The sequence below is a fragment of the Mya arenaria genome, chromosome 14 (assembly GCF_026914265.1).
Source record: "Mya arenaria isolate MELC-2E11 chromosome 14, ASM2691426v1".
Lineage (NCBI taxonomy): Eukaryota > Metazoa > Mollusca > Bivalvia > Myida > Myidae > Mya > Mya arenaria.
In genome coordinates, this window is record NC_069135.1 from 56922902 (window position 1) to 57160162 (window position 237261).

General features: G+C 36.5%; 13 protein-coding genes and 1 long non-coding RNA gene across 18 annotated transcripts in view; 5 read left to right on the top strand and 9 right to left on the bottom strand.

Moving 5' to 3' along the window:
* Positions 1-3433: 3433 nt before the first annotated feature.
* Positions 3434-17961, bottom strand: LOC128217319 (uncharacterized). Its single transcript, XR_008258220.1, has 2 exons — positions 17792-17961; positions 3434-5519 (listed from the first exon to the last, which is right to left on the bottom strand). It is a non-coding gene; the product is annotated as an uncharacterized LOC128217319 (long non-coding RNA).
* LOC128217318 (uncharacterized) lies at positions 8485-135431 on the bottom strand. Its single transcript, XM_052924402.1, has 4 exons — positions 135371-135431; positions 14188-14721; positions 13772-13888; positions 8485-9848 (listed from the first exon to the last, which is right to left on the bottom strand). The coding sequence occupies exons 2-4, from the start codon at positions 14534-14536 to the stop codon at positions 8992-8994; spliced, it is 1323 nt and encodes a 440-aa protein (XP_052780362.1). The 5' UTR covers positions 14537-14721; positions 135371-135431; the 3' UTR covers positions 8485-8991.
* Positions 32756-69610, bottom strand: LOC128217314 (E3 ubiquitin-protein ligase TRIM33-like). 2 transcript variants are annotated; one of them, XM_052924396.1, is made up of 5 exons: positions 69538-69610; positions 38563-39560; positions 38140-38256; positions 37905-38021; positions 32756-34119 (listed from the first exon to the last, which is right to left on the bottom strand). In XM_052924396.1, the coding sequence occupies exons 2-5, from the start codon at positions 39557-39559 to the stop codon at positions 33263-33265; spliced, it is 2088 nt and encodes a 695-aa protein (XP_052780356.1). In that variant the 5' UTR covers position 39560; positions 69538-69610; the 3' UTR covers positions 32756-33262. The 2 variants fall into 2 exon arrangements, with proteins under 2 accessions (XP_052780356.1, XP_052780354.1); XM_052924394.1 differs by lacking the exon at positions 69538-69610 and adding an exon at positions 40324-40489.
* On the top strand, positions 47478-77333 carry LOC128217316 (uncharacterized). Its single transcript, XM_052924400.1, has 7 exons — positions 47478-47564; positions 48519-49254; positions 51774-51839; positions 52335-52424; positions 53023-53067; positions 53423-53442; positions 77239-77333. The coding sequence occupies exons 2-7, from the start codon at positions 48522-48524 to the stop codon at positions 77317-77319; spliced, it is 1035 nt and encodes a 344-aa protein (XP_052780360.1). The 5' UTR covers positions 47478-47564; positions 48519-48521; the 3' UTR covers positions 77320-77333.
* Positions 86799-94293, bottom strand: LOC128217317 (uncharacterized). Its single transcript, XM_052924401.1, has 4 exons — positions 94235-94293; positions 91965-92973; positions 91543-91659; positions 86799-87978 (listed from the first exon to the last, which is right to left on the bottom strand). The coding sequence occupies exons 2-4, from the start codon at positions 92005-92007 to the stop codon at positions 87116-87118; spliced, it is 1023 nt and encodes a 340-aa protein (XP_052780361.1). The 5' UTR covers positions 92008-92973; positions 94235-94293; the 3' UTR covers positions 86799-87115.
* On the bottom strand, positions 123283-144336 carry LOC128217315 (uncharacterized). Of its 3 annotated transcripts, none has more exons than XM_052924399.1 (7): positions 144324-144336; positions 141569-141752; positions 133433-133560; positions 132547-132622; positions 130207-131215; positions 129790-129906; positions 123283-124782 (listed from the first exon to the last, which is right to left on the bottom strand). In XM_052924399.1, exons 4-7 carry the CDS (start codon positions 132601-132603, stop codon positions 123929-123931), a joined length of 2037 nt encoding a protein of 678 aa, XP_052780359.1. In that variant the 5' UTR covers positions 132604-132622; positions 133433-133560; positions 141569-141752; positions 144324-144336; the 3' UTR covers positions 123283-123928. The 3 variants fall into 3 exon arrangements, with proteins under 3 accessions (XP_052780359.1, XP_052780357.1, XP_052780358.1); XM_052924397.1 differs by lacking the exon at positions 144324-144336 and adding an exon at positions 144016-144186; XM_052924398.1 differs by lacking the exons at positions 133433-133560; positions 144324-144336 and adding an exon at positions 144016-144186.
* Positions 144337-150376: 6040 nt separating this feature from the next.
* LOC128217321 (uncharacterized) lies at positions 150377-155782 on the bottom strand. The gene is made up of 2 exons (XM_052924403.1): positions 155327-155782; positions 150377-152270 (listed from the first exon to the last, which is right to left on the bottom strand). Exon 2 carries the CDS (start codon positions 152207-152209, stop codon positions 151418-151420), a length of 792 nt encoding a protein of 263 aa, XP_052780363.1. The 5' UTR covers positions 152210-152270; positions 155327-155782; the 3' UTR covers positions 150377-151417.
* On the bottom strand, positions 155304-160992 carry LOC128216280 (transcription intermediary factor 1-alpha-like). The gene is made up of 3 exons (XM_052922846.1): positions 160957-160992; positions 155793-156333; positions 155304-155650 (listed from the first exon to the last, which is right to left on the bottom strand). The coding sequence occupies exons 2-3, from the start codon at positions 156319-156321 to the stop codon at positions 155304-155306; spliced, it is 876 nt and encodes a 291-aa protein (XP_052778806.1). The 5' UTR covers positions 156322-156333; positions 160957-160992.
* Positions 160993-161868: 876 nt separating this feature from the next.
* Positions 161869-162858, top strand: LOC128216282 (uncharacterized). Its single transcript, XM_052922847.1, has one exon. The coding sequence runs from the start codon at positions 161869-161871 to the stop codon at positions 162856-162858; it is 990 nt and encodes a 329-aa protein (XP_052778807.1).
* A 6311-nt stretch (positions 162859-169169) lies between these two features.
* Positions 169170-170159, top strand: LOC128216283 (uncharacterized). The gene has a single exon (XM_052922848.1). The coding sequence runs from the start codon at positions 169170-169172 to the stop codon at positions 170157-170159; it is 990 nt and encodes a 329-aa protein (XP_052778808.1).
* A 377-nt stretch (positions 170160-170536) lies between these two features.
* Positions 170537-177176, top strand: LOC128217322 (uncharacterized). Its single transcript, XM_052924404.1, has 4 exons — positions 170537-170647; positions 173293-174027; positions 176364-176429; positions 176926-177176. Exons 1-2 carry the CDS (start codon positions 170612-170614, stop codon positions 173983-173985), a joined length of 729 nt encoding a protein of 242 aa, XP_052780364.1. The 5' UTR covers positions 170537-170611; the 3' UTR covers positions 173986-174027; positions 176364-176429; positions 176926-177176.
* A 14547-nt stretch (positions 177177-191723) lies between these two features.
* On the bottom strand, positions 191724-207660 carry LOC128217323 (E3 ubiquitin-protein ligase TRIM33-like). Its single transcript, XM_052924405.1, has 4 exons — positions 207496-207660; positions 205772-206700; positions 195735-195851; positions 191724-193230 (listed from the first exon to the last, which is right to left on the bottom strand). The coding sequence occupies exons 2-4, from the start codon at positions 206697-206699 to the stop codon at positions 192371-192373; spliced, it is 1905 nt and encodes a 634-aa protein (XP_052780365.1). The 5' UTR covers position 206700; positions 207496-207660; the 3' UTR covers positions 191724-192370.
* Positions 207661-214136: 6476 nt separating this feature from the next.
* Positions 214137-221051, top strand: LOC128217324 (uncharacterized). Of its 2 annotated transcripts, none has more exons than XM_052924407.1 (7): positions 214137-214205; positions 215259-215991; positions 218322-218387; positions 218883-218972; positions 219571-219615; positions 219971-219990; positions 220530-221051. In XM_052924407.1, the coding sequence occupies exons 2-7, from the start codon at positions 215262-215264 to the stop codon at positions 220710-220712; spliced, it is 1134 nt and encodes a 377-aa protein (XP_052780367.1). In that variant the 5' UTR covers positions 214137-214205; positions 215259-215261; the 3' UTR covers positions 220713-221051. The 2 variants fall into 2 exon arrangements, with proteins under 2 accessions (XP_052780367.1, XP_052780368.1); XM_052924408.1 differs by having other exon boundaries at positions 214162-214229.
* A 13375-nt stretch (positions 221052-234426) lies between these two features.
* LOC128217327 (uncharacterized) overlaps positions 234427-237261 on the bottom strand; it is a 7039-nt gene continuing 4204 nt past the window's right edge. The window contains exon 3 of the mRNA XM_052924411.1: positions 234427-235950. Within this exon, the coding sequence (XP_052780371.1) occupies positions 235091-235950 (860 nt within the window). The 3' untranslated portion in view covers positions 234427-235090. The remainder of the gene's footprint in view (positions 235951-237261) is intronic.

The following is a 237261-nucleotide window of genomic DNA, read 5'->3' on the forward strand; positions in this document are numbered from 1 at the left end:
TATGATAATTTGCGGTAAGCGTTTTGCTGTGCCATATTCCTGCCAAGCTTATGCGATAATACCTACGCTCTTTGCTAATAAATACACATTTTGTCTAGCTATTATCATTTTTCATGTGATACATTTTGTACTTTAATTCCTTTCTCATTAATTGACAGAATTTGTCAAGGACAATTTATTTTCATGCGCTTCATTTACCAGATGATACAATTGCAAGAAAAATAGAAAATTGTCAAACGTACAACCAACGACAGGTGTGGAAAGAAATCTTGGTTTCTCGACTCCAAACAGAGGTCGAACTATATCGGTACCGGGTTAAAGATCTCGTGCACATACATTCCGCCATAGCACGTGCAGGCGTCATGCCGAACCCTGGTGTCTCCATTGATGATGTAAGTCCTTGTCCATAATTTAGATGTGTAATTCTTTAAGTGATACTTTCCCATTGTGAACATTAATACACATGCCATCAAATATTTAAACGTTTTCCATTGTAATTCATAACCCGTTCATTAAAATTCTTCATAGACATTTCTGTTATACTATGATGTTATAAATAATAACATTTGACCTAAATCGTTCAACAGATCAAGTCAAGAATCAACAGTTGTAGCAGTTTTATGACGCGCATCCAGGAGTTTGCTTCCGACAACCCAATACCAACATTTACGGGTTGATGTTCTGATGAAAGCAAGTGGTAAATACAGAGTCCCAGGACCCCGTTTCAATAAAGATCGCAAGGCTTAAGATCGCAACTTTCTAAGCGCTATTCCATTTTTTTTAGCTCTACTGACCAAAAGCCAGAAGAGCTTATGCGATGGTATGGTGTACGTCGTATGTGCATCAGTGTGTCAGTGCGTCTATAAACAATTGCTTGAGAACACAATATAGTCTTCATTGATCTTTGACTGTATCTTGTTGAAACTTGTACAGTAGTCAGATATCCATCAGAGCTCGGTTTCTTTCGAAAACCAGCAAGATCCGCCAATGCATGACTAGATTATGGCCCTTAAAAGTTCCATTGATATTGGTTGTGGAGCATCATATGATGGCCCTCAACCAAGACAGTTGAAATTATGCCCCTGAGACCAAAGCTGCCCCGACCCCTTTTGACCTACTTTCTTATTTCTAAAGCTACGGGAATGAAATTTGGATCAAGTGTACAGATGTGAAAACAAATATTCATGTTGTTCTCGGTTAACTTTGACTGTGACCTTTTGACCTACTTTCTTATTTATGACACTACAGCAATGAAATTTGGACCATGTGTCCAGTTTTGAAAACAATTATCAGTGATGTCTTTGGATGACAATGAATGTGACATTATGAACTACTTTCTTACTTTTCACGCTTCATCAATGAAATTTGGACCATGTGTACAGTTTTGAAAACCAATATTTATTTTGTACTTTGATGACCTTGTCTGTTACCCTTTGACCTTCTTTCTTTATTTTGAAGCTATGGCAATGAATTTCGGACCATGTGTACAGTTTTGCAAACAAATATTAATGTTTTCATCGGTTGACCTTGACTGTGACCTTTTGACCTTCTTTTTTTTAATTTTGAAGCTACAGCAATACAATTCGGACCATGTGTACAGTTTTGCAAAGAAGTATCAATGTTGTCCTTGGATGACATTGACTGTAACCTTTTGACCTATTTTCTTTTTTTTGATGCTACATCAATAAAATTTGGACCATGCTTACAGTTTTGATAACAAATATCAGTGTTCTACATTGTTGGCATTGATTGTGACCTTTTGACCTACTTTCTTATTATTTGATGTTCAGCGAATCGTTGTAGCATGATTGCTTGATGTTATTATGGTATTCTTTAAATGTTAAATTACCCATCGACTGTTGTATTTGTCCTTCTGGACTAGTCCTTGACATAACCGGCGAGGATTCATGTCAAACTAAACCAAAATATTGTTTTATGCTCTGTTTTTCTTTTTCATTTTAAAAAAAATATGATAAAATATGTGTTTTTAGATGTATTACCTCATTACATCCTCATAGGTTCTTGAATCTCCTAATAACATATGCAGGCTACGTCTGATATCAAATATTACACATGATAATTCCATCTTGAATATTTCATCCATTGAAAAATTAAGAAAACAATATTATTTTACAGCCAGAAGAAGATTGACAGATTCCTGGAACAAGCTAAGGACAAGAAGGTTGTGATTGACATCAAAAAGCGGCAAAGGGGAGCCCTGAATTTCCATAAAGAACAAATTCACAAGTTTGACAAGTAAGGCCGTCTCTGTGGCCTAGTGGTTAAGCGTCCGCCTACGGAGCGGGAGGTCGTGGGTTCGATCCCTGGCCGCGTCATACCAAAAGACGTTAAAAGTTGGTACAAGTAGCTCCCTTGCCTGGCGCTGGCATTTAAAGGGTAGTGCTTGGAAAAGTGGTGTACTCAGTACTGGTTCAACCCAGGAAAGTTGTACCCTGTGTATCGGCGCTTCACAACGAGCACATAAAAGAACCAAGGGTTCCCTTTTCGAAAAAGAGCTAGGGTATCGCACACAGACTTCCTTGTATCCCACCACTGTCTCTTCAGCGTGCTGTCCCTTCAGCAAAAACAAAGGACCCCGTTTGAAATAAGTGCTTGCACTTTCACGGGTTATCCTTGACCGTAAGGTCTAAAGAAATGCAGACATACAAGGCAGGCTTTGTTTTGACCTTATCTACAAATTAGCTGACAAAATGGGATATAATTAAGTTGTTGGCCTTTCAAATATGATCAAGAAGAGAAATGTCTTGTGACAAGAGTATTGCCAATTCTTGGCATGTATTGACATATTGACTTATATCAATTAAGTAATATAATACACCACTGAGGGGCATATGACAATATCAGGACCGGCCAGTCAGCCAACGAAGGTGTATATGGACCGAAGCGATAGACGAGGTCCATTAACTTTCGGGGCTGACTGGCTGGTCCTTTAATATGTCATATGACCAGAAGTCGTGACGTATTATATTCCTTATATTATACTGAACATTTTATTTAAGAATTCAATATTTAGAAAGCACTTTTTAAATGTTTTGTTGAACAAAGCATTTCATGTTTACTTGTGAAAATTGTTCGCCGTTGTGAAAACCGCAAGTTGTACTCACCATTTTTATGACGTCACATATTTCCACAAAGTTTTTTGTATAAGGGGATATTTATCACCAACAGTGACATTTGATATTGATTGTCCCATGAAGCAGTTGTCAGTCCTGTACAACAAGGCATTCAAACTCTGGACAGGACACTGCAGTCTCAAAGTGGCCAAAATCCACAAACATTTTCTACAGTGGCACAGGTAACCATCATCTTTAACACATACTTCTTACTAATGTTTGCAAATGAGCTTAGCAAAACCAATACGTCACTCATATAAAAATTTGCGTACATGTAATATAACAGACGATACATTAAGTAAGGTGTGAGTTTTAAAAAATGAAAAGACAGCTACACATGTTAAGTATCAATGCATGTACATTTTGCAATGGTTTTACATCAACTGGCCATAAATTGTAGCGTTAAATTACACTCGTAAAAACGCGTAATTACAAACAAAATAGTTTCAAGAACTAAAACTGACAGCCCGAATTCGCTGTTGAGGCAGTTCAAATTGATTGCCTCTTCAGTGCAAAATAGCATCGTGCTTTGTTTAAACGATTGTCAAGCACGTTTTCCAAAGTTTGATTGCAAACAGTAGTATGAGGTCATTACTTTAATGTTTATTAATAAAAACAGCAAATTAACACATAAATCTACACATACCAGTAGGTATCTAGGCTATATCAATTTAGTTGATTTTGTGAGTCAGTGATTTTCATCTTGGTACAGCAGTATTTCATCTGGATAGTGGTACTTTGTGAGATAGGTAAGTACTGGGTACTGTGATTTTGTGAGCCAGGCAAGTGGTTTTCATCTGGGTACTGTGATTTTGTGAGCCAGGCAAGTGGTTTTCATCTGGGTACTGTGATTTTGTGAGCCAGGCAAGTGGTTTTCATCTGGGTACTGTGATTTTGTGAGCCAGGCAAGTGGTTTTCCTCTCGGGAACTGTGATTTTGTGAGCCAGGCAAATGGTTTTCATCTGGGTACTGTGATTTTGTTAGACATGCAAGTGGTTTTCATCTGTTCAGACAAGTGATTTTCTTCTGGGTGCTGTGATTTTGCGAGCCAGACAAGTGATTTTCCTCTGGGTACTGTGATTTCTCATCTTGGTACTGTGATTTTGCAAGGCAGACAAGTGATTTTCCTCTTAGTACTGTGATTTTGCGAACCAGGCAAATGGGTTTTTTTTTATCTTGGAACTGTGATTTTGTGAGCCAGACAAGTGATTTTCATCTGGGTACTGTGATTTTGTGAGCCAGGCAAGCGATTTTCCTCTGGGAACTCTGATTTTGTGAGCCAGGCAAGTGGTTTTCATCTGGATACTGTGATTTTGGATCCATGCAAATTATTTTCATCTTGGTACTGTGATTTTGTGAGCCAGGGAAGTGATTTTGCCCTGTGTACTGTGATTTTGTGAGCCAGGCAAGTGATTTTCCCCTGTGTACTGTGATTTTGTGACCCAGGCAAGTGATTTTCCCAATGGAACTGTGTTTTTGTGAGCCAGGCAAGTGGTTTTCATCTGGGTACTGTGGTATTGTAAGCCAGGCAAGTAGTTTTCATCTTGGTACTGTGGTATTGTAAGCCAGGCAAGTGGATTTCATCTTGGTACTGTGGTATTGTGAGCCAGGCAAGTGGTTTTCATCTGGTACTGTGGAATTGTAAGCCAGGCAAGTGGTTTTCATCTTGGTACTGTGGTATTGTAAGCCAGGCAAGTGGTTTTCATCTATGTACTGTGGTATTGTGAGCCAAGCAAGTGGTTTTCATCTTGGTACTGTGGTATTGTGAGCCAGGCAAGTGGTTTTCATCTGGGTACTGTGGTATTGTGAGCCAGGCAAGTGGTTTTCATCTTGGTACTGTGGTATTGTAAGCCAGGCAAGTGGTTTTCATCTTGGTACTGTGGTATTGTAAGCCAGGCAAGTGGTTTTCATCTTGGTACTGTGGTATTGTAAGCCAGGCAAGTGGTTTTCATCTTGGTACTGTGGTATTGTGAGTCAGGCAAGTGGTTTTCATCTTGGTACTGTGGTATTGTGAGCCAAGCAAGTGGTTTTCATCTTGGTACTGTGGTATTGTGAGCCAGGCAAGTGATTTTCATCTTGGTACTGTGGTATTGTGAGCCAGGCAAGTGGTTTTCATCTTGGTACTGTGGTATTGTAAGCCAGGCAAGTGGTTTTCATCTTGGTACTGTGGTATTGTAAGCCAGGCAAGTGGTTTTCATCTTGGTACTGTGGTATTGTAAGCCAGGCAAGTGGTTTTCATCTGGGTACTGTGGTATTGTGAGCCAGGCAAGTGGTTTTCATCTTGGTACTGTGGTATTGTGAGCCAGGCAAGTGGTTTTCATCTTGGTGCTGTGGTATTGTAAGCCAGGCAAGTGGTTTTCATCTGGGTACTGTTATATTGTGATCCTGCAATTGTAAAATAATTGGTATTATGTATAAAAAGGTGGAGGTTTATATATGCACAATGTAAATTGCTTATAATGTCAATTATTCTACAATTAATATATACATGCAGTATTCTAAATGATATTATGTCATATACAGATTGTTTAAGTCTTAAATGTAAATTTCTTTCTATTTTAGGATGTTTGCCAGACTTCAAACGCAAATCGAAATGCTACAGAAAGAAATCAAGCGAACTAATTCAGCAATCAAGAAATACACCCGTCAATTTCAGGTAATTATGATTAAAGATTCTGCCAAAATACATTTGTTTCAAGTTCGGAAATGATCAGTCAAACGCTCCTTAATTCCACGGCAGGCAAGATAAGTTTGCAGTATCAGCCAGGGAAGTGTTCGGTGTAACCCTAGGGGGCAGTATCAGCCAGGGAAGTGTTCGGTGTAACCCTAGGGGGCAGTATCAGCCAGAGAAGCCAGAGAAGTATTCGGTATAACCCTAGGAGACAATATCAGCCAGGGAAGTATTTGGTGTAACCTTAGGGGGCAGTATCAGCCAGGGAACTAAACAACGAGACTTTGTACAGTATATTTAATTATGAAAAAAAACAGCTATGGACAATAAAAAAGCATTGATATGTTTATAAATATAGATATAAAATGTTTAACAACCTCTGAGTGAAACTGCCGCAAGCAATGATATAAAACAAGGACCTTCATACTTCAAATCATACAAATATATCTCAAACAATCTCCTTTGTGAAGAGCTATCAGCATATTTAACAATATCCTGCCTAAAACGATTTGTGAGCCGTGATCTCTTTGGATTATTCGAACCGAGATTACATCCGTAACTTTTCGGCCATTTCCGCAACGCATGAGGTGTGTATCAAGCTGCTGGATTTCGCCTTATAAATTATCCATGAGTACGAGCTTTTTACAACTGATTTGTCCAGGGTCATATATGTTACGATACGCTTGGTTGCCGAGGATGCCAAGACAGATTAAACTAAAGCGCAGACATTTATTTATTTATACTCTTGTGTCGAAAGCTGCATCGTGTGCTATTAGGACGGGGTGGTTAAATTCGTTCAACCACTCGGTAAATTAAGACAGGCCAGTACACACGACCATAGACTCAACCAGTGTCTTCTAATAAAACATTTGCTCTCTATGTATCGCGATTCCGGTAAGCGATTTGATGGATGTCAGAATACGGCCACCTGCGGGTATGACGCTGTTACCGGTTTTATTGAGACAGTTCACGGTGTCGACAAAAAATGCACGTTGATTTTTTTAAACCATGAACGAGTCCCTTTAAATTACACATTTTTTAAGCTAATGGTGTTACATTTTGAGTCAGTTAGATAACATCAAGCTAAAAACAAATGATTGAGAATGGCGGTTAGCAGATGTGCGTGTATGCGCATGCGGGTGTTGGTCCGGCAGTGTTTTCGAGCTCCACCGAAATCTTGCATTGGTAGCAGAGCGATGTTTTCACAAAACTACCATATTAATCAATGTAAAGCGGCAAAAGCAAATTAAAAGAGATTTAGATATGTGATCAATAATCAATAAAAACCTCAAAATGAAAATGATTTATTTTCAGTTGACACCGAAACATTAAAATATTAAATCGGTGGCAAAGGCCGAGTAATAGGCGTATCGAATTCAACGTTAAAATTACATTTTGAACGCATTGTTTACAATTAATTGCTAAATAAAATTAAACAAAACCTACCCCGAAAATTCAAATATTTTATTGCATAACTCGAAAGGCTGAATTTCAGACTAGAAAATAGTACACAAAAAATAGGAATTGCCAGGCATTTCACGAAGAAAATGTCAGTCGATGGGCGTAAAGAAACGCACAATTATCAAAAGACACACTGCTTATCTTCCGCAATCTAGATAATTTACCCACGTTTTTAAAATTGGTAATGTTATCGTTATATAATTTAATTTAGGCATCTCTAAACCAATTTCCATTACTTTATGATGAAATATCGGTAGTCGAGATGCGCCAAATGTATCACTCGATGTGAGAAATCGTATGGTGTCAGATAGCATCCTTTAGCACTAACCGACGACGCGTATATAAGTTTAAGCAAAAATGCGAAAAAAAAATCACACTTCCTTCTGGCCAATTTACAAAAATAATGAAATATATTTTATATTGAATGTCAATTAAAACTATGACAGCTGCACCTCCTAAACAAATGTTGATATATACTAGTAAACGAATTGTCTTTTAATTCCACGATTCCACACCCGTTACAAATCAGCTAAAGGCTGTTGTGAGATTGGTTGATTGATATTATCACGCAAAGCCTTCATTTAATTAAGGAAAGGTTCGAAAATCCAGAAACTTGTGAATGAGTTCGAGTGGCCAAATAATCGACTTTCTAAAAATATTTGGACTGTGCCAGCGGGAGGGGGGTTCACATTAATTATGCTGCCAAAGAAGACTAGATTTTCTTTTTATACAGTCGAACCCCGTTGGCTCGAACCCCAGGGACCGTCGAAAATACCTCGAGCCTCGAAAAATTCGAGCCAAGTGGTTTCCTTCAGTATAATAAAATCGGTCGTTTACATCAGTTCGAGCTAACAAGGAATTCGAGCCAAGCGAGTTCGAGCCAACGGAATTTGACTGTACTTCAATTATATCTTTAGCTGTAATTAAGGTTTCAAACAGTAAACTACTAATACAATAGCTAGTTCAGATACATTACTTGGGAAATATGTTTTGGTCCAAAAACATGAGCGAATCCATTTAAACACTTTTTTGACATTAGTTACATCTAGAACACCAATGTTTGTACAATTTATTCAATAAATATATGAGGAATCAAGTTGCACATTGGTCAATGTCGGTTTAATCATTCAATTCATATATGAGGAAACTATTTTAACTATGGTCAATGTCTGTTCAAACAATTCAATCCATCTTTTTGGAAAAAAATTCACACTTAGCTGAATGTCTATTGAATTATTTATTCAATATACATGTATAAGGATACGTACATATATGTTTAATTTCAATATAAACACATTATAAACATCATATTTACTAAATACAAACTGATTGAAAAAAGACACATCGTGTCTATATCTCTATAATCTATATTCTGAATCATTCTATTACACAATTACATTTTTTTATTAAACATTCACAAGTAAGAAACCAACTTGTTGGTATATTTCATACACAATCAGGTACTAACATTTCAATTACTAATACACATTTTCATACTCGTATATCTTATAATACATTACTACACGACTTGTCACTAATTATTTGAAAACTGTAAGAATTCAACATAATTTAAAAGTCAAGTTTCCGTCAAATACTCTCACAGTAATTGAATTAGGCGATATGTGAAAATAAGCATTGTATATGCGTATTGCCAGTATAATATTATACATTAGAATTATTTCACACCTGATACAAATTTCACTCATATAAATTGACTGACATGATCTATACTAAGTTGAATACCTTCACGAAATTCTCCAATTCAGGTCTTTTATACCGACTGCAGGTGACAAACATCATCTTCTTCTGTGAACAGTAAGCCAAAATGCGTGGACTCTCTATCCCCTCCTCCCTACCCAGCAGTTGGGTTATCTTGCCGGTGAGCGTGTCTAGTAATAGGATGTTGTAACTGTCCATCCCACACACGAGCAGCTGGTTGTCCCCTACGGCAGTCATAACACGTGGTGATTTCAGTATCGGGTCTTGGTATGTATGGAGCACCTCTAGTGAGATGCTCAGCTTGGTTATGGTGTTGGTGCTCCAGTCTGAGACGTATATGACTGGAGAAGTCAGGCTCTCCCTGGTCACTGTCAGATAGCAGGGATTCTGAAACAAAGGTTCTCCACTGTTGTATTTGTACAAACTCTTCTTCACCTTTCCTTTCATGTTCATCAACACAACCTTACCTGGGCAGAAGGACACTACCAAGTAGTCATCACAGAAATCTATTCCATAACAGTATCCATCTACTTTAACACGATCCAGTAATGTTACATTTCCCTGAGTAGATACGAATTGTATCTTATTCTTCAAAGGCAGAGTGACGGCTGCCCTGTCCCCGGGCAGGAGACACATGTCCCACGGTTGACCTGGAAGTTTCACCTGGGACACCATCTTGTTGGTAGTGGTGTCCACAAGCTTTACTGAGCAATTGTGGCAGTCAGCCAGTAGGAGCCTGCCTCTGGACAGGAGGGTCATACTGGTCAGGAAGCATTCACGGGTGTCGGCTGCCTTCTTTACTGGAATGTCAGGCAGCTTGCGAAACTGGGATTGGCTTAGATCTGCTCGGCACTGGTTTAAGGCTGAAATATCGAAAAAAAATGTTCATGAACAACAACTTGAACTAGTGTTTATATATGTCCGCTTCGCTGGTATTTAACATTTAGCAAACGAAGATATGTTCATAGTAAACGCATGTATCTAAATATGTGTTTATGACCTTGATGGAACGTGCATGAATGAAACAATATAAAAAATGGGAATGTACACAAAGAGATATTTGAAGCTTTAAAATAAATCTTCTTGGATTGTTTGCAAATCTATAATTAAATTGTATAAATATGTTTGAAACTTAGTTTTGGTGATAAAAATGTTGTACACTCAAATGTTATCAAATTATACTGAAAAGAATATATAGATTAAGCCTAGGAGGAGTATCCTTAAGAGGTATGCGGCGCAACCCTTGGGGCAGTATCAGTCAAAGAAGCATACGTTGTGGCAAAAGGGGACAGTTTCAATCAGAGAAGTACGTTGTAACCATAAGTGGCAGAATCAGTCAGAAAGAATACGTTGTAACTATAGGGGGCAGTATCAGTCAGAGAAGTCAACATTGTGACCATTAGGGGAGTTATCAGTAAAAGAAGTATATGTTGTATGCATAGAGGGCAGTATCCGAAAGAGGAGTATACGGTGTAACCATAGGTAGCAGTATCAGCCAGAGGAGTATACAGTGTAACCATAGGTAGCAGTATCAGCCAGAGAATTATACGGTGTAACCATAGGTATACGCTGATATGTTCATAATAATATATATACAATACTTAACAACCTCTGACTGAAACTGCCGCCTATGCTAGATATGATATATTCTAGCACACTGGATAGGCATTTCCGGTGAATTCAGCCGTGCTGGAAAACTCCATCTGGCATCACCCCATGCCAGATGAGTCACGCGCTGTGACGTAATAATTTCAATTTCTTTTATAATACACTTTATGTAATCATAATTATGAAATTTAAATAGATGAGTTTCATTAACATTAACTTCACAAAAATATACTTTAAAAAACAAAACAAAATAACCCTTAAAATATGTGTTGTCGAAGGAACTAATTGACGTATGCAGTGAATACAAATTACTGCGCCTCATGACGTCAGTTAACATGATCGCACGCGCTTTTTGGTGATAGGTACACAAATGCGCTTTTTATGTATTTTCTTAACCAAAAAATATAATGCATGTATGCTAGAAAAAAATATCTATCATGTGTGTCCATTCCTGATAGAAAAATACGACCCTCGGGCACGCTGCGTAGCCGGTAACTCGGCAAGCCTCGTTACCTGGCAACGCAGGTGCCCTCGGGTCGTATTTTTCTATCCGCAACGGGAACACATCGTCACCTTAGTGCAAGAACTCAATATCTGCTTCTATTTCTATATGCAGTTATTGAGTTATTGCACCAAGGTGACGACATGACATATATTATTAATACAGCGGCTTCTTATCATAATTTATATAAATATATAAAACAACCTCTGACTGAAATTGCCGCCTATGCTAGATATGATATAATACAGGACCTTCTTACCATAATTTATATAATTATATTAAACAATCTCTGACTGATACTGTCGCCTATGACAACAACAATATAACAGAGAGACCTTCTAATAGTAGATTTATATCTTAAACAATCTTTAACTAGTACTGCCGCCTATGATAGCAATGGTGTAACACAGAGACTGTCTAATAATTATATCAAGCAATCTCTGACTGATTTTGTCTTCAATGATAGCAGCTATGTAACAAAGAAACCAAATATATCAAACAAATTCTGACTTAAAATATCGCCATTGATGTAACACAGAGATCTTCTGATAATAGAAATAAACAGGGCTTTTCTGCCCATTTTCGGAAAAAGACTCTAGACATTTTGCGGAATAAAAAGGGTTGTTACGAATAATGCCTGAACTTGGAACTTTTAAAGTTAAAAGAACAAGCTTTTCAGATTTGACCTTTTAAAGTTAAAAGAACAAGCTTTTCAGACTCTTGCGAATGAGGTAATTATTAAATATTAGTTTCTTCTTGCTGTCAAAAGACCTGACACGGTTGAAATATCAATCCATCGGGTGTAAATGTATATTGCAATAAATCATGACAGATAATATTCCATACTGATCCCTGAATGTGATGAAAATCAACGATTCAGAATTAAATTATCCACAAAAATTATCATCACATAATTATCAGGATGTTGAATGAAAAAGTTCAGGTAAAAGACTTTCATAATTCATTCATTTTTATTGCTTTTTAGTTTGATTTGGATTTTGTTCTAAAGATTGAGAAAAATATTGGTAATTTTTCTTTGGGAATAGGTCCGATAGTCTGACCCGTTGGTACTATAGAAAAAAAGCCTGATATATACCAAACAATCACAGACAAATACTGCCGCCTATGATGGCAACGATGTTTGTACAATCTTAAAATGTGTGGTAATGTAAAATATTTCATTTGATGTTTCAAACGAACAAATTTTGTATTTACACCAAGACCTGCGCTAGTAACGAATCACCGTAGATAAATAATTAAATATTGTACAAAATCTAACAACCGATGGACCCTGAAGAGATGTTTGGAATGATCAATTAAACTTCTTAATTTTTTTTATTTGTTCTTGTAGATGACCAGTCTATGCTTTGTAAAAATAGTAAGGCTGTTTTGAAATGATCTCATTTTGTTCTTATTTCCTATATTCACATAACGTTTAAATCAATACATACACACAGATTCAGTGCTAAGTAAAATATAGTAATAATTTCGAGATGTTACTTTTAGAGTACATACACTGTAACACAAGAAATGCACACACATACAGTAGTCAAAGCTACAGAAACAAGCTCAATAGCAAAAAGTTTAAACATAAACCCGGTTTACTGGCACTGGGTTAACGCCAAAGACATAGAACATAAAATCACAAACAAGAAGTGATATTCATGTTTCGTCAGACGGCCGTATTGTAAAAGTGAGTGGAACTAATCACCCTATCAAACTTCGGTATTAAAATGAAGGCGGGGGTCTTTAAGCGGCATATACTGCCCTTTGTTTTATTTATAATGGTGTAGTGAAATAAGAGTTATCTTTGATTGTAGTCTTTATTCTAAGCCAAATGTTGCCTTCCGACGTAGCATATATGACGTAATTTATCATGTGGTATGCGCACACTGAATACGATATTAAGGATAAAAAAGCAATATAAGTAAGCCTTTTATTAATTATATTCCTGGCTAAATGTCACATGTTTTCATTATAAATGCAATTTCAATTACGCAATATTTTGTTTAATGACGTCATTTCAACATTCTCACATTTCTTTCATTCGGAGCTCCTCGGGTTTTTTCCCGAAAACAACCTCGGATGTATGCTGGTATATCAGTAGAAGTAGTTCGTATTTTCTTAATTAAATCATCAATTAAATTTAGTGATTCAGAGTTTTATCAATTATCTAAGTTTATATTGATTGCCAGTGAAGTGTATTATTGCAAACAAAGTAAAGATTCCCAAGAGTCTTAAGTCATTAACTGCTAAATTAAATTACTACGCGATCTACTTGCAGCAAACTTTCCAATTTATTCATCCGAGGTTGTTTTCGATGAAAATGGCCGAGGAGTTCCGAACGCATTTTTTGTGAGGTGACGTCAGCAGAGTAGAATACAGCCATGTTGCACTGACAGAAGTAGATAATCGTAGAAATACCGTAATGTAATACCCACATAATATGGTTTATAGCATTAAAAATATATGCCTAAAGTTTATTTGGATCGTAATTTATTTGGGCAATATTATTTGTCGTACTTCTTAATTAGTTTGCTTTTGTTTAGTACTTTACAACATATCGTTTAACTCAGCGTCAACGTGCCTGGTAAGCTTGAGCGACATCAAAAGGCTTTTGAAATGAGACTGTACTACATAGGGCAATGTCAAATTTGTGTGTGGCTGTACACAAACCTTTTGGTGATACGTCTTGCATGTGTTTTTGTTGTTGCTGCATAGTCTCGAGTTGCCGTGGTTGCTGCTCATTCTGTTGTTGTTGTTTTTGCTGCCCTGCAGCAGCAGTTGATTCGCCTGGTATTATGATTGGTACAGATAAAGAATATACACTTATTATTTTACCTTAACAATAAAGTATATATCATTCAAAATAGATGCCTTAAGTTTATTTGTATCTCAATTTTAGTTGCGAAATATCATTTGTCCAAAGTATTTCATTATGTCATTTTTGTAAAGCACTTGATGAACTTTACACCATGGTTTTTAACGTAACGTTAACGTGCTTGGTTAACTAAAGCGAGGTCAACAGGCTTTTGAAAACAGACTAATCAACTGCATTTCTTAGGAAATGTCAAATTAGTCATTGGTTGTACCCAGACCGTTTTGTGATACAGCTTTCATCTGTTTTTGGTGTTGTTGCATCGTCTCCTGTTGCCGTTGTTCCTGCTTCGTTTGCTGTTGTCGGTGTTGTTGTCCTAACGCCGACGTTGATTCGTCCTCTTCCAACCGTCCTATTGTTTTTTCGGAAGCTATTAACTTCTCAGTTTCGGGGTCCCTGTGAAACTTGTATCGGGGAACTTCATTCCTCCTGCTCACATCTTCCAGGGCTGCCTGGAGACCTGCCAGCTCTTTCATAGCTCGTTTTCCTACTATTAATAGCTGGTTGCCATTGTCGTCCTGTGCTTGTAGCTCCGACTTTAGTTTCTCAATGGATGATTTCATGTTTGTGCATTTTGATTTCAGTTCATCTAGCAGTGTCTTGGATGTTCGTTTCTTCTGATCAATTTCTGCTAAGAGTTCGTTTTCAAAGTTCGAGAGGGAGTGCGTGTGCGTGTACGTGTGTTCGGGGAGAGGGTGTGTGGAGGCACGAACGTGTGTTTGGGGAGAGGGAGTGCGTGTGTGCGTAAGTGTGTGTGGGGAGAGGGAGAGCGTGTGCACGAACGTGTGTTCGTGGAGAGGGAGTGCGTGTGCACGTACGTGTGTTTGGGGAGCGGGAGTGCGTGTGTGCGTACGCGTGTTCGGGGAGAGAGAGTATATGTACGCGAACGTTTGTGGGATATAGGGAGGGCGTGTGCGCGTACGTGTGTTCGGTGAGAGGGAGTGTGTGTGTGTGCGTACGTGTGTGTGGGGGGAGAGGGAGTGTATGTACACGTACGCGTGTTAGGTAGAGGGAGAGTTTTTGCGCGTACGCGTGTTTGGGAGAGGCAGTGTGTATACACGTCCATGTGTTCGGTGAGAGGGTATACGTGTGCACGTGTGCTAATAACCGTATTTTTTTAGTTGATGCGAATACTAGTTTATATATATATATATATATATATATATATATATATATATATATATATATATCATATTCTCAAATACTTACACGCATGCTAACCTGTATTAGATTATTGTGTATTTCATTTAAAGTTCCCATTTTGGCCTGGTAAATAATAGTGTCCCCTCCGGTATTCATGAATGTTTTTAAATATACATAATTATATCATAGACCATTTTTATTTTTTGTGAACGCTTATGTAAATACATTCAATTTAAGTAAACAGTCGATATAAATCACTCGCGAATCCGTTTAGTATGCCAGTGTTTCCATATCGATAGAACATGAGATTATTTCCCTGGTGGGGCTTGAACCCACAACATCTTGGGTGAAAGGTGAATACCTATACCACTAGTGCACTCTCTTTGACCGGTCTTAATATCATGATATATATGCGTGTACTTAAATGGATATGAGTGAAACTGCAGCTCCTTAGGCAATAACTTATTTCCGTATATGATTTTTATGCTGGTATATTTGTTTATTTATCACACCACGGTGGTACATGTGACATGACTATTGGTGACACATTTTTCCGATATCTTGAATATGAATTATTATCACAAGATACAAGTTACCATACATATTGCATTGTGTTTTAGTGGGTTGTATGTCGTGGTCGTGGATGGTTGGAGAGGGTTGGGGAAGTCGGAGGAGGGGAGTGGCTAAAACTCGGACACGTCTTTAATTTACGAACGTCTAACTTGTTTAATACTGCATTTTCTTAGGTTGTAGGTCGTTGTTGTAGGTGGTTGGAGATGGGAGGGGAGGTCGGAGGGGGGGGGGAGTTCTATGAAGAAATCTCATATACATACTTTAGATACATTTCAAAGTGTTGATGTGTTGTACACTAGGGCTCATATTATACCCTTTGTGGGGTGAGAATGCTGTGTGTGTCTGTGAGGGGTGGGGGGGGGGAGGGGGGTCTCGGAAGGAGCGGGGATGATGGATTTTGGCGAGACGTTTTATAATGCTAACTTTGTTTTCTTTGCTTATCGTTTAGGGAAGGGATGGTGGTGGCTGGGGCTACTATACTACACTTTGTATGCGAGGAGTCGGGGTTGATATGGGCAAGACGTTTGTAAAGAAGGAGCAACTCAAAGGGTTCAAAAGCTACAGATAATTACCGGGAATCAGTTCCATTACTGCGCGATGGGGGGCGGGGGGATGCGCTCTGGCTCATACTTCATTATATATGAGGGCGTATGTCGTGCGTGGGTTGGGGTGGGTGATGAGTGGAAAGAAAGCTTGAGGGGGTAGGTTATAAAATGCATCAAATGCTACAGTTAACTACTGTAAAACACTTTTGTTTTCCCCAATAGTTCGTTAGGGTGTTGATAAAGCTGATGTTTACAAAAGCCAGAGGAGGAGGGTTGTGGCTATTATAATTATTAAATGGTTAAAATGATACAGCGAGTTATCGTATTTTTTTCATGTTTATCATTTTACTGGCCAGTTACGTAAATTACATTGTGTTTATTATGTGTCTTAAGAATTTAACACTAATTGTATTAAATATACATGAATCATTACATTTTGAGCCGGTAGTCGATAAGTTTGACTGGGGTTCGTGATTCAATTTCGGTCAAAATGCATCCTCACGCCGGCCAAATCCTAATAGCCTCTTATAAAACAATACCGTACTCAAGTTGTTAAATTAAACGACTTGATTACGGTATTGTTCTATAAGAGGCTCTTAGGATTTGGCTGGCATGAGGAAACTATTTAGCTGATGGAGAACTGAGAAATATAGTTAGTACATTTGTACTTGATGTTTTCAATCTTTAAACATAATTCAAGAGTGTGGTTTAGATAGTTAAATATTGTTATCAAGGAGATTGTTCATAAACAATATCAAAGATGTAATGCTTGGCTTAGTTAATTAATAATTATATTTTTATAGTTAAGAAGATCATGTCAATACTTAATAATAAACTATTATTGATTTTTTTGTTTTATTTTTGAAAAGTGTCATAATAAACAAAATGAGATGAAGCGTTAAACCTAAGAAACATGCACTATAAAAAGATTTTTCCGAAAAATGACCAAAGCCATTGCTCCTCTGATTTTCATGTTTGTCGTAATGACCATTAAATGAAATGAATTAGCTGTTACAGCAGATAACTGATAAAAATTACATGGAGAACCAAGTCAGCCCTTTAACCCTTAGCACAAAACCACTGATAGCAGCATAATGCATATGCTGCTAAAATCCAGGTATATGCTGGCATACAGGGGTTTCCTTCTTAATCGAAATTGGATAGGCATGGCCCCCAACCTCCTCCGACTTCCCCACCCCTCTCCAACCACCCACAACCACGACATACAACCACGAAAACACAATGCAGTATTAAACTCCGGCGTACAAACCACATCGAATACTCTCTTGTATAAACTTTAGAAAAAACCGGGTTTTCCGGGATTTTCTTGATTTCGGTAATTCTACCGACTTAGTGTGTTCGTTTTCGAGGGAGCAGGGCCGCGCGTTCTAATTTGTGCCCCATGTTATTAGTCCATACAAAGGCCAGGATTCATTATAAGCTTTTTTGTTACGGCAAACTGGTGGCAACTTGGAAACAAAAACATGTCAGAATGAAATGAAAGTCTTTCTAAACGACAATTATTGTGAGTAAGAAAAAATACTATTTAATACTTACTTTTGGCGACTCTTGAAAGAAAGTCCTTTTCGATAGTTACTCGAATATCTTTAGTACACAACTCATTACTTTCACATGTGGTTGTATGATTTAAATAGTTGCAGTTTGGATAGTAAACGAATTTCAGGCGTCTTCAAAAAACGAAAGTACATGTAGCAACTTCCTTGATAAAAAATAAGGGAGGTTATTATGGTTGATGCTATAACCCGGTATCCGGTAACCGGGCTATGTTGATACCGGGCTGCGTGATCAATACGATCAGATGATAAATCCCGGTATATCATGGTCCGCTATTTATTGCCGATTGAAGTAATTATTAATTATAAACAGAACCTGGTTTTACAGGCATATAAGTTTTAGCATTTCCGTTTATCCTTATGAGTCCTATGATATATTTAAGTGTATATTTCCCTTATACTTGTTCTATACAAAAGTAAATTATTTAGAAGACATATTTAGCATACCAAATAAGACCGATCCCTGCGCAACTCTTTGCAAACGAGACTGAAGGCATTAGGAAGGATGTTCTTCCAATCGTCTGCCAAGGCATGCAGAACGTGATGCCAGAAGCTGATCCTGAAGCCTGGGGTGCCTTCTTTTTGGGGATCTGTATCCATCCCGAATATCCCGCGGCAATTACAATTGTAAAATCTACATTTGCGTACGCTTTATCATCTTAAGTAGGACAATATATGAATCGCACTCGTGACTTTTATCCGCCCGACCCGCTTTCGTCCCCCGTCCAAAACTTTGTCATTCGCTTAATACTAGTATGCGATTTAAATTAAACTTTCAATTAGTGACCACAGTAAGACGACACTTGAGTTCTTTTACTTCAAGGTGAAGGTCAATGTCAATCGCATTGCTGGGTCAAGGTCTCTGCGCGAGTTTTGTACTTTGATCTTTATCACTTTCTGAATTAAGAGCTTATCAGTAGATCTAAGTATAGCATATCGGCGGAACTAAAATCCCTCTTAGGTTGAAAATGTGAGGTTGATCATGTGTCAAATAAAAATTAATAGCTTTCTTATTATCTTTAAACTGATAATTACATTATGAATTTAATATCCAATATTTGTCTTAGTCAAGTATATGTACTATCATACTGTGTAAAGGCGGCGTGAGTATTTATCACTTTTGTGACAGCTCTTGTTTATTCATTTTATTATATAGACTTAATTTTATTTGAATGTCAATAAGATCATTCAATCAGAACCACTAGCGGATCCGGATTGCCCGTTGAATCAGTTTACACGAACCCGCCCTCTAACCAGTCGAATACGGGTCGACGCAAACTTAAAAAGTATGGTTAAACTTAAGTACAAGTCTCATGTTTGGAGACTATTTCTGGCTCCTTTGGGGCTGTTTGTCCTCATTTTGGACTCGTAATGGGCCTTCGCGAATGTCAATCCTGGTCCGCCCCTTAGGAAACTTACATTGTACCTTAGCTTACGCTTCTATCGAATGGTCACACGAATGTCTAAAGTGAACAAAATCAATATTTAACTGTCAATATATTGTGATTAAAAATTTGCTATCATTAATAGGACACAACACATTTCAGAAAAAACGGAAATAAAGACTTCCAGGTAAAGAAATAAGTTCAGCGTGTTTTTTTTTTCAAAGTATGTTTGTAGAATAATATTTTAAGACAAGATCGACGTATGAAACTAGTTTACACACCCAGTGAACTCGTGTTCCAGTAAACTCGTGTTTACTGATTGTTTCAATGCGATATCCTCCCAATAGTATTGATGCAAGTGTCGTTTGTTCGTCATGTGTTTACGACTGTGTCGTTTCGGAACTTACCTTGTTCCCCTTTTATTGTTTATATTCGAAATTTCGACCACAGGACTTGTCCCTGTACATATCATTAACGTGTTATTGTGTTTAAACTCGCGTGTAAAAAAGTTCCGAACTGGAGTTTATCAAATTAAGGGTTTATGTAAAAGTCCAAATTCTGTGATAAAATTACAATATCTTGTACACAAACCTTAAAGTGTTTTATTTATTAAATGTTTTTGGTAAAAGCCCTTGAATATTTTAAACAACAATGCGGATAATTTTGCTATCGCTTACATGATGATTTCGAAAGAAGTCCTATTTATCATTGTTGATATTGATAACATTCTGTTGTGTGCTCGTTTCGGTCCGAGTTGCACGATGATATCAATATGATTATTTGCGGTAAGCGTTTTGCTGTGCAATATTCCTGCCACGGTTATGCGATTATACCCACGTTCTTTGCTAATAAATACACATTTTGTCTAGGTATTATTATTTTTCATGTGATACCCATTATGCCTAGATTCCTTTCTTATTAATTGACAGAATTTGTCAGGGTAAATGTATTTTGATGCGCATCATTTACCAGATAATTCAATTGCAAGAAAAAAGAAAATGTCAAATACGTATGAGTAACGACATAATTATGTATCCTTACGCGAGCGGTATCCCTAAATCGTTTTTAACTGTGAAAATATTCTGATTACAATATTAGATATAATAAATGGGAGAAAACATAATTCCGAATTTAAAAAGAAGAAGAAAATAATGACTTCCAGGTCAAGAAATAAGAAAGTTAATCAGTTTAACCACAATTCATTTAGCGTTCATTTCAAAAGAATGTTTGTAGAATTTTTTTACGTGGTTTCGGCCCTTACCTTGTTCCCCTTATATTGTTTATCGAAAATTTGACCACGGGGCTTGTCTCTGTATTTGTTATTCTATCATTAACATTTAATTGTATTGTTTGTAGAGTTAACTCATATTAAGGGTTTATAAAAAAAAATGTCTAATTCTGTGATTAAATTATAACATCTTGTACACAAACCATTATAACTTAAAGTAAACTCTCGAATGGCTTCCTTTTGTTTTTAATTTGTTTAATGTTTCGAATATTTAAAACAGCAATGCGGATAATTTTACTATTGTTTACATGGGGAATACTACCGAAGTCTTATTTATTATTGGGGAATATTACAGAAGTCTTATTTATTATTGTTTTATTGATCTCATTCGGTTGTGTGCTCGTTTTCTTCCGAGTTGCACGGGTACTCCCTAGTCGCGCTCTCGGTTGACTGGTTTAGCAATAAAGTATTGTTTTGCAATAAAATATGATTAAACATATTATAGTTCTCAATATGTTACGTGATTTGTGTGTTTTTAGCCGATCCAGTTTTAAAACGCATATGCGTGCAAACATATTAACATTTTACCAAGGGTTGGTAAAAGAATGGATATACATGTAATTTATTTGCTGAAAAGATTGAACAGTTGTTTCTACATGTATCCTAGATTTTACATATTTGATTCAGTGCAAAATAGTATGATCCTCTGTTACACTGTTATTACTTGTTTAATGGTTCGGTTCAGGTCATATTTTTGTGATGCAGTTCAAATTAATGATTCTCTGTTACACTGTTACATATGCAACTTGTTTATTGTTTCGGGTATGGCCATATTTGAATGATGCAGTGCAAATTATTATGAACGTATATACAACTTGTTTATTGGTTCGGATCAGGCCGTATTTGAATGGCCATATTTAAATGATGCAGTGCAAATTATTATGACTGTATGTGGAACTTTTTTGTTGGTTTGGGTCAGGCCATATTTGAATGATGCAGTGCAAACTATTTTGACCGTATGTGCAACTTGTTTATTGGTTCGGGTCAGGCCATATTTGAATGATGCAGTGCAAACTATTATGACTGTATGTGCAACTTGTTTATTGGTTTGGGTCAGGCCAAATCGATTCAATGTTTTGCATCATAAGACAGGAAGGTTTTCAACATTTAGAGTGAGACAAGCAACATTTACCGCAATCTGCTTTTTTAAGCAAAGAAATTTGATATTCTCGAGGTTGATATCTTAAATAACAAACATGTGTGCCATCATAATAAATTAAACTAGGAGAGAGATTTACTTGTATAAATGTGTGAGTCTGCATATGTATATGATGTATTTCATTATCATGGCTCTTTATAACATTAATTTGATGTACATAATTTGTCATGGTAGAATTCTACAATAATTGATAGTGTGCATATGATACATACAAGATCACAACTTCATGTGGAAATTGTAAGCTTATCTGAACCTAAAAACGAATAAGATGATTTTCATGAAATTTGCTATCAAGTCAAAAAAATATACATTTGGAGAGGATACCTTGTTTAAATGAATTAACCTGCAAATGTATATGATGAAATTCATTAATGAAATCTGCAATCGGGGTCATTTTTTTTAAGATATGAGATCTGATTTTTCTTTGCATCTTTGTTTTTTCCTGCATATTCGTAGATTTTTAAAATGGAGCTTGACGCTAATATTTAAATCAGTTTGGCATGGTCATATGTGCTGTCATGTATCTTTTTTCTATGAAAAAGATCCGCAGGCCCAAGTTTCTTGAAAAATCTTTGAGTCCCTTTTAAAGCTGCACTATCACAGATTAACAGGTTTGGCATTTTTTTCATTATTTGTCTTTGAACAAGCCAATTTATGCGAAAATTCATGTAAACCAGTCATATAAGACTGCTGACAAAACATTAGATTGCATATTTTTATATTTAAGTTCAAAAATTGATTTTTAAGTATCTTTTTCTAAAACCGTTAGTAACGGTTTAAGCCATAAAATTAATTTTGGAACAAAAATATGAAAATCTGCGATCTGATATTTTGTCAGCAGTCTTTTATCACTGGTTTGCAGATATTCACGCAAAAATTTGCTTATTCCAAGACAAAAAATAAATAAGTTGTCAAAACGGTAAATCTGTGAGAGTGCAGCTTTAGCAGAATGTAAGCTTATATAACACACTATTTTTGTATACTCGAATTATATTCTCTTTTTGTTTTCAAAAAAGCAAATATCTTTATGATTGTCACAATAGTTTTGATTTTGTTTTTATTCAAGTTTAATTTAAGTTATTTGGTTCAATGAAAAATATACTTAAGCTGACCTGACTATTGATTTTTCGGGTAATTAGAGCCAGTTCTATTTATTAAATAGGATCATAGCTGTTATATTATAAAAATTATCATTGTGATATTTGTGAATTTGAATAAATGTAAATAAGAAAAATATTCAATTAAAATTAACTCTTTAAATTGACTCATTTACATTTTTAAAGGGTCATACATCGAAACAAAACATTCGCGTGAAATTTAAGCAAAACGCTTGCAACATGATTATAGGTATCTTCCATGACCGAGAGTGTAAGATAGGTTCATCCCAACCCCAACGTAGGGTGTTTTGCTAAAACGAGGTTTACCGTGTTTCCACAGAACAACCCTACGCGAGGGTTGGGATGAACCTATCTTACATCAGCGTCTGTGGTAGGTACTTTTTCTCCCACGTGTACCTCAGTAAAACAAAATAAAGTAAAACTGTACTCTTTCGTTGGAACGTTTTTGTGCGTAGTGAAAATAAATGCGTATAGATTTGTGATAGTTAATGGTTGTCATGGATATGCGCGCAGTGATTCAGATTATGTTAAAGTCTAATCGTTCTTGAAATAGTACTGAGTCGGGTGCAGCATTATTTCTTGAATGGCGAGTGAAAACATATGGTGCCATTTGTAGCGAGATATAATTAGTTAGGTTTTTAAATATTGCCACAAGACAAAATTTCCATGATGCTCCAGAAAACGGTCTTCAACAAGGGAGGTAATTGTGTGATGACAATAAAAAAAGGAGTGGTCAAGATAAGAATTTCTAGCATGGTAAAATTTTGGATCTACTTATCTGAGGTGGGAGAAAGAACATTATCACGAGCTCAAAAATAGCTCTTTTCTAAACAGATATAAAATCCAATAAAAAAATTGGCAAGAAGTGTTTATAACGCTTTTGAAAATATGGTTAAAGTATTATTTTTGCTTTAATATGTTAATGATTCCTTTTGAAAAACATAATACATGTAATATGTGTAATAATGTTTTGCATTTATTTGTTACTGAGGCGAAATTGATATTATTTCTTAAGTCATTTCCTAACTCAAGTCATTTTCCAAACTTAAGTCATTTTCCAAAATTAAGTCATTTCCCTAACTTAAGTCATTATCCTACCTTAAGTCATTTTCCAAACTTAAGTCATTTCCTAACTTAAGTCATTTTCCAAACTTAAGTCATTTTCACAACTTAAGTCATTTTCATAACTTATGTACATCTCTGATATGATATAATACAACAATATAGATACTATCTTAAATGCTTGAAATTCAACCAATTTATCAAAATAAGGGTATTTTAATGTTTAAAACACTTCTACTTTTCTTTTGATTTGACTATGAAACAAGAAAAGAGACTTAAGTTTAGAAATATCTTAAGAAGTTTTATGATTATTTAGCGAAAACTTTTTAAACGACATCGATTTTCACTTTGTTAAAAGTAAGCCACAACATTTTTTAAACAACATTTTTGTTCACTTTTAAATCTTAATATTGTATAAAGTTTTATGGACACGCCATGTATATATTTGAACACTTTTGAAGACAAATGTTCAATCTACACTCATGCCATATTTCAGAGAGGCTTCCCAGGGGATTTTGGTCTGAGCTGCAGTTGATTTTGATATGAGATTATATAAGAATATATTTTAATTTATAAGAAGAGTAAACACAGAAATCTGAATGATATTTACTTATATGTATTTATTGTTCTAATATACAAAAAGGTGAAAGATAAATGACATATTATAAAATAAGCATAACCTCATTTGATTGCATAAAACATCCTCTTTATAAAAAAAATATTACGAAAAAAACAAGACATTGTGAATTTACAGCGCTATAGACTGTAAAAAGTTGTTTTCAAATGTTTTATCTTTATAAGTTTGTTTTCATCATCTGTTGTCATTATTGTATCAGTATCCTCATCAATAAGTCTTCAATTAAGGTAGTAAGACCCTATTAAAAATCATTTTAAACTATGATGAGCTTGATAATTCCTTAATGTGTATCATTCGCTGGATACAGAAACAAAATTTAAAGAAATTTCCTGTGAATTTCTGACTTCATTTAAATTACTCTAGAATCTCCGCCCATTTCAGTTTTTTAGTGATAAAATGACCTCACATGAGCAACAAGAACACTCCTTGCATTTGAATGTTTAACACCTAATAAGACATGAAACAAGTCGCCAGAAAAGAGTCATACCGTAATATATTACAACGAACAAAACGTGATACAAGTCGTCAGAAAAGAGTCATATCGTAATATAATACACCGAACAAAATGTGATACAAGTGAGAAGATTTGTTTGCGTTAAAGGTTTCTGTGACCTTGACCTTGGCCCGATGACCCCCAAAGTCAGGAGAATTCATCTACTAGTCAGGCCCAACCTTCATGTTAAGTTTGATGACCATAGGTCCAGGAATTGTCAAGTTTGCTTTCAAGATCACTGTGTCCTTGACCTTTGACCCCTCAAATCAATAGGGGTCATCTACTGGTCAGGCCCAACCTCAAAAGCAAGATTGAGGGCAATAGGTGCAGGCATTGTCGAGTTATCACTCGGACAACCTTATACCATTCTAGGTCACTGTGACCTTGACCTTTGACCCGATGATTCCCACAATAGGGGTCATCTACTGGTCATACCCAACTTCCATATCAAGTTTGATGACCATAGGTCTAGGCATTGTTGAGTTATCACTCGGAAAAGCTTTAAAATTATTTTACCATTAAAGGTCAGTGTGACCTTGACCTTTGACCCGATGAAGCCTTAAATCAAGAGGGGTCATCTACTAGTCAGGCCCAACCTTCATGTCAAGTTTGTTGACCATACATCCAGGAATTATTTAGTTATCACTCGGACAAGCTTTGGTCTACCGACGGACCGAACAACGAAATGTGCAAAGCAATATACCCCTCTTCTTCGAAAAGGGGCATAATTATGTATTATCAGCCTCCGTCTAGCTCGCATTGACATTTTCAGCATGTTTTGATAAAATACAGTAGTTGCCAATTTTCGGACCATCTGGTGTCTAGTCCCTTTAACTTTTTGACATTGATTCCGAAAATGGCAAAGTACATTATAATACAATTTATAAAACAATCAACTTTTAAAGCTGCACTCTCACAGATTGGTCATTTTGACAGTTTTTTGTTCTGATATGAGCTTCTTTTTGTGTCAATTTCTGAAAATTAATGACTGCTGACAAAAGATTAAAAAAAGATTTTATTTTTCATTTATGCTCGAAAATGTTTGTTGGCGAATATCCTTACTAATGCTTTGATAATATGAACAAGTTTGAATTTTACCAAACTCGAGATCTGTTTTATTGTGAGCTTATGTGTCTAAATTGAAGGTATTGATGACAAAATCAGCTGATTTTGAAACAAAATCTAAAGAAAACATGTTAAAACCATCAATCTGTGGGAGTGTAGCTTTAAGTGACATTGTCATGAAGTTGATACTATACGATATATTAGTAAAAGCAACTTTGAAGACTTTCAATAAATTCTCCAATTTAGGTCTGCCAAGAAGACTGCATGTGACAAAAGTCATGTTTTTTTCCTGTGAACAGCAAGCCACAATTGTCTGCTTAGCAGAGATAGCAGTATAACCATTATTTTAGCTGTCAACATTAAGTCAAGTTTTGGGCAAAGTCATTCAATTATAATACAATTTATACATATGTATACCATATTTTTACAATGACATCAAATTATGTTAATATAATTGCAATTGTTAAGCAACTTTGAAGACTTTTACAATATTATCGAATTCAGGTCTATAAGCAGGACTGCAGTTGACAAACATCATCTTCCTCAGTGGACAGTAAGCCACACTGTATGGACTCTCTATCCCCTCTTTCCTCCCCAGCAGTTGGGTTATCTTGCCGGTGACCGCGTCCAGTAACAGGATGTTGTAACTGCCCCACCAACACACGAGCAGCTGGTTGTCTCCCACGGCTGCCAGACCACGTGGGTATTTCAGTAACGGATCTTGGTACGACTGGAGCACCTCGAGTGACATGCTCAGCTTGGTTATGGTGTCGGTGTTCCTGTCTGATACATATACGACGTGAGTTTGGCTCTCCCTTGTCACTGTCAGATACGACGGATACTGAAACATAGGATTTCCACTGCTGTCTTTGTACACACTCTTCTTCACCTTTCCCTTCATGTCCATCAACACAACCTTACATGGGTAATAGAAGGACACTATCAAGTTGCCATTACAGAAATCTATTCCATAACATTGTCTATATACTTTAACAACTTCATGTTGCGTGACATTTTCCTAGGTAGATACGAACTGTATCTTATTCAAGTCAGGCAGAGTGAAGGCTGCCCAGTCCCCAGGCAGGAGACACAGGTCCCACGGACCACCTGGCAGTTTCTCCTGGGACACCATCGTGTTGGTAGGGGTGTCAACAAGCTTTACTGAGTTATTGTTGAAGTCAGCCAGTAGGAGCCTGTCCCCTGGCAAGAGGGCCAAACTGTTCAGGAATCAGTCCCGGTTGTCTGTTGATGCCTTCATTGGGATGTCAGGCAGCTTGCTAAACAGGGATTGGCTCAGGTCTGTACGGCTCTGGTTTAAGGAATATCGCAAAAGAACTGTTGATGAACAACTACTTGCACTAGTGTTTCTTAATTTGTATCCACATCACTATAATTCAACATTTTGCAAACTAAGATCTGTTCATAGTAAACGCATGTATCATGTTCTTGATGGAACTTGGATGCATAAACAAAATATAGCATCGGCATGTACGCAAAGAGATTATTGAAGCTTTATAATACATATCCATGGGTCGTTTTCAAATCTGAACTAAGGAAATTGTATGAACATAATTAATATAATAAAAAACACATGCCGAGTGTTGTGTTTGAAACTAATTACTTAGTTTTAGTGATAAAAAAATGTTGTTTACTCAAATGATATAAAATAAAATCATAATTAAAAGCATATTCCTATTAAGCCTCTATTTTGAAAATGAATTTGAATTTAAACACACGTTTTGAATGAAATCAGAATACCGTAATTATATTACAAAATCTTGGTTTTATAGTAATTGAAACACACCCAATAAGACGTAAAAAAGCAGTTTGATTCCGATCCCCCCCTTCCCTACTTTTTCCGCCCGTCATTATATTTCGATGATCACACAGACTCTAAAATACTTTCGCCCTCTCTCATGAGTTTAATAATCACAAACAGAGTATTTTTATGAATTAACAGCCATCATAGGGGGAGTATCAGCAAGGGAAGTTTACGGCGTCATCATAGGGGGCAGTACCAGTCAGAGAAGAAAAAAGTAAATATTCTGCAAATTCTTGGTTTTATAGTTCGTTCAATACCCAATAAGATGTAACAAAACAGTTTCTTTCTGGTTTTCCGCCCTTACTTAGTTCCGCCCGTCATTACTATTATTTTTTATGAATATCAGCTGCTTTGTCTAGATGGGCATCTAAAAAGTGATAACATAGACACGAAAATACTTTCTCTCTCTCTTATTTGTTTCTCAATCACAAATAAGTCTTCTTAAAGTTAGTTTTATAAAGAAAAAGCCACCATATGGTACAGAGAAGTAAACGGTGTCATCGCAGGGGGCAGAATTAGTCAGAGAGGTATACGGTGTAGCCATAGGGGTAGTATTATTCATAGAAGTACATGGTGTAACCATAGGGGGTTGTATCATTCAGAGAAGTACATGGTGTAACCATAGGGGGCAGTATCAGTCAGAGAAGAATATGGTGTAACTATCAGGGGAAAAATCGTTCAGATAAAAGGTGTAATCATAGGCGACATAATCAGCCAGAGAAGTATATTGTTTAATCAAAGGTGGCAGTATCAGTCAGAGAGGTATATGGTGTAATTATTAGGAAAAAATTGGTTAGAGAAATATATGGTGTAACCAAAGTGGGTAGTATCATTCAGAGAAATACATCGTGTAACCATAGGGGGCAGCATCAGCCAGAGAAGTAACCGATGTAGCTTAAGGGGGCTTTATCAGCGAGAGTAGAATATGGTGTAACCATAGGGGGCAGCACAAGGCAGAGAAATATACAATATAACCATAGGGGGCAATTTAAGCCAGAGAGGTATACGGTGGAACCATAGGCAAGTATAAGCGTAGAGAAGTATACGGTGTAACCATGGGGAAAGTATAATCCAGAGAAGTATACGGTGTAACCATAGGGAAAGTATTAGCGTATAAGTATACGGTGTTACCATAGGGAAAGTATAATCCAGAGAAGTATACGGTGTAACCAAAGAGGGCAGTTACAGCCAGTGAAGAATACGTTTTAATCATAGGGGACAGTCTCAGTCAAAGAAGTACATGGTGTAACCATAGTGGAGCAGTATCAGTCAGAGAAGATGACAGTGTAACCAAAGGGGCAGTTTCAGCCAGAGAAGTATATGGTGTAACAATAGGGGGCAGTTACAGCCAGTGAAGAATACATTTTAATCATAGGGGACAGTCTCAGTCAAAGAAGTACATGGTGTTACCATAGTGGAGCAGTATCAGTCAGAGAAGAATACAGTGTAAGCAAAGGGGCAGTTTCAGCCAGAGAAGTATATGGTGTAACAATAGGGGGCAGTTACAGCCAGTGAAGAATACATTTTAATCATAGGGGACAGTCTCAGTCAAAGAAGTATATGGTGTAACCATAGTGGAGCAGTATCAGTCAGAGAAGAATACAGTGTAACCAAACGGGCAGTTTCAGCCAGGGAAGTATATGGTGTAACCATAGGGGGCAGTATCAGTCATTGAAGTACACGGTGTAACTAAAGTGGTCAGTATTAGCCAGTGAAGTATATGGTGTAACCATAGGGACAGTATCAGTCAAAAAAGTATACGGTGTAACCATGGGGGGCAGTATCAGTCAGAGAAGTATCAGTTGACCAAAGGGAACAGTATCAATCAGGGAAGTATTCGATGTAACCTTAGGGGGCAGTATCAGCCAGGGAAGTGTTCGGTGTAACCCTAGGGGGCAGTATCAGCCAGGGAAGTGTTCAGTGTAACCCTAGGGGGCAGTATCAGCCAGGGAAGTGTTCGGTGTAAATAACCCTAGGGGGCAGTATCAGCCAGGGAAGTGTTCGGTGTAACCTTAGGGGGCAGTATCAGCCATGGAAGTGTTCGGTGTAACCTTAGGGGGCAGTATCAGCCAGGGAAGTGTTCGGTGTAACCTTAGGTGGCAGTATCAGCCAGGGAAGTGTTCGTGTTCGGTGTAACCCTAGGGGGCAGTATCAGCCAGGGAAGTGTTCAGTGTAACCCTAGGGGGCAGTATCAGCCAGGGAAGTGTTCGGTGTAAATAACCCTAGGGGGCAGTATCAGCCAGGGAAGTGTTCGGTGTAAATAACCTTAGGTGGCAGTATCAGCCAGGGAAGTGTTCGTGTTCGGTGTAACCCTAGGGGGCAGTATCAGCCAGGGAAGTGTTCAGTGTAACCCTAGGGGGCAATATCAGCCAGGGAAGTGTTCGGTGTAAATAACGCTAGGGGGCAGTATCAGCCAGGGAAGTATTCGGTGTAACCTTAGAGGGCAGCATCAGTCAGAGAACTAAACAATGAGGCTTTGTACATAATAGTTAATTATGAAAAAAAAGCTATGGAAAAAGCGCTGATATGTTTATAAATATAGATATAAAATGTTTAACAACCTCTGAGTGAAACTGCCGCAAGCAATGATATCAAACAGGGACCTTCATACTGCAAATCATACAAATATATCTCAAACAATCTCCTTTGTGAAGAGCTATCAGCATATTTAACAATATCCTGCCTAAAACGATTTGTGAGCCCTGATCTCTTTGGATTATTTCGAACCGAGATTACATGCGTAACTTTTCCGCCATTTCCGCAACGCATGAGGTGTGTCTCGGGCGACTCATCAAGCTGCTGGATTTCGCCTTATAAATTATCCATGAATACGATATTTTTACAGCTGATTTGTCCAGGGTATCATATATGTTACGATACGCTGGGTTGCCGAGGATGCCAAGACAGATTAAACTAAAGCGCAGACATTTATTTATTTTTACTCTTGTGTCGAAAACTGCATCGTTTGCTATTAGGACGGGGTGGTTAAATTCGTTCAACCACTCGGAAAATTAAGACAGGCCGGTAAACACGACCGTAGACTCAACCAGTGTCTTGTAATAAAAAAAAAAATGCTCTCTATATATCGCGATTCCGGTAAGCTATTCGATGGGTGTCAGAATACTGCCACCTGCGGGTATGACGCTGTTGCCGGTTTTATTGAGACAGTTCACAGTGTCGACAAAAAATGCACGTTGATTTTTTTAAACCATGAACGAGTCCCTTTAAATTACACATTTTTAAGCTAATGGAGTTACATTTTGAGTCAGTTAGATAACATCAAGCTAAAAACAAATGATTGAGAATGGCGGTTAGCAGATGTGCGTGTATGCGCATGCGTGCACGTGTTTGTGCGTGAGTCACAGGGGTTGGTCCGGCAGTGTTTTCGAGCTCCACCGAAATCTTGCATTGGTCGCAGAGCAATGTTTTCACAAAACTACCATGTCAATCAATGTAAAGCGGCAGAAGCAAATTGAAAGAGATTTAGATATGTGATCAATAATCAATAAAAACCTCAAAATGAAAATGATTTATTTTCAGTAGACACCGAAACATTAAAATATTAAATCGGTGGCAAAGGCCGAGTAATAGGCGTATCGAATTCAACGTTAAAAATACATTTTGAACGCATTGTTTTCAATTAATTGCTAAATAAAATTAAACAAAACTAACCCCGAAAATTCATATATTTTATTGCATAACTCGAAAGGCTGAATTTCAGACTAGAAAATAGTACACAAAATATAGGAATTGCCAGGCATTTCACGAAGAAATGTTCACCCAAATGGCAGTCGATGGGCGTAAAGAAACGCACAATTATCAAAAGACACACTGCTTATCTTCCGCAATCTAGATAATTTACCCACGTTTTTAAAATTGGTAATGTTATCGTTATATAATTTAATTTAGGCATCTCTAAACCAATTTCCATTACTTTATGATGAAATATCGGTAGTCGAGATGCGCCAAATGTATCACTCGATGTGAGAAATCGTATGGTGTCAGATAGCATCCTTTAGCACTAACCGACGACGCGTATATAAGTTTAAGCAAAAATGCGAAAAAAAAAATCACACTTCCTTCTGGCCAATTTACAAAAATAATGAAATATATTTTATATTGAATGTCAATTAAAACTATGACAGCTGCACCTCCTAAACAAATGTTGATATATACTAGTAAACGAATTGTCTTTGAATTCCACGATTCCACACCCGTTACAAATCAGCTAAAGGCTGTTGTGAGATTGGTTGATTGATATTATCACGCGAAGCCTTCATTTAATTAAGGACAGGTTCGAAAATCCAGAAACTTGTGAATGAGTTCGAGTGGCCAAATAATCGACTTTCTAAAAATATTTGGACTGTGCCAGCGGGAGGGGGGTTCACATTAATTATGCTGCCAAAGAAGACTAGATTTTCTTTTTATACAGTCGAACCCCGTTGGCTCGAACCCCAGGGACCGTCGAAAATACCTCGAGCCTCGAACAATTCGAGCCAAGTTGTTTCCTTCAGTATAATAAAATCGGTCGTTTACATCAGTTCGAGCTAACAAGGAATTCGAGCCAAGCGAGTTCGAGCCAACGGGATTTGACTGTACTTTAATTATATCTTTAGCTGTAATTAAGGTTTCAAACAGTAAACTACTAATACAATAACTAGTTCAGATACATTACTTGGGAAATATGTTTTGGTCCAAAAACATGAGCGAATCCATTTAAACACTTTTTTGACATTAGTTACATCTAGAACACCAATGTTTGTACAATTTATTCAATAAATATATGAGGAATCAAGTTGCACATTGGTCAATGTCGGTTTAATCATTCAATTCATATATGAGGAAACTATTTTAACTATGGTCAATGTCTGTTCAAACAATTCAATCCATCTTTTTGGAAAAAATATTCACACTAAGCTGAATGTCTATTGAATTATTTATTCAATATACATGTATAAGGATACGTACATATATGTTTAATTTCAATATAAACACATTATAAACATCATATTTACTAAATACAAACTGATTGAAAAAAGACACATCGTGTCTATATCTCTATAATCTATATTCTGAATCATTCTATTACACAATTACATTTTTTTATTAAACATTCACAAGTAAGAAACCAACTTGTTGGTATATATCATACACAATCAGGTACTAACATTTCAATTACTAATACACATTTTCATACTCGTATATCTTATAATACATTACTACACGACTTGTCACTAATTATTTGAAAACTGTAAGAATTCAACATAATTTAAAAGTCAAGTTTCCGTCAAATACTCTCACAGTAATTGAATTAGGCGATATGTGAAAATAAGCATTGTATATGCGTATTGCCAGTATAATATTATACATTAGAATTATTTCACACCTGATACAAATTTCACTCATATAAATTGACTGACATGATCTATACTAAGTTGAAAACCTTCACGAAATTCTCCAATTCAGGTCTTTTATACCGACTGCAGGTGACAAACATCATCTTCTTCTGTGAACAGTAAGCCAAAATGCGTGGACTCTCTATCCCCTCCTCCCTACCCAGCAGTTGGGTTATCTTGCCGGTGAGCGTGTCTAGTAATAGGATGTTGTAACTGTCCATCCCACACACGAGCAGCTGGTTGTCCCCTACGGCAGTCATACCACGTGGTGATTTCAGTATCGGGTCTTGGTATGTATGGAGCACCTCTAGTGAGATGCTCAGCTTGGTTATGGTGTTGGTGCTCCAGTCTGGGACGTATATGACTGGAGGAGTCAGGCTCTCCCTGGTCACTGTCAGATAGCAGGGATTCTGAAACAAAGGTTCTCCACTGTTGTATTTGTACAAACTCTTCTTCACCTTTCCTTTCATGTTCATCAACACAACCTTACCTGGGCAGAAGGACACTACCAAGTAGTCATCACAGAAATCTATTCCATAACAGTATCCATCTACTTTAACACGATCCAGTAATGTTACATTTCCCTGAGTAGATACGAATTGTATCTTATTCTTCAAAGGCAGAGTGACGGCTGCCCTGTCCCCGGGCAGGAGACACATGTCCCACGGTTGACCTGGAAGTTTCACCTGGGACACCATCTTGTTGGTAGTGGTGTCCACAAGCTTTACTGAGCAATTGTGGCAGTCAGCCAGTAGGAGCCTGCCTCTGGACAGGATGGTCATACTGGTCAGGAAGCATTCACGGGTGTCGGCTGCCTTCTTTACTGGAATGTCAGGCAGCTTGCGAAACTGGGATTGGCTTAGATCTGCTCGGCATTGGTTTAAGGCTGAAATATCGAAAAAAAATGTTCATGAACAACAACTTGAACTAGTGTTTATTTATGTCCGCTTCGCTGGTATTTAACATTTAGCAAACGAAGATATGTTCATAGTAAAAGCATGTATCTAAAGATGTGTTTATGACCTTGATGGAACGTGCATGAATGAAACAATGGGAAAAATGGGAATGTACACAAAGAGATAGTTGAAGCTTTAAAATAAATCTTCTTGGATTGTTTGCAAATCTATAATTAAATTGTATAGATATATTTGAAACTTAGTTTTGGTGATAAAAATGTTGTACACTCAAATGTTATCAAATTATACTGAAATGAATATATAGATTAAGCCTAGGAGGAGTATCCTTAAGAGGTATGCGGCGCAACCCTTGGGGCAGTATCAGTCAAAGAAGCATACGTTGTGGCAAAAGGGGACAGTTTCAATCAGAGAAGTACGTTGTAACCATAAGTGGCAGAATAAGTCAGAAAGAATACGTTGTAACTATAGGGGGCAGTATCAGTCAGAGAAGTTAACATTGTGACCATTAGGGGAGTTATCGGTAAAAGAAGTATATGTTGTATGCATAGAGGGCAGTATCCGAAAGAGGAGTATACGGTGTAACCATAGGTGGCAGTATCAGCCAGAGGAGTATACAGTGTAACCATAGGTAGCAGTATCACCCAGAGAATTATACGGTGTAACCATAGGTATACGCTGATATGTTCATAATAATATATATACAATACTTAACAACCTCTGACTGAAACTGCCGCCTATGCTAGATATGATATATTCTGGCACACTGGATAGGCATTTCCGGTGAATTCAGCCGTGCTGGAAAACTCCATCTGGCATCCCCCATGCCAGAAGAGTCACGCGCTGTGACGTAATAATTTAAATTTCTTTTACACTTTATGAAATCATAATTATGAGATTTAAATAGATGAGTTTTATTAACATTAACTTCACAAAAATATACTTTAAAAAACAAAACAAAATAACCCTTAAAATACGTGTTGTCGAAGGAACTAATTGACGTATGCAGTGAATACAAATTACTGCGCCTCATGACGTCAGTTAACATGATCGCACGCGCTTTTTGGTGATAGGTACAAAAATGCGCTTTTTATGTATTTTCTTAACCAAAAAATATAATGCATGTATGCTAGAAAAAATATCTATCATGTGTGTCCGTTCCTGATAGAAAAATACGACCCTCGGGCACGCTGCGTAGCCGGTAACTCGGCAAGCCTCGTTACCTGGCAACGCAGGTGCCCTCGGGTCGTATTTTTCTATCCGCAACGGGAACACATCGTCACCTTAGTGCAAGAACTCAATATCTGCTTCTATTTCTATATGCTGTTATTGAGTTATTGCACCAAGGTGACGACATGACATATATTATTAATACAGCGGCTTCTTATCATAATTTATATAAATATATAAAACAACCTCTGACTGAAATTGCCGCCTATGCTAGATATGATATAATACAGGACCTTCTTACCATAATTTATATAAATATATTAAACAATCTCTGACTGATACTGTCGCCTATGACAGCAACAATATAACAGAGAGACCTTCTAATAGTAGATTTATATCTTAAAAAATCTTTAACTAGTACTGCCGCCTATGAATGCAATGGTGTAACACAGAGACTGTCTAATAATTATATCAAGCAATCTCTGACTGATTTTGTCTTCAATGATAGCAGCTATGCAACAAAGAAACCAAATATATCAAACAAATTCTGACTTAAAATATCGCCATTGATGAGATCTTCTGATAATAGAAATAAACAGGGCTTTTCTGCCCATTTTCGGAAAAAGACTAGACATTTTGCGGAATAAAAAGTGTTGTTACGAAAAATGCCTGAACTTGGAACTTTTGAAGTTAAAAGAACAAGCTTTTCAGACTCTTGCGAATGAGGTAATTATTAAATATTAGTTTCTTCTCGCTGTCAAAAGACCTGAAACGGTTGAAATATCAATCCATGGGGTGTAAATGTATATTGCAATAAATCATGACAGATAATATTTCATACTGATCCCTGAATGTGATGAAAATCAACGATTCAGAATTAAATAATCCACACAACTTATCATCACATAATTATCAAGATGTTAAATGAACAAGTTCAGGTAAAAGACTTTCATAATTCATTGATTTTTATTGCTTTTTTAGTTTGATTTGGATTTTTTTTCTAAAGATTGAGAAAAATATTTTTAATTTTGCTTTGGGAATGTGTCCGATAGTCGGACCCGTTGGTACTAAAGAAAAATGCCTGATATACACCAAACAATCACAGACAAATTCTGCCGCCTATGATGGCAACGATGTTTGTACCATCTTAAAAAAGTGTGATAATGTAAAATATTTCATTTGATGTTTCAAACAAAAAAAACCAAGACCTGCACTAGAAACGAAACACCGTAGATAATTAATTAAATATTGAACAAAAACTTACAACCGATGACCCTGAAGAGATGTTTCTCATTTCCTATATTCACATAACGTTTAAATCAATACATACACACAGATTCAGTTCTAAGTAAAATATAGTAACAATTTCGAGAAGTTACTTTTAGAGTACATACACTGTAACACAAGAAAAGCATAAACATTCACTAGTAAAAAGCTACAGGAACAAGCTCAGTAGCAAAAAGTTTAAACATAAACCCGGTTTACTGGCACTGGGTTAACGCTAAAGACATAGAACATAAAATCACAAACAATAAGTGATATTCATGTTTCGCCAGCGCTCCGTCAGACGGCTGTAGTGTGAAACTGAGTGAAACTAATCACCCTATCAAACTTCGGTATTAAAATGGAGGCGGTGCTCTTTAAGCGGCACATACTGCCCTTTGTTTTACTTATAATGGTGTAGTAAAATAAACGTTATCTTTGATTGTAGTCTTTATTTTAAGCCAAATGGTGCCTTCCGACGTAGCATATATGACGTAATTTATCATATGGTATGCACACACTGAATACTATATTCCGGATAAAAAAGCAATATAAGTCAGCCTTTTATTAATTATACTCCTGGCTAAATGTCACATGTTCTCATTATAAATGCAATTTTAATTAAGCAATATTTTGTTTAATGACGTCATTTCAACATTCTCACATTTATTTCATTCGGAGCTCCTCGGCCTTTTTTCAGAAAACAACCCCGGATGTATGCTGGTGTATCAGTAGAAGTAGTTCGTATTTTTTTAATTAAATCATCATAAATTTAGTGATTCAGAGTTTTATCAATTATCAAGTTTAAATTGATTACCAGTGAAGTGTATTATTGCAAACATAGTAAAGATTCCCAAGAGTCTTAAGTCATTAACTGCTAAATTAAATTACTACGCGATCTACTTGCAGCAAACATTCCAATTTTGAGTATGTGAACAGTCGATATAAATCCGAGGTTGTTTTCGATGAAAATGGCCGAGGAGTTCCGAATGCATTTTTTTGTGATGTGACGTCAGCAGAGTAGAATACAGCCATGTTCCACTGACAGAAGTGAAATTCGTATAAATACCATATTGTAATTCCCACATAATAATGGCTTATAGCATTCCAAGATATATGCCTTAAGTTTATTTGGATCTTAATTTCATTTGCATAATATTATTTGTCGTAGTACTTAATTATTTTGCTTTTGTTTAGTACTTTACAACATATCTTTTAACTCAGCGTCAACGTGCCTGGTTATCTTGAGCGACATCAAAAGGCTTTTGAAAACAGACTGTACTACATAGGGCAATGTCAAATTTATCTGTGGTTGTACACAAACCTTTTGGTGATACACCTTGCATGTATTTTTGTTGTTGCTGCATCGTCTCGAGTTGCCGTGGTTGCTGCTCCTTCTGTTGTTGTTTTTCTTGCTGCCCTGCAGCAGTAGTTGATTCGCCTGGAATTATGATTGGTACAGATAAAGAATATACACTTATTATTTTACCTTAACAATAAAGTATATATCATTCAAAATAGATGCCTTAAGTTTTTTTTGTGTGTGGCTGTACACAAACCTTTTGGTGATACACCTTGCATGTGTTTGTGTTGTTGCTGCATCGCCTCGAGTTGCCGTGGTTGCTGCTCCTTCTGTTGTTGTCGTTCTTGCTGCCCTGCAGCAGCAGTTGATTCGCCTGGAATTATGATTGGTACAGATAAAAAATATACACCGTGTTGTTTTACCCAAACAATAAAGTATACATCATTAAAAATAGATGCCTTAAGTTCATTTGGATCTCAATTTTATTTGCGAAATATTATTTGTCGAAGTATTTCAATCTGCTATTTTTGTAAAGCACTTGGTGAATTTACACCATATTTTTTTTAACGGAACGTTAACGTGCCTGGTAAGCTTGAGCGACGTGAACAGGCTTTTGAAATAAGACTTATAAACGGCATTACTTAGGAAATGTAAAATTAATCAGTGGTTGTTCGCAAACCTTTTTGTGATTCAGCTTTCATGTGTTTTTGGTGTTGTTGCATCGTATCCTGTTGTCGTTGTTCATGCTTCGTCTGCTGTTGTCTTTGCTGCAGCCAAAACGCCGATGTCGATTCGCCCACTTCCAGCCATCCTATTGCTATTTCTGAAGCTATTAACTGCTCAGTTGCAGAGTCCCTGTGAAACTTGTATCGGGGAACTTCACTCCTCCTGCTCACCTCTTCCATGGCTGCCTGGAGACCAGCCAGCTCTTTTAAAGCTCGCTTTCCTACTATTAACAGCCGATTGCAGTTGTCGTCCTGTTCTTGTAGCTCCGACTTAAGTTTCTCGATGGATGATTTCATGTTCGTGCATTGTGTTTTCAGTTCATTTAAAAGTGTCTTGGATGTTCGTTTTATCTCATCAATTTCTGCCAAGAGTTCGTTTTCCCTTTTATCCAGGTGCTGGTTAATTTCATTCCTAAATATGCGAAACTCATTGATATTGGTAAGGCTTTCTTCGTCAACTGATTTCATGACCGCCTGTACGTCGTGTGATAGTTTGCCAATGTAATTGGCCGCCTGGACAAGTCCTGTTTTCAGGCTGTTGTATTCTGTACCCTTGTCGTATCGTTTTGCAAGTTGAGAAATCCTTTCAATAATACATGAGCGGTGGGTTTTGTCAGCCAAACATTCTCCACATAGAAGTGCCTCGTGATGGAGACAGTAATATTTAATGAAATCTTTAGTATGGAACTGACATGTCTCTGTAAACGTATCAGCCTCACTATGAGCATGGAATGAAGAAGGCATACTGCTCTTGTCCTGAAGGACGTGGCTCTTGGTCAGCTTCATGTTCCTGTGTACCCGGGCGCAACTGGGACACAAAAACTCATTGCAGACGGTACAGAAGGCATCAGGAAGGATTCTCTTCCCATCCTCAGCACATGGCTGACAATAAGTGTGGTCATGGGACGACCCTGTAGCCTCGGGCGCGATTCTCCCTGGAACTGCATCCATCCTGTGTTCAAAACATATTTTCATTGTCAAATATACTTTTTGCTAATTTAGTTCTTATTGAGGAATGGTCTTTAATATAAAAAAAAACATATTCTCATTGTCATATTAACACTTGGCTAATCCAGTTCTTTACGAGGTATAGTCTTTATTATAAGTAAAACTAACTTCTATTTAATGGTAGAAAATGATTATTAAATTGGACAAATAGCGGTTCCTGAGGCGTTGCTCCATCCATCCATCCATCCATCCATCCATCATCCATCCATCCATCCATCCATTAATGTCAAACCCCTACTCTGAGGACCTAGACATTAAGCTGCAAGAATGTCAGTAAAAGTTGTGAAAGAAACAGTACTTTTTTTAAAACAGAGTTAAAATAAGGAGGTAGAGATTAGGTATAAAAAGTACCTTAACCATCAAAGCGACCAGCTTTGGAAACACAAACTACAATATTTTTATTTCAGAATGAAGGTGGCCAAAATGTTTAAGGACGGTCTAATACCCCAAATAGTTGTGAGCCTTTTTATTCGTTTTTGGTGAAGCCGGGCTGCACGTTCTAATTTTTGACCCCAAAATCAGGTCCATATAAATAGATGCCATAGTCTTTATAAGATATTTATGATGGCCACATATAAACATAACAATGACCACTGATATAAAAGTTTTTTTCTGCACGCCAATTATTGTGGCTATCCCAAGTGTGCACTCAATAAATTTAAATCCTGGCACCGCCCCTGATAAAAAAAATACTATTTTATACTTACTTTTGTTGACTGTTGTAAGCCAGTCCGTTCCGATAGTTACTCGAATATCTTAAGTACACCACTCATTACGTTCTTATGTGGTTGTATTATTTAAATAGTTGCAGTTTGGATAGTCAACGAATTTCTGGCATCTTCAAAAACGAAAGTTGTTACTTCCTTGATAACAAATAAGGGAGGTTATCATGGTTGGTGCTAAAACCCGGTATCCGGTACCCGAGTTATGTTGATACCGGGCTGCGTTATCAATAAGATCAGATGATAAATCCCGGTATATCATGGTCCGCTATTTATTACCGATTGAAGTAATGATTATTCGATTTGTCGGTTTTTAGAAAGCCTGCTTGAAGATTTACTTGTTTTAATGTATACACCTGCATATGTAACCGAACCTCAAAGAGTGGTAGTAAGCCGCACGGGCGGTTACAAAAACTCTCAGGTTCGACACAGGGCAAAGGCAGGGAGGTAGGGCGTGAAAAACAACTGAGATGTTTTCATTTTTTTTTATACAATCTATTCAAGAATTTAAGTTCATTAATTATATTCAAATGGAAATAACACAGTAAAACAAAAACAACTATGAAACTAACAAATGTCCAAGCTACACCTAGCTGCTCAGACAAGCCATAATGCAACTTTATGTTGTAAGGTTAAAACAATTCTGTAAAGTGTCAAATATTGATAAACAAAGTTTAAAAAGCTAAACTCCAAGTAATTTATTTATAATTATCAAAAATTAGAAAACTTTCACATCTCAGTTACAATAATCAAGTTTTAAATTAATAAACCTATATGAAAATGTGAGTGGCCCACAGGGAAACCACACACTACCTTGACAGAGTCCAAGAATGTAAACACAGGGTGATGGTACTGTCAGAGGACAGATAACTTCCTGAAACAGATTCAGTCGGTCTTTAAATAGAAAGAAAAACCAATCCAAGTATGGTTTATAAAATATGAATATTAATACAAGTAGCATAGTTTAATTTGATTATAAAATCAACCAAAAGACAAAGCTAAACATCTTTATAACAAGCCTATAGGTTGCTAATTATAAAACATTTTAATGATATACTTTATTCCAAACAAGCTACTTAAAGAAAACTATTTCATTTATATATTAATAATAAACATTTTTCCCAATGAATCATTTACCTCCGTCATAGTGAATTGGTAGAACCCGTTACACATATGTGCATGATGACTTTCATTGATAAAATCTGCTATCAGGTCAAATGTGGTCGTCGTCAATGATTTTAATATTCGCTGTTTGGAGAGAGAGGGAGAGTCAACGTAATTAATGTGACTTCAAAACCGAAAGTAGCAACTTTCTTGATAAGAAATAAGGGAGGTTATCATGGGTATTGCTAAAACCCGGTATCCGGTATCCGATTATGTTGATACCAGGTAGAGTGATCAATAGTTTTAGTCCGGAATAATACATATTCTGGTTTTCCAAGGCTAATCCTCCGATACAAACAAAATTATACCGTTTTAATATACACACGTTACTTCGGAAACAATAGAGTAAGAGGTCTGTTATATGAATTTCAATATGAGCTCGAAATTCACCTTTTATTTCTACCGGCATAGCAAAATTCAGTTATGTGAATTCCTGGCTATATATATTAGATCAGATAATCGATATCGGTATCACAAGGTCCGATACTTATTCTTAATAAAAGTCCTGGTTATCGGATAACGATCGTTGGTATTATAGGCATATTTTAAGGTTTTGAAAATAATATTTTAAACTTCATTTTGTTGACTGTTGAAAGCAAGTCCTTTTTGATAGTTTCTCGAATATCTAAGTATACAGCTCATTTCATTCTAATGTGGTTGCCGCCAATGATTTTAACATTTGCTGTTTGGAGAGAGAGAGAGAGTCAACGAATTTTAGGCGTCTTCAAAAACGAAAGTAGCAACTTTATTGATAAGGGAGGTTATCCAATTTAAATTATTTGAAATGAGGTTCTTGTCATTATTTAAACAAAACAAAAACAATCAATTTTGTTTTAATTCTTAAAGCAAAATTAAAAGTAAGAGTGAATAAACTATTCTTCATTTGACTTAAACCATAAACATAATAATTTATTGATTTAAACAATAAAATTGCAATGTCAATATTATTCATACTCTACATTGTATGCGCTTCTTAACAACCTTCTTTGTGTATGTTGTATGCAAAGTTGAAAACCCTTCTTTGCCTATGTTGTATGCGTTAGTCTATTTCTTTGTTGTATGCATTTCATACTGCATCCAATGTCGTGAAATGCATGTATGTTAAACATTATTATTAAGATTGAAATTTAGAATGCAAGATTGGTTGTGTACGGGGTTCTACCAACACAATATAACGGAAGTCTGTAATGAAAACTGATTCTTCGGTATATGTTACGATATTTTTCCGTTTATCTAATGACATAAAAGTTAATTACATTTATCTCGATTTTATTCATGTTTAGTATGATTTACAATTTATAACTTCTTTAATTTCATAAAAAAATTAAGCTATTTTTTGCCATTGAATGTTACATTCAGAGTTAAGCATCAGCTGGCTATTAATAACTGTTCATGCAAAACTTGTTCAAGCATCTAATTCTGTTCGTAAATTATCCATTGGGAAATGTGCTTATTTTGGAAATCAAATATGAGATAGAATACTTTATATAGGTTGTTTTGAAATTTTTATGTCACTAGAATACTATTTAATTACTTACCTTGTTATACAATTGTTTAGCTTTGTCTTTTAATTGATTTAATAACCAAATTAAACTGTGCTATGTATATTTATATTCATATTTTACAAACCATACTTGGGTTGACGTACAGCGGAAGTCTATTCTGAAAATTGATTGGCTGAAGGCCGCGTCATACCGCAAGACGTTAAAAGTAGCTCCCTTGCCTGACGCTCGGCATTTAAATGGTAGTTCTTGGTAAAATGGTGTATACAACCCAGGAATGTTGTATCCTGTGTATCGGTGCTTTACACCGAGCACGTTAAAAAAGGGTCTCTTCGCAAAGAGCTAGGTTATCGCACCCGGATCTCTTGTATCTCATTCTGTTTCTCAAAGTCTTCCAGTGTCTGGATTTGACTGCAAATTGCTATCTCTTTTATTTCATGTCACTTATGGCATTGAATCACAATTTAAGTCGTGATGGCGTCACGGCGGGGACAAGCCATAATGCAGCCAATAGGCACGGTCATACCTTGATAAACTCAAATAAACAAACAAAAACCATACTTGGACTGGTTTTTCTATCTACTTAAAAAACCGAATGAATCATTTTCTTGAAGTTATCTGTCCTCAGACGATTTCTTCACTTTTTCATTTCCGACTTCGAGCTTTGTTTAGTAAGTGCGTGGATTCCCTATGGACCATTCACGTTGTTTTACAGCAGGTATTCAATCTAAAACTATTTATTGTTCCTGAGATTTGAAATTTCTCTGCTGATCAATTTTATGCAGTTAGAAATCATTTACTTAAGAGGTTTTTTTTATTTTATGATACTGAACTGTTGATTGTGACACTCGGCGAAATTATTTGAAACTGACTAAGGTACTTATAGTTTCCTATTTATAACTTTGATACATTATTATTGCCATTTGAATTACTTGAATTTTGAATGGATTGTATTGAAAATGAACACTTCTCAGTCGTTTTTCATTCCCAACCTTTGCCCTGTGTCGAACCTGAGGGTTCATGACACCGCCCGTGCGGCTACCACAACTCGTTAAATAAGACGGTTCAGTTACAGTTGCAAAGAGGGTATAGCAATGCCTGTTCTGATTTGTTTCACTGTTTTAATATCAGTTTTGACCAATATACATGTAGTGACATAGGATGGGCGTGGTCATATAAGAAAAGGGTCATGACGACATCTGTACAGCTCAGGATGTGAGGATCATAATCTTAATGATTTTAATGGGTGGAGTGAGCGCAGCGAAGAGACCTTCCTAATCATTAAGCTATTAGATCTGACTTCGAATACAAAATCTTTGGCTGACATATTAGTGTCAAAACAAATCTGACGCAGAGGTTGTTTTTCGGATAAGTGGCAGTGAGTGGACCTTCATTCACCCTCGAAAAGTGAAATGCTTATAGTGACCATTTTTATTTTTTTAAATATGCACTTGTATTAGAAACATACATTTTGAGTGATAAAACTTTAACTTCTCTGAATAATGCATTTATGGAAAGTATTAATTACTAATAACAGGATTGAAATAGTGTATAAAATAGCTGACAACGCAAACATATTAAATATGGGAATGCTAAAAGATTTACTGTGCTCTACTTTGGTCTCATAAGGTAGAAATAACGCGTTATCTGCAAATTCAAGTCGGTATCCTTCATAAGAACAGTTGTTTTCGACATTTATTCATTCTTTTTTATAATATTAAAACATCGTATTATTTTTAATAAATCATATGTTAGGGGCGTATTGTCATTGTAATGTAGCATTACGGGCTCGTAATGTCTTTGCTGATACAGGAATTATGGGGCGTAATGTCACTGGTGGTGCAGCATTAAGGGCTAGAAGCGTCATTGCTGATGCAGGAATTATGAGGCTCGTAATGTCACTGGTGGTGCAGCATTAAGGCTTAATGTCACTGATGATGCAGCATTAAGGGCTCGTAATGTCACTGGTGATTCAGCATTTAGGGCTCTTAATGTCACTGGTGATGCAGCATTAAGGGCTCGTAATGTCACTGGTGGTGCAGCATTTAGGGCTCGTAATGTCATTGGTGGTGCAGAATTAAGGGCTCGTAATGTCAGTGGTGATGCAGCATTAAGGGCTTGAAATGTCACTTATGGTGTAGCATTAAGGGCTCGTAATGTCACTGATGATGCAGCATTAAGTGCTCGTAATGTCACAGGTGCTGCAGCATTAAGGGCTCGTAATGTCACTGATGGTACAGCAGAAAGGGCTCGTAATGTCACTGATGATGCAGCATTAAGGGCTCGTAATGTCAATGGTGGTGCAGCAATAAGAGCTCGTAATGTCACTGATGGTTCAGCATTACGGGCTTGTAATGTCATGGTGGTGCAGCATTAGGGGTTCGTAATGTCACTGTTAGTACAGCATCAGGGCTCGTAATTTCACTGTTGGCGCATCATTAAGGATGCGTAATGTCATTGTTGAAGCAGGAATTATGGGGCGTTATGTCACTGATGGTGCAGCATTAAGTGCTCGTAATGTCACTAAAAGTGCAGCATTTAGGGGGCATTATGTTCCTGCGGATGTAACGTACAACAAAATATGTTGCATTCATTCAGGTGGTCGCTTTGCAGATTCAGCCGATGGCTGAAATCACTCACACTCAGGTGGCCGTTTTGCAGATTCACCAGATGGCTGAGTTCATACACATAAAGGTGGCCGTTTCGCATATTTATTCGTTACCCGAGGTCGTACAAACAGGCGGCCGTTTTGTACATTCACCGAATGGCCGAGGTCATACAAACAATTGGCAGTTCCGCACGTTCGTCCGATGGTCGGGGCAAACACCTAGATGGCCGTTTCGCATATACACCCGATGGCCGAGGTCAAACAAAAAGATGGCAGCTCAGCACATTCACCAGGGCAATAAACAGGTGATTCCCGACTTAATAGTGATACAGATGGGAAAAAGACACCATGGCAACACACATGGGATATTCCGACACCAGGACAATACACCAGAGATTATCCTACACATCGGATTCACATGAGGGATGCTCCAACATCAGGGCTATAAGCAGGGGTTTATCAAACGTCAAGCAATACAAATTAGTTTCTCCGACACAAGAACAGATCCAAGGGGATACCTTGTAAAGAGGACAATACATAGGGCATTCTTCAACCTCGAGCAATACAAAGGGGTTTTCCAACTCCACCTGGGCAATCAACACAAAGATTATGCTCCAACACAAAGGCAATACACAGGTAGTACTCAAACACAAGGGCAATACACAGGTGATGCTCCAACACAAGGGAAATACACAAGTAATACTCCAACACAAGGACAATACACTGGTGATGATCCAATACCAGGGCAATACACACTTGATACTCAAACACCAGAGCAATACACAGTAGATGCTCCAAAACAAGGGCAATATACAGGTTATGCTCAAACACAAGGGCAATACACGAGTGATGCTCAAACACCAGGGCAATACACAAGTGATGCTCCAACACCTAGGCAATACACAGGTGAAGCTCCAACACCAGGGCAAAACACAAGTGATGCTTTAACACCATGGCAACACACAGGTAATGTTCCAACACCAGAGCAATACACAGGTAATGCTCCAAGACCAGTGCACTACACAGGTGATGCTCCAACACCAGGGCAATACACAAGTGATGCTCCAACACCAGGGCAATACACAAGTGATGCTCCAACACAAGGGCAATACAAAAGGGATGCCCCAACACCAGGGTAATACACAAGTGATGTTCAAACATCTAGGCAATACACAGGTGATGCTCCAACACCATCGGTTTACAGTGTAGATGCTCCAACACCTGAGCAATATACATGTGATGGTACGACATCTGGGAAATACACTGGTGATGCTCCAACACCATGACAATATAAAAGGCATATTCCAAATCAAACACACATGGTGCTCCGACATAAGGGCAATACACAGGTGTTACATGGCTTAGGATTAACAAGCTATACATTTCTTTAACAAGGTTCTAAGTATTCATACAAGTCCCGTATAACAGAATTTGGGTGAAAGTGACTTGCGATCGAAATTATTTTATGATAGTTACGATTAACTTTTCTTATTTCGTACATTAAATATCAAATAACAATTTTTGCCTATATGAGTTGTAAAGGGCTTAAGCTTAATATGATTTAGTTTTCAAAAAAACCCAAAACGCCTAGACATTAAATGCAACGCAACTATAATGGAACATGATCAATTCAATTTGAATAACATACAACCACAATGTTGGATTTGTTATTTAAATTTGTATAAAAAGCTTATCAAAACACCGCAAACAAAGTAAATGCATTTAAATATTTAGTTTAAAACCTAAACAGGTTATTGATTTACCACTTTTATAATGTGTTTGATTAAACCGCCGTCACAAAGTAGATGCGATTTATATATTGCTACCCATAGTAGATTATCGATAAAGTTGAGTTGAGGTGTAAAGCCGTCCTTCTGAACTTTACCAATTTCAATTGAATTCGGAATGATAATTGACAAAGTTTGCAGGTAATAAGGATATCCGATATAAACGTATGTTGAATTTTGTTTTGTATTTTGTTTCAGTAATGTTTAAATGTTATAAGTTTACTTTTTCCACAATAAATTAACCTGTAGTGTCGCAAGCGTTTTGCACGTTTAATTGGTGAATGCATACTTTTAACTTTTTAACGGCAGCATAGGGTTTGAGCTTTTATTTTGTCGAGTGACAGTATAATTATACTGATTCAACTTTTTTAAATCAACAATGACAGATTGTTTATTCACAAAAATAATTGTACGCCAGATGTGAACAATTTTATCATCTCATTATACAAAATAACATCATTTTTGTACAATTATTAAAGTGTCTAAGCTTAAAAACTCCATGGCAATTTTTCAATCTACATCCCCCCCCCTAACTTTGACCTTACGACTGATCCGATCAACAAGTGATCGATGGCATAGGGGTTGATTTTTCCCGTGGCCATGACTTAGTAACTAGTTCTCTGACGTAAGAATGGCTTAATTTTGTCGTAACCACGACTTGGTAATCTTTAAGTTGCGGCCATGACGTACCAAGTTGTGAGAACGAGTTAGTAAATCGTTGAATTATGACACGAGATTACTAAATCGTGGGAACGAGATAGAAAGCCGTGGCCATGTCACACTAAGTCGTGGAAAAGAGATAAATATATATTTAAAAAATGTCACATCTATGCCATCGAAGTTTGATGTGAAAATGGAGGAATGTCCTTTATATCGTTGCCTTTTAGTTGCAAGAATGACCTATATAGCACTCAAATTGTTTTGCCCTGTGGATAATGTAAATGATGTCTGTCATTTTTACCTTTCATTTGAAAAACTTCTATAACATTTATATTAACAAAATATGCTAATTGTAACATCTGAAGTATACGCCAAATTATCGAGGGGTTGTTTAGTGTTTATGTTATTTGCTCTTTTGACCATTCTTATGACAAACTTCTTTTACGTTTGTTTTTACAGAATATGCTTTTTGTAAATTCTGACGTATACGTCCAATTGAGGCCGCGAAATGTTGATCGGAAGGAACGTCATCCTGGTGCACGCGAACGGAATTCTAACAAGCGCCAACGTTTGCAAGACAAACGTAAAATACCACCAGAGAATGCTCCGAGGTCACGGGCAACAGAACCTCAGTTTCACACAACTTACAGTCATGACTCAGCAGTGAAGGATTTCGGTCGACATGAGACCTGCTCTGAGCAAAACGAACAACAGAGAGTGACGTCATATTATCAGAAACTCTCAACAATTGAGGCTATCCGAAAAAGTATTGATAAAACCTCACGCACCAAGTCTGCAACATCAGCTAATATTCCAAACTGGATGCTTAATTTAGACATAAATCTTGATGTTTCTTCAGTTGATATAATTCCACCATATGATGACGATGTAACGTTAAAATCTCGAGCGTCCGAGACGTTTTCCGAGCGCGCCTCTTTAACATTTGTTGAAAATAATTCAGAAGACAATATCGACAACTTAAGTGATTCTGAAAAAGATTATCTAGAGGCAGTCCCAAACGAAAACAAACACCAAGAAAAGGCTAAAAGTGTTCCAATCCCCGATAACAAAAAAAGAGAAGTTTACGCTGACACCTCAGTTTGGCCAAGACAGAATAAGAGTGTTCGCCCCTTATCAAATACGTTCAGAATAGCGACACCATTTTCCGCTGGGTGGACAAACACGGAAGATACAGGTATATTGTTTTCTTATTTAAATACAGATCCGATGTTGAAACACGTATATCAAGTGCAATATATTCCGTAATTTAAGATTCGGCTGCCGGAATTCAACAATACCTTATACACAGTATACCTTCATGCTACTTAAGAGAATTAAACAATATTTACAGAAGTTAATAGAAAGTTCGTTTTGTACAGAAGCTTAATTCTATCTCCAAGAATAAAATACGAGACGGAATAGTTATCATTGTGTAAATCATTACTTATAGCAGGCTTGCAGAAGATATGCTAAAACGAGGGAGGTCTCTATCCAGTAATCAGGGTTTAATAAAAGAAATGGCTTAACTGTATATTAGATATGACCCATATCATACACAGATATGTATTTTTAACTCAAATACTCTGTAAATCTTGTCCCATAGCAGACACGCTGAGGCTTGTATAAAGTATTTGTCAGACCTGACCCATATTATACACATATGTATTTAATTTCTATCTGATAAAGATAGAATTATACTGAATATTTTTTATTTATAAAGAAACAACAATGGGGCCTCTGTGTAGGGTGTCAATAAGTACTTGATCTTATATGTGACCTCGTTCCGGACAGATCCACCCGACTCGACTATCTATCAAACTTGTTTCAAAGTAGTTTGCTTATCTTTGATCATCAACTTGGTTTGTAAATTCCAAATATTAACACTAAATTTCTAACAACGAATATTCAATATTTATACCAGACATGACTTATATTGAAACCAGACTAATGCTTCATAAACTCATCATTCCAGAAGTATTTGTTGTAGATTATTACCTTCAAGTATATATGAATACACGATACAGTACAAGTATTAAAAGAAATATGTTGCAGTTTTAATACAAAAATGGGAATTTAATTCACTAGTGCTCACTATTTTAATGAATTTATTAAATATTTGATTCTGTAGTCTGGAGTTTTTGACACCAAACCATATTTATATTGTCGACAGACTTTGAGCAACAATATATAAAACTATTTATTATTGTAGGTATATACTTACAATGTTTAACCACAACTAAGAAAGCGCTTGCGCTTTTATCATTAAAGTTGTCAATCTCGTATACAATAGATTTCCTTATATTTACAAACTGGGTATTGAAATGTTTGTATTTTTATCAATGTTATCAATTATTCAAACTGAATAAACTGACTTCCATCAAAAAGCTTTTCAATATTTATCTTTCATTTTTATTAAAACAAACACTTTTGTGAGCTATCAGCAGCAAACTATTGACATTTCAAAAGTTTGCCATGTTTGTATTTAGCAAAAGTGTTATCACCAGTTTTTAATTAACTTCGCTCCATTAGAAATATCGTGGCAGCGAACGCCAAAAGTATTACAATATGGCTGACGATAAATACAAAATTATCGACTTGTATTTGAAAAGACTTGGGCCAACAGTTTCTGTTAAAGGGATTTCGATTGAACATATTGTGGATTAAATTTTAAAATATTTGCTACAGATGTACATGCATGAGTAAAACTTAATTTTATTAATGAAACGTGCTGACATTCTTCAAAGAAAATGCTTATTACGTTTTGCTTTTTAAAAAAGGATTACACAAATGACTCAATTAACATTGAATGTTATGAATAGATGAGACTTCTGACAACGATGTGCATATGTTAATTTTTTTGTTATAAACGTTTAAAATTTGTGTGTTTTTATTTTATGTTATTGTGGTTTTTGAACATCATGGATGAATACGATTTGCTGTTCTGTAAGAAATGTTGATAACAATTTTCCTTGATTTTTAAAATAAAAATAAAAATGGTAATATAATCATCAAAACAATTGTTTTAAAATTTATTTGCTCGTTTTCACTTTCTGTTATAATTAAATTAATTCGTTTACCTTTTTATTCTTGAATGATTCTTATCTTATTTATCATTCAAGTAAGGTAATTCATTTACGTCTTTATTTCTGAAATGATTTTCTACTTATATAATTAATATATCAATTTATGTATTCATTAACCTCTTTATTTCTTCATTAACGTTCTTTTTATCTTATGCGAGGACAAACGATAAAAGTCAAATCACATCAAATCAAATCAAATTTTATTTTCAGTCGGTATGACATAACAGAGAAAACATTAGCTATGAATAGCTATTGATCAACTACAATCTATGCTGTAGATTTATCAAATCACTCAAAACAAGACAGAAATACATCAACATTTAAAAAAAATGTTTTAGCGCATATACCCATCCATACTAATTATGTAGCAGAAAACATATGTAATACAACAACAATTAATTCAATGTCGCAAATATGTGTTTAAATATTGAGCTTCATTCAGACGCTTGAAATTATATTTGTCTACAAAAAATCATTGAGTTCGTTTACCTTTCTTGGCATGCGTTGTTACCAAGGCGATTAAAGATGGTGTCGATGCAACAGAGTGGAATAATAGTATATGACAAGTCCATTTAATTACATGTTCCTACCTATTTAATACACCTGCTATGATATAGATTAACTTTTTAAGGTCCGCGTCGTTACCAAGGCGATAAGAAGGTGATGTCTATGCAACAAGGTGGAATCAGGAGTACCCGTATGTAGCTATTTTCAGATGATTAACATAATTAAACAAGACAGAGCCTCATTCGTGTACCATAATCATACCATATTATATCATTATTCTGATTTGATACGGTTTACAATTGAAATATCACGAATTTGCAAATAGAGCCCGGTGAACATAAATGGGAAATTTTGATTCCTGGTTATCCCATATTAATTAGGTATCATTTGAAAAGGCTTAATGTGTAGATGAAGAAAATTTAAATAATGAGCCGATGGACATATTATACAAACGCTGTTAGGTCCCGAAACATTGAAAAATCGCTCAATGCACTTCCGATTTCTGTTAAAAAATACATCTGCATTAGCTATATATGCAATATATGTTATTGAACGAGAATATCATGTTTCATTACTCCTGTAACAGCTCTAGTTCAGTGTTTCAATTTTATATTTGAGTTTTGATTATTTTATTGTTTGGGCTTTTTTAATGTCATGTAATGTATTGTTTCTTTATTTATTTCAGCTATGCAGCCGAAATCTAAGAAATATATTAACCAGATGTTAACTTTCCACCATATGAAACACCATGAAAAGAAAATAAGGCTGGCAAAACGTAAGCAAACCAATTGTAAAAAAGTGAAAATACTCAGTGGCGAACATACCGTATTGTAGCAACATAAATAAAATGATAATTACTATTGCTTCTGCAGACGAGCAGAATCAAGAACCATTATATTAAGTTCGTTAACTCAAATCATTATTAATATATTTGACAACGGCAATTACAATAACAGTTTAGTGTTCGAAATTAGCTTTTGTTCAATTGAATGGCAGTATTTATACAAGAGGAAATTGGGTAAATCAGCAATTAGCCGTTATTGATTTTACTCAGCTAAATCGGAAGATTTAAACAGAGTCATGATAAGTTAAACTAGAATCGTAAACACTAAGCTGGTTAAAGGGTTGTAAAATGTATTTACCGAAATAAATAGGTCAAACTACATACTAATTAACTTTAACTATTACTTTACTACAATTTGATCGCTTTTATATAAGTGAGTTTCTTAATCTATGTTTCAAGTTAAGACAGTATGCAGGTGTTCACACTTCGTTTTCATATTGTTTTATAGCAGCATGAAAATGTTGAATTTGTAAGATTTGTAAAAGTTTTCATTTGTTATTTGACCATGGCATTTCCATTTTATACACAGCCGCCATTGACAGCAAGATGCCGAACACCTTTAAATATGCATTAGGTAGGTATGTTTTCACTAAGTTCCATGCAATAACAAGTGCAGTTGATTTGCTATGTCAACTTTTGAAATATAACTTAAGGACCCAATAAAACCGGTTTTCAATGAACTGTGTATTAGAAATTGTTTCTAATTTCAAACAGATATAACTCGTACCTATAACCATTATTAGTCTTTTTAAACAGTTACACAAACTTAAAACAAGGCATGAACTTACTTACATTACAAAACTTTCGTATGGCATATATATACATAATAATAGATGAACTCTCTTCTAAACAAAATATTAAATACTTCCCTGTTGATCCTCCCCCTAATGCCCTTCGGTGCTTTGATTTTCGTGATGTCTCTTTTTCAGACCGGAAGCGTTTGGTTGATGTAAGTTTAAGATGAGATTATAAACAGCAAATAAGTTTTTGTTTGATATACAATTCAGGGATTTTTTTATTACATTCAGTTACCGGTCAATTTCACAAGTAATTGTGAACATTTCATTCAGTTCATATTCAAGGCCAAATAAACTACTTGTTTTCATGTCATTGATATAAGCTATTATACATTGGCTCTTCAAGAACCTAAAAGACTTGTTTATGATTTATTTTTCGTTCAGAGAATTTAACCAAAATTCTTATCTCATGGAAATTGTGAGGAATTCTGCTTTAAAACTCCATATAATAAGTGTATTATGCCCCAAAAGAAATTAAAATCAAATTATTTTGAGCGTAATTCTACTTTGTTGTTTTATCTTTAGCAACGGCTTAGCGACTCTTGGAAGATTTTTATGAATTCCACTAATATTTTTTCAGCCTTCATATTTTAGCTGGCTTTCAAGAACCTTTGTTAAAATGAGATTATCATAAAACCAAAATGAAATCAAAACATTTGTAAGGCAATTCTCGCCAATGACTCAGAGAAGAATCCATAATGACAAGAACATGACGTCACCCGATTCGCAAAATGTGACGACACGAAGAAATGTATCGAATGAAGACACAAGCGAAACAAAACAAACTAAATACGTTGTAAAGAACAGATAGCATTTGTGACATTTATAACATTAACTTTAATTAAAAAACTATAAACCATCGCGACATTAGATAAAGTAACGATTTTCTAGAGAATGCTTTTGAACACAACAATATTAAAAACACTATTTTATATTGGGGTGCATACCAACGGGAAATATGAAACAAATATTGCAATGGCATGCGTTATTTTTGCTTCTAGAATAGTATTCAGTATGAAACTAAAGCCTTCCTTATGGTCATATAGGATTGACTTGTTTCACGGTAAAGGTCCGTTATTTATATCCCGCAATCCGATTGTCTATATCATTCTGAGATCCAATTAAGATCAATATTGAATACCACCCCTGAACAGCGTGTTTGATAATTGTTGTTTTTATCTATAGTCCTGCTCCTGTATATGTCAATTAAGTATTTATGTTCAAGGCGTTGACATTGCTTTTAAAATCTGGAAAGGTTATCAAAATGTGGTTTAATAACTTAGCGATTGATGATACATATTTTATCTGTACATTATATTCAGAAATATTTATTAAAATCCCATAATAAAATTGTTGGTCTTTGTCACGATAACAAACTTATGATTGCGAAAACCTTGCAAGAAGAATTAACCGATCTTTATCAAACTTGGAACAAACCAGCGATATGGTCCTGTTTGATTGTGAAGAAAACTTGGAACAAACCAGCAATATTGCCCTGTTTGATTGTGAAAAAACTTGGTTGAAAAGTAACTTTACTAGATCTCTATCTTTCTCCATTTTCTATGTAGATACCAATGATAATGTCAAGTTTGTAATGTCAAGAGAAGATAACCCTGGTGGGGCTGGAATCTATAACCTCTAAGACGAGAGGTGGACAGCTTAACAACAAGACCATTTTCAGTATATGTAAACTTTTATTTTTGTCACTATACCAAGCTTATTGTTAGCTTTTCATAGTTAGTTTTTTTTTCATTTTATTATTAAGACTAGTTGTAGTTGAAGGTCACCGTCATAGAAGGTCAACTAGGTCATTGAGTTAAATACAAGAAAAATCCCTGTTTCCCTCGACATCTCCGTTTTACCAAACTAGTTATTAATCTTTAGAACGATGTTTGCCTTTGTTACATAAAGGTAAAGTATAACAGTATAACATTTAATGAAAAAAAAGTTATGAGGCGAACCCAGAGAAGAGCATGCTTAACATTATTATCCGCATGTTAACCAGTTATTTGTAACAAATTATTGCCATCATTCATAGGCAGAAGTGCTTTTATATTGAACTCGAAAATTAGTCATTTCATTTATAACGCAGGAATTAGGTTGGATTTCTGCTGACATAGTTTCAAATCACTAAACAACATTTTTGAATAGAGTTTTTGGTCACAAATCATAATAAAATTCAAATAATTGATATAAACTATACAACGAGGTCACTAGGCAAAAGACTTGAAGCATTACATTTTTGCATTTTCCTCGTGTTTTAAGCCTTATTGCACTCCTCGTGATAACCTTAAGAGCAGTTTGTTATAATATATAAAAGGTCAATAAGTCTAAAACAGAGATTTTAAAAAGGTCATTGAATTGTCAAGTCATGTCAAGTCAAAAGCGAAGTAACTTGCCATGTCAGGGCTAGAATAGCATGTCGTTTGTTCATTAATATGATGAAAAGTACAGGGAAAACGCATGCCCCATGTGTACCAGCCAGGTATTGTCATCATTCATAGAAGAGAAAATGGGTCATTTAATTCATAACACAGGAATAAGGTTATATAATGCAAACGAGGTTCAGTTTTTCGAATTTTTATCAAACCACTACTAAACAGTTTTGAATTTCCTTTATTTTTCACAAGTAAAATTTAAGTTCAAATATTTGTATTATATTATAATACTACGTCACTAGGCAAAAGGCTGGAAAAAATACATATTCACATCAACCTCGGGTTATGACCCTTTAAATGAGTTCCTCACCTTTATTTCGAGAATGTATGTCCTTATTGTATGAAAATAGGTCACTCAACCTAATACAGGGATACTGGGACTTAAATCATTATTTAATGAAACCAGGTCACTCAATCTAATACAGATATATTGGGACTTTAATCCTTACAGAGATACTGGGATTCTAATTCTTATTGCATAAAATTAGGTCACTCAGTCTGATACATAGGTTCTGGGACTTTAATCCTTATTGTATGAAATTAGGTCACTCAGTCTGATACAAAGGTTCTGGGACTTTAATCCTTATTGTATGAAATTAGGTCATTCAGTCTGATACAAAGGTTCTGGGACTTTAATCCTTATTGTATGAAATTAGGTCACTCAGTCTGATACAGAGATACTGGGATTCTAATTCTTATTGCATAAAATTAGGTCACTCAGTCTGATACCAAGGTTCTGGGACTTTAATCCTTATTGTATGAAATTAGGTCACTCAGTCTGATACAAAGGTTCTGGGACTTTAATCCTTATTGTATGAAATTAGGTCACTCAGTCTGATACAAAGGTTCTGGGACTTTAATCCTTATTGTATGAAATTAATTCACTCAGTCTGATACAAAGGTTCTGGGACTTTAATCCTTATTGTATGAAATTAGGTCATTCAGTCTGATACAAAGGTTCTGGGACTTTAATCCTTATTGTATGAAATTAGGTCACTCAGTCTGATACAAAGGTTCTGGGACTTTAATCCTTATTGTATGAAATTAGGTCATTCAGTCTGATACAAAGGTTCTGGGACTTTAATCCTTATTGTATGAAATTAGGTCAATCAGTCTGATACAAAGGTTCTGGGACTTTAATCCTTTTTGTATGAAATTAGGTCATTCAGTCTGATACAAAGGTGCTGGGACTTTAATCCTTATTGTATGAAATTAGGTCATTCAGTCTGATACAAAGGTGCTGGGACTTTAATCCTTATTGTATGAAATTAGGTCATTCAGTCTGATACAAAGGTTCTGGGACTTTAATCCTTATTATATGAAATTAGGTCATTCAGTCTGATACAAAGGTTCTTGGACTTTAATCCTTATTGTATGTTACGATTCGTTACAGATAAGAAAATAAACATTTTAAAAATCTAGCGCCCTTGATTGACTGAAAATGTAGGGCAAACACTATCCCATTTTAGATGCACAATGAGAGTGCATTAGACTCTGAACGAGTGCAAACAAACAAACATCACAAACAGACCATAAACACGTATTAAAGCAAGAAAACACTATCATGGGGGCGACACATTTAAGAAATCAGCAATACATTAACCTAAAATTTTAACAAGCATTATTTGAACATTGCAAGTATTAGCTATGTATGAAACCCATCGCTAACACTATAAGTGATTCATTTTGTTCAGCATCCCGATATCTACAAAACTCATTGCTTTTCATAAGGAGCCATTGCTCTTCAATTTAAAGGATTCAATAATGCTCCGTGAGTGGCACATAAGGGCGGGGCTATATGTTTTTCTACATAAATTCAGACCCATTTAGTTTGATAGTGGGGCTGTTATGTGGGTCAAATATCGCCCTTTACAAAGGATTTTCATTAAAAAGATTTTGATTAAGCACTCGATGTAAAGTGTTCATTTCAAATGGTAACAAAACGGAAGCATAAAAATGAAGCGCTAAATGAGATAAAATCATTAGCTAAATATGCACATATAATAAATGATAGTATATTGTAATTTTAACAATGAAGTGATAACTTGAAACAAAATATACGAGTAAATGCATCTTTTAATTGTACAGTTCGTACATTGTTTTGGTATTTGAATGCTAAAACAAATACCTTAAGCATAAATCATAAACAAGAATTAAATAGACGATGAATTAAACTGCTATATTGTGTGTTTTACTTATTTTTTTTAATGCGAACAAAAATGGCACTGCTAGGTTTTTAACACGTATAGATTTTAAACTGATGAGTGAAGAATCGTAGCTGATCGCTGAAGACTCTTTATGATTAAGCTTTAGCTGCACAGTTGCATACAGCCAAGCCTTCTGTTTACACGCAAAGGCACAATTTTAGTGTCAATGCTGACTTAAATCACGTCAAAATATCCTTGGGAGGAGGGGGAGGGCATGCAGTGATTGACAGTTGCACGGCATCATTTTAGGGATACAATCTGGGAGTGTAAAACACTAAGTCAGTTAGAAGTTATTAAGTAACGTATCCGTTAATAAGAAACGAAGACAGAACTTAAATTTATAAGGGCAACGGCAAATCTGCTCTTAATTTATTGGTGCGAATTACATTTAAAGGCTTAAAACACGAGGATAATGCCCAAATCTCATTTTTCCAGTCTTTTGCCCAGTGACATAGCTTAACAGTTTATACCAAATATTAGAACTTATCTTTGGCTTGTAAGAAAAAGAATATTCAAAAATATTTCGTAGTGATTTGATAGGAATTCGGTAAGCAGATTTCCAACTCGTCTGTTTATCTAAACCTTTTTTCTGCGTTATGAATTAAATTACACATTTTCGAGTTCGATATGAAATCTTTGCTGTCTATCAATGCTGACAATAACTTGTTATGTATACATTTGGATGACAGAGTGTAAGACATAGTATTGGCCTGGGTTGGCCTGATTGTCGATTATTATCAGATGATTCACAAATTACTTAACCTACATCTTACACAAACGAAAAGCGATCGAAAGATTAATATCTGTTTTGTTTTAATATATCCGTCGAGGGAAACGGAATTTTCTTATTTTTTACTAAGTGACCCAGTTTGACCTTCAATTAACACTATTCTTGATAGTAAAATGATACATATCGGGTAAAATAAGCTTGCTATAGTAATACAAATAATCATGAACACAAGATGACAGTGGTTTTCTTTTTAAGAAGTCCACCTCGCGCATATACGTTCGTGGGTTCAAGCCAAACCAGAGGCATCTTCTCTTCATACAAGACAATATAACTGGTTTCTACCAAAAAAAGCGGACTGAAGTTAGATAAAGATTGGGTAGAATTTTTCTCTTAAGTTTATTAAGACAAACAAAGCAAGTATGTTTCAGGGTGTTTTGTCTCTGAATATAAACATGATGAGATTTTCCATTGCATGATGAAATAAACATGTTAAGGTGTATTTTTCACTTTTTCCTTTCACTTTGAGAAAAAACTTGTGTCTTTTTGTCTCTAAATGTGAACATGTTGTAATGAGAATAAACATGTTAAGAGGTCTTCTTTATACCTCAAAGTAAACATTTTGAGATTATCCATTTTACTATGAGAATAAAATCATAAGGTGTCCTTTTTTGTCTCTGAATGTGATTATGCTGAGATGTTACCTTTAATCACGAAATTAACATGTTCTGATGACTTTTTGTACCTGTTTGTGAACACGTTCAGATGTTCCCTTGCATGATGAAATATAAATGTTTCGGTGTCTTGTTTGTGTCTGACTCTAAATATGTTGAGATGAACTCTTTCATGATGAAATATACATGTTTATGTGTCCTTCTTGTCTCTGAATGTCAATATGTTGAGATGCCCTCTTTCGCTATGAGCTTTAATATGTTAAGGTTTCCCTTTTGTCCATTAAGGTGAACATGTTGTGATATCCCCTTAGTTCCTAAAATAGTTTTTGTGTAATGTTCTCTCCCTATAAACGAGAAATGAGAATTCCATTTAAATTGTATTCTTATTTTCGTGCGTTTATGCAGTATGACCACTAGGCCGCGATTTTGCAAACCCATAGTGATGCATTGAGTGTGGTATATGGTCCATTTTGTCTCTGATTGTAATGGGGTTAGATTGTCCTTTCCGTTTCTGAGAATTATAGTGTTGGATTCCCCCTGAGTGTGATTATGTTGTATTCAACCCATAGTCTCTGAATGTGATAATGTTTTGTCCCTTTCGTCTCTGAGTGTGAAAAAACCGGATTTTCCCCTTTGTCTCTAAGAGTGATAATTTTGAAGTGTCCATTTTTATCCCTGATCGTGACAATGTTGATTTCCCCTTTTGTCTCTGCTCGTTTCCATTTGTCACTGAGTTTTCCATGTGAGACGATGTTGAAATATTTTAATTTATTTCTGAGTGTGATAATGTTAAATATTTTGCTTTGTCTCAAAGTGTGATGATGTTAAAATTAAACTCACATTTCTAAGTCAGATTATGTTGAATAACCCCTGTGTCTGATTGTCAGCATGATGAATTGTTCTTTTGTTTCTGGCGTTACAGAGTTTTCCTATTGTCTGAGTGTGATCATGTTGAAGTTGAATAGCTCAATTTGTTTCTGAATGTGACTTTTGTTGAATTGTTCCCATTGTTTTGGAGTGTTTTAATATAGAGTTCTCACCATTTTGTCTGAGCGTGATTATGCTGATTTTTTTCCAATGTTCTCCTGGTATGATTGACATACTATTAAAATATATATGATTTATAAGGAGCTGTACAAAATTGTTTTAATAGTAATATTTGTGTCTGTGACACAGAAAGTTTTCAATTATGCCAAAACATGAGGAGCTTGTCTTAAGATATTGGTTTGTCATCAAGCATTGAATAGTATTGTTATAAAAATAAAATAAAAAAATAAAAATTAAGATCTATGAGGTTTTACCTCCCCAAACTACATTTTAAATACATTGTGATTTTGATTCATCTAATGAGATTAGCTGTGTTGATATAGTATGATTATTGTAAATATTTCAAAAAATTGATTGTTGTGCTATTTTTGGAATAAACTAAAATTTAACCATCATTTGATGTGTGTGTTCAAGTTAAGCTGAACGTAGTTGCTCAACAAAATTTCGACGTCAATATGAAATATTTTCTAGATGTACTGACAATTGATCAGCATTTTCTAGATGTACTGACAATTGATCAGCATAAAGTGGTAAGCTTGTTTTAATCATTTATGTGAAAAAATACTTTTCGGAGAAGTAAGTGAAAAACCCCGCCATCATCAGGCACCATCATATCTTTAATTTTATCCCCAATGGCGTCATTAGATATTGAAATCTCATAAAAAAAACATTGATAAACGATATGCACGGAAACAAGCATAGTACAATTTTATTTTAATATTTGCACACAAAGGTAAGATCAATGGGAAACATATATAATAACTCGCGTTTTTCATATTTTGTTTTGTTCAACGTCAAAAGTTGAACAAGATAATAGTAAATATTCGACTCAGAAAAATAAATGGCTAAAGACCACAGTTATCTGCCCCCCCCCCCTTTAATTCGGATGTTAGTGCAGAAAAAAACAGTGCTTTTGTTTAAATATCAGTATTCTGTTCAAGGAAAAAGAAAGGTATGCTCTTTTTTGCATAACGCTGAACATATTTTAAGACTGTTTTGCAAACAATGATAGTTTCCAGTGTGAATATTGGAAGCCACATTGCCTGTGGAACTGTTAAAATTGCTTCTTTGTAGCCTTTGTTCCGTCTTGACCTCAGGGTCAAGTATTTCTACTCAATTTTGTGAGATACGGCAAAAACAACTTTATGTTTTCTTGTGATTAATTGTTTTGTTTTGGATTGTTCGACAGCAGTCTGTTATTTATTAATTTGGGGCTGCTTTAAAGTGAAAAGCCAGGTTAATATTTAAATGAAACATATAATAAAAATAACTGTTAGGCCTTCTAACAGTCCATCGCACCCGTAATCTGCGTACGCTACTTGGAGCTACTTCCCGTACAGTCTAATACCAGCTAGTGATAATACTGTTGCAGTTATATACATATGTCCGCAAGTAGTTCTTTTCATTCTTGTTTCACATTACGTTAAAATGAGCATCTTCTAAGACGGTAATCTGAAGCTTTTGTGGTAGAGCGTCGACTGTTTGTAACAGGGCTCCGAAGGCGGCAACATCAGCGTCCGCGCTGTGAGCATTGAAGAATATGTTAAATATATTGTGGAATATTGCAGATAATTTGTAGCTTGTAATTTCAGGAAATATTACTTTGCATAGCCATAAACTATCCGCAAAACAATAAATGTGGAAATGGCTTATACTACAGCTCAGACATTTAGTTATCATTAATCTTGTGTCAAAAGCTGCATCGTGTGCTGTTAGGACGGGGTGTTTAACTACTTCAACCACTCGGAAATCGATGACAGGCCAGTAAACACGTCCGTAGACTCAACCAGTGTTTTATTATAAAACATTTGCTCTCCATGTATCGCCATTCCAGTAAGCGATGTGATAGATGTCAGAATACAGCCACCTGCGGGTATGACGTCGTTTTCTGTTTCATTGAGCAAGTGCACGATATCAACAAACACTCAGATTGAAATCTAAGTTATTGAGAATGGCTCTTTCGCTACATACTCTTATATAACGTTTTAGAGCAAATGTTTTACTCGCCCCAATGACCATGATTTTGCGATCATGTCGTCGCGCAATAAAGCGGGTTTGCAGATGTGCGTGTATGTGCATGCTTGCACGTGTTTGTGCGTGAATCTCGAGGAGGGCCCGGCAGTGTTTTTAAGCTTCACCGAAATCTAATATATACCGCAGAATAATTTTTTTTCAAGACTGCCATTTTAATCAATTGATAAGACAGATGCATATTGAAAAAGGTTCAGATATGTGATGAAACAAAAATCAATAAAAACTTCAAACTAAATAAATATTATGATTAATTTGCAGTTGACACCGGAAAAGTTAAATATTAAATCGGTGGCGAATGCAAGCGGTAAGCGTATCATCCTCTTGATCAGAAGGTCCCGTGTTTGATCCCCACTCGGAGCATCATTATAATTCGGGAGTGTTAACAATGTCTATGAGGTTATAAACCACATGTATATAATATAACACATCTTAAAACTGCTATGTAACATTTTCATCGTAAGAAGATAATCGCGGGGTAAAACAAATCATAGTTTTACAATTACGTGTGTACGAGTACATTCATAATCTCCATTGTTCATATATTTTATTGCATAACTCGAAAGGCTGAATTTCAGACTAGAAAGTAGTACACAAAAACATAGGAAGTGCCAGGCATTTAACGAAGAAATGTTCATCCTAATGTTAGTCGATGGGCGTAATGAAACGCACAATTATCCAAAGACACACATCTTATCTTCCGCAATCAAGATAATTTACCCACGTTTTTTAAAATTGGTAATGTTATCATTATATAATTTAGTTTAGGCATCTCTAAACCAATTTCCATTACTTTATGATGAAATATCGGTAGTCGAGATGCGCCAAATGTATCACTCGATGTGAGAAATCGTATGGTGTCAGATAGCATCCTTTAGCACTAACCGACGACGCGTGTATAAGTTATTTTAGCAAAAATGCGAAAACAAATCTGATACTTCCTTCTGGCCAATTTACAAAAATAATGAAATATATTTTATATTGAACGTCAATTAAAACTATGACAGCTGCACCCCTTAAACAAATGTTGATATATGCTAGTAAACGAATTGTCTTTGAATTCCACGATTTCCACACACTTACAAATCAGTTAAAGGCTGATGTGAGATTGGTTGATTGATATTATCACGCGAAGCTTTCAATTAATTAAGGAAAGGATCGAAAATCCAGAAACTTGTGAATGAGTTCGAGTGGCCAAATCATCGATTTTCTAAAAATATTTGGACTGTGCCAGCGGGAGGTGGGTTCACATTAATTATGCTGCCAGATAAGACCAGAATTTCTTTTTATACAGTCGAACCCCGTTGGCTCGAACCCCCAGGGACCGTCGAAAATACCTCGAGCCTCGAAAAATTCGAGCCAAGCGGTATGCTTTCCTCAGTATAATGAAATCGGTCGTTTACATCAGTTCGATCTAACAAGGAATTCGAGCCAAGCGAGTTCGAGCCAACGGGATTTGACTTTACTTTAATTATATCTTTTGCTGTAATTAAGGTTTCAAACAGTAAACTAATAATACGATAATTCAGTTCAGATGCATTACTTGGGAAATATGTTTTGGTCCAAAAACATGAGCGAGTCCATTTAAACACTTTTTTGACATTAGTTACATCTAGTACACCAATGTTTGTATAATTTATTCAATAAATATATGAGGAATCAAGTTGCACATTGGACAACGTCTTTTTAATCATTCAATTCATGTATGAAGATACTATTTTAACTATGGTCAATGTCTGTTCAAACAATTCAATCCATCTTTTTGGAAACAATTTACAATTCGGTCAATGTCTAAAAAAATATTCATTCAATATACATGTATAAGGATACGAACATATATGTTGAATTTCAATAAAACACCATATTTACTAAATACAAACTGCATGAAAAAAATGACACATCGTGTCTATAACTCTATAATTTATATTCTGAATCATTCTTTTACACAATTACATTGTTTCATTAAACATTCACAAGTAGGAACCAACTTGTTGGTATATTTCATACACAATCAGCTACTAACATTTCAATTAATAATACACATTCTCATACTCGTATATTATTTTCTTATAACACATTACTACACGACTTGTCACTAATGAGAACTGTTAGAATTCAAAATAATTTAAAAGTCAAGTTTCCGTCAAATACTCTCACAGTAGTTGATTCGCGCGATATGTGAAATAAAGCATTGTATAAGCATATTGTAAGTAAAATATTATACATTAGAATTATTCTTGAACATTACAATTACTTCACACCTGATACAAATTTCACTCATATTAATTGACTGACATGATTTATACTAAGTTGAATACTTTCACGAAATTCTCCAATTCAGATCTGTCATACTGACTGCAGGTGACAAAAATCATCTTCTTCAGTGAACAGTAAGCCACACTGTATGGACACTCAATCCCCTCTTCCTTCCCCTGCAGTTGGGTTATCTCGCCGGTGAGCGTGTCCAGTAACAGGATGTTGTCACTGCCCCATCCACAAACGAGCAGCTGGTTGTCCCCCATAGCTGCCAGACCAGATGGGTTTTTCAGTACCGGATCTTTGTAGGTCTGGAGCACCTCTAGTGAGATGCTCAGCTTGGTTATGGTGTTGGTGCCCCAGTCTGTGACATATATGACGGGAGGATTCTGACTCTCTCTGGTCACTGTCAGATACCTGGGTTGCTGAAACAAAGGTTTTCCACTGCTGTCTTTGTCCACACTCTTCTTCACCTTTCCCTTCATGTCCATCAACTCAACCTTACCGTAAAAAGACACTATCAAGTTGTCATCACAAAAATCTATTCCATAACATAGTCCATCTAGTTTAACGACATCCTGTAGTGTGACATTTTCCTGAGTTGATACGAACTGTATCTTCTTCAAACCAGGCAGAGTGACGGCTGCCCTGTCTCCGGGCAGGAGACACAGGTCCCACGGCTCACTTGGCAGTTTAACCTGGGACACCAGCTTGTTATTCATGGTGTCCACCAGCTTCAATGAGCAATTAGTGTGATCTACCAGTACGAGCCTGTCCCCGGTCAGGAGGGTCACATTGGTTAGCCCGCAGTGAAGGGTATCACCTGATGTCTTCACTGAAATGTCAGGCTGCCTGCTGAACTTGGCCTGGCTTAGGTCTGCTCTGCTGCTGAAGTGGGCTGAAAGTAAACATTACAATAAATAACACAAATAAAAAAATTGTTTTGTTTCATCACATTTTAAAATGAATAATAATAATAATAATAATAATAATAATAATAATAATAATAATAATAACAATAATAATAATAATGCTGGGAGGGCAGCATCAAAGTCACCTTATGTATCGAATAATCTTAGTTAGGCTTGACATAAAGAGACCAAACTTGGTATTATTACATCGTTATTGTATTCTAAGTCAAAGCGGCGTAGTCGAGCGCGCTGTCTTACGACGGCTCTTATTGATAAATACATTTGCTTTTTATTGCTTCATATTGACCCTCATCAGTTTATACCATCACTGCTACAGCAATGATGATTCATATTTTTGTTAAACCTTTTTTAAAAAGTAAAAAAACACATAATGAAAGTTCATATGTATAAAAGTTGACTGATTCAAACATATTTTATTGCCTTTTTTCTTTCAACATAATCGGTATTTACAACAATAATATAGAGTATACAAAAAGCAAATGGTTTGGATACAAGTTCTAACAACATAAGAAACGTCTTCCCCTGTATAAAAGTTAATAGTCCACAGAACTCATTCCAAAAACAATTTTACACTGCACAAAGTGAATGTTTATAGACCATTGCGCTATTGTAAGAAGGTTTCGTTGAAATGAATTGTTGGATGAATCGTTAAAAAGAGTGCTAACTATTTCCCAAAATAATGTAATGTTATAGATATTTTTCAGTAAAATGATCAAATAGATACCTTATATATCATATGTCCTCGACTGACCAGTGTGCTTTAAGATGTTTTTTAATTACATTGTATTCAATGAAAACTCGTTATGCGAAAATTGACGCATACTTTTATTATTATTTTTAAAATAGATAGGCAACTATTTATAATTTCGCCTGAAAATATGACGGTTGTATATTAAGTAAAATATTTATACCGTATTGTTATACCTAAACAAGTATATATCATTCGAAATTATATTGCTTAAGTTTATTTGAATCTTAATTTATATAAGAAATATCATTTGTCGAAGTATTTCATTCTGCCATTTTTGTAAAGCACTTGGTGAACTTTACAACATAGTTTTTAACGTAACGTTAACGTGCTTGGTTAACTTGAGCGACGTAAAAAAACAACAGACTTATAAACTGCATTACTAAGGAAATGTCAAATTAGTTAGTGGTTGTACCCAAACCTTTTTGTAACACAGCTTTAATCTGTTTTTGGTGTTGTTGCATCGTATCCTGTTGCCGTTGTTCCTGCTTCGTTTGCTGTTGTCGGTGTTGTTGCCCTAACGCCGACGAAGATTCGCCCTCTTCCAACCGTCCTATTGCATTTTCAGCAGCTTTTATCTGCTCAATTACGGGGTCCCTGTAAAACTTGTATCGGGGAACTTTACTCCTCCTGCTCACCTCTCCCAGGGCTGCCTGGAGACTTGCCAGTTCTTTTATAGCTCGCTTTCCTACTATTAATATCTGGTTGCTGTTGTCGTTCTGTGCTTGTAGCTCTGACTTTAGTTTCTCAATGGATGATTTCATGTTTGTGCATTTTGATATCAGTTCATTTAGCAGTGTCTTGGATGTTCGTTTCTTCTGATCAATTTCTGCAAAGAGTTCATTTTCCCTTTTATCCAGGTACTGGTTAATTTCAGTCCTGAATTTGCGAAGTTCATTTATATTGGTAAGGCTTTCTTCATCAACTGATTTCATGATCGCCTGCATGTCGTGTGACAGTTTGCCAATGTCAGTGGCCGTCTGGACAAGTCCTGTTTTCAGGCTGTTGTATTCTGCACCCTCCTTGTACCGCTTTGAGACTTGAGAAACCCTTTCAATATTACATAATCGATGAGCTTTCTCAGCCAAGCAGTCTCCACACAGAATTGCCTCATGATTAAGACAGTAATATTTTATGAAATCTTGAGCATGACGATGACACGTTTCATTAAATTTTTCATCTTCACTCTCTTCGAGGAATGAGGAAGGCATACTGTCCTTGTCCTGGAGGGCGTGAGTTTTGGTTATTTTCTGGTTCCGGTGTACTCGTGCACAGGTGGAACAAAGAAACTCCTTACAGACGGGACAGAAGGCCTCGGGGACGATTTTCTTGCCGTCCTCCGCGCATGGCTGGCAGTAGGTGAGGTCAGGCGCCGATCCAGATGTCACTTGTGCCTTTCGTCCGGGAACTGCATCCATCCTTCCGAGTGCCTTAAATCTTTATAATACAAGAACCATGAAGTTGTTAATACGGAAAAGAAATTGATTCCATAACTTTCACTTCTCTGTCTGGCTCTCTAGCTCTCTCTCTCTCTCTCTTTTTCTCTCCCCATCCCCTCTCCGTCCCTCTCCCCTCTTTTTTCTTTCTTTCTCCCTTGCTCTCTCCCCCTGTCTTTCTCTCTTCCCCCCTCTCTGTCTCTCTCCCATCTCTTATTATTTCGCTTCCCATCATATTTCATCCTAACTATCACTCCAACTGTTTCCCTCTCTGAACCCCCCCCCTCTCTCTTTATTCCGTCTCTCTCTTTCTATTTATCTCTCTGTGTCCCTTTGTCTCTCTCCCTATTCCCTCTCTCTTTCTCCCTTTCTCCTCTCTCACTCTCTCTCTCTCTTCCTCTATCTATCCCCATCACCTCTCCGTCCCTCTTCCCTCTTTTTTCTCTCTCTCCCTGTCTTTTTCTCCCCCCCCCCCTTTCTCTCCCTCTGCAATTTCATATCTTTCTCTCTCGCTCTCCATCCATTTTCATCCTATATCTATCTCCATCCGTTTCTCTCTCTGAACCACCCCCCTCCCCTATTTTACCCCTCTCTCTCTTTCTATTTATCTTTATGTGTCCCTCTCTCTATTCTCTCTCTCTCTCTCTCTCTCTCTCTCTCTCTCTCTCTCTCTCACACTATTTTCAATTGTTATGCTTTATTATGTTCAACTTTTTTTGACTTACTTGACTTTCAGTGGAAGCCTTTATAAAGGAATTTTTAGTATATAGGTACGTGGCCACAATTTCCCAAATAGGGCTAAAATATCGCGAATAGTTTTCATACGTTTACGGTTTGATAGCTGCGTGGTCGATCTGTATTGATTTAAGTTTGGAATGTAAAAGGTCGAAGTCAAATATCCTTTTGTAAGAATAAACAAATATTGGTTGGACTGTTGGGTGGTCGTAAGATACGGTAGGCCATAAATAGTTCTCCTCATTCACGGTATTACAACGTATTTACAGTATATGTTTTTTTGTAAAACAACGTTTTAAAAAATAAACTTGAAAGTTAATTTAACCGGGAAATCCAGTCACCGTTTTGTATTATTCTGACAAATACGATTAAGTTGAATTCAATATTTCAAGAAATAACTGAACAAATTGTAGAGTATATATCTTCTTTACAATTTGGTGAAAACTGTTTACTGTTTTGTCCAATTCCCGTTTTTCGACAGATTTTGTTCGGTGTGGACAGGCTGCCAAATCAATTTTGTCTGAAAGACAGAACACAGGTCATTAATAGACCAAAAATTGTACGTTTACGGATTTTTTTTTTCGATTTTTGATATGGCAAATGTAAGGGATTGGAAGAATCCCGTATAACACGTCTAATACTTTAGACTAGAAAGTACCTAAACAATCAAAGCGACCAGCTTTGAAAACACAAACTACAATATTTCTATTTAAAAATGAAGATGGCCAAAATGTTTTAGGGCGGTCCAATACCCCAAATAGTTGTGACCCTTTTAATTCGTTTCTGGTGAAGCCGGGCTGCACATTCTTATTTTTGACCCCAAAATCAGGTCTATATAAATATATGTCAATAGTCTTTATAAGATATTTATGATGGCCACATATAAACATAACAATGCCCACTGCCATGATATAAAAGTATTTCGGAACGCCAATTATTGTGGCTATCCCAAATGTGCACTCACTAACTTTAAATCCTGGCACCGCCCCGCAGAAAAAATACTGTTTTAAACTTACTTTTGTTGACTGTTGAAAGCCAGTCCGTTCCCATAGTTAATCGAATATCTTAAGTACACAACTTATTCCTTTCAAATGTGGTTGTCGCCTATGATTTTAATAGTCGCTGTTTGGAGAGATAAGGGCCAACGTATTTCGTGTGAGTTCAAAAACTAAAGTAGCAACTTTCTTGATAAGAAATAAGGGAGGTTATCATTGGTAGTGCTAAAACCCGGTATCCGGTATCCGGTTATGTTGATACCGGGCTGAGTGATCAATAGTTTTAGCATGGAATTATAACTATTCTGGTTTCCCAAAGCTAATCCTCCGATTCAAACAAAATTATACCGTTTTAATATACACACGTTACTTCGGAAATAATAGAGTCTTTGGTCTGTTATATGAATTTCAATATGAGCTCAAAATTCACCTTTATTTTCAATGTCAATATTATTTTTATACTCTACATTGTATGCATTTCTTAACAATCCTTCTTTGTGTATTGGTTGTGTACGGGGTTCTACCAACACATTATTATAACGGAAGTCTATAATGAAGAATTATTGTTTGGTATATGTTACGAAATTTTCCCGTTTATCTGATGCCATTAAAGTTAATTACATTTATGTGGATTTACTAATGACCAGTATGATTTACAATTTATAATTTCTTTAATTTCATAAAAAAATAGAGTTATACTTTGCCATTGAATTTTAAATTCAGAGTTAAGCTTCAGCCGGCTATTAATAACTGTTCATACAAAACTTGTTCAAGCACCTAATTTAGTTCGTAAATTATTCACTGGAAAATGTGCTTATTTTGGAAATAGAATATGAGATAGAATACTTTAAATAGGTTGTTTTGAATAATTTATGTCATTTAAATATTATATAGTAACTTACCTACGGGCTTGTTATAAAATTGTTTAGCTTTGTCTTCTAATTGATTTAATAACCAAATTGAACTGTGCTATGTATATTAATATTCATATTTTACAAATTATTCTTGGGTCGACGTACAGCGGAAGTCTATCCTGAAGACTGATTGGCTGAAGGCCGCGTCATACCTAAAGACGTTAAAAGTAGCTCCCTTGCCTGACGCTCGGCATTTAAATGGTAGTGCTAAATGGTAAAATGGTGTATTCAACCCAGGAATGTTGTATCCCGTGTATCGGTGCTTTACATCGAGCACGTTAAATAAACCAAAGGGTCTCTTTGCAAAGAGCTAGGGTATCGCAGCCCGGATCTCTTGTATCTCACTCTGTTTCGTTAAGTCTTCCAGTGTCTGGATTTGACTGTGAATTGCTATCACTTTTATCTCATGTCACTTATGGCAATAAAACACAATTTAAGTCGTGATTGCGCCACGGCGGGATCAAGCCATAATGCAGCCTATAGGCACGGGCAGACCTTGATAAACTCAAATAAACTAACAAAAAACATACTTGGACCTGTTTTTTATATCTTTTTAAAAACCGAATGAATCATTTTCTTGAAAGTATCTGTCCTCAGACGATTTCTTCACTTTTTTATTTCCGACGTCAGCTTTGTTGAGTCAGTGCGTGGATTCCCCAAGGACCATTCACGTTTTTTTTTACAGTTGGTTTTCTATTTAAAACTATTGATTGTTCCTGAGATTTGAATTTTCTCTGTTGATCAAGTTTATAGAGTTAGAAATCATTTACTTGTCTTAAGAGGTTTTCTTTTTATTTTATGATACTCAACTGTTGATTGTGAGACTCGGCGAAATTATTTGAAGCTGACAAAGGCACTTATAGTTTCCTATTAATACAGTATTTTTGCCATTCAAATGACTTGAATATTGAATTAATTGTATTGAAAATGAACACATCTCAGTCGATATTTACTCACAACCTTTGCCCTTTGTCGAACCTGGGAATTCATGTAACCGCCCGTGCGGCTACCACCACTCGTTAAATAAGACGGTTCGGTTACAGTTACAGTTGCACAGAGGGTATACCAATGCCTGTTCTAATTGGTTTTACTGTTTTAATATCAGGTCATATAAGGAAAAGGGTCATGACAACATCTGTACAGTTTAAGGATGTGAGGATCATATCAATCCCTGAACAATTGATGTCGATGGTGCGGGGCGTATAGTCTAAAATAAAAGACGTGTTATACGCAATTCTGTCAATCCCTAACGTACGTAAAGGATTTTCCATATAAAAAATTGTAATAAATCTGTAAACGTACAATTATTTAGACTTCGGAGGTGAATCAGCGCTAAAAGGCCAAGTTGAAGCCTTCTATAAGTCCCCCTCCCTCCATAAAAAGAAAAAGAAAAAAAATCTGTGTACAATACACAACTTCTGATTATTGATCTGAATCCTATTGCCTTGTGCCCTCTTACCCCTAATGCGATCTGAGTATCCTGCTGTGCAGTTTTGGATGTTTTATTATAAAAATCACACAAATGGACCCTTAATGGCCCTGAGCCAATACACAAATGCACAGGAAATTGGCCCCTACTGTGACACCAGTGCAATTAGCAGGAGATGCACAGCAGAGGATTATCTTGCCAAACATATTACAGTGAGGGTATGCCAACATGTGTTTAGAGCAATATCTGGGATACTTGTTAATTGTCAAAGTTGATTAATTATTCGACGTGTTTAAAAAATACCGTAAATACGAAATGTACGTATGATTACTATCTCGAAAACGCCCCCTATAATGACAAGTGAACACATCTTTTTATGATAAATGTACAGTAACTTACTCGTAGTATTGAACGATCTGTTTACGGATGAATGTTCGTTTTCTTTGAGCGTTTTCGTTTCGTGTAGACTTAATTCTGCCGAATATGTTTTTCGTTCTGCAAAGCGAAACAGGGGGAGTAGACCCGTCACGTGAATAAACAGACATTTAAAACGAAACTATAAACTTCCTGTCAAAGGGAACTTACTGTGTAAGGCAACATATGTTCTTGTTTTTTCGTTGTTTGCCTTTGACGGTGTTTGTGCAATTATTTCTATGATTACAGATGTGGAACCCACTTAGAATGATAATATATTCTTTAAAACAATAGTCAGATGACATTAATTAATATCCTAATGATTTTAATGGGTGGAGTGAGCGCAGCAAAGGGGACCTTCCTAATCATTAAGCTATTAGATCTGACTTCGAATACAACATCTTTTGCTGATATATTAGTGTCAAAACAAAATCTGACGCAGAGATTGTTTTTTGGATAAATGGCAATGGTTGGACCTTCATTCATCCTCGAAAGTTAAAATGCTTATAGTGACCATTTTATTCAAAATCAACGCATGCACTTGTATTAAAAACAAACATTTTGAGTGATAAAACTTTACCTACTTTCTGAATAATGCATTTATGGAAAATATTATTTACTGAAAACCAGATTGTAATTGTGTATTTAACAGATGACAACGCAAAAATATTAAATGATTGGTGAATGCTAAAAGATTAACTGTGATCGACTTTGGTCTCAAAAGGTAGAAATAACGTGTTATCTGCACCTTAATTTCAAATTCAAGTCGGTATCCTTCATAAGAACAGTTGTTTTCGACATTTATTCATTCGTTTTAGTATATTAAAACAATTGTATTAATTTTGATTAATAGTGACACTGTAATGTAACATTAGGGCTCGTAACGTCATTGCTGATGCAGGAAATATGGGGCGTAGTGTCACTGATGGTGTAGCATTAGGGCTCGTAATGTCTTTGCTGATGCAGGAATAATGGGGCGTAATGTCACTGATGAAGCAGCATTTAGGGCTCGTAGTCATTGCTGATGCAGGAATTATTGGGCGTAATGTCACTGATGCTGCAGCATTAAGGGTCGTAACGTCATTGCTGATGCAGGAATTATGGGGCGTAATGTCAATGATGTTGCAGCATTACGGGCTCGTAATGTATTTGCTGATGTAGGAATTATGGGGCGTAATGTCACTGATGATGCAGCATTAAGGGCTCGCAATGTATTTGCTGATGCAGAAATTATGGGACGTAATGTCACTGATGATGTAGAATTAAGGGCTCGTAACGTCATTGCTGATACAGGAATTATGGGGCGTAATGTCACTGATGATGCAGCATTAAGGGCTCGTAACGTTTTTGCTGATGCAGGAAATTATTGGACGTAATGTCACTGATGATGCAGCATTAAGGGCTCTTAACGTCTTTGCTGGCACAAGTGTTGCTTCAACACCATGACAATACACAAGTGATGCTCCAACACCTAGCCAATACACAGTTAATTTTCCAAGACCAAGGCAATACACAAGTTATGCTCAAACACCAGGGTATTACAAAAAGGATGCTCCAAGACCAGGGCAATACACAAGTGATGTTCAAATACCCAGGAACTGCAAAGGTGATGCTCGAACACCATGGTTATTCGGTATAGATGCTCAAACACACTGGTGATGATCCAACATCAAGACAATATACAAGGCATATTCCAGATCAAACACACATGATGCTCCGACATAAGGGCAATACACAGCTGTTACAGTCCTTAGGATTAACAAACTATACATGCCTTTAACCAGGTGCTAAATATACATACAAGTCGCGTATAACAGATCTTATCTGAAGTTTAAAGACTTGCGATCGAAATAATTTTATGATAGTTAAGATAATGTTTTCTTATTTCGTACAATAAATATCAAATAACATTTGTTTTGCTATATCTTTTGTAAGTGGCTAAAGCTTGATATGATTTAGTTTTTCAAAATATGCCTATACATTAAATGAATGACATGCAACCACAATGTGGGATTCGTTATTATAATTTGTATGAAAAGCTTATTAAAACACCGCAAACAAAGTAAATGCATTTAAATATTCAGTTTAAAACCTAAACAGGTTATTGATTTACCACTTTTATAATGTGTTTGATTAAACCGCCGTCACAGAGTAGATGTGATTTATATATTGCTACCCATAGTAGATTATCGATAAAGTTGAGTTGAGGTTTAAAGCCGTCCTTCTGAACTTTACCAATTTCAATTGAATTCGGAATGAAAATTGACAAAGTGTGCAGGTAATAAAGATATCCGATATAAACGTATGTTGAATTTTGTTTTGTGTTTTGTTTTAGTAATGTTTAAATGTTATATTAGTATTATATATAGTATTACTTTTCCAAAATAAATTAACCTGTAGTGTCGCAAGCGTTTTGCACGTTTTATTGGTGAATGCACACTTTTAACTTTTTAACGGCAGCATAGGGTTTGAGATTATATTTTGTCGAGTGACAAAGCCTCAGTATAATTATACTGATTCTACTTATTTAAACCAATAATGGCAGACTGTCTATTCACGAAAATAATTGTACGGCAGAGATGAACAATTGTGTCATCTCATTATACAAATAACGATCATTTTGTAACTATTAACGTGTCTACCAATAGAAGATGCACCTGAATAAAGTGGGAGTAATTGGAAAGCTTAATAAATTCGTGAAAATATTTCAATCTATAGTTCTTTCTCTCCTCCCCCCCAAACTTTGACCTTACGACTGATCCGATCAACAAGTGATCGATGGCAAAGGGTTGGATTTTTTCCCTTGGCCGTTACTTAATAACTAGTTCTCAGAAGTAAGAACGGCTTTATTTCGTCGTAGGCACGACTTGCTAATCTCGCGGCCACGACATACCAAATTGTGGAAACGAGCTAGTAAATCGTGAAATTATGCCACGAGATTTCTAAATCATTGGATCGGAATAGAAAGCCGTAGCCATGACTCACTAATATGTTGAAACGAGATATGTATTCACAAACGTCACATAGGACTATGCCATCGAAGTTTGTATATCATTTCTTTGATAGACACTTAAAGGTACATATTAACAAAATCAATTGATACATTTTATATGTGTATATTAATTTTTGCATCATATATATCTTTTGATAAGATAAAGAAAAGTATATTAATCAAACAAGTGTCTATCAGAAAGAAATTGAATTGACTTCAATTGCCAATCAATAATTTTTGCTCAAAGTCTGGAGTCTATCACAGATTGTTCATTGGCACATTGAAGTTTTAAATGAATATGTTCAATGAACAATTGTAATAATCAACTGTTAACACTAGCGGATCCAGGGGCCAGGGGTGGGGGGGGGCACATCCGGCACATGCCCCACCCTTAAATTATCAAAGTTTGCTTTCTATTTCAAAGGAGTGGAACTTAATAAACTACACCTTTCAAATTCAATCATGTGCAGGCCACGTGAACTCATAAAAACAACAAATTCAAACAGCACAACTTCGTTTAATTACGTCCTCTTGATGTTTCTTCATCCGTAAATAAACAACAGTTTCCTCGTCTTCAAATAATTTCTAATACTGATGAAAATGTATCGATGATCATCCGTGTGATATTTGTTGAAAACAAGAAAAGCATACATGCCATAAAACTGAGAAAAAAAGTTCTTTTCTCCAGTCTTGTAGCAGAACGCAATACTTGAACATGTGTAAGATATGCCATGAAGTCAATATCACCACTACTTGTAGGCCACCGATGTGTTACGTCCACTTTTATGTGAAGTATTTTCTTTCCGATTTATCCACAAATTGCTTTGAACTAGTGGACCCTGGGGGGTGGGGTACCCTTAGGTATGCCCTTTTTAACGTCTATTCCAGAATCCTCCCCTGCTTTTTAGATAAACTTTCATAACCAGTATCACTTATTTATGGTGGCATACTTCTGCCACCAGATAACCATACAGCTAAATAGTTAATTAAGTGGTAAACTAGTTACGTAATTAGTTAACCACATGTGACTAACTAGTTAATAATGGGGTTAACTAACCACTTAACATTAAGCTACTTAAATAATACAAGAATGGCAGTAGGAGGCACTAACTAACGTCGGACGTTTATGACGCAATTTATCACTAGGTATACATACACTGTATATGATACATCTAAGTGTTCATTTTCCTTAAGTTATGCTTGTTTATTATTCATCGATTGATGAACGCAATTGCCGAAAGGCAGTTCGTTTAAGGAGTGGAAGTTGAGGTGTAAATATTGATTGATTGATTGATTGATTGATCGATCGATGATTGATTGATTGATTGATTGATTGATTGATTGATTGATTGATTTATTGATTGATTGATTGATTGATTGATTGATTAATAGAAAAGTTGCTTACCTTTAGGTAGTCCACATAAATGGCCGGCAACGAGTCTTTTGACGATGTTTTTACTATGTCTGATAGCGATACATAAGAAATGTCAAAATAATAAAAAAGTAATCCTGATCGCTCGTTTTTGTAGCTATGAGAGGATGATGCATTTCAAACGGTTAAGCTATTAAGTCACACCCCTGATCAAGCATCATCCTCGATCCGCCCCTCCTTTCGCATTTTTTGCGTATTTTTCCAATTCGAAATTCACTGGGTTTGTTTACCACGGTACACGTGACTTTCACATACTAAATATACATACTAACTGGAAACTATTATGTGTTATTTTTAAACGGATTAAATCACCTGAGACAGCGACGGAATGTGCTTTCAATCATGTAAATTGTGTTATAAATTATCGGCCTCATACTAGCTCATATTGGCAACTCTAGGCATGTCTTGTGAAAGTAATGTACTTGCCGATTTTGAAACTATCTGGTTGTTGCTCTTTTATTGGCATTATAAAGACATTGTATGCTAGTCCTGGAGGCCGTTGGTTTTGACTGTTTTCATATTCCTGTGTACCCGCCCACAGTTGGTACACAGGCACTTTTTGCAGGCGGGACAGAAGGCATCGGGAAGGATGTTCGTCCAATCTGCTGTCAAGACATGCTGAACGCGAGGCCAAAAAACTGATCCTGAAGCCTGTGGTGCCTTCTTTCCGGGGACTGCATCCATCCCGAATATGCAATTACAATTGTTAGATCTACATCTGCATACGCTTTACAAAGTTTTTATCCGTCCGGCCCGATTTCGTGTCCATTCCATAACTGTGTCTTTCACTTAACGTGTGATTTCGAAGTATTCGTTATTATTAAAACCAATAGAGAACGTGTTGCTAATGAAAGCTGTACATGTCTAGTCCATAACATCTTAATGGCTGGATTTCAATCCACTGTAAGATGACGACGGACCGCACACCACACCTTGGTCCTTAGCTACAAATTCAAGGTATCTTCGTGCCTCTGAAACTGTTAGTTTTTCTATATAAGCCTAACTTATAATAGAGGTTTGTGTCCAGTCCATAGCTGTCATGCAGAGTTAAATTCCAAATAATGTGGCATAAGTGACCACTATTAGACGACACTAGAGTTATTTTGATTCAAAGCGAATGCCAATCTTATGACTGGGTCAATGTCTTTGCGCGAGACTTAGTGAGGTGCCCTTGAAGCGATGTTGTTCTAAAAAAAGGAAACATGTTTACCTATTGTCAATCGGCAAATTACTTGCTAGCACGTCCGACCTTTATGAACATTATTTAAAACTTTCATTCAATAAATGACGGTGTAGTAATTTGGACATGTATTTATACCCCGTTTAATTAAAAAGTGCTTTCGTTCATTTACTATATTTTTTGGAAACAAAGATGCATTAATAAAAGTTCATTTCTGAATGTTCATAAACGTTTGCACTAAACGATATCAGAGAATGTTTTGTCCATGAGCGGGAAATAGAAAAATTAACAGCTACGTCATCAGCGCCCAACAGGTAGCGGCGAAGAAAACATTATTTTCAAACAAGGGGTATTTAGAAAAAATAAAATAAAATACTGATAAAACTCCGAAATAAGCATAAAAAAAGGTAAATTTTGTTGATTTCAGTGAAAGATCGTATTTCATTTCACTCGTGTTCATGAAAAATCCATATTTTCATGAGTGGCGAGGTATCCTCTATTTATATTAATAGTAGAATAATTAGGATTAATAGTAGTTGGTGAGATTTTAACCTATATGTGCTCACATGCAAAACCTTGACCAGAATTTCTAAGTCGCATAATAAAGTGACAAAAACTATATGATATGCAAAATAGAGTTATTGTACTTCATTAATTAAGAAGGTTGAATAGTTTGGAGCCTGTCTATAAAGTTTCAATGCAATACATAATGTAATTGCTGAGGTATTGACTTAAAAGTGGTTAGATGCAAAACCCTAGCTAGAATTTCTGTCGAATAAAAAGGGCCATTTTTTGAATGCAATGCAAAATAAATTTATCTTACTTGATTTATTTAGTAGGTTTGATGGTTGTGTACCATTGTATAAAGTATCAAAGCAATGCATCAAGTAGTTCTGAGATATTAACCTGTATGTGCTTACATGCAAAACCTTAACCAGAATAACCAATAATAATAACTCTTGGTGAAAGCGTTCTTTGATATTGAATTGAAACCATTTTCCAGGTTAAGGTCACCGACAACATATTGAAGGTTACTGCGACCTTGACCTTTAACTTTCTGATCTCTAAAAGTTTTTTTTAAAGGTTATGTCTAACTTGCATACTAAGTAAAAAGCTCCTGGGCCGAAAAGATTTTCAGTTATTGGGCCGAAATCGTTTTCTTACATCAAGGTGACCTTTGACCTTCTTATCTCATAATCAGTAGGGTTTATCTACCAGTCATGACCAAACTGCATACATAGTATTAAGTTCCTGGTTCTAAGTGTTCTCAAGTTATTAAGCGGAAACGAAGTGTGGCGTACTGACTGACTGACAGGGCTTAAGCAATAATAATAATAATAATAATAATAATAATAATAAGAAGAAGAAGAAGAAGAAGAAGAAGAAGAAGAAGAAGAAGAAGAAGAAGAAGAAGAAGAAGAAGAACGACGACGACGACGACAACGACAACAACGACAACAACAACAGCAGACAAAACTGAATTAAGTAATGTCCTTGTCTTTCTTTATATTCCCTTAAAATAAGTTTGGAGTGATTATGGTCTTGTATAGGCCCATACTTACAATATTTTAAAGTGTTCTACATTATCTTGTGTAAACTACACTCTTACTGGGCTAGCCAGTTTTTGAATCTACAGCTTCACCTGATTAAAATAAATAACGGCTGATTGCAGATTTAGTAAAATAAATATATTTCAAATCTTTAAGAAATACCGCTATTGATCATCATGGAACATGGTGACCACTAACAATAATTAGAAACAATTAAAATAATGTCCTCCGCCAAATTGTTCGTGGATCAAAATGGATAGCTATGATGCATTCATTACTAAACAGGTTGCATATTTTATTTCACAAATCATGACTGCAAAGGGAATTAGATAAAACATAAATTAAGCAGTCTAGTAAGCAATATGGCACTGAAAATTATTGTAAACGCTTTGTTAATGTTGTATTCTGGACAGAAGGGCTTTTATTCACAATTAAAAATGAGTTGAGCGTTTTATAAAGAATGTAACTGAACGGTTTAGAGATAGCATTAATGTTACTTATATACTAATATTTCATTCAATAACTTATATATAGAATATCAATGTAATAATTCAATCACTTATTTATAAAATGTCAATGTAATAATTCAATCACTCATTTATAAAATGTCAATGTAATAATTCAATCACTTATTTATAGAATATTAATGTAATCATTCAATCACTTATTTATAAAATGTCAATGTAATAATTCAATCACTTTTTTATAGAATATCAATGTAATAATTCAATCACTTATTTATAAAATGTCAATGTAATAATTCAATCACTTATTTATAGAATATTACTGTAATAATTCAATCACTTATTTCTAAAATGTCAATGTAATAATTCAATCACTTATTTATAGAATGTCAATGTGATAATTCAATCACTTATTTATAAAATGACAATGTAATAATTCAATCACTAATTTAAAAAATGTCAATGTAATAATTCAACCACTAATTTATAAAATGTCAATGTAATAATTTAATCACTTATAGAATATCAATGTAATAATTCAATCACTTATTTATAAAATGTCAATGTAATAATTCAATCACTCATTTATAGAATAATAATGTAATAATTAAATCACTTATATAAATATAATTACAATGTTATTTTTCAATCACTCATTTATAATGTACAGTTGAATGATCAATTTTTTGGAAATATAAAAACGTATGATAGAGTGTCTACTGTTTAAGATATAAACACTATAAGACCACAAGTTTTTGACTCAATGTTCGGATATAAACTATATTTTTTAAATTTTAAACATCGGTAAAACACTGATTTTTAACATATACCATGTACTTGATTATAGACAACAAACCACTTATGAGTGGTATTTTGAAAAAAAAAATCATCACAAAAAAAAGCTTATGTAAGATTAAAACTGTAGATTTGTAAAATGCAGTAAACCAATACTTCTTTTTTTATTCTCATGTCCCTATATTGGTAATTTTAATCCATATAATTTATTCAGATAACTGCAGCCATACTTTAAAACAGCATGAACTGGTGGTAGATATATTATTATATGTGCATTGATATTGGATGATATTAAAACCATTTAGCTGATCAAACTACCAGCCTACATACCACAGATAGTCATATTACAATTATTACAGAATCAGCTCTTTAAGAATCACTTGAAAACATTCATTTTCATAAAAGCATATACCACATTTTAACAATGACATCAATTTATGTCAAAGTGGATGCAGTTGTCACGCAACTTGGACAACTTTCACGAAATTCTCGTCACGTCTGTTATCAGGTCTGCAGGTGACAAACATCATCTTCTTCAGTGGACAGTAAGCCACACAGACTGGCCTATCTATCCCCTCCTCCTTCCCCAGCAGTTGGGTTATCTTGCCGGTGAGCGTGTCTAGTAACAGTATGTTGTGACTGTCCTCCCCACACACGAGCAGCTGGTTGTCCCCCACGGCTGTTAGACCACGTGGTGATTTCAGTATCGGGTCTTGGTATGTATGGAGCACCTCTAGTGAGATGCTCAGCTTGGTAATTGTGTTGGTGCGCCAGTCTGAGAAGTATATGACTGGAGGAGTGCGGTTCTCCCTGGTCACTGTCAGATATGACGGATAATGAAACAAAGGTTTTCCAGTGCTGTCTTTGTCAGCACTCTTCTTCATCTTTCGCTTCATGTCCATCAACACAACCTTGGCTGGGTTGGTAGAGGACACTATCAGGTTGTCATCACAGTAATCTATTCCACGACATTCTCCATCTACTTTCACAACATCCTGTAGTGTGACATTTCCCTGAGATGATACGAACTGTATCTTCTTCACCAAAGGCAGATTGATCGAAGCCCTGTCCCCGGGCAGAAGACACTGGTCCCACGGCTCACCTGGCAGTTTCTCCTGGGACACCATCGTGTTGGTAGGGGTGTCCACAAGCTTTACTGAGTTATTGTTGAAGTCAGCCTGTAGGAGCCTGTCTCCTGGCAAGAGGGCCAAACTGTTCAGGAAGCAGTCCCGGTTGTTTGTTGATGCCTTCAATGGGATGTAAGGCAGCTTGCTAAACAGGGACTGGCTCAGGTCTGTACGGCTCTGTTTTGCTGGAAGATCGCAAAAGAACTGTTGTTGATGAACAACTACTTGCACTAGTGTTTCTTAATTGATATCCACATCACTATAATTCAACATTTTGCAAACTAAGATCTGTTCATAGTAAACGCATGTATCATGATCTTGATGGAACTTAGATGCATAAACAAAATATAGCATGGGCATGTACGCAAAGAGATATTTTTGAAGCTTTATAATACATATTCATGGGTCGTTTTCAAATCTTAAGTAAGGTAATTGTATGAACATAATTAATATAATAAACTACACATGCCGAGTGTTGTGTTTGAAACTTATTACTTAGTTCTGGTGATAAAAATGTTGTTTACTCAAATGATATAAAATAAAATCATACTTAAAAGCAAATTCCGATTAAGCCTCTATTTTGAACATGAATTTGAATTTAAACACACGTTTTGAATGAAATCAGAATACCGTAATTATTTTACAAAACAGTTTGATTCCGATCCCCCCTTCCCTTCTTTTTTCCGCCCGTCATTTTTTTTCAATGATCACACAGACTCTAAAATACTTTCGCCCTCTCTCATGACTTTAATAATCACAAACAGAGTATTTTTATGAAGAAACAGTCTTCAAAGGGGAAGTATCAGCCAGGGAAGTATACGGCGTCATCATCGGGGACAGTACCAGTCAGAGAAGAAATTCCTACTTAGTTCCGCCCATGATTCCTTTTATTTTTTATGATTATCAGCTGCTTTTTCTAGATGGGCATCTAAAAAGTGATAATAGGGGGTAGTATCATTCAGAGAAGTACATGGTGTAACCATAGGGGGCAGTATCAGTCAGAGAAGAATATAGAGTAATTATAAGGGGACAATCGGTCAGATAAATATATGATGTAATCATAGGGGACATAATCAGCCAGAGAAGTATATGGTGTAGTCAAAGGTGGCAGTATCAGTCAGAGAGGTATATGGTGCAATTATAAGGGAAAAATCGATTAGAGAAATATATGGTGTAACCAAAGTGGGTAGTATCATTCAGAGAAATACATGGTGTAGCCATAGGGGGCAGTATCAGCCAGAGAAGTAACCAATGTAGCCTGTGGGGCATTATCAGTCAGAGTAGAATATGGTGTAACCATAGGGGACAGCACTAACCAGAGAAATATACAATACAACCATACGGGGCAGTATAAGCCAGAGAAGTAAACGATGTAGCTTAGGGGGCATTATCAGCCAGAGTGGAATATGGTGTAACCATAGGGGGCAGCACTAACCAGAGAAATATACAATACAACCATACGGGGCAGTATAAGCCAGAGAAGTAAACGATGTAGCCATAGGGGGCATTATCAGCCAGAGTAGAATATGGGGTAACCATAGGGGGCAGCACTAGCCAGAGAAATATACAATATAACCATAGGGGGCAGTATAAGCCAGAGAAGTAAACGATGTAGCCGTAGGGGGCATTTTTAGCAAGAGTAGAATATGGTGTAACCATAGGGGGCAGAACTAGCCAGAGAAATATACAATATAACCATACGGGGCAGTATAAGCCAGAGAAGTATACGGTGTAACCATAGGGGAAGTATAAGCGTAGAGAAGTATACGGTGTAACCATAGGGAAGTATAATACAGAGAAGTATACGGTGTAACAATAGGGGGGCAGTTACAGCCAGTGAATAATACGTTTTAATCATAGGGGACAGTCTCAGTCAAAGAAGTACATGGTGTAACCATAGGGGCCAGTACCAGTCAGAGAAGTACATGGTGTAACCATAGTGAAGCAGTAGGCAGTTTCAGCCATGGAAGTATATGGTGTAACCATAGTGGGCAGTATCATTCATAGAAGTATACGGTGTAACTATAGTGGTCAGTATCAATCAGAGAAGTATATGGTGTAATCATATGGCATTGTATCAGCCAGGGCAGTATACGGTGTAACCATAGGAACAGTATCAGTCAGAAAAAGTATACGGTGTAACCATAGGGGCAGTATCAGTCAGAGAAGTATTCATTTGACCAAAGGGAACAGTATCAGTCAGCGAGGTATTTGGTGTAAGCATTGGGGCAGTATCAGCATGGGAAGTATACGGTGTATCAATAGGGGGCAGTTTTAGCCAGGGAAGTATTCAGTGTGACATTAGGTGGCAGTATCAGCCAGGGAAGTATTTGGTGTAACCAAAGGGAACAGTATCAGCCAGGGAAGTGTTCGGTGTAACCTTAGGGGAGCAGTATCAGCCAGGGAACTAAACAATGAGGCTTTGTGCATAATAGTTAATTATGAAAAAACAGCTATGGTAAATAAAAAAAACGCTTATATGTTAATAAATATAGATATAAAATGCTTAACAAACTCTAAGTGATACTGCCGCAAGCAATGAAATAAAACAGGGACCTTCATACTTCAAATCGTACAAATACATCTCAAACAATCTCTTGTGAAGAGCTATCAGCATATTTAACAATATCCTGCCTAAAACGATTTGTGAGCCGTGATCTCTTTGGATTATTTTGAACCGAGATTACATCCTTAACTTTTTGGCCATTTCCGCAACGCATGAGGTGTGTCTCAGGCGACTTATCAAGCTGCTGGATTTCGCCTTATAAATTATCCATGAGTACGAGATTTTTACAGCTGATTTGTCCAGGGTATCATATATGTTACGATGCGCTGGGTTGCCGAGGATGCCAAGACAGATTAAACTAAAGCGCAGACATTTATTTATTTTTACTCTTGTGTCGAAAACTGCATCGTTTGTTATTAGGACGGGGTGGTTAAATTCGTTCAACCACTCGGAAAATTAAGACAGGCCAGTAAACACGACCGTAGACTCAACCAGTGTCTTGTAATAAAACATTTGCTCTCTATGTATCGTGATTCCGGTAAGCTATTTGATGGATGTCAGAATACGGCCACCTGCGGGTATGACGCCTTTACCGGTTTTATTTAGACGGTTCACATGAACGAGTCCCTTTCAATTACACATTTTTTAAGCTAATGGAGTTACATTTTTTGAGTCAGTTAGATAACATCAAGCTAAATCCAAATGATTGAGAATGGCTTTATCGCTGACGCCATTACATGTTGCGTGCATTTCCATGTGCGATAAAGCGAGTTCGCAGATGTGCGAATATGTGCGCGAGTCACAGGGGTTGGTCCGGCAGTGTTTTCGAGCTACACCGAAATCTTGCATTGGTCGCAGAGCACTGTTTTCACAAAACCAAATCAATCAATGTAAAGCGGCAGATGCAAATTGAAAGAGATTTAGATATGTGATCAATAATCAATAAAAACCTCAAAATGAAAATGATTTATTTTCAGTTGACACCGCAACATTAAAATATTAAATCGGTGGCAAAGGCCGAATAAGCGTATCGAATTCAACGTTAAAAATACATTTTGAACGCATTGTTTTCAATCAATTGCTAAATTAAATTAAATAAAACTTACCCTGAAAATTCATATATTTTATTGCATAACTCGAAAGGCTGAATTTCAGACTAGAAAATAGTACACAAAAATATAGGAAGTGCCAGGCATTTAACGAAGAAATGTTCACCCTATTAAATGTCAGTCGATGGGCGTAAAGAAACGCACAATTATCCAAAGACACACATCTTATCTTCCGCAATCTAGATAATTTACCCACGTTTTTAAACTTGGTAATGTTATCGCTATATAATTTAATTTAGGCACCTCTAAACCAATTTCTTTTACTTTATGATGAAATATCGGTGGTCGAGATGCGCCAAATGTATCTGTCAATGTGAAAAATCGTATGGTGCTAGATAACATCTTTTTGCACTTACCGAAGTGTAGAAGGTGTTTTAGAAAAAATGGGGGGGGGGGATCTGACACTTCTCTCTTGCAATTTACAAAAAAATGAAATATATTTTATGTTGAACGTCAATTGGACATAGGTAATGTCTTCCATGCCGGTCAATGCCCGTTATGATACGCAGGACACACAATAACAGTTGTTTTTTAAAGGACTTGTGCATGGTTTGGAGAATGCACTTCTTCGGATTTATGTTCATACGAATTTAAGTGTTTGCTATCATCAGGAGTATTAAACTATGACAGCTACACCTCTTAAACATATGTTGATATATACTAAACAAATTGTCTTTGAATTCAACGATTTCCACACCCGTTACAAATCAGCTAAAGGCTGTTGTGAGATTGGTTGATTGATATTATCACGCGAAGCTTTCAATTAATTTAAGAAAGGTTCGGATATCCCGAAACTTGAGAATCAGTTCGAGTGGTCGAGTTATCGATTTTCTAAAAATATTTGGGCCTTGCCAGCGGGGGATTTTCACATTAATAATGCTGCCTAATAAGACCAGATGTTCTTTATATACAGTCAAACCCCGTTGGCTCGAACTCACAGGGACCGTCGAAAATACCTCGAGCCTCGAAAATTCGAGCCAAGCGGGAATGCTTATCTTCAGTATAATGAAATCGGTCGTTTACATCAGTTCGAGCTAACAAGGAATTCGAGCCAAGCGAGTTCGAGCCAACGGGATTCGACTGTACTTTGATTGTATCCTTTGCTGTAATTAAGGTTTCAAACAGTAAACTAATAATACGATAACTCATTTCAGATGTCAATGTCTATAGAATTATTCATTCAATAAACATGCATAAAGATACGAACTTGTATGTTTTTAATTTAATTTTAATATAAACACTTAAACATCGTATTTACTAACTACAAACTGTATGAAAAAGACACATCGTGTCTACAACTCTGTAATCTATATTCCGAATCATTCTATTACACAATTACATTGTTTAATTAAACATTCACAAGTAAGAAACCAACTTTTTGGTATATTTCATACACAATCAGCTACAAACATTTCAATTAATAATACACATTCTCAAACTCGTATATTATTCTCTTATAACACATTACTACACTACTTGTCACTAATGATAACTGTTAGAATTCAAAATAATTTAAAAGTCAAGTTTCCGTCAAACACTCCCACAGTAATTGAATCGCTCGATATGTGAAATAAAGCATTGTATAAGCGTATTGTCAGTATGATACTTTATATTAAAATTATTCTTAAACATTACAATTACTTCACACCTGATACAGATTTCACTCATATTAATTGGCAGACTTGATCTATACTGAGTAGAATACTTTTACGATATTATCCGAATAACATCTGCCATAGTGCCAGCAGGTGACAAACAACATCTTCTTCAGTGAACAGTAAGTCACGCTTTGTGGCATCTCTATCTCCTCTTCCTCTCCCAGCAGTTGGGTTATCTTGCCAGTGAGCGTGTCCAGTAACAGGATGTTGTCACTGTCACTCCCACACACGAGCAGCTGGTTGTCCCCCACGGCTGCCAGACAACGTGGGTATTTCAGTATCGGGTCTTGGTACGACTGGAGGACCTCTAGTGAGATGTTCAGCTTGATAATGGTGTTGGTGTCCATGTCCGAGACATATATGACCGGTGGAGTCTGACTCTCTCTAGTCACTGTCAGATACTCGGGTTTCTGAAACAAAGGTTTTCCACTGCTGTCTTTGTCCACACTCTTCTTCACCTTTCCCTTTATGTGAATCAACACAACCTTGGCTGGGTTGGTAGAGGACACTATCAGGTTGTCATCACAGAAGAAATCTATTCCATGACATTGTCCATCTACATTAACAACTTCCTGAAGTGTGATATTTCCCTGAGTAGATACGAATTGTATCTTCTTCACCCAAGGTAGAGTGACGGCTGCTCTGTCCCCGGGCAGGAGACACATGCCCCATGGCTCACCTGGCAGTTTCACCTGAGACATCATATTGTTAGTAGTGGTGTCCATGAGCTTTACTGAGCAATTGCGGCAGTCAGCCAGTAGGAGCCTGTCTCTGGACAGGAGGGCCATACTGGCCAGGAAGCATTCACTGGTGTCGGCTGCCGTCTTCACTGGAATGTAAGGCAGCTTGCTAAACTGGGATTGGCTTAGGTCTGCTCGGCACTGGTTTAAAGCTGAAATGTCGAAATAAAACTTAAAATAGTGTTTATTCATGTCCGCTTCGCTTGTATTTAACATTTAACAAACGAAGATATGTTCATAGTAAACGCATGTATCTAAAGATGTGCTTATGACCTTGATGGAATGTGCATGTATGAAACAATATAAAAACTGGGCATGTACACAAAGAGATATTTGAAGCTTTAAAATACATCTTCTTGGACTGTTTGCAAATCTATAATTAAATTGTATAAACATATATTTGAAACTTAGTTTTGGTGATAAAAATGTTGTTCACTCAAATGTTTTAGAATTATACTTTAAAGAATATAAAGATTAAGCCTCTATTTGGAACATGAATATGTATTTAATCACACTTTCTGAATGAAATAAAAAGACAATTACAGGAAATATCAGTATCAGTCATACATATATTATGTAACCATAGGGGGCAAATTAAGTCCGAGACGTATACAGTATAACCATAGGGGGCAGTATCTGGAAGAGGTATGCTGGGCAACCCTTGGGGCAGTATCAGTCAAAGAATATACGTTGTAGCAAAAGGAGACAGTTTCAATCGGAGAAGAATACGTTGTATATAGTATGTATACGTTGTATGCATAGAGGGCAGTATCCGAATGAGGTGTATACAGTGTAACCATAGGTAGCAGTATCAGCCACAGGAGTATACGATGTAACCATAATTAGCAGTATAAGCCAGAGAATTATACGGTGTAACCATAGGTAGCAGTATTGGCCAGAGGAGTATACGATGTAACCATAATTAGCAGTATAAGACAGAGAAATGTACGGTGTAACCGTACGTAGCAGTATCAGCAGGGGATATATACGGTTTACCATAGGTAGCAGTATCAGCCAGAGAAATATACGGTGTAACCATAGGTAGCAGTATCAGCAAGGGAAATATACGGTGTAACATAGGTAAACGCTAATATGTTCATAATAATATATAAATTACTTAACAACCTCTGACTGAAACTGCCGCCTGTGCTAGATATGATATAATACAGGACCTTCTTACCACAATTTATATAAATATATATAAACAATCTTTAACTAGTACTGCCGCCTATGATAGCAATGGTGTAACACAGAGACTGTCTAATAAATATATCAAGCAATCTCTGACTTATACTGTCGCCTATGACAACAACAATATAACAGTGAGACCTTCTAATAGTAGATTTATATCTCAAACAATCTTTAACTAGTACTGCCGCCTATGATAGCAATGGTGTAACACAGAGACTGTCTAATAAATATATCAAGCAATCTCTGACTTATACTGTCGCCTATGACAGCAACAATATAACAGAGAGACCTTCTAATAGTAGATTTATATCTCAAACAATCTTTAACTAGTACTGCCGCCTATGATAGCAATGGTGTAACACAGAGACTGTCTAATAAATATATCAAGCAATCTCTGACTTATACTGTCGCCTATGACAGCAACAATATAACAGAGAGACCTTCTAATAGTAGATTTATATCTCAAACAATCTTTAACTAGTACTGCCGCCTATGATAGCAATGGTGTAACACAGAGACTGTCTAATAAATATATCAAGCAATCTCTGACTTATACTGTCGCCTATGACAGAAACAATATCACAGAGAGACCTTCTAATAATATAAACATCTCAAACAATCTCTGACTGATTTTGTCTCCAATGATAGCAGCTATGTAACAAAGGAACCAAATATATCAAACAATTTCTGACTTAAAATATCGCCATTGATGTAACACAGAGATCTTCTGATAATGTCTGAGGATGTTAAATGAACCAGTTCAGGTAAAAGACTTTCATAATTCATTGATTTTTATTGCTTTTTTAGATTGATTTGGATTTTTTTCTAAAGAATGAGAAAAATATTGTTAATTTAGCTTTGGGAATGAGTCCGATAGTCGGACCCGTTGGTACTATAGAAAAAAGCCTGATATATACCAAAATATCACATACAAATACTGCCGCCTATGATGTCATCGATGTTTGTACCATCTTAAAAAGTGTGATAATGTAAAATATTTCTTTTGATGTTTCAAACGAACAAAGTTTGTATTTACACCAAGACCTGCGCTAGTAACGAAACACCGTAGATAAATATTTAAATATTGAACAAAAACTAACAGCCGATGAACCTGAAGAGATGTTTGGAATGATCAATTAAACTTGTTAAAAAAGTTATTTGTTCTTGTAGATAACCAGTCTATGCTTTGTAAAAATTGTAAGGCTGATTTGAAAATGATGTCATTTTGTTCTCATTTCCTATATTCGCATAACGTTTTAATCAATACATACACACAGATTCAGTTCTAAGTAAAATATAATAACAATTTCGAGAAGTTACTTTAAGAGTACATACACTGTAACACAAGAAATGCACAAACACACACTAGTAAAAAGCTACAGAAACAAGCTCAGTAGCAAAAAGTTTAAACATAAATCCGGTTTACTGGCACTGTGTTAACGCCAAAGACATAGAACATAAAATCACAAACAAGAAGTGATATTCATGTTTCGCCAGCGCTCCGTCAGACGGCCGTATTGTGAAACTGAATGAAACTAATCACCCTATCAAACTTCGGTATTAAAATGAAGGCGGGGCTCTTTAAGCGGCACATACTGCCCTTTGTTTTACTTATAATGGTGTAGTAAAATAAAAGTTATCTTTGATTGTATTCTTTATTTTAAGCAAAATGTTGCCTTCCGACGTAGCATATATGACGTAATTTATCATGTGGTATGCACACACTGAATACGATATTCCGGATAAAAGAGAAATATAAGTTAGCCTTTTATTAATTATATTCCTGGCTAAATGTCACATGTTTTCATTATAAATGCAATTTTAATTACGCAATATTGTGTTTAATGACGTCATTTCAACATTCTCATATTTCTTTCATTTGGAGATCCTCGTTTTTCCCCCTGAAAACAACCTCGGATGTATGCTGGTATATCAGTAGAAGAAGTTCGTATTTTTTAATTAAATAATCAATGAAATTCTGTGATTCAGAGTTTTATCAATTATCTAAGTTTAAATTGATTGCCAGTGAAGTGTATTATTGCAAACAAAGTAAAGATTCCCAAGAGTCTTAAGTCATTAACTGCTAAATTAAATAACTACTCGATCTACTTGCAGCAAACATTCCAATTTTGAGTATGTTTACAGTCGATATACATCCGAGGTTGTTTTCGATGAAAATGGCCGAGGAGTTCCGAATGCATTTTTGTGATCTGACGTCAGCAGAGTAGAATACAGCCATGTTGTACTGACAGAAGTGGAATACCGTATAAATACCGTATTGTAATTCCCCCAAAATATGGTTTACAGCATAAAATATATGCCTTAAGTTTATTTGGATCGTTATTTATTTGCGCAATATTATTTGTCGTAGTATTTAATTATTTTGCTTTTGTTTAGTACTTTACAACATATTTTTTTAACTCAGCGTCAACGTGCCTGGTTATCTTGAGCGACATTAAAAGGCTTTTGAAAAGAGACTGTACTACATAGGGCAATGTCAAATTTATCTGTGGTTGTACACAAACCTTTTGGTGATAACTCTTGCATGTGTTTTTGTTGTTGCTGCATAGTCTCGAGTTGCCGTGGTTGTTGCTCCTTCTGTTGTTGTTGTTCTTGCTGCCCTGCAGCAGCAGTTGATTCGCCTGGAATTATGATTGGTACAGCTAAAGAATATACACTTATTATTTTACCTTAACAATAAAGTATATATCATTCAAAATAGATGCCTTAAGTTTATTGGTATCTCAATTTTAGTTGCGAAATATTATTTGTCCACAATATTTCATTATGTCATTTTTGTAAAGCACTTGATGAACTTTACACCATGGTTTTTAACGTAACGTTAACGTGCCTGGTTAACTAATGCGAAGTCAACAGTCTTTTGAAAACAGACTAATCAACTGCATTACTTAGGAAATGTCAAATTAGTCATTGGTTGTACCCAAACCTTTTTGTGATACAGCTTTCATCTGTTTTTGGTGTTGTTGCATCGTCTCCTGTTGCCGTTGTTCCTGCTTCGTTTGTTGTTGTCGGTGTTGCTGTCCTAACGCCGACGTTGATTCGTCCTCTTCCAACCGTCCTATTGTTTTTTCGGAAGCTATTATCTTCTAAGTTTCGGGGTCCCTGTGAAACTTGTATCGGGGAACTTCATTCCTCCGGCTCACATCTTCCAGGGCTGCCTGGAGACCTGCCAGCTCTTTTATAGCTCGTTTTCCTACTATTAATAGCTGGTTGCTATTGTCGTCCTGTGCTTGTAACTCCGACTTTAGTTTCTCAATGGATGATTTCATGTTTGTGCATTTTGATTTCAGTTCATCTAGCAGTGTCTTAGATGTTCGTTTCTTCTGATCAATGTCTGGCAAGAGTTCATTTTCCCTTTTATCCAGGTACTGGTTAATTTCAGTCCTAAATTTGCGAAGCTCATTGATATTGGTAAGGCTTTCTTCGTCAACTGATTTCATGATCACCTGTATGTTGTGTGATAGTTTGCCAATGTCAGTGGCCGTCTGGACAAGTCCTGTTTTCAGGCTGTTGTATTCTGCACCCTCCTTGTACCGTTTTGCAACTTGAGAAATCCTTTCAATATTGCATGAGCGATGAGCTTTTTCAACCAAGCAGTCTCCACACAGAAGTGTCTCATGATTAAGACAGTAATATTTTATGAACTCTTGAGCATGACGCTGACATGTTTCTGTAAACTTTTCATCTTCACTCTCTTCGCGGAATGAGGAAGGCATACTGTCCTTGTCCTGGAGGGCGTGACTTTTGGTTATTTTCTGGTTTCGGTGTACTCGGGCACAGTTAGAACACAAGAACTCCTTACAGACGGGACAGAAGGCCTCAGGGAGGATTTTCTTGCCGTCCTCCGCGCATGGCTGGCAGTAGGTGAGGTCAGGCGCCGATCCAGATGCCATTTGTGCCTTTCGTCCGGGAACTGCATCCATCCTTTCGAGTGCCTTAAATGTTTATAAATATAAGAACCATGAATTTGTTAATACGGAAAAAGAAATATTGATTCCATAACTTCCACCTCTCCATCTCTCTCTATCCCTCTGTCTCTCTCTCTCTCTCTCTCTATCCCCATCCCCTCTCCCCTCTGTTTTCTCTCTCTCCCTCGCTCTCTCCCTCTCTTTCACTCCCCTCCCCCACCTCTCTCTCTCTCTCTCACTCTCTCTCTCTCTCTCTCTCTCTCTCTCTCTCTCTCTCTCTCTCTCTCTCTCTCTCTCTCTCTCTCTCTCTCTCTCTCTCTCCCATCTCTTTCACCCCATCTCATTTCATCCTATCACTCTCTACATCTTTTTCACTATCTGAACCGCAACCCCCCCACCCCCTTTATCCCGTCTCTCTCTTTCTATTTATCTCTCTGTGTCCCTCTCCCTATTCCCTCTCTTTCTCTCCCTTTCTCTCTTTCTATGTATCTCTCTGTGTCCCTCTCCCTATTCCCTCTCTTTTTCTCCCTTTCACTTTCTCTCTTATTCTCTCTCCTATCCCCCTCTCTCTCATCCCCTCTGTACCGCCACCCCCCATTTCCCCCCACTCTCTATTTCTATCTGTGCCTCTATCCTCATCCCCTCTCCGTCCCTCTCAGTCCTTCACCTCCTATTTCTTCTCTCTCTCTCTATTTATCTCTCTGTGCCCCTCTCACCATTCTCTCTCACCAAACCCCCTCTCTCTCACCCTCTCTCTCTCTCTCTCTCTCTCTCTCTCTCTCTCTCTCTCTATCTCTCTCTCTCTCTCTCAAATTTAAAACATGTTTCAATTGTTATGCTTTATTATGTTCAACTTATTTGACTTACTTGATCAAACCAAATAAGGCTCAGAGTTGTGTACCATTAAAACAGTTAAGCCTTTATAAAGGGATTTTTAGTTTATAGCTACGTGGCCACAATTTTCCAAAAAGGGCTAATATATCGCTAATATTTTTCATACGTTTACGGTTTCATAGCTGCATGGTCGATCTGTATTGATTTAAGTTTGGTAGTAATGGTGGAGGTCAAATGTCTTTTTGTAAGAATATACAAATATTGGTTGGATTGTTGGGTGGTCGTAAGATACGGTAGGCTATATATAGTTCTCCTCACTCGCTTTATTACAAAGTATCTATATGTTTTTTGTTAAACAATAAACTTGAAGTGAATTTAACAGGGAAATCCAGTCACCGTTTTGTACAATTCTGATAAATACGATTGATTTACTACTGAGTATATATCTACTTACCTAATATGGAGAAAACTGTTTTCTGTTTTGACCAATTCCCGTTGTTTCGACAGATTTTGTTCGGTTTGGACAGACTGCCAAATCAATTTTGTCTGAAAGACAGAACACAGTTGATGAATAGACCAGCCTTTTGAAATCGAAACGAACATCTTTCTGTTTATAGTTTCATGATTGTGTTGAAAGGGGACTAATCGCTTAAGCTAAGTAAAGTTGTTCTTTGCTTTACTTCCCTTTTATAAATGACAGTTTAGCACATTCATGATGGCAGGGGACATTGTTTTACATATTTACCCGATGGCTGAAGTAATACACACAGATGATAGTTCCGGATATTGACTGAATGGCAGAGCCTCTATGTGTTTATGGAGACGAAGTGCGGGTGCGCGTACGTGTGTGTGTGTGGGGGGGGGGGGGCAGGTATAGCTTGTGTTCGTACGTGTGTGTTGGGAGAGGAGGTACGTGTGGGCGTGCGCGGAGATGGAGTGCGTATGCGCATGCGTGTTTGTGTGGAAATAGAATGCGTTGTGTGTGTGTGGAAATGGAGTGCATATGTGCGTCTGTTTGTGTGTAGAGATTGGGTGCTTGTGCGCGTACGTTTTTGTATGTGAGTGTCGAAATGGAGTGCATGTGCGCTTACATGTATATGTAGCGATGGAATGCATGTGTGCGTAAGTGTGTGTGGAAATGGAGTGCGTGTCCGTGTACGAGTGTGTGTGTGTGTAGAGATGCAGTGCGTGTGCGCTTACGTGTGTGGGGAAAATTGAGCGCGAGTGTACGTAAGTTTATTGGAAGAGAGGGAGTGGGTGCGCGTACGTGTGTGTGCGGAGAGGAATTGCGTGCTTGGGGAGGGGGAGTGCGTGTGCACGTACAAGTGTGTGCATAGAGGGAATTTGTGTGCTCAAACGTGTCTGGGGGAGAGGGAGTGCGTATGCGCGTACGTGTGTGGGGAGAGGGAGTGCGTATGTGCGCACGTGTTTGTGTGGAAATAGAATGCGTATGCGCGAACGTGTTTGGGGGGAATGGAATGCGTATGCGTGTTCGTATGTGTGTGTGTGTGTGTGTGTGGAGAGGGAGTGCGTACGCGCGAACGTGTGATGTATTACGCGTGTGTGTGTGGAGATGCAGTTCATGTGCGCTTACGTGCGTGGGGAGAGGGAGTGTGTGTGCGCTTACTTGTGTGTGTGTGTGTGTGTGTGAAGATGGAGTACATGTGCGCGAACGTGTGTCTGGAGAGAGGGAGTGTGTGTATGCGTAGGTGTGTTGGGTTAGAGTAAGTGTGTGTGCACTTACGTGGGTGGAGATAGAAGGCATTTGCGCGTACGCGTGTTGGGGTAGAGGTTGTTAGTGTGTGTGGGGAAAAGGAGTGCGTGTGCACGTACGGGTGTTCGGGGAGATTGAGTGCGTGTGTGAGGGATAGGGACTGTTGTACGCGTACGTGTGATCGGGAAGATGGAATGCGTGTGCGCGTACGCGTGTTGGGTAGAGGGAGAGTTTATGCGCGTACGCGTGTTTGGGAGAAGCAGTGTGTGTACACGTCCGAGTGTTCGGTGAGAGTGTTAGCGTGTGCACTTATGCTAATAACCGTCTTTTTTAGTTCTTATGCGAGTACTGGTATATATATGTTTTCAATACTTACACGCATGCTAATCTGTATTAGATTTTAGGTTCCCATTTTGGCCTGGTAAATAATAGTGTCCCTTCCGGTATTGATGAATGTTTTGAAAAATAGATATATCATAGAGCATTAGTTATTATTTTGAACACTTGTGTAAATACATTCAATTAAAGTAAACAGTCGATATAAATCACTCGCGTATCCATTTAGTACGCCAGTGTTTCCATATCGATAGAACATGAGATTATTTCCCTAGTGGGGCTTGAACCCACAACATCTTGGGTGAAAGGTCGATACCTAAACCACTAGTGTACTCTCTTTGACTGGTCTTAATATCATTGAATATATGCGTGTACTTAAATTGATATGAGTGAAACTACACCGCTATAAGCAATAACTTACTGCCGTATATGATTTTAATGCTGGTATGCTTGTTTATTTATCACACTACAGTGGTACATGTGACATGACGATTGGTGACCGATATCTTTAATATTTATACTTATCACAAGATACAAGTTACATAATACACTATTCTTTATTTAAAGCCGGGTATATGACAACAAGAAACATTAACTGAATTAGCTATTATCCGATTAAACATCTCACCTAAGCCATTGTTAAACGTAACTTAAGCCTAAAAAGAAATGTGTGTTTATCAAATGCTTTTACAAAAGTTTAGATAGGGTCGGCTTTAGTTTATAAATTATTTAACACAGAAGTTAGTCATATTAATATTACAATTAGTTTAATCTAAACTTATTTATTTTACAACGATTGTAAAACAAGCAATTGCAACTTATATTAATCACGATCGGAACGATGTTGCGCGAGAGTGTGGTGTTGTGGGGGAAATCGGAGGAAACCTACTTGTACGACTTTGTAACCACAAACCAAACTCGCATGTGGCCAAGCCGGGAATCGAAACATAGTCGCCTATGTGAGAAGCGAGTGCACCAACCACTGCGCTAACCGGACAACCTAATTGGTATTAATATTAACATTCGCACTTCAATAAAAGTTCGTACATATAATAATCTTTAATAACGAATTTCAATTATTTCCTGAACTGTGAAGTTCTACAAAGAAAAAATGCAATAGTCAGAATATTTAGTTGTTAGGGTTACATTCACTTTATGTGATAACTAAAATTGATCATACGAAAGGTAGCGCCTTATGATTTCAAACAAATTTTATGCCACGTTTTCTTATTGAAATTATTTTTTCTTAAGTATCGGAATTATTGTAAAACAGCGAAGCGTGGAGACCGTATGTGTTACAATACGAATTGATTTGCTTATATACGCGAGGTAAATTATTTATAAAAAATCATGGCCGCAATTATGTTTTGCCTACGTTATCTAACTAACAAGAGGCGAGTTTCAACAGTTAAGCGACTTCATAGCTACACGGTCAATCCGTTTTATCAGAGTTTTGAAGGTCAAATATCGAGTTTAAGTGTCAACATTGAAGGATAAATCATAAAGAAAATGTTTGTTTAGGTAACCCGACCCGGTCGACCAACTAAAATTAAATGTCATTAATTTATGACATATTAAAGCTCCATAACAACAGCAATATATTGATGACGTTTGTAAAAGAGAGCACTATTTGCAAGAAAATAATCTTTTTTTTATTCATAAAAAAGTATATTTGAATAAAAAAGGTGAATATATACCTACCAAACAAAGTGTTTTTTATACCTTATCCTAATCAAATATTTGTTTGACCTAAGCAGGTATGTGTTGGTTTAAAGGATGCTTATAAAGTACTTTAGACCAAATATTGTCCGCTATGGCCACCCACAAATGAATTTTGTCTGAAAAAACAGAACATAAGTCATGGATAGACAAGCATTTTGAAAACGAAACTAACAACTTCCTGTTTATAACTTCCCGATTGTGAATGGAAGGGAACTAACCGTTAAGGCTAAGTTATGATGTTATTTTGCTTTACTTCCCCTTGATTAATAATAAAAGTATTGTCGCCAAGGTAATAAACACAGGTGAAAGTTTGCATCTCCTTCGATGGACGAGGTCACACAAACAGGTGGTAGTTTGAATCTCACCCGATTGACTTGGTCAACAGGTGGAAGTTTCGCAATTTAAACCGACTGCCGAGGCCACACAAACAGAAAAGTGGCAGTTTTATACTTTCACCCGATAATCGCGGTCATACAAACATGTGGCAGTTTAACACTTTCCACCCGATAATCGTGGCCATACAAACATAGAGTAGTATCGCAATTTCAGCCGATGACCGAGGTCTTACACACAAGAGCGGCAGTTATTTTATAATAATAACTACAGTAAAACTGCGATCGCTCGAGGTCGCCAGGGACCGAGCCAAAACCTCGAGGGAACCGATGTTTCGAACGACCCGATCTTCAATTTTCCAGTTTGATATGAAATATCTTTCAGTGTATTTTAAGTTTGAAGTCGTCAAACAGACTGTTTACCAAGACACCGATTATGTGTTGCGTTGTAGAAATCGCTAATATGTTCAAAGTTTGTCTTAAACTAAATGTAAAACGCAAAAGAAAATAAAACAATAAATGAATAAATAGAAATGTTTATTTTAACAAAAAAGCACATTTTCGTAACAAGCAACATTTGTATCACAGTACATATTGTGGCATTAGTCAGATTTAAGTTTCGCAAAATCAAGGATTGTTGATTGGCGCATCTTGTGACAAGATGTCGGTTTCGCGAAACTGTTCAATCCGATGTTGAATTGATATGGTAGTGTTTTATTCATATTTTTATTACTCATTTAAATTTCTCACAATTAACTTCTTATCAGTAACTTCTCATAATTATCATCTCAAATGCCCATATCAACTAATATCGGTCATGCGTTAACAATGAAAAACGGTTTTTCACACCTTATCAAATTGCCTTTCAACTGTCATTGCAATGTTTACAACATGCGAAAATTTTAACACCTAGCAAATGTTTGTTTATTTTGGAACACGCGTTCGGGAAAAAGTGTGAAATTATGTCCTCGAGGGAGCCATCAGGTTTTGTGCACGATTTGTGTACTTGGGACCGAGGATATTGCTCGACTGCTCGACATAATTAGGTTTCGAGGCAGCGTGGGTATATTTTATATGAAAATAGAAGGAAAAAAGTTCAGGACCAAGCTCCGACCTCGAGGGAACGCCGGTTCTCGAGCCACCGCTTGTTCGAGGGAACGCAGTTTCACTGTATATTTAAGTATATTTTGTCCTGTTCTGTCATTTTCTTCAACTAATATTCCGCCTATTATACTATATTGAATGATCTGCCTGTTTATGTAAATAAATGTCCATCTTTCGCTGATTTGTATTGTATATGTAAACGTTTACGTTTAAATTCAGCATAAAGCCATGCTTCACCTTGTTTTAAGCATATGAAGAATTCTTAAAGAAACACGACAAGGGGGTACATGCAGGGGGATGCTCCTACATCAGGGGGCAAAACACACGAGATTACCTGACATCTGGGCTTTACACAGGGGACAATATACAGGCTACTCTCTGATATCAGTACAATATACCGGGAACTCTCCGACACCAGGACAATATACCGGGAACTCTCCGACACCAGGACAATATACAGGGTACTCTCCGACATCAGTAAAATATACCGGGAACTGTCCGACATCAGTACAATATACCGGGGACTGTCCGACACCAGGACAATATACAGGGGACTGTCCGACATCAGTACAATATACAGGGGACTCTCCGACACCAGGACAATATACAGGGTACTCTCCAACATCAGTACAATATACCGGGAACTGTCCGACATCAGTACAATATACCGGGATACACCACGACAATACAATAAAAAGGGGACTCTCAGACCTAAGGGCATTGAATAGGACATCCTCTTACACCAGTGGGAAAATAAAGAGAATGCTCAGACGCAATGGCACTTCAAAGGGGATGCTGTGAAACAAGGGCAATACACATTGATTCACCGACACCAGGGCAATACACAGTGATTCACCGACACCAGGGCAATACACAGTGATTCACCGACACCAGGGCAATACACAGTGATTCACCGACACCAGGGCAATACACAGTGATTCACCGACACCAGGGCAATACACAGTGATTCACCGACACCAGGGCAATACACAGTGATTCACCGACACCAGGGCAATACACAGTGATTCACCGACACCAGGGCAATACACAGTGGTTCTCCGACACCAGGGCAATACACAGTGATTCACCGACACCAGGGCAATACACAGTGATTCACCGACACCAGGGCAATACACAGGGGTTCTCCGACACCAGCGCAATACACAATGGGGTTTATCCGACACCAGGGCAATACATTGTGATTCACCGACACCAGGACAATCCACAGGGATTCACCGACACGAGGGCAATACACTGTGATTCACCGACACCAGGGCAATACACAGTGATTCACCGACACCAGGACAATACACAGTGATTCACCGACACCAGGGCAATACACAGGGGTTCTCCGACACCAGCGCAATACACAATGGGGTTTATCCGACACCAGGGCAATACATAGTGATCCACCGACACCAGGGCAATACACAGTGATTCAACGACACCAAGGCAATACACATTCATTCACCGACACCAGGGCAATACACAGTGATTCTACGACACCAGGGCAATCCACAGTGATCACCGACGCCAGGTCAATCCACAGTGATTCACCGACACCAGGGCAATACACAGTGATTCACCGACACCAGGGTAATACACAGTGATTCACCGACACCAGGGCAATACACATTGATTCTCCGACACCAGGGCAATACACAGTGATTCAACGACACCAGGGCAATACACATTGATTCACCGACACCAGGGCAATACACAGTGATTCACCGACACCAGGGCAATACACAGGGGATTCACCGAAACCAGGGCAATACACAGGATTTCTCCGACACCAGGGTAATACACAGTGATTCACCGAAACCAGGGCAATAGGAAAGGGTTCACCGAAACTAGGGAAAAATACAGTGATTTTTGGACACCAGGGTAATACACAGTGTTTCTCGGACTCCAGGGCAATACACAATGATTAACCGACACCAGGGCAATACACAGGGGATTCTCCGACACCAGGGCAAGATTTAGGCGATCTACGCCACCAGAGCAATACACAGGGGTTTTCCGACCCAAGGGCAATAAGGAGGGGTTTCTCCGACACCAAGGCAATACATAGTGATTCACCGACACAAGGGCAAAACACAGTAATTAACCTACACCAGGGCAATACACAGTGATTCACCGACACCAGGGCAATACACAATGATTTACCGGCACCAGGGCAACACACCGGGGATTCTCCCACACCAGGGCAATACTTAGGCGATCTACGACACCAGAGCAATACACAGGGGTTTCCGACACAAGGGCAATACGGAGGGGTTTCTCCGACACCAAGGCAATACATAGTGATTCACCGACACCAGGGCAAAACACAGTAATTGACCTACACCAGGGCAATACACAGTGATTCACAGACACCAGGGCAATACACAGTGAATCACCGACACCAGGCCAATACATAGTGAATCACTTACACCAGTGCAATACACAGTGATTCACCGACACCAGGGCAATACACAGTGATTCACCGACACCAGGGTAATACACAGTGATTCACAGACACCAGGGCAATACATAGTGATTCACCGACACCAGGGCAATACACAGTGATTCACCGACACCAATGCAATACACAGGGATTAACCGGCAACAGGGTAATAGAGAGGGAATCACCGACACCAGGCCAATACACAGGAATTTTCCAACACAAGGGCAATAGACAGGCGTTCTCCGACACCAGGGCAATACACAGGGGTTCTCCGACACCAGGGCATTACACAGGGGTTCTCAAACACAAGGGCAATAGACAGGCGTATCCGACACCAGGGCAAAACACAGTGATTCACCGACACCAAGGTAATACACAGGGATTCACCGACACCAGGGCAACACACAGGGGTTCTCAAACACAAGGGCGATAGACAGGCGTTCTCCGACACCAGGGCATTACACAGGGGTTCTCCGACACCAAGGCAATACACAGTGATTAACAGACACCTGAGCAATATATTGTGATTTCTTGGACACCAGGGTAATACTCTAGGATTCTCCGACACCAGGGCAATACACAGTGATACTTGTACACAAGAGCAATACTCAGAGATACACCGACACCTGGGCAAAACACAGGGATTCACCGACACCAGGGAAATATACAGTGATTTATGGACACCAGGGCAATACATAGTGATTCTCAGGGACCAGGGCTATACACAATGATTTAAGGCAATGCATAGTGATTCACCGACAAGAGGGCAATACACAGTGATTCACCGACACAAGGGCAATACACAGTGATTCACCGACACCAGGGCAATACACAGTGATTCACCGACACCAGGGCAATACACAGTGATTCACCGAAACCAGGGAACTACACAGGGGTTCTCCGACACCAGGGTAATACACAAGGGTTCACCGAAACCAGGGCAAAAGGAAGGGGTTCATCGAAACTAGGGAAATAAACAGTGATTTTTGGACACCAGGGTATTACACAGTGTTTCTCGGACTCAAGGGCAATACACAATGATTAACCGACATCAGGGCAATACACAGGGGATTCTCCGACACCAGGGCAATACTTAGGCGATCTTCGACACCAGAGCAATATACAGGGGTTTTCCGACACAAGGGCAATACGGAGGGGTTTCACCGACACCAGGGAAAAACACAGTAATTAACCTACACCAGGGCAATACACAGTGATTCATCGACATCAGGGCAATACACAATGATTTACCGACACCAGGGCAACACACCGGGGATTCTCCCACACGAGGGCAATACTTAGGCAATCTATGACACCAGAGCAATACACAGGGGTTTCCGACACAAGGGCAATACAGAGGGGTTTCTCCGACACCAAGGCAATTCATAGTGATTCACCGACACCAGGGCAAAACACAGTAATTGACCTACACCAGGGCAATACACAGTGATTCACAGACACCAGGGCAATACACAGTGAATCACCGACACCAGGCCAATACATAGTGAATCACTTACACCAGTGCAATACACAGTGATTCACCGACACCAGGGCAATACACATTGATTCACAGACACCAGCGCAATACATAGTGATTCACCGACACCAGGGCAATACACAGTGATTCACCGACACCAGGGCAATACGCAGTGATTCACCGACAACAGGGCAATACAGAGGGCAATATGCATAGGTTGCACTGTCGCAAGGGCATTACAAATGGTATATTTGTACACCAGGGCAAGAAAAGGGGGATTCTCAGACCCAAAGGGCATTGTATAAGGGATCATCTGACACCAGGATAATACAAAGAGGATCCTTAAACCCAATTACATTAAATAGGGGATGCTCCGAAACCAAGGCAATTACCAGTGGGTTTTTCGAAACCAGGGCTTTACTAGGGGATGCAAACGACACCAGGACAATAATACACACAGTTTTAAATAAGGCGTATAATTAATATGAAACAATATGCCAACGTTTTTCTTTGTTTGATCCATAGGAAATAAGTATTTAACAAATAAGTGTTTGTTCTTTAATAGTTATATTACTGATATATTTCTATCCTCTTAATACATGGTCAACATTGTTATATCTAAATTGTGACGCATTCGATAGGAAAAAAACACTCCAAGGTCCGGTGGATGTGTTGTACGGCTCCCGCCTATCATATAAAATATATAGCACTACTCTTATTCTTATTATAAAGCATTGCACAGGGGACTTCCGACACTAGGGCAATATACAGTGATTGGCCGAAACCAGGGCATTACACAGGGGTTCTCCGACACCAGGGAAATATACAATGATTCACCGACAACAGGGCAATATACAGGGGATTCTCCGACAGCTGGGCAATACACAGGGGTTCACCGCCACTAGGACATTGCACAGTGACTCACCGATACCAGGGAAATACTCAGCGATTCACCAACAGACGAGCAATACACAGGGGTTCTCCAACACCAGGACAATAAATAGTGATCCACTGACACTAGGGCAATGCATAGTGGTTCTTAGAGACACGGGGGATGCTTCGACGCCAGGGCAATATGCATAGGTTGCACCGTCGCAAGGGCAATACAAATGGTATGCTCGTACTCAATGGCATTTAATAAGGGTTATTCGGACACCAGGATAATACAAAGGGGATCCTCAAACGCAATTACATTAAATAGGGGATGATCCGAAACCAAGGCAATTACCAGTGGGTATTTCGAAACCAGGGCTTCACTAGGGGATGCATACGACACCAGGACAATAATACACACAGTTTTTAAAAAGGCGTATAATTAATATGAAACAATATGCATAGCCAATGTTTTTCCTATTTGACCCATAGGAAATAAGTACTTAACAAATAAGAGTTTGTGCCTTAATAATTTTATAACTGATATATATCTATCCTCTTAATACATGGTCAACATTGTTATATCTAAATTTTGACGCATTAGATAAGAAAACACCCTCCAAGATCCAGTGTATGTTTTGTACGGCTCCGCCTATCATATAAGACGTATAGCACTACTCTTATTCTTATTATAAAGCATTGTTATCATAGTTTTTTTAAATATTGTTTAAAATAATGGACCAATATCAAACTCAGACAATGTCATTTGCTTATTTCTAAAATGAAATCCCCAGAATTGCACAGCAGGACACTAAGAACTGAGATCTGATAGGCAGCAGACAGCAATAAAGATTAAGATCAATGCACAGAAATTGTGAAATATACACGGGATTGGGAGAGGGTAAGTCACTTTATAAAGGCTTACACTAGGTCTTGTATTTGTTTTTGTTTTACGTTAAATGAAGGTGTCTACTTCAACGAAGGGATCAAACAGAACACAATGCATATCTTGGTCGTTACATTGACAAGCCATAGTGTTAAATTATCAAATATAACCCCGGTTTAGAGACAAAACCCTTTCAAGTATTGTCACCACAATCATGTTAGAGCGAATCAATCATAGGCGGATTAATTACCATGTAAAGCTGACTGTAGCTGCCCGTCACAAGTAAGTTTTGGGGGATCAGAAGGACGGAAGATCATGGCAAACGTTTTGCTGACCTCTTACCATCAGCGTTCACATATACAAGCTTGCGGTCAGTAATGCTTTTGGAACCAGAATGTTAGAAGATATCAGTGTTCACAAATCGATTTCAATACACTTTGAAAAATACTATCATGAACATCCTTAGATCCAAGTTTCTCGACAATTCTCTGGTATATATACACAACTGAGCTCGTTAATGTTAAGGAAAAGGAATTAAACGTTTCTTATAGCAGAGTGATGTTTTAATATTACGTATATAACCAATATCGTGTGTACTTAGTAATGTCCTTTAATATACAACACAAAACTGAGCACTCAAGTACATTTCTTGCGCAAAATACAGGTTGATGAAAAAGCATTATTGTTTTTAGTTTTAATGCATTATCGTGTTTGAATTAAATAATAAAAAAGATTAAGATACAGATAAAAAAATTGGGAAAGTTTGATGATTTTAAACTAGGTTATTTATGGCCACTTGGTTAATAATTGAAAACAATAAATCATTTATTAAGCTACTTTTATATCTGTACCTAAACCTTATGCGATTATGTTTTAATCATTTAAGTTACATAAGTTGAACATAAACATGCATTAATCTTGTAAATATATTTTACATCAATCCTATATTCAGCTCTTTAAACCTTTATTCATTTCTTTACCTAAAGATTCATCAAGATGACCCAGAGAACATATTTATACCAAAATATGATATCTTAAACCATGCTACAATACTAACGAATTGAAATGATTTAAGGTACTGATTGAATTCTTTGGCTTGCTATATTTAAATAAACGGTTATCATATGCTATAATGCCCATGATCAGTACATACTGTATTAAAAACCAGCCAAGAATAATAGTGTGTTTAACATTGTGTCCATAGATAGTATCCTGCGGATTGCCTTTGTCAGTAGACGTTAGGTATTGTTTGTGTGATCGTGTGAAGTTTCGTCAATTATTAACATACAATGATTTTATCAAAGGTCATGAAACTAATAACATCGATTAAACTATTTGTTATGAATCAGTATAAAAACAGTGTTTTTTTTTCTAAATATTCCTCTTCAAAGAAACTCATGGTTGGATATAAACGAAGGCCCCCAGTTGCATTTGACTAGTAGCTGACCAATTCTATTGTCACGGGCAGTAGGTCGAATGTTAAGGTTATGGCCAATCATTATGAATGGCAACTACGTCAAATGTTAGGGTCACACTGACTTAGTGACAGATTGTTTACACAAGCTCTTCAGCGGGTTGGTTTTGATCAATAGATGACTCTGGGTAGGAAGGTCAAAGTTCAAAGTCGCAGACATCGTATTTGTGAATATTTATGAATATAAAGAGTAACGATAAATTGATATTAAATCTGAGGTATATTTGTTTAACTTTTTACAACAAAATAAACTTATATTACCTATAGTTAGTCACTGTAAATGAAAGTATGTTGTACGAGAGTGTGGTCTTGGGCTGTAGAAGAAACCGGATAACGCAGAGATAACCGACTTGTCCGGCTTGGTGACCATCAACCAAACTCACAAACGCCCAGGCCGGGAATCGAGCCAAGGAGCACTAACCGGTCAACTGAAATAAAAAAAAAATGTCCAAGTGTAACATTTACCAATGATGATATGTTCATAGGGGTTTGGTGTTTGTTTTGACTCGACCATCGTGTCTTAAACAGGATTCTGGCTACATTTGATGTTATGGGGTTTGTATTGTAGCACTTTGTGTCTCTGGTTTAATGTTTGTTGGCCTCAATCCTTGTATTTTTAATCAAGATCTTGGTCATGGTTGAGACTACGGGGTTGTCTCTGTAATTTCAATTGTTGTATTGGACGCAGGAATCATATACAGTTTGTGCTTAAGAATAATGGTGCTCCAAGGTTAATGTTCACTACATAAAAATGACATCATACACCTGTGTACTCGTGCATATAATCCTTAAAGTATGTGTTTGATACGAGTTCCACTTAAAGTAATAAATACACATGCTTCAACTATTGGGCATACTTTAACGTATGTTAAGGTAGCACACACCTAATGAAAACTTTAACTTGAAACTCTTAAATTTGTTCATCACATGTCTATTAATCGTTTGAGGGTTTCAAGGTTGAGGTTAGAATTCATATAAAAGCACAAATATTATTGTTTTAATTCTTTGTTCTCATTAGCTATCTACTTTACAAAAGATGATGTGAATAATGCATTTTTGTACATCAATATAACTTCTTAGAACATTTTACTTCTTGCTGCCTGGCTTAAATAGGTATTTCGCAATTTCAAACCCTATGCTATCTAAAACGATACCTTTTTAGCATAATGCTTCCAAAAAGTTAAAGTTATTCATTTATGAACAACAGCTCATGATTATTTCTAGAACTGGTTGATTTTGCAACAAGACGTTGATGTTCCAATCTATACGCGGACAAAACAGTATGTAAAGACTGAAATGCCATTAGGATATTTTCAGTGGAGTTTAAATATATTTGTTGATGATGTGATAAATAAAGTATTATTTCTTAAGCAAAATTATATTTGTTACTATGATACCAAAATATTACCAAAATGTTGAACACTAAATAAAACAAAGGATTTTAATAAGAAATTATCAAGCTTATCACAATTTGAAATGATGTTCATTAGGGTCTTTTTACCTAATGGTTTATTTACAATTTTACGTTTTCCCTTAAAATGAAAAATGCAATAATACATATTTCAACTAATATCTTTTCTCTAACATGAATTTGAATGTATGCGATTTAATTACTGATTTGATATCAAAATCTTCCACCGTATTAATTTAGTCTGCTATATCTCCATTCAATTCTTCAAATCACATTCGTGAGTATAGAAATTGTACGATCTACCAATTGCGTGAATTGTTGAATAATCATTGTATTAGGTTTTGTTCTAAATAATTGTATGTAGTTTGAAAGACCTGTGGTTCAAATTTCATTTGATATTGAAAATCTTATTTGTACATGTTAAAACTTAAATCCAAACATTCATCATTTATATATTAAGAAAATTCACACAAGTAAATCAATGCATTAGACACAGGTTGTAAAAGGATTTGAATGACGTTTATGTTTAAACGTTCGTCTAGTTGTCTTGTTGCTGTAGTTTTTCATACACAAATATTGATGTTAAAATGAGCGCAGTTTTTGGCGCCACGTTTGACGTGGGCCCCTGCTTCATAATTATATAAATGAAATGCTGCACGGGGGCATGTCCGATATTAACTTAAAAGATTCATAGTGGCAATTATTGATAATGGGGGCGTCGGGAACCTCCTCATCTCTTAAATAGCTAATTCTTTTAGGAGATACAGTGTTCTTTCAAATAAAATATTATCAAAATGCATCGCCTCATATGACAAAACCATTTATTTCGTTAAGCGCAAAAACATTTATTTATTAATTTTTATAAAGTTTTAATCATGATGTGTCAGACACGATCCCGCCTTAAAGCTGCACTCTCACATATTTACCGTTTTTTCCAACTTATTTTTTGTCTTGGAATTAGCCAATGTTTGCGTAAATATCTGCAAATTAGTTATGAAAGACTGCTGGCAAAAGATCAGATATCAGATTTTCATTATTTACATTTTAAGTTTAATGTTTTATGGCTTAAACCGTTACTAACGGTTTAAGAAAAATGTATTAAACATCACTTTTGGAGCGGAAATACGAAACTCTGTGATCTGATATTTTGTCACGAGTCTTTTATCACTGGTTTGCATATATTTACGCAAACATTTGCTCTTTTTAAGACAAAAAATAAAAAAAAGTTGTCAAAACGTTCAGTCTGTGAAAGGGCAGCTTTAAGGACAAAAAATAATAATATTAAGCGCATGATTTCGAACATTTATTCCGACGTCCATTTTGATATTAAATTTCCTATTTTAAATCGAATAATACAATTTGAAAAAAATCTAAACACAATGTTAACTAGAATCTTAATGTATAGTATACTTACAAATGGTATGAGACAATCTGATGACTGTCCAATGCCAGAATTTATTCGGTGTAACCTTTTGGTTCTACTAAAAACTAACTTCTGTCACTAAACAGATTGTAAACATGAATGGGCAAATCTTTCGGAAACGAAACTAGTAACTTCCTGTTTCAGGGTAGAGATTAACTTTTAAGCTAAGTAATGTGTTTGCTTAGCCTTACCTCCATCTAATTATTGTTTTAAACTAAGTATATTGGGTTAGCGCAAACAAATACATACACACATAAGCACTACTTACTTCTCTTTGCTTTAAAACATTGTTACCATTCAGTTAACAAGGCGCGCTCATAGACAGTGCTGCCTGCTTTGCAAGCTCCACCTAGCGTGCTATATGTATTCAATGGAACCTTAGAACTGTTTTCTGATTAGCCATAACACATTATGATGTGAGCTAATATGTAACAATGGAAATCTACAACAGGTCAATAATAGTTCATTATAAAGTACGTGAAAGTCAGTAATTTTCGGCCGTTTTACAATCTTCCCACATACTTTCACAATACGAAGCACAGGGCAGCTGTATATGGACATCTCGACAAATTGAAGCTGGCAAGTAGAGTAATGTTTCGTGCGTTGAACGGAAAAACCTCTGTATGATGAACCTCAGTTGCAGTTACTGTTTTGCGGATGATGAGCGCACAGCAATCATTAACTCATCCTGCTAACTAATCGAAACGGACAACACCTGTGTTCCGGGATGGGACAGTATAGCCAAAAATCACTCCCGGGAAGCTGACCTGGGCTTATGACTACTGCCCATCCCCATTTTCCTGGATGCCCATGGTCGGCCTCGTTCTGTACCTCGTCACCTTTACCCCAGGTCTGCAGATGTTGAGCTTGTCTTTATATAACTAACCACATTTGAGTCATGTTTTGTGTGTCGAAGTGTAAATTGTCACTCTTAATCCAGATCTGCATGTTTATTTGTTTGCCTTCAGTTAATCTATTGCTCTAGATTTGCAGATGTTGCATATCTTTGAGTACCTTGTCATATGTTGTCTAAGTTTGTGTCAACCTAATCACCATATCCAGATCGGCAGATGTTGCATATCGGTATAAACCTTGTAACCGATGCACTAGGTCTGTTCATGATGTGTGGCTAAATATATCTTGTCACGTGTACACAACTGTGGCTGTATTAACCTTCTCACCTGGTCACCAGGTTTGTAGATGCCGTGTGTGTTTGTCTGTATATACATTGTCACCTAAATACCTTGTATGCAGATGATGTGTGTGTTTGCATATACCTTTTCTCCTGAATACCTTGTATGCAGATGATGTGTGTGTCTGTATATACATTGTCGCCATACAGCAGGTCTGCATATGTTGCGTGACTGAAAACACCTTGTCAACTATACACAAGGTCTGCAGATGATGTTTGTGTCTGAACATATTTTGAACTGTTAACCATATATGCAATGTATGTGTGTGTCTGAATATACCTTATCACCATACATCATATCTGTATATGTTGTGTGACTGTAAACACCATGTCAACTATACCGAAGGTCTATATTGTTCACCATAAATGCAGATGATACGTGTGTTTGAATCTATCTTAAGAACTGTACACCACATATGCAGATGACGATGATAACCGTAAAAGTATGCGTTTTAACCCTTATAAAACAGTACTATTTTATGATTTCCATGCCGGTATGGGTCCAATGCCTTGGACTATAAACTTCGAGATTTACCCTCTCTGGTGTCGTAGTTCAGCTTTCCCAGTGGCAACATTCACAAACTTGATCTTCAACCTACTCGTCTCCATCACATTTATAACTCTAATGGAAAACCTCACGCGATTCGATTACAATGATATCACAATTATGTCTTTAACAAAAACACTCACACGATTTAGTAATGATTAAATAATCTTCATTCTCTCCAGGAAATCTTTTAAACTTTGGTAAACAAAATATCACCCTCATTGCTCTCACTGGAAACATCACCGATTTGATAACAATAATATAGCCATTGAAAAATATATCCTCCATGTAAATTATTCTTAAATTCCGTTTCCACGATAAATATATACACGTAAATGTATTTGTTTGAGGCACGTGTATGCTGTATGCGGGTCGGGCAGAGTTGAGGGGCTAAATTCTATACAAGTTCTCATTTGAGGCACTGTTTTGGTGTATACTTGGGTGACAGTGTTTGGGGCCTTAGTTCTATATATCTGGCTACCGGAAACCACGGGGAAAGGTCATGAGGAGGTCGAAGGTCTTTTTGCCCAACCTTGGTGCGGCACTGTTAATGGTGACTACAATACCAAGACGATACAATATGTACACATCCGGGAACTCAATAGAGACGGCCGAGAGTCGGAACATGACTCGCCAGAGTGTCATGTCCATCCAAAGTGTTGCGCGATGAAAGTCACGGGCTAAAACAACAAATTGATAAAGTTTGAATCTTACAAGAGACGCATGGCAGCCAGAATTTGACTCATAAGAGTAAGCTAAAGGAAATATAGAAATGTATAGCAAACGTTAAAACAACCTGTAAAATGACTAAGATGTTTCCACTAAAGGTTTTATCGTTTTTATTTAGTTTTTATTATTCATATGATATGGACAATAACATATTCCAAATGTGATAACGATATTTTCAAGTTTGACATTATGACTGTGGATATATATGTATGTAAATATATACAGGAGTGGTCATCTAATAAGAAAATAAATTACCAAGTAAATTCGAATACATAACAGATATTTGTTGATTTCAGTGTAAGATCGGGTGTTATTTCACGAGACATCAGTGTCATAGAAAACAATTTTTCACCTGTAAAAAATAATGTATTTTTTCTATGATCACGAATGAAATGAAGTACGACCTTACACTGAAATCAACAATTTTCTGTTTCTTATTCCGGAATTTTATAATTATTATTATTATTTAATTTTCTAAATACCCCTTTTTGAAGAGTGTTTTCTTCGTCGCTATCCGTGGGACGCTCCTCACGCAAAAAATAGCTTATGACGTATCTGTCAATTTACTTTTAACAAACTGTTAATTGATTTTACAAAGTATACATTTATTTTTCCTTATGCTACCTTTTTAAAAACACAAAGGGTTTTTAAAGTAGTTCTTAAAGTTGATATTTTAAGTCCTTAATACGCAGGTGGATAGTTTTAATGCCAAATGATTTAATGTAATAATATGTTATTGTTAATTGATATATATTATTGTTTTATTTCCAAATCATTGAATGCTATTTTATGCTTCAAATGCTGTAACGCCTTTGTTATGATTTTCAGAAAATTGTGACTGTTCAAGTAAAATATAGCATGTACAGTTTATAATAATTCTGTTGTTTAAGACTTCTTTTTCCTTTGGAAAAGGCCGTATCTCTTTTCAACATATTAAAATCTATTATCCAGTTTTGTTTTGTCTTTTCCGACTTGTTGGGGGAGAAACCAGCATATATTGTTTGGTATTGAACTGAAAAATGGTAAACAACTTTTTAAGTCATTTCCTACTTCTAAAACCTACTTGATTTTTTTGTGAAAAATGGTGATTGGGTAGATATTTTTTCTTTATTCGATAACTCTGTTCACAAATTCCCTAATTAGACTAAAGAACTGCTTATCCATAATCAAATGAATCGTTGCGGACGACTTCAGATTGTCTGATGGTAATTAACATTTAAAAAAAAACCTTAAACTGTAAACTATCAACGAGAATGTTAAAAAAAACACAGACCAGAAATTATGTTGACTTCTTTCCTTGATGCAATAACAATGTGAACATGTTGTAATGTTTATCATTTCTGATTGAAAAAAGAAGTTCATTGTCTTTTAATATGAATATGTTAACTTGATGAATACACATGTTTAGGTGTCTTTTGTCTCTAAATGTGAACATGTTGAGATTCTCCATTTCATTATGAAATACGCATGTTTAGGTGTCATTTTTGTCTCTCTCTCTCTCTCTCTATATATATATATATATTGAGATGCTCCCATTGAAAATGTAATACGCATGTATAGGTGTCACTTTTGTCTCTGAATGTGAACATGTTGAGATTCTCCCTTTCACGATGTAATACGCATGTATAGGTGTCATTTTTGTCTCTGAATATAAACATATTGAGATGCTCCCATTGAAAATGTAATACTTGCGCATAGGTGTCACTTTTGTCTATGAATGTGAACATATTGAGATTCTCCATTTGATGATAAAATGCACAAATATATATGTTTTGCTTGTCTCTGAATGTGATTATGTTGATATGTTCCTTCTCACGATAAAATACTTGCGTATAGTTCTTTTCATTTATTTATTCCTTTTACGTTATAATGAGCGTCTATTAAGAGCATTATCTTCGTCTGCTGTACAGCTTCGACTGTTTAACGCAGTGCTCCGAGGGCGGCAACAACAACATCCGAGCATTTAAGAAATGAAGTTCATATTCAATATATTTTGGAAGATAAAAAATAATTTCTAGCTCGTACTTCCAGGAAAGATTACTTAGCATAGCTTTAAACTATACTTGAAGCTATAAATGTGAAAATGGCTTACACTACAGCTTAGTAATTTGCCTCTTGAGTCAAAAGATGCATTTTGTGCAATTAAGACGGGGTGGTTAAATTTCTTCAACCACTCACAAAACGATGACAGGCTAGAAAACACGTCCGTAGACTTAACCAAACAGTTTTTGTCACGCGACTGACCGTAATTGTGCGTGCATGTCGGCGAGCGATAAAGCAGGTTTCATAGAAGTGAGTTTATGTACATGCGTGCACGTGTTTGTGCATGAGTCTCAGGGGATGGCCCGGAAGTATTTTCGAGATACACCGAAACCTTACATTGAACGCTGCCATGTTAATCAATTGATAAATCGACAGATGCATATTAAAAACTATTCAGGTATGTTATTAAAACCAAAATCAATAAAAACTTGACAGGTGACACCGGAACATTAAAATATTTAATCGGTGGCGAAGACCGAGTGGTAAGCGAATCAAACTTATGATCAGAGAGTCCCGTGTTTGATCCCCGCTCGGAGTATCATTATCATAAATGAATGTTATAGGGGATATTTGTTCATTTCAGTGTAAGATACTCGTATAGCATATTTTCACGAGTGGCGAAGTAAACATATAGCTTTTCTATGATCAAGATCTTACACTGAAATAAACATATTTTCTGTTTCTTTTATTCACTTTTTTGGAGTTTCATTAGTATTTTAATAATTAGAAAAAGGGTGTTTCCACTCTGCCACCCGGACGCTCCTCACAAAATTATAGCTGATGAGGTGCTGTAAATTTTCTTATTTCAAGTTTGTTGAGAATTCTTTTTTTTTAAATTTTAAATGTATTTTACCAACATATCTTTCCTTTTTGTTTGCTTTACGTTACTTCAACATTTCGTTAGTAACTATAATACATGCCATTCTCTTGGCATTCATTTCTTTAAAATATCACAATTTAACGCCGGCATTAACGTCAATAAAGTTAACAATACATTTTTGAACGCATTGTTATAAATTGGTTGCTAAAATATTTAAAACTGAGCCCGAAACCCTATATATTTTATTGCATAACTCAAAAAAATGAATATTAGGCTAGACTAAAGTATACAAAAATAAGAAAGTTCCAAGCAATTAAATAAGTTATTTTCACCTCAATGCCAGTAGGTGGACGTAAAGAAACGTGCACAATTATCTTAAGACACAGAGCTTATCTTCCGCAAACTCAATGATTTACACAAGTTTGTGTATATTAGGTTGTTCATAGTTATATATCTATATTGAGGCATCTTTAAGCAATTTACACCTTTATGATAAAAAACGTTAGTCGAGTGTCGCTAAATGTATCACTCGATGTAAAAAATGATATGGTATTATATGTCGTCTTTTTGCACTAACCGACGACGCGTATGTAAGTTATTATAGCAATAATGAGGACAAATATCTGACATTCTGGCCAATTTACAAAAACAATATTTATATATTTTATGTTGAACGTCCATTAGACATAGGTGATGCATTCGACGCCGGACAAATGCTCGTTATGATACGAAGGACACACAATAACAGTCGTATATTAAAGGGACTCGTTCATAGTTTGGAAAATGCACTTCTGCTAATGCATTTCCTTTCATACGATTTAAAGTGTGTCAAATCATCAGGACTGTTTAAACTATGACAGATGCACCTCTTTAACAATTGCTGATATATACTAAACAAATTGTCGTTGAATTCCACGATGTCCACACCCGTTACAAATCAGCTAAAGGCTGTGTAGCTAAATTGATTGATTGGTATGTATTTCAGGAAGAATAGAAAATGCAGAAACTTATTTATGAATTCGAGTTGCCGAGTTATCGATTTTCTAAACATATTAGGTCTGTCTTGGGCTGTACCAGCGTGGATTTGCTGCCGAATAAGACCAGATTATCAAGTGTTTATTTAAGAAAGGTAAGATTGGCCAGAAATTTACATATGCGTCCAAGTTGCCGAGTAGTTAAGCTGTTGATAATCTATTTATTCTTGGCTGTACAAGCGTAGGTATCATTCAGACTAAAAGCACATTTTTCTTTCCAAACTTTAATTATATTTTTTGCTGCAATTAAAGTATCAAAAAGTAAACTAATTAATACGATAAGTCAGTTTAGATGCAATACTTGGAAACTATTTTTAGTCCAAACACTTTAGCTAGTCCTCTTTTTACATCTGTTTGTGTCTGTTTAATCATTTAATCAATATGTTAGGAAACCACTTTAACTTTGGTCACTGTCTGTTTAATTAATTCACTCAAAATGATTGAAAACAATTCACACTGAGGTTATAGAATTTTTCAATCGATAAACATGCACGAGGGATGCGTACGTTAACTTTCAATTAAACACATAATGGACATCAAATTTACTGAATACAAACTGCGTGAAAGAATGACAAACCGTGTATATTACTCTTTATACATGTGTACCTTAACATTCAACAACGCAATAACAATGTTTGATTTAATACAATTATTCACGTTTTGAAAAATATATACAATATTGATTTCAGGAGATTGGTTCAAGTACCCGTGATTCTTCAGTATTCAGGTGGATTAGTTTGGCGGGACACTAGTAACATGATTTCCTCGTGTTTTTGTTGGTTATATGGGGAAAACTATTCTGTTTTCGTAACTCGAGGTTTTATATTTGGTGACATTAGAAGGTATTTTACGATGTCTGAAAGTGAAGATATAAATTTGATCATATTTCCCGCCCATCCCATCACTATTTTCAGGTTGAATTTGCTGTATCATGTGTTCTATTAATATGTATATTTATTTCATTTCACTGTGGGTGTCTAACATAAGTTAGTAACTTATTTGTTACGTTTATGATTTGAGATTCACCGTATATTCAGTTTCGTTCCAGTTGCTTCATGATGTTTTCCAAGATTCCGTTAAAGTTGTTACTGACTCTAATGGCAACGTGGCCACGATTGACCAAGGTTACGATCCAGATGTGCTTAGACGCTATTACCAATCTTCCAGCATCCGAATACTATCTTTTCTTGTGTACATGCTCACCAAATACATTGCCAATTCCTAAACTGTTTGTGTTGTTGTATTTTGAGATTAGTGAACAATTAGTTTACTCACGTATTGAGTGAGTCATTCACATGTTTTACCTAAACTTCTCGTGTGAAAAGAAGCCAACTTGTTGGTATATTCCATACAATCAGCTACTTACATTTCAATTAATGATGCACATTTCCATACTCGTATATTTATGCCGTATAACAAATTACTACACGACTTGACACTTATGAAAACTGTGGGAATTCAACATAATTTAAACGTCAAGTTCCATCATAAAATTATACTCTCACAGTAATTGAATTGCGCGATATAAGAAATTAGGCATTGCATAAACGTATTGTCAGTATGATACTATATATTTGAATTATTTTTTAACATAACAATCACTTCACACCTGATACAGATTTCACTCATATTAATTGACCGACTTGGTCTATACTCAGTTGAATACTTTCATGAAATTATCCAATTCAGGTCTGTCATACTGCCTGCAGGTGACAAACACCATCTTCCACAGTGAACAGTAAGCCACACTGTGTGGCCCTTCTTCCTTCCGAAGCAGTTGGGTTATCTTGCCGGTGAGTGTGTCCGGTAACAGGATGTTGTCACTGTCCCTCCAACACACGAGCAGCTGGTTGTCCCCAATGGCTGTCAGACCATATGGTGATCCCAGTATCGGATCTTGGTAGGTCTGGAGCACCTTTAGTGATATGCTCAGCTTGACTATTGTGCCAAAGTCCGAGACATATATGACGGGGGAGTCTGGCTCTCCCTGGTCACTGTCAGATACCAGGGATTCTGATACAAAGGTTTTCCATTGTTTTCTTTGTCTACACTCTACTTCACCTTTCGCTTCATGTCCATCAACACAACCTTACAAGGACACTATCAGGTTGTCATCACATAAATCTATTCCACGACATTCTCCATCTACTTTAACAACATCCTGTAGTGTGACATTTCCCTGAGTTGATACGAACTGTATCTTAATCACCAAAGGCAGAATGACCGAAACCCTGTCCCCGGGCAGGAGACACAGGTCCCACGGCTCACCTGGCAGTTTCTCCTGGGACACCATCGTGTTGGTAGGGGTGTCCACAAGCTTTACTGAGTTATTGTTGAAGTCAGCCTGTAGGAGCCTGTCCCCAGGCAATAGGGCAAAACTGTTCAGGAAGCAGTCCCGGTTGTCTGTTGATCCCTTTACTGGGATGTCAGGCAGCTTGCTAAACAGGGACTGGCTCAGGTCTGTACGGCTCTGGTTTAAGGCTGGAATATCGCAAAAGGACTGTTGATGAACAATTACTTGCATTAGTGTTTCTTAATTTATATGCACATCACTATAATTCAACATTTTGCAAACTAAGATCTGTTCATAGTAAACGCATGTATGATGAACTTGGATGCATTAACAAAATATAGCATCGGCATGTACGCAAAGAGATATTTGAAGCTTTATAATACATATTCATAGGTCGTTTTCAAATCTGAACTAAGGAAATTGTATGAACATAATTAATATAATAAACTACACATGCCGAGTGTTGTGTTTGAAACTTATTACTTAGTTTTGGTGATAAAAAAGCTGTTTACTCAAAAGAGATAAAAAAAATCATACCTAAAAGCATATTGCGATTAAACCTCTATTTTGTACATGAATTTGAATTTAAACACACGTTTTGAATGAAATCAGAATACCGTAATTATTTTACAAAATCTTGGTTTTATAGTATGATAGTTTCCACCCGTCATTATTTTTCAATGATCACACAGACTCTAAAATACTTTCGCCCTCTCTCATGAATTTAATAATCACAAACAGAGTATTTTTTATGAAGGAACAGCCTCCATAGGGGGGAGTATCAGCCATGGAAGTCATACCGCGTCATCATAGGGGACAGTACCAGTCAGAGAAGAAAAAAGTAAATATTTTGCAAATTCTTGGTTTTACAGTTCGTTCAACACCCAATAAGATGAAACAAAACAGTTTCTTTCTGGTTTTCCGCCCTTACTTAGTTCCGCACGTCATTACTTCTATTTTTTATGATTATCAGCTGCTTTGTCTAGATAGGCATCTAATAAGTGATAACATAGACACGAAAATACTTTCTCCCTCTCTTATTTGTTTCTCAATCACAAATAAGTCTTATTAAAGTTAGTTTTATAAAGAAAAAGCCACCATATGGTACAGAGAAGTAAAAGGGGTCATCACAGGGGGCAGTATTAGTCAGAAAGGTATACGGTGTAACCATAGGGGGTAGTATCATTCAGAGAAGTACATAGTGTAACCATAGGGGGTAGTAACATTCAGAGAAGTACATGGTGTAACCATAGGGGATAGTATCATTCAGAGAAGTATACGGTGTAACCATAGGGGGCAGTATCATTCATAGAAGTACATGGTGTAACCATAGGGGATGGTATCATTCAGAGAAGTACATGGTGTAACCATAGGGGGCAGTATCAGTCAGAGAAGAATATGGTGTAATTATAAGGGGGAAAATCGGTCAGATAAATATATGATGTAATCATAGGAGACATAATCAGCCAGAGAAGTATATGGTGTAATCAAAGGTGGCAGTATCAGTTAGAGAGGTATATGGTGTAATTATTAGGGGAAAAATCGGTTAGAGAAATATATGGTGTAACCGAAGTGAGTAGTATCATTCAGAGAAATACATGGTGTAACCATTGGGGGCAGTATCAGCCAGAGAAGAAACCGATGTAGCTGAAGGGGGCATAATCAGCCAGAGTAGAATATGGTGTAACCATAGGGGGCAGCACTAGCCAGAGAAATATACAATATAACCATAGGGGGCAGTATAAGCTAGAGAAGTAAACGATGTAGCCGTACGGGGCATGATTAGCCAGAGTATAATATGGTGTAACCATAGGGGGCAGCACTAGCTAGAGAAATATACAATATAACCATACGGGGCAGTATAAGCCAGAGAAGTCTACGGCGGAACCATAGGGGAAGTATAAGCTTAGAGAAGTTGACGGTGTAACCATAGGGAAAACATAATCCAGAGAAGTATACAGTGTTACGATAGGGGGCAGTTACAACCAGTGAAGAATACGTTTTAATCATAGGGGACAGTCTCAGTCAAAGAAGTACATGGTGTAACCATAGTGGAGCAGTATCAGTCAGGGAAGAATAAAGTGTAACCAAAGGGGCAGTTTCAGCCAGGGAAGTATATGGTGTAACCATCGGTGGCAGTATCAGTCATATAAGTATAAGGTGCAACTATAGTGGTCAGTATCAGTCAGGGAAATATATGGTGTAACCATAGGGCATTGTATCAGCCAGGGAAGTATCTGGTGTAACCATAGGGACAGTATCAGTCAGAAAAGTATACGGTGCAACCATGTGGGGTGGGGGGCAGTATCAGTCAGAGAAGTATTCAGTTGACCAAAAGGAACAGTATCAGTCAGCGAGGTATTCGGTGTAGCCCTAGGGGGTAGTATCAGCAAGGGAAGTGTTCGGTGAACCCTAGGGGGCAGTATCAGCCAGGGAAGTGTTCAGTGTAACCCTAGGGGGCAGTATAAGCCAGGGAAGTGTTCGGTGTAACCCAAGGGGGTAGTATCAGCAAGGGAAGTGTTCGGTGAACCCTAGGGGGCAGTATCAGCCAGGGAAGTGTTCAGTGTAACCCTAGGGGGCAGTATCAGCCAGGGAAGTGTTCGGTGTAACCCTAGGGGGCAGTTTCAGCCAGGGAAGTGTTCGGTGTAACCATGGGTGGCAGTATCAGCCAGGGATGTGTTCGGTGTAACCCTAGGGGGCAGTATCAGCCAGGGAAGTGTTCGGTCTAACCCTAGGGGGCAGTATCAGCCAGGGAAGTGTTCGGTGTAACCCTAGGGGGCAGTATCAGCCAGGGAAGTGTTCGGTGTAGCCATTGGTGGCAGTATCAGCCAGGGATGTGTTCGGTGTAACCCTAGGGGGCAGTATCAGCCAGGGAAGTGTTCGGTCTAACCCTAGGGGGCAATATCAGCCAGGGAAGTGTTCAGTATAACCCTAGGGGGCAGTTTCAGCCAGGGAAGTGTTCGGTGTAACCCTAGTGGGCAGTATCAGCCAGGGAAGTGTTCGGTGTAACCCAAGGGGGCAGTATCAGCCAGGGAAGTGTTCGGTGTAACCGTAGGGGGCAGTATCAGCCAGGGAAGTGTTTGGTGTAACCCTATGGGACAGTATCAGCCAGGGAAGTGTTCGGTGTTACCCTAGTGGGCAGTATCAGCCAGGGAAGTATTTGGTGTAACCCCTTGGGGACAGTATCAGCCAGGGAAGTGTTCAGTGTAACCTTAGGTGGCAGTATCAGCCAGGGAACTAAACAATGAGGCTTTGTACATAATAGTTAATTATGAAAAAAAACAGCTATGGAAAATAAAAAAGCGCTGGTATGTTTATAAATATAGATATAAAATGTTTAACAACCTCTGAGTGAAACTGCCGCAAGCAATTATATAAAACAGGGACCTTCATACTTCAAATCATACAAATATATCTCAAACAATCTCCTTTGTGAAGAGCTATCAGCATATTTAACAATATCCTGCCTTAAACGATTTGTGAGCCGTGATCTCTTTGGATTATTTCGAACCGAGATTACATCCGTAACTTTTCGGCCATTTCCGCAACGCATGAGGTGTGTCTCAGGCGACTAATGAAGATGCTGGATTTCGCCTAATAAATTACCAATGAGTACGAGATTTTTACAGCTGATTTATTCAGGGTATCATATATGTTACGATACGCTGGGTTGCCGAGGATGCCAAGACAGACTAAAGCGCAGACATTTATTTATTTTAACTCTGGTGTCGAAAGCTGTATCGTGTGCTATTAGGACGGGTTGGTTAAATTCGTTCAACCACTCGAAAAATTAAGACAGGCCAGTAAACACGACCATAGACTCAACCAGTGTCTTGTAATAAAACATTTGCTCTCTATGTATCGCGATTCCGGTAAGCGATTTGGTGGATGTCAGAATACGGCCACCTGCGGGTATGACGCTGTTACCAGTTTTATTGAGACAGTTCACGGTTTCGACAAAAACTGCACGTTGAATTTTCTAAACCATGAACGAGTCCCTTTGAATTACACATTTTTTAAGCTAATGGAGTTACATTTTGAGTCAGTTAGATAACATCAAGCTAAATCCGAATGATTGAGAATGGCTTTATCGCTGACACCATTACATGTTGCTTGCATGTCGATGTGTGATAAAGCGAGTTCGCAGATGTGCGTATATGTGCATGCGTGAACGTATATGTGCGTGAGTCACAGGGGTTGGTCCGGCAGTGTTTTCGAGCTACACCGAAATCTTGCATTGGGCGCAGAACACTGTTTTCAAAAAACTACTATATTAATCAATGTAAAGCGGCAGATGCAAATTGCAAGAGATTTAGATATGTGATCAATAATCAATAAAAACCTCAAAATGAAAATGTTATATTTTCAGTTGACACCGCAGCATTACAATATTAAATCGGTGGCAAAGGCCGAGTAATAGGCGTATCGAATTCAACGTAAAAAATACATTTTGAACGCATTGTTTTCAATTAATTGTTAAATTAAATTAAACAAAACCAACCCCGAAAATTCATATATTTTATTGCATAACTCGAAAGGCTGAATTTCAGACAAGAAAAGAGTACACAAAAATATAGGAAGTGCCAGGCATTTAACGAAGACATGTTCACCCTAATGTCAGTCGATGGGCGTAAAGAAACGCACAATTATCCAAAGACACACATCTTATCTTCCGCAATCTAGATAATTTACCCACGTTTTTAAAATTGGTAATGTTATCGTTATATAATTTAATTTAGGCATCTCTAAACCAATTTCAATTACTTTATGATGAAATATCGGTAGTCGAGATGCGCCAAATGTATCACTCGATGTGAGAAATCGTATGGTGTCAGATAGCATCTTTTAGCACTAACCGACGACGCGTATATAAGTTATTTTTAGCAAAAATGCGAAAGAAATATGACTTCCGTCCGGCCAATTTACAAAAATAATGAAATATATTTTATATTGAACGTCAATTAAAACTATGACAGCTGCACCTCTTAAACAATTGTTGATATATACTAGTAAAACGAATTGTCTTTGAATTCCACGATTTCCACACCCGTTACAAATCAGCTAAAGGCTGATGTGAGATTGGTTGATTGATATTATCACGCGAAGCTTTCAATTAATTAAGGAAAGGTTCGAAAATCCAGAAACTTGTGAATGAGTTCGAGTGGCCAAATGATCGATTTTCTAAAAATATTTGGACTGTGCCAGCTGGATGGGGGTTCACATTAATTATGCTGCCAAATAAGACCAGAATTTCTGTTTATACAGTCGAACCCCGTTGGCTCGAACCCCAAGGGACCGTCGAAAATACCTCGAGCCTCGAAAAATTCGAGCCAAGCGGTAATGCTTTCCTTCAGTATAATGAAATCGGCCGTTTACATCAGTTCGAGCTAACAAGGAATTCGAGCCAAGCGAGTTCGAGCCAACGGGATTTGAGTGTACTTTGATAATGTCTTTTGCTGTAATTAAGGTTTCAAACAGTAATCTTATAATACGATAACTCAGTTCAGATGCATTTGTTGGGAAATATGTTTTGGTCCAAAAACATGAGCGAGTCCATTTAAACACTTTTTTGACATTAGTTACATCTAGTACACCAATGTTTGTATAATTTATTCAATAAATATATGAAAAAAACAAGTTGCACATTGGTCAATGTCGGTTTAATCATTCAATTCATATATGAGGAAACTATTTTAACTATGGTCAATGTCTGTTCAAACAATTCAATCCATCTTTTTGGAAACAATTCACACTAAGGTCAATGTCTATATAATTATTCATTCAATATACATATATAAGGATACGTCCCTTTACGTGTATGTTTAATTTCAATATTAACAATTTATAAACATCATATTTACTAAAGACAAGCTGCATGAAAAATGACACAGCGTGTCTATAACTCTATAATCTATATTCGGAATCATTCGATTACACAATTACAATGTTTGATTAAACATTCACAAGTAAAAAACCAACTTGTTTGTATATTTCATACACAATCAGCTACTAACATTTCAATTGATAATACACATTCTCATACTCGTATATTCATGTCTAATAACATTACTACATGCCTTGTCACTAATGAAAACTGTTAGAATTCAAAATAATTTAAAAGTCAAGTTTTCGTCAAATACTCTCACAGTAATTGAATCGCGCGATATGTGAAATAAAGCATTGTATATGCGTATTGTCAGTATAATATTATACATTAGAATTATCCTTAAACATTACAATTACTTCACACCTGATACAGATTTCACTCATATTAATTGACTGACATGATCTATATTAAGTTGAACACTTTTACGATATTATCCAATTCAGGTTTGCCAAACTGCCAGCAGGTGACAAACAACATCTTCCTCAGTGGACAGTAAGCCACACTGACTGGCCTCTCTATCCCCTCCTCCTTCCCCAGCAGTTGGGTTATCTTGTCGGTGAGCGTGTCCAGTAACAGGATGTTGTTACTGTTCCACCCACACACGAGCAGCTGGTTGTCTCCCACGGCTGTTAGACCACACGGTGATGTCAGTATCGGGTCTTTGTAGGACTGAAGCACCTCTAGTGAGATGCTCAGCTTGGTTATGGTGTTGGTGCCCTTGTTCGAGACATATATGACCGGTGGAGTTCGGCTCTCCCTGGTCACTGTCAGATACCAGGGATTATGAAACAAAGGTTTTCCACTGCTGTCTTTGTCCACACTTTTCTTCACATTTCCCTTCATGTCCATCAACACAACCTTACCTTGGGAGGTGAAAGACACTATCAAGTTGTCATCACAGAAATCTATTCCATAACAGTGTCCATCTACTTTAACAACATCCTGTAGTGTGACATTTCCCTGAGTGGATACGAACTGTATCTTCTTCAAACCAGGCAGAGTGACGGCTGCCCTGTTCCCGGGCAGGAGACACAGGTCCCTAGGCTGACCTGGCAGTTTCACCTTGGACACCAGCTTGTTATTCTCGGTGTCCACCAGCTTCAATGAGCAATTATTGTGATCTACCAGTATGAGACTGTCCCCGGTCAGGAGGATCACATTGGTTAGCCAGCAGCTACCATCTGATGTCTTCACTGAAATGTCAGGCTGCCTGCTGAACTTGGCCCGGCTTAGGTCTGCTCTGCTGCTGAAGTGGGCTGAAAGTAAACATCACCATAAATAACACAAATAAAAAAATGTTTTGTTTCATCACATTTTAAAATGAATAATAATAATAATAACAATAATAATAATAATAATAATAATAATAATAATAATAATAATAATAATAATAAATCTTTTTATTCAAAATTTTATAATAAATCCTATTGTCGATAGTCTATATATTTCACCGCGATGATATACAAAATGACGTATAATATTATAAGTAGTTGTCTATCTATTTTAAAAATAACAAGCATTTTCAGTGAAAAGATATCCCCCACCAACGATGGCTTGTTTGTACTTGATGGCTTGTTTGTGCTTGAAGGTTAAAAAAATCTCAGAAAGAATAAGATAAGCACATTGGTTTATCCCTTTCCGAGCCAAATTATAAAATATCGACCGGGACTACTTTATGATAATTTTTTTTAACGAAATAAATCATAGGGATGATTAAATAAAACTCTTTTCCGAAACTGCTTACTCGGAAACATCAATCATTGCAAAATAGTACAGTATACGATAAGACGCCACATTTAAAAGCGGCGTCTTATCTGGAACTGCACTATTTTCAACAGCATAGGTATGCGGTGAATGGGTTAAAAATCGATATTACAAAACTAAGGGGATGTCATTTATTATTACTTAAATAACACAGGAAAAATGTGAATACTAGGTTTTGCTACTTAAACCAACAGTGACACAAATACAATAGATATCTTTACTCTTCTTAAAGTGGCGCTAAAATGCATGGATAATTATATATCAGACAGTGTTATAAGAAATGTAAATGATTTGATACCATATTCATTCAGTTGACTTCACAACGACACATGTTTTGCCCAGTTGCAAACATGGATCTTTTAATAAATCAAGGGCAAATAACTCATATAGAAATTACACAATCCAAAATATAAATAAACAGGCATCATCGCAGTATGTTGGTTCATATTTATTTCAAGTTTCAAGAATTTCTACCAACTAGTTACTGAGAAATGACTGTAAATGAGTTTTTCAAAAAATCAAGGGCAATAACTCCAAGTACAATTGACCAATCCAAAAAATAAATAAACAGGCATCATCCCAGTATAGTATTTCATATTTATTTTAAGTTTAATGAAATTCTGCCAGCTAGTGACTGAGAAATGGCTGTGAATGTGCATTTTTCAAAAAATCAAGGGCAATAACTCCAAGGACAATTGACCTTAAACCAACAGTGACACAAATACAATAGATATCTTTACTCTTCTTAAAGTGGCGCTAAAATGCATGGATAATTATATATCAGACAGTGTTATAATAAATGTAAATGATTTGATACCATATTCATTCAGTTGACTTCACAATGGCACATGTTTTGCCCAGTTGCAAACATGGATCTTTTAATAAATCAATGGCAAATAACTCATATAGAAATTACACAATCCAAAATATAAATAAACAGGCATCATCGCAGTATGTTGGTTCATATTTATTTCAAGTTTCAAGAATTTCTACCAACTAGTTACTGAGAAATGGCTGTAAATGTGTTTTTCAAAAAATCAAGGGCAATAACTCCAAGTACAATTGACCAATCCAAAAAAAAATGAACAGGCATCATCCCAGTATAGTGATTCATATTTATTTTTAAGCTTCATGAAATTCTGCCAGCTAGTGACTGAGAAATGGCTGTGAATGTGCATTTTTAAAAAAATCAAGGGCAATAACTCCAAGGACAATTGACCAATCGAATTTTTTTTTGGACGGGCATCATTCCAGTATAGTGGTTCATATTTATTTTAAGTTTCATGAAATTCTACCTGCTAGTTACTGAGAAAATGCAGGTAACGGACGTAAGGAAGGACGGACGGACGGAAGGACGGACGGACGGACAACGTCATTTCAATATCCCCCTCCCTATTTCATAGGCGGGGGATAATAATAGAAGTATGCGTCAATTTTCGCAAAACGAGTTTTCATTGAATACAATGTAATTAAAAAACATCTTAAAGCACACTGGTTAGTCGAGGACATATAATATATAAGGTAACTATTTGATCATTTTACTGAAAAATATCTATAACATTACATTATTTTGGGAAATAGTTAGCACTCTTTTTAACGATTCATCCAACAATTCATTTCAACGAAACCTTCTTACAATAGCGCAATGGTCTATAAACATTCACTTTGTGCAGTGTAAAATTGGTTTTGGAATGAGTTCTGTGGACTATTAACTTTTATACAGGGGAAGACGTTTCTTATGTTGTTAGAACTTGTGTCCAACCCATTTGCTTTTTGTATACTTTATATTATTGTTGTAAATACCGATTATGTTGAAAGAAAAAAGGCAATAAAATATGTTTAAATTAATCAACTTTTATACATATGAACTTTCATTATGTGTTTTTTACTTTTTAAAAAATGTTTCAACAAAAAAATATGAATCATCATTGCTGTAGCAGTGATGGTATAAACTGATAAGGGTCAATATGAAGCAATAAAAAGCAAATGTATTTATCAAAAAGAGCCGTCGCAAGACAGCGCAACGCGCTCGACTACGCCGCTTTGACTTAGAATACAATAACGATGTAATAATACCAAGTTTGGTCTCTTTATGTCAAACCTTACTAAGATTATTCGATACATAAGGTGACTTTGATGCTGCCCTCCCACCAGCCCGCCCAAACAATGTCGTAAGTCATTCAAATAACTTGATTTCCAGTTATGAAAATGTGGTTAAGAATATACAAATATGCCATTCAAAGGAAATAAAAAAAAATCAAGGGCCATAATTTGTATTTAGGCTTTCTTGTTGAAAGATGGTCATAAATAATTTTGAATTTTATTAAGTGCATTTAATGAACGGTATAGAAGTTTTTTTATTAAAATCCCAACTTGCCCTTAACTTTTACTTGCCTAAAACTTTAACCTAAGTCAATCAGGGGCCGTAACTTGTATTAAGGATATGGAGTTATGTAACCTCATTGGGTGGTGGTCCTGAACAATTGTGTGAAGTTCAATGAACGGTATAGAAGTTATTAAACAATATCCCAGCCTGCCCTAAATCTTTAGCCTAAGTTCCATAGTCAATCAGGGGCCATAATCTGTGTGAAGAATAATATGAAGTTATATAACCTCATCATGTGATGGCCCTGAACAACTGTGTGAAGTATTAAGTCAATTGAATGTAGGGTATTGGACTTGTAAGTGAAAATCCCAACTTGCCCTAAAACTTTAACCGGACGCCGACGCCGACGCTGGGGCGAGTAGTATAGCCCACCTATTCTTCGAATAGTCGAGCTAAAAACTAATTGGTTTATTAGTGATGCGCTTTGGTCTGGAAGGTTGTATTAGTATGGAGCGGATATTTTCATATTTTGATTTTATGAGTCGTAAGGCCACTGAAATCAATATCTGCAAGAATCCACGAAAGTCGAATACGACATTCCGGATCAAAACGTAATATTAGTTACCCTTATCATAAATATTACTGGCTTAGTCACTTAAAAGACACATGTTCAATTTTAATTACGCAATATTTTGTAACATGATGTCATTTCAGCATTGTCACATTTGTTTATGATGTCACGTCAGCAGAGTAGAATACGGCCGTGTTGCACTGACTGAAGTGGTATACGGACAACCGTATTTTACGATATGTATAGTGCCTGGAATTATGACACTGTATTGTAATACCCACACAGCACAGTATATAACATTCAAACAGATACGCCTTAATGTTCGTAAGTGAGCTATAACAACCCTTAATAAAATGAGCTTATAGAAACAATTTATTTTAATGTGTTCATTTATAATCAGTGCTATACTGATTAGTTCATGTTTACTATTCAGATTTCAACAGAAGAAATCAATGTTGAATTAAAAACAAAAAATAAACAATAAATGTAACATATTATTTATCACTGGGTTAGAGCTGCACTCTCACAAATTGAAGGTTTTGACAACTTTTTTTATTTTTTTTCTCTTGGAACGAACATTTTTTTTGCGAAAATGCATGGAAACCAGTTATATAATACTGCTGACTTAGATGGCAGATTTTTATATTGAAATTTAAAAAAATAAAGTTTTATGCATTTTTCTTAAACCGTGAGTAACGGTTTAAGCCATAAAACCTTAATTTTCGAAAGGAAAAATGAAAATCTGGGATCTGATCTTTTGCCATCAACCTTTTATCATTGGTTTGCAGAGAGTTACGCAAATATTTGCTCGTTCCAAGATAAAAATAAAAAAAATGTAAAAACGATAAATTTGTGAGAGTGCAGCTTTCGTAACGTCATGGTTAACGTTTCAATACAATACGTTTAAAATACGTTAGTTTATTTTTAATATTGCGCAAAAACGAAGTCGGTAAGGTACACTTTTGTTATCAAGCAATTTATAATAAAATATGAATGCATATATTTATAACAATCAAAACTTAAACGATTTTTTTCACAAATTAAAGAAAGGCGCACTTTTTTCAGCGAAACACGACGGCGTTTTTCCCGCAAAAAAGCCGTTTTATACGTATTTCAAATAAAAAACGGAAAACAAGAGTAAGAAAAAATAAATGTCCGTGAACATTTTCACCAGACGTACTTGAGGTGGAAATTTCATAGCGATGAAGGAACAATTGATGAATATATCGGTTATTGTAACTGGAACGCCAAAAAAATGACTCTCAAAATTAACGTCAGTCGGTTCCGAATATTGAAAAAGTAAAAACAGCCCCTTACTGGAGATATGTTCTTCTATTCGTATATCAATTTACGGACACTAACTCGAAAATTCTCTCAGAGTCGCGTTCCACCTTAAGTTTATTTGGATCTTAATTTTATTTAAGGAATATGATTGTCGTTGTATTTAATATTTTACTTTTGTTAAGTACTTTACAACATAGTTTGTTAAGGTACTTTCATCGTTCCTGGTTAGCATGAGTGACGTCAACACGATTTTGAAAACAGATTCAACAACTTCAATACTTAAAGAAATGTCAAAATTGTCTGCGGTTGTACACAAACCTTTCTGTGATACACCTTGCATGTGTTTCTGTTGTTGCTGCATCGTCTCGAGTTGCCGTGGCTGCTGCTTATTCTGTTGTTGTCGTTCTTGCTGCCCTACCGCCGAAATTGATTCGCCTGAAATATGATGGTTATAAAATTTAGTAGAATATATATATATACCGTATTGTTATACCTACACAAGTTTGTATCCTTCAAAAATATATGCCTTAAGTTTATTTGTATCTCAGTTTTATTTGCGAAATATTATTTGTCGAAGTATCTCATTATGCCATTTTTGTAAAGCACTTGGTGAACTTTACAACATGGTTAACGTGACTGGTTGTTAATTTGAGCGACGTCAACAGGCGTTTGAAAGCAAACTAATAAACTGCATTAATTAGGAAATGTCAAATTAGTTAGTGGTTGTACGCAAACCTTTCTGTGAAACACCTTTCATCTGTTTTTGATGTTGTTGCATCGTATCCTGTTGCCGTTGTTCCTGCTTCGTTTGCTGTTGTCGTTGTTGCTGCGCTAATGCTGACCATGATTCGCCCTCGTCCAACCCTCCTATTGATTTTTCAGAGGAAATCAACTGCTCAGTTGCGGGGTCCCTGTAAAACTTGTATCGGGTAACTTCACTCCTCCTGCTCACCTCTACCAGGGCTGCCTGAAGACCTTTCAGCTCTTTTATAGCTCTCTTCCCTACTATTAATAGCTGGTTGCTGTTGTCATCCTGTGCTTGTAGCTCCGACTTTAGTTTCTCAATGGATGATTTCATGTTTGTGCATTTTGATTTCAGTTCATCTAGCAGTGTCTTAGATGTTCGTTTCTTCTGATCAATGTCTGCCAAGAGTTCGTTTTCCCTTTTATCCAGGTACTGGTTAATTTCAGTCCTAAATTTGCGAAGCTCATTGATATTGGTAAGGCTTTCTTCGTCAACTGATTTCATAATCACCTGTATCTTGTGTGACAGTTTGCCAATGTCAGTGGCCGTCTGGACAAGTCCTGTTTTCAGGCTGTTGTATTCTGCACCCTCCTTGTACCGTTTTGCAACTTGAGAAATCCTTTCAATATTGCATGAGCGATGAGCTTTTTCAGCCAAGCAGTCTCCACACAGAAGTGTCTCATGATAAGGACAGTAATATTTTATGAACTCTTGAGCATGACGCTGACATGTTTCTATAAACTTTTCATCTTCACTCTCTTCGCGGAATGAATAAGGCATACTGTCCATGTCCTCGAGGGCGTGACTTTTGGTTATTTTCTGGTTCCGGTGTACTCGGGCACAGTTAGAACACAGGAACTCCTTGCAGACGGGACAGAAGGCCTCGGGGAGGATTTTCTTGCCGTCCTCCGCGCATGGCTGACAGTAGGTGAGGTCAGGCGCCGATCCAGATGTCATTTGTGCCTTTCGTCCGGAAACTGCATCCATCCTTCCGAGTGCCTTAAATGTTTATAAATATAAAAACCATGAAGTTGTTAATTCGGAAATTGATTCCATAACTTTCACTTCTGTGTCTGGTTCTCTCTCTCTCTCTCCCCATCCCCTCTCCGTCCCTCTCCACTCTTTTGTCTCTCTCTCCCTTGCTCTCTCCCCCAGTCTTTCTCTCCCCCCTCTCTGTCCCTCTCCCATCTCTTTCTCTTTCGCTTCCCATCATATTTCATCCTATCCCTCTCTCCAACTGTTTTCCTCTCTGAACCCCCCCCCAACTCTTTATCCCGTCCCTCTCTCTCTCTTTCTATTTATCTCGCTGAGTCCCTCTCCTTATTCCCTCTCTCTTTCTCCCTTTCTTTTCTTCTTCTCCTCTCTATCTCTCTCTCTCTTCCTCTATCTATCACCATCTCCTCTCCGTCCCTCTCCCCTCTTTTTTCTCTCTCTCCCTCTGTCTTTCTCTCTTTTTTCTCCTCTCTCTCCCTCTCCCATCTCTTTCTCTCTCGCTCCCCATCCTATTTCATCCTATATCTCTGAACCGTCCCCCTCCCCTCTTTACCCGTCTTTCTCTTTCTATTTATCTCTCAGCGTCCCTCTCCCTATTCTCTCTCTCTCTTTCTCCCTCTCTCTCTTTATCTTTCCCTCTCTTATCCCACTCTCTCCCCTTTCCCTCTCCTATCCACCCTCTGTGAACCCCCCGCCCCCTCTTTTCCCCCTCCTCTCTGTCTATTTCTTTCTGTGTCTATATCCCCATCCGCTCTCCGTCCCTCTCAGTCCCTTATCCCCCCCCCATTTTTCTATCTTTCTATTTATCTCTCTGTGTTCCTCTCCACATACCCTCCTCCAAACACCCTCTCATTCTATTCAATTGTTATGCTTTATTATGTTCAACTTTTTTGACTTACTTGACTTTCAGTTTAAGCCTTTATAAAGGGATTTTTAGTTTATAGCTACGTAGCCACAATTTCCCAAAAAGGTCTAATATATTGCTAATATTTTTCATACGTTTACGGTTTGATAGCTGCATGGTCGATCTGTATTGTATTTAAGTTTGGTATGTCAAAGGTCGAGGTCAAATGTCCTTTTGTAAGAATAAACAAATATTGGTTGGACTGTTGGGTGGTCGTACGATACGGTCGGCAATATAGTTCTCCTCATTCACTGTATTACAAAGTATCTACAGTATATGTTTTTTGTTAAACAAGGTTTTAAAAAATAAACTTGAAAGTGAATTTAACCGGGAAAGCCAGTCAACGTTTTGTATAATTCTGATAAATACGATTGAACTAAATTCAGTATTTCAAGAAACAGCTGAACAAATTGTAGAGTATATATCTACTTACCGGTTTACTGTTTTTTCCAATTCCCGTTTTTCGACAGATTTTGTTCGGTGTTGACATGCTGCCAAATCAATTTTGTCTGAAAGACAGAACACAGGTCATGAATAGACCAGCCTTTTGAAACCGAAACTAACAACTTCCTGTTTTCGTATAATTTCCTGATTGGTTTGAAAGGGAATTAATCGTTTAAGTAATGTTGTTCTTTGCTTTACTTCCCTTTTATAAATGACAGTTTAGCACATTCATGATGGCAGGGGCCATATACCTAGGAAATTGTTTTACATATTTACTCGATGGCTGTAGTCATACGCAGAGATGATAGCTCCGGATATTGACAGAATGGCCGAGGACTTACACACAGAGACTTGAATGTATTATGCAGATCCCAACAGCTGCCCCTGGCTTACTTTTAATAGTTGCCTGCTGCCTCAGCTGGGTATATATATAATGTTATATATAATTGTCAATTATATAACCCTGGGTTTTAAGATTTTATAGAATGTTAAAATATCGTCGAAAAATCATGATTAAAGGTTACATTGTGTCCAATGACGTGATAAGCAGCCCATAAAATGTTGTATTTTTTTATGATCAACACTGATTTTTACCAGCTGTGACCACAGGTAACTATCAAAAGTAAGCCAGGGGCAGCTGTTGGGATCTGCATCATACATTCAAGTCTCTGTGGCCATACACACGGGTGTCAGTTTCGAATATTCACCCGAGGTAATGCATACATATGGCAGTTTCGTGTTGTCACGCAATGAACGATGTCATACACATAGGACACAGTTAACAGATCTATATCATCCGATAGCCGAGGTCATGCAAACATGTGGCATTTCCGCACTTGAAATCAATGGCATACAAATACCTTGTAGTTACGCACTTTTTTCGGATGCTCGAAATCATAAAAACGGCTGGCAGTTTAGCACTTGAATGAGATAGCTGAGGTCATACAGACAGGTGGCAGTTTCGCACATTCACCCGACAGCAGATGACATACACACAGCCTTACTGTAATGAGTTAAAGAAGTGTATTTCAAATGTATGTCCTAGACCTACACATTAAGCCAATTAAATAAGCCTGCAAAAATAACATATTTGAAAGTTAAGGGTTTCGATACGCAAATATTCGTTACAGAAGGCGTACAGGAATATTTTAATTTTAATTTGACTAAACCATTGATTTAAATCAGCAATTAACGTGAGATGTGTGTACAAGCGTGCGTGCGTGTGTTTTTGGTGATGGAGTGCGTGTGCGCGTACGTGTGTGGGGGAAGGGGTTAGCGTGTGTGCATATGTGTGATGGGGAGATGGAGTGCATGTGCGCCTCTAGGTGTTTATGGAGACGGAGTGCAGGTCTGCGTACGTGCATGTGTGTCTGTGGGTTGGGGGGGAGGGCAGGTATAGCTTGTGTTCGTACGTGTGTGTTGGAAGAGGAGTTACGTGTGAGCGTGCGCGGGGATGGAGTGCGTATGCGCATACGTGTATGTTTGTGTGGAAATGGAGTGCGTTGTGTGTGTGTGTTTGTGTGTTGAGATGGGGTGCTTTTGCGCGTACGTTTGTGTGTTTGTTGAGATGGAGTGCATGTGTGCGTGTGTGTGTATGCGTGCGTGCGTGCGTGTGTGTGTGTGCGTGTGTGTGCGTGTGCGCGTGAGTGCGTGCGTGCGTGCGTGCGTGCGTACGTGCGTGTGCGTGTGTGTGTGTGTGTGTGTGTGGAGAGATGCAGTGCCTGTGCCGCGGTGTACGTGTGTTGGGTAGATTGAGCGCGAGTGTACGTACGATAGTTTGAAGAGAGTGAGTGGGTGCGCGTACGTGTGTGTGCGGAGAGGGATTGTGTGCTTGAGGAGGGGGATTGCGTGTGCACGTACAAGTGTGTGCATAGAGGAAGTTTGTTTGCGCAAACGTGTGTGGGGGAGAGGGAGTGCGTATGCGCGTACGTGTGTTGGGGAGAGGGAATGCGTATGCGCGTACGTGTGTGTGTGAAGAGGGAGTGTGTACGCACGAACGTGTGGGGGTGGAGTTGGATTGTACGTGCGCGTATGTGTGTGTATATTGATATGCAGTTCGTGTACTCTTACGTGGGGGAGATGGAGTGTGAGTGCGCGTACCTGTGTGTGTGTGAAGATGGAGTACATGTGCGCGTACGCGTGTTGGGTAGAGGGAGTGCGTGTGCGCTTACGTATGTGGATAAGAGGGGATGTTCGTTCGCGTATGCGTGTTCGAGGTAAAGGGAGTGTTTAGGGCGTACGTGTGTTGGGGTCAGGGAGTGTTTGGCGCGTACGTGTGTCTGGGGAGAGGGAGTGTATGTACGCGCACGTGTGTTTAGTTAGAGTGAGTACGTGTGTGGAGATTGAATGCATGTGCGCGTACGCGTGTTGGGGTAGAGGGAATGCTTGTGCGTTTACGTGTGTGGAGATGGGGGGGGGGGGCGTCCGCGTTAGCGTGTTCTGGGTAAAGGGAGTGTTTGTGCGCGTACGCGTGTTCGGGTCAGGGAGTGCGTGTGCGCGTTCGTGTCTTCGGGGAGAGGCAGTGCGGATGCATGTATGTGTGTTTCAGGAGAGGGAGTGCGTGTGTGCGTACGTGTGTGGTGGATAGGGAATTCGTGTGCACGTACGTGTGTGGGGGTGAGGGAGTGGGTGTGCACGTACGTGTGTTCGGGAAAGGGAGTGCGTGTGCACGTACGTGTGGTCGGGGAGAGGGAGTGCGTGTGTGAGTACGTGTGTTCGGGGAGAGCGAGTGTATGTACGCGTACGTGTGTGGGATATTGTGAGGGTATGTGCGCGTGCGTGTGTTCGAGGAGAGGGAGTGCGTATGTGCGTATGTGTGTGGGGGAGAGGGAGTGCGTGTGCACGTACGTGTGTTCGGGGAGAGGGAGTGCGTGTGTGCGTATGTGTGTGGGGGATAAGGAAGTACGTATGCGCGTACGCGTGTTGGGTAGAGGGAGAGTTTATGCAGGTACGCGTGTTTGGGAGATGTTGTGTGTGTACACGTCCGTGTATGGGAGAGGGTGTGCGTGTGCACGAGTGCTAATTACCGTCTTTTTTTAGTTTTTATGTGAGTACTGGTATATATATAGTTTTCAAATACTTACAAGCATGCTAACCTGTATTAGATTTCTGTGTATTTCATTTAAAGTTCCCATTTTGGCCTGGTAAATAAAAGTGTCCCCTCCGGTATTCATGAATGTTTTGAAATATACATATATCATTGACCATTTTTAATTATTTTGAACGCTTGTGTTAATACATTCAATTAAAGTAAACAGTCGATATAAATCACTCGCGAGTCCGTTCAGTACGCCCATGTTTCTATATTGATAGAACATGAGATTATTTCCCCGGTGGGGCTTGAACCCACAACATCTTGGGTGAAAGGTGGATACCTATACCACTAGTGCACTCTCTTTGACCGGTCTTGATATCATTATATATATATACGTGTACTTAAATGGATATGAGTGAAACTGCACCGCTATAGCTTATAATAACTTATTGCCGTATATGATTTTAATGCTGGTATGTTTGTTTATTTATCACACTACGGTGGTACATGTGACATGTCGATTGGTGACACATCGTTCCCGATATCTTAAATATGAATTGTTATCACAAGATACAAGTTACAGATTACAATATTCTTTATTTAAAGCCGAGTATATGGTAACAAGAAACATTAACTGAATAAGCTATTTTTTCGAAGTATATACCACCTAAACCTTTGTTAAACGTGACTTAAGCCAAAAACGAAATGTGTGTTTATCACATGGCTTCTCAAATGCATCGATAGGGTCGGCTTACGTTTATAATTTATCAAAAAAGGAAATTAGTTATATAAATATTACCACTAGTTTAATTTAAACTTATTTATTTTACAACGATTGTGAAACAAGCAATTGCAACTTATATTAATCACGATTGGAACGATGTTGCGCGAGAGTGTGGTTATTATTACGAAGCATGCTACTTCCGGGTTTATAAAATGTTTTTGCTAACTATTTCACGCAGTAATACAGGCTGTTAATCGCACGTGCTGAGTTATTCCTTTACTACATAAAATGGGGGAAAACGGAGTTCCCGGAGGAAACCCACTTGTCCCTCGCATGTGTCCAAGCCGGGAATCGAACCCGAGTCGCCTAGTTGAGAAGCGAGTGCACTAACCACTGTGCTAACCGGACAATCTTATAATACCATTAATATTAATATTACCATTGGCAATTCAAGGAAAGTTTGTACATATAATTATCTTTTATCACGAATTTCAATTATATCCTAAACTGTGAAGTTATACAAAGGAAATGTGCAAATAGTGAGAAATATTTGGTTGTTAGGGTAACATTCACCTTTTCTGATAACTGATCATACAAAAGGTAGCGCCTTATGATTTTAAATACATTTTTATGTCACGTTTTCTTATTGATATGATTTTTCTTAAGTATCGGTATTATTGTAAAACAGCGAAGCGTTGAGACCGTATGTGTTACAATACGAACTGATTTGCTTATATACGCGAGGTAAATCATTTATAAAAAGTCATGGCCGCAATTATGTTTTGCCTACGTTATCTAACTAACAAGAGGCGATGGAGTTTCAACAGTTTAGCGACTTCATAGCTACACGGTCAATCCGTTTTATCAGAGTTTTGAAGGTCAAATGTCAATTTTAAGTGTCAACATTGAAGGATAAGTCATAAAGAAAATGTTTGTTTAGGTAACCCGACCCTACCAACTAAAAGCCGCCAATCAGAGTAGTTTGTTTCATTAACCAGAACTTTCCACAATCAACACATTTTAGAAAAAAATAAATGTCATTAATTTATGACATATTAAAGCTCCATAACAACAGCAATATATGGATGACATTTGTAAAAGATAGCGCTATTTGCAAGAAAATAATATTTTTATACATAAAAAGGTATATTTGAATAAAAAAAGTGAATATATACCTACCCAACAAAGTTTTTTTTTTATATCTTACCCTAAACAAACATTTGTTTGACCTAAGCAGGTATGTTTAAAGGATGCTTATGTGTTTTAGACCGAATATTGTCCGCTATGGCCGCCCGCCTCATTCACCTTATTACGAATAATCTATATAGACGATCTTAAACACAAAGGTTTAACAAATACTTGGGGAAGTTCTTTTCAATTTGAAATTCATGTCTCCATTTTAAATCGTAATCTTTTGGTTCAAGTCATTCGAGAAATAGTTGTAAGAATTATATATAAAAATAAATGTATCTACTAGTGTTTGAAAATCGGACTCCATTTGTTATCGATAATCGAATCGAATGGGACCAGGCATATCGATTTATTATCGGACAATAATCGAAAGTTCATGATATCAGCAGAGCCAATACACTGTACAATAATGCACTCAACTCGGAATATTTGGAATAGTTGAAGTTCTGTATTTATAACTAGTATTAAAATATTGTTGTATTTCGGAATATTAAATGCAATTCATCTGATAATGGGCGTTGCAATCACAGAAATATCGATGGAGCTAAACAATCCTTTCATAACATCTATATAATTATATCGTTTCTGTTTCTTGACCAGTTTGTTTACTCCAATCAGATTCCAAAATAAATTAATTGTACTGGATCAAAGAAAGTGTGTCATTAAACAAAGATTAAATAAACGAAAAACTGGTAAACTATGTGCTAAATTACATCAACTTTGAAATTAAATGAGTACCATCTAGTACACCAATCGGATTGATTACGTGTTAGTGTTATTTTTTTCTTATTTTTCTGTACATTTGATTAATATTTGATATATATATATAATTAACTTAACTATTTACCGACATTAAACGCAAGTTTGGCTTAGTTTAAGTGAAAACTAGTGTGTATTCTTACAGTAATTCATTGTTTCCTCGACCAGCCAGGTCGTAAAACAGCATAAGTTAGCACACGATATTAAGCCAATAAACATTAGTGTGTGTGTGGTCTTTCATTGAGGATTAACAAAGTTAGTGACAGATATTGTGGGTATAGTGATGGTACCCGATAGTTTAGCCACAACGCCAGACTTAAAACTAATCACTAAATGGTATAAGTGTACATTTTTTTGTCATTGATTTGTTTGCATTACGGTTCAAAAGTTGTACATGGAAGTTCATCGCATTTTTTTTCTTTACCATCCGACTTTGATTAAAACACTTTTTAAAATCCGTTAACCCCTTTTAAGATGCAGATATTGTCAAACTTAATCAATTTATCATAATATAACACAACACAGGTTTGTTTTAAAATCTGTTAACCCTTTTAAGATGCAAATATTGTCAAACTCAATCAATTTATCACTATATAACACAACACAGGTTTGTTTTAAAATCCGTTAACCCTTTTAAGATGCAGATTTTGTCAAACTTAATCAATTTATCATAATATAACACAACACATGTTTGATTTATTATTACGATAACATAAAGAAATAAACACATTATACGTATCCTCGCCCACTTTTATATATAAAAATAAATGATAATACACAGGGGATTCTCAGACGCCAGAGCAATACACAGGGGATGCTCAGCTATCAGGTCAATATGCATGGGTTGCCCCGTCGCAAGGGCAATACAAATGGAATGCTCTTACACCACGGCAATAAAAAGGGGACTCTCAGACCCAAGAACATTGAATAGGAGATCCTCTTACACCAGTGGGAAAATAAAGAGAATGCTCAGACGCAATGGCACTACATAGGGGATGCTGCGGAACCAGAAAGGCGTATAATTGATATAAAACAATAACCATAACAATAACCAATGTATTTCCTAATTTGACCCACGGGATATAAGTAATAAACAAATAAGAGTACTTTTTTATCTAATAGTTATATAACTTACATATTTTTATCCTCTTAATACATGGTCAACATTGTTATATCTAGATTTTGACGCAATATGGTTAATCATATCAATAAATGTCGGACAAAACATCCCGTGGATAAAAACTCCCATGTCGGTTTTACTAGGTGGACCAAAACCTCCCACTTCATTTCGACAGGAAAAAAACCCTTAACTATACATGGGATCTTTTGTACGGCTACCGGCAATTACATACAACATATAGCATAACTCTTATTCTAAAGCATTGTAATCATAGTTTTTTTTAATTCCAAAAGAAATAAAACAATAACACACTTAGACATGGTCATTTGCTTATTTCTAAAATGAATCCTCCAGAATTGCGCAGCAGGACGCTTAGATCTGATATCTAAAAGACAACAGACAACAATAAAGATTATGATCAATGCACAGAAGTTGTGTTATATACACAGGCTTGGGTGAGGGGAAGTCACATGAGGGTGTTAACTTTAATGAAGGGATCAAACAGAGCACAATGCATATGTTGTTCGTATACTACAAAGGAAGTTACATTCACTAGCAATGATGTCAAATAATCAAATATTAACCCGATTAAGTGGCAATTTTTTTTCAAATATTGTCACCACAATAATTTAAGAGCGAATCAACCACAGGCGAATTATTTACCACGAAAATTCACCTGTACCTGCCCGTCACCAGTAGTTTTGGGGTAGCAGAAGGTTGGAAGATATCATGGCCAATGTTGACCTATAACTATGACCGTTCACTTATAGGAGCTTGTGACCAGGAATGTCAGTGTTCATAAAACGCTTTAATAACACTTATGAACATACTATAATGTTCATTTTAAGATCCCAGTTTCTCGACAATTCTCTGGTATATATACTCAAATGAGCTCGTTATTTGAAATCGTATTAAAATGTTAAGGGAAAGGAATTGAAAGTTAGTTATTGCATATTTTTGTTGAAATATTATTTTTCCAATATCGTGTGTATTAAGTTAGGTCATCCAATATAAATGCAAAATTGAGTACTTAAGTGCTTTTCTTGCTCTTAAAGGCGAACAAAACAGATAGATGAAAACATTGTTGTTTTTAGTTTTAACGCATTGTCGTGTTTTACTCATTTGAATTCAAAAATAAAAAAAATGCTTATGATTTAGGTACAGATAAAAACTAGGGAAAGTTTGATGATTTTTAACTAGGTTATTTATGCCCACTTGGTTAATAATTGAAAACAATAAATCATTTATTAAGCTATTTTTATATCTTTACCTAAACCTTATGCGATTAATCATTTAAATCACATATGTTAAACATAAACACGCATTAAACTTGTAAATATATTTTGCACCAAACCAACCGATATACTGCGTTTAAAACCTATAATCATTTTACGTTAAGATTTTACCAGATAACATAATTATACCACACTCTATGATATCTTAAACCATGCTACGATATTACCGAATGATTTAAGGTATTGATTGAATTCTTTAGCTTGCAATATTTGGATAAACGGTAATCGTATGCTAGTATACCTATGATCAGTACATATCGTATTAAAAGCAAACCACGAGTTATAGCGTGTATAACATTGTGTCCGTAAATAGAAGTAATAGGGTTTCCTTGCGGCGCTTCTAGTTATGTATTGTTTGTGTGATCGTGAGAAGTTACGGCTTATAAGTTACTGAACTGTTTTGTCAATTATTAACAAACAATAATTTATCAAAGGCCACGGAAGTTCAGTTGTAATAACTATTTAACATAAAGATTAAACTATTGTTTTATGAATCAGCATAAAAACAGTGTGTTGTTTTTTCCGAATATTCCTCTTCAAAGAAACTCATGGTTGGCTTTAAAGTCGTCCAGTTGCGTTTGACCAGTAGCTGACCAATTCTATTGTCACGGGCAGTAGGTCGAATGTTAAGGTTATGGCCAATCATTATGTATGGCAAATATGTCAATTGTTAGGGTCACACTGACTTAGTGACAGATTGTTTGCACAATTACTTCAGCAGGTTGACTTTGATCAATAGATGACTATGGGTAAGAAGGTCAAAGTTCAAAGTCACAGATTCGTATTTGTGAATATTGATGAATATATAGAGTGACGATAAATTGATATTAAAACTGAAGTTAATTTGTTTAACTTTGTTCATATTACAACAAAAGAAACTTATATTACCTATAGTTAGTCACTGTAAATGAAAGTATGTTGTACGAGAGTGTGGTCTTGTGCTGTAGAAGAAACCGGATTGCCCGGAGATAACCGACTTGTCCGGCTTGGTGACCATCAACCAAACTCACAAACGCCCAGGCTGGGAATCGAGCCCAGGACACCTTGTGAGATACGAGCACTGACCGGTCAACTGAAATAAGAAAATTGTCCAAGTGTAACATTTACCAATGATGATATGTTCAAAGGGGTTTGGTGTTTGTTTTGACTCGACCATCGTGTCTTAAACAGGATTCTGGCTGCATTTGATGTTATGGGGTTTGTATTTTAGCACTTTGTGTCTCTGGTTTGATGTTTGTTGAATCGAACCTTGTGTTTTTAATCAGGAACTTGCTCATGGTTGAGACTACGGGGTTGTCTCTGTAATTTCATTTGTTGTATTGGACGCAGGAATCATATGCAGTTTGTGCTCAACAATAATGGTGCTACAAGGTTAATGTTCACTACATAAAAATGACATCATACACCTGTGTACTCGTACATATAATCCTTGATACGAGTTCTACTTAAAGTTATAAATACACATGCTTCAACTATTTTATATTGGGCATACTTTGACGTATGTTAAGGTAGCACGCACCTAATGAAAACTTTAACTTGAAACTCTTTAATTTGTTCATCACATGTCTATTAATCGTTTGAGGGTTTCAAGGTTGAGGTTAGAATTCGCACAAAAGCACAAATATTATTGTTTTAATTCTTTGTTCTCATTAGCTATCTATTTTTACAAAAGCTGATCTTAAAAATACCTTTTTAGGCATCAATATTACTTCTTTGAACATTTCACTAATTGCTGCCTGGCTAATATAGGTATTTTGGAATTTCAAACTCAATACTATCTAAAACGGGACTTTTTTTGGCATAATGCTCCCAAAAGGTTAAAGTTATTCATTTATAAACAACAGGTCATGAGTATTACTAGAACTGGTTAAAGTTGCTATTAAACGTCGATGTTCCAATCTGTTCGCGGACAAAACAGTATGTTAGGATATTTTCACTGAATCAGATATTCAATTATATTTGTTGATGATGTGATAAATAAAGTATAATTTCTGAAGCAAATATTTCTTTGTTACTATAATACTAAAATATTACAAAAATGTTGAACACTAAATAAAACAACGGATTATAATAAGATTTATAAAGCTGATCAAAATTTGAATTAATGCCACTTAGGGTCTTTCTACCTTATGGTTTATTTACGTTTTTACATTTTTCCTTGAAATGAAAAAAATGCAATGACTTTGCTAAAACATATATCAACTTAAGTCTTTCTTTTTTCTAACATGAATATGAATGTATGCGATTAAATTACTGACATTGTAACAAAACCTTCCACCCATACTGAATAATACTGCTATATCTCCATTCAAATCTTCAAATCACATTCGTGTGTATAGACATTGTACGATCTGCCAATTGTGTGAATTGTTCAATAACAATTGTATTAGGTTTCGTTTTTAATAATTGTATGCAGTTTGAAAGGCCTGTGGTTCAAATTTCATGTGATATTGAAAATCTTATGTGCACTTGTTCAAACTTAAATCCAAATATTCATCAATAGAAATCTTAAGAAAATTCATACAAATAAATCAATGCATTAGACACAGATAATAAAAGGATATGAGCGGCGGTTTTGTTAAAACGTTCATATACAGGTCTTGCTTCTGTAGTTTTTCGCATTAATATTGCACTCAAAATTTGAGAAAGTTATTATTTAGCACTAATATTGAGTACAAAACAATGACTTACTTAAAACAAACATAAATAATTATTGCCCTTGACACTGTGAAACTGCTGTTGCTTACTGAAGACTCTAATCCATTGTCTATGACACTGATTTTCACTTAAAACGTGTATTTTACATTACGGAAACTGAAAGAAAACCGGAAAAGAACAACAACGGTGCGTCCTGCAATAAAAATATTGATATAAAAATGAGCGCGATTTTTGGCGTCACGTTTGACGTGCGCCCCTGCTTCATAATTATATAAATGAAATGCTGCATGGGGGCATGTCCGATATTGACTTAAAAGATTCATAGTGGCATTTATTGATAATGGGGGCGTTGTGAATCCCCTCTCCTCTTAAATAGCTCATTCTTTAAGGAGATACAGTGTTCTTTCAAATAAAATGTTATTAATATGCATCGCCTCATATGACAAAACCATGAATTTCGATAAACGCAAAACATTCAAACATTTATTTGCTTTTATCAAGTTTTAATCATGATGTGACAGACATGATCTCGCCTAAAAAGCAACATTTTTAAATATTAAGCGCAATGATTTCGAACATTTATTCGGATAATAAATTTCCCATTTTAAATCGAATTATACAATTTGAAAATATCCAAACACAATGTTATCTAGAATCTAAATGTATAGAATACTTACAAATGGTATGAGGCAATCTGCTAACTGTCCAATGCTATAATATGTTTGGTGCAACCTTTTGGTTCTGCTAAAAACAACTTCTGTCACTAAACAGAAAGTAAACTTAAATGGACAAATCTTTCGCAAACGAAACTAGTATGTTCCTGTTTCATGGTACATATTAACTTTCAAGCTAAGTAATCTGTTTGTTTAGCTTTACCTCCCCTAATTAATGTTAAAACTGCTTAAAGAATCTAAAGAGTAGTGCAGACAAATACTTACATACATAAGCTCTACTTACTACTCTTTGTTTTGAAACGTTTTTTTACCAATCAGTTAACAAGGCGCACTCATATGACAGTGCTGCTCGCTTTGCAAGCTCCACCTTGCGTGCTATATGTACTTATATAGAACCATAGATCTGTTTTCTAATTAGCCATAACACATTATGATGTGAACTAATATGTAACAATGGAATTCTACAACAGGTAATAGTTCATTATAAGGTACGTGAAAGTCCGTAAAAATCGGCCGTCTTACAATCTTTCCACATACTTTCACAATACGGTTTCATTAATTAAGCACAGGGGAGCTGTATATGGACATCTCGACAAATTGAAGCTGGCAAGTAGAGTAATGCTTCGTGTGTTGAACGGAAAACCCTCTGTATGATGGACCTCAGTTGCAGTGACTGTTTTGCGGATGATGAGCGCACAGCAATCATTAACTCATCCTGCATACCAATTGGAACGGACAACCCCTGGGTTTCAGGGATGGGACAGTGTAGCCAACAAACACTCCCGGGGAAGCTAACCTGGGCTTATGACTACTGCCCATCCCCATTTTCCTGGATGCCCATGGTCGGCCTCGTTCTGTACCTTGTCACCTTTGCCCCAGGTCTGCAGTTGTTGAGCTTGTCTTTATATTACTAACCCCATTTGAGTCATGCTTTGTGTGTCGATGTGTACACTTTCACCCTTAATCCAGGTCTGCATTTGTATTTGTTTGCCTTCAGTTACTCTATTGCTCTAGGTCTGCAGATGTTGCATGTCTTTGAGTAGCTTGTCATATGATGTCTAAGTTTGTGTCAACCTAATCACCATATCAAGATCGGCAGATGTTGCATGTCGGTATAAACCTTGTAACCGATGCAACAGGTCTGTAGATGATGTGTGGCTGAATATATCTTACCACTTGTACACAAAATATACAGATGATGTGTGTGGCTGTATAAACATTCTCACCTGGTCACCAGGTTTGCGGATGCCGTGTGTGGTGGCTGTATATACATTGTCAGCTAAATACTTTGTCCGCAGATGATGTGTGAGTCTGAATATACCTCGTCACCATACACCAGGTATGTATATGTTGTGTGACTGTTAACATCGACGTCAACTGTACCGAAGGTCTGAACTGTACACCATATTTGCAGATGATATGTGTGTCTGAATGTATATTGTAAACCAAACACCACATATGCAGAATATGTGTCTGAATATATATTGTGAACTGTACACCACATATGCAGATGATGTGTTTGTCCGTTTCTACTATAATAACACCTGTACACCAGGTCTGCAGCTGATGATTTTAACACTTAATAAACAGTATTTTTTTTATAATTTACATGCAAGGTTTGGATCCAATGCCATGGACTATCAACTCCGAGATGTATCCACTCTGGTGTCGTAGTTCAGCTATCTCAGTGGCAACATTCACAAACTGGATCTTCAACCCTTCTTGTCTCCATCACATTTATATCTTTCACAGAAAACGCTATTTTGTAAAATGATATGACATTTATGACTCTAACAAAAACACTCACACGATTCAGTAACAATAAAAAAAAATCATACTCTCCCGAAAAAGTTTTAATGCTCTGGTAAAAAGATATCACCTTTAAAGCTCTCGTTGGAAACATCACCGATTTGATAACAATAATATAGCCAATGAAAAATATATCCTCCATGTATAATATTCTTAAATTTTGTTCGTACGATAACGATATACACGTAAATGTTTTTTTGAGGCACATGTATGCTGTATGCGAGCCGGGCAGAGTTGAGTGGCTGAATTGTTTTACAATTTATCATTGTATTCACTGTATTGCTGTATGCTGGGGTAACAGTGACTGGGGCCTTAGTTCTATATATCTGGCTTCCGGAAACCAAGGGGAAAGGTCTTGCGGAGGTCGAAGGTCTATTTGCCCAGCCTTAGTAGGGCACTGTTAATGGCGCGGACTAAAATACCAAGACGATACAATATGTATACATGCGGGAACGCAATGGAGACAGCCGAGAGTCGGAATTTGACTGGCCAGATGCATGTTCATCCATAGTGTTGCCCGGTGAAAGTCACGGGCTTAAACGTCAAAATAATACAGTATGAATCCGGGAACTTTAAAGAGACACTTGGAAGGCTGAATTTGACTCATAAGAATGAGCTGAAGGAAATATGGAAATGTATTACAAACGTTAAAACAGCCTGTAAAAAACTAGGAGTTTTCAACTGAAAGGTTTCATCGTTTTTATTTAGTTTTTATTATTCATATGATATAGACAAAAAACAAATTCCAAATGTGCTAACGATATTTAAAAGTTTGACATTATGACTGTGGATATATGTGTATGTAAATATATACAGGAGTGGTCATCTAACAAGAGAATAAATTACAAAGTAAATTCTAATACATAGAAGATATCTGTTGATTTCAGTGTAAGATCGAATGTTATTTCACGAGTGTTATAGACAAAAGATTTTCACGAGTGGCAAAGCCACCTGTTGTTTATGTCTTCTTCTTTTTCTTCATTCGATAACTCTGTTCACCGATTCCCTAATTAGATTAAAGAACTGCTTATCCATAATCAAATGAATCGTTGCTGACGACTTCAGATTGTCTTATCGTAATTAATATTTAAACAACTTTAAACTGTCATCTAAGGCTTAGTTTATCACATTTTTGATGAAATAGAAAGACGCCCTTTACACACGTTTGTAAAGAAAGATATGATTTTGTAGAATTATCTTTAACTGATGTGCAAAAGTGTGTTATTCTTAACATTACGTTACCAAAACTCAAACGTTTTACTTCTTTTTCGTCATAAAATATTATATATGTTTTCCTTCTTTCTATGGGACAATGACGAAGCGCCTATAAGAGTATTCTCTCTTATGTGATTTATTCCGTTAACTATAAGCCAGAATATTAAAAGAAACGTAACACACTGACCAGAAATTATGTTGACTTCTTTCCTTGATGCAATAACAATGTGAACATGTTGTAATGTTTAAAATTTCTGATTGAAAAAAGAAGTCCATTGTCTTTTAATATGAATATGTTGACTTGATGAATAAGCATGTTTAGGTGTCTCTTTTGTCTCTAAATGTGGACATGTTGAGATTATCCCTTTCATGATGAAATACACATGTTTAGGTGTCATTTTTGTCTCTGAATATAAACATATTGAGATGCTCCCATTGAAAATGTAATACGCATGCATAGGTGTCACTTTTGTCTCTGAATGTGAACATATTGAGATTCTCCCTTTGATGATGAAATGCACATGTATATGTGTTTCGTTTGTCTCTGAATGTGAACATGTTGATATGTTCCTTCTCACGATAAAATACTTGCGTATAGGTGCCTCTTCATTTATTTATTCCATTTACGTTATAATGAGCGTCTATTAAGAGCATTATCTTCTTCTGCTGTACAGCTTCGACTGTTTAACGCAGTGCTCCGAGGGCGGCAACAACAACATCCGAGCATTTAAGAAATGAAGTTCATATTCAATATATTTTGGAAGATAGCAAATAATTTCGAGCTCGTACTTCCAGGAAAGATTACTTAGCATAGCTTTTAACTATCCGTGAAGCTATAAATGTGGAAATGGCTTACACTACAGCGTAGTAATTTACTTGTTATTACTCTTGTGTCAAAAGCTGCATTTTGTGCAATTAAGACGGGGTGGTTAAATTTCTTCAAACACTCACAAAACGATGACAGGCTAGAAAACACGTCCGTAGACTTAACCAAACAGTTTTCGTCACGGGACTGACCGTAATTGTGCGTGTATGTCGGCGTGCGATAAAACAGGTTTCATGGAAGTGAGTTTATGTACATTCGTGCAAGTGTTTGAGCATGAGTCTCAGGGGATGGCCCGGAAGTATTTTCGAGATACACCGAAACCTTACATTGAACGCTGGAACAATGTTTTCACAAAACTGCCATGTTAATCAATTGATAAAGCGACAGATGCATATTGAAAACTATTCAGATATGTTATGAAACCAATAAAAACACCGGACCATTGAAATATTAAATTGGTGGCGAAAACCGAGTGGTAAGCGAATCAAACTAATGATCAGAGGGTCCCGTGTGTGATCCCCGCTCGGAGCATCATTATCATACAGGAATGTTATAGGGGATATTTGTTTATTTCAGTGTAAGATATAACATATTTTCACGAGTGGGAAAGTGAAAATATAGCTTTTCTATGATCAAGATCTTACACTGAAATAAACATAATTTCTGTTTCTTTTATTCACGTTTTATAAGTATTTTAATAATAAAAAATGGTGTTTTCATGCTGCTACCCGGACGCTCCTCACAAAATTATAGCTGATGAGGTGCTGTAAATTTTCTATTTCAAGTTTGTTGAGAAAAAGTTTTGTTTTTTAATTTTAAATATATTTTACTAACATATCTTTCCTTTTGTTTGCTTTACGTTACTTCAACATTTCGTTAGTTACTATAACACATGCCATTCTCTTGGCATTCATTTCTTTAAAATATCACAATTTAACGCCGGCATTAACGTCAACAAAGTTCACAATACATTTTTGAACGCATTGTTATAAACTGGTTGCTAAATTAAATAAAACTGAGCCCGAACCTATATATTTTATTACATAACTCGAAAGAATGAATATTAGGCTAGACTAAAGTATACAAAAATAAGAAAGTTCCAAGCAATTAAAGAAGTTATTTTCACCTCAATGCCAGTAGGTGGACGTAAAGAAACGTACACAATTATCTTAAGACACAGAGCTTATTTTCCGCAAACTCAATGATTTACATAAGTTTGTGTATTAGGTTTTTCATAGTTATGTATCTATATTTAGGCATCTTTAAAGCAATTTACACCTTTATGATAAAAAACGTTAGTCGAGTTTCGCTAAATGTTTCACTCGATGTAAAAAATGGTATGGTATTAGATGGCGTCTTTTTGCACTAACCGACGACGCGTATGTAAGTGATTATAGCAATAATGAGGACAAATATATGACATTCTGGCCAATTTACAAAAAAAGATTTATATATTTTATGTTGAACCTCCATTAGACATAAGTGATGCATTCGACGCCGGACAAATGCTCGTTATGATACGAAGGACACACAATAACAGTTGTATATTAAAGGGACTCGTTCATAGTTTAGAGAATGCACTTCTGCTAATGCATTTCCTTTCATACGATTTGAAGTGTGTCAAATCATCAGGACTGTTAAAACTATGACAGCTGCACCTCTTTAACAATTGCTGATATATACTAAACAAATTGTCTTTGAATTCCACGATGTCCACACCCGTTACAAATCAGCTAAAGGCTGTAGCTAAATTGGTTGATTGATATGTATTTCAGAAAGAATAGAAAATGCAGAAACTTATTTATGAATTCGAGTTGCCGAGTTATCGATTTTCTAAACATATTAGGTCTGTATTGGGCTGTACCAGCGTGGATTTGCTGCCGAATAAGACCAGATTATCACGTGGTTTATTTAAGAAAGGTAAGATTAGCCAGAAATTTACATATGCGTCCAAGTGGCCGAGTAGTTAAGCTGTTGATAATCTATTTATTCTTGGCTGTACAAGCGTAGGTATCATTCAGACTAAAAGCCCATTTTTCTTACCAAACTTTAATTATATTTTTGCTGCAATCAAAGTATTAAAAAGTAAACTAATTTATACGATAAGTCAGTTTAGATGCAATACTTGAAAACTATTTTTAGTCCAAACACTTTAGCTAGTCCCTTTAAATCCTTTTTTTACATTTGTTGCATCTAGTACACTAATGTTTCTATATATTATTTTAAATAAATATATGAAGAAACAAGTTGCACATTAGTCAATGTCTGTTTAATCATTTAATCAAAATATTAGGAAACCACTTTAACTTTGGTCACTGTCTGTATAATTAATTCACTCAAAATGATTGAAAACAATTCACACTGAGGTTATAGAATTTTTCAATCGATAAACATGCACGAGGGATGCGTACGTTAACTTTCAATTAAACACATAATGGACATCAAATTTACTGAATACAAACTGCGTGAAAAAAATGACAAACCGTGTATATTACTCTTTATACATGTGTACCTTAACATTCAACAACGCAATAACAATGTTTGATTAAATACAATTATTCATGTTTTGAAAAATATATACATTATTGATTTCAGGAGATGGTTCAAGTACCCTGTAGTACTTCAGTTTTCAGGTGGATTAGTTTGGTAGGACACTAGTAACATGATTTCCTCGTTTTTGTTGGTTATATGGGGAAAACTATTCTGTTTTCGTAACTCGAGGTTTTGTATTTGGTGACATTAGAAGGTATTTTACGATGTCTGAAAGTGAAGATATAAATTTGATCATATTTCCCGTCCATCCCATCCCTATTTTCACATTGAATTTGCTGTATCATGTGTTCAATTAATATGTATATTTATTTCATTTACAGAGTTCCACTGTGGGTGTCAAACATAAGTTAGTAACTTATTTGTTACGTTTATGATTTGAGATTCACCGTATATTCAGTTTCGTTCCAATTGCTTCATGATGTTTTCCAAGATTCCGTTAAAGTTGTTGCTGACTCTAACGGCGACGTGGCCACGATTGACCAAGGTTCAGATGTGCTTAGACGCTATTACCAATCTTCCAGCATTCGAATACTGTCTTTTCCTGTGTACATGTTCACCAAATACATTGCCAATTCCTAAACTGTTTGTGTTGTTGTATTTTGAGATAAGTGAATAATTAGTTTGCTCACGTATTGAGTGAGTAAGCATTCACATGTTTTACCTATACTTTGTTCTCGTGTGGAAAGAAGCCAACCTGTTGGTATATTTCATACAATCAGCTACGTACATTTCAATTAATGATACACATTCCAATACTCGTATATTCATGCCGTATAACGAATTACTACACTTATGAAAACTGTGGGAATTCAATATAATTTAAACATCAAGTTCCATCATAAAATTATACTCTCACAGTATCTCTTGAATTGCGCGATATGTGAAATTAGGCATTGCATAAACGTATTGTCAGTATGATACTATATATTTGAATTATTCTTTAACATAACAATGACTTCACACCTGATACAAATTTCACTCATATTAATTGACTGACATGATCTATACTAAGTTGAATACTTTTACGAAATTATCACGTCTGTCATTAAGCCAGCAGGTGACAAAAAACATCTTCTTCGGTGAACAGTAAGCCACACTGTGTGGCCTCTCTATCCCATCTTCCTTCCCCAGCAGTTGGGTTATCTTGCCGGTAAGCGTGTCCAGTAACAGGATGTTGTGACTGAAACTCACACACACGAGCAGCTGGTTGTCCCCCACAGGGACCAGACCATATGGTATTATCAGTATCGGGTCTTGGTAGGTCTGGAGCACCTCAAGTGAGATGCTCAGCTTGGTTATGGTGTTGGTGCCCCTGTCCGAGACGTATATGACCGGAGGAGTCTGGCTCTCTCTGGTTACTGTCAGATACGACGGAAACTGAAACAAAGGTTTTCCACTGCTGTCTTTGTCCACACTCTTCTTCACCTTTCCCTTCATGTCCATCAACACAACCTTACCTGGGGTGGTGAAGGACACTAACAAGTTGTCATCACAGAAATCTATTCCATGACACACTCCATCTACTTTAACAACATCCTGTAGTGTTAAATTTCCCTGAGTAGATACGAACTGTATCTTCTTCAAACCAGGCAGAGTGACGGCTGCCCTGTTCCCGGGCAGGAGACACAGGTCCCACGGCTCACCTGGCAGTTTTGCCTTGGACACCAGCTTGTTATTCTTGGTGACCACCAGCTTCAATGAGCAATTATTGTGATCTACCAGTATGAGCCTGTCCCCGGTCAGGAGGGTTACATTGGTTAGCCAGCATTCCCTTCTATCACCTGATGTCTTCATGAAATGTCAGGCTGCCTGCTGAACTTGACCTGGCTTAGGTCTGCTCTGCTGCTGAAGTGGGCTGAAAGTAAACATCACCATAAATAACACAAATAAAAAAAATGTTTTGTTTCATCGCATTTTAATATGAATAATAATAATAATAATAATAATAATAATAATAATAATAATAATAATAATAATAATAATAAATCTTTTTATTCAAAATTTTATAATAAATCCTATTGTCGATAGTCTATATATTTCACCGCGATGATATACAAAATGACGTATAATATTATAAGTAGTTGCCTATCTATTTTAAAAATAATAATAAAAGTATGCGTCAATTTTCGCATAACGAGTTTTCATTGAATACAATGTAATTAAAAAACATCTTAAAGCACACTGGTCAGTCGAGGACATATAATATATAAGGTAAAATGTTACTGAAAAATATCTATAACATTACATTATTTTGGGAAATAACACTCTTTTTAACGATTCATCCAACAATTCATTTCAACGAAACCTTCTTACAATAGCGCAATGGTCTATAAACATTCACTTTGTGCAGTGTAAAATTGTTTTTGGAATGAGTTCTGTGGACTATTAACTTTTATACAGGGGAAGACGTTTCTTATGTTGTTTGAACTTGTGTCCAACCCATTTGCTTTTTGTATACTCTATATTATTGTTGTAAATACCGATTATGTTGAAAGAAATAAGGCAATAAAATATGTTTAAATCAATCAACTTTTATACATATGAACTTTCATTTTGTGTTTTTTACTTTTTAAAAAAGGTTTCAACAAAAATATATGAATCATCATTGCTGTAGCAGTGATGGTATAAACTGATTAGGGTCAATATGAAGCAATAAAAAAGCAAATGCATTTATCAACAAGAGACGTCGTAAGACAGCGCGCTCGACTACGCCGTTTTGACTTAGAATAAAATAACGATGTAATAATACCAAGTTTGGTCTCTTTATGTCAAACCTTACTAAGATTATTCGATACATAAGGTGACTTTGATGCTGCCCTCCCACCAGCCCGCCCAAACAATGTCGTAAGTCATTCAAATAACTTGATTTCCAGTTATGAAAATGTGGTTAAGAATATACAAATATGCCTTTGAAAGGAAATAAAAATATAAAAAAATCAAGGGCCATAATTTGTATTTAGGCTTAAAACGAAGTTATGTTTCTTGTTGAAAGATGGTCATAAATAATTTTGAATTTTATTAAGTGCATTTAATGAACAGTATAAAAGTTTTTTTTATTAAAATTCCAACTTGCCCTTAACTTTTACTTGCCTAAAACTTTAACCTAAGTCAATCAGGGGCCGTAACTTGTATTAAGAATATGGAGTTATCTAACCTCATTATGTGATGGCTCTGAACAATTGTGTGAAGTATTATGTCACCTGAATGAAGGGTATAGAAGTTATTAAACAATATCCTAACCTGCCCTTAAACTTTAACCTAAGTTCCATAGTCAATCAGGGGCCATCATTTGTATAAATGATAATATGGAGTTATCTAACCTCATTATGTGATGGCTCTGAACATCTGTGTGAAGTATTAAGTCAATTGAATGAATGGTATTGGAGTTTTAAGTAAAAATCCCAACTTGCCCTGAAACTTTAACCTGCCCTAAAACTTTAACCTAAGTCAATCAGGGGCCATAACTTGTATTTAGGATAATATGGAGTTATGAGTTATGTAACCTCATTGTGTGATGGTCCTGAACAACTGTGTGAAGTAATAAGTCAATTTAACAAAGGATATAGAAGTTATTAATAAATATTCCAACTTGCCCTAAAACTTTAACCTAAGTTCCATAGTCAACCAGGGGCCATAATCTGTGTAAAGAATAATATGGAGTTATCTAACCTCATCATGTGATGGCCCTGAACAACTGTGTGAAGTATTAAGCCAATTGAATGTAGGGTATTGGACTTGTAAGTGAAAATCCCAACTTGCCCTAAAACTTTAACCGGACGCCAACGCCGACGCTGGGGCGAGTAGTATAGCCCACCTATTCTTCGAATAGTCGAGTTAAAAACTAATTGGTTTGATGCGCTTTGGTCTGGAAGGTTGTATTAGCATGGAGCGAATATTTTCATATTTTGATTTTATGAGTCGTAAGGCCACTGAAATCAATATCCGCAAGAATCCACGAAAGTCGAATACGACATTCCGGATCAAAACGCAATATTAGTTACCCTTATCATAAATATTACTGGCTTAGTCACTTAAAAGACACATGTTCAATTTTAATTACGCAATATTTTGTAACATGATGTCATTTCAGCATTGTCACATTTGTTTATGATGTGACGTCAGCAGAGTAGAATACGGCCGTGTTGCACTGACTAAAGTGGTATACGGACAACCGTATTTTACGATATGTATAGTGCCTGAAATTATGACACTGTATTGTAATACCCACACAGCACAGTATTTAACATTCAAAAAGATACGCCTTAATGATCGTAAGTGAGATATAACAACCCTTAACAAAATGAGCTTATAGAAACTATTCAACGTGTTCATTTATAACCAGTGCTGTACTAATTGGATCATGTTTACCTTTCGGACTTCAACAGAAGAAATCAATGTTGAATTACAAACTTCACCAAAATAAAAAATAACTGTAACATATTATTTTTCACTGGTTAAGAGCTGCACTCTCATAGATTGAAGGTTTGGCAACTTTTTTTTATTTTTTCTCTTGGAAGTTTTATGCATTCTACTTAAACCGTTAGTAACGGTTTCAACCATATAACCTTCATTTTCGGGAGGAAATATGAAAATCTGCGATCTGATCTTTTGCCAGCAATCTTTTATCATTGGTTTGCAGATACTTTCGCAAATATTTGCTTTTTCCAAAATAAAAAAATGTAAAAACGATAAATCTGTGAGAGTGCAGCTTTAAACAAAACTTCACTTTTTTATTTACATTAACAGTGTTTCGTAACGTCATTGTTTACGTTTCAATACAATACGTTTAAAAATACCTTAGTTTATTTAATATTGCTCAAAAACAAAGTCGGTAAGGTTGTCAGGGAAAAATCAGACTTATAAACTGCATTACTTGGGAAATGTCAAATTAGTTAGTGGTTGTACGCAAACCTTTTTGTGAAACAGCTTTCATCTGTTTTTGGTGTTGTTGCATCGTATCCTGTTGCCGTTGTTCCTGCTTCGTTTGCTGTTGTCGGTGTTGTTGCCCTAACGCCGACGTTATTTCGCCCTCTTCCAACCGTCCTATTGCATTTTCAGAAGCTTTTATCTGCTCAATTACGGGGTCCCTGTAAAACTTGTATCGGGCAACTTCACTCCTCCTGCTCACATCTTCCAGGGCTGCCTGGATACCTGCCAGCTCTTTTATAGCTCGTTTTCCTATTATCAATAGCTGGTTGCTATTGTCGTCCTGTGCTTGTAGCTCCGACTTATTTTCTCAATGGATGATTTCATGTTTGTGCATTTTGATTTCAGTTCATCTAGCAGTGTCTTGGATGTTCGTTTCTTCTGATCAATTTCTGCCAAGAGTTTATATCCCTTTTATCCAGGTACTGGTTAATTTCAGTCCTAAATTTACGAAGCTCATTGATATTGGCAAGGCTTTCTTCGTCAACTGATTTCATGATCACCTGTATGTCGTGTGACAGTTTGCCAATGTCAGAGGCCGTCTGGACAAGCCGTGTTTTCAGGCTGTTGTATTCTGCACCCTCCTTGTACCGTTTTGCAACTTGAGAAATCCTTTCAATATTGCATGAGCGATGAGCTTTTTCAGCCAAGCAGTCTCCACACAGAAGTGTCTCATGATTAAGACAGTAATATTTTATGAACTCTTGAGCATGACGCTGACATGTTTCTGTAAACTTTTCATCTTCACTCTCTTCGCGGAATGAGGAAGGCATATTGTCCTTGTCCTGGAGGGCGTGAGTTTTGGTTATTTTCTGGTTCCGGTGTACTCGGGCGCAGGTGGAACACAGGAACTCCTTACAGACGGGACAGAAGGCCTCAGGGAGGATTTTCTTGCCGTCCTCCGCGCATGGCTGGCAGTAGGTGAGGTCAGGAGCCGATCCAGATGCCATTTGTGCCTTTCGTCCGGGAACTGCATCCATCCTTCCGAGTGCCTTAAATGGTTATAAATATAAGAACCATAAATTTGCTAATACGGAAAATAATTATTGTTTCCATAACTTTCACCTCTCTCTCTCTCTCTCTCTCTCTCCATCCCCTCTCCGTCCCTCTCCCCTCATTTTTCTCTCTCTCACTCGCTCTCTCCCTCTCTCTTTCCCTCCCCCCCCCTCTCTCTCTCTCTCTCTCTCTCTCTCTCTCTCTCTCTCTCTCTCCCATCTCTTTCTCTCTCACTCCCCATCTCATTTCATCCTATCTCTCTTCATCTGTTTCTCTCTCTGAACCGCTAATCCCCTCTTCATTCCGCCCCTCTCTTTCTATTTATATTTGTGTCCCTCTCCCTATTATCCCCCCCTCTCTCCCTTTCTCTCTCTCTCTCTCTCTCTCTCTCTCTTTTTCCCTCTCCTAACCCCCGCTCTCCCCCCTCTCTGAACTGCCCCCCCCTCTTTCCCCCCTTCTGTCTCTCTATTTCTATTTCTATTTCTGTCCCTATTCCCATCCCCTCTCCGTCCCTCTCAGTCCCTCACCCCCTATTTCTTCTCTCTCTATTTATATATATGTGTCCCTCTCCCTATTCTTTTTCTCCAAACCCCCTCTCTCTGACCCTTTCTTCCTTTTTTAAATAAAAAACAATTTTCAATTTTTATGCTTTATTATGTTCAACTTATTTGACTTACTTGATTAAACCAAAAAAAGACTCAGAGTTGTGTACCAATAAAAAAAGTTCAATTCTTTATAAAGGGATTTTCAGTTTATAGCTATGTGGCCACAATTTCCCAAAAAGGGCTTATATATCGCTAATATTTTTCATACGTTTACGGTTTGATAGCTGCATGGTCGATCTGTATTGATTTAAGTTTGGTATGTCAAAGGTCGAGGTCATATGTCCTTTTGTAAGAATAAACAAATATTGGTTGGACTGTTGGGTGGTCGTAAGATACGGTAGGCCCTATATAGTTCTCCTCATTCACGGTATTACAACGTATTTACAGTATATGTTTTTTTGTAAAACAACGTTTTAAAAAATAAACTTGAAAGTTAATTTAACCGGGAAATCCAGTCACCGTTTTGTATTATTCTGATATATACGATTAAGTTAAATTCAATATTTCAAGAAATAGCTGAGCAAATTGTAGAGTATATATCTTCTCTACAATTTGGTAAAAACTGTTTACTGTTTTGTCCAATTCCATTTTTTTGACAGATTTTGTTCGGTGTGGACAGGCTGCCAAATCAATTTTGTCTGAAAGACAGAACACAGGTCATGAATAGACCAAAAAATTGTACGTTTACGGATTTTTTTTTTCGATTTTTGATATGGCAAATGTAAGGGATTGGAAGAATCCCGTATAACACGTCTAATATTTTAGACTAGAAAGTAACTAAACAATCAAAGCGACCAGCTTTGAAAACACAAACTACAATATTTCTATTCTAAAATGAAGATGGCCAAAATGTTTTAGGGCGGTCCAATACCCCAAATAGTTGTGACCCTTTTTATTCGTTTCTAGTGAAGCCGGGCTGCACATTCTTATTTTTGACCCCAAAATCAGGTCAATAAATAAATGTCAATAGTCTTTATAAGATATTTATAATGGCCACATATAAACATAACAATGCCCACTGCCATGATATAAAAGTATTTCTGAACGCCAATTATTGTGGCTATCCCAAATGTGCACTCACTAACTTTAAATCCTGGCACCGCCCCGCAGAAAAAATACTGTTTTAAACTTACTTTTGTTGACAGCCAATCCGTTCCGATAGTTAATCGAATATCTTAAGTACACAACTTATTCCTTTCAAATGTGGTTGTCGCCAATGATTTTAATATTCGCTGTTTGGAGAGAGAGGGTCAACGTATTTCGTGTGACTTCAAAAACGAAAGTAGCAACTTTCTTGATAAGAAATAAGGGAGGTTATCATATGTAGTGCTAAAACCCGGTATCCGGTTATGTTGATACCGGGCTGAGTGATCAATAGTTTTAGCATGGAATTATAACTATTCTGGTTTCCCAAAGCTAATCCTCCGATTCAAACAAAATTATACCGTTTTAATATACACACGTTACTTCGGAAACAATAGAGTCATTGGTCTGTTATATGAATTTCAATATGAGCTCAAAATTCACCTTTATTTTCAATGTCAATATTATTTTTATACTCTACATTGTATGCATTTCTTAACAATCCTTCTTTGTGTATGTTGTATGCAAAGTTGAAAACCCTTCTTTGCCTATGTTGTATGCGTTAGTCTATTTCTTTGCTGTATGCATTTCATTCTGCGCACCAACGTCGTGAAATACATGTATGTTAAACATCATTATTAAGATTGAAATTTAGAATGCAAGATTGGTTGTGTACGGGGTTCTACCAACAAAATATAACGAAAGTCTATAATGAAAACTGTTTCTTCGGTATATGTTACGATATTTTTCCGTTTATCTAATGCCATAAAAGTTAATTACATTTATCTCGATCTAACTCATGTTTAGTATGATTTACAATTTATAATTTCTTCAGTTTCATAAAAAATTAAGTCATTCTTTGCTATTGAATTTTACATTCACAGTTAAGCATCAGCTGGCTATTAATAACTGTTCATGCAAAACTTGTTCATGCATCTAATTCTGTTCGTAAATTTTCCATTGGGAAATGTGCTTATTTTGGAAATAAAATATGAGATAGAATCCTTTAAATATGTTGTTTTGAAATATTTATGTCATTAGAATATTATATAATTACTTACCTACAGGCTTGTTATAAAATTGCTTTGTCTTTTAATTGATTTAATAACCAAATTAAACTGTGCTATGTATATTTATATTCATATTTTACAAACCATACTTGGGTCGACCTACAGCGGAAGTCTATTCTGAAAACTGATTGGCTGAAGGCCGCGTCATACCGAAAGACGTTAAAAGTAGCTCCCTTGTCTGACGCTCGGCATTTAAATGGTAGTTCTTGGTAAAATGGTGTATTCAACCCAGGAATGTTGTATCCCGTGTATCGGTGCTTTACACCGAGCACGTTAAAAAAGGGTCTCTTCGCAAAGAGCTAGGGTATCGCACCCGGATCTCTTGTATCTCATTCTGTTTCTTCAAGTCTTCCAGTGTCTGGATTTGACTGCGAATTGCTATCTCTTTTATCTCATGTCACTTATGGCATTAAATCACAATTTAAGTCGTGATGGCATCACGGCGGGGACAAGCCATAATGCAGCCATTAGGCACGGTCATACCTTGATAAACTCACATAATAAACAAAAACCATACTTGGACTGGTTTTTCTATCTACTTAAAAACCGAATGAATCATTTTCTTGAAGTTATCTGTCCTCAGACGATTTCTTCACTTTTTCATTTCCGACTTCGGCTTTGTTAGGTAAGTGGATTCCCTATGGACCATTCACGTTGTTTTACAGTAGGTATTCAATCTAAAACTGTTCCTGAGATTTGAAATTTCTCTGCTGATCAATTTTATACAGTTAGAAATCATTTACTTAAGAGTGTTTATTTTTTATTTTATGATACTGAACTGTTGATTGTGACACTCGGCGAAATTATTTGAAACTGACTAAGGCACTTATAGTTTCCCATTTATATAGTAAACTTTGATACATTATTATTGCCATTTAAATTACATGAATTTTGAATGGATTGTATTGAAAATGAACACTTCTCAGTCGTTTATCACTCCCAACCTTTGCCCTGTGTCGAACCTGAGGGTTCATGACACCGCTCGTGCGGCTGCCACCACTTGTTAAATAAGACGGTTCGGTTACAGTTGCAAAGAGGGTATAGCAATGCCTGTTCTGATTTTTGTACATGTTTCACTGTTTTAATATAAGTTATGACCAAAACACATGTTGTGACATAGATTGAGCGTGGTCATATAAGAAAAGGGTTATGACAACATCTGTACAGTTCGAGGATGTGAGGATCATAATCAATCCCTGAACAATTGATGTCGATGGTGCGGGGCGTATTGTCTAAAATAAAAGACGTGTTATACGCGATTCTTCCAATCCCTAACGTACGTTAAGGATTTGCCATATCAAAAATTGTAATAAATCTGTAAACGTACAATTATTTTGAATACGGGGGACTCAATCAGTGCTAAAAGGCCCAGTTTAAGCCCTCTATAAGTCCCCCTTCCTTCAAAAAATGAAAAAGAAAAAGAAGAAATAAAGAAAAAAAATCTGTATACAATGCCCTCTTACCACTTATCGATCTGAGTATCCTGCGGTGCAGTTTTGGGGGTTTTATTATAAAAAAATCACACAATTGGACCCTAAATGGCCCTGAGCCAATACAAAAATGCACAGGAAATTGGCCCCTATTTTGAAACCAGTGCAATTAGCAAGAGATGCACAGCAGAGGATTATCTTGCCAAACATATTACAGTGGGGTATGCCAACATGTGTTCAAAGCAATATCTGGGACATTTGTAAATTGTCAAAGTTGATTAATCATTCGACGTGTTTTTGTACTGAGCAGGCACGTTACAGATATTAAAAAATACCGTAAATACGAAATGTACGTATGATTACTATCTCGAAAACACCCCCTATAATGGCAAGTGAAAACATCTTTTTATGATAAATGTACAGTAACTTACTCGTAGTATTGAACGATCTGTTTTAGGATGAATGCCCGTTTCCTTTGAGCGTTTCCGTTTCGTGTAGACTTAATTCTGCCGAATATGTTTTTCGTTCTGCAAAGCGAAACAGGTGGAGTAGACCAGTCACGTGAATAAACAGACGTTTAAAAACGAAACTATAAACTTCCTGTCAAAGGGATCTTACTGTGTAAGGCAACATATGTTCTTGTTTTTTCGTTGTTTGCCCTTGACGGTGTTTGTGCAATTATTCCTATGATTACAGATGAGGAACACACTTTAGAAAGATTAGATATTAAAACAATAGTCAGATGACATTAATTAAAATCTTAATGATTTTAATGGGTGGAGTGAGCGCAACGAAAGGAACCTTCCTAATCATTAAGCTATTATGTCTGACTTCGAATACAACATCTTTTGATGATATATAAGTGTCAAAACAAATTCTGACGCAGGAATTGTTTTTCGGATAAGTGGCAGTGGGTGGAATTTCATTCACCCTGGAAAGTTAAAATGCTTATAGTGACCATTTTATTCAAAATCAATGCATGCACTTGTATTAAAAACAAACATTTTGTGTGATAAAACTTTACCTTCTTTCAAAATAATTATTTACTGATAACCAGATTGTAATGGTGTATTTAATGGCTGACAACGCAAACATATTAAATGATTGGTGAATGCTAAAAGATTTACTGTGATCTACTTTGGTCTCATAAGGTAGAAATAACGTGTTATCTGCACCTTAATTTCAAATTCAAGTCGGTATCCTTCATAAGAACAGTTGTTTTCGACATCTATTCATCCTTTTTAAAATATTAAAAACATTGTATTAATTTTGATAAATCTTATATTAGTGGCGTATTGTCACTGTAATAAAGCATTATTTATATCTTTGCTGATACAGGAATTATGCGGCGTAATGTCACTGGTGGTGCAGCATTTAGGGTTCGTAACGTCATTGCTGATGCAGGAATTATGGGGCGTAATGTCACTGAAGGTGCAGCATTAAGGGCTCGTAACGTCATTGCTGTTGCAGGAATTATTGGGCGTAATGTCACTGATGGTGCAGCATTAAGTCCTCGTAACTTCATTGCTGTTGCAGGAATTATGAGGCGTAATGTCACTGATGGTGCAGCATTTAGGGCCCGTAACGTCATTGCTGATGCAGGAATTACGGGGCGTAATGGCACTGATTATGCAGCATTAAAGGCTCGTAATGTAAATGGTGGTGCAACATTAAGGGCTAGTAATGTCGCAGGTGGTGCAGCATTAAGGGCTCGTAATGTCACTGGTGATGCAGAATTAAGGGCTCTTAATGTCACTGCTGGTGCAGCTCTAAGGGCTCGTAATGTCACTGTTGATGCAGAATTAAGGGCTCGCAATGTCACAGGTGATGCAGCAATAAGGGCTCGTAATGTCACTGATGGTGCAGCATTTAGGGCTTGTAATGTCACTGATGATGCAGAATTAAGGGCTCGGAATGTCACTGCTGGTGCAGCTCTAAGGGCTCATAATGTCACTGGTGATGAAGCATTTAGGACTCGTAATGTCACTGGTGATGCTGCATTAAGGGCTCGTAATGTCACTGGTGGTGCAGCATTAAGGTCTCGTAATGTCACTGATTACGCAGCATTAAGGCCTCGTAATGTCACTGGTGGTGCATCATTAAGAGCTCGTAATGTCACTGGTGGTGCAGCATTAAGGGCTCGAAATGTTACTGGTGGTGCAGCCTTAAGGGCTCGCTATGTCACTGATGATGCAGCATTAAGGGATCGTAATGTCACTGCTGGTGCAGCATTAAGGGCTCGTAATGTCACTGATGGTGCAGCACTGAGGGCTCGTAATATCACTGCTGGTGCCGCATTAATAGCTCCTAATGTTATGGTGGTGCAGCATTAAGGGATCTTTATGTCTTTGGTAGTGCAGCATCAGGGATCGTAATTTCACTGTTGGCGCAGCCTTAATGGTTCGTAATGTCATTGCTGATGCAGGAATTATGGGGCGTTATGTCACTGATGGTGCAGCATTAAGCGCGCATAATGTCACTGAAAGTGCAACATTTAGGGGGCGTTATGTTGATGAGGATGTAACGTACAACAACTTATATTGCATTCATTCAGGTGGCCGTTTTGCAGATTCACCAGATGGCTGAGCTCATACACATAAAGGTGTCCGTTTCGCATATTTATTCGTTAGCCGAGGTCGTACAAACAGGCGGCCGTTTTGTACATTCACCTAATGGCCGAGGTCATACAAACAATTGGCAGTTCCGCACGTTCGTCCGATGGTCGGGGCAAACACCTAGATGGCCGTTTCGCACATACACCCGATGGCCGAGGTCAAACAAAAAGATGGCAGCTCAGCACATTCACCAGGGCAATAAACAGGTGATTTCCGTCTTAATAGTGATACAGATGGAAAAATAAATGACACCATGGCAACACACATGGGATATTCCGACACCAGGACAATATACCAGAGATTATCCTGCACATCGGATTCACATGAGGGATGCTCCAACATCAGGGCTATAAGCAGGGGTTTATCAAACGTCAAACAATACAAAGTGGTTTCTCCGACACCAGAACAGATCCAAGATGATGTCTTGTAAAGAGGACAGTACATAGGCATTCTTCAACCTCGAGCAATACAAAGGGGTTTTCCGACTCCACCTGGGCAATCAATACAAAGATTATGCTCCAACACAAAGGCAATACACAGGTAATAATCCAACACAAGGGCAATACATAGGTGGTGCTCCAACACAAGGGCAATACACAAGTAATGCTCCAACACAAGGACAATACACAGGTGATGATCCAATACCAGAGCAATACACACGTGATACTCAAACACCAGGGCAATACACAGTAGATGCTCCAAAACAAGGGCAATATACAGGTTATGCTCAAACACAAGGGCAATACACGAGTGATGCTCAAACACCAGGGCAATACACAAGTGATGCTCCAACACCTAGGCAATACACAGGTGAAGCTCCAACACCAGGGCAAAACACAAGTGATGCTTCAACACCATGGCAATACACAAGTGATGCTTTAACACCATGGCAATACACAGGTGATGTTCCAACACCAGGGCAATACACAGGTAATGCTCCAAGACCAGGGCACTACACAGGTGATGCTCCAACACCAGGGCAATACACATGTGCTGCTCCAACACCAGGGCAATACACAAGTGATGCTCCAACAAAAGGGCAATACAAAAAAGGATGCCCCAAACACCAGGGTAATACACAAGTGATGTTCAAACATCTAGGCAATACACAGGTGATGCTCCAACACCATCGGTTTACAGTGTAGATGCTCCAACACCTGAGCAATATACATGTGATGGTACGACATCTGGGAAATACACTGGTGATGCTCCAACACCAAGACAATATACAAGGCATATTCCAAATCAAACACACATGATGCTCCGACATAAGGGCAATACACAGTTGTTACATTGCTTAGGATTAACAAGCTATACATTTCTTTAACCAGGTTCTAAGTATTCATACAAGTCCCGTATAACAGAATTTAGTTGAAAGTGACTTGCGATCGAAATTATTTTATGATAGTTACGATTAACTTTTCTTATTTCGTACATTAAATATCAAATAACAATTTTTGCCTATATGAGTTGTAAAGGGCTTAAGCTTAATATGATTTAGTTTTCAAAAAAAACGCCTAGACATTTAATGCAACGCAACTATAATGGAACATGATCAATTCAATTTGAATAGCATACAGCCACAATGTTGGATTTGTTATTTAAATTTGTATGAAAAGCTTATCAAAACACCGCAAACAAAGTAAATGCATTTAAATATTCAGTTTAAAACTTAAACAGGTTATTGATTTACCACTTTTATAATGTGTTTGATTAAACCGCCGTCACAGAGTAGATGTGATTTATATATTGCTACCCATAGTAGATTATCGATAAAGTTGAGTTGAGGTTTAAAGCCGTTCTTCTGAACTTTACCAATTTCAATTGAATTCGGAATGATAATTGACAAAGTGTGCAGGTAGTATGGATATCCGATATAAACGTATGTTGAATTTTGTTTTGTATTTTGTTTCAGTAATGTTTAAATGTTATAAGTATTAATTTTCCAAAATAAATTAACCTGTAGTGTCTCAAGCGTTTTGCAAGTTTAATTGGTGAATGCATACTTTTAACTTTTTAACGGCAGCATAGGGTTTAAGATTATATTTTGTCGAGTGACAATATAATCATAATGATTCAACTTTTTTAAATCAACAATGGCAGACTGTCTATTCACGAAAATAATTATACGGTAGATGTGAATAGTTTTGTCATCTCATTATACACAATAACACCATTTTTGTACAATTATTAAAGTGTCTAAAACTAGAAGATGCACCTTCATTCTTCCCAAATGGCATGTGAATAAAATGGGAGTAATTGGAAAGCTTAATAACTCCGTGGTACACAACTTATTCCTTTCAAATGTGGTTGTCGCCAATGATTTTAATATTCGCTGTTTGGAGAGAGAGGGTCAACGTATTTCGTGTGACTTCAAAAACGAAAGTAGCAACTTTCTTGATAAGAAATAAGGGAGGTTATCATATGTAGTGCTAAAACCCGGTATCCGGTTATGTTGATACCGGGCTGAGTGATCAATAGTTTTAGCATGGAATTATAACTATTCTGGTTTCCCAAAGCTAATCCTCCGATTCAAACAAAATTATACCGTTTTAATATACACACGTTACTTCGGAAACAATAGAGTCATTGGTCTGTTATATGAATTTCAATATGAGCTCAAAATTCACCTTTATTTTCAATGTCAATATTATTTTTATACTCTACATTGTATGCATTTCTTAACAATCCTTCTTTGTGTATGTTGTATGCAAAGTTGAAAACCCTTCTTTGCCTATGTTGTATGCGTTAGTCTATTTCTTTGCTGTATGCATTTCATTCTGCGCACCAACGTCGTGAAATACATGTATGTTAAACATCATTATTAAGATTGAAATTTAGAATGCAAGATTGGTTGTGTACGGGGTTCTACCAACAAAATATAACGAAAGTCTATAATGAAAACTGTTTCTTCGGTATATGTTACGATATTTTTCCGTTTATCTAATGCCATAAAAGTTAATTACATTTATCTCGATCTAACTCATGTTTAGTATGATTTACAATTTATAATTTCTTCAGTTTCATAAAAAATTAAGTCATTCTTTGCTATTGAATTTTACATTCACAGTTAAGCATCAGCTGGCTATTAATAACTGTTCATGCAAAACTTGTTCATGCATCTAATTCTGTTCGTAAATTTTCCATTGGGAAATGTGCTTATTTTGGAAATAAAATATGAGATAGAATCCTTTAAATATGTTGTTTTGAAATATTTATGTCATTAGAATATTATATAATTACTTACCTACAGGCTTGTTATAAAATTGCTTTGTCTTTTAATTGATTTAATAACCAAATTAAACTGTGCTATGTATATTTATATTCATATTTTACAAACCATACTTGGGTCGACCTACAGCGGAAGTCTATTCTGAAAACTGATTGGCTGAAGGCCGCGTCATACCGAAAGACGTTAAAAGTAGCTCCCTTGTCTGACGCTCGGCATTTAAATGGTAGTTCTTGGTAAAATGGTGTATTCAACCCAGGAATGTTGTATCCCGTGTATCGGTGCTTTACACCGAGCACGTTAAAAAAGGGTCTCTTCGCAAAGAGCTAGGGTATCGCACCCGGATCTCTTGTATCTCATTCTGTTTCTCAAAGTCTTCCAGTGTCTGGAATTGACTGCGAGTTGCTATCTCTTTTATCTCATGTCACTTATGGCTTTAAATCACAATTTAAGTCGTGATGGCATCACGGCGGGGACAAGCCATAATGCAGCCATTAGGCACGGTCATACCTTGATAAACTCACATAATAAACAAAAACCATACTTGGACTGGTTTTTCTATCTACTTAAAAACCGAATGAATCATTTTCTTGAAGTTATCTGTCCTCAGACGATTTCTTCACTTTTTCATTTCCGACTTCGGCTTTGTTAGGTAAGTGGATTCCCTATGGACCATTCACGTTGTTTTACAGTAGGTATTCAATCTAAAACTGTTCCTGAGATTTGAAATTTCTCTGCTGATCAATTTTATACAGTTAGAAATCATTTACTTAAGAGTGTTTATTTTTTATTTTATGATACTGAACTGTTGATTGTGACACTCGGCGAAATTATTTGAAACTGACTAAGGCACTTATAGTTTCCCATTTATATAGTAAACTTTGATACATTATTATTGCCATTTAAATTACATGAATTTTGAATGGATTGTATTGAAAATGAACACTTCTCAGTCGTTTATCACTCCCAACCTTTGCCCTGTGTCGAACCTGAGGGTTCATGACACCGCTCGTGCGGCTGCCACCACTTGTTAAATAAGACGGTTCGGTTACAGTTGCAAAGAGGGTATAGCAATGCCTGTTCTGATTTTTGTACATGTTTCACTGTTTTAATATAAGTTATGACCAAAACACATGTTGTGACATAGATTGAGCGTGGTCATATAAGAAAAGGGTTATGACAACATCTGTACAGTTCGAGGATGTGAGGATCATAATCAATCCCTGAACAATTGATGTCGATGGTGCGGGGCGTATTGTCTAAAATAAAAGACGTGTTATACGCGATTCTTCCAATCCCTAACGTACGTTAAGGATTTGCCATATCAAAAATTGTAATAAATCTGTAAACGTACAATTATTTTGAATACGGGGGACTCAATCAGTGCTAAAAGGCCCAGTTTAAGCCCTCTATAAGTCCCCCTTCCTTCAAAAAATGAAAAAGAAAAAGAAGAAATAAAGAAAAAAAATCTGTATACAATGCCCTCTTACCACTTATCGATCTGAGTATCCTGCGGTGCAGTTTTGGGGGTTTTATTATAAAAAAATCACACAATTGGACCCTAAATGGCCCTGAGCCAATACAAAAATGCACAGGAAATTGGCCCCTATTTTGAAACCAGTGCAATTAGCAAGAGATGCACAGCAGAGGATTATCTTGCCAAACATATTACAGTGGGGTATGCCAACATGTGTTCAAAGCAATATCTGGGACATTTGTAAATTGTCAAAGTTGATTAATCATTCGACGTGTTTTTGTACTGAGCAGGCACGTTACAGATATTAAAAAATACCGTAAATACGAAATGTACGTATGATTACTATCTCGAAAACACCCCCTATAATGGCAAGTGAAAACATCTTTTTATGATAAATGTACAGTAACTTACTCGTAGTATTGAACGATCTGTTTTAGGATGAATGCCCGTTTCCTTTGAGCGTTTCCGTTTCGTGTAGACTTAATTCTGCCGAATATGTTTTTCGTTCTGCAAAGCGAAACAGGTGGAGTAGACCAGTCACGTGAATAAACAGACGTTTAAAAACGAAACTATAAACTTCCTGTCAAAGGGATCTTACTGTGTAAGGCAACATATGTTCTTGTTTTTTCGTTGTTTGCCCTTGACGGTGTTTGTGCAATTATTCCTATGATTACAGATGAGGAACACACTTTAGAAAGATTAGATATTAAAACAATAGTCAGATGACATTAATTAAAATCTTAATGATTTTAATGGGTGGAGTGAGCGCAACGAAAGGAACCTTCCTAATCATTAAGCTATTATGTCTGACTTCGAATACAACATCTTTTGATGATATATAAGTGTCAAAACAAATTCTGACGCAGGAATTGTTTTTCGGATAAGTGGCAGTGGGTGGAATTTCATTCACCCTGGAAAGTTAAAATGCTTATAGTGACCATTTTATTCAAAATCAATGCATGCACTTGTATTAAAAACAAACATTTTGTGTGATAAAACTTTACCTTCTTTCAAAATAATTATTTACTGATAACCAGATTGTAATGGTGTATTTAATGGCTGACAACGCAAACATATTAAATGATTGGTGAATGCTAAAAGATTTACTGTGATCTACTTTGGTCTCATAAGGTAGAAATAACGTGTTATCTGCACCTTAATTTCAAATTCAAGTCGGTATCCTTCATAAGAACAGTTGTTTTCGACATCTATTCATCCTTTTTAAAATATTAAAAACATTGTATTAATTTTGATAAATCTTATATTAGTGGCGTATTGTCACTGTAATAAAGCATTATTTATATCTTTGCTGATACAGGAATTATGCGGCGTAATGTCACTGGTGGTGCAGCATTTAGGGTTCGTAACGTCATTGCTGATGCAGGAATTATGGGGCGTAATGTCACTGAAGGTGCAGCATTAAGGGCTCGTAACGTCATTGCTGTTGCAGGAATTATTGGGCGTAATGTCACTGATGGTGCAGCATTAAGTCCTCGTAACTTCATTGCTGTTGCAGGAATTATGAGGCGTAATGTCACTGATGGTGCAGCATTTAGGGCCCGTAACGTCATTGCTGATGCAGGAATTACGGGGCGTAATGGCACTGATTATGCAGCATTAAAGGCTCGTAATGTAAATGGTGGTGCAACATTAAGGGCTAGTAATGTCGCAGGTGGTGCAGCATTAAGGGCTCGTAATGTCACTGGTGATGCAGAATTAAGGGCTCTTAATGTCACTGCTGGTGCAGCTCTAAGGGCTCGTAATGTCACTGTTGATGCAGAATTAAGGGCTCGCAATGTCACAGGTGATGCAGCAATAAGGGCTCGTAATGTCACTGATGGTGCAGCATTTAGGGCTTGTAATGTCACTGATGATGCAGAATTAAGGGCTCGGAATGTCACTGCTGGTGCAGCTCTAAGGGCTCATAATGTCACTGGTGATGAAGCATTTAGGACTCGTAATGTCACTGGTGATGCTGCATTAAGGGCTCGTAATGTCACTGGTGGTGCAGCATTAAGGTCTCGTAATGTCACTGATTACGCAGCATTAAGGCCTCGTAATGTCACTGGTGGTGCATCATTAAGAGCTCGTAATGTCACTGGTGGTGCAGCATTAAGGGCTCGAAATGTTACTGGTGGTGCAGCCTTAAGGGCTCGCTATGTCACTGATGATGCAGCATTAAGGGATCGTAATGTCACTGCTGGTGCAGCATTAAGGGCTCGTAATGTCACTGATGGTGCAGCACTGAGGGCTCGTAATATCACTGCTGGTGCCGCATTAATAGCTCCTAATGTTATGGTGGTGCAGCATTAAGGGATCTTTATGTCTTTGGTAGTGCAGCATCAGGGATCGTAATTTCACTGTTGGCGCAGCCTTAATGGTTCGTAATGTCATTGCTGATGCAGGAATTATGGGGCGTTATGTCACTGATGGTGCAGCATTAAGCGCGCATAATGTCACTGAAAGTGCAACATTTAGGGGGCGTTATGTTGATGAGGATGTAACGTACAACAACTTATATTGCATTCATTCAGGTGGCCGTTTTGCAGATTCACCAGATGGCTGAGCTCATACACATAAAGGTGTCCGTTTCGCATATTTATTCGTTAGCCGAGGTCGTACAAACAGGCGGCCGTTTTGTACATTCACCTAATGGCCGAGGTCATACAAACAATTGGCAGTTCCGCACGTTCGTCCGATGGTCGGGGCAAACACCTAGATGGCCGTTTCGCACATACACCCGATGGCCGAGGTCAAACAAAAAGATGGCAGCTCAGCACATTCACCAGGGCAATAAACAGGTGATTTCCGTCTTAATAGTGATACAGATGGAAAAATAAATGACACCATGGCAACACACATGGGATATTCCGACACCAGGACAATATACCAGAGATTATCCTGCACATCGGATTCACATGAGGGATGCTCCAACATCAGGGCTATAAGCAGGGGTTTATCAAACGTCAAACAATACAAAGTGGTTTCTCCGACACAAAACAGATCCAAGATGATGTCTTGTAAAGAGGACAGTACATAGGCATTCTTCAACCTCGAGCAATACAAAGGGGTTTTCCGACTCCACCTGGGCAATCAATACAAAGATTATGCTCCAACACAAAGGCAATACACAGGTAATAATCCAACACAAGGGCAATACATAGGTGGTGCTCCAACACAAGGGCAATACACAAGTAATGCTCCAACACAAGGACAATACACAGGTGATGATCCAATACCAGAGCAATACACACGTGATACTCAAACACCAGGGCAATACACAGTAGATGCTCCAAAACAAGGGCAATATACAGGTTATGCTCAAACACAAGGGCAATACACGAGTGATGCTCAAACACCAGGGCAATACACAAGTGATGCTCCAACACCTAGGCAATACACAGGTGAAGCTCCAACACCAGGGCAAAACACAAGTGATGCTTCAACACCATGGCAATACACAAGTGATGCTTTAACACCATGGCAATACACAGGTGATGTTCCAACACCAGGGCAATACACAGGTAATGCTCCAAGACCAGGGCACTACACAGGTGATGCTCCAACACCAGGGCAATACACATGTGCTGCTCCAACACCAGGGCAATACACAAGTGATGCTCCAACAAAAGGGCAATACAAAAAAGGATGCCCCAAACACCAGGGTAATACACAAGTGATGTTCAAACATCTAGGCAATACACAGGTGATGCTCCAACACCATCGGTTTACAGTGTAGATGCTCCAACACCTGAGCAATATACATGTGATGGTACGACATCTGGGAAATACACTGGTGATGCTCCAACACCAAGACAATATACAAGGCATATTCCAAATCAAACACACATGATGCTCCGACATAAGGGCAATACACAGTTGTTACATTGCTTAGGATTAACAAGCTATACATTTCTTTAACCAGGTTCTAAGTATTCATACAAGTCCCGTATAACAGAATTTAGTTGAAAGTGACTTGCGATCGAAATTATTTTATGATAGTTACGATTAACTTTTCTTATTTCGTACATTAAATATCAAATAACAATTTTTGCCTATATGAGTTGTAAAGAGCTTAAGCTTAATATGATTTAGTTTTCAAAAAAAACGCCTAGACATTTAATGCAACGCAACTATAATGGAACATGATCAATTCAATTTGAATAGCATACAGCCACAATGTTGGATTTGTTATTTAAATTTGTATGAAAAGCTTATCAAAACACCGCAAACAAAGTAAATGCATTTAAATATTCAGTTTAAAACTTAAACAGGTTATTGATTTACCACTTTTATAATGTGTTTGATTAAACCGCCGTCACAGAGTAGATGTGATTTATATATTGCTACCCATAGTAGATTATCGATAAAGTTGAGTTGAGGTTTAAAGCCGTTCTTCTGAACTTTACCAATTTCAATTGAATTCGGAATGATAATTGACAAAGTGTGCAGGTAGTATGGATATCCGATATAAACGTATGTTGAATTTTGTTTAGTATTTTGTTTCAGTAATGTTTAAATGTTATAAGTATTAATTTTCCAAAATAAATTAACCTGTAGTGTCTCAAGCGTTTTGCAAGTTTAATTGGTGAATGCATACTTTTAACTTTTTAACGGCAGCATAGGGTTTAAGATTATATTTTGTCGAGTGACAATATAATCATAATGATTCAACTTTTTTAAATCAACAATGGCAGACTGTCTATTCACGAAAATAATTATACGGTAGATGTGAATAGTTTTGTCATCTCATTATACACAATAACACCATTTTTGTACAATTATTAAAGTGTCTAAAACTAGAAGATGCACCTTCATTCTTCCCAAATGGCATGTGAATAAAATGGGAGTAATTGGAAAGCTTAATAACTCCGTGGCAATTTTTCAATCTATAATTCTCCCCCCCCCCCCCCTCCCCCTAACTTGATTTTTCCCTTGGCCATGTCTTAATAAATAGTTCTCAGAAGTAAGAAGGGCTTAATTTTGTCATACCCACGACTTGGTAATCTCTAAGTCGCGGCCATGACGTATCGTGTTGTGGGAACGAGTTAGTAAATCGTTGAATTATGACACGAGATTACTAAATCGTAGGAACTAGGTAGAAAGCCGTGGCCATGTCACACTAAGTCGTGGAAACGAGATAAATATATATTTCACAAATGTCACATCTATGCCATCGAAGTTTGATGTGAAAATGGAGGAATGTCCTTTATATCGTTGCCTTTAAGTTGCAATAATGACCTATAAAGCACTCAAATTGATTTGTCCTGTGGATAATGTAAATGATGTCTGTCATTTTTATCTTTCATTTGAAAAACTTCTATAGCATTTATATTAACAAAATATGCTAATTATAACATCTGAAGTATACGCCAAATTATCGAGGGGTTATTTAGTATTTATGTTATTTGCTCTTGACAAACTTCTTTTACGTTTGTATTTACAGAATATGCTTTTTGTAAATTCTGACGTATACGCCCATTTGAGGCCGCGAAATGTTGATCGGAAGGAACGTCATCCTGGTGCACGCGAACGGAATTCTAACAAGCGCCAACGTTTGCAAGACAAACGTAAAATACCACCAGAGAATGCTCCGAGGTCACGGGCAACAGAACCTCAGTTTCACCCAACTTACAGTCATGACTCAGCAGTGAAGGATTTCGGTCGACATGAGACCTTTTCTGAGCAGAACGAACAACAGAAAGTGACGTCATATTATCAGGAATTCTCAACTATTGAGGCTATCCGAAAAAGTATTGATAAAACCTCACGCGCAAAGTCTGCACCATCAGCTAATATTCCAAACTGGATGCTTAATTTAGACATTAATCTTGATGTTTCTTCAGTTGATATAATTCCACCATATGATGACGGTGTAACGTTAAAATCTCGGGCGTCCGAGACATTTTCCGAGCGCGCCTCTTTAACATTTGTTGAAAATAATTCAGAAGACAATATTGACAACTTAAGTGATTCTGAAAAAGATTATCTAGAGGCAGTCCCAAACGAAAATATACACCAAGAAAAGGCTAAAAGTGTTCCAATCCCCGATAACAAAAAAGAGAAGTTTACGCTGACACCTCAGTTTGGCCAAAACAGAACAAGAGTGCTCGCCCCTTATCAAATACGTTCAGAATAGCGACACCATTTTCCGCTGGGTGGACAAACACGGAAGATACAGGTATATTGTTTTCTTATTTAAATACAGACCCGATGTTGAAACATGTATATCAAGTGCAATATATTCCGTAATTTAAGATTCGGTTGCCGGAATTCAACAATACCTTATACACAGTATACCTTCATGCTACTTAAGAGAATTAAACAATATTTACAGAAATTAATAATAAGTTCGTTTTGTACAGAAGCTTGCTTCTATCTCCAAGACTAAATTACACGACAGAAGAGTTATTATTGTGTAAATCATTATTTATGGCAGGCTTGCAGAAGATATGGTAGAACGAGGGAGGCCTCTATCCAGTAATCAGGGTTTTATAAAAGAAATGGCTTAACTGTATATTAGATATGACCCATATCATACACATATATGTATTTTTAAATCAAATACTCTGTAAATCTTGACCCATAGCAGACACGCTGAGGCTTGTATAAAGTATTTGTCAGACCTGACCCATATTACGTACGTCAATAAGTACTTGATCTTATATGTGACCTCGTTCCGGACAGTTCCACCCGACTCGACTATCTATCAAACTTGTTTCAAAGGAGTTTGCTTATCTTTGATCATCAACTTGGTTTGTGAATTCCAAATATTAACATTAAATTTCTAACAACGAATATTCAATATTTATACCAGACATGACTTATATTGAAACCAGACTTATGCTACATATACCCATCATTTCAGAAGTATTTGTTGTAGGTTATTACCTTCAAGTATATATGAATACACGATACAGTACAAGTATTAAAAGAAATATGTTGCATTTTTAATACAAGAATGGGAATTTAATTCACTAGTGCTCACTATTTTAATGAATTTATTAAATATTTGATTCTGTAGTCTGGAATTTTTGACACCAAACCATATTTATATTGTCGACAGACTTTGTGCAACAATATATAAAACTATTTATTATTGTAGGTATATACTTACAATGTTTAACCACAACTAAGAAAGCGCTTGCGCTTTTATCATTAAAGTTGTCAATCTCGTATACAATAGATTTCCTTATATTTACAAACTGGGTATTGAAATGTTTGTATTTTTATCAATGTTATCAATTATTCAAACTGAATAAACTGACTTCCATCAAACAGCTTTTCAATATTTATCTTTCATTTTTATTAAAACAAACACTTTTGTGAGCTATCAGCAGCAAACTATTGACGTTTCAAAAGTTTGCCATGTTTGTATTTAGCAAAAGTGTTATCACCAGTTTTTAATTAATTTCGCTCCATTAGAATTATCGTGGCAGCGAACGCCAAAAGTATTACAATATGGCTGACGATAAATACAAAATTATCGACTTGTATTTGAAAAGACTTGGGCCAACAGTTTCTGTTAAAGGGATTTCGATTGAACATATTGTGGATTAAATTTTAAAATATTTGCTACAGATGTACATGCATGAGTAAAACTTAATTTTATTAATGAAACGTGCTGACATTCTTCAAAGAAAATGCTTATTACGTTTTGCTTTTTAAAAAAGGATTACCCAAATGGCTCAATTTGCATTGAATGTTATGAATAGATGAGACTTCTGAAAACGATGTGCATATGTTATTTTTTTTGTTATAAACGTTTAAAACTTGTGTGTTTTTATTTTATGTAATTGTGGTTTTTGAACATCATGGATGAATACGATTTGCTGTTCAGTAAGAAATGTTGATAACAGTTTTCCTTGATTGTTAAAATAAAAATAAAAATGGTAATATAATCATCAAAACAATTGTTTGAAAATTTATTTGCTCGTTTTCACTTTCTGTTATAATTAAATTAATTCGTTTACCTTTTTATTCTTGAATGATTCTTATCTTATTAATCATTCAAGTAAGGTAATTCATTTACCTCTTTATTTCTACAATGATTTTCTACTTATATAATTAATATATCAATTTATGTATTCATTAACCTCTTTTTTTCTTCATTAACGTTCTTTTTATCTTATGCGAGGACAAACGATAAAAGTCAATGCTGTAGATTAATCAAATCACTCAAAACAAGACAGAAATACATCAACATTTAAAAAAAATGTTTTAGCGCATATACTCATCCATACTAATTATGTAGCAGAAAACATATGTAATACAACAACAATTAATTCAATGTCGCAAATATGTTTTTAAATATTGAGCTTCATTCAGACGCTTGGAATTATATTTGTCTACAAAAAATCATTAAGTTCGTTTACCTTTCTTGGCATGCGTTGTTACCAAGGCGATTAAAGATGGTGTCGATGCAACAGAGTGGAATAATAGTATATGACAAGTCCATTTAATTACATGTTCCTACCAATTTAATTTACCTGCTATGATATAGATTAACTTTTTAAGGTCCGCGTCGTTACCAAGGCGATAAGAAGGTGATGTCTATGCAACAAGGTGGAATCAGGAGTACCCGTATGTAGCTATTTTCAGATGATTAACATATTTAAACAAGACAGAGCCTCATTCGTGTACCAAAGTCATACCATATTATAACATCATTCTGATTTGATACGGTTTACAATTGAAATATCACGAATTTGCAAATAGAGCCCGGTGAACATAAATGGGAAATTTTGATTCCTGGTTATCCCATATTAATTAGGTATCATTTGAAAAGGCTTAATGTGTAGATGAAGAAAATTTAAATAATGAGCCGATGGACATATTATACAAACGCTGTTAGGTCCCGAAACATTGAAAAATCTCTCAATGCACTTCCGATTTCTGTTAAAAAATACATCTGCATTAGCTATATATGCAATATATGTTATTGAACGAGAATATCATGTTTTATTACTCCTGTAACAGCTCTAGTTCAGTGTTTCAATTTTAAATTTTGAGTTTTGATTATTTTATTGTTTGGGCATTTTTAATGTCATGTAATGTATTGTTTCTTTATTTATTTCAGCTATGCAGCCGAAATCTAAGAAATATATTAACCAGATGTTAACTTTCCACCATATAAAACACCATGAAAAGAAAATAAGGCTGGCAAAACGTAAGCAAACCAATTGTGAAAAAGTGAAAAGGCTCAGTGGCGAACATACTGTATTGTAGCAACATAAATTAAATGATAATTACTACTGCCTCTGCAGACGAGCAGAATCAAGAACCATTATATTAAGTTCGTTAACTCAAATCATGATAAATATATTTGACAACGGCAATCATAATAACAGTTTAGTGTTCGAAATTAGCTTTTGTCCAATTGAATAGCAGTATTTATACAACAGGAAATTGGGTAAATCAGCAATTAGCCGTTATTGATTTTACTCAGCTAAATCGAAAGATTTAAACAGAGTCATGATAAGTTAAACTAAAATCTTAAACACCAAGTTGGTTAAAGGGTTGTAAAATGTATTTACCGAAATAAATAGGTCAAACTACATGATAATTAACTTTAACTATTACTTTTTTGATCGCAAAACGCTTTTATATAATTGAGTTTCTTAATCTATGTTTCAAGTTAAGACAGTATGCATGTGTTTACACTTCGTTTTCATATTGTTTTAAAGCAGCATGACAATTTTGAATTTGTAAGATTTGTAATAGTTTTCATTTGTTATTTGACCATGGCATTGCCATTTTATACACAGCCGCCATTGACAGCAAGATGCCGAACACCTTTAAATATGCATTAGGTAGGTATGTTTTCATGTTCCATTCAATAACAAGTGCAGTTAATTTGTTATGTCAACTTTTGAAATATAACTTAAGGACCCAATAAAACCGTTTTCAATGAACTGTGTATTAGAAATTGTTTCTTATTTCAAACAGATATAACTCGTACCTATAACCATTATTAGTCTTTTTAAACTGTTACACAAACTTAAAACAAGGCATGAACTTACTTACATTATAAAACTTTAGTATAGCATATATATATACATAATTTCAGATGAACTCTCTTCTTAACAAAATATTAAATACTTCCATTTTGATCCTCACCCTAATGCCCTATGGTGCTTTGATTTTCGTGTTGTCTCTTTTTCAGACCGGAAGCGTTTGGTTGATGTAAGTTTAAGATAAGATTATTAACAGCAAATAAGGTTTTGTTTGATATACAATTCAGGGATTTTTTTTTATTACATTCAGTTACCGGTCAATTTCACAAGTTATTTTGAACAGTTCATTCGATTCATATTCAAGGTCATATAATCTATTTGTGTACATGTCATTGATATAAGCTATTATACATTGGCTGTTAAAGAACGTCATAGACTTGTTTATGATTTATATTTCGTTCAGAGGATTTAAGCAAAATTCTTATATCATGGACATTGTGAAGGATTTTGCTTTAAAACTCCATAGAATAAGTGTATTATGCCCAAAAGATATAAAAATACGTCGAAACACTTAAAAGTTATTAAAAAATCCAAAAACATTCGTACAGCCTTCATTATTTTTGAATGGCTTTTGAGACTCTTTGTTTTACAAAAAAACTGAGATTGTCAAAGAAATTAAATTGAAATCAATTCATTGCTAGGGTAATTCTGGTTTGTTGTAATATCCTTAGCAACGGATAAGCGACTCTTGAAGTTATTTAAGGAATCCACTAACAGTTTACAGCCTTCATATTTTAAGCTGGCCTTTGAGTACCTTTGCATATAAAAAATGATAATCATACAAACCAAAACGAAATCATATCACTTTTTAGGCAATTCTACATTTTAATTTCCTTAGCAACGGATAAGCGACTCTTGGAGCAGGTCAAGCAATTCTCCTACGCAACAACTTTTTTTTATGGGATTTTAATAAATATTTCTGAATATGATGAACAGATAAATGTATATTAACAATCGCTAAGTTATTAAACCACATTATGATAACCTTTTCAAAACTTAAAACGCAATATCAATGACTTGAACATAATTACTTAATTGACAAATACAGGGACATAACCATAAAAAAAAACAAAAACAATCAAACACGCTGTTTAGAGGTGGTATTCAATATTAATCTTCATTGGATCTCGGAATGATATAGCTAATAGGATTGCGTGATGTACATAACGGACCTTTACCGTAAAACAAGTCAATTCTGTATGACCATAATGAAGGCTACAGTTTCATACTGAATACCATTCTAGAAGCACAAGAATAGGGCCAAAATGACCCGCAAAATAACGCATGCCATTGCAATATTGTTTCATATTTTCCGTTGGTATGCACCTCAATATAAAATAGTGTTTTTAATATAGTTGTGTTCAAAAGCATTCTCTAGAAAATCGTCACTTTATCTAATGTCGCGATGGTTTACAGTTTTTTTAATAAAAATTAATGTTATAAATGTCACAAATGCTATCTGTTCTTTATAACGTATTTAGTTTGTTTTGTTTCGCTTGTGTCTTTATTTGATACGTGTCGTCACATTTTGCGAATCGGATGACGTCATGTTCTTGTCGTCATGGAAACTCCTCTGAGTCATTTTGTCACGATTACAAACTTATAATTGCGAAAAACTTGCTAGAAAAAAATGACCGATCTTTATCAAACTTGGAACAAACCAACGATATTGTCCTGTTAGATTGTGAACAACTTGGAACAAACCAGCGATATTGTCCTGTTAGATTGTGAAAAACTTGGAACAAACCAGCGATATAGTACTGTTTCATTGTGAAAAGTTTGGTTAAAAAGTAACTTCACACGATATTTTTTTCAAAACCTTTCTCCATTAGAAACCAATGATAGAGTCGTGTTTGGAATGTCAAGAGAAGATAGCCCTGATCGGGCTGCAATCCACAACCCCATAAATGAGAGGTCAAGAGAAGATAATCCTGGTTGGGCTGGAATTAATACCCTCTTAGATGAGAGGTCAGGAGAAGATAACCATGGTGTGCTGGAATCTATAACCCTCTACAGGAGAGGTCAAGAGAAGAAAACCCTGGTAGAGATGGAATCGACAACTTCTTAGATGGAAGGTCAAGAGAAGATAACCCTGGTGGGGCTATCTAGGAGGATAAGAGAAGATGACCCTGGTGGGCTGGAATATATAACCTCTTAGATGAGAGGTCAAGAGAAGATAACCATTGTGGGGCTGGAATCTATAACCTCTAAGATGAGAGGTCAAGAGAAGATAACACTTGTTGGGCTGGAATCCATAACCTCTTAGATGAGAGGTCAAGAGAAAATAACCCTGGTGGGGCTGGAATCCACAACCTCTTAGATGAGAGGTCAAACGAAGATAACCCTGGTCGGGCTGGGACCACAGCCTCTAAGGTGAGAGGTGGACATATTAATCACAAGACCATTTTCAATATGTGTAAACGTTTATTTGTGTAACTTAAGCAAGCTTTTTTCGCCGATATTTCATCATTTTATTATGAGGAATAGCTGTAGTTGAAGGTCACAGGCATAGAAGGTCACTAGGTCATAATGTTGGATACAATAAAAATCCCTGTTTCCCTCTTTTTTAGCAAACTAGTAATGAATCTTTAGAATAATGGTTGCCTTTGTTATGAAGGTCAAGTATAACAGTATAACATTTGATAAAAAATAGGCCATGGGGCTAACGCAGAGAAGAGCATGCTTTGCACTGTATTATCCCAATGTGTACATAGCCAGTTAATTGTTACAAATTATTTTTATCTTTCATAGGCAGAAGGGATTTTATATTGAACTCGAAAATTGGTCATTTCATTCAAAACGCAAAAATAAGGTTGGATTTCTGCTGACAGAGTTTCAAATCACTACGAAACATTTGTTAATTTTCTTTGTTGTCACAAATCAAATTAAGTTAAAACAAATAGTATAAACAATACAACTAGGTCACTAGGCATAAGACTGGAAACAATACACGTTTGCTTTATCCTCTTGTTTAAAACCTTATTGCACTCCTCATTATCCCATTTAGATCAGTTTTGACCGTATGATATCAAAAAGGTCACTCAGTCTAAAACAGAGACTTTAAAAAGGTCATATCAGCATCATGTCAAGACAAAAGCGAAGTAAATTGCCATGCCAGGGCTAGAACAGCTTGTCGTTTGTTCATTAACATAATGAAAAGAACAGGGACAAACACTCATGACCCATGTGTACACATGTATTGTTATTCTTCATAGAAGAGAAAATGGGCCATTTAATTCATGACACAGGAATAAGGTTATATTATGAAAACAAGTTTCCGTTTTCCGAATTTCTATCAAACCACTACGAAACAATTTTGAGTATTCTTTATTTTTACATGTCAAAGTTCAAATAGTTATATTATACTATAATACTACGTCATTAGGCAAAAGGCTGGAAAAATACATATTCACATCAACCTCGTGTTTTGACCCTTTCAATGAGTTCCTCATAATCACCTTTAGAGAATAAATGCCCTCATTGTATGAAAAAATGTCACTCAATCTAATACAGAGATACAGGGATTTTGAATGAAAATAAGTCACTTAATATATTACAGATATGCTGGGACTTTAATCCTTATTGTATGAAAATAGGTCACTCAATCTAATACACAGGTACTGGGACTTTAAACCTTATTGTATGAAAATGGGTCACTCAATCTGATACAGAGATACTGGGACTTTAAACCTTATTGTATGAAAATGGGTCACTCAATCTGATACAGAGATACTGGGACTTTAATCCTTATTGTATGAAAATAGGTCACTCAATCTAATACAGAGATACTGGGACTTTAAACCTTATTGTATGAAAATGGGTCACTCAATCTAATACAGAGGTACTAGGACTTGAATCCTTATTGTATGAAAATAGGTCACTCAACCTAATACAGAGATACAGGGACTTTAATCCGTATTGTATGAAAATAGGTCACTCAACCTAATACAGAGATACAGGGACTTTAATCCGTATTGTATGAAAATAGGTCACTCAATCTAATACAGAGATACTGGGACTTGAATCCTTATTGTATGAAACTAGGTCACTCAATCTAATACAGAGATACTGGGACTTAAATCCTTATTGTATGAAAATAGGTCACTCAACCTAATACAGAGATACTGGGACTTTAATCCTTGTTGTATGAAAATAGGTCACTCAATCTAATACAGAGGTACTGGGACTTTAATCCTTATTGTATGAAAATAGGTCACTCAATCTAATACAGAGATACTGGGACTTAAATCCTTATTGTATGAAAATAGGTCACTCAACCTAATACAGAGATACTGGGACTTTAAACCTTATTGTATGAAAATAGGTCACTCAATCTGATACAGAGATACTGGGACTTTAATCCTTATTGTATGAAAATAGGTCACTCAATCTAATACAGAGGTACTGGGACTTGAATCCTTATTGTATGAAAATAGGTCACTCAATCTAATACAGAGATACTGGGACTTTAAACCTTATTGTATGAAAATAGATCACTCAGTCTAATACAGAGATACTGGGACTTTAATCCTTATTGTATGAAAATAGGTCACTCAATCTAATACAGAGATACTGGGACTTTAAACCTTATTGTATGAAAATGGGTCACTCAATCTGATACAGAGATACTGGGACTTTAATCCTTATTGTATGAAAATAGGTCACTCAATCTAATACAGAGATACTGGGACTTTAAACCTTATTGTATGAAAATAGGTCACTCAATCTGATACAGAGATACTGGGACTTTAATCCTTATTGTATGAAAATAGGTCACTCAATCTGATACAGAGATACTGGGACTTTAATCCGTATTGTATGAAAATAGGTCACTCAATCTAATACAGAGATACTGGGACTTTAATCCTTATTGTATGAAAATAGGTCACTCAATCTGATACAGAGATACTGGGACTTTAATCCGTATTGTATGAAAATAGGTCACTCAATCTAATACAGAGATACTGGGACTTTAATCCTTATTGTATGAAAATAGGTCACTCAATCTAATACAGAGATACTGGGACTTTAATCCTTATTGTATGAAAATAGGTCACTCAATCTGATACAGAGATACTGGGACTTTAATCCGTATTGTATGAAAATAGGTCACTCAATCTAATACAGAGATACTGGGACTTTAATCCTTATTGTATGAAAATAGGTCACTCAACCTAATACAGAGATACTGGGACTTTAAACCTTATTGTATGAAAATAGGTCACTCAATCTGATACAGAGATACTGGGACTTTAATCCTTATTGTATGAAAATAGGTCACTCAATCTAATACAGAGGTACAGGGACTTGAATCCTTATTGTATGAAAATAGGTCACTCAATCTAATACAGAGATACTGGGACTTTAATCCGTATTGTATGAAAATAGGTCACTCAACCTAATACAGAGATACTGGGACTTTAATCCTTATTGTATGAAAATAGGTCACTCAACCTAATACAGAGATACTGGGACTTAAATCCTTATTGTATGAAAATAGGTCACTCAACCTAATACAGAGATACTGGGACTTTAAACCTTATTGTATGAAAATAGGTCACTCAACCTAATACAGAGATACTGGGACTTAAATCCTTATTGTATGAAACTAGGTCACTCAATCTAATACAGAGATACAGGGACTTTAAACCTTATTGTATGAAAATAGGTCACTCAACCTAATACAGAGATACTGGGACTTTAATCCGTATTGTATGAAAATAGGTCACTCAATCTAATACAGAGATACTGGGACTTTAAACCTTATTGTATGAAAATAGGTCACTCAATCTAATACAGAGATACTGGGACTTTAATCCTTATTGTATGAAAATAGGTCACTCAACCTAATACAGAGATACTGGGACTTTAATCCGTATTGTATGAAAATAGGTCACTAAATCTAATACAGAGATACTGGGACTTTAAACCTTATTGTATGAAACTAGGTCACTAAATCTAATACAGAGATACTGGGACTTTAAACCTTATTGTATGAAAATAGGTCACTAAATCTAATACAGAGATACTGGGACTTTAAACCTTATTGTATGAAACTAGGTCACTCAATCTAATACAGAGATACTGGGACTTTAATCCTTATTGTATGAAAATAGGTCACTCAATCATATACAGAGATACTGTGATTTTAATTCTTATTGTATGAAAATATGTCACTCAGTCTTATACAGAGATACTCGGACTATAAACCTTTTTGTATGAAAATAAATCACTCAATCTTTTACAGAGATACTCGGATTTTGATTCTTATTGTATAAAATTAGGTCACTCAGTCTGATACAAAGGTTCAGGGACTTTAATCCTTATTGTATGTTACGATTCGTAACAGATAAGAAAATAAACATTTTGAAAATCTAGCGCCCTTCATTGACTGAAAATGTAGGGCACACACTATCCCAGTTTAGATGCACAAGGAGAGTGCATGAGACTCTGAACAAGTGCGAACAAACAAACATCACAAACAGACCATAAACACGAATCAAAACAAATAGTGTACTATTTGTTATTTTATTTCAAAGCAAGAAAACACTATCATGGGGGCGACAAATTTTATATTTCAGCAATACATTTACCTAAAATTTTAACAAGCATTATTTGAACATGGCAAGTATTTGCTATGTATGAAACCCATCATTAACACTATAATTGATTCGTTTTGCTCAGCATCCTGATTTTTACAAAACTCATTGCTTTTCATAAGGAGCCATTGCTCTTCAAATTACAGGATTCAATAATGCTCCCTGAGTGGTATAAAGGGGCAGGGCTATATTTTCTCTACATAAATTCAGACCCATTTTGTTTGATAGTGGGGCTGTTATATGGGTCAAATAACGCCCTTTGCAAAGGGTTTCCATTTTATAGATTCGAATTAAACACTTGATGTTTAGTGTTTGTTCCATATGGTAACAACAAAGGAAAAATAGAAATAAAGGGTTAAATCAGATAAAATCATCAGCTATATGTACAAAAACAATGAAATATGGTATATTCTAAAATTTTAAAATGAAGTGATAAGTTGAAAAAATATACGAGTAAATTAAAATTGAAATTTTCCATTTCGTACATTTTTTTGGTATTTGAACTAAATTACCAAAGCATGAATCCTAAATCTAGAATTAAATTCACGATGTTTGTAAATTGAACTGCTTTTTGTGTGTTTATCTTATTTTATTATTTTTATTTGTTTTAAAGCGAATAAAAATGACACGGTTAGATATAAAACACGTTTAGAGTTTGATGAGTGAAGAATCCTCAAGATTAAGCTTTAACTGCACATATGCATATTGCCACGCCTTCTGTTTTCATATGCGCAATTTTAGTGTCAACACTGATTTAAACACGTCACAATATCATGGGGGGAGGGAGGAGGGGGCATGCAGTGATTGACAGTCGCACGGCATAATTTTAGTGATGCAATTTTGGAATGGCAAACACTAAGTCAGTAAGTAGTTATTGATTAACGTCTCCTTCAATAAGAAAAGATGAAAGACATAAATAAAATCAAACATAAACTTAATATTTGATTTTTAGACTGATGATTTGTAAACGGCATCCTAGTATTGCCTTGACATGACAAGTAACTTCGCTTTCGACATGACATAATGTTTATATTTATAAAGGCAACGACAAAACTGCTCTAAAGTTATTGGTAAGGAATACATTCTTTGTCCCAGTGACTTAGTTAAACTGTTTATACCAAATATAAGAATTTAACTTTGGCTTGTCACAAAAAGAATATTCAAACATATTTCGTAGTGATTTGATAGGAATTCGGTAAGCAGAAATCCAACTCGTCTGTACTATTTAACCGATTTTCTGCGTTATGAAATGAATTACACATTTTCGAGTTTGATATAAAATATTTTCTTCTATACATTCGGATGACAGAGTGTAAGGAATAATATTTTCTGGATTGGTCTATTACTATCAGATGATTCACGAATTACACAAACAAACAGCGTTCTAAAGATTCATTTCTAGTTTGGTTTAAATACCTAAGGGGAACGGATTGTTCTTGTTTTTGATCCAGTTTAACCTTCAATTAAAACTATTTTTGATTGTAAAATGATACATATTGGGTAAAATAAGCTTGCTATAGTAAAACAAATAAACATTAACACAGGATGACAGTGGTTTGGTTGTTAAGAAGACCACCTCGCGATTATAAGGTCGTAGGTTCTAACCACACCAGGGGTATCTTCTCTTAGGCTTTCATACAGGACAATATCACTGGTTTTACCAAGAAAACAGACTGAAGTTTGACAAAGGTATGGTAAAATTCTTCTCCAAAGTCTATTTAGACAATTAAACACAGCAAGTTTGTTCAGTGTTTTCCCTAAATGTGAACATGATGAGATTTTTCATTTCATGATGAAATACACTTTTCTCTATTTTTTTATAAGTGAACATGTTGCGTCGTTCCCTTTTCAGGATGAAATAAACATGTTTAGGTGTATTGTTCACTTTTTACATGCGTTATGACAATAAACTTGGAAAAAGTGTCTTTTTGTCTCTGAATGTGAACATGTTGTAATGAGAATAAACATGTTAAGCGGTCTTCTATATACCTGGAAGTAAACATTTTGGGATTATCCATTTTACATGAGAATAAAAATTTTAAGGTGTCTTTTTTCACTTTTTCCTTTCACTTTGAGAATAAATTTGAATAGGTGTATTTTTGTCTCTGAATATGAACATGATTTAATGATAATAAACATGTTCAGTGGTCTTCTTTATACCTTAAAGAAAACATGTTGAGAATATCCATTTAACTGTGATAATAAAAATGATAAGGTGTCTTTTTTGTCTCTGAATGTGAACATGTTGTGATGTTCCCTTGCATGATGAAATGTACATGTTTCGGTGTCTTATTGGGCTCTGACTTTAAATATGTTGAGATGATCTCTTTCATGATGAAATATACATGTTTATGTGTCCCTTTTGTCTCTGAATGTCAACATTGTGGGATGTTTCCTTTCGCTATGAGCTTAAATATGTTAAGGTTTCTCTTTTGTCACTAAATGTGAACATGTTGTGATATCCACTTAGTTTCTAAAAATAAGATGTTATCTCCCAATGAACGAGGAATGAGAATTTCATTTAAAGATTTATTTTTATTTTTTTCGTGCGTTTATGCAGTATGAACGCTCGGCCGTGAATTTGCAATATCATAGTGATACATTGAGTGTGTAACATTGTCCATTTCGTCTCTGATTGTAATGGGGTTAGATTGTCCTTTTCGATTCTGAGAACGATAGGATTGCATTCCCTCTGAGTGTGTTTTATTAACCCCATAGTCTCTGATTGTGATACTGCTGTTTTGTCTCTTTTGTCTCTGAGTGTGAAAATAATAGATTGTCTCCTTTGTCTCTAAGCGTGATAATGTTAAAGTGCTCCGTTTTTATCTCTGAGTGTGAGTGTTGTATTTATTCGGAGTGTGATTCTGATAAATTGGCCTCTTTCTTACTGATTGTGACAATGATTAATTCCCCTTTTGTCTCTGCTCGTTTCCGTTTGTCACTGAGTTTTCTATGTGAAACGATGTTGAAATATTTCCTTTTATATCTTGGTGGGATCATGTTAAACATTTTGTTTGGTGTCCGTGTGTGATGATGTTAAAATTGAACTCCCATTTCTGAATCAGATCATGTTGAATAGCCCCCTGTGTCTGATTGTTAGCATGTTGAATTGTTCTTTTGTTTCTGAGTGTATTAATATAGGGTTTTCCTATTGTCTCCGAGTGTGATCATGTTGAAATTAAACACACATGTCTGTGTCAGATTATGTTTAATAGCCTCATGTGTCTGATTGTTTACATGTTGAATTGTTCTTTTGTTTCTGAGTGTATTAATATAGAATTGTCCTTTTGTCTGCGATTGTGATCATGTTGAAGTTAAATAGCTCCCTTTGTTTATGAATGTGACTGTTGTTGAATTTTTCCCATTGTTTTGGAGCGTTATAATATAGAGATCCCTTTCTTATGTCTGAGCGTGATTATGTTGATTTTTTTCCAATTTTCTCCTGGTATGATTGACATATTGATATGCTCCATTTGTTCTGACATTAGTTAGTTAGATATAGTATATTGTTTGTTAAAATATATATGATTAATTAGGAGGTGTTCAAAATTGTTATAACTGCAATATTTGTGTCTGTGTCTTAAGATATTGATTTGTCATCAAGTATAGAAGAGTACTGTTAATGTAGATAAACACCATACATGTAAAAATAGAATAAAAACTAAAAATTAAATAACTTGAATGAAGTTTTATCTCCCCAAACTTCATTTTAAGATTTAAATACATTGTGATTGTGATTCATCTAATGAGATGAGCTGTGTTTAAGCGTATGGTTAGTGTTAAAAAAATCATAAAAGTATATCAACCATTGTTTTGCTATTTTTGGAATAAACTGTTGTGAATTCTGACCATCATTTGCTTTGTGGGTTCGAGTTTAGCTGAATGTAGTGGGAGTACGTTGCTCATCACAATTTCGTGGTCAATATGAATATTTTTCTAAATGCACCTAAAATTGGGCAGCATAAAGTGGTAGGCTTGCTTTTATCATTGATGTGAAAACAAATAGTTTACCGATGAAGTTTGTGAACAACCCCGTTATCATAAAAGGCACCATAATTTCTTTAATTTTATCCTGAATGGCGTCAATAAATATTAAAATTTTATCGAAAACCCCATTGATAAAAGATATGCACGGAATCAAGCATAATACAATTTTATTTTAATATTTGCACACAGGTAAGATAAATCTTAAACATCAAAATAACTCGCATTTTTCATATTTTGTTTTGTTCAACGTCAAAAGTTGAACAAGCTGGTAGTAAATATTCGACTGAGAAAGTAAATGGTGAAGCTACAATTGGTTTTGCCGGTTTTAGTCTTATATGTGTTTTAACACTTCTGGCTAAAGACTACATTTATCTGCCCCTCCCCCCTCCCGTTGATACGGATGTTAATGCAGAAAACACAGTATCAATATGTTGTTAAAGTTGTATGAAGGAAAAGAAAGGTATGCTCTTTTTGCATAACGCTGAACATAATTTGACACTGTTTTTCAAAAACTGATAGTTTCCAGTATGAAAATTGGAAACCTCTTTGCCGGTGGAACTGTGTTAATTGGTTGAATGTAGCCCTTTTATGTCTTGACCTCAGGGTCATGTATATCTACTCAATTATGTGAGACACGGCAAAAGGCAACCTTTTGTTTTCTTGTGATTAAATTTTGTGTCTTTGATTGTTCTTCAGCAGCGATACTTGTTTATTTGGGGCTGCTTTAAAGTGAAAAGCCAGGTTAATATTTATATGAAAAATATAGTTAAAGAACTGTGGTCTTAGGCTTTCTAACAGTCCATCGCACCCGGAACCATGGTTCGCTACTTGGAGCCACTTCCCGCACAGTCCAGTACCGGCCTTATTGCTTCAGCTATTAATAATACTGTTGCAGTTATATATATCCGAAAGTAGTTCTTTTTATTCTTTATTCATGTAACGTTAAAATGAGCATCTCCTAAGATCGTAGTTTGAAGCTTCTGCGGTAGCGCGTCGACTGTTCGTAGCTGAGCTCCAAGGGTGGCTAAATCAAAGTCCGTAATGTGAGCATTTTCCGACCAACGAAATAGCTGATAACAAAAAGGATCGAATCGCCTTTGTGAAAAGCTATCAGCATGTTTAACAATATCCTGCCTAAACCGATTTGTGTGCCGTGATCACCTCGGATTATTTCGAACGGAGATTACATCCGTAACTTCTCGGCCATTTCACCTTATTACTTATCCATGACACGGACCTATAGACTGGTTTATAGGTCCGTGTCCATGACAACGAGAATTTTACAGCTGATTTTCCCAGGGTATGATATAGGTTAAGATACGCTGGGTTACCGATGATGCCAGGAAAGATTAAACTTCAGCGCAGACATTTATTTATTTTTACTCATGTGTCGAAAGCTGCATCATGTGCTATGAGGACGGGGTGGTTAAATTTGTTTTGAAACGAAGACAGGCCAGTAAACACGACCGTAGATTCAACCAGTCTCATGTTATAAAACATTTGCACTCTATGTTTCGCGATTCTGGTAATCGATTTGATGGGTGTCAGAATACGGCCACCTGCGGGTATGACGCTGCTATCGGTTTTATTGAGAAAGTGCACGGTTTCGACAAAAACTGCACGTTGAATTTTCTAAACCATGAACGAGTCCCTTTAAATGACACATTTTTTAAGCTAATGGAGTTACATTTTAAGTCAGTTAGATAACATCAAGCTAAATCCAAATGATTAAGAATGGCTTTATCGCTGACTCCATTACATGTTGCGTGTATGTCGGCGTGTGATAAAGCGGATTCGCAGATGTGCGTGTATGTGCATGCGTGCACGTATATGTGCGTGAGTCACAGGGGTTGGTCCGGCAGTGTTTTGGAGCTACACCGAAATCTTGCATTGGTCGCAGAGCAATGTTTTCACAAAACTACCATAAAAATCAATGTAAAGCGGCAGATGCAAATTGAAAGAGATATAGATATGTGATCAATAATCAATAAAAACTTCACAATGAAAATGATTTATTTTCAGTTGACACCGCAACATTAAAATATTAAATCGGTGGCAAAGGCCGAGTAATAGGCGTATCGAATTCAACGTTAAAAATACAGTTTGAACGCATTGTTTTCGATTAATTGCTAAATTAAATTAAACAAAACTTACCCCGAAAATTCATATATTTTATTGTATAACTCGAAAGGCTGAATTTCATACTAGAAAATAGTACACACAAATATAGAAAGTGCCAGGCATTTAACGAAGAAATGTTCACCCTAATGTCAGTCGATGGGCGTAAAGAAACGCACAATTATCCAAAGACACAAATCTTATCTTCCGCAATCTAGATAATTTACCCACGTTTTTAAAATTGGTAATGTTATTGTTATATAACTTAATTCAGGCATCTCTAAAGCAATTTCCATTACTTTATGATGAAATATCGGTAGTCGAGATGCGCCAAATGTATCACTCGATGTGAGAAATCGTATGGTGTCAGATAGCATCCTTTAGCACTAACCGACGACGCGTATATAAGTTATTTAAGCAAAAATCTGACACCTCCTTCTGGCCAATTTACAAAAATAATGGAATATATTTTATATTGAACGTCAAATAAAACTTTGACAGCTGCACCTCTTAAACAAATGTTGATATACACTAGTAAACGAATTGTTTTCGAATTCCACGATTTCCACACCCGTTACAAATCAGCTAAAAGCTGTTGTGAGATTGGTTGATTGATATTGTTACGCGAAGCTTTCAATTAATTAAGGAAAGGTTCGAAAATCCAGAAACTTGTGAATGAGTTCTAGTGTCCAAATTATCGATTTTCTAAAAATATTTGGACTGTGCTAGCGGGAGGGGGGGTCACATTAATTATGCTGCCAAATAAGACCAGAATTTCTGTTTATACAGTCGAACCCCGTTGGCTCGAACCCCCAGGGACCGTCGAAAATACCTCGAGCCTCGAAAAATTCGAGCCAAGCGGTTTCCTTCAGTATAATAAAATCGGTCGTTTACATCAGTTCGAGCCAACAAGGAATGCGAGCCAAGCGAGTTCGAGCCAACGGGATTTCACTGTACTTTAATGATATCTTTTGCTGTAATTAAGGTTTCAAATAGTAAACTAATAATACGATAACTCAGTTAAGATGCATTACTTGGGAAATATGTTATGTTCCAAAAACATGAGCGAGTCAATTTAAACACTTTTTTTGACATTAGTTACATCTAGTACACCAATGTTTGTATAATTAATTCAATAAATATATGAGGAATCAAGTTGCACATTGGTCATTGTCGGTTTAATCATTCAATTCATATATGAGGAAACTATTTTAACTATGGTCAATGTCTGTTCAAATAATTCAATCCATCTTTTAGGAAAGAATTCACACTAAGGTCAATGTCTATAGAATTATTCATCCAATATACATGTATAAGGATACGTACATGTATGTTTAATTTCAATATAAACACTTTATAAACATCATATTTACTAAATACAAACTGCATGAAAAAATGACACATCGAGTCTATAACTCTATAATCTATATTCTGAATCATTCTATTACAAAATTACATTTTTTGATTAAACATTCAAACGTAAGAAACCAACTTGTTGGTATATTTCATACACAATCAGCTACTACCATTTCAATTAATAATACACATTCTCATACTCGTATATTATTTTCTTAAAACACATTGCTACACGACTTGTCACTTATGAAAACTGTTAGAATTCAAAATAATTTTAAAGTCAAGTTTCCGTCAAAAACTCTCACAGTAATTGAATCGCGCGATATGTGAAATAAAGCATTGTATATGCGTATTGTCAGTATAATATTATACATTAGAATTATTCTTGAACATTACAATTACTTCACACCTGATACAAATTTCACTCATATTAATTGACTGACATGATCTATACTAAGTTGAATACTTTTACGAAATTATCCGAATCACGTAAGCCATACCGACTGCAGGTGACAAACATCATCTTCCTCAGTGAACAGTAAGCCACACTGTATGGACCCTCTATCCCCTCTTTCTTGCCCAGCAGTTGGGTTATCTTGCCGGTGAGCGTGTCTAGTAGCAGTATGTTGTGACTGTCCCACCCACACACGAGCAGCTGGTTGTCCCCCACGGCTGTCAGACCATACGTTGATTCCAGTATCGGATCTTGGTATGACTGGAGGACCTCTAGTGATATGCTCAGCTTGGTTATGGTCTTGGTGAGCCAGTCTGAGACATATATGACCGGAGGATTCTGGCTCTCCCTGGTCACTCTCAGATACTTAGGATACCAAAACAAAGGTTTTCCACTGCTGTCTTTGTCCACACTCTTCTTCACCTTTCCCTTCATGTCAATCAACACAATCTTACCTGGGTTTTTAAAGGACACTATCAAGTTGTCATCACAGAAATCTATTCCACAACAAAGTCCATCTACTTTAACAACATCCTGTAGCGTGACATTTCCCTGAGTAGAAACGAACTGTATCTTCTTCTTACTGGGTAGAGTGACGGCTGCCATATCTCCGGGCAGGAGACATAGGTCCCACGGCTGACCAGGTAGTTTCACCTGGGACACAAGCTTGTTATTCTTGGTGTCCACCAGCTTCAATGAGCAATTATTGTAATCTACCAGTATGAGACTGTTCCTGGTCAGGAGGGTCATATTGGTTAGCAAGCAGACCCTGCTATCACCTGATGTCTTCACTGAAATGTCAGGCTGTCTGCTGAACTTGGCCTGGCTTAGGTCTGCTCTGCTGCTGAAGTGGGCTGGAAGTAAACATTACCATAAATAACACAAATCAAAAAAACATTTTGTTTCATCACATTTTAAAATGAATAATAATAATAATAATAATAATAATAATAATAATAATAAATATTTTTATTCAAAATTTTATGATAAATCCTATTGTCGATAGTCTATATATTTCACCGCAATGATATACAAAATGACGTATAATATTATAAGTAGTTGCCTATCTATTTAAAAAAAAATAATAAAAGTATGCGTCAATTTTCGCATAACGAGTTTTCATTGAATACAATGTAATTAACAAACATCTTAAAGCACACTAGTCAGTCGAGGACACATAATATATAAGATAAATATTTGATCATTTTACTGAAAAATACCTATAACATTACATTATTTTGGGAAATAGTTAGCACTCTTTTTAACGATTCATCCAACAATTCATTTCAACGAAACCTTCTTGCAATAGCGCAAATGTCTATAAACATTCACTTTGTGCAGTGTAAAATCGTTTTTGGAATGAGTTCTGTGGACTATTAACTTTTATACAGGGGAAGACGTTTCTTATGTTGTAAGAACTTGTGTCCAACCCATTTGCTTTTTGTATACTCTATATTATTGTTGTAAATACCGATTATGTTGAAAGAAAAAAGGCAATAAAACATGTTTAAATCAATTAATTTTTATACATATGAACTTTCATTATGTGTTTTTTACCTTTTTAAAAAAGGTTTCAACAAAAAAATATGAATCATCATTGCTGTAGCAGTGATGGTATAAACTGATTAGGGTCAATATGAAGCAATAAATAGCAAATGTATTTATCAATAACTAATTGGTTTATTAGTGATGCGCTTTGGTCTGGAAGGTTGTATTAGAATGGAGCGAATATTTGCATATTTGGATTTCATGAGGCGCAAGGCCACTGAAATTAATATCTGCAAGAATCCACGAGAGTCGAATACGATATACCGGATCAAAACGCTATATTAGTTACCCTTATCATGTATATATATATATATATATATATATATATATATATATATATATATATATATATATATATATATATATATAATATATTACTGGCTTAGTCACTTAAAAGACACATGTTTTTATAATCAATGCAATATTAATTACGCAACATTTTGTATTATGACGTAATTTCAGCATAGTCTCATATGTTTATGATGTGACGTCAGCAGAGTAGAATACAGCCGTGTTGAACTGACAGAAGTTGAATACGGGTAACCAAATTTTACGATATGTATAGCGCCTGGAATTATGACTGTTCTGTAATACCAGCACAGCACAGTATATAACATTAAAAAAGATACGCCTTAATGTTTGTAAGTGAGCTATAACTATACTTAACAAAATGAGCTTATAGAAACCATTTAAAGTGTTCATTTATAATCAGTGCTATACTGATAAGATCATGTTTACTATTCAGATTTCAACATAATTTTTGCGAAAATGCATGGAAACCAGTTACATAAGACTGCTGACTTAGATGGCATATTTTTATATTGAAATTTAAAAAAAAAATACTTTATGCATTTTTCTTAAACCGTGAGTAACGGTTTAAGCCATAAAACCTTAATTTTCGAAAGGAAAAATGAAAATCTCCGATCTGATCTTTGCCATCAACCTTTTACAATTGGTTTGCAGATATTTACGCATATATTTGCTCTTTCCAAGATAAAAATAAAAAAAATAAAAACGATAAATCTGTGAGAGTGCAGCTTTAAACAAAACTTAACTATTAAATTACATTAACAGTGTTTCGTAACGTCATGGTTAACGTTTCAATACAATACGTTTAAAAATACGTTAGTTTTTTAATATTGCGCAAAAACGAAGTCGGTAAGGTACACTTTCGTTATCAAGCGATTTATAATAAAACGTTGAATGCATGCATTTATAACAAGAAAGGCGCACTTTTTTCAGCGAAACACGATGGCGTTTTTCCCGCAAAAAGTGACGTTTTATACGAAATTCAAATTAAAAACGTAAAACAAGAGAAAGAAAAAATATATGTCCGCGAATGTTTTCATAATATGTACTTGAGGTAGAAATTTCATAGCAATGAACGAACAATTGATGAATATATCGGTTGTTATAGCTGGAACGCCACAAAAAATGACAGACGTCTCAAAATTAACGTCAGTGGTATTTTTTGAAGACTCGTAGTTTCAAAAGATTCCGAATATTGAAAAAGTAAAAACAGTCCCTTACTGGACATATGTTCTTCTATTCGTATACCAATTTTCAGACACTAACTCGAAAATTCTCGCAGAGTCGCGTTACACCTTAGATTATTTGGATCTTAATTTTATTTGAGGAATATGATTGTCGTAGTATTTAATTATTTTACTTTGTTAAGTACTTTACAACATAGTTTGTTAATGTACTTTCATCGTTCCTGGTTAGCATGAGTGACGTCAACACGATTTTGAAAACAGATTCATCAACTGCAATAAAGAAATGTCAAAATTGTCTGCGGTTGTACACCGACCTTTCTGTGATACACCTTGCATGTGTTTTTGTTGTTGCTGTATCGTCTCTAGTTGCCGAGGCTGCTGCTCCTTTTGTTGTTGTCGTCCTTGCTGCCCTACCGCCGAAGTTGATTCGCCTGGAAATATGATGGTTATAAAATTTAGTAGAATATATATATATATATATATATATATATATATATATATATATATATATATATATATATATATATATATATATATATATATATATATATATATATATATATATATACCGTATTGTTATACCTAAACAAGTTTGTATCATTCAAAAATGTATGCCTTAAGTTTATTTGTATCTCAATTTTATTTGCGAAATATTATTTGTCGAAGTATCTCATTATGCCATTTTTGAAAAGCACTTGGTGAACTTTACAACATGGTTAACGTGACTGGTTAACTTGAGCGACGTCAACAGGCTTTTGTAAACAGACTAATAAACTGCATTAATTAGGAAATGTCAATTTTTTTAGTGGTTGTACGCAAACCTTTTTGTGAAACAGCTTTCATCTGTTTTTGACAGATGTATACAGTGTAATCGTAAGGGGAAGAATCAGTTAGAGAACTACATAGTGTGAGGGGGCAGTTTCAGTCAGAGGAGTACAGAGTGTAGTCATAGGGTGCAGTTTTAGTCAGAGAAGTATGCGGTGTAACCATAGGGGGCAGTTTCAGTCAGAAAAAGTATAGGATGTAACCATAGGGGACATTTATATTCAGAAATGTATATTGTGTAACCATAGGGGGCAGTTTCTGTCAGAGAAGTAAACGGTGTAACGATAGGGGGACGTTTTAGTCAGAGAAGCCTTCGGTGTAACCATAGGGGGCAGTTTCAGTCAAAGAAGAAAACAGTAAAAGCATTGGGGGCAGTTTCAGCAAAAGTATTTTACCATGTTACTACTAGTGACAGTATAAGTCAGAGGAGTTTAGAGTGTAACAATAGTAGGCAGTATCAGTCAGAGAAGTATTCGGTTTAACCATAGGGGGCAGTGTCAATTAGAGATGTTTTCAATGAAAGCATTGGGGGCAATTTTAGTCAGAGTTTTTAGCGGTGTAACCACACATGCCAGTATCAGTCAGAGAAATTCGCAGTGTATTAATAGGGAACAGAATCAGTCAATATACATAAATGGTGCAACCAAAAGGAGCAGTATCAGTCAGAGAAGAATACGGCATAACAATAGGGAAGAAAGTGTCAGTCAGTGAAGTATGCTATGTAACCATCTGGGCAATGTCAGTTAGTAAAGTGCGTAACTATAAGGGACAGTATTAGTTAGAGAAGAATACGGCGTAACCAAAAGGGAAAGTATCCGTCAGATAAGTGTACGGTGTACCCGGTAACCATAGGGGCATATTCAGCCCGAGAAGTATACGGTGTAACCATTGGTGACAGTTTCAGGGAGAAAAGTATAATGAAGAAACCATTTTGGGCAGTATTAGCTAGCTAATATATAAAATAGTGTAACCAGTGGGCGCATTGCCAGTTCAAAAAGTATACGATGTAATCAAAGGGGCAGTTTTAGTCAGAGAAGTATAGGCTGTAACAATAGAGGACAGTATCAGTCAGAGATGTATATCATTTTACCATAGGGGGCATAATCAGCTAGAGTAGTATAACGGTGTAGCCATAGGGGCAGTTTCAGTCAGAGAAGTATAGGTTGTAACCATAAGGGGCAGTATCAAACAGAAAAGCATATCATTTAATCATAGGGGGCAGAATCAGCTAGAGAAGTATAACAGTGCAACAATAAGGACAGTTTCAGTAATAGAAGTATAGGTCGTAACTATAAGGGCAGTATCAATCAGACAAGTTTATCATTTTACCATAGAATCAGCTAGATTAATATAACGCTGTAACCATAGGGGACATAATCTGCAGGAGTAGAATAACGGTGTAACCAAAGGGGGCAGAATCAGCTAGAGTAGTATTACATTGCAACCACAGCTTGAGTAGTACAACGCTTTAACCATAGGGGCAAGAATCAGCTAGAGTAGTACAACGCTTTAACCAAACAGGGCAGAATCAGCTAGAGTAGTACAACGCTTTGACCATAGGGAGCAGATTCAGCTAGAGTAGTACAACGCTTTGACCATAGGATGCAGAATCAGCTAGAGTAGTACAACGCTTTAACCATGGGGGCAGAATCAACTAGAGTAGAACAACGCTTTAACCATAAGGGGCAGAATCATCTAGAGTAGTACAATGCTTTAACCATAGGGGCCAGAATCAGCTAGAGTAGTACAACGCTTTAACCATAGGGGCCAGAATCAGCTAGAGTAGTATAACGCTTTAACCAAAGGGGGCAGAATCAGCTAGAGTAGTAAAACACTGTAACCATAGGGGGCAGCTGCCAATCAGCTACATAAATTTATCGGTGTATTTATAGAGGGCTGAATCAGCTAGATTACTATAATGGTGTAACCATAGGGGGCAGAATCAGCTATAAAAATAAAACGTTGTAACCACAGGGGGCAGAATCAGCAAGAGTATTATAACGGTTTAACCATAGGGGGGCAGAATCAGCAAGAATAGTATATCAGTGTAACCATAGGGGTCAGAATCAGCTTCAGTAGTATATTGGTGTAACCTTAGGGGACAGAATCAGCAAAAGTAGTATAATGGTGTAACCATAGGGGGCAGAATCAAAGAGAAGTATTACTGTGTAACAATTAGGTGCAGAATCAAAGAAACTAGTATGACGGTGTAACCAAACGGGGCAGAATCAGGAAGAGTAGTATGACGGTGTTGCCATCGGGGGCATAATCAGCAAGAGTAATATAATGGTGTAAATGGGGGCAGAATCAGTCAGAAGTAGTATAACGCTATAACCATAGTGGGCAGAATCAGCAAGACTAGTATAACGGTGTAAACTTAGGGGGCGGACTCAGTCAGAATTAATATAACGGTGTAGCCATAGGGGTCAAAATCAGCAAGAGTAAAATAACGGTCTAACCTTAGGGGGCATAATCAGCTTGAGTAGTATAACGGTGTGACCATAGGGGGCAGAAACAGTCAGAAGTAGAATAATGGTGTAGCCATAGGGGGCAGAATCAGCTAGAGTAGTATAACGGTGTAAACTTAGGGGGCGGACTCAGTCAGAAGTAGAATAACGGTGTAGCCATAGGGGGCAGAATCAGCTAGAGTTGTTTAACTGTGTAACCATTGAGAGCAGAATCAGGTAGAGCAGTATATGGGTGTTAACATAGGGGCAGAATCAGAAAGAGTAGTAGAACGGTGTTACACAGGGGGCAGAATCAGCAAAGTAGTATAACAGTATAACCATAGGGGTAGAATCAGTCAGAGTAGTATAATGGTGTAAAAACAGTCAGGGTAGTATTACGGTGTTACCATAGGCGGCAGAATCAGCTAGAATAGTATAACGGTGTAACCATAGTGGGCAGAATCTGCAAAAGTGGTATATCGGTGTAACCAAAGGGGGCAGTTTTAGCCAGAAAAGAACTGCGTACCCAGAAACCGTAGGGGGCAGTGTCAGCCAGAGAACAGGGTTTTTTTGCCCGTTTTTGGAAAAAAGACTCTAGACATTTTGGGGAATTTGCATTGTGATATATGTCCAAATTGTGAAATTTTACAGTCAAAGAACAAGCTTCCTTACAGTCTCCTGCGAATGTGGAAATTATTAAATATTAGTTTCTTTTCCCTTTTAAATGAGCTGAAAGGGCTGAAATATCAAACCTTGTGGTGAACATATCTATTGCAATAAATTATGGCAGATAATAATTCACATGATCTCTGAATGTGACGAAACTCAATGATTTCTGAATTCAGGCCAGCATTTTTTAATAATATGGTTTACGGGAGCACCGACCCTTTTTTGTCAAAACCAAATAAAAACAAGAGCCGTCGTAAGACAGCGCGCTCGACTGCGCCGCTTTGACTGAGAATACAATAACGATGTAATAATACCAAGTTTGGTCTCTTTATGTCAAACCTAACTAAAATTATTCGATACAGAAGGTGACTTTGATGCTGCCCTCCCACCAGCCCGACCAAGCAATGTCACAAGTCATTCAAATAACTTGATTTCCAATTACGAAGATGTGGTTAAGAATATACAAATATGCCTTTCAAAAGAAATTTTAAAAAAATCAAGGGCCATAATTTGTATTTAGGCTTAAAAAGGAGTTATGTTTCTTGTTGTTAGATGGTCGTAAATAATTTTGAATTTTGTTAAGTGCATTAAATGAACGGTATAGAAGTTTTTTATTAAAATCCCAACTTGCCCTTAACTTTTATTTGCCTAAAACTTTAACTTAAGTCAATCAGGAACCATAACTTGTATTAAGGATATGGATTTATGTAACCCTTATGGGTGATGGTCCTGAACAATTGTGTGAAGTATTAAGTCAATTGAATTAAGGGTATAGAAGTTATTAAACAATATCCCAACCTGCCCTAAAACTTTAACCTAAGTTCCATAGTCAATCAGGGGCCATAATTTGTATAAAAGATAATATGGAGTTATCTAACCTCATTATGTGATGGCTCTGAACATTTGTGTGAAGTATTAAGTCAATTGAATGAATGGTATTGGAGTTTTAAGTGAAAATCCCAACTTGCCCTAAAACTTTAACCTGCCCTAAAACTTTACCCTAAGTCAATCAGGGGCAATAACTTGTATTTAGGATAATATGGAGTTGTGTAACCTCACTGTGTGATGTTCCTAAACAACTGTGAGAAGTATTAAGTCAATTGAACAAAGGATATAAAAGTAATTAATAAATATTCCAACTTGCCCTTAAACTTTAACCTAAGTTCCATGGTCAATCAGGGGCCATAGTCTGTGTAAAGAATAATATGGAGTTATCTAACCTCATCATGTGATGGCCCTGAACAACTGCGTGAAGAATTAAGTCAATTGAATGTAGGGTATTGGACTTATAAGTGAAAATCCCAACTTGCCCTAAAACTTTAACCGGACGCCGACGCTGAGGCGAGTAGAATAGCCCACATATTCTTCAAATAGTCGAGCTTATAAAAGGGCTGAAATATCATACCTTGGGCAGTGTTCTGCCAAGGACGCGCCCTTGCGCCATTGGCGCAGAAAAAATCAGGATGGCGCAACGAAATACTTGTTGACGGGCCGATCGGCGCGCCCGTTTTTTGAAAAGCCGTTTTGACTTAATCAAATTTTTAAAGAGCCGTTTTGACTTAATCGATTTCTTTTTCAGAAGTTTTACAGCACAGCATTCATTCGATAAAACAACGATTTTCATTGGTCCGTATACGTCTAACTATCCAACCACGAGGGGTAGTATGTTTTTTTTACCAAATTCAATGTCATCATCATGGCTGAGAAAAAGAAAACAACTCAAAATAGAGGGGGGAGATATAAACAAATTCAATTTCAATGAGGCCCTGGCGCATTAAAGGAATGCGAAACAGAGGAAAATGTTCCTGGGTGGGGAGGGTTATAATTTAGGGGATTTGTCCGCGGATTCGCGGATCTAATGGCCCAAAGGACCCCCCCCCCAAAAAAAAAAAAATAAAAAAAAAAAAAAAGAATAAATAAATAAAAAAATATTTATTTGTTTTGCTGATTAAAAATGATATACTAGTGTGCTTTTGGGCCAGTTTTTCTTCTACGGCAGTCTGCTTTTGACCCCAAAAGTGCCCCAAAAATGCCCCAACACTTTCATTTAAAAGTTTTCATTTTCCCCTGGAAAAGGTCATGGCCCTTCACTTTTGAAAATGCCCCCTAATTTTCATGACTGCTGGGCCATTCGGCCCCATCTTTTTCAATCCTTGGCAGAACACTGCTTGGGGTGTACATATCTATTGCAATCAATCTTGACAGATAATAATTCACATGATCTCTGAATGTGACGAAATTCAATGATTTCTTAATTCTGATAATTATCCCCAAAACTTTACATCACATGATTTTTTTTTTAGAATTTTGAATGAACCAGTAAAGGTAAAAAAAACTTTCATAAGATATACAAATTTAAAAAAAAAAGGATTTTTTTTTTGGCAGATTGGGAAAGATAATATATTTTGCATTGGGAACGGGTCGGATAGTCGGACCTGTGTATTCTTTAGAAAAAGTCCCAGAGATGTACTCAGTGTTGCCATTGTGGGCAGAATTAAATACAAAAATATACGGTGTAACCCTTGGCAGCAATATCAGTCAGAGAAGAATACTGCTTAACCATAGGGGGCAGTATCAGCCAGAGAAGAGTAATGTTTAGCCAAAGGGGGCAGTTCCAGTCAGAGAAGAGTAATGTTAAGCCATAGGGGCAGTTCCAGTCAGAGAAGAGTACCGTTTAGCCATAAGGGTCAGTATCAGCCAGAGAAGAGTAATGTTTAGCCAAAGGGGGCAGTTCCAGTCAGAGAAGAGTAATGTTAAGCCATAGGGGCAGTTCCAGTCAGAGAAGAGTACCGTTTAGCCATAAGGGTCAGTATCAGCCAGAGAAGAGTAATGTTTAGCCAAAGGGGGCAGTTCCAGTCAGAGAAGAGTAATGTTAAGCCATAGGGGCAGTTCCAGTCACAGAAAAGTACCGTTTAGCCATAAGGGTCAGTATCAGCCAGAGAAGAGTAATGTTTAGCCAAAGGGGGCAGTTCCAGTCAGAGATGTGTACATATGTTGTTATCATAAAAATTGCATCCCATGATACAAATTATGTAAAAATACAGTAAAGATAACAATATCATTCAAAACAAATAACAAAAAGGCACTGATATGTTTATAATAATAGACCTTATATAATTAACAACGTCTGACCGAAACTGTCGTCTATACTAGCAATAAAATGATGCAGATACCTTCGTATCATAATTATACTAAATATATGGAACAATCTCTTAAGAGTATCAGTCAGAGAAGTAAATGGTGTTACAATTGTGTGTAGTATAAGTCAGAGAAGTATACAGTGTAACCATAGGGGGCAGTATCAGTCAGATAAGTATACAGTGTTACCATAGGGGGCAGTATCAGTCAGAGGAGTATATGGTGTAACCAAAGGGGGCTCTATCAGCTAGAGAAGTATACGTTGTTACCATTTGGGCAGTATCAGTCAGAGAAGTATACGGTGTTACCATTGGGGGCAGTATCTGTTTGAGGAGTATTCAGTGTAACCATAGGGGGCAATATCAGTCAGAGAAGTATACAGTGTAACCACAGGGGACAGTATCAGTCAGAGACGTATACAGTGTAACCATTGTGGGCAGAAGTAGACAGAGAAGTAGATGGTGTAACCATTGTGGCAGTATCAGTCAGAGAAGAAGGCGGTGTAACCATCGTGGCAGTATCAGTCAGGGAAGTAGACGGTGTAACCATAGGGGCAGTATCAATGAGAGAAGTATACAGTGTTACCATAGTAGGCAGTATCAGTCAGAAAATTATACGGTGTTACCATTGGGGCAGTATCTGTCAGAGAAGAATACCGTGTGACCATTGGGTGTAGATTCTGTCAGAGAAGTATACAGAGATTACATTGGGGCAGTATTAGTTAGAGAAGTATACAGTGTAACCATAGGGGCAGTATCAGTCAGATAAGTATACGGTATAACCATAGGGGCAGTATCAGTCAGGGAAGTATACGGTGTAACCATTTGGGCAATATCTGTCAAAGAAGTATACGGTGTTACCATTGGGGCAGTATCAGTCAGAGAATTATACAGTGTTACCATGGGGGACAATATCAGTAAGAGAAGAATACGGTGTAACCATAGGGGACATTATCAGTAAGAGTTACTGGAAATATATTGAAGTAACCACTGAGGGCAGTATCAGTAATAGAAGTATACGGTGTTACACTTTCGGCAGTATAAGTCAGAGAAGTATAAAGAAGTAACTATTGAGGGCAGTGTAAATCATAGAAGTGTACGGTTTTACTATTGGGGCAGTATCTGTTAGAGAAGTATAAAGAAAAAATCCTTGTGGGCAGTATCAGAGAAGTATAATGAAGAAACCATCGAGGGCAGAATCAGTCAGAGAAGTAGACGGTGTAACCATTGTGGCATTATCAGTAAGAGAAATACAATGAAGTTACCATTGAGGACTGTATCATTCAGAGAAGTATACGGTGTAACCATTTGGGCAGTATAAGTCAGAGAAGTATACGGTGTAACCATTGGGGCATTTTCAGTCAGAGAAGTATACGGTGTAACCATTGGGGCATTTTCAGCCAGAGAAGTATACGGTGTAACCATTAGGGCAGTATCATTCAGAGAAGTATACGGTGTAACCATTGGGGCAGTATCATTCATAAAAGTATACGGTGTTACCAAAGGGTGCAGTATCAGTAAGAGAATATCAGTATACGATGTACCCGGTTACCATAGTCAGCTAGAGAAGTATAATGTGGGCATATTAGGTAGAGATAGATAATGGTGCAACCATAGGTGGCAATGTCACTCTAAAACGTAAACAGTGTAACCGTAGGTGGCAGTAGCATTCAGAGAAGTAAGCGGTGTAACAATAGATGGCAGCTTCAACCAGAGAAATATATGGTGTTACAATGGTAGACAGTGTTAGTTACAGAAATATACGGTGTAACCCTAGGGGGGCAGTATCAGTCAGAGTGTACAGTGAGGTTTTAAGGCATATATTCATGTTTGTGGTTTGTTATCTTATAGAAATTGCATACTGGTTATGATAACAAAAGGATACTCAAAAGATATAAAAAAAACTGCTGATATGTTTAAAATAATAGATATAATGTATTAAATACTCTCTGCCTGATACTTCCGCCTATGTCAGCAATGCTACAATAAAGAAACCTGCTATCATAATAAATATCAATATATATATATATATATATATATATATATATATATATATAAAACAATCTCTGACTGATATTATCAACTATGATGCAACGATGTAACAGAGAGACAGGCATATATAGATATTGCAAAGAATATATCTCAGACCGATACTGCCGTCTATGAAAGCAACAATCTATCATTCTGAAATGTTTGTACCATCTTAAAAAAGTGATAATGTAAACTACTTGGCATTGATGTTATGTTTAAAACAAACACATGTTGTGTGTATACAAAGAGGACGCTTCAATTAAAACACCATAGATGATTAATTTAATATTTAAAAAAACTGCACAAATGATTCCTCACAAACACAACGCACATTACAAATTCGTGCTTAAGCTGAAAGTAACATACTACACGTACACACAAGAGCAAGCACACACATACCCAGGGCATACATACAAGCAAACACAACAACACACAAATCACACAAAACATACAAACACACCCACGTGCATGTACTCACATGCATATAACTCAACTATAAACATACACACCTAAGCACACATCGCACAAAACATACAGACACAGACACGTGCACGTACTCACATGCACACAACGCAAGTATAAACATACACACATAAGCACACATCGCGCGCTCGCACACACGTACGCACACACACGCACACACACACAAACAAACACCAAACACACGTTCAAGCAAACACACCCACATATTGCATACATCGCACAAACCCAATATGCATAAATATTCTAAAAGGCACATAGCATATGTTCACACATACAAACCCATGGCACAATCGCACAAAACGTACACGCATAACAACCGTACAAACATACACACCAACGGGTGACTCATATATCTTTTAAAACGCACTAACACTAACACATACTCGCATTCACAGACACAACATACCTTTAAACATATTCACTTACGAAAAAATCCCACAAACCCACATTCGTACATGCATTTGAGTCACACATGCAAACACACACGCACGCACGCACGCACGCACGCACACACACACACACACACACAATTGTAAAAAAACTTCTGTTAAGGAAACTGATATAATATATATAATCCCAATTTATTGGGGCATTGAAATCGGAAACAACAAGTTTTATATTATTTCAAAATATATTGAATTAAACCTGGAGTAAGGATGGCAATAAGGTAACATGGTGTTAACTGAAACAAAAATTAAACGTGAAACCTGACTGATATCGTGAAACCTTACTATGATATAATTGCTTTGTGTTGCTTACCTGGCCGCTGAGGTTGTTTCTGCTGGTCTGCCAAATCTGACGCCACCTGGTCCACTTTGCCAATTGCTGTGTTTGAGTACAGCAGCTGTCCCGTTGCTGGGTCCCTACTGAATTTGGAGTGTGGAACTTTACCCCTTCTCCTGATGTCATCAAGTGATGACTGGAGACCGACTAACTCTTTGATCGCCCTTGTTCCAGATACAAACAGCTGGTTGTTGTTGACCTCCTTAGCTTGTAGCTCGGCCTTGAGCTTCTCAGTGGCAGTTTTCATGTCTAGACAGTTTGCTTTCATTTCATTTAGCAGCGTCTCGGATTCCCGTTTCTTCCGATCAATTTCTTCCAATAACTCGTTCTCCCTCTTATCCAATAACTGGTTGATCTCATGTCTGAATTTTCGAAGCTCATTTATATTGGTAAGACTTTCCTCTTCAACTGATTTCATGCTCGCCTGTATGAACGATAAATAGTTTTCAATGTCACTGACCATCTGCACAATACCTGTTTTCAGACTTTTGTATACTGCACCCTCTTTGTAATGTTTTGCCAATTGAGAAATTTTCTTTACTTTACAAGAGCGATGTTCTTCATAATCAACTACGCTTTCTCCACACAGAAGTGCTTCATGGTTGGGACAGTAATACTTTATAAACTCATTCGCATGGAACTGACATATCTCTGTAAACGTCTCATCCTCACTTTCAGCATGGAATGAGGAAGGCATACTGCTCTTGTCCTGGAGGACGTGGCTCTTGGTCAGCTTCATGTTCCTGTGTACTCGGGCGCAAGTGGAACACAAAAACTCCTTGCAGACGGTACAGAAGGCATCAGGAAGGATTCTCTTCCCATCTTCAGCACATGGCTGACAATAAATGTGGTCATGGGACGACCCTGTAGCCTCGGGCGCGATTCTCCCTGGAACTGCATCCATCCTGTGTTCAAAAACATATTTTCATTGTCAAATATACTTTTTGCTAATTTCGTTCTTATTGAGGAATGGTCTTTAATATAAAAAACCCAACATATTCTCATTGTCAAATTAACACTTGGCTAATCCAGTTCTTTACGAGGTATAGTCTTTATTATAAGTAAAACTAACTTCTGTTTGATGGTAGAAAATGATTATTAAATTGGAAACACTAGCGGTTCCTGAGGCGTTGCTCCATCCATCTATTCATCCATCCCATCTATTCATCCATCCATCCATCTATCCATCCATAATCCATCCATACATCCATCCATTAATGTCAAACCCCTACTCTGGGGACCTACACATTAAGCTGCAAGAATGTCAGTAAAAGTTGTGAAAGAAACAGTACTTTTTTAAAAACAAAGTTAAAATAAGGAGGTACAGATTAGGTTTAAAAATACCTAAACCATCAAAGCGACCAGCTTTGAAAACACAAACTACAATATTTTTGTTTCAGAATGAAAGGTGGCCAAAATGTTTTATGACGGTCCAATACCCCAAATACTTGTGAGCCTTTTTATTCGTTTCTGGTGAAGCCGGGCTGCACATTCTAATTTTTGACCCCAAAATCAGGTCCATATAAATAGATGCCAATAGTCTTTATAAGATATTTATGATGGCCACATATAAACATAACAATGCCCACTGATATAAAAAGTTTTTCTGAACGCCAATTATTGTGGTTATCCCAAGTGTGCACTCACTAAATTTAAATCCTGGCACCGCCCCTGAGAAAAAAATACTATTTTATACTTACTTTTGTTGACTGTTGGAAGCCAGTCCGTTCCGATAGTTACTTGAATATCTTAAGTACACAACTCATTACTTTCAAATGTGGTTGTCGCCAATGATTTTAATATTCGCTGTTTGGAGAGAGAGGGAGAGTCAACGTAATTAATGTGACTTCAAAACCGAAAGTAACAACTTTCTTGATAAGAAATAAGGGAGGTTATCATGTCATGGGTATAGCTAAAACCCGGTATCCGGTATCCGATTATTTTGATAACGGGTAGAGTGATCAATAGTTTTAGTCCAGAATAATAAATATTCTGGTTTTCCAAAGCTAATCCTCCGATACAAACAAAATTAAACCGTTTTAATATACACACGTTACTTCGGAAACAATAGAGTAAGAGGTCTGTTATATGAACTTCAATATGAGCTCGAAATTCACCTTTTATATTTACCGGCATAGCAAAATTCAGTTATATGAATTCCTGGCTATATATATTAGATCAGATAATCGATACCGGTATCACAAGGTCCGATACTTATTCTTAATAAAAGTCATGGTTATCGGATAACGATCGTTGGTATTATAGGCATATTTTAAGGTTTTGAAAATACTATTTTAAACTTCATTTTGTTGACTGTTGAAAGCAAGTCCTTTTTGATAGTTTCTCGAATATCTTAAGTATACAGCTCATTTCATTCTAATGTGGTTGTCGCCAATGATTTTAACATTTGCTGTTTGGAGAGAGAGAGAGAGTCAACGAATTTTAGGCGTCTTCAAAAACGAAAGTAGCAACTTTATTGATAAGGGAGGTTATCCAATTTAAATTATTTGAAATGAGGTTCTTGTCATTATTTAAACAAAACAAAAACAATCAATTTTGTTTTAATTCTTAAAGCAAAATTCCAAGTAAGAGTGAATAAACTATTCTTCACTTGACTTAAACCATAAACATAATAATGTATTGATTTAAACAATAAAATTGCAATGTCATTATTATTCTTCATACTCTTCATTGTATGCGTTTCTTAACAACCTTCTTTGTGTATGTTGTATGCAAAGTTGAAAACCCTTCTTTGCCTATGTTGTATGCGTTAGTCTATTTCTTTGTTGTATGCATTTCATTCTGCATCCAACGTCGTGAAATACATGTATGTTAAACATCATTATTAAGAAATTTAGAATGCAAGATTGGTTGTGTACGGGGTTCTACCAACAAAATATAACGGAAGTTTATAATGAAGACTGATTGTTTGGTATATGTTACGATATTTTTCCGTTTATCTAATGCCATAAAAGTTAATTACATTTATCTCGATTTTACTCATGTTTAGTATGATTTACAATTGATAATTTCTTCAATTTCATAAAAAAAAATAATACTTTGCCATTAAATTTTACATTCAGAGTTAAGCATCAGCTGGCTATTAATAACTGTTCATGCAAAACTTGTTCAAGCATCTAATTATCCATTGGGAAATGTGCTTAGTTTGAAAATAAAATATGAGATAGAATACTTTAAATAGGTTGATTTGAATATTTATGTCATTAGAATATTATATAATTACTTACCTACGGGCTTGTTATAAAATTGTTTAACTTTGTCTTTTAATTGATTTAATAACCAAATTAAACTGTGCTTTGTATATTTATATTCATATTTTACAAACCATACTTGGGTCGACCTACAGTGGAAGTCTATTCTGAAAACTGATTGGCTGAAAGCTTGCCTGACGCTCGGCATTTAAATTGTAGTTCTTGGTAAAATGGTGTATTCAACCCAGGAATGTTGTATCTCGTGTATCGGTGCTTTAAACCGAGCACGTTAAAAAACCAAAGGGTCTCTTCGCAAAGAGCTAGGGTAACGCACCCGGATCTCTTGTATCATATTCTGTTTCTCAAAGTCTTCCAGTGTCTGGATTTGACTACGACTCTTTTATCTCATGTCACTTATGGCATTTAAACACAATTTAAGTCGGGATGGTGTCACGGCGGGGACAAGCCATAATGCAGCCTACAGGCACGGGCAGACCTTGATAAACTCAAATGATCAAACAAAAACCATACTTGGACTGGTTTTTTATCTACTTAAAAGCCGAATGAATCATTTTCTTGAAGTTATCTTTCTTCAGACGATTTCTTCACTTTTTTATTTCCGACTTCAGCTTTTTTAAGTAAGTGCGTGGATTCCCTATGGACCATTCACGTTGTTTTACAGTAGGTATTCAATATAAGACTATTAATTGTTCCTGAGATTTGATTTTTTTCTGCTGATCAATTTTATACTGTTTAATCATTTACTTTAGAGTTTTTTTTTATTTTATGATACTCAACTGTTGATTGTGACACTCGGCGAAATTATTTGCAGCTGACAAAGGCACTTATAGTTTCCTATTTACATTGCTAACTTATTATTGCCATTCGAATGACTTGAATTTTCAATTGACTGTATTGAAAATGAACACATCTCAGTCGTTTTTCACTCCCAACCTAAGCCCTGTGTCGATGCTGAGGGTTCATGTAACCGCCCGTGTGGCTACCATAACTCCTTAAATAAGACAGGTCGGATACAGTTGCAAAAGGGTATAGCAATGCCTGTTCTGATTTTTGTACATGTTTCACTGTTTTAATATTAGTTGTTACCAATACACATTTTGTGACATAGATTGAGCATGGTCATATAAGAAAAGGGTCATGACAAGATCTGTACAGTTCGAGGATGTGAGGATCATATCAATCCTTGAACAATTCATGTCGATGGTGCGGGGCGTATAGTCTATAATAAAAAACATGTTATACGCGATTCTTTCAATCCCTAACGTACGTGAAGGATATATCATATCAAAAATTGTAATAAATATGTAAACGTTCAATTATTTTGACTACAGTGGATTCAATCAGCGGTAAAAGGCCCAGTTAAAGCCCTCTATTAGTCCTCCTCCCTCCAAACAATGAAAAAAAAAAGAAATAAAGAAAAAAATCTGTATACCATGCCCTCTTACCACTTATGCGATCTGAGTATCCTGCTGTGCAGTTTTGGGGGTTTTATTATAAAAAATCACACAAATGGACCCTAAATGGCCCTGAGCCAATCAAAAAATGCACAGGAAATTGGCCCCTATTTTGACACCAGTGCAATTAGCAAGAGATGCACAGCAGAGGATTATCTTGCCAAACATATTACAGTGGGGGTATTCCAACATGTGTTCAAAGCAATATCTGGGACATTTGTAAATTGTCAAAGTTGATTAATCATTCGACGTGTTTTTGTACTGAGCAGGCACATTACAGATATTAAAAAATACCGTAAATACGAAATGTACGTATGATTACTATCTCGAAAACGCCCCCTATTATGGCAAGTGAACACATCTTTTTATGATAAATGTACAGTAACTTACTCGTAGTATTGAACGATTTGTTTACGGATGAATGCCCATTTCCTTTGAGCGTTTCCATTTCGTGTAGACTTAATTCTGCCGAATATGTTTTTCATTCTGCAAAGCGAAACAGGTGGAGTAGACCCGTCACGTGAATAAACAGACGTTTAAAAACGAAATTATAAACTTCCTGTCAAAGGGAACTTACTGTGTAAGGCAACATATGTTCTTGTTTTTCCGTTGTTTGCCATTGGCGGTGTTTGTGCAATTATTCCTATGATTACAGATGTGGAACACACTTAGAATGATTAGATATTCTTTAAAACAATAGTCAGATGACATTAATTCAAATCTTAATGATTTTAATGGGTGAAGTGAGCGCAGCGAAAGGGACCTTCCTAATCATTAAGCTATTAGATCTGACTTCGAATACAACATCTTTTGCTGATATAATATTGTCAAAACAAAATCTGACACAGGGAATTCTCGGTTTTCAACATTTATTCATCCTAAGTTTTTAGAATATTAAAAACATTGAATTAATATTTATAAATCTTATATTAGGGGCGTATTGTCACTGTAATGTAGCATTAAGGGCTCGTAATGTCTTTGCTGATACAGGAATTATGGGAAGTAATGTCACTGGTGGTGCAGCATTAAGGGCTCGTAACGTCATTGCTGATGCAGGAATTATGGGGCGTAATGTCACTGATGGTGCAGCATTAAGGGCTCGTAACGTCATTGGTGGGGCAGCATTAAGGGTTCGTAATGTCACTGGTGGTGCAGCATTTAGGGCTCGTAATGTCACTGGTGGTACAGCATTAAGGGCTCGTAATGTCACTGATGATGCAGCATTAAGGGCTCCTTATGTCACTGATGATGCAGCATTAAGGGCTCGTAATGTCACTGGTGGTGCAGCATTAAGGGCTCGTAATGTCACTGGTGGTGCAGCATTAAGGGCTCGTAATGTTACTGGTGGTACAGCATTAAGGGCTCGTAATGTCACTGATGATGCAGTATTAAGGGCTCGTAATGACACTGCTGGTGCAGCATTAAGGGCTCGTAATGTCACTGATGGTGCAGCATTGAGGGCTCGTAATGTCACTGCTGGTGCAGCATTAAGAGCTCGTAATATGGTGGTGGTGCAGCATTAAGGGCTCGTAATGTCACTGCTAGTGCAGCATCAGGGCTCGTAATTTCACTGTTGGCGCAGCATTAATGGTTCGTAATGTCATTGCTGATGCAGGAATTATGGGGTGTAATGTCACTGATGGTGCAGCATTAAGCGCGCATAATGTCACTGAAAGTGTAGCATTTATGGGGCGTTATGTTCCTGAGGATGTAACGTACAACAACATATGTTACATTCATTCAGGTGGCCATTTTTCAGATTCACCAGATGGCTGAGTTCATACACATAAAGGTGTCCGTTTCGCATATTTATTCGTTAGCCGAGGTCGTACAAACAGGCGGCCGTTTTGTACATTCACCTAATGGCCGAGGTCATACAAACAATTGGCAGTTCCGCACGTTCGTCCGATGGTCGGGGCAAACACCTAGATGGCCGTTTCGCACATACACCCGATGGCCGAGGTCAAACAAAAAGATGCCAGCTCAGCACATTCACCAGGGCAATAAACAGGTGATTTCCGTTTTAATAGTGATACAGATGGAAAAAAACTGACACCATGGCAACACACATGGGATATTCCAACACCAGGACAATGCAACAGAGATTATAGTACACATCGGATTCTCATGAGGGATGCTCCAACATCAGGGCTATACGCAGGGGTTTATCAAACGTCAAACAATACAAAGTGGTTTCTCCGACACCAGAACAGATCCAAGATGATGTCTTGTAAAGAGGACAAAACATAGGGCATTCTTCAACCTCGAGCAATACAAAGGGGTTTTCCGACTCCACCTGGGCAATCAATACAAAGATTATGCTCCAACACAAAGGCAATACACAGGTAATAATCCAACACAAGGGCAATACACAGGTGGTGCTCGAACACAAGGGCAATACACAAGTAATGCTCCAACACAAGGACAATACACAGGTGATGATCCAATACCAGGACAATACACACGTGATACTCAAACACCAGGCCAATACACAGTAGATGCTCCAAAACAAGGGCAATATACAGGTTATGCTCAAACACAAGGGCATACACGAGTGATGCTCAAACACCAGGGCAATACACAAGTGATGCTCCAACACCTAGGCCATACACAGGTGAAGCTCCAACACCAGGGCAAAACACAAGTGATGCTTCAACACCATGGCAATACACAAGTGATGCTTTAACATCATGGCAATACACAGGTGATGTTCCAACACCAGGGCAATACACAGGTAATGCTCCAAGACCAGGGCACTACACAGGTGATGCTCCAACACCAGGGCAATACACAAGTGATGCTCCAACACAAGGGCAATACACAAGTGATGCTCCAACACCAGGGCAATACACAAGTGATGTTCCAACACTAGGGCAATACACAAGTGATACTCCAACACCAGGGCAATACACAAGTGATGCTCCAACACCAGGGCAATACACAAGTGATGTTCCAACACCAGGGCAATACACAAGTGATGCTCCAACACAAGGGCAATACAAAAGGGATGCCCCAACACCAGGGTAATACACAAGTGATGTTCAAACATCTAGGCAATACACAGGTGATGCTCCAACACTATCGGTTTACAGTGTAGATGCTCCAACACCTGAGCAATATACATGTGATGGTACGACATCTGGGAAATACACTGGTGATGCTCCAACACCAAGACAATATACAAGGCATATTCCAAATCAAACACACATGATGCTCCGACATAAGGGCAATACACAGTTGTTACATTGCTTAGGATTAACAAGCTATACATTTCTTTAACCAGGTACTAAGTATTCATACAAGTCCCGTATAACAGAATTTGGGTGAAAGTGACTTGCTATCGAAATTATTTTATGATAGTTACGATTAACTTTAAAAACGCCTAGACATTAAATGCAACGCAACTATAATGGAACATGATCAATTCAATTTGAATAACATACAACCACAATGTTGGATCTGTTATTTAAATTTGTATGAAAAGCTTATCAAAACACCGCAAACAAAGTAAATCCATTTGAATATTTAGTTTAAAACCTAAACAGGTTATTGATTTACCACTTTTATAATGTGTTTGATTAAACCGCCGTCACAGAGTAGATGTGATTTATATATTGCTACCCATAGTAGATTATCGATAAAGTTGAGTTGAGGTTTAAAGCCGTCCTTCTGCACTTAACCAATTTCTATTGAATTCGGAATGATAATTGACAAAGTGTGCAGGTAATAAGGATTTCCGATATAAACGTATGTTGCATTTTGTTTTGTATTTTGTTTCAGTAATGTTTAAATGTTATAAGTATTAATTTTCCAAAATAAATTAACCTGTAGTGTCTCAAGCGTTTTGCACGTTTAATTGGTGAATGCATACTTTTAACTTTTTAACGGCAGCATAGGGTTTAAGATTATATTTTGTCGAGTGACAATATAATTATACTGATTCAACTTTTTTAAATCAACAATGGCAGACTGTCTATTCACGAAAATAATTGTACGGTAGGTGTGAACAGTTTTGTCATCTCATTATACACAATAACACCATTTTGTACAATTATTAAAGTGTCTAAAACTAGAAGATGCACCTTCATTCTTCCAAAATGGCATGTGAATAAAATGGGAGTAATTGCAAAGCTTAATAACTCCGTGGCAATTTTTCAATCTATAATTCTCCCCCCCCCCCCTCCCCCTTACTTTGACCTTACGACTGATCCGATCAACAAGTGATCGATGGCATAGGGGTTGATTTTTCCCTTGGCCATGACTTAATAACTAGTTCTCAGAAGTAAGAAGGGCTTAATTTTGTCATACCCACGACTTGGTAATCTCTAAGTCGCGGCCATGACGTACCGTGTTGTGGGAACGAGTTAGTAAATCGTTGAATTATGACACGAGATTACTAAATCGTAGGAACTAGGTAGAAAGCCGTGGCCATGTCACACTAAGTCGTGGAAACGAGATAAATATATATTTCACAAATGTCACATCTATGCCATCGAAGTTTGATGTGAAAATGGAGGAATGTCCTTTATATCGTTGCCTTTTAGTTGCAATAATGACCTATTAAGCACTCAAATTGATTTGTCCTGTGGATAATGTAAATGATGTCTGTCATTTTTATCTTTCATTTGAAAAACTTCTATAGCATTTATATTAACAAAATATGCTAATTATAACATCTGAAGTATACGCCAAATTATCGAGGGGTTATTTAGTATTTATGTTATTTGCTCTTTTGACCATTCTTATGACAAACTTCTTTTACGTTTGTATTTACAGAATATGCTTTTTGTAAATTCTGACGTATACGCCCATTTGAGGCCGCGAAATGTTGATCGGAAGGAACGTCATCCTGGTGCACGCGAACGGAATTCTAACAAGCGCCAACGTTTGCAAGACAAACGTAAAATACCACCAGAGAATGCTCCGAGGTCACGGGCAACAGAACCTCAGTTTCACCCAACTTACAGTCATGACTCAGCAGTGAAGGATTTCGGTCGACATGAGACCTTTTCTGAGCAGAACGAACAACAGAAAGTGACGTCATATTATCAGGAACTCTCAACTATTGAGGCTATCCGAAAAAGTATTGATAAAACCTCACGCGCAAAGTCTGCACCATCAGCTAATATTCCAAACTGGATGCTTAATTTAGACATTAATCTTGATGTTTCTTCAGTTGATATAATTCCACCATATGATGACGGTGTAACGTTAAAATCTCGGGCGTCCGAGACATTTTCCGAGCGCGCCTCTTTAACATTTGAAAATAATTCAGAAGACAATATTGACAACTTAAGTGATTCTGAAAAAGATTATCTAGAGTCAGTCCCAAACGAAAACATACACCAAGAAAAGGCTAAAAGTGTTCCAATCCCCGATAACAAAAAAAGAGAAGTTTACGCTGACACCTCAGTTTGCCCAAAACAGAACAAGAGTGCTCGCCCCTTATCAAATACGTTCAGAATAGCGACACCATTTTCCGCTGGGTGGACAAACACGGAAGATACAGGTATATTGTTTTCTTATTAAAATACAGACCCGATGTTGAAACACGTATATCAAGTGCAATATATTCCGTAATTTAAGATTCGGTTGCCGGAATTCAACAATACCTTATACACAGTATACCTTCATGCTACTTAAGAGAATTAAACAATATTTACAGAAATTAATAATAAGTTCGTTTTGTACAGAAGCTTGCTTCTATCTCCAAGACTAAATTACACGACAGAAGAGTTATTATTGTGTAAATCATTACTTATGGCAGGCTTGCAGAAGATATGCTAGAACGAAGGAGGTCTCTATCCAGTAATCAGGGTTTTATAAAAGAAATGGCTTAACTGTATATTAGATATGACCCATATCATACACATATATGTATTTTTAACTCAAATACTCTGTAAATCTTGTCCCATAGCAGACACGCTGAGGCTTGTATAAAGTATTTGTCAGACCTGACCCATATTATACGTACGTCAATAAGTACTTGATCTTATATGTAACCTCGTTCCGGACAGTTCCACCCGACTCGACTATCTATCAAACTTGTTTCAAAGGAGTTTGCTTATCTTTGATCATCAACTTGGTTTGTAAATTCCAAATATTAACACTAAATTTCTAACAACGAATATTCAATGTTTATACCAGACATGACTTATATTGAAACCAGACTTATGCTACATATACCCATCATTTCAGAAGTATTTGTTGTAGATTATTACCTTCAAGTATATATGAATACACGATACAGTACAAGTATTAAAAGAAATATGTTGCAGTTTTAATACAAAAATGGGAATTTAATTCACTAGTGCTCACTATTTAATGCATTTATTAAATATTTGATTCTGTAGTCTGGAGTTTTTGATACCCAACCATATTTATATTGTCGACAGACTTTGTGCAACAATATATAAAACTATTTATTATTGTAGGTATATACTTACAATGTTTAACCACAACTAAGAAAGCGCTTGCGCTTTTATCATTAAAGTTGTCAATCTCGTATACAATAGATTTCCTTATATTTACAAACTGGGTATTAAAATGTTTGTATTTTTATCAATGTTATCAATTATTCAAACTGAATAAACTGACTTCCATCAAACAGCTTTTCAATATTTATCTCTCATTTTTATTAAAACAAACACTTTTGTGAGCTATCAGCAGCAAACTATTGACGTTTCAAAAGTTTGCCATGTTTGTATTTAGCAAAAGTGTTATCACCAGTTTTTAATTAATTTCGCTCCATTAGAATTATCGTGGCAGCGAACGCCAAAAGTATTACAATATGGCTGACGATAAATACAAAAGTATCGACTTGTATTTGAAAAGACTTGGGCCAACAGTTTCTGTTAAAGGGATTTCGATTGAACAAATTGTGGATTAAATTTTAAAATATTTGCTACAGATGTCCATGCATGAATAAAACTTAAATTTATTAATGAAACGTGCTGACATTCTTCAAAGAAAATGCTTATTACGTTTTGCTTTTTAAAAAAGGATTACGCAAATGGCTCAATTGAATGTTATGAATAGATGAGACTTCTGAAAACGATGTGCATATGTTAATTTTTTTGTTATAAACGTTTAAAACTTGTGTGTTTTTATTTTATGTTATTGTGGTTTTTGAACATCATGGATGAATTCGATTTGCTGTTCAGTAAGAAATGTTGATAACAATTTTCCTTGATTTTTAAAATAAAAATAAAAATGGTAATATAATCATCAAAACAATTGTTTTAAAATTTATTTGCTCGTTTTCACTTTCTGTTATAATTAAATTAATTCGTTTACCTTTTTATTCTTGAATTATTCTTTTCTTATTAATCATTCAAGTAAGGTAATTCATTTACGTCTTTATTTCTACAATGATTTTCTACTTATTTAATTAATATATCAATTTATGTATTCATTAACCTCTTTATTTCTTCATTAACGTTCTTTTTATCTCATGCGAGGGCAAACGATAAAAGTCAATGCTGTAGATTAATCAAATCACTCAAAACAAGACAGAAATACATCAACATTTAAAAAAATGTTTTAGCGCAGATACTCATCAATACTAATTATGTAGCAGAAAACATGTGTAATACAACAACAATTAATTTAATGTCGCAAATATGTGTTTAAATATTGAGCTTCATTCAGACGCTTGAAATTATATTTGTCTACAAAATATCATTGAGTTCGTTTACCTTTCTTGGCATGCGCTGTTACCAAGGCGATTAAAGATGGTGTCGATGCAACAGAGTGGAATAATAATATATGACAAGTCCATTTAATAACATGTTCCTACCAATTGAATACACCTGCTATGATATAGATTAACTTTTTAAGGTCCGCGTCGTTACCAAGGCGATAAGAAGGTGATGTCTATGCAACAAGGTGGAATCAGGAGTACCCGTATGTAGCTATTTTCAGATGATTAACATATTTAAACAAGACAGAGCCTCATTCGTGTACCAAAGTCATACCATATTATAACATTATTCTGATTTGATACGGTTTACAATTGAAACATCACGAATTTGCAAATAGAGCCCGGTGAACATAAATGGGAAATTTTGATTCCTGGTTATCCCATATTAATTAGGTATTATTTGAAAAGGCTTAATGTGTAGACGAAGAAAATTTAAATAATGAGCCGATGGACATATTATACAAACGCTGTTAGGTCCCGAAACATTGAAAAATCGCTCAATGCACTTCCGATTTCTGTTAAAAAATACATCTGCATTAGCTATATATGCAATATATGTTATTGAACGAGAATATCATGTTTCATTACTCCTGTAACAGCTCTAGTTCAGTGTTTCAATTTTATATTTGAGTTTTGATTATTTTATTGTTTGGGCTTTTTTAATGTCATGTAATGTATTGTTTCTTTATTTATTTCAGCTATGCAGCCGAAATCTAAGAAATATATTAACCAGATGTTAACTTTCCACCATATGAAACACCATGAAAAGAAAATAAGGCTGGCAAAACGTAAGCAAACCAATTGTAAAAAAGTGAAAATACTCAGTGGCGAACATACCGTATTGTAGCAACATAAATAAAATGATAATTACTATTGCTTCTGCAGACGAGCAGAATCAAGAACCATTATATTAAGTTAGTTAACTCAAATCATTATTAATATATTTGACAACGGCAATTACAATAACAGTTTAGTGTTCGAAATTAGCTTTTGTTCAATTGAATGGCAGTATTTATACAAGAGGAAATTGGGTAAATCAGCAATTAGCCGTTATTGATTTTACTCAGCTAAATCGGAAGATTTAAATAGAGTCATGATAAGTTAAACTAGAATCGTAAACACCAAGCTGGTTAAAGGGTTGTAAAATGTATTTACCGAAATAAATAGGTCAAACTACATAATAATTAACTTTAACTATTACTTTACTACAATTTGATCGCTTTTATATAAGTGAGTTTCTTTATCTATGTTTCAAGTTTAGACAGTATGCATGTGTTCACACTTCGTTTTCATATTGTTTTATAGCAGCATGAAAATTTTGAATTTGTAAGATTTGTAAAAGTTTTCATTTGTTATTTGACCATGGCATTTCCATTTTATACACAGCCGCCATTGACAGCAAGATGCCGAACACCTTTAAATATGCATTAGGTAGGTATGTTTTCACGAAGTTCCATGCAATAACAAGTGCAGTTGATTTGCTATGTCAACTTTTGAAATATAACTTAAGGACCCAATAAAACCGGTTTTCAATGAACTGTGTATTAGAAATTGTTTCTAATTTCAAACAGATATAACTCGTACCTATAACCATTATTAGTCTTTTTAAACTGTTACACAAACTTAAAACAAGGCATGAACTTACTTACATTACAAAACTTTCGTATAGCATATATATACATAATAATAGATGAACTCTCTTCTAAACAAAATATTAAATACTTCCCTGTTGATCCTCCCCCTAATGCCCTTCGGTGCTTTGATTTTCGTGATGTCTCTTTTTCAGACCGGAAGCGTTTGGTTGATGTAAGTTTAAGATGAGATTATTAACAGCAAATAAGTTTTTGTTTGATATACAATTCAGGGATTTTTTATTACATTCAGTTACCGGTCAATTTCACAAGTAATTGTGAACATTTCATTCGGTTCATATTCAAGGCCAAATAAACTACTTGTGTACATGTCATTGATATAAGCTATTATACATTGGCTCTTCAAGAACCTAAAAGACTTGTTTATGATTTATTTTTCGTTCAGAGAATTTAACCAAAATTCTTATCTCATGGAAATTGTGAGGAATTCTGCTTTAAAACTCCATATAATAAGTGTATTATGCCCCAAAAGAAATTAAAATCAAATTATTTTGAGCGTAATTCTACTTTGTTGTTTTATCTTTAGCAACGGATTAGCGACTCTTGGATGTTTTTTATGAATTCCACTAATATTTTTTCAGCCTTCATATTTTAGCTGGCTTTCAAGAACCTTTGTTAAAATGAGATTATCATAAAACCAAAATGAAATCAAAACATCTGTAAGGCAATTCTACTTTGTTTTTATTTCCTTAGCAACGGATAAGCGACTCTTGGAGCATGTCAAGCAATTCTCCTACGCCAATGACTCAGAGAAGAATCCATAATGACAAGAACATGACGTCAACCGATTCGCAAAATGTGACGACACGAAGAAATATATCAAATGAAGACACAAGCGAACCAAAATCAACTAAATACGTTGTAAAGAACAGATAGCATTTGTGACATTAATTTTAATTAAAAAACTGTAAACCATCGCGACATTAGATAAAGTAACGATTTTCTAGAGAATGCTTTTGAACACAACAATATTAAAAACACTTTTTTATATTGAGGTGCATACCAATGGGAAATATGAAACAAATATTGCAAAGGTCCATTATTTATATCACGCAATCCGATTGGCTATATCATTCTGAGATCCAATTAAGATCAATATTGAATACTAGCCCTGAACAGCGTGTTTGATTGTTGTTGTTTTTATTTATGGTTATGTCCCTGTATTCGTCAATTAAGTATTTATATTCAAGTCATTAATATTGCTTTTTAAGTTTGGAAAGGTTATCATAATGTGGTTTAATAATTTAGCGATTGTTGATAGACATTTATCTGTTCATTATGTTCAGAAATATTTATTGAAATCCCATAAAAAAAGTTGTTGGTCTTTGTCACGATTACAAACTTATGATTGCGAAAAACTTGCTAGGAAAATTGACCGATCTTTATCAAACTTGGAACAAACCGGCGATATTGTCCTGTTTGATTGTGAAAAAGTTGGTTGAAAAGTAACTTCATCCGATCTTTTTTAAAATCTTTCTCAATTTTCTGTGTAGAAACAAATGATAATTTTATGTTTAAAAGGTAAAGAGAGGATAACCTGGTCGGGCTGGAATCTATAAACCTTTTAGATAAGAGGTCAAGAGAAGATAACCCTGGTCGGGCTGGAATCCATAACCTCTTAGATGAGAGGTCAAGAGAAGATAACCCTGGTCGGGCTGGAATCTATAACCTCTTAGATGAGAGGTCAAGAGAAGATATCCTGGTGGGGCTGGAATCAATAACCTCTTAGATGAGAGGTCAAGAAAAGATAAACATGGGTAGGGCTAGAATCCATAGCCTCTTAGATGAGAGGTGAAGAGAAGATAACCCTGGTCGGGCTGGAATCCATAGCCTCATAACTGAGAGGTCAAGAAAAGATAACCCTGATGGGGCTGGAATCCATCTCTTCTAAGATGAGAGGTCAAGAAAAGATAACCATGGTGGGGCTGGACTCCATAACTTCTTAGATGAGAGGTCAAGAAAAGATAACCCTGGTGGGGCTGGAATCCATAACTTCTTAAATGAGAGGTCAAATGAAGATAACTCTGGTCGGGATGGATTCTATAACATCTAAGGTGAGGGGTGAACAACCTAGACACAATACCACTTTCAATATGTGTAAACTTTCATTTTTTTACTCAAGCAAGCTAATTGTTAGCCGAGTTTTGTCATTTCATTATAAGAAAAGCTCTAGTTGAAGGTCACCGTCATTAAGTTAAATACAAGAATAATGCCTGTTTTCCTCGACATCTTCTTTTTACCAAAATCGTTATGAATCTTTAGAACGACGTTTGCTTTTGTTATATGAAGGTCAAGAATTACAGTATAACATTTGATAAAAAATATCCCATGAGGCTAACCCAGGGAAGAGCATGCTTAACATTATCATCCCCATGTGTACATAACCAGATATTTGTAACAAATTAATGTCATATTTCATAGGCAGAAGGGCTTTAATATTGAACTCGAAAACTGGTCATTTCATTCAAAACGCAGGAATTACGTTGAATTTCTGCTGACAGAGTTTCAAATCACTACGAAACATTTTTTTATAGTCTTTTTTGTCACAAATCAAAATTAAGTTTAAATAATTGGTATAAACTATACAACCAGCTCATTATGCAAAAGCCTGGAAACAATACATTTTTTTCATTATCCTCGTGTTTTTAGCCTTATTGCGCTCCTCATGACCACCTTTAGAGCAGTTTTGTCCGTATCATATAACAATAGGTCACTCAATCTAATACATAGATTTTAAAAAGGCCGTATAAACATCATGTCAAGTTAAAAGCGAAGTAACTTGTCATGTCAGTGCTATAATAGTAGGTCGTTTGTTAAATAATGTAATGCAAACTACAGGGACAACCCATCAGTAAAAAAACTCATGTCTCCTTTGTACACAACCAGCTACTATTATCATCCATAGTCAGAAAAGAAAATGGGCCATTTAATTGAAAACACAGGAATAAGGTTAAATAATGCAAACGAGTTTCAGTTTTCCGAATATCTATCAAATCACTACTAAACGTTTTTTATATTCTTTATTTGTCACAAGTAAAAGTTAAGTTCAAATATTTGTATTTTACTATAATACTACGTCACTATCCAAAATGCTGGATATATACATATTCACATCATCCTCGGGTTTTGACCCTTTAAATGAGTTCGTTATAATTATCTTTAGAGCATTGCCGTCATTGAATGAAAAAAGGTCACTCACTCTAGTACAGAGAAACTAGGACTTTAATCCTTATTGTATGAAATTAGGGCACTCAGTCTGATACAAAGGTTCTGGGACTTTATTCCTTATTGTATGTTACGATTCGTAATAGATAAAAAAATAAACATTTTGAAGATCTAGCGCCCTTGATTGACTAAAAATGTAGGGCAAACACTATCCCAGTTTAGATGCACAAGGAGAGTGCATTAGACTCTGAACCAGTGCAAACATCACAAACAGACCATAAACACGAATCAAAACATTGTGTCAAATAGTATACTATTTGTTATTTTATTCCAAAGAAAATAAAAACTATCATGGTGGCGACACATTTTATAATTCAGCAATACACTTACCTCAAATTTTAACAAGCATTATTTGAACATTGCAAGTATTAGCTATGTATGAAACCCATCGCTAACACTATAAGTGATTCATTTTGTTCAGCATCCCGATATCTACAAAACTCATTGCTTTTCATAAGGAGCCATTGCTCTTCAATTTAAAGGATTCAATAATGCTCCGTGAGTGGCACATAGAGGCGGGGCTATATTTTCTCTACATAAATTCAGACCCATTTAGTTTGATAGTGGGGCTGTTATGTGGGTCAAATATCGCCCTTTACAACGGATTTTCATTTAAAAGATTTTGGTTAAGCACTCGATGTATAGTGTTCATTTCAAATGGTAACAAAACGGAAGCATAAAAATGAAGCGCTAAATGAGATAAAATCATTAGATAACAAGAGATGTTAGTGAAACATTTATGCCCCCTTGGGAGCCAAATTGTTAGTAGGATTTGGACAAAATAAAATATGGACAATCAGAAAACCTTTTTTCAGCTTACAGTCACACTGACCTTGACCTTTGACCCACTGACCTCAAAATCAATAGGGTTCATCTGCTGGTCATGACCAATAAGCCTACCTAGTATGAGGTCCCTGGGTCAAAGCGTTCTCAAGTTATTGATCGGAAACCGTTTTTCATGTTAAGGTCACACTGACCTTGACCTTTGACCCACTGACCTCAAAATCAATAGGGTTCATCTGCTGGTCATGACCAATACACCTACCAAGTATGAGGTTCCTGGGTCAAAGCGTTCTCAAGTTATTGATCGGAAACCGTTTTTCATGTAAAGGTCACACTGACCTTGACCTTTGACCCACTGACCTCAAAATCAATAGGGTTCATCTGCTGGTGATGACCAATACACATACCAAGTATGAGGTCCCTCGGTCAAAGCGTTCTCAAGTTATTGATCGGAAACCATTTGGTATTCCGACCGACCGACAGACAGACCGACCGACCGACCGACCGACCGACCGACCGACATGTGCAAAACAATATACCCCACTTTTTTCAAAAGGGGGCATAAATATACATATATGATAACAGATAGTATATTGTAATTTTAACAATGAAATGATAACTTGAAACAAAATATACGAGTAAATGCATCTTTTATATGTACATTTCGTACATTGTTGTGGTATTTGAATGCTAAAACAAATAACTAAAGCATAAATCATAAATCAACAATTAAATAGACGATGAATTAAACTGCTTTTTTGTGTGTTTTACTCATGTTTTATAAATGCGAACAAAAATGGCACTGCTAGGTTTTTAACACGTTTAGATTTTAAACTGATTAGTGAAGAATCGTAGCTGATCGCTGAAGACTCTTCATATTGTGACCACGACATACATGTGTGATAGCTGTTGTTACATGTAAAAACTTGAATACATCAGTACATAATAGTGTAGAGGATTACAAAGGAATATTTTCTGCGCTCATAGTTCTGGTCGCTCATTAAACTACACTGCGCAGCGAAAGTTATGTCTAACCCAAATAGTACATCTACCCCGATTTCTAAGTCGGCGGCCTCCAAAAGGGACTTATCATCACCCATGGACGATGCCGACACCAAAAAGTATAAACTGTCTGAATCAAACACAACAGTACATATTGAAGATACCAGTGGCATCGCCCCTTGTGCACTTTCCAAAGAAGATCTGTTTTATGTCTCAAAGCAAATATCAGCAACATTTCATGATGACATGTCCACTCTGGTTGAGACACTGATATCAAAGTTAGTGCCTCCTCTTGTCAAGAGTATTCATGCTGACCTAACATCACGCATCAATGCTCTGGAATACGAAAATGCAGAACTTAAAAGCAAAGTCTTTAAGCTTGAAAATAAAGCCGATAAAGCTGAACAATATAGTCGGCGAAATTGCTTGCGTGTTGCTGGTGTCGCAGAAACGACTAGCGAAAATACTGACGACATCGTTTTGGGCATATCTAATGCTGTCTCGAGCGGCTTATCGATCGAAGAAATTGACCGCAGCCATCGTGTTGGGCCGGTGCGCAACGATAAAAAGCCGCGCGACATCATCGTGAAGTTCGTCTCGTATCGCTCTAGGCAAAAACTGTACCAGCGTAGATCAGCTCTCAAAAAGTCTAGCGAGCACTCGTATGTCTACGTCAACGAAGACCTCACCAGAAAACGAAGCTCTCTTCTTTATGAAGCTAGAAGACACGCCAAAACTGGTTCCCTGTTAGGCGCTTGGTCGTCCGACGGGAAAGTGCTTATTAAGGACAAGGCAGGCAAAATACATGCTATTAACTGTCCTGATGAACTGTACGCTGCTCTACCTGCAATGTCCTATGCCTCAGCGGTGCAGAAATAATACACATTTTCGTCATATGACACAGACTTTTTTTGTTCTGCAGTATACTTCGATCGTTATTTTGCTCGTCAACTGGCGAGTTCACCTGTACCATATTCATTGTAATCTTGTGTTACTGGCCGTTCTGCATCCGTGATCCTATAATATTAAATTAAACAATTATGTTCAACATATCATTTATCTTTTATTATTATAAAGTGATTGTAATACTGATAAATTATCTTAGTGACGACTGAACAGATAATCCGTTATTATTCTTTGAAAAATAGCAGTGTTATTATGTCACCATATGCTTTTTATAAACTGGTATAACATGCATCGTACTGATTAAATAATAAGCTATTCACTCTAAGCTATGTTTAGATATATAAATTATCGATCTTGATATTTAAATATAGCCTTAAAGATATATTTGGTAATATCCATAAAATATTGAAGATATTGTTACTTGTTTTTAAACATTTGGATTATACCAACATAATATTTTTCATAACTATAATATATATAGTGTAGATAAAGTACTTTTGTTGCCAAATTTTAAGAGAAAACAATACAAGTCCTATTTGTAAGATATTTTATGCACTATTGTTTTGACCAATTCACCATTATCATGTATCGTGGAACATTATATTTTTGTTCCGTTTTTCTTTTTACTTCCATTTTTGTTCACTCATTGTGTCTCCAAGATATTACACTTTACTCTGTAAAAAGATATGAATTCAGCGACCGCACTGTTGTATACTTCCTTATGCGACTGCGTCTCTTCTGTACACTTGTTTCACATATAACCTAAATATGCCCCTTGAGTTTGTTCATTCCCCTACTCAACAAACCTTTGACATAGGATCAAGACTTACTCGTCTCTTAACCCTGTTGTTTTCCCTGGTAATATTGTTCAACACCATCTTCGCTTTCTCAGTGCTTGTGAACTTAAAGTCACTAGACACTAGACTCTGTGGTAAGATATACCGTGGTCTGCAATCCAAGAAGTATGACCTAGCAGGAAGCCGAGTGTTCCAGTGTAATAACACTTTTATTAGGAATTGTATACTCACACTATCCGTATATACTCTTTGCACCTGGTTGGCAGTACTTCTTAACCAGAGTGGTGACATCCATCCTAATCCAGGCCCTGTAGATCACTCATCACGATCATCGTTAGATTTGTCCCATAATTTATCCTTGGTTCATTACAATGTCCAAAGCATATTACCAAAACTTGATATAATCAAAGCTGAACTTCTAGACTTCGATGTTTTAGCGTTTTCGGAAACTTGGTTATCACAGTCAGTTGACACCAACAATATTCTTCTTCCACATTTTCAGGCTCCTGAACGCAAAGATCGGGCAACCAACAATTATGGAGGTGTTATTTTATATGTCAAGGAAAATATATTTTATAAGAGGAGATTTGATCTAGAAGTTCTGGACACTGAATGCATTTGGATCGAGTTGGCTATTAAACCTAACTTGAAGATGCTTGTTGGATTGTTTTATCGACCCCCAAACACTTCTGCTGTCTTGGATTCACGTATTGAGGAGTCTATTGACACGGCTGTAAACACTGATATTTCTAACATTGTTTTGGTGGGTGATTTTAACTTGAATGCTACTCCATATTGTATCAGTCCTAAAATAGTGTCTTTATGTCAGCAATATGGTCTTACCCAATGCATTGATGAGCCCACTCATTTTACCGAACATTCTTCGTCTATTATTGACCTGGTATTTTTAAAAAATACTAGAAGTTTGCTTCTCTGTGAAGTTGGAGATCCCTTGTTTGATCAACAAGTTCGCTATCACTGTCCCACTTTTGTCTTCTTTAAGTTTTGTAAGCCAAAGTTAATTTCTTATCGTCGTCTTGTATGGCTGTATGACCGTGGTGATTACAATACATTTAGAGCACACCTCGAAGATTTTGATTGGGACTCGATTCGCTCCAATGATCTTAATACATGGGTTTCTCGTTTTACTTCTACTATTCTTGATGGTGCCAAGCGCTATATACCTAATCGTATGATCACTATCAGACCTCAAGAACCAAGATGGATTTCATCGGATATCAAGAGGCTCATTCGTCGTCGCAAACGCTTATATAAAGAGGCGAAGAGGTCAAACATACCATCTACATGGAGGAAATTTAGAGAGCTACGGAATCTTATTATTTCTAAAATTAGAGAAGCCAAGGCTTTGCATATTGACTCTATCTCTAAATCTCTACTCGAAAAGAAACATTCCAAAGGCTGGTGGTCTACCATTAAACAATTCTTGTCCCCTAACTCTGGTTCTCTTTCGATTCCACCTTTAGTTGTTGAATCTGGTATTATTCATAGCAATGCAGATAAGGCTGATGCTTTCAACACTTTTTTCGCCAATCAAACACATCTCACAGAGCCTAACAGTGAACCTGTACCACCGACTTACCATATATCCTCCCTACTAGCAACAGTCGTTTTTAGTCCCTCGGATATAGAGCCTCTCCTTCGTTCTTTGCCACTAGGGAAAGCTGTAGGTCCAGACACGATTAATAATCGTGTTCTTATTGAACTATCTGCCGTCCTCGCAAAACCACTTAGTGATATTTTCAATTATTCGATGTCTATTCCATCCTTTCCTGATTCCTGGAAGATTGCTAATGTTTGCCCTATCTTTAAGAAGGGTGAGTCTAATCTTGTCGCTAATTATCGACCTGTATCTCTACTTGACTCACTTGGCAAAGTCTTTGAACGTGCAGTCTATAAGCACTTGTTTAACCATATTGTAGATAACAATATATTGACGGATTTTCAGTCTGGCTTCCGACCATGTGATTCAACTGTGAATCAACTATCCTTTATATATAACAGCTTCTGTGAAGCACTTGACAACGGTAAGGAGGTGCGTATCGTATTTTGTGATATAAGTAAAGCCTTCGACCGTGTCTGGCATAGAGGCCTTCGTTCGAAATTGGCGTCCGAGATCATTTGCTACACTGGCTTGGTAGTTACCTACAACACCGCAAACAACGTGTTATACTTCAGAATTCTTCGTCTTCCCTTCGTTACATTAAAGCAGGTGTTCCTCAAGGTTCCATTTTAGGACCCTTGCTCTTTATCATTTATATTAATGACATTGTTCGCGACATCGAAGCTAACATCAGTCTTTTTGCTGATGACACTAGCCTATCTATGGTAGTCGATACCCCTAACAATACTGCTTCTGTTCTTAACTCGGACTTACAGAAGATAAGCCGTTGGGCCGATACTTGGTTAGTCTCCTTTAATCCCCAGAAAACCAACTCGATGATAATTTCCAGGAAACTCCACCGACCCATAAACACCTCGGTATGTTTCTTTCTAGTGACTGCTCCTGGTCTGCCCATATTGATTATATCAAATACAAAGCATGGTCCCGTGTTAATATTCTACGTTCGCTCAAGTTTACTCTTGATCGTCTCACCCTTGAGACAATTTATATGACCTTTATCCGACCATTGCTTGAATACGGCGATATTATATTTGACAACTGCACTGCAGGGGAAAAGCAGGAACTTGACAAAATACAACACGAGGCTGCGAGAATCGTCACAGGTGCAACAAAGCTAGTTTCTATTGATAAACTTTACAGTGACCTGAACTGGCAGCCCCTTTCAGATCGCCGCACCAACCACAAACTTATTTTTATGTTTAAAATCAAATCCAATATTAGTCCTACATACCTTGTTAATCTCATTCCTTTACGCCCAGCCGATCCTAGGTACAATCTTCGAAACTCTTCGGATATTCCACTTATACATTGCAGATCCACACTATACTATAACTCTCTTGTTCCGTCTGCCATTCGTGCTTGGAATACTCTCGATTCAAGTTTCAAGTCCGCTGACTCAATACAAAGTTTTAAAAGGCTGATTAGTAATACTCCTAAGGTTCCTCATTATTTTAACACAGGACCTAGGCGTTTACAAGTCCATCACACTAGGCTTAGGCTAGGCTGTAGTCTACTTAATTATGATCTTTACCGGAAGAATATTGTTTCCTCACAAGCTTGTCTCTGTGGTGACTCTGAATCTGTCCGCCATTTTATGTTATTTTGTCCCCTTTATACCTCCTACAGAGAGGATATGTTCGAGTCAATAAATTTGCTCGTCCCTGGTACAGCTATCACGCTCGACTTATTGCTAAAGGGTAACGTTCGATTTACTGATCCCGTCAACTCGCAGCTTTTTTCTATTGTTTACTCATACATTGATTCTACCAAGAGGTTTCTTTGAGTACTAACTCTCTAAACAGCTTATGTGTGCGTTGAAATTCATCTAATCTGTTTACTTTGAGACACATCATTCCCATAATATTTTACTGTTTCTAATGATTTTGTATTATGAGCGCTTAACTCATTTTATCTATATGTTTGACTTACTAAAATATTTACATTTTACTATAGCAATATTCATTTGTAGTACCGCTCAACTTAAAACTTGCTCTATGTTTGATTTATTACAATACTTAAATTTCATAATAGCATTATTCTTCTACATTTATTTTAGACATATTCATCTTCTTGGTAAATACAATAAATGATATTTTGTGCGACAACCTTTTTCTGATTCGTAAAGTATACATGCATACGAAAATGATCTATATAAGCTATGCTTTCGATCAAATTCTTTGTTTTTCATTGATGTATATATGTTGTCTTGTGTTATTTTCCTCAATAAATATGTTTAAACTAAGACTCTTCAAGATTAAGCTTTAGCTGCACAGCTGCATATAGCCACGCCTTCTGTTTACATATGCAAAGGCACAATTTAAGTGCCAATGCTGACTTAAATCACGTCAAAATATCCTTGGGAGGAGGGGGAGGGCATGCAGTGATTGACAGTCGCACGGCATAATGAAACGATGAAAGAACTTAATAAACTCAAATCTAAAGTTAGTATTTGAGTTTTAGACTGATGATTTGTCAACGGCATCCTATTATTGCCTTGACATGGCAAGTAACTTTGCACTCGTAATGACATAATGTTTAAATTTATAAGGGCAACGGCAAATCTGCTCTTAATTTATTGGTGAGAATTCCATTTAAAGGCTTAAACACGAGGATAATGCCCAAATCTCGTTGTTCCAGTCTTTTTGCCCCATGACATAGCTAAACAGTTTATACAAAATATTAGAACTTAACTTTGGCTCGTAACAAAAAGAATATTCAAAAATATTTCGTAGTGATTCGATAGGAATTCGGTAAGCAGAGTTCCAACTCGTCTGTATTTTTAAACATTTTTTTCTGCGTTATGAATTAAATTACACATTTTCGAGTTCGATATAAAATCTTTGCTGACTATCAATGCTGACAATAACTTGTTATGTATACATTTGGATGACAGAGTGTAAGACATAATATTGGCCTTGGTTGGCCTGATGACCGATTGTTATCAGATGATTCAGAAATCACTTAACCTACATCTTTCACAAACGAAAAGCGTTCGAAAGATTCATATCTAGTTTGGTTTTAATATATACGTCGAGGGAAACGTAATTTTCTTGTTTTTGACTAAGTGACCTAGTTTGACCTTCAATTAAAACAAAACTATTCTTGATAGTAAAATTATACATATCGAGTAAAATAAGCTTGCTATAGTAATACAAATAAACATTAACACAAGATGACAGTGGTTTTATTTTTAAGAAGTCCACCTCGCACATATACGTTCGTGGGTTCAAGCCACACCAGAGGCATCTTCTCTTAGGCTTTCATACAGGACAATATAACTGGTTTCTACCAAAAAAGCGGACTGAAGTTTGGTAAAGATTGGGTAAAATTCTTCTCTTAAGTTCATTAAGACAAACAAATCAAGTATGTTTCAGAGTGTTTTGTCCCTGAATGTGAACATGATGAGATGTTCCATTTCATGATGAAATACACATTATATTTTTTCTCTGAATGTGATCATGTTGCGATGTTCACTCTCATGATAAAATAAACATGTTAAAGTGTATTTTTCACTCTTTCCTTTAAATTTGAGAAAAAAAAACTTGTGTCTTTTTGTATCTAAATGTGAACATGTCGTTATGAGAATAAGCATGTCAAGCGGTCTACTTTATACCTCAAAGTAAACATTTTGAGATTATCCATTTTACTATGAGAATAAAGATGTTTAAGTGTCTTTTTTGTCTCTGAATGTGAACATGTTGGGATGTTCCCTCTCAGGATGAAATAAACATAAAAGTGTATAGTTTTCACTTTTTCCTTTCACTATGAGAATAAAGTTGAATAGGTGTCGTTTTTCTCTCTAAATGTGATCATGTTGTAATGAAAACAAACAAACAAACATGTTAAGCGGTCATCTTTATACCTGAAAGTAAACATGTTGAGATTATTCATTTTACTATGATAATGAAATGATAAGGTGTCTTTTTTGTCTCTGAATGTGATCATACTGAGATATTACCTTTCATCACGAAATTAACATGTTCAGAAGACTTTTTTGTACCTGTTTGTGAACATGTTGAGATGTCACCTTGCATGATGAAATATACATGTTTCGGTGTCTTGTTGGTGTCGGACTCTAAATATGTTGAGATGTTCTCTTTTATGATGAAATATACATGTCTATGTGTCCTTCTTGTCTCTGAATGTCAACATTTTGTGATGCCCTCTTTCGCTATGAGTTTAAATATGTTAAGGATTCTCTTTTGCCACTTAATGTGAACAAGATAAGGAAGAGTATTTATTGGGCATAGTTACGCACCCTAAATTTCGTAATATGACTTATTCGATTATTTCATTTATAATAAAAATACATTTATGCGAAAACAAGCAATTGTAAACAGTGAGTAACACAAACATAGCTTAAAAGTTATATCAAAATGCATAGTAATTTAGGGATGGATAACAAGAGACAGAACTTAAAGTGATGGCATGTTTATTCAAACTGTTAAACCATTTAAATTCGATAATAATTATAATATAAGTCAAGCAATTTTAATCGATTAGCGCCTTGTGCTAAATGAAGCCAATCAAACAAATCAAGGTGTGAGATTCTTAACTGAACCCGCAAAAATGACATCGACCCAAGCAAACAAATCAAAGTGTGAAATTCTTGTTTGGGGCCGCGAAAACGACTTTGAGCGTGGAGAAATATCGACCCTCAAGATATCGAGCCATCCGATCGAAATTTATATGAACAAAGAGTAAATAAAAATCGGTCCTTTTAATTTGGTTCGAGCCAACAAGGATATCGAGCCATGAGATATCGAGCCAACGAGTTGCGACTGTAATGGGATTAGCTGTGTTGATAGAATATGATTATTGTAAGCAAATGGAGTTACATTCTAAGTCAGTTGGATAACATAAAATGAAATTATTGTTATTGAGAATGGCTCTTTCGCTACAAACTCATATATAACGTTTTCGAGCAAATGTTTTAGTCGCGCCACTAACCCTGATTTTGCGAGCATGTCGTCACGCAATAAAGCGGATTTGCAGATGTGCGTGTATGTGCATGCTTTCACGTTTTTGTGCGTGTGTCTCGAGGAGGGCCCAGCAGTGTTTTCAAGCTACATCGAAATCTAACAGAGACCGCAGAAATAATATTGTTTTTACAAGACTGCCATTTTAACAATTGATTAAGCAACCGATGCCTATTGAAAAAGATTCAGATATGTGATGAAACAAAAATCAATAAAAACTTCAAAATAAAAATGATTAATATGCAGTTGACACCGGAAAAGTGAAATATTTAATCAGTGGTGAAGGTCGAGTGATAAACGTATCATCCGCTTGATTAGAGGGTCACATGTTTGATCCCCACTCGGAGCATCATTATAATTCAGGAATGTTAAAAGTGTTTATGAGGTTATTAACCACATGTATATAACACATCTTAAAACTGCTATGTAACATTTTCATATTTAGAAGATCATCGCGAGGTCAAATAAATCATAGTTTTACCATTACGTGTGTACAAGTACATTCATAATCTCCATTGTTCACGAACCGATACATTTATAAATCATTAATGCAAATCCATCAAAAACACCTTTTGATACAGAACAACATCTTTCCGTTTCATTTGCTTAACGTTACTATAACATTTCGTTATTGTTCCAAGAATACATGACGTTCTCTTGACATTCATTTCCTCAAAATATCACTATTTGACGTCAACATTACGACAGCGGACACCAAAACAACGTTGACGTCATTATTGAACGCATCTTTTTCAATTGATTGCTAAATTAAAAAAAAACTTTCCCAGAAAACTCATATATTTTATTGCATAACTAGAAAGACTGAAAATTCAGAAACTTGTGAATGTGTTCGAGTGGCCAAATTATCGATTTTCTAAAAATATTTGGACTGTGCCAGCGGGAGAGGGGTTCACATTAATTATGCTGCCAAATAAGACCAGAATTTCATTTAAATACCCCGTCGAACCCCGTTGGCTCGAACCCCCAGGGACCGTCGAAAATACCTCGAGCCTCGAAAAATTCGAGCCAAGCGGTAATGCTTTCCATCAGTATAATGAAATCGGTCGTTTATATCAGTTCGAGCTAACAAGGAATTCGAGCCAATGGGATTTGACTGTACTTTAATTATATCTTTTGCTGTAATTAAGGTTTCAAACAGTAAACTAATGGGAAATATGTTTTGGTCCAAAAACATGAGCGAGTCACTTTAAAACCTTTTTTTGACATGAGTTACATCTAGTACACCAATGTTTGTATAATTTATTCAATAAGTATATAAGAAAATAAGTTGCACATTGGTCAATGTCTGTTTTATTAATCAATTGAAATATAAGGAAACTATTTAACTATGGTCAATATCTGTTCAAACAATTCAATCCATCTTTTTGGAAACAATTCACACTTCTGTAGAATTATTCATTCACTATACATGTATAAGGACACGTACTTGTATGTTTAATTTCAATATAAACACATTATAAACAACATATTTACTAAATACAAACTGCATGGAAAAATGACACACCGTGTCTATAACTCTATAGTCTATATTCTGAATCATTCTATTACACAATTACATTTTTTGATTAAACATGTTCAAGCAAGAAACCAACTTGTTAGTATATTTCATACACAATCACCTACTAACATTTCAATTAAAAATACACATTCCCATACTCGTATATTATTTTCTTATAACACATTACTACACGACTTGTCACTAATGAAAACTGTTAGAATTCAAAATAATTTAAAAGTTTCCGTCAAATACTCTCACAGTAATTGAATTGCGCGATATGTGCAATTAAGCATTGTATATGCGTATTGTCAGTATAATATTATACATTAAAATTATTCTTAAACATTACAATTACTTCACACCTGATACAGACTTCATTCATATAAATTGACAGACTTGATCTAAACTAAGTTGAATACTTTCACGAAATTCTTCAATTCAGGTCTGCCATACTGACTGCAGATGATAAACATCATCTTCTTCAGTGAACAGTAAGCCACACTGCATGGACTCTCTATCCCCTCTTCCTTCCCCAGCAGTTGGGTTACTTTGCTGGTGAGTGTATCCAGTAACAGAATGTTGTCACTGCCCTTCCCACTCACGAGCAGCTGGTTGTCCCCAATGGCTGTCAGACCCTGTGGTGATCTCAGTATCGGATCTTGGTACGTCTGGAGCACCTCTAGTGACATGCTCAGCTTGGTGATGGTGTGGGTGCCCCAGTCTGATACATATATGACCGGAGGAGTCTGGCTTTCTCTGGTCACTGTCAGATAATCAGGACAATTAAACAAAGGATTTCCACTGCTGTCTTTGTCCGCACTCTTCTTCACCTTTCCCTTCATGTCCATCAACACAACCTTGACTGGGTGGTAGAAGGACACTATCAAGTTGTCATCACAGAAATCTATTCCACAACATTGTCCATCTACTTTAACAAGATCCAGTAATGTGGCATTTTCCTGAGTAGATACGAACTGTATCTTTCCCTCGTCAGGCAGAGTGACGGCTGTCCTGTCTCCGGGCAGAAGACACAGGTCCCTAGGGTTACCTGGTAGTTTCACCTGGGACACCATCTTGTTGGTAGTGGTGTCCACAAGCTTTACTGAGCAATTGTGGAAGTCAGACAGTAGGAGCCTTTCTCCGGACAGGAGGGCCACACTGGTCAGGAAGCATTTACTGGTGCCGGCTGAAGTCTTCACTGGAATGTCAGGCAGCTTGCTAAACTGGGACTGGCTTAGGTCTGCACGGCTCTGGTTTAAGGCTGAAATAACGAAATAAAACTGTTCATGGACAACAACTTGAAAAAGTGTTTATGTCCGCTTCGCTAATATTTAACATGTTTCTAAACATGCGATTATGGCCTTGATGGAACGTGCATGTATAAAACAATATAAAAATGGGCATGTACACAAAGAGATATTTGAAGCTTTAAAATAATTCTTCTTGGATTGTTTGCGAATCTGAACTTTTATTAAATTGTATGAACACAATTTATAAATGGTTCGAGCAACAACAAATAAGACGACAAAAGATTAGTTTGTTTCCTGTTTTCCCGACTTTAACTTCATGTACTGTCATTTTCAATCCGTCAATTTTTTTTTTGCAATCAGAATTGAACTTGGGATGCCTAATTGGGAAGCGGGTGCGCTTACCACTATGCTATCTGGACAACCTAAAGTAAACTGCTCCATATTCCAAAGTAAATGGTGTAACCATAGGGGGCAGTATGAGTCAGAAATAAATTGTGTTACTATAGACACAATATAAGTCCGAGACGTATACAGTGTAACCATAGGGGGAAGTTTCCGTAAGAGGTATGCGTGCCACACAAGGGTGCAGAATCAGTCAAAGAAGTATATGTTGTAACCATAGGGGAAAGTTTCAATCAGAGAAATACGTTGTAACCATAGGTGGCAGAATCAGTCAGAGAAGAATACGTTGTAACTATAGGGGGCAGTATCAGTCAGAGAAATTGTAACTATAAGAGGCAGTATCAATCAGAGAAGTTAACATTGTTACCATTAGGGGAGTTATCAGTCAAAGAAGTATACGTTGTATGCATAGAGGGCAGAATCCGAAAGAGGAGTACACGTTGTAACCATAGGTAGCAGTATCAGCCAGAGAAATATACGGTGTTACCATAGGTGGCAGTATCGGTCAGAGAAGTATACGTTGTAAGCATAGGGAGCAGTTTAAGTCAGAGAGGCATTGTAACCATAGGGGACAGTATCAGCAAAAAAGTATACATTGTAACCATAGGGGGCAGTATCAGACAGAGAAGTATAAGATGTAACCATAAGAGCAGATTCAGACAGAGAAGGATAAGGTGTAACCATAGAGGGCCGTATCAGACAGGTATATATATTGTGTTACCATAAGTGCAGTATCAGACAGAGAAGTATAAGGTGGAACTACAGGGGACAGTATCAGACAGAGGAGTATAAGGTGATAGCAACGATGTAACACAGGGATCTTCTAATAATTTATAAATATATAAAACAATCTATGACTGATAATATCCCCATGATAGCAGCGATGTAACACAGGGACCTTCTGATGATGTAAATAAACA

Excerpts from the sequence above, each read along its gene's own strand:
- LOC128217318 (XM_052924402.1), bottom strand. The coding sequence starts at position 14,536 with ATGAAATCATCCATTGAGAAACTAAAGTCGGAGCTACAAGCACAGGAC. Across the intron at positions 13,889-14,187 it reads TGTATCACAAAACGGTCTGG|GCGAATCAACTGCTGCTGCA; the intron begins GTACAACCAATG and ends TCATAATACCAG. Across the intron at positions 9,849-13,771 it reads GCAAGACGTATCACCAAAAG|CCTTAAACCAGTGCCGAGCA; the intron begins GTTTGTGTACAG and ends TCGATATTTCAG.
- LOC128217314 (XM_052924396.1), bottom strand. The coding sequence starts at position 39,559 with ATGGATGCAGTTCCAGGGAGAATCGCGCCCGAGGCTACAGGGTCGTCC. Across the intron at positions 38,257-38,562 it reads GAAAGCTGAATCACAAAAAG|GCGAATCAACTGCTGCTGCA; the intron begins GTTTGCGAACAA and ends TCATAATTCCAG. Across the intron at positions 34,120-37,904 it reads GCAAGGTGTATCACCAAAAG|CCTTAAACCAATGCCGAGCA; the intron begins GTTTGTGTACAA and ends TCGATATTTCAG.
- LOC128217316 (XM_052924400.1), top strand. The coding sequence starts at position 48,522 with ATGCTTTTTGTAAATTCTGACGTATACGTCCAATTGAGGCCGCGAAAT. Across the intron at positions 49,255-51,773 it reads GACAAACACGGAAGATACAG|GTCCGCGTCGTTACCAAGGC; the intron begins GTATATTGTTTT and ends TAACTTTTTAAG. Across the intron at positions 51,840-52,334 it reads AGGTGGAATCAGGAGTACCC|CTATGCAGCCGAAATCTAAG; the intron begins GTATGTAGCTAT and ends TATTTATTTCAG.
- LOC128217317 (XM_052924401.1), bottom strand. The coding sequence starts at position 92,007 with ATGCAACAACACCAAAAACAGATGAAAGCTGTATCACAAAAAG. Across the intron at positions 91,660-91,964 it reads GAAAGCTGTATCACAAAAAG|GCGAATCAACTGCTGCTGCA; the intron begins GTTTGGGTACAA and ends TCATAATTCCAG. Across the intron at positions 87,979-91,542 it reads GCAAGAGTTATCACCAAAAG|CTTTAAACCAGTGCCGAGCA; the intron begins GTTTGTGTACAA and ends TCGACATTTCAG.
- LOC128217315 (XM_052924399.1), bottom strand. The coding sequence starts at position 132,603 with ATGTCAACACCGAACAAAATCTGTCGAAAAACGGGAATTGGAAAAAAC. Across the intron at positions 129,907-130,206 it reads GAAAGGTGTTTCACAGAAAG|GCGAATCAATTTCGGCGGTA; the intron begins GTTTGCGTACAA and ends ATCATATTTCAG. Across the intron at positions 124,783-129,789 it reads GCAAGGTGTATCACAGAAAG|CCCACTTCAGCAGCAGAGCA; the intron begins GTTTGTGTACAA and ends GTTTACTTTCAG.
- LOC128217321 (XM_052924403.1), bottom strand. The coding sequence starts at position 152,209 with ATGAAGACATCAGGTGATAGAAGGGAATGCTGGCTAACCAATGTAACC.
- LOC128216280 (XM_052922846.1), bottom strand. The coding sequence starts at position 156,321 with ATGGATGCAGTTCCCGGACGAAAGGCACAAATGGCATCTGGATCGGCT. Across the intron at positions 155,651-155,792 it reads TGCCAATATCAATGAGCTTC|AAAATAAGTCGGAGCTACAA; the intron begins GTAAATTTAGGA and ends TCATCCATTGAG.
- LOC128216282 (XM_052922847.1), top strand. The coding sequence starts at position 161,869 with ATGCGGCGTAATGTCACTGGTGGTGCAGCATTTAGGGTTCGTAACGTC.
- LOC128216283 (XM_052922848.1), top strand. The coding sequence starts at position 169,170 with ATGCGGCGTAATGTCACTGGTGGTGCAGCATTTAGGGTTCGTAACGTC.
- LOC128217322 (XM_052924404.1), top strand. The coding sequence starts at position 170,612 with ATGGCAGCTCAGCACATTCACCAGGGCAATAAACAG. Across the intron at positions 170,648-173,292 it reads TTCACCAGGGCAATAAACAG|AATATGCTTTTTGTAAATTC; the intron begins GTGATTTCCGTC and ends TTGTATTTACAG.
- LOC128217323 (XM_052924405.1), bottom strand. The coding sequence starts at position 206,699 with ATGGATGCAGTTCCAGGGAGAATCGCGCCCGAGGCTACAGGGTCGTCC. Across the intron at positions 195,852-205,771 it reads GAAACAACCTCAGCGGCCAG|GCGAATCAACTTCGGCGGTA; the intron begins GTAAGCAACACA and ends TCATATTTCCAG. Across the intron at positions 193,231-195,734 it reads GCAAGGTGTATCACAGAAAG|CCCACTTCAGCAGCAGAGCA; the intron begins GTCGGTGTACAA and ends GTTTACTTCCAG.
- LOC128217324 (XM_052924407.1), top strand. The coding sequence starts at position 215,262 with ATGCTTTTTGTAAATTCTGACGTATACGCCCATTTGAGGCCGCGAAAT. Across the intron at positions 215,992-218,321 it reads GACAAACACGGAAGATACAG|GTCCGCGTCGTTACCAAGGC; the intron begins GTATATTGTTTT and ends TAACTTTTTAAG. Across the intron at positions 218,388-218,882 it reads AGGTGGAATCAGGAGTACCC|CTATGCAGCCGAAATCTAAG; the intron begins GTATGTAGCTAT and ends TATTTATTTCAG.